This window comes from Homo sapiens, chromosome 10, assembly GCF_000001405.40.
Source record: "Homo sapiens chromosome 10, GRCh38.p14 Primary Assembly".
NCBI classification, from domain to species: Eukaryota; Metazoa; Chordata; class Mammalia; order Primates; family Hominidae; genus Homo; species Homo sapiens.
In genome coordinates this window covers 26,414,198-26,629,869 of record NC_000010.11, presented here as the reverse complement: position 1 = coordinate 26,629,869, position 215,672 = coordinate 26,414,198, and the positions used below count along the sequence as shown (strand labels likewise).

The window sequence follows — 215,672 nt, the reverse complement described above, 5'->3', positions numbered from 1 at the left end:
GACAAAAAGAATTAAGACACAATATATGATCTAAAGGAGTTTACAGCCTAGGGAGAAAGACAAAAATGAACTAATGACTGATGAGATGAGGAAGGGCCATTCCAGGGGAGTTGGGGAGGTCACAGCCAGATATGCCTCAATGTACCAGATGGGGAAGGAAGAAACGCAATGCAGTGAGTGCTGAACATGCTTTCAAGGAGCTTGGCTGTGAGGGGAAAAGAGAGGACCATGCTACAGAGATAAGCAGAGTGGAAAAGGGCTTTTTTAAAATTCTGTTTGCTTTTAAGATTTTAAAGATATTTCTTCACATATCTAGGTTATGGGAAGGCACCGATAGAAGCAGAGGAGACAAGAAGAGGAAGAGAGGGAGAGGGAATGAATATTTGATGGAACATCCTGGGATAGGTGAAAGAGAGCTGAACAACTAGATAAGGTCTTAAATTTATGTCTTCTTTTGGCTTAAGAAATGTCAAAATCGAAATGTTTTACTTTGTGACCACTGTTTTCAAAATGTAATTCCAAAATAAACTCTTAAGAAACCTAAATATTTTGAATAAAATGAAGTTCATGTACCTCTAATTTAAATGCAAAACAATATAATATTACTTGAAGGAGACAAATGACATATGGGATGATAATAAATATGACTCTTTTAGATTTCGTAAAATAATTTAAAAAAAAAAGTGTGTGGCACCTCCCCCGCTTGCTCTCTAGTTCCAGTCTCTCCATATGAGAAGCCTGCTCCCACTTTGCCTTCTGCCATGAATGGAAGCCTCCTGAGACCTCCCCAGAAGCTGAGCAGGTGCCAGCACCATGCTTCCTGTTAAGCCTGCAGACCTGCGAGCCAATTAAACCTTTTTTCTTTATAAATTACCCAGCTTCAGGTATTTCTTTATAGCAACAGAAAAACAACCTAACACAACACGTGTCTGTGCTCCCTGTATTTCTGTAAATATAGAGCTTCAGTCAGATTCAGAATTGATTTATTTGTCAAAACTAATTGAAATACCAAGCAAACATCTGCCTCAGTTAGTGGCCACTATTTCTTCTATAACTACATTTATGTTCTACTTGAATTTCACTTTGTGTTATCCCTTTTCTTTCTTTCTTTTTTTTCTTTTTTTGCAGTTTCATGTTTTTTGACCACTTCCCTCTTTTGATTATTCATTTTTGTAAAATGTCATGTGGGCTTCTCACTAGGAGACAAGGAGGCAAGACAGTGACATGCTTTGCTCTCTTTATAAACTCAGTAACAAATATGCAGCGATTGGCAACCTCATACTTTGAAAGAGATGATGGGTCACTGATCATGATTGCATCTGTTATTTATGTTGTGATTTGTGGACTGAAGAGCTCACACAAAGTTTGTACTTTACAAAATTACTCACAGTTAAAATACCATGGTAACTGAATTTGGAACCATGTTGGGGAACTCACGTTATTTAATTAAATCATGGTTATTGGAACTAGGTGGAGCAGTGATGACCTGCACCTCTTTTTTCCTGATGTTTTCTTTTATATCTGCAATAAACATTTACAATTTTCCTCATATAGACTTTAAAATTGTCCATCAATTCTAAAAATATTTTAGTTCTTGTTGCTCTTCTGAATCACCCTTTATACTACATTTTACAAATGAGCTTCACTGATATATAGTACACAGGACAGTTTTTAGTTTCTCTACTTAATAGCTTTTAATGGATTGCTTGACTTGGTTTTTAAATTTTAAGTAGATACATCATCTGAGAATTTAAAAGTCTGTCTTTTCCATTCAGATATTTGTTTATGTTAGCGGTTTTGCTGTTGTGTGCATTGGCTAGAGACTCCAGGATAATGTTGAATAATATTAATTATAATACTGACTTTAACGGTGTATTAATCATGTCTCTTATTTTCTGAATTTGATGCTTTGACATCTGGGCCTTGTTGACCCTGGAGGGACTGACCCTCTCAGGATAAGCTAATTGCTGGATGTAATAAACAACTTGCCTGCACGTATGCCTTTCCTATATAATCCAACCAACCCAGAGTTTATACCCCCTTCTTTCTCATCTCTTCCTCACTCCTTATTCTTCTTTATCTCTGTTTGTATCTTTTGCAGTCTTTAATCTTGCTCATCACTCTCACATTTCTGGCTACTATTCTGCTTCCCTAATTTCATCAGGGCCAGATAGCAGCCTCTTCTTTCCAGCAGACAATGACATTATTCAAACTAGCCAATGCTAAGCCTGATTGCCCTGACTTGCTTGTTCCTTCACAGAGAACTGCAATAAAGATTCTTTCCCATGTTTTACCCGGTTCCCGCTGCCTCCTGACTGACCTTGATGTTCCCCTATCCTGCCCCTTGTGGTGTGCTGTGCCTACAGCTTCTAGGGAACTGTGAGTAGTAAAATAAACTGCTTCCCTCATGACAGTCATTTCTGTGTTCGTGTGTCTTACCATTACTGATTCAAACAAATCCTGGGTACTCTGAATGCAAATGACACCTCTGTTCATGCTTTATTATTGAATATGTCCTTTGCTGTAGGTTTCAGACACCTTTCATCAGTATAAAAACATCTTCCTCAGATGCTAGCGTCTTATGAAGTTTTAAATTCTGTTAACAAGGAGTGGTGTTGAATTTCATCAAGAGCCTTTTTGACATTTATTGAAATAATTATTTGTTTTTTCTCCTATGAGTTTTTCCAATAAAACTGATACTGATTGAACAATAGGTTAAAATTAAACTTTCATCAAAGACCGCCAGGATATAATAGCTGTGAAAATCCAAATCACCATACGTAGGTTTTCATAGCAAATACTTGAGAACCTGCTCCACAGCTGTTAATTCCCCTCATTTACCTTAACAATATGAAATGATCTAAAGTGGAGAAGACTGCAGGGAGCTGTTGCCTTGCACTCTCCCCACCTTGCCTTTGATAGTCCTACGTATGGAGAGGAAAATAATGCAAATGCTTAACCCTGGGTTTAGAGGGGGACTCTTCAGGAGGCCACCAAGACAACTGACCAAAAAACTCCTGGAACTAATAAGCAGTTACAGCAAGGATGTAGCATACAGGGTTAATATAGAAAAGTCAATTGCAATTGCTCTTTTACACACCAGCGATGAGCAATTGGAAGCTGAAGTTAAAAAGATACCATTTGTGTTCACATCCCTCCCTGCAAATGGAATACTCAAGCATAAATCTAACAAAATATATAAAAGATCTAAAAGGAAACCTACAAAATTTTGATTAAAGAAATCAGAGAAGGACTAAATAAATAGAGAAATATTCCATGTTCACGGATAGGAAGGCCTAGCATTTGCGAAATGTCAGTTCTTCCCAACTTGCTCTGCAGATTCCATGCAATCCCTATCAAAATCTCAACATTTTGTCTTGTGGATATTGACAAATTGAATCCAAAGTTTATATGGAGATGCCAAAAAAAAAAAAAAAGGAAACAAGGATAGCTAACACAATATTAGAAAAGGAGAAATTCAGGGACTAACACTACCCAATTTTAAGATTTACGAGAAATCTACGGCAATCCAGACAGTGTGGTATTGGCAAAGAATAGACAAATAAATCAGTGGAACAGAATAGAAAGCCCCAAAATAGACCTATACAAATATTTGTCAAAGGGGCAAAGGTAATAAAGAAAAGATAGTCTTTTCAACAGATAGTGCTGGCACAAGTGGATATCTACATGGAAAAACGAAAACAAAGAACCTAGACACAGATCTTACATCATTCAAAAAATTTTAACTTAAAATGGATCAGAGACCTAAGTAAACCATAAAACTTCTAGAAGATAACAGAGAAGAAAATCTAGATGACCTTGGGTATGGCAGTGAATTTTTAGATACAACACCACCAAAGGCATCATCTATGAAATAAATAATTGATAAGCTGGACTTCCTTCAAATTAAAACTCTTGTGAAGTACACAATCAAGAGAATGAAAGGACAAGCCACAGATGGGGAAAAACAGTTGCAAAAGACATATCTGATAAAATACTGTTATCCAAAATATACAAACCCTTAAAACCTAACAATAAGAAAATGAACAGTCCAATTAAACAATTGACAAAAGATCTGAATGGACACTTCACCAAAAAAGATACAGGTGGCTAATAAGCATATGAAAAAAATGCCCAACATCATATGTCATTAGGGAATAGCAAATTAAAAATGATACCACTACATACCTATTAGAATGGCTAAAATTCAAAACACTGGCAATACCAAATGCTGACAAGGATGTGGAACAATAAGAACACTCATTTATTGTTGGAGGGAGAGCAAAATGGAGCAGCCACTTAAGAAGGCGGTTTGGCAGTTTCTTGCAAAATTAAACACACTTTAACATATGATCCTGCAATTGCACTCCTGTTTGCCAAAATGAGTTGAAAACTGATATTTACACAAATCTCTGCACACATGTTTCTAGCTGCATTTTCCATAATTGCCAACATTTGGTGGCAACCAAGATGTCCTTCGCTAGGTGAATGAATAAATGAACTGTGGTACATTCAGACAATGGAATATTATTCAGTGATAAGAAGAAATGGGCTGTGTGCAGTGGCTCATGCCTGTAATCCCAGCACTTTGGGAGGCCGGAGCAGGTGGATTGCTTGCGCCTAGGGTTCATGACCAGCCTGGGCAACATGATGAAACCCTATCTCTACTAAAAACACATAAGTTAGGCAGAAATGGTAGGGCACATGTAATCCCAGCTACTGGAGAGGATGAGGCCAGAGAATCGCTTGAACCCAGGAGGTGAAGTTTGTCATGAGGTGAGATTGTGTCACTGTACTCCAGCCTGGACATCAGAAGGAGACACTGTCTCAAAAAAAGAAAAAAAAATGAGCTATCAAACTGTGAAAAGATAAAGATATGGAGTACTATGCTTTGAATATGGATTGGCCCTTCCAAAATTCATGTTTAGTCTTGGTTCCTAATGTGGTAGTGCTGGGAGGTGGTTTAAGAGGTGGTTAGGTCATTAAAATGGATTAATCTCTTTCAGGGTTAGTTCTCATGGGAATGGATTAGTTATCATGAGAGTGGGCTGTCATAATCAAGGTTACCTCTCCTGGTTGGTCGCTTTTTTGCATGCACCCACTTCTCATTCTGCTTATCCCCCATTTTGATTTGGAAACTTGACTGAAAAACACTTCTACAATTCCACTCACAGTTATCTTCTTTTTTTTGCCACTTTCATGGGAAAACAAGTTTTTAGCTATTTTCCCTCACTAAGATTCTATTTGTCTGTTGCTTTCCCCTTCATCCCAATAAGATGAGACCTTTAGAATGTTTTTATGTTTTGCATCTAGTTACGTAGCTGCTAGATTTTGCTAAGATAGTTTAATATTTTGAACTTTAGATTATTAGTTTTTCCCTTGAAGTGTATCTCTTCTGTTTAAAGTGTCTTTGCATTTGACACTCCCCCATCCCCCATTTGGAGACATTTCTCTGCTTACCACCATCCTTTTTTCATGGTTCCATCTTCAAGTCCCTGTCTTGATTACTTTCTTAAGTGTTTTGCCCAAACTGGGTAGATAGGTGATATATTCTCTGAATCTTTGCATAACTGTTAGTAGAGTTTTTATTTTACTCAACAGATGATTGATATTCATTTGCATGTAACACATCACCGTGCCTCTTTATCTTCCGCCTGAGCCATATTTTCCAGGCTAGCTTTTATCAGTAGTAAGCTGACATTCTAATGTCTGTCTATCTACCGTGTGGTTTCCTATTCTGAATTTAGACTGAAGAGAAAAAGGAACATGGCTGCCTTTTTATGCAGCAATAAATAATAAATAGAAAAACTTGCAATGTTTATAATTGCTCAAATTGAAATATCATATGTATGTTTATGAATAAGTGTGAATGATATTCTGAGTACATTAGTATTATATCAAATGTTAAATATTGATTGACCCAACTACTAGACATTGTGCTCCTGGAAGCCAGGGACCACATTTTAATCATTTCTGTGTCTCTAACATATTTGCTAGAAGACAAAATATATTTCTCTTCCTACCCTTCCTCTCCTCCAACTCCTCCAATCTAAAATTGAGCCTGTTTTCAGTACAGCAGTACAACAAGATTCCAGATGGAAGTCAAGGCAGAGTGATTTTATTAACCCCAGTAGCAAAAATACTGTTTCAATACAGATAAAAATTTTACATTCCATCTGTGGTTTTCTTCATTTAATTTAAAAATATATAGGTACTACAGTCACATAGTTCAAAATCAAAGTGATGTAAAATGATATTCATTAAGCCATCTTGCTCCCACCCTTGTCTCCATCAATTTCGTACCTGCTTTTCCCTGCAGAGTTCATTCATTCAACAAATATTTATTGAGTACTTAGGTGCTCAGTGTGTGCCAGACACTGTTCTAAGTGCTAAGGGCACAGCGATGAAAAACAAACAAACAAAAAAACAACAGGAAAAATAATTGTGCCCGCATGATGCTTACTTCTGGTAGGAGAGACAAATTAACAAAACAAATAAGTTATATCGAATATTAGGAGATAAGTGCTATGGAGGAAAAGAAAACAGGTGTGCACCACCGTGCCTGCCTAATTTTTTATTTTTTGTAGAGATGAGGTCTTGCTATGCTGCCCAGCCTGGCCTCAAACTCCTGTGATCCAGCGATCCTCCCCGCTTTGCCTCCAAAGTACTGAGATTACAGGCGTGAGACATGTGCCCAGCCAAGACTTGTTTTTTTTTTTTTCTTTTGAGACAAGGTCTGGCTCTATCGCCCAGACTGGAGTGCAGCGACTCACTGCAACCTCCGCCTCCTAGGCTCAAGGGATCCTCCCACTTCAGCCTCCTGAGTCGCTGGGACTACAGGTGCATGCCACCACAACTGGCTTATTTTTGAATTGTTTTTTGTAGAAACAGGGTGTTGTCACATTACCCAGGCTGGTCTCAAACTGCTGGGCTCAAGAGATCCAGCCACCTTGGCCTGCCATAGTGCTGGGATTACAGGCGAGAGCCACCACACTGGGCCAAGATTTTTTTAATTGGTTAAAAAAAAAGGTTTGGTATTGCCTAAAATAACTAAACAAGGTGGTATTTTATACATTGTTTAGTCAAACTGAGTATTTGCTGTCTTCTTTTCAAACACTGATTCAATATGATTTTTGAATGTGTTTTTTCGTTGTCTTCTGAAATAATTTCCTCCTTATTTGAAGAGAAATCGTCTGAGGAGACAGAAGCGACGCTTTGGCCACGCCTGGGGCGGCGGTTCGCTCCTCCCCGCGTGCGGCCAGGCTGCCAGCGCGGAGACCTCAGGCGCCTGCCCGTCCGCAGCCAGTGGGGACTGCGGCGGCTCCCGGGAGGCGGCGGGGCAGGGGCGCGCGGAGGCCAGGCCCGGGGACCCCGAGAGTGACCTTCCCAGGGGCTAGCCTCCTATCCGCCCCCCTTCCCAGAATCCGTGCAGGGAGACTGGCCAAGCCTGCAGTCACAGCAAAAATGTCCCAGTGGGGACCATTTATTAGCAAGAAATAGCACCGCGCGCCACCCTTGCAGCCACTAACTCTTGTTTTGCGTGTTTAGGTAGAAACATGACTCAGAGAATCGGGTTCCCGCTCCGCAGCCTAAGCCAGAGGCGAGGGTTTCCGCTTCTGCTTCCCTTGGCAGTGACCTGCTACGCCGTGGTCGGCTGCCTTTCACAACCTGTTCTTGAAGGAAGTTTCAGCCCATCCCATCTTCCTGGGAACAAGTCCCACCACGATCAGGGCTATTGTGAAATTAACTAACTTAGCCTGGTCTCTCGACTTTTGGACTCTCTCCTCCGAACACCTTATAGGTATAGTTTGGCAATCTTGCTCACACCTGGGTGTGAACCTGCGTGTACCCAGCCCGGGAGATATCAGAGTCTGTACAGGATTAGTACCCCTTATCGATTGGAAAGGCCTTCTTTCCTTAGCTCTAAGGCCAGATCTACGGGTGCTGTTCTGGTGCTGAGAGACAGCGTGTACCTAACAGAAATTAAGTGATATAGTTAAGCATTCGGCGCATGCACTCAAACACACAGAGTCAGTGAGATAGAGGGTAAGCATTAGAGATACAGAAATGCAGTTTAGTCCTCAAAAAATTCACTCTAGTGAGGAAATAGACAAACAAGTAGGTAATTACAGTTCTCTGATTCATGTATTTTCTCGTTCTTCTGAACCACACCTTGTGTTAAAGAATGCGGTAGCTTGATAGCTGGGTACATTAATTTTATATTTAATCGTGTGTTTTTTTAATGGAATAAAGACCTCATAGACTGTATAAAGACATCTATGAAAATAAGCCAGTTTGATGGTGTTTTTTCCATCTTGAAGAATAGTATGTAAAAATATGCAAAGACCTTTATGAGTGAAGATTGTTAATATGCACCTGTAGCTTATCTTGGTAGAGATTATGTTTATATATTAAGAAACATTCAACAGGTAGAATTTGCCAAGTAGAGTGTAGCAATAAGCACTCGGGTTGTACTTGACAATCCTAGGACTAAGACGTTATCATTTGCTCCTAAAAAAAAAAAAAGATAAGGAAACATATAGAGGAAATACTGTATTGTCAAGTAAGTATCACACTCAAGCTCACATAGTTTTGGCAAGTATGGCACTGCACAATTTTGTCAAACCATTTTCATTTAGAGATTGCTTGGCCACATTAAAACAGAAAACATTGCTCTTAAAAAGATGCTGTAGGCTCGGCACGGTAGCTCACCCCTGTCATCCCAGCATTTTGGGAGGCCGAGGCAGGTGGATCACTTGAGGTCAGGAGTTTGAGACCAGCCTGGCTAACATGGTGAAACCCTGTCTCCACTAAATATACAAAAATTAGCTGGGCGTGGTGGTGCATGTTCTGTAATTCCAGCTACTTGGGAGGCTGAGGCAGGAGAATCACTTGAACCTGAGAGGCAGAGGTTGCAGTGAGCCGAGATGGTGCCACTGTGCTCCAGCCTAGGTGACAAAGCGAGACTCTGTCTTTAAAAAAAAAGAAAAAAGATGCTGTAGTATTGCAAGGCTAAGTAGGGACAGCAGTTGAAGTTCCTCAAGACTTCCAACATTACTGTATAGCTAAACTCTTAAGAAAAAACAGTAAGCTACCAATTGGACATGCGGAATTCACAAGTAGTTCTTTTGACCCAACTAGGCCAAGCATGAGTTGAGGAAGTTAAAAACATTATATGAGTTGTGCAGGTAACTGCTAAAGAACGGACTTCTCTTGTGCAGTCTGAAAACAACTTTAGTCTATTTTGCTGCCCTTAGACAAATGAAAAGAGCCAGTACAGATGGATCAAAATGGCCTATGTGTAACTGAAAGCGATCAAGGCTGTCGTATTGATGTTGGAGTGTTAGCTACCCTAGAAGATATTTTCTTGCCATATTGATGACACTGTTTAAAACATAATGTCTACAATAGGACCAGGTTTTATAGCCAAAAAGATTTTAAATATAATACCGGGACAAACACAGTGGGTCACGCCTGTAATCCCAGAAATTTGGGAGGCTGAAGTGGGAGGATGGCTTGAGGCCAGATATCGAGACCAGCCTAGGCAACATAAGCAATACCCTGTCTCTACAAAAAATAAAATTAGCCAGGTGCGGTGGTGTGTGCCTGTAGCCCTAGCTACTCAGGAGGCTGAGGCGGGGAAGTTTGCTTGAGCCCAGAAGTTCGAGAGTTCGAGGCTGCAGTGAGTTGCGATCGTGCCACTGCACTCCAGTGTGGATGAAAGAGTGGGACACTGTCTCCAAATAAATAAATAAATAATCCTATGTATTACTGTGTCTTGATTTACAGTACTGTGTAAAACATCTCATCCTGATGTTACTAGATAAATGATCAATGAATTATCCAAATTATCTTACTCTGGTAAGCACATTTATTGAGAGAAAAGGTTCAAACATTTGCAGTGAAAGGTTAGTTTCACTAACCTTTATTTTTGTTAGTTTTTGTGGATTTCATAGTCTTATGCAAAACTGAATTCTAAAGAATTTAATTTTGCCAGTACTGATTTTCCTGAGATCTTAAGAGAAGGGGTTAGTATGCTTTTGGAATTTTCTCTGGGGTTTTTAGTCTATGACTTATTAGCTTGTTAAAGCATCACATGGGTGAGGGTTGAATATGCCTGAAATAGCCTTTTTTGTTCCATGGCTGGTGATCACATGTATTGACCAGCAGCTGTCTTGCCGGGACGCGCATCAAGCAGTACAAAATTATAACTACTTATGGAACGTGATATGCTGCCCTTGCCCTACCAATGTTAGAGCATCATAAAGGAGATTGTGTTAATTATATAATCTAGTTAATTCCACACAGAGGCTGTCCTACCAAAGCAGAAAGTATACTGTTGGTTCTTCCACTTATAATCATATTGTCTGGTTTTCTGGTGTGAATGCTAAAATCTGCCACTTTTTGATTGACTACACATTTATTCCCCCAGGATGCTACCTTATAATACATCATGGACTTAAGTGGACATCTAAAGGGTGAAATGCAGCCCATATTCGCCTGTTTTTAGTACTCATTTGAATAAAATAGACAATTGCTGTTGTAACTGATATTTAGTTCACTCAAGCCTGGATGGAATAAATTGGCGTTACTCCAGACAGTGGAGCAAATTGCCCTAATGCTACCTCTCTGCAGTGATTTGAAATATCGTTTTCACTACATAGGAAATTCTTTTATAGCTTTGGATTGTTTCTGTGCTTTTTACTGAGTTCCATTGATCTTTGCATCTATTTTTAGAATAGCAATATTTTTAGTTATTGTATTCTTCTAATTTTTAATAAAAGCAAACTTGTTTCTCTTACTTAAAAAAGTATCGTTTATTTTTTCAGATTTGCACACTAAGATTGTCTATTTTTTCAAAAAAAATCTGCTAGGCTATTAATTGGATTTCTATTATGCTTGTTAAATAATTTGGTGACACATTTTGACAATAGATCTCTATCCAGAAACAGGTTTTTTTGTCCCTTAGTCTTATAGTTTTATTAATACACCTACTCTCTTCTAATTTTTTTGTTTTAATTGCTTTGGATTGGAAAAACAGATTATGAGTTTAGGTGTTGTATATAAAATAAGAGTAAATATGTTCTGAGAGTCTAAAGTGTGTTCAAAGCTGTCTTTTCTTCTACAGCTTTTAAAATGCGGTACATGTGTTTTAGTGTATGGACTTTATGAGACATAGTTTGTCTCTGCAGAGGCAATTTCTAAACTTTTAGCTTTGTGGGCAGGCAGCTATCATATGTGGGATCTACAGCAGTTTTGTGCATCTAGTAAGCCATGTATTGTCTGGTCTTAAGGTATTTATGTCTCTTGTCTACCTGTTTCCTTTAGCAAATTGTGTTTCCAAAGGGCAGAATACATGTGATTATGTGCCTAATGGATTTTGGTTCCATTGAATTATCTAGTACTATACTTGTAATTCTGTAATGCAGCTCACCTCCATTTAAAAGTACATATTTTTGGGCCGGGTGCGGTGGCTCATGCCTGTAATCCCAACACTTTGGGAGGCTGAGGTGGGCGGATCACCTGAGGTCAGGAGTTTGAGACCAGCCTGACCAACATGGTGAAAGCCCATCTCTACTAAAAATACAAAATTATCCAGGCGTTGTGGCACATGCCTGTAATCCCAGCTACGTGGGAGGCTGAGGCAGGAGAATCACTTGAAACTGGGAGGCGGAGTTTGCAATGAGCTGTGATCACACCATTGCACTCCAGCCAGAGCAACAAGAGAGAAACTCCATCTCAAACAATAACAACAACAAAAAACAATATATATATGTGTGTGTGTATATATATATTATATATATATTTATAAATATATTGCAATCCGATTTGCTTTCCATGACTGAAGATCTTTGAAGACAGGATATGTGTCTTACTGTTTTAAGCTTTTTCCATTTCCTAGCCTCTTGAACAGTTCCATGTACTGACCTAAATCAATGTTGGCTAGATCGTGTTGAAATGACAAAGCACCCTTTAAATAACAAAGCATGAAGAAAATAGTGACTTGAGTTTCTTGAAGAACCATACACTTTCTAAGGGATATTAGTGCTGTATATGCAACAAATGAGAACACTAAGAAGGGTGTTTTATCAGCTATGTTTCCTGTTGATCCTGTGAAAGAAAATTATGTTCATAAAGTGGAAAACTGTATTTTTTCAACCTCCTTCTCAACTCCTTTCAAATCAAGAGTATGTCTTGTAGCAGTTTCAAAAGTTAGGCATTATTTTTTCACCACACAAATACTTAACTCACTAAAATATTTGTTTAAAATAATTTTTAGAGTTAATATTATTAGTCTAATTATACATGATTACCTGTGTTTAAAATTCAAATACATGGAGATGTCATTCTTAGAAATCACACTTTGAGGCCAGGTGCTGTCACTCATGCCTGTAATCCCAGCACTTTGGGAGGCCGAGGCAGGTGGATCACCTGAGGTCGGGAGTTCGTGACCAGCTTGACCAACATAGAGAAACCTCGTCTCTTTTGGACCTTGATTTATCTGTGTCAGAAGTAGATGATTTTTATCCTGCTTATAAGTGGCCAAAAGGTAGTGTTTGGATCCATTCCACTGGCTCACTGATATGGGGGCCACCAGGTAAGAGTAGCAACAGCACAACTTCCCTTATGCAAATAGAATTATTTGATGGAAATGCTGTCCTACTAAGGAAATTATTTTTGTGTTAAGTTTTAAATTAGTGCATTGGGAGTTCAACAAGATGTACCTAAAGGAATATGTCATCAGAAGATGTTTATAGATTAGCTGATGTGATTTCTTGCTGTGCTAAAGCTAGAACTTAATTCTTTGAATGGCATTGAGAATACTGGAGCAGCAAAAACAGAAAATTTCTGTGGATTATTGCTAGAGAACTCACTCAGTGCACTTTTGGCAAGAGATTTTGGCAAAATGAAGCAGTACAACGTGTGAATATAAAAGGACAAATAAGCCAGGTGCAGTGGCTCACGCCTATAATCTCAGCATTTTATGAGGCCGAGGCAGGCAGATCACTTGAGCCTAAGAGTTCAAGATCAGCCTGCGCAACATGCGAAACCTTGTCTCTACAAAAATTAGCCAGGCATGGTGACATGTGCTTGTGGTCCCAGCTATTTGGATGGCTAAAGCAGGAGGACTGCTTGAGCCTGGGAGGCAGAGGTTGCAGTGAGCCGAAGTTGTGCCACCACACTGCAGCCTGGGTGACAGAGTGAGACCCTGTCTCAATAAATAAATAAATAAATAAATAAATAAATCAGATAAAAAGAAGGATGAATAGATTATAATTATATCAACATAGCCATAGAACATTGTTGTATGACTACTAGAATGGGAGTAAATCAAGATTCCTTGGGGGTGTTATATGTGCTGCAGAAATCAGGAAGGAATTAAGGAACATTCTGGAAATAAAGCAAGATGTTAAAACAAGTTCAGGGTATGGTATCTGACTAATTAAAAAAAGAAACGGGAACATAAGACCAATTGTTGAATTTCTGTGACTTTCCTGTAAGCTAGATAAGATTAACACTCTCTGGTCGTTTGGGGGTTTTTTGGTAAGGCTGGTTTGGTCAGGAACAATTTTTAAGACAAATAGTAAAGTATCATAGGGTTGGTGTAGGATTGAATTAGGAAATACATGAAAAGTGCTTAACATGTGAACTATTACAATTATTATAACATCAGGTTCTGGTTTGCTGGGTTAGTTATTTCCTTTCTTCTTCAAAGTCCTGTAGACTAAGAGGCAAAGTAATCAAGCCATTAGGAGGACTTTAAGGGTCACCTGTGACAAACTTGAACATCAATTTCTTTTTCTTTTCATCTTTTATGTTCAGGGGTACATGTGCAGTATGTACCAGTTTGTTACATAGGTAAACATGTGCCATGGCGGTTTACTGCACAGATCATCCCATCACTCAGTTATTTATTTATTTATTAATTTATTTAATGTATTTATTTTGAGACGGAGCTTTGCTCTGTTGCCCAGGCTCTAGTGCAGTGGCTCGATCTCGGCTCACTGCAGCCTCCGCCTCCTGGGTTCAAGCGATCCTCCTGCCTCAGCCTGTCAAGTAGCTGGGATTACAGGCATGCACCACCTCACCTGGCTATTTTTTTTTTTTTATGTATTTTTAGTAGAGATGGGGTTTCACCATGTTGGCCAGGCTGGTTTTGAACTCCTGACCTCAAGTGATCTGTCCACTTCGGCCTCCCAAAGTGCTGGGATTATGTGTGAGAGCCACCGCACCCAGCCCCCATCACCTAGTTATCGAGCTCAGCATCTGTTAGCTATTCTTGCTGATGCTCTCCCTGCCCCCAACTCCCCTACAGTTGCCCAGTGTGTGTTGTTCCCCCCGGTGTGTCCATGTGTTCTCTCTCAGTCAGCTCCAGCTGAAAACTGAGAAGATGCGGTGTTTGGTTTTCCATTCCAGTGTTAGTTTGCTGAAGGTAATGGCTTCCAGCTCCATCCATGTCCCTGTAAAGGACATGATCTTATTCCTTTTTATGGCTGTACATATTGCATGGTGTATATACACCACATTTTCTTTACTCAGTATATAATTGATGGGTATTTAGGTTGATTCCATGACCTTCCTTGTAAATAGTGCTGCAATGAACATACACGTCTATCTCTCTTTACAATAGAATGATTTATATCCCTCTGGGTATATACCCAGTAATGGGGTTGCTGGATCAAATGGTATTTCTACCTCTAGGTTTTTGAGGAATCACCACACTGTCTTCCACAATGGTTGAGCTATTGACACTTTCACCAGCAGTGTAAAAGTGTTCCTTTTTCTCCACAACCTTGCCAGCATCTGTTGTTTTTTGACTGTTTAGTAATAGGCATTCTGATTGTCATGAGATGGTATCTTCTTGATTTGCATTTCTCTAATGATCAGTGATGTTGAGCTCTTTTTCATGTTTGTTGGCTGCATGTATGTCTTCTTTTGAGGAGTGTTGGTTCATATCCTTTGCCCACTTTTTAATGGGATTGTTTGTTTTTTTTCTTGTAAATTTCTTAAGTTCCTTATAGATTCTGGATATTAGACCTTTGTCAGATGGAAAGGTTGCAAAAATTTTTTCTCATTCTGTAAGTTGTTTCTTCACTCTAATGATAATTTCCTTTGCTGTACAGAAGCTCTTCAGTTTAATTAGACCCCATTTGTCAATTTTTGCTTTCATTGAAATTGCTTTTGGAGATTTTGTCATGAAATCTTTGCCCATGGCTATGTTTTGAATGGTATTGCCTATATTTTCTTCTAGGTGAACCTCAGTTTCTTGATCTGTAATGTGAGAGGGCTGATCCACGTCATTCCAGTTGTGAGAAGTGCTATGGCGAAGACATCTGCTTAATTTTATTTAACGCACCAATTTCCAAACATTTGACTGCAGGGTTTTGTTGTTTTGTTTAAGTCATTACTATTAACGTTTTGCTGAACTGTTTCTCAGTTTAGAAACTTCTGAACTAAATGACCCTTTTGGTCTTTTCTAGTGCCCAAATGCAGGGATTCCACGGTTCAAAAAGCCATCTCTCATCTGGATTAAATGCATTTGAAAGCATTTTATGCTGGTACTCACATGCACTGTTGAAGAACCAATACAAGCCTTAAACCCTGTAGAGTTGTTTTTTTTTGTTGTTTTTTGTTTTGTTTTTGAGATGGAGTCTCACTCTGTCACCCAGGCTGGAGAGCAATGGCGCAGTCTCGGCTCACTGCACCATCCACCTTCTGGGTTCAAGCAATTCTCCTGTCTCAGCCTCCCGAGTAGCTGGGACTACAGGCGTACCCCACCTTGTCTGGCCAATTTTTGTATTTTTAGTAGAGACGGGGTTTCACCATATTGGTCAGGCTGGTCTCAAACTCCTGACCTCAGATGATCCACCCACCTTAGGTGATCCACCCACCTTAGGTGATCCACCCGCTTCAGCCTCCCGAAGTGCTGGGATTATAGGTGTGAGCCACCGTGCCCTGCTTTTTTTTTTTTTTTTTTTTTTTTTTTGAGCTGGAGTCTCACTCTGTTGCCCAGGCTGGAGTGCGGTGGTAAGATCCCAGCTCACTGCAACCTCTGCCTCACAGGTTCCAGTGATTCTCCTGCCCCAGTCTCCTGAGTAGCTGGGACTACAGGCGCCTGCCACAAGGCCTGGCTCATTTTTGTCTTTTTAGTAGAGATGGGGTTTCTCCATGTTGGCCGGGCTGGTTTTGAAATCCTGACCTTAAGTGATCCGCCCGCCTCTGCCTCCCAAAGTGCTGGGATTTACAGGCATCAGCCACCGTGCCCGGCCCAGAGTTTTGTTAAGCTATTCTTTTGTGGGTTTTTTCTTAGTACATTATATAAAAGCTTTTAATCAGTTTCACATTTGTGCTTCTTCTTGATCTGAAATTGTGTTATAAATATTTATTTGTAAGGATGACTTTGCCATTTTGAATGAACAGTGCAGAAAACGGTTTGCCTTTTATTGGTGGAAAACTAGCTTTCTGATTCCCCTGATTTCACTCCTAGCAAGTATCATTCTTTCTATTCCCTTTTCATGGTGTGGAATAGACTTAAGGTATTGTGGACTCTAGAGCTTTCCAGAGCAACTCTCAGACTTGTGTTCTTATACTTATTCCATAGATAAAATTAATTACTGAGGGTCTGTTCCTGATTAAAATGAAAAGTTAAAATACTGGATAGATTTTTCTTAATTTCACGTTTTTATTCCAGAAATTAAGCATCATTTAACTATTTCACAGCTGTTTATAGACTCCTTATATATTCTGGGAGCTACAATAGTGAACCAGACCTGCCTTCTTCCATCAGATTGCTCATATTCTAAGAGAGGTGAGAGATGAATAAATGAATTCCAATAACATCAAGGTTGTGATAAGGATAAGTATAGGAGTCATGGGAAGTTACAGCATGTAGTAGTGTTCTCTAGAGGGACAGAACTAATAGGATACATATATATAAAGGGGAGTTTTTTAAGGTACTCCTTACACAATCACAAGGTCTCACAATAGGCCATCTGCTAGCTGAGGAGCAAGGAAGCCAGTCCAAGTCTCAAAGCTGAAGAACTTGGAGTCTGATATTCGAGGGCAGGAAGCACCCAGCACAGGAGAAAGACATAGGCTGGGAGCCTAAGCCAGTCTAGTCTCTCCACATTCTTCTGCCTGCTGTTATTCTGACTGGCAGCTGATTAGATTGTGCCAACCTAGACTGAGGGTGATTTCCCAGTTCACTGACTCAAATGTTAATTTCCTTTGGCAACACTCTCAAAGACACACCCAGGAGCAATACTTTGCATCCTCCAATCCAATCAAGTTGGCACTCTCAGTATAAACCACCACACAGCACCATCCTCCTAGTCCCAAAGAGTCAAAGAAGACTTTCTGGTGGAAATAATATCTATGCTGAGAATGGAGTGATGTCTAAGTTAGCAAATGATTGTTGGCAATCCAGTATTGTAATACTAACGACCGTCTTTTAGGCACCTGGGTTATGTTGGACATAGTACAAGGCACTTTGCACACATTACCATTCCTTCTTAAAACAACCGGGCAAAGGTTATCTCATTTTATAGAAATGAAAGGTCAGTCTCAATGAGATTAAGTAACTCAAACAAATTTGCACAGCTAGTAAGTTGCATAGTTGAAAGTTGAACAACCGTAAATATATTTTAACAGAAAATGTGGAAACATTTAACCATGCAAGTTCAAAAGCAATGTTTTTAGCTAGGTATAATGTCACAACTCACAGCTATAATACCAGTACTTTGGGGGACGGAGGTGGGAACATTCCTTGATGCCAGGATGAGTCTAGCCAGGTGACATAGCAAGGCCCTGTTTGCAAAAAAATTAAAAAATTAGCTGAGGTCATGGCACACGCCTGTAGTCCCAGCTACTTGGGAGGCTGAGGTGGGAGGATTGCTTGAGCCCAGGAGTTTGAGTTTGCAGTGAGCTGTGATCATACCATTGCACTTTAGCTTGGGCAATGGCATGATCACAGCTGCCTCAAAAAAAAAAAAAAAAAAAGCAATGTTTTTAGGTACAAATATGTTCCTGATTTTGTATTGCATACATATAGGCAGATTTTCTGCTAAGTGTTCCTAGTTCATATTCCTTAATTAAGTAGATCAATTTTAGAAGTTCTACACCTAATAAGTTTAAGTTTACTTATAAGCTGATGGAGGAATGAATTATGTTTCAAATTTATATTTTATTTTATTTTACTTTTTATTTTTTGAGACGGAGTCTCGCTCTGTCGCCCAGGCTGGAGTGCAGGCGCGATCTGGGCTCACTGCAAGCCCTGCCTCCTGGGTTCACGCCATTCTCCTGCCTCAGCCTCCCGAGTAGCTGGGACTACAGACACCCGCCACCACACCAGGTTAATTTTTTGTATTTTTAGTAGAGACGGGGTTTCACTGTGATAGCCAGGATGGTCTCAATCTCCTGACCTCGTGATCCACCCGCCTCAGCCTCCCAAAGTGCTGGGATTACAGGCGTGAGCCACCGCGCCAGGCCTAAATTTATATTTTATTAAGTGAATTTCACTTATGTTTTATTGATTGAATTTTTTCACCTTTATTCCAGTCGTTGAGTATTATAATTCCAAATATGTAATACCTCATTCTCCTCGTTGACCAAATGGCCTTGACTATAAGAATTACTGTAAATGCTGTAAAGATTAATAAACAATTTTCCTTTTTCCTCTTTAGTTTGGGATATGGGCAGATCAGCTTACAGATGGAAGAGCCCACCCTATTGGAATTTATAGGAACAGGTACCACATGCTTTCTTGTATAATAGCTTTTCTGCTAAATATTAACATGAATCTTCTAATATGTGTTTTTTTTTTGAAGGAGGGGTGAAAAGTGGGAGCTCCAATTAAAAGGTTCAGGAAGGACTCCATACTCCCGGCCTCTTTTATAAGGACACGAACCCCATTCATGAGGATGGAGGCTTCATTACCGACTCACCTCCTAAAGACCCTATTTTCTAATACCATCACTTTGGTGATTGGGTTTCAACACAGGAATTTTGGGGGGATGAAAATTGTCAGACTGTAGCAATATGTTTTTATAAGATTTTCATTTAAAAATTCCCCCAAAATATTCATGCTTAAAGGAATTATGGGTTATTTATTTTTACAGCATGTCTTTCTCTCTCTCTAATTTCATCTGGATGAAATGATACTATTACATGTGGGCTTATAACTTTGTAGGTCTTTTTGCTTTTGGTGATTGGATATGACATTCCAGTCACAGACTATTGGTATGACTGGTATAAATAAGACTACTAACTTTTGTGGCTGTGACATGTATATTCAGTTTATCTGAATTCCAAGCCACAATCTTAATGGTTTAAATGGTCTCAAGTATTACTTCTATTAGGACATTAGTAGAATTTTCATCTCTAGATCTTCACATATGCAGAGATATTTCCATTGTGCTTTTATCCTAACATTTGCCCAGGAGCCACTGTGGTACAGTGAGAATAGTGCTAGATAGGAAAAAAGAATATGTGAAACCTAGAGCTGGCCCTGCAGGAACTCACTTTGTGACTTGGGCAAGTCGCTTAAACAATCTGCCCCTCATTTTTGCCATCTAAAATGAGGTTAGGCTGGGCACGGTGGCTCATGCCTGTAAACCTAGCACTTTGGGAGGCCAAAGTGGGATGATTGCTTGAGCCCAGGAGTTTGATATCAGACTAGGCAACATAGGGAGACCGTGTCTCTACAAAAACAAAACAAAACAAAAAAACTAGAAAAATAATTAACTAGACTTGGTGGTGCACACCTGTAGTCCCAGCTACTCGGGAGGCTGAGGTGGGAGGATCGCTTGAGCCTGGAGATCAAGGCTGCAGTGAGCTATGATCATGCCACTGCCCTCCAATGACGGTGGAAGAGTGAGACTCTGTCTCAAAAAAATAAATAAAATAAAATAAAATGAGGTTAGACTAGAACCCCCTGTGTCTTTCAGTGTTAATATTGAGGAATGTGATTCAGTGGCTGTTCATGAAGTAAACATTTAGAATAATAGATTAAGCTCATGTGTTTTTTGAAAGTGACTGCATTTTATTGCTCAAAAAAAGACACATGAACATAAATATCCAGATTAATATTGTGAATGGGTCCTGACTGTATGAATAATCCAGTCAACCCAAAACTACTTATTGGCCCTTTTCTGTGACTACCATTGGGCTATACTTTAAAGGGTCCAGGAGTAATAAGTATTTCTTTAAGTAATTAATTAATTAATTTATGTAGAGATGAGGTCTTGCTATATTGATCAGGCTGGTCTTGAACTCTGGGCTCAAACAGTCTTCCCGCCTTGGTCTCCCACAATGTTGGGATTACAGGTGTGAACCACCATGCCCAGCCTGGGAGTAATAAGTATGCCATAGTCCCTGGTCCTAAGAAAATCACAGTCTTTGAAGAAAAAATATTTAACACATGGAACAAATGAACTATACAAAATCAGAGGTCAGTTAAAGAGAGATGGATCAGGTTAGCTTTATGGAGGAAGAGGAAATCGATCTTGAGTAGAAGGTTAGGTAGGATTTCAGAAGGGGGAGGACAGGGAGTGGGTTGTGTGGCAGAAGGGAGAAGAGAATCAACAAAGGCCCAGAGGTAGTGAGTGCAGGACTGTATTGAAGGACAGCAGCCACAGGGCAGGGGCTGTCACCCTGGTGTGGAATTCATCTTGACATCTAAACACCTGTAAGTACAGCATTCCTTATGAGAAAGAAACGTGAGTTGTATTTACTGATTGTATTTATGTTAAGGACATATGCAAAATAAATAATTCATTCCCTTATTCAGGATCAAGTACAGTGAAATAGTCACTATTGATGAGACAAGTGGGGAATCAAGAGTTTGGAGCCCCTCTCTCAGCCTTTAGCTAGATTAGAGGCTTGCTGGCTGTAAAAGTGTGATTCTGGACATTCTGTTTCATTCTTTAAGGAATAAAGAAATGCCCCTGATCCTTTATGGATGTAAATTAGTTATTTTTCTGATAATCTCAGGGACTATTTTATTTTTTATTAAAATAATTTTTTAAAATAAATGTTTCTCTTTTTTTTTTTTTGAGGTGGAGTCTCACTCTTGTTGCCTAGGTGGGAGTGCAGTGGCATGATCTAGGCTCACTGCAACCTCAGCCTTCCCAGATTCACGTGATTCTGCTGTCACAGCCTCCTGAGTAGCTGGGATTACAGGCGCCTGCCACCACACCCAGCTAATTTTTTTTTTTTTTTGTATTTTTGGTAGAGATGGGATTTCACCATGTTGGTCAGGCTGGTAGAGACGGGATTTCACCATGTTGGTCAGGCTGGTCTCAAACTCCTGACCTCGTGATCCACCCACCTCAGCCTCCCAAATTGCTGGGATTATAGGTGTGAGCCACCACGCCAGGCCAATAAATGTTTCTCTTTAAGGCGCAGTAGTGCTGTGTGCTGCAGAATCATGGTTCAGAGTTGGATCATTAGAAATTTTGGCTCATTTTAGTGAACTAGATTTACTGAGGTTAGAAAATTACATTTTTGTTTGTTGCTTGTTTTATTTTATAAGTCTATGATTGATGACCAAGAATTTAAGAAAATTACATTTTTTAAACTATGAAAGTGACCATTTTCCCCCCGCTTTACTCAAGTATAATTGACATTAAAAATTGTTTACATTTAAGGTGTACAATGTGATGTTTTGATATATGTATATGTTTTGAAATGATTACCACAATGAAGCTAATTAACATATACATTACCTCACATAGTTACTTTTTTGTGGTGAGAATACTTAAGATCTGCTCTCTTAGCAAATTTCAAAGGTACAAGGTGTTATTATCAACCACAGTCTATCCATTTGGTCTTCAGGACTTATTCATCTTATAACTGCAACTTCGTGTCCTTTGAACAACATCTCCCCATTTCCCCTACCTCATCGACGCTGCTCACCACCATTACACTCTCTATTTCTATGAGTTTGACTTTTTTAGATTCCCCATATAAGTGAGATTATGCAGTATTTGTCTTTCTGTGTCTGGCTTATTTCACTTTAACATAATGTCCTTGAGCTTCATCCATGTTGTTGCAAATGGCAAGATTTTCTTCTTTTTTTAAGTCTGAATAAGAAATTACATTTTAAAAAATTGTACAAGACAGTTGGAAAAAATGCTTATTTATGTGCTGTGAAGTTGAGTATTTTCTGTTTTCTTATAAATAAAATACAATATTTCAAATAAATATTTGTAACATTTTCTATTGTGCTTAATGCCATGTAGGTTTTTTAGGAGATTAGAAAAAGAAGTATAAGACCCAACAGTCCCGTTTCTCAAAAAACTTATAATGTAGGATGCACCCCAGTTACGGATGAGGGCCTCCGTACCACTCATACACTGGGGAGGTACGGGAAGTGACTCAAATTGCTCAATTCTGTAGCCTCCAGAAATCCAAAACTCTCTTCCCAATTCCTGGGATTCCCCAGGTGTATCCTCTGTCTTGTGTCTCCCCTCTACCTGGACTCCAGCTTTGATATGTGTGATAGTACCTATTTCCTACTAGGCTGACCCAGATGTGAAACTCAGCCTCATCAAAAGGATGAACACAAACAGCAAACCAAATGCACACAACGTCTTTAAGAACAGAGAGCGTCTTGCTGAAGATTTCTGTAGGGAAGATGGAGGAGGAATTTTTTTTTTCAAAAGAGCAAAAGCAATCAATTCTTCCCCTTTCATACAGTGGGGCTTCCATCATTCTCCGAGATTTTGGTACCTGCTGGCATGTGTGCTTACAAAATCCCGTCTTCTTCAAGCAGACTTAGCAAGATGTTCCTTCAAACAAAAAAACCTTCTTTACGAGGAGTTCTGTTTCCATTTTAAAAGTTAATGTAGTTTTTAAAAGTTATTGGAAATACTTAAGAAAAAATGCCTTACACAAACTAGGATCATTTAGAATATGGATCCTATATTAAAGTTTTCAGCATAGTAAATACAGATTTGGACCAGGAAGAATATGCGAACAAAATGAAGGAAATGTATAAGAGCAAAGAAGTCATCGCACTTGTCACAGCTGCTCTGTCTCTTACCTCAGCAACATTTACTGAGCTTCTGGTCATCCTGGCCCGTGGAGAGTTGTCTACTTTCACGAGGCATTATTTCTTTTTTTTTTATTTTTTATTTTGTTATTATTACACTTTAAGTTTTAGGGTACATGTGCACAATGTGCAGGTTAGTTACATATGTACTCATAGGTGGGAATTGAACAAGGCATTATTTCTAACTACCCATTTGCTTTCTGGGTCAGTTCTGCCTGGATTCACACCATGTCACTGAAATTGCTCCATCTAGTGGTCATGTTTCAGTTATAGTTCACGGATCTCCCTAGCATTTAATGCATATGATTAAGCACTTCATCCTTGACATGCCTCCACTGGCTAATATGACATACTCTCATATACAGTGTATGGTGTGTGTATATACATATGAGACATAGATAGATATTAGACAAATGCTAATCTACACTTACTATTTTAACTGGGTTTTAGTGATTTCCAAATCATATCTACAGCTGAAATTTGCTTCCAGATTTCCTCTTATTCAGTGCAGTCCATGCTAGTGGTTAGGCAGGTAACTAGAATAGTTGGTTAAAATGAGAATAGAAAGTATGATACATTTGCACTTTATATATTTTATTTATTACATGTTTGCTGAATCCTGGTACAACTTTAAATATTTTAACCTCAGACATTTGCCAATTTTTTGTCACCTCATGTGTGAAGCCTTAAATGACCTACCACAAATAATCATTCTCTGCTCTGTTATCGCTATTCATTTTATATAATTCTGGTATTGCATTTATTATAATGTAACATCATGATTTCTTCATATGTTCTTCTTCCCTAGTAGAGCATGTACTCTTTGAGGTCTGGGTTCTGGGTCTTACCATTCTTTTTCCTAGCACTTGCCCAGGGCTTAGCATACAGTAGGTACAGCAGGTACCCAATGGATGTTTATTGAAGTAATCAAATTTGTAACATAAGGTAGAATCTCATATGATCTTAGAAACATATTTTCATTTTTGATTGATATTGAAGAAATATTGCTTTTTGGCTGTTTTGGCAGTAAAACCTTATTCTTCAAGTTTTAACATCTTGAGCCTGATCTAATGAATTCATAGATGTCGAGGGATTTAGGTACCTGGATATTGGATGCTGTGTTCTGAGGGACACCGATACTATGTCCTTTTTATCTCCAGGGGATTATTTGACTTCATCATAGAGCAACATTATCCCTCGATGGATGTCAAAGAACCTAATAGATACGTGGGAAATATTTATTTATTTGTTTTTTAATTTTATAATTGCAACTTTTATTTTAGATTCAGGGGAAATGTGGAGGTTTATTACATGGACATATTGCATAACCCTGAGGTTTGGGGTATGACTGATCCCCTCACCGAGGTAGTGAGCATAATACCCAATCGTTTTTCAACGCTTCCGCTCCCCAGAAGTCCCCAATGTCTATTGTTGCCATCTTTATGTCCATGAGTACCCAATGTTGAGCTCCCATTTATAAGTGAGAATATGCAGTATTTGGTTTTCGGTTGCTGTGTTAATTCATTTAGGATAATGGCCTACAGCTATATCTATGTTGCTTCAAAGGACATGATTTCATTCTTTTTTTTTAAATTTTTTTATGTTATTATTATTGTACTTTAAGTTTTAGGGTACATGTGCACAACGTGCAGGTTTCTTACTTATGTATACATGTGCCATGTTGGTGAAACTGGAAACCATCATTCTCAGCAAACTATCGCAAGGACAAAAAACCAAACACCGCATGTTCTCGCTCATAGGTGGGAATTGACCAATGAGAACACATGGACACAGGAAGGGGAACGTCACACACCGGGGACTGTTGTGGGGTGGGGGGAGGGAGGAGGGATAGCATTAGGAGATATACCTAATGCTAAATGACAAGTTAATGGGCGCAGCACACCAACATGATTTCATTCTTTTTTATGGCTGTATAGTATTCCATGATTTATATGTATCACATTTTCTTTATCCAACCCATAGTTGATAGTCACTGACTTGATTCCATGTCTTTGCTATTGTGAATAGTGCTGTGACGAACGTAGGTGTGTTGTTGATAGAATGATTTGTTTTCTTTTGGATATATACCCAGTAATGGGATTGCCGGGTTGAACAGTAGTTACGTTTTAAGTTCTTGGAGAATCTCCGAACTGCTTTCCACATGGCTGACCTAATTTACAACCCCACGTGGTAAGCATTTAAAGAGGAAAGGCAATTCTCTTGTTTTCTCTCGTTGGCCTGCCAACACTGGAGATTACTGCTTAGAATTTAAAACACTAAAGCTAGCAAAGGAAGTGCAGAACCATTAGAATATTTTGTTACAGGAAGTTAAGATGCACCACTTCTTAAACAAGGCATAGACAAGGCAGTTATTTTGCTTAAAAGATGCCTAGAAAAAAAGAACAGGTGTTCCTACATCCTGACAGTATATGTGATTTTTTTGAGCAGCATTTATAACTTGATCACATACATTCTTTCGTCACACATTACATATACCAATATTTCTATCATAGTAGTTCTAAAGTAAACATAATACATAATAGCAAAATATGTTTTTCTATTCTTGTGGAAATTTTTTGCTCTTCCTAAAGCTTTTCCATTATTTTAACTGTCACCGAGAAGGGAATTCCATTATTTTTCTTGGTGACACATTCGAAGTTTAATAACTCACATTGCTGAAAGTTAACTCCCTTGTGCTGAATTCTGTTGCTTTTACTTTGGTTATTGGCCATGGAGAAGCTTGACCATGATACTGTGTCTAAGCCTCTTATGTATTGTTTCTGGATGCATAATTTTACTTTTCTGGATTTTTCTTACCTGTACTAATTTCCACTCCTTTAGTCATCTTTTGACCCACCTTTGAAGTTTTCCTATATGCTTCTTGTGACTTATCAGAGGATCCTAAAAGAGCATACATTGCTAAAAACCCGAGAAATCTCTAAATTTCATTTTAGGATTTTTTTTTTCTATTGTGGTATCTGAGACAGCACAACTTATTGTCTTGTGGAAGTCTGTTAGTTTTTGCTTGTGGTAAGTTATCTACAGATATTTCATTCTTCTGATGAGAAAGTAGAATTTGTTGAAGTAGAAGGCTTCGTTTTTTGTGAATTTAAAAAATTCCTATTGAGCTTCTTAGCATTTGTAATACAGAAGTTTCTCCCTTATCTGCATTCTCTTTCCACAATTTCACTTCCCTGTGGTCAACCATGGTCTAAAAATATTAAATGCAAAATTCCAGAAATAAGCAATTCATAAGTTTAAAGTGCTCACTATTCTGAGTAGCATGATGAAGTCTTGCTCCGTCTCGTCTGGGATGTGAATTCTCTCTCTGTCCAGTTTATCCATGTTGGAGACACTCCCTGGCCATGAGTCACTTCATCCCATGAGTCACTTGTAGCTGAGTAGTTCTATGGACCATTGCAGGACTCAGTGCTTGTGTTCAAGTTACCTTGATTTTAGTTAACAATGGTCCCAAAGTGCAAGAGTAGTGATGCTGGCATGTTTTTATAATTGTTCTATTTTATTATTAGTTATTGTTGTTAATCTGCTACTGTACCTAATTTATAAATTAAACTTTATCATAGGTATGTATAGGAAAAATCATAGTATATAGAGAGTTTGGTACTATCTGTGGTTTCAGTCATTCCCCTGGGGGTGTTGGTACACATCCTCTGCAGATAAGGGGGGGCTACTGTCTACAAATTGGTTTTTAATGACAGAGAAAGATGTTTTCCATGTTTAAAATGGTTTTGAACAGATCAGGATGATGTTACCTGTAACATTATGTATATGAGTAAGTATCTCTTTAAAGCAATTTTTAAATTTTTAATAAATTACTATATGCTTATGGTAAATAATTTACAATACATAGAAGTGAGTAGAGCTTCATTTTCCAAGGTAATCACTGTTAACCATTTTATTATTAATTTTTCTGGACTTTTTTCTATGATGTACAAATGTCTCCAGCAATAAAAGGGGCTACCCATTCTCCTACTGTCCTAAAAATGACTCATATTTTTATTTTTTCCTCTTTTCACAATCTCCAAAAATTACTCTTATTCCTGCACTGGTCTCAATTCCATTTTATATAATATATATAGTTTTAAACAACTGCTAGGAATTGAGAATAAATAAAAGAGGAAGTTCTATTTTTTGGCCTTTTATTATTATAGTTTTTGAAATTTTTGGGAGGCGAGTATAAAACAAAAGTCTAAATGTAATTTTAAAATATAGTTTAACATTTTAAGCTATTTGATATTACCAGTTAGACTTTCAATTGATAATGTCATTTTGTTTCATCTCTAAAACATATGGCATTTCCATAACCTTTTCTATTCTGGATAATTTAATTAAGGTAAAAGAAAAATATTTTGTCATCATGTTTTGGAATTCTTGTTGTTGTTTTAGGTGTTTTTAATACTGATAACCTCAGTTTTTTATCCATTGCAATTCACTACGGTCCGTTTGCTTTTATGGAAGCCTGTAATTCCGGTATGTACAATTTGTGTATGTGTGCATACATACACACCTTATTTCATTAAAATATCATCACAAGTTATCTCAGGTAAACTGCTATAGATAACACAGTGACGGGGTAGTAGAAAGAATTGGGTTCGTTTATAAAATGGTCATTTCTATGTGCCTACCAGATCTTGTGGGTGCCATTAAGTGATACAACGATGAGCCCTTTATCGTCTCTGCCCTCAGAGAATACATATTATAAGGACCGGGCATGCTGGTTAGCGCCTGTAATCCCAGCACTTTGGGAGGCCAAGGCAGGAGGAACTCTTTAGATTAGGAGTTTGAGGCTGCAGTGAGTTACAGTGGTGCCATTGCCCTCCAGCCTGGGTGACCGAGCGGGACCCTGTCTTTAAAAAAAAAAATCCAAATCAAAATCCAGTAAATGCTGGAGAAGATGGCATGAGGTATACCAGGAAACATGTTGTCAAACAGGTGAGATTTTGAGTTTCGCATCTGACCCTTAATAGCTCTGTGCCTTTGGAAAGTTACTTAACCTCTCACTCCACTAATATATGAAATGGAGGTAACAGAAATCCAGTATTGGCACTGGAGAGATCAGAGGTGTTGCGGAGGACATGCTATTGAGTTGGAGATTGAAGTCATATGTGATAGACTGGAAATTCCTACAGGATAGAAATAGATTTCTCTATTAGACAAATGTTCATGTTTTAAAAGCTTTTAGTGTATTCTATTACCTTCAACTTAAATAATGCCAGAAAGATTTTTATCTAATAATTACAGATTCATATGTTTAAATATAAGCTTATAAACAAAGAAAGAAGCTATTTATTATAATTATCCTTGCTGTGGCTGGGGGCAGTGGCTCATGCCTGTAATTCCAGCACTTTTGGAGGCTGAGGCAGGAGGATCCCTTCAGGTCAGGAGTTCAAGACCAGCCTGAGCAACACAGGGAGACCCTGTCTCTACAGATAATTTAAAAAATTAGCTGGGCATGGTAGTACATGCCTGTGGTCTCCCAGCTACTTGGGAGGCTGAGGCGGGAGGATCACTAGAGCCTGGAAGATGGAGGTGACAGTGAGCTGGGATCATGCCACTGCATTCCAGCCTGGGTGACAGAGCAAGAACTTGTCTCAGAATAAATAAATAAATAAATAAATAAATAAATAAATATAATAATTTCCAATGTAAAGTAGGAAATCAGGCAATATTGGGATGTTTAATTTTAACAAGTTGTTACAAGCTCTAAACCCATTGCTGTACTCTAGGCAAAAGCAGCTGTGAGTAAATCCCCAACCTACTGATAAAATCTGTGTGAAAACATATTTGTATAATGATTTTTTGAAATTAAGAAACTAACATCTAAAAAACTATCTTATTATTTAGTGCTATATATTTTTCTGTAGTTCATTTTGGGCTTTTTCATCCTTGGAACTGGGATATGGTTTTTTCTTGCTTATTGCTTTTTAGATGCTGTGAAATCTGTTTATTTCCTGTTTATTCCAAGAGTTATTTACCTCTGTATTTCTTTTTTTAAATCACTGTATTTCTTAATTTCTAAGTAGTTGGAATTATTTTGTCTGTATTTTTATGACTAAATAATATGTTTGGTAAAACTCTCCTACTCAAAATGTATTAAGGTTTCCTTGTGGCCCAACATAAAACATTTTTGGACGTGTTTGGTGATTATAGGTAAAAATATGTATTGTGTAGTGAGAAGTTTTAAGATATGAAATTGAGTGTATTGATTACATTATTCAAGTCCTTTATGAGCCTCTCTATTTTCTGTCTGTTAGACAAGTTAGATTCTTTTTTAATTTTTATTTATTATTATTTTTTGAGATGGAGTCTTGCTCTATAACCCAGGCTGGAGTGCAGTGGCGCTATCTCGGCTCACTTCAACCTCCACCTCCTAGGTTCAAGCGATTCTCCTGCCTCAGCCTCCCGAGTAGCTGGGATTACAGGCACCCACCACGATGCCCAGCTAATTTTTTTTTATACTTTTGGTAGAGACGAGGTTTCACCATGTTGGCCAGGCTGGTCTCGAACTCCTGACCTCAGGTGATCTGCCTGTCTCGGCCTCACAAAGTGCTGGGATTACAGAGACAAGTGAGAATCTTAAGAGGTGTGTATTAAAAGTGCCTACTTTAATTATATTTTTATCCAAGTTTTTTTTCTAATTGTTTGAAAGTTACATATTTTGCTCTGTATTATTGGTACATACAGATTTTTTACTTCTATTTTCTTCAAAAAACAGGCTTTTATCTTAACAATGATTCCATTTATTTGGAAATATACTTATAACTATTGATTTCAATTCGCCTGACATTAATATTGCCATTCATGCTTTCTTTTTGTTGAGTTTTCCTCAAATCTCTTTACTTTTTACCTTTATCTACTTATCTTTATTATTTGTTTTAAAGTGTTCTTCTTGCAAAAAGAATGTATAAACAGATTTCGATTCAATGTGATAGTTTCTGTCCTAATAGAAGTATGTAGGCTGATCACATTTATTATAACAATTGATGTATGTGATTTATTCCTTCTGTCTTACATTGTACTTCATCTTTATTTAACTGTTGGCTTCACCCAGACTTTCTTATCTTTTTCTGATTTGAAATTCATTCTTCTCCCCGACACCCCGCCCCCTATTGATTTGGAAACTCAACTGAAAAAGACTGCTACAGTTCCTCTCATGGTTATCTTCTTTTTTTGCCATTTTCATGGGAAAACAAGTTTTTAGATATTTTTCCGCACTAAGATTCTATTTGTCCATTGCTTTCCCCTTCATCCCAATAAGATGAGACCTTCGAATATTTTCATGTTTTGCATCTAGTTACGTAGCTGCTAGATTTTGTTAAGATAGTTTAATATTTTGAACTTTAGATTATTAGTTTTTCCCTTGAAGTGTATCTGTTCTGTTTAAAGTGTCTTTGCCTTTGACACTCCCCCATCCCCCACTTGGAGTCATTTCTCTGCTCACCACCATCCTTTTCTCATGGTTCCATCTTCAAGTCCCTGTCTTGATTACTTTCTTAAGTGTTTTGCCCAAACAGGGTGGATAGGTGATATATTCTCTGAATCTTTGCATAACTGTTAGTACAGTTTTTATTTTACTCCAACAGATGATTGATATTCATTTGCATGTAACATATCATTGTGCCTCTTTACCACCTGAGCAATATTCTCCAGGCTAGCTTTTATCAGTAGTAAGCTGATATTTTAATCTCTGTCTATCTACTGCATGGTTTCTTATTCTGAATTTCAACTGAAAAGAAAAAGGAACATGGTTGCCTTTTTTATGCAGCAGTAAATAATACATAGAAAAATTTGCAATGTTTATAATTGCTCAAATTGAAATATCATATGTATGTATATGAATAAGTGTGAATGATATTCTGAGTACATTAATATTATATCAAATGTTAAATATTGATTGATTCAATTACTAGTCATTGAGCTCCTGGAGGCCAGGGACCACATTTTAATTATTTCTGTGTCTCTAACGTATTTGCTAGAAGACAAAATATATTTCTCTTCCTACCTTTCCTCTCCCCCAACTCCTCCAATCTAAAACTGAGCCTGTTTTCAGTGCAACAGTACAACAAGATTCCAGATGGAAGTCAAGCATAGAGTGATTTTATTAACCCCAGTAGCAAAAATATTGTTTTGATAAAGATAGAAATTTTACATTCCATCTATTGTTTCCTTAATTTAATTAAAAAATATATTGGTACTACAGTCACATAGTTCAGAGTCAAAGTGATATAAAATGATATTCATTAAGCCATCTTGCTCCTACCCTTGTCTCCATCACTTTTGTACCTGTTTTTCCCTGCAGAGTTTATTCATTCAACAAATATTTATTGAATATTTAGGTTCTCAGTATGTGCCAGACACTGTTCTAAGTGCTAAGGGCACAGCAATGAAAAATAACAGGAAAAATAATTGTGCCCCCATGAAGCTTACTTCTGGTAGGAGAGACAAATTAACAAAACAAATAAGTTATATTGAATATTAGGAGATAAGTGCTAAGGAGGAAAAGATAACGGGGTTAAAAAAAAGAAATGCATTTGATTTACTATGATACTCAGAACAGTGATTGTTGATTTTATATTTAAAGATGATGATGTTTTTGATGGTCTTTAGCTCTGTAACTATAAAGATTGGTAGGGAAGTAGTCATTTCTGTAGTTTTTTTTTTTTTTTTTTTTTTGAGACAGAATCTTGCCCTATCACCAGGCTGTAGTGCAATGGCATTATCTCAGCTCACTGCAGCCTCTGCCTCCTGGAGACTGAATGATTCTCCTGCCTCAGCCTGGGTAACTGGGAATACAGGCACCCACCACCACGCCTAGCTACTTTTTGTATTTTTAGTAGACACCGGGTTTCACCATGTTGGCCAGGCTGGTCTCGAACTCCTGACCTCGTGATCCGCCCACCTCAGCCTCTCAAAGTGCTGGGATTACAGGAGTGAACCACCGCACCTGGCCTCCACTTCTATGGTTTCTTTGGAAAGAATAAGGTCATCAGGCTCCTAAGAGAAAACAGCTGATGTCCTAAGATAGAATATTTCCATGTATTTAAGTATGTTACCCTAGATAGCTCTAGCATTGTGTGATTGGGTTTATATTGCAAAGGAGATTTTTTATAAGCCCTGAAATATCTGCATCTGCAATAAAATTAGGTTGGCTGGGCTGGGCACGGTGACTCACATCTGTAATCCCAGCACTTTGGGAGGCTGAGGCTGGCGGATCATGAGGTCAAGGGATCGTGAGGTCAAGAGATCAAGACCATCCTGGCCAACATGGTGAAACCCCGTCTCTACTAAAATACAAAAATTAGCTGGGTGTGGTGGCAGGTGCCTGTAGTCCCAGCTACTCAGGAGGCTGAGGAAGAAGAATTGCTTGAACCCTGGAGGTGGAGGTTGCAGTGAGCCGAGATCGTGCCATTGGACTCCTGCCTGGTGACAGAGTGAGAGACTCTGTCTCAGAAAAAAAAAAAAAAAAGGAAAAAAAATTAGGTTGGCTGTAATTCTTTCCCCAGCACTAAATTGAGTTATTTAGCAAACACATACCAAGTCCCTATTATGTGCCTTTTTGCATAGTCAAATTGTTAAAGCTAAAGCCACAAAGATGAATTTGATTCCCACCATTAAAAAGCCTATGATTAGGCCGGGCGCTGTGGCTCACACCTGTAATCCCAGCACTTTTGGGAGGCCAAGGCTGGCGGATCACCTGAGGTCACGAGTTCAAGACCAGCCTGGCCAGCATGCTGAAACCCCGCCTCTCCTGAAAATACAAAAATTAGCTGGGCATGGTGGTACGCCCCTGTAGTCCCAGCGACTCGGGAGGCTGAGGCAGGAGAATCACTTGAACTTGGGAAGCGGAGGTTACAGTGAGCTGAGATCACGCCACTGTACTCCAGCCTGGTTGACAGAGAGAGACCCTGTCTCAAAAAAATAGAAAATGCCTATGATCAGCTGGACAAGGTGGCTCATTCCTGTAATTTCAGCACTTTCGGAGGCCGAGGCAGGTGGATCACATGACATCAGGGGTTTGAGACCAGCCTAGCCAACATGGCCAAATTTCATCTCTACTAAAAATACAAAAAAATTAGCTGGTCATGGTGGCACACACCTGTAATCCCAGCTACTAGGGAGACTGAGGCACGAGAATCACTCGAACCCGGGAGGTGAAGGGTACACTGAGCCAAGGTCACGGCACTGCACTTCAGTCTGACTGAAGAAGAGAGACTCTGTCTCAAAAAAAAAAAATCAATAAAGCATATAATCTAGTGCATCAGTGATTATTATATTATATGGAACTTTGGTTGAAGTTTTGGACACAGTAAGAGTAATAAGAAGAGGCCGGACATGGTGGCTCATGCCTGTAATCCCAACACTTTGGGAGGCCAGGGCAGAAGGATTGCTTGAGGCCAGGAGTTAGGAAGCAGCCTAGACAACATGGTGAGACTCCTATCTCTACAAAAAATAAAAATTAGCAAGGCACGGTGGCATAAGCCTATAGTACCAGCTACTCGGGAGGCTGAGGCAAGAGGATGGCTTCAGCCTAGAATGTTGAGGCTGCAGTGAGCTATGATCCCACCACTGCACTCCAGCCGAGGTGACAGAATGAGACCCTGACTCTTAAAATAAAAAATAAAAAAAAAAGAAGAAAGAAAATTTAAAAAGTAAAAAGAATAAATTTGCAGTTAAAAGATAATAATCCCTGAACGAGATATAAACACAACAAAATCTGCCATATGTCATTTACAAGTGGCAAACATTGAACATAAAGTCATAGAGAGTTTGAAAGTGAATGAATAGATTTGTCAGGCAAATACCTGAAAAAAGATGGTATAGCTGCATGAGTACAAGATAAAAAGCAGAAAACATTGCATGGTGATAGACGGTTCAATTCGCCAGGAAGTCACATACATAGTTTTTGTTTACACTTAATAATAAACAGTGTCGGAATATATAAAGCTCAATTTGCCAGAACAATGAAAAGATATTGACAAATCTGCCCTCAGAAGATTTTAAAACATTCTTCTTAGTAATTGATGGATGCGACAGACCAGATAACAGGCTGCAGGCAGAAGATTTGTGCAACATACTTCACAAGCTTGTTCTAAGGAACATGTATACTACATTGTACCCAAGCACACATAAACCATCGGTAAAAATGGATCACACATCAAGCCATAAGTCTCAAACACACTTTAAAGGCTCAATTATCATGGACTTAGGTCATTTCAGTATCATAGCAGCCAAGATTCCTGTGATCAAACAAAATATGAGGCTTAAATATTCGTTCTCCTCTTTGAGGACCTACTGTAAAATCTTAGTTCATATTCTATCATGTGGCGGGTTAAATCGTGTTTCCTGTAAACGCTACCAAACCTTGTGGTTTTTGTTGCAGTTGGCCTATTACATGGGTCTTTGCCCCAGTGGCAGCATTATAAAAGAAATTATGGAGTTTTCATAAGCTGTGATATAGCATTACTGCCCTATATTATTAATTATATACTGTTCATAATATATTATTATCCTTGCACTTCCTCTCTAATGTCCAATTTCACCCCAGCTTTTACACTCCCCCCACCTCCACTATCTCACTAAAATTTTCATAAAGGAGCAAAGTTTGCTGCATTTTCAGGGTCAATCTAAATAATCCCACTCAGGTATAGGTAGTTCTTGTAAAGACCTCTCAGCCAGACACCAAAGATTGTGTTCCACTTGAGTGAAAATCACAGGGTTGACGATCTTCATGAGAACCCTCTATTCATGGACTTGCCTGGTTCTATTTGTCAGCGTTTTGTTAACATGAGTGACCCCATTTTGATTCTGACAACTTTCATAGCTCTCTTCGCTGAACCTTTCCTGTATTGTCCCAGAGATCTGCATAATGACCATTATGTAGTCAGGTATCAGAAAAGCTGTGTTTTTCACATGGACACAAGGAGAGGAACAACACACACTGGGACCTGTTGTGGGGGATTGAGGGGAGGGAGAGCATCAGGACAAATAGCTAACACATGCTGGGCTTAATATTTAGGTGATGGGTTGATAGGTTCAGCAAACCACCATGGCACACGTTTACCTATGTAACAAATCTGCACGTTCTGCACATGTATCCTGGAACTTAAAAGGAAAATAAAATTTTAAAAAAATTTAAAAAGAAAAGCCGTATTAATACTGTATCTTATATCAAAAGAACATAATATACTAAAACTGGAGAGTTACTGTTCCTGAGATAAAATTTAATGTAAAGCAAATTTACCTTCTATCCTATTTCAAGCATATGCTCAAAAAATTAAGAACACCTTGCCAGTTTTAATTACTAAATATTTTGGTTTTAAAACTAAATTCGCTTCATTTTAAATTTCCATTTAGCCTGCAGGGGTGTCCAATCTTTCGGTTTCCCTGGGAGCTATTTTCAATTATAGTATTGACATCCAGATCGACTGACCCAGTAATCTTTCTAGAAATACCGTAGGAAGAACGTTGAACTTTTATTCATTTATTTTATTCATTTGCGGCATCTGAACATTGATGCTTCGTGCCTCTTGTGGGGGTGGGGCATAGGAGGCCTCTTGGCGACAGCAGGGGGAGGGGGCACGAAGTCCTGGGGCGCCTCCATGAAGTCAGGGGGCGGCAGCAGGAGCTCTGGGTCGTCCAGGGGCCGTGGTGGTGACTGTGGCGGCTGCTGGGGCAGCAGGAAGTCGTCGGGCGGGCGGGGAAGCCCCAGCCGCCTGTGCCCTTGACTTTGAGGGGCGTGGCGGGGCTGCAGATGGTGTCCCAGGAACTCTGCACCAGAGGGGTTGGGGCAGGCTGAACTTGGGGCCCTGCGGGGCCGGGGTGCTCCTGGCTCCTGGTGGTTCCCGAGGGCTGGCTTCTTATACTGTAATCAAGCGACAGCAGCATTATTTTAAATTTTTTGAAATTTTAAATTTATTGTTATTAATTAACGGAGACAGGGTCTCACTCTGTCAGTGCAATGGCACAATCTGGGCTCACTGCAGCCTCGACCTCCTGAGCTGAAGCAATCCTCCCGCCTCGGTCTCCCGAGTAGCATTCTTTATTCTTGACAAAACAGCCCCAATGGACAGGACCATGCCATAGATATGTGAGTCTCTGTCTGCCCCCTGGGGAGCCTCCAACCTTCAGTTACTAAGACCCCTGGTTGTTCATGAGCTCATCTTTGCTCTGGAATAGGGAAATGACTCTAAATGACTATTATTATTATTATTATTATTATTATTATTATTATTTTTGAGACAGAGTCTTGCTCTGTCGCCCAGGCTGGAGTGCAGTGGTGCCATCTTGGCTTACTGCAACCTCTGCCTCCTGGGTTCAAGTGATTCTCCTGCCTCAGCCTCCCGAGTAGCTGGGACTACAGGCGCTGGCAACCACGTCCAGCTAAGTTTTGTATTTTTAGTGGAGATGGGGTTTCCACCGTGTTGGTCAGACTGGTCTCGAACTCCTGACTTCATGATCTGCCTGCCTCTGCCTCCCAAAGTGCTGGGATTACAGGCATGAGCCACTGCACCTGGTCTTTTTTTTTCTTTTGTTTTGTTTTTTTGAGACAGGTCTTTGTGTTACCCAGGCTGGAGTGCAGTGGTGCAAGCTCGATTCACTGCAACCTCTGCCTCTAGGGCTCAGCAATCCTCATGCCTCAGCCTCCCAAGTGGCTGGGATGACAAGCATGTGCCACCATGCCCAGCTAATTTTTGTATTTTTTGTAGAGATGGTTTTTTTGCCATGTTGCCCAGGCTGGTCTCCAACTCCTGGGCTCAAGTGATCTGCCCACCTCGGCCTCCCAAAGTGCTGAAATTACGGGTGTGAGCCACGTTATCTGGACAGTTTACCTTTTCTCAACTGCATGAAAGTTGGCTGGTTCACCGGGTATAAAATGAGCCCCGAAGTCTCTATTATGACCTGTGTCTCAGGTTGTGATGAGATCAAATGAGATACATAAATGAGTTCTGAAAAGAAAAATTACCAGTGTGCTATTGGTAGAAACCAGAATGCCAAATTTGGCTAAAGTCTAATAGAGACATAGCCCTTCCTCTGCCAATACTGGCATAGATAATAATAATTTGTATTTATATAATGAAACATCCCCAGGCAGCTGGATTGAATCCCTCTGTTTTAGTGATAATTGTCATTCCAATTTACATTTCATCAGGGTTCCAGTTTATTTCTTCCTATGCTTAATAGCCTGTTACCACTGAAGATTAAATTTGGAAGTTTTTTTTCTAATGAAGTGCCTTCTGATTTAGTTTCTATTTTATTTTGTTCATTTAGCATGATAAGCTAATTAACTGGTGATGTACTTTTTCCTTTTTAAAAAATTTCCGAACAGGCAGCTTGGGTACTGATGTTCACATATAGTTAAGTGATTTCTATTTTGGGTTTCTTTTATTTCTTTCAGCATTTTAAAATGCTTTCCTTCAATTGGCACTACAAAAATAATGAAAATAATAATAGCTGAAAGGGCATTGCATGAGAAGCGCAGGCATGAGAAGATAAAGAGAACATTAAAGAAATACAACTTTTACAGGCCTGCAGTGGTTGTCAAAATTATAAGAAGTTCAATAAATACAAAGATTTAGTTGTTTTCATAACTGACTGATGGACAACATGAAGGGGTGAAAGAAGTGAAAAATTGCTAAAGTGAAGCATCCTGCCTGTCCTAGCTGGGTGATATGCTATTGTCACAGTTATTTAAGGTTGTTTTGAATCACACATGAGAAATAGTCAAGAGAATTTATACAGTCAACTGAGAGGTTTTGAACTAGGTAAGTAACTAAATCATAATTATTAGCTATGATTTTAAGATAGATTTAAGTGAATCCTCATTGATCTATTTGGTTGAAAAAAATGTTATGGAGGATGTCATACCTATTGGCTATTATTTTAAAATGTATTTTCTCCTCCATCACCCTGGGGATGTATGTAGGACATTAATGGGGAAAATAGAAAATGCACATTTTTAGTGTAACCCTTTTTTATCTTTTTTTTCTTTTTTTAAGACAAAGTCTTTATCTATCATGTAGGCTGGAGTGCAGTGGTGTGATCACAGCTCACTGCAGCCTTGAAATCCTGGGCTCAAGCAATTCACACACCTCAGCCAGCCAAGTAGCTAGGACCACAGGTGCACGCCACCACAGCTGGCTAATTTTTTGACTTCTAGTAGAGATGAGCCCTTGTTCTGTTGCCCAGGCAGGTCTGGAACTCTGGAGCTCAAGCAATTCTCCTGTTTCGGCCTCCCAAAGTGCTGGGATTACAGGCGTGAGCCACCGTACCTAGCCTGTTTTCTCTTTTTAAAAGAGCAGTTATTGGAACAATGCGAATGGTTGAGAACATGGGTTTTGGGGGACGGCTGGATGGAATGTAGTCAGCTGCTTGCTGGTTTTACCTTCCATGTTTCAGCATGTGTTTGGGCCTTTTCCAGAACAGCACTGACAGAATGTGCAGCCTGGGGCATCTGTCCACTGGGCTTGGTGATGCCTTTTATAGGTCCTGAGAGGGAGGAAGTGAGAAAAGAAGAGTGAGCAAAGAATTTTCAACATTCTTGAAAGTTAATCTGAAAATACAAAGCAGTTTACATCTATAAAGCAAAGAAAGATACTTCCTGGCTACTTCTTACAAAAAAATAAATAAATAAATAAAAACAAAGCAAAGAGAGCAATTCACAGGCATGACGTGGTACACAAAACCGTATGAAAAATCTGAGGTTCTGTGACAAAACTTTATATGAGATTCAGCAAAAGATTCAGGAAGGTGAGTACGGTATTTGATAAAGCCCACTGAGGAGGGTCTGGATTAACTGGGATTGTGGAGAGGAATAGTATGTTTTACTTTTGAAAAGCTTTTGATAATTGAAGAATTAACCTTGAAAACCAATTTTCTTTCAAAAAAATTCTATTGTTGATTTCCCTAAAATGTATTTATCTAGTTTCATACCGTGCTGAGTACAGGAACAACTTTTGAACATTGTCCTTAATAAAGAGTATATTGAGCTGGGTGTGGTGGCTCAGGTCTGTAATCCCTGCACTTCAGGAAGGCAAGGTGAGCACATCACGAGGTCAAGGGATTGAGACCATCCTGGCCAACATGGTGAAACCCTGTCTCTACTAAAAATACAAAAATTAGCTGGGCATGATGGCGCATGCCTATAGTCCCAGCTACTCTGGAGGCTGAGGCGGGAGTATCGCTTGAACCCAGGAGGTGGAGGTTGCAGTGAGCCAAGATCACGCCACTGCTCTCCAGCCTGGCGACAGGGCAAGACTTAGTCTTAACAAAAACAACAACAACAAACAACAAAAAACAGATAAACAACAACAACAAAGAGTACATTGGACACAGAAACAATAGACAGAGATTTGGGCAAAATGTGCGGGTCCCTGAAATAATCTGGAATTAGATGTGTTTTTTGTTTTGTTTTGTTTTGGTTTCCCCAAAAGTCCTGGTATTATGATTTTATTTTCTTGCCTTTTAATTTGTCCTTTTGACACAAAGCTTGACTCATGGAAGGTCTGCAGTTGTTAGAGAATCAGATAGAGGAAGCTCTACGTTGATTTCTCGGCTCCTTAGAAAGGATCCCTCCAAGGACAGCCGCCTCTCCACACCCGGGCTGTTTCTCCTTCAAGTGAATTGCTGCCCAGCCCACACCAGAAGGTCTTCCGCTCCTCTCCCTGTGAATGCAGAGATGCTTTAGCCATGCTCAGCACCACTGTTCTGTTTAATATTCACAAACTGCCTGTTTATTTCTTCAACTAGTTTTCTAGTAGTTTGAGAAACCCATTAATCTACATGACAACTCAAAGAATGACTTCAGGAGATTAGAAAAAACCAAAACAAAACAAAAAGGCGGGGTGGGGGGAAGTTTGGCTGGGTTCTGGTGGCTCATTCTTATAATCCCAGCCCTAGGGGAGGCCAAGGCAGGCAGATCACTTGAGGTCAGGAGTTCGAGAACAGACTGGCCAATTTGGTGAAACCCAGTCACGACTAAAAATACAAAAAATTTAGTTGGGCGTCGTGACCCACGCCTCTAATCCCAGCTACTTGGGAGGCTGAAGCAGGAGGATCACATGAATTCGGGAAGCAAGGGTTGCAGCGAGCTGACGTCGCGACATAGCATTCCAGCCTGGGTGACAGAATAAGACTCAGTCTCAAAAAAAAGAATGATACTCGGGGGAAAACGGTGGGAAGGGGGAGAAAGATAAGAGACTACAAACTGGATTCCATGTGTACTGCTTGGGTGATGGGTGCAACAAAATCTCACAAATCTCCACTAAAGGAGTTACTCAATAACTAAATACTACCTGTTTGCCAAAAATTTATGAAAAGAAAAATTAAAAAATTTTTTTAAATTGTGAAAATTGAGGGTCATACTTTCAAGTTACAAAGGCACATCTATCATGAGGCTTAATTATTCTAATGTTTAAAGAAATGAAGAGAACAACCAGAGTTTAAATAGAAAAGCTGTCAGCATTTCATCTACAGCAATGAAATCTGTAGCATGCATTTTGTATTTTGAAACTTAGTTTTCAGCCAGCCTGGGGGAAGAAGAAGAGGAAACAGAACTGGGCATAGCATAGGTAGGAGGAAAGTAAGAAACCAGCTGGACACAGCAGGGAAAGAAGAAGGGGTGAGGACTCGAGGCAGAGCCAGTCCTCCTGCTTGGGGCCTGGGCATAGGAAAGCAAACTCCAGGCAGGAGGAAGGAGCCCCAGGCTGTGGATGCCTCTGGGGGGAACCTTGGGTGAGCAATGGCCAGAGGAGCTCCTGAACTTAAGCAGTATCTGCCGCCTCCCTACCTTTGGGTGTCTTCTGGTGGCCAATGTGCTGCTGTCAGGACTCTCACTGGCTCCCAAATTCGACTGGGCAGCCTCCAAAGCGGTGGAGTCCTGTGCTACTGCCACCTCCGCCTTGTGGATCACAGAGCTGCAGGACGGCTTCACCCACTACACCCTGAGCTGGCCCCGCTTGTGGCTGGCATTGGGGGACAGCGTGTTCTGGGCGCCTCTGCTCCTGTATATCGTGTCGTGTGTCTTTGCTGTCTGTACGCTGGTAGACATGAGAGCCACAGGCTGGTCCTGCAGAACCCTTGTGCCGGCCATGATTGGGGCTGGCTTTGGTGCACATGCAAGAGTTCAGTGTGGTCCCCATGGGACACCCCTGCTCTTCTCGGGCAGCTTGGGCCTTCACTTGCCCCCAAGTCTGCAGACCTCAACAACTCTCGCCTCTTGCTGGCAAGAGCATTGCCAGCACGGGCAGCCCTGGGCCATGGGGCGGCACTGTGCTAGCAGCCTGCACCCTGTGTCACCCCCGTACTCTGAGCTGACTTGTCTGCTAAAAAAAAACTGCCAACTTGTCCGGTTTATTTTAGAAGGGACTGGATGCAACAAGCCTGAGAGCTGTGGCCTGGGGAGGAGAGAGCACAGATTCATCCTCCTTCCACCACTGCCCAACAACTGAAAACCATGAACTGCAGACCACCAACTGAAGAGAAACAACTGAGGGTACCAACTGAGGGCACTAACCAAAGGCAACCAATGAGGGCACCCACTGAAAGCCACCAAGTGAAGGCCAGTTGCCCTGCCAACCAGAACACATCCGGGTTAGAGGAAACAATCAGGCCCAGAATCCTTTGCATGTGTCCCCCCCAACGTGGAATTCAGAGCTTAAGCACCAGGCTTACAAGGCCCCACCCTGCCAGTGGACCCGCCCCACCTTTCATTTATTGCTGGCTGCTAGGAGCTTTCATGTTGCTCAGTGTGATGAAGTTCCTAGGGATCATCACCTTACAATGAATGATGCTAAAATTACTGAACCCAAATCTGCCTCCTATATTCATAGAGCCCCTTTCCCCCATAACCTCTGAGATTTTTCAACCTGAAAAAAGACATATTTCTGCATGTGCTTTCAGAAAAACACATTGCCACGAGCTACGAGTAATAGAGGACACTTTCTGAAATGTATACACTAAGTATATCACAGTTTTCTAGTGATCACTTTGATACAACAAATTAGAATCTATGGCTTCAACAAACAAAGAGGCTTATGTAAGAGAAAAGCACCACATAATACAAGATTTTAAATGTGATCATCACTGCTACTTTTAAATGGCAATTATCCACTAAATGTATTGTGAACTGCTTTGTGAGCATGGTGACTCATTTAATCTTTGTGATTCTTGGTTTGATTATCTCAAAAATATGAGTAACACCATTTTAGAAACTTGCTCTAAAAATTAGAGAAAAATAATCCTTCTCTATATATTGAACACTAACAAAATTATAGGCATTCTGTCCAGATTTTTACACACTTACCTTATCGAAGCCTCATAACAACCCTATCTTTTAAATTAAAGGCATTTTGTCCACCCAAATTTTTACTCATTTACCTTACGGAAGCCTCATAAGAATCCCCTCTTTTATAGACAAGCAAAGTGAGGCTCTGAGGACTTGAAAACACATTCACCATCACGTCCTAATGAGTGTTGGAACTTGGATTCAAATCCAGTTCTCTCTGATGCCAAAGGTGGTGCAACTTAATGAAGACCAAGTAATACCCAGTACATGAAGGGATCAAACATGTGGATTCCCTTTCTCTATCCTCTTATGTGTGAATTTCAATGGCTTTCACAGCTTTAGAACAATCCTAAACTCCCTCCCAGGTTGTCTTGCCGTCATTCCCTTCTTCTTGGAAATGGGAATCTGCATATTTAGACCACAAGCATCTCCTTAGAAAAAGGGTTGTTGATCAACAAATGAAATTTTTGGCCAGGGATGGTGGCTCATGCCTGTAATCCCAGTACTTAGGGAAGCCAAGGTGAGTGGATCACCTGAGGTCAGGACTTTGAGATCAGCTTGACCAACATGGTGAAACCCCGTCTCTCTTAAAAATGACAAAATTAGTCGGGCCTGATGGCACATGCCTCTAATCCCAGCTACTCAGGAAGCTAAGGCAGTAGAATCGCTTGAACCCAGGAAGCAGAGTTTGCAGTGACCTAAATTACAGGTATTGTGTCCAGATTTTTACACATTTACCTTATAAAAGCCTCATAGAAACCCTCTCTTTTACATTACAAACATTTTGCCATGCTTTTTGCACACTTACCTTATGGAAGCCGCGTAACAATCACATCTTTTATAGATGAGAAAACTGAGGCTTTGGATGCCTCTTGGGGAACCTTAGGCCATCAGCAGCCAGAGGAGCTCCTGAACTTAAGTGGTATCTGTCGCCTCCCTACCTTTTGGCGTCTTCTGGTGTCCAGTGAGCTGCTGTCAGGACCCTCGCTGGCTCCCAAATTCAACTGGGCAGCCTCAAAAGCAGTGGAGTCCTGCACTACAGCCACCTCCACCTCGTGGATCTCAGAGCTGCAGGACAGCTTCACCCACCGCACCCTGAGCTGGCCCGGCTTGTGGCTGGCATTGGGGGACAGCATGTTCCAGGTGCCTCTGCTCCTGTATATCGCATCCTGCGTCTTCACTGTCTGTACGCTGGTAGACGTCAGAGCCACAGGCTGGCTCTGCAGAACCCTTGTGCCAGCCCTGATTGGAGCTGGCTTTGGTGCACATGCGACAGTTCAGTGTGGACCCCATGGGGTACCCCTGCTCTTCTTGGGCAGCTTGGGCCTTTGCTTGCCCCCAAGTCTGCAGAGCTGAACGCCTCTCGCCTCCTCTTGACAAAAGCATTGCTGGCACGGGCAGCTCTGGGCCATGGGGCGGCACTGCGCTAGCAGCCCTCACCCTGGGTTACCCCCGTACCATGAGCTGAATTGTCTGCTAAAAACCCCTGCCAACTTGTGTGGTTTATTTTGGAAGGGCCTGGAGGCAACAAGCCTGAGAGCTGTGACTGGGACAGAGAGAGCACAAATGGATTCATCCTCCTTCCACCACTGCCCAGCAACTGAAGACCACCAACTGAGGCCCACAACGGAAGAGCACCAACGAAGGGTACCAACTGAGGGCACTAACCAAAGGCAACCAATGAGGGCACCCACTGAAGGCCACCAAGTGAAGGCCAGTTATGCCAACCAGACCACATCCTGGTTCAGGGGAAACAATCAGGTCCAGAATCCCTTGCATGCCTCCCCATAAACTTGGAACTGGAGAGCACAGGCACATGGCTCACAAGGCCCCGCCCTGCCAGCGGCCCCACCCCACCTTTCATTCATTGCTGGCTGCTAGGACCTTTCAGGTTTCTCACTGTGATGAAGTGCCTAGGGATCGTCACCTTACAATGAATGATGCTAAAATTACTGAAACCAAATCTACCTCATGCAGTGTCTGACATTCATAGAACCCCCTTTTCCCCCATAATCTCTGAAACATTAAGAAATTAGAAATAAGAGTGATTTCTGCAGGTGCTTTCAGAAAAAAACATTGCCATGAGCTAAAACTACTCTATAATGTCGTCTTATTTCATATATACATATATATCTCCAATCCACATATGTTCCATTTACATTTTTGAAAATAACACACATGTTCAATCAAATTAACAAGACTAACAGAAGAACTTTTCTAAAATTTACACATGAAGTACATCACATTTTTCTAATGATCACTTTGATAGAGCAACTTAGAATCTGTGATTTCATAACACCAAGAGGATTATGTAAGAGAAAACCACCACATAATACAGAATTTTCAATGTGATCATCATTGCTACTTTTAACTAGAAATTACCCAGTGAATGCATTGGGAACTGCTTTGTGACTTTGGTGATCTATTTATTTTTTTCTGATCATTGGTTTGATTGTCAAAGATACATGAGTATCACCAATCTTATAAACTCATTTTAAAAATTAGATGAAAAAAATAATCCTCCTTCTCCATATACTGAACACTAAAAAATTTTAGGTATTATGACCAGATTTTTACACACTTACCTTATAGAAGCCTCATAGGAACCCTCTCTTTTAAGTTACAAGCATCTTGCCATGGTTTTTACTCACTTACCTTATGGAAGCTTCATAACAATCACATCTTTTATAGATGAGAAAACTGAGGCTTTGGATGTCTCTGGGGGAAACTTGGGCCAGCAACGGCCAGAGGATCTTCTGAACTTAAGCAGTATCCGTTGCCTCCCTATCTTTGGGCATCTTCTGGTTGCCAGTGTACTGTGGTCAGCTCCCTCGCAGGCTTCCAAATTCGACTGGGCAGGCTCCAAAGCAGTGGAGTCCAGCGTTACTGCCACCTACGCTTCGTAGATCCCACAGCTGCAGGACGGTTTCACCCACCACACCCTGAGCTAGCCCCGCTTGCGGCTGGCACTGGCGGACAGCGTGTTCAGGGTGCCTCTTCTCCTGTATATCGCAGCCTGTGCCTTCGCTGTCTGCACACTCGTAGATGTGAGAGCCACAGGCTGGCTCTGCAGAACCCCTTTGCCAGCCCTGACTGGGGCTGGCTTTGGTGCACATGCGACAGTTCAGTGTGGTCCACATGGGACATCTCTGCTCTTCTCAGGCAGCTGGGCCTTCACTTGCCACTATCACCTCTTCCTAGCAAAGGCATGGCTGCCACAGGCAGCCCTGAGCCATGGGTCGGTAATGCGCTAGTAGCTGACACCCTGCATCACCCCCATACCCTGAGCTGACAAGTCTGCTAAAAAAACCCTGCCGATCTATCTGGTTTATTTTAGAAGGGCCTGGATACAACAAGACTGAGAGCTGTGACTTGGGCAGGAGAAAGCACAAATGGATTCATCCTCCTTCCACCACTGCCCAACAACTGAAGCCCACCAACTGAAGAGCACCAACTGAAGAGCACCAACTGAGGACCACCAACTGAAGAGCACCAACTGAGGGTACCAACTGAAGAGCACCAAGTGAGGGTACTAACTGAAGGCAACCAATGAGGGCACCCACTGAAGGCCACCAAGAGAAGGCCAGTTGCCCTGCCAACCAGACCGCATCCTGGTTCAGAGGAAACAATCAGGTTCAGAATCCCCTGCATGCATCCCCACAAACTTGGAACTCGAGAGCACAAGCACGTGGCTCACAAGGCCCCGCCCTTTCAGAGGCCCTGCCCACCTTTCATTCATTGCTGCCTGCTAGGACCTTTCAGGTTTCTCACTGTGAAGAAGTTCCTAGGGATCATCACCTTACAATGAATAATGCTAAAATTACTGAAACCAAATCTGCCTCATGCAGTGTCTGGGATTCGTAGAATCACCTTTCCCCCATAATCTCTGAAACATTAACAAACTAAAAATAAGAGAGATTTCTGCAGGTGCTTTCAGAAAAAAACATTGCCATGAGCTAAGCCTACTCTAGAATGATGTCATATTTCATATATGCATATATATATATCCAAACCGCATATATTTGATTTACATTTTTCAAAATAACACATATGTTCAATCAAACTAACAAGAGTAACAGAAGAAATTTTCTAACATTTACACACTAAGTACATCATATTTTTCTAATGATGGCTTTAATAGAGCAACTTAGAATCTTTGGTTTCTCAAACACCAAGAGGATTATGGAAGAGAAAACCACAACATAATACAAAATTTTCAATGTGAAAATCATTGCTACTTTTAACTAGAAATTACCCAGTGAAGGCATTGTGAATTACTTTGTGACCTTGCTTATCTATTTATTCTTTCTGATCATTGGTTAGATTGTCTAAGAAATACAAGTATCGCCAATTTTATAAAATTGCTCTGAAAATTAGATGAGAAAAAATAATCCTCCTTTCCCATATACTGAACACTTAAAAAAATTATAGGTATTGTGTCCAGATTTTTACACACTTACCTTATAGAAGCCTGATAGAAACCCCCTCTTTTAAATTACAAGCATTTTGCCACGGTTTTTACACACTTACCTTATGGAAACCTCAGAACAATCACGTCTTTTATAGATGAGAAAACTGAGGCTTTGGATGCCTCTGGGGGAACCTTGGGCAAGCAATAGACAGAGGAGCTCCTGAACTTAAGCAGTATCTGTCACCTCCCTACCTTTGGGTGTCTTCTGGTGGCCAATGTGCTGCTGTCAGGTCCCTCGCTGGCTCCCAAATTGGACTGGGGAGGCTCCAAAGCAGTGGAGTTGGTGCTAGTGCCACCTCCACCTCAGGATTCTCAGATCTGCAGGACGGCTTCACCCACCACATCCTGAGATAGCCCTGCTTGTGGCTGGCATTGGGGGACAGGGTGTTCTGGGCTCCTCTGCTCCTGTATATCGTGGCCTACGTCTTTGCTGACTTCACAGTCGTAGACATCAGAGCCACAGGCTAGCTCTGCAGAACCCTTGCGCCAGCCCTGATTGGGGCTGCCTTTGGTTCATATGCGACCGTTCCGTGTGGACCCCACGGGGTCTTCTCGGGCAGCATGGGCCTTCGCTCACCCCCAAGTTTACAGAGCTAAACACCTTTCGCCTCTTCCTGGCAAAAGCATTGCTGGCACGAGCAGCCCTGGGCCATGGGGTGGCACTCCAATAGCGGCCTGCACCTCGCGTCACCCCCATACCCTGAGCTGACTTGTCTGCTAATAAAACCTGCCAACATCTCTGGTTTATTTTAAAAGGGCCTAGATGCAACAAGCCTGAGAGTTGTGACTGGGGGAGGAGAGAGCACAAACGGATTCATCTTCCTTCCACCACTGCCCAACAACTGAAGACCACCAACTGAGGACCACCAACTGAAGAGAAACAACTTAGATTACCAACTGAGGGCACTAATTGAAGGCAACTAATGAGGGCACCCACTGAAGGCCACCAAGTGAAGGCCAGTTGTCCTACCAACCAGAACGCATCCTGGTTCAGAGGAAACAATCAGGTCCAGAATCTCCTGCATGCATCCCCACAAACTTGGAACTTGAGAGCACAGGCACATGGCTCACAAGGAACCTCACTGCCAGCGGCCCCACCCCACCTTTCATTCATTGCTGGCTGCTAGGACCTTTCAGGTTTCTCACTGTGAAGAAGTTCCTAGGGATCATCAACTTACAATGAATGATGCTAAAATTACTGAAACCAAATCTGCCTCGCGCAGTGTCTGGGATTCATAGAACCCTCTTCCCCCCGTAATCTCTGAAACATTAAGAAACTAGAAATAAGAGAGATTTCTGCAGGTGCTTTCAGAAAAAACTTTGCCATGAGCTGAGCCTACTCTATAATGTCAAGTCATATTTCATATATTCATATATATATTCAATACACATATATTAGATTTACATTTTTTAAAATAACACACATGCTCAATCAAATTAACAAGGTTAACATAAGAAGTTTTCTAAAATGTACGCACTAAGTATATCACATTTTTCTAATAATCACTTTGATAGAGCAGCTTAGAATCTATGGTTTCAACAAATCAAGAGGCTTTCGTATGAGAAAACCACCACACAATATAAGATTTTCAATGTGATAATCATTGCTACTTTTAAATAGAAATTACCCAGTAAATGTATGTTGAACTGCTTTGTGACTATTGTGATTTAGTTAGTCTTTCTAATCCTTGGTTTGATTATCTCAAAAATATGAGTAGCGCTTATTTTATAAACTTGCCCTAAAAATTAAATGAGAGAAAGAGAATCCTTATTCTCCAGATATTGAACACTTACAAAATTGTAGACATTGTATCCAGATTTTTACACACTTGCCTTATAGAAGCCTGATAACAACCCTCTCTTTTAAATTACAAGCATTTTGCCATGGGTTTTACACACTTACCTTATGGAAGCCTCATAACAATCACATCTTTTATAGATTAGCAAACTGAGGCTCAGACAAGTTAAAAACAAATTCATCTTCACTTCATAAAGAGCGATGGAACTGGGATTTAAATCCAGTTTTCTCTGTCGCCAAAAATGGTGCATGTTAAGGAGAACCAAGTTATACCCAGAACATGGAGGGGTCAAAACATGTGGATTCTCTTTTCTACCCCCTCATGTGTGAATTTCAATGGCTTGCACTGCCTCAGAACAATCCTAAACTCCCTCCCAGGTTGCCTTGCAGTGGTTCCCTTTTTCTTGGGGATGATTAGGAATCTGCATATTTAGACCACAAGCATCACCTTTTAACAGGTGTGTTGATCAAGAAATGAAATTTGCTAGGCCATATGTTACTAAGTGTGAATTGTCCAGCTTCTCTTCAATAAATAAAGGGGCTATTCCGTGTAAAACATCACCGCATCCACTGAATTTGTGTGGGAAGATTTGGAACAATACGGCAGGAGCATCTTACTGACAGCTGCGCAGGAACACCAGCCAAAACACACAAAGCAGGAGCAGCTCCCAAGGCCAGGTGTGGTGGTTCTTGCCTGTCATCCCAACAAAGTGGGAGGCCAATGTGGGTGAATCACTTGAGGTCAGGGTTTGAGACCTTCCTGGACAACACAATGATACCCTGTCTCTACAAAACATCATTTCTTATTATTAGAATGAGGAAGAGTACCTCTAACCCTCAGCCATTACTTTAGGGGAGAGAGCTCTGCTCTAGAACTCGGGATGTGAAATTGGGAGTCCCAATGCGGCTACTTAAGCTTAAATACAAGAGCTGTCAGACATTTCCTCTACCATAATGAAATCGGTGGCATCCAATTTGTATTTTGAAAACTTAGTTTTTGGCCAGCCTAGGAAAAGAAGAGGGCCCAGAAGTGGGTATTTGGGCAGAGCAATGAAAAGTAACCGGCTGGATGCAACAGGGAAAGAAGGAGTGGGGAGTCGAGTCAGAGCAAGTCCTCCTGTTTGGGGCAGGGGATAGGAAAGCGAACTAGGAGCAGGAGGGAGGAGCCCTAGGCTGTGGATGCCTCTGGGGGTACCTTGGGTGAGCAAGGCCAGAGGAGCTCCTAAGACCAAGAGGTATCTGTCGCCTCCCTACCTTTTGGCGTCTTCGGGTCGCCAATGTGCTGCTAGTCAAGGCTCCTGAATCAGACTGGGCAGGCTCCAAAGCAGTGGAGTCTGGCGCTACTCCCACCGCCACCTCGTGGATCTCAGAAAGGCTCCAAACACCGCACCCTCAGCTGGCCCTGCTTGGGGCTGGCATTGGGGGACAGCGTGTTCCGGGCGCCTCTTCTCCTCTGTGCTAGGGCCTTCGCCTTTGCTGGCTGCCCACTCATAGATGTCAGAGCCGCAGGAAGGCTCCGCAGAAGCCCTGTGCGGGCCCTGCCTGGGGCTGGCTTTGGTGCACATGCGACAGGCCAGCGTGGTCCCCATGGGACACCTCTGTTCTTCTCCAGCAGCTTGGGCCTTCGCTTGCCCCCACGCCTGCAGAGCTGAGCACCTGCCACCTCTCCCCAGGAAAGGCAACCAAATGCCACCAACTGAAGGCACCCACTGAAGGCACTAACTGAAGGCCAGTTGCCCTGCCAGCCAGATCGTGTCCTGCTTAGGAGGAACCAATCAGGCCTTGAGTTCCCTCCACGCGCCGCCCTTCCATTTGTGATGTGGGAGTCCAGGCACTGGCTCACAAGGCCCCGCCCCCACAGCGGCCCTGCCCCACCTTTCATTCATTGATAGCTTCGAGAAACTTTCAGGTTTCCTCACTGTGAATTATGAATATGAACTATATTAAAATTACTGTAACCCAATGTGCTTCATGCACTATCTGGCATCCAAAGGATCCTCTTTCGCCCATGTTGGGGTTTTCGAAACTGGAAAGAAGACTGATTTCTGCAGGTGCTTCAGAAAAAATCTTTGCCATGAGTTAAGTCTACTGTGTGATGTTAACATATATATATATATATCATATATATATACACACAGGTATTCAAAAATTATATATTCATTTTATGTTTTTGAAAATAACACACATATTCAAACTAGCACGTGTAATAGAGAAATTTCCTAAAATTTGTACACTGAGTAAACCATATTTTTCTAATGATTTCGTTGATAGAGCAGCTTTCTAGATGCAGCCCTGTTCACATGTGACTGGTATTTACCTTCTTTCATCAAACATGTCTTTAGAATCGACTCAAGGCAAGATGCAGTAGAGAAATGTAAGAGCCAACTAGAGGAGCCATTTAACTACTAGGTGAGACTGATAGGTATACAAGCAACTTCAATAAAATGATAGGCATGGAACGTACCTGGGGAGAAGTGCTAAGATGGGCTCCAAAAGCCCCGTATTCATGAAGATGCAATCTTTATATTTAAAATACTAGTGATACAATAAAATGTTCTCCTTCACCTCTCACCTTTAATTTCATGGTATTGTCATCCACCCTCTCTATTCTGACTAAGCGTTTCTTTCGTAAGCCCCAAGAAATAGCAAAACCACGGAAAATAAACATTTCAATCTTTGCTTTATTGTTGAAAGAAGTGTGTCGTTGATGACTTAGTTTATTATCATAGAGCCAGATTCCCAGTGAGGAAGCAGCATGAGCTGGAATTCATGCCCTTCATTTGGAAAGCTTGCAAATCATTGACATTCTTTTTTTCGCTAAATGTTTTAGAAAATTAGAATTCTCTTTATGCTGTAAAGGGATCTTAAAATGACGGGAATATATTTGTACTCTCCATGACAGTGTACATATTCCTTCTCTTAGTTTAGTACAAAAATAGTACTTAAGGAACTTCTGTGGAATAATAGCAATTCTAAGTAACAACTAGAGTTGAGATTTTTCATAAAACAAAATGTATAAACTCTTATTGTTGTTTGTTCGATTTGAGACAATCTAGCTCTGTCGCCCAGGCTGGAGTGTAGTGTGGTGATCTCAGCTCACTGCATCCTCCACATTCAGTTTCAAGCCATTCTTCTGCATCAACCTCCCAGGTAGCTGGGAGTACAGGCAGACGCCGCCATGCCCGGCTAATTTTTATGTTTTTAGTAGAGACAAGGTTTCACAATGTTGGCCAGGCTGGTCTCCAACTCCTGACCTCCAGTGATCTGTCTGCCTCTGCTACCCAAAGTATAAACATTTTTAAACATTTAAAGTTGACCTTGCCATTTAGAAATGTAGAAATTCATCAGGGTCCTGAGTAATTATAATGTATATTTATCTGCCCACATTTTTTACCAGGTGCATCTTCTCCAGCAAGTTCTTCAGCATCCTTTCCAGAAGCATTCGACAGCCAAGGAAGCAGGCTACGCCTCACCTACTCCTTCCTGGGCTAAAGATCTCAGACTTAGTTGCTTAATTTGGGAAAAATAAATTAAAGAAGTCTTCTATCATTATACGCAACATAGAATAATCTGTTTAAGAAATTATTTTTGATCCTCCACATTTTGATGCCAATCCCACATTTGGTAATAATGATTATATATGCAAATATTTTTAGCCGATTAAATTGGAACATATTCTTTGAAACAACTTCATGATGATTTTTGTTCTAATCAGTAAGTTTAATGGAATAATAAGGTATTTTTGATAAAGCACGTGAGTTATTCTCAATGATTACAAGATCTTACGACATTGTAATCAAAATGGATCATTAGAGCCTGGCTTGGTGGCTCATGCCTGTAATCCCAGCACTTTGGGAGGACGAGGGAGGTGGACCACCTGAGGTCAAGAGTTCAAGACCAGCCTGGCCAACGTGGTGAAATCCCATCTCTACTAAAAATACAAAAAAAAAAATTAGCTCGGTGTGGTGGCGGGCACCTGTAATCCCAGCTACTTAGGAGGCTGAGGCAGGAGAATTGCTTGAACCCCGGAGGCAGAGGTTGCAGTGAGCTATGATCACGCCATTACACTCCAGCCTGGGCAACAGGATTGAAACTCTGTCTAAAAAAAAATGGATTATTAAATATTGATCTAGTATTTACTGTAAACTCAGCACTTTGGGGTATATCAGTGCTGTATTTAGTTTTATTATGCTATATTTAGTTTTATTATGCTCCTAGAGATTTTTTTATCTCTATCATAGAATTTTCAAACATTTACTAAGGTAGAGAAAATTTTAATAGTTTAATGAACCTAATTTACCATTTAATCAGCTTACTAACAATTAATACATTGCCAATTTTGCTTCATCTACACCTCCACACACTTTCTCCATATTCCTCTTTATTGCCTTAATTGAAGTATAATATACGTATCCTCAATTTTTTGGAAATTCAGACATTGTATCATTTCCTCTACAAATATTTCCATATGCATATCTAAATGCTAATGACTTAGAACACAAACAGTCCTTGACATCATATGACCTTGAGGCAAATTAGCAATAACTCTTAATGTATCAAATGAAGTATTCAGTCAGTTTTCAACATTTTCCTATTGTCTTGTAAATTATTATCATCAGCATTATCTTATAGTTATTTTATTTATTTATTTATTTGTTTATTTTTGTGACGGAGTCTCACTCTGTTGTCCAGGCTGGAGTGCAGTGGCGCAATTTCGGCTTACTGCAATTTCTGCCTTCTGGGTTCAAGTAATTCTCTGCTTCAGCCTCCCAAATAGCTGGGATCACAGGCGCCTGCCACCATGCCTGGCTAATTTTTGTATTTTTAGTAGAGACCGGGTTTCACCATCTTGGCCAGGCTGGTCTTGAACTCCTGACCTCGTGATCCACCTTCCGCAACCTCCCAAAGTGCTGGGATTACAGGTGTGAGCCACCGTGCCCAGCCTCTTATGGTTATTTTAATTGGGATTTGAATAAGGAGTATACATTAAAATTAGATGATAAGACGTCTTAAGCTTCCTTTGATATCTTTGAGTATATCACCTACATGTGTCCCTACATCTTTTTTCACTTGCACTCCATTGGTTCCTTTAGTTTCGATTGAAGAAACCAGATTATTTATCCTGTGGTATTTCAACATTCTGCATTTTTCTGATTGCATTCTGTGGTATTATTTACTGAACCTGTGATATAGTTTGGATGTCCCCTCCAAATCTCATTGATATGGTTTGGCTCTATGTCCCCACCCAGATCTCATCTTGAATTATGACCCCCATGTGTGGAAGGAGGGACTTGTGGGGAGGTGATTGGATCATGGGGGCCGTTCCCCCATGCTGTTCTTGTGATAGTGAGAGAGTTCTCATGACATATGGTAGTTTAATAAGTGTCTGGCATTTCCTCTTCGCTCTCTATCTCCTGCTGCCATGTAAGATGTGACTTGCTTCTCCTTCACCCTCTGTGATGATTGTAAGTTTCCTGAGGACCCCCAGCCATGCATAACCATGAGTCAATTAAAACTTCCTTTATAAATTACCCAGTCTCAGGTAGTTTCTTTATAACAGTGTGAAAATGTACTAATATACTCATGTTGAGATACAATCCCCAATGTTGGAGGTGGGGCCTTGCGGGAGGTGTTTGGGTCATGGGGACAGATCCCTCATAACTTGGTGCTGTCCCACTGATGGTGAGTGAGTTCTCAGGAGATCTGTTGTTTCAAAGTGTGTGGCACCTCCCTAGCTTGCTCTCTAGTCCCAGTCTCTCCATGTGAGAAGCCTGCTTCCACTTTGCCTTCTGCCATGAATGGAAACCTCCAGAGGCCTCCCCAAAAGGTGAGCAGATGCCAGCACCATGCTTCCTGTAAAGCCTGCAGACCTGTGAGCCAATTAAACCTTTTTTCTTTATAAATGACCCAGCCTCAGGTATTTCTTTATAGCAACAGAAAAACAACCTAACACAGCATGTGTCTGTGCCCCCTGTATTTCTGTAAATATAGAGCTTCAGTCAGATTCAGAATTGATTTATTTGTCAAAAATAATTGAAATACCGAGCAAACATCTGCCTCAGTGAATGGCCACTATTTCTTCTATAACTACATTTATGTTCCATTTGAATTTCACTTTGTGTTATCCCTTTTTTCTTTTTTTTTTTTTTTTGTTTGCAGTTTCATGTTTGTTGACCACTTCCCTCTTTTGATTGTTCATTTTTGTAAAATGTCACGTGAGCGTCTCACTGGGAGACAAAGAGGCAAGACAACGACATACTTTGTTCTCTTTATAAACTCAGTAACAAATATGCAGTGATTGGCAACCTCATAATTTGAAAGAGATGATGGGTCACTGATCATGATTGCATCTGTTATTTATGTTGTGATTTGTGGACTGAAGAGCTCACACAAAGTTTGTACTTTACGTAATTACTCACAGTTAAAATACCATGGCAACTGAATTTGGAACCATGTTGGGGAACTCACGTTATTTAATTAAATCGTAGTTATTGGAACTAGGTGGAGCAGTGATGACCTGCACCTCTTTTTTCCTGATGTTTTCTTTTATATCTGCAATAAACATTTACAGTTTTCCTTATAGACTTTGAAATTGTCTATCAATTCTAAAAATATTTTAGTTCTTGTTGCTCTTCTGAATCACCCTTTATACTACATTTTACAAATGAGCTTCACTGATATATAGTACACAGGACAGTTTTTAGTTTCTCTACTTAATAGCTTTTAATGGATTGCTTGACTTGGTTTTTAAATTTTAAGTAGATACATCATCTGAGAATTTAAAAGTCTGTCTTTTCCATTCAGATATTTGTTACCTTGTTGGTTTTGCTGTTGTGTGCATTGGCTAGAGACTCCAGGATAATGTTGAATAATATTAATTATAATACTGACTTTAATGGTGTATTAGTCTTGTCTCTTATTTTCTGAATTTGATGCTTTGAAATCTGGGCCTTGTTGACCCTGGAGGGACTGCCCCTCTGAGGATAGGCTAATTGCTGGATGTAATAAACAACTTGCCTGCATGCATGACTTTCCTATATAATCCAACCAACCCAGAGTTTATACCCCCTTCTTTCTCATCTCTTCCTCACTCTTTATTCTTCTTTATCTCTGTTTATCTCTTTTGCAGTCTTTATTCTTCCTTATCACTCTGACATTTCTGGCCACTGTTCTGCCTCTCTAATTTCCTCAGGGCCAGATAGCAGCCTCTTCTTTCCAGAAGACAATGAAATATTTAAACTAGCCAATGCTAAGCCTGATTGCCCTGACTTGCTTGTTCCCTCCCATGGAACTGCAATAAAGATTCTTTCCCATGTTTTCCCCCATTCACGTTGCCTCCTGACTGACCTTGATGTTTCCCTGTCCTCCCCCTTGTGGTGTGCTGTGCCCACAGCTTCTAAGGAACTGTGAGTAGTAAAATAAACTACTTCCCTCATGACAGTCATTTCTGTGTTTGTGTGTCTTACCGTTACTGATTAAAACAAATTCTGGGTAGTATGAATGTAAGTGACATTTCTGTTTGTGCTTTATTATTAAATATGTCCTTTGCTGTAGGTTTCAGACACCTTTCATCAGTATAAAAACATCTTCCTCAGATGCTAGCTTCTTATGAAGTTTTAAATTTTGTTAACAAGCAGTGGTGTTGAATTTCATCAAAAGCCTTTTTGATATTTATTGAAATAATTATTTGATTTTTCTCCTATGAGTTTTTCCAATAAAAAATGATACTGATTGAACAATAGGTTAAAATTAAAGTTTCATCAAAGACCGCCAGAATATAATAGCTCTGAAAGTCCAAATCACCATACGTAGGTTTTCATAGCAAATATCCGAGAACCTGCTCCACAACTGTTAATTTCCCCTATTTACTTTAACAATATGAAAGGATGTAGAGTGGAGAAGACTGCAGGGAACTCTTGCCTTGCACTCTCCCCTATCTTGCCTTTGATAGTCATATGTATGGAGAGGAAAATAATGCAAAGTCTCAACCCTGGGTTTAGAGGAGGAATCCTTAGGGGGCCGCCAGGACAACTGACCAAAAAACTCTGGGAACTAACAAGCAGTTATAGCAAGGATGCAGCATACAGGGTTAATGTAGAAAAGTCAATTGCAATTGCTCTTTTAACACCAGCGATGAGCAATTGGAAGTTGAGTTAAAAATATACCATTATGTTCACATTCCTCCCTGCAAATGGAATACTTAGGTATAAATCTAACAAAATATATAAAAGATCTAGTAGGAAACCTACAAAATTTTGATTTAAGAAATCTAAGAAGAACTAAATAAATAGAGAGATAGTCCACGTTTGTAGATATGAAGGCCTAGGATTTGTGAAATGTCAGTTCTCCCCAACTCGCTCTATAGATTCCATGCAATCCCCATTGAAATCTCAACAATTTATCTTGTGGATATTGACAAATTGAACCCAAGGTTTATATGGAGAGGCAAAAAAAAAAAAAAAAAAAAAGGAAACAAGAATAGCCAACACAATATTAGAAAAGAAGAAAATCAGGGGACTAACACCACCCAATTTCAAGATTTACAGGAAATCTACAGCAATCAAGACAGTGTGGTATTGGCAAAGAATAGACAAATAAATCAGTGGAACAGAACAGAAAGCCCCAAAATGGGCTTATACAAACATTTAACAAAAGGGCATAGGTAATAATGAAAAGATAGTCGTTTCAACAGATAGTGCTGGCACAAGTGGATATCCATATGGAAAAACAAAAACAAAGAACCTAGACACAGATCTTGCATCATTCAAAAAATTTAACTTAAAATGGATCAGAGAACTAAGTAAACTATAAAACTTCTAGTAGATAATATAGAAGAAAATCTAGATGACCTTGGGTATGGCAGTGACTTTTTAGATACAACACCACCAATGACATCATCCATGAAATAAATAATTGATAAGCTAGACTTCATTCAAATTAAAAATCCTTGTGAAGTGCAAAATCAAGAGAATGAACAGACAAGCCACAGATGGGGAAAAACATTTGCAAAAGACATATCTGATAAAATACTGTTATCCAAAATACACAAACCATTAAAACTCAACAGTAAGAAAATGAACAGTCCAGTTAACAAAGTGACAAAAGGTCTGAATGACACCTCACCAAAAAAGATACTACATACTGTATGATTCCAACTATATGATATTTTGCAAAAGGTATAATTATGGAGACAATGAAAAAGATCAGTGGTTGCCAGGGTTTAAAGGGGAGGGAGAGATTAACAGACAGAACACAGGATTTTTAGGACAGTGAAACTAGTCTACATGATTCTATAATGGTGGATACATGTCATTGTACATTTCTGAAAACCCACAGATTGTGCAACCTCAAGAGTAAACCCTAAGTAAACTATGGACTTTGGATGCTAATGATGTGTCAGTGTAGGTTCATCAATTGTTACAGTGCTATTTTTGTAGAATTGTGGTAGTGGAGGAGACTGTGCACGTATGAGGCAAGTGGCAAATGAGAACTCCCTGTACATTTTGCTCAGCTTTGCTGTGAATCTAATACTGGTCTAAAAAATAAAGTCTATTTCAAAAAACAAAAACCAAAAATGGATGACTTTAACATAGATTAGATTATGCTGAAGAAAGAATTGGTGAATGGGAATTAAGATCTGATGAATATATCCAGAATAGATAAAGAAATAGAAAATACACACAATTTAGAGATAAAGAAGCTAGTGTTAGACGATTTAACACATTTCATTAGAGTTTCAGAAGAAGCAAAAAAGGAGAAGCAATGTTTGAAAACAAAATAAATTACAATTTTCTGGAATAGTGAAAGGCAGATATTTGTAAATTCAGAAACCTCAATGAATTATCAGACAACTTAATAAAATAAATTCAGAGTTAGACCCACTCTATGCACCAAAGACAAAGAAAGGGTCTTAAAATCATGCAGAGGGGAAACAAAGAGATGACCTAATGGAAATAATAATTTCACAGGTAACTTCTCAACAGCAACAGTGAAAGGGAGAAGACAGTGGGGACAATCCCCTCAAAAAACGAAGAGTTTTTACCATCAATTGAAATTTTACATCCACTGAAACCATCTTTGAAGAATGAGGGTGAAATAAAGATATTCTAGGAAAAAAATACTCAGCTGTACCTCAAATACTAGAAAATATGTGTGTGTGTCTCTGTGTGTGTTTGTGTGTGTGTGTGCGAAATCAAAGTGGTCCAAAGTCCATGTATTTTCTAGTTTAAAGTTGTTTAACTTGAGACTTTGAGTATGGATATTATCATTATAGGTAGCTATTAAAAGAATACATACAGTATATAAGTTTTCAACAAGAAGCCTCAAAAAGAGGATAAGAGGAAAATCCTAATCACATGAAGTAGACAAGAAAGGAAGCAAAAATCCCAGAAGAATCCAGGGTAATAGTAAGTACAAAATAAGATGTTAAAAACAAACTATGTAATCACATTCAGAGTAAAAATAATAGGCTGGGCGTTTTGGCTCATGTCTGTAATTCCAGCGCTTTGGGAGGTTAAGACAAAAGAATTGCTTGAGGCCAGGAGTTAGAGAACAGCCTAGGCAACATAGTGAGACCCCCATATCTACTAAAAAAAAAAAAAAATTAGCTGGGCATGGTGGTATGAGCCTGTAGTCCTAGCTACTTGGAAGGCTGAGGCAAGAGGGTGGCTTGAGTCCAGAAGGTTGAGGCTGCAGTGAGCCATGATTGCACCACTGCCCTCCAGCCTGGGTGACAGAATGAGACCCTGTCTCTAAAAATAAAAAAAAAAAAAGAAAATTAAAAAATTTAAAAAGAATAAACTTGCAGTTAAAAGATAATAATTACTAACTAGATATAAACACAACAAAATCTGCTTATATGTCATTTACAAGTGGCAAATGTAGAACATAAAGGCATGACGAGTTTGAAAGTGCATGAATAGATTTGTCAGGCAAATACCTGAAAAAAGACAGTACAGCTGCATGAGTACAAGACAAAAAGCAGAAAACATTGCATGGTGATGGACGGTTCAATTCACCAGGAAGTCACATACGTAATTTTTGTTTACACTTAATAATAAACAGTGTCGGAATATATAAAGCACAATTTGCCAGAACAATGAAAAGATACTGACAAATTTGCCCTCAGAAGATTTTAAAACATTCTTCTTAGTAATTGATGGATGCGACAGACCAGATAACAGGCTGCAGGCAGAAGATTTGTGCAACATGCTTCACAAGCTTGTTCTAAAGAACATGTATATTGTACCCAAGTACACATAAACCGTCGGTAAAAATGGATCACACATCAAGCCATAAGTCTTAAACACACTTCGAAGCCTCAATTATCATGGAATTGGGTCATTTCAGTATCATACCAGCCAAGATTCCCATGATCAAACAAAATACGAGGCTTAAATGTTCATTCTCCTCCTTGAGGACCTACTGTAAAATCTTAGTTCACATTCTATCATGAACTAAAGTTAAATCATGTTTTCTGTAAACTCTGCCAAATGCTGCGGTTTGTATTGCAGTTGGCCTATTGCAATGCCCCATTAGAAGCATTATACAAGAAATTACTGAGTTTTTATAAGCTGTGATACAGGATTACTGTCCTATATTATTGCTTATATATTATTATTCATAACATATATTATTATCCACGTACTCCTTCTCTAGTTCCCAATTTCACTCCAGTTTTTCCACCCCCTGCACCACATACAAATATCTCACTAAACTTTTCATAAAGAAACAAATTTTGCTGCATTTTCAGGATCTAAATAATCCTACTCAGGTATACGTAATACTTGTACAGACCTTTCAGCCAGACACCAAAGATTGCATTACACTTGAGTGAAAATCACAGAATATTATCCTCATGAAAACTCTCGTTTCATGGACTTGGCTGGCTCTATTTGTCAGCATTTTCTTAACGTAAGTGACTCCATTTTGATTCTGACAATTTTCACACTTCTCTTTGCTGACATCTTTCCTGTATTGTCCCAGAGATCTGCATAATGACCATGATTTAGTTGGGTATCAGAAAAGCAGCGTTTTTACCGCATCTAATGTCAAAGGAACATAATAAAATGAGAACTGGGGAGAGTTACTGTTCATGGGATTAAATTGAATGTAAAGCAAATTTACCTTCTATCCTATTTCAAGCATATGCTCCAGAAAAAATTAAGAGCACCCTGCCAGTTTTAATTACTAAATATTTTGGTTTTAAAACTATTCTTTTTTTTTTTTCATTTTAAAGGTTCATTTAAACTGCAGGGGTGTCCAATCTTGTGGCTTCCCTGGGCCACACTGGAAGAATTGTCTTGGGCTACATATAAAATGCACTTACATTAGCGATGATAGGTGATGAACAACAACACAAAAAGTTGAGAAAAATCTCATAATGTTTTTGAGACAGTGTCTCGCTCCATCTCCCAGGACAGAGTGCAGTAGCATGATCTCAGCTCACTGCAGTGTCTGCCTCCTGGATTCAAGGGACTCTCCCATCTCAGCCTCTGGAGTTGCTGGGATTACATGCATGCGCCACCACACCTGGCTAATTTTTGTATTTTTAGTACAGACAAGGTTTTGCCATGTTGGCCAAGCTGACCTCAAACTCCTGACTTCAAGTCATCCATCTGAGTCCACCTCCCAAAAATGCTAGGATTATAGGTGTGAGCCACCACACCCTGCCAAGAGCTATAATATTTTAATTTGTATTGGGCAGCATTCAAAGGGGTCCTGGGCCACCTGCAGCCCATGAGTTGACACAGCATGATTTAGAGCTTACTTTTCTCCAAATATTAAAACATAGCATTAATTAGCTTCCTTTATTTAAAAAAATGCATTATGATTTTCCACTCATTTTAAGAAGATTTTGAGTTTTACAGTTTAAAAAAAAAAACCCCACAAAAATACAAAAACAAAAACAGAGCGATGTAAATAAAACTAAGAAAATGTAAAAGGCCTATCAGAAGCCAATTTGAAAGAGAAGAGATATAGGTACCAAGAACCTAGGATAAATTGGGCATTAAACTTATCTCTGAGGGAAAACATTTCAGGTTGAAGAATATATATATGATTGCCTTTTCCTGCCCCTACATTTTTATTTACAGGATACTAACAGCATTGTAATAACAGAGAATTCAAAAACTATCTAAATAACTATTTTTTTCAATTACTGTTATTCAAGCATTATAAAAGCAAAACCAAAACAGCCAGTGTCCAGGACTCCAATCAATCAAGCCACGGAATCTCAGAGAAAGGAAACAGGCTCTGCTTGTCATGTTTTCTCGTTTTCCTCTCTCGATTTTCCTGCAAATTCTAAAGGTTATAGAGATAGACATGAAAGTCTATCTGAGGTCACCAAGACTTAAGAAGGCATGGGATGTTGAAAGCTATTTTTAATTATAGTGTTGATCTCAAGATAGATTGACCCAATAATCTTTCTAGAAATACCGTCTTCCGGAAAAACGTTTAACTTTTATTTGATGCTTCTGAACATAATAAAATAAATGAACCTAAAACAGCGCTTTAGGCAGCTTGGAAGGGAAGATACATTCCATTTAGGTTAAAATACATGGGAACGATATGTACATTTGGGCAGATATTCTGAACTCTACTGGGTTAATGGTTATGCCTGTACTTGAGCACATCAGTGAGAAGTTTCCCATCACATTTTATCTGAAATGAACAAGATGTCAGGGCAATCTGCTAGCAAAACCTGCGCTCGGGGTCAGCGATGCTTCTCCCTCTGGAACACTCATCATGCCCGTCCCTAGGACACGTTGCCTCTCTTCTTTTGCAAAGCTTTCATGAGGTCTGACATGAAATCTTGCTCCCCGCCTCCTGCTCCGCCGGGGTGCCCTGGGTTCTCTTGCCTCTTGGGGGGCACAGGAGGCCTCTTGGCCACCGCGGGGGGCGGCCTGGCGGAGTCGGGGACGGGGGCGGGCGCGGGCGCGGGCGGCGGCGGCGGCGGCGGGGGCAGCTCTGAGCCCGCGATCCCTGCGTACGACGGCGGGGGCGGGGGCACGAAGTCTGGGGGCGGCTCCATGAAGTCCGGGGGCGGCGGCGGGAGCTCAGGGTCATCGAGGGGCGGCGGCGGTGGCGGCGGCGGCAGGAAGTCGTCGGGTGGGGCGGGCAAGCCCCCGCCGCCTGTGCCCTTGGCCTTGAGGGGCGTGGCGGGACTGCCGCTGGTGTCGGAGGACCTCCGCACCGGAGGGGGCGGGGGCAGGCTGGACTTGGGGGCGTGCGGGGCCCGGGGCACTGCCGGGTCGTGGTGGTTCCCGAGGGCTGGCTTCTTATCCTGCAACCGAGTGGCAGTAGCATTCATTTTTTTTTTAATTTTTGAAATTTTAAATTTATTGTTATTAATTAATGGAGACGGGGTCTCACTCTGTCGCCCAGGCTGAGTGCAGTGGCGCGATCTGGACTTACTGCAGCCTCGACCTCCCGAGCTCAAGCAATCCTCCTGCCTCGACCTCCCGAGTAGCATTCCTTATTCTCAAGGCAGCCCCAGTGGACAAAACAGCCCTAGTGGACAGGGCCATGCCATAGATATGTGAGTCTCTGTCCGCCCCCTGGGGAGCCTCTGTCCCTCAGTCACTGAGACTCCTGGTCGGTCATGAGCTCATCTTTGTTCTGGAATAAGGCAATTATTCTAAATGGTCTTTAAAATTAAAAATAATCATTTTTCTAATTTTTTAATATTTTGGCTGGGCATGGTGGCTCATGCCTATAATCTCAGCACTTTGGGAGCCCAGGCAGGTGGATCACTTAAGTCCAGGAGTTCAAGACCAACCTGAACAATATGGTGAAACCTTTTCTCCTTTAAAAATACAAAAATTAGCCTGGTATGGTGGCAGACGCCCGTAGTCCCGGCTACTGGGGTGGCTAAGGCATAAGAATTGTTTTAACTTGGAAGGTGGAGGATGCAATGAGCTGAGATCATGCCATTGCACTCCAGCCTGGGCAACACAACGAGACTATGTCTCTCTCTCTATATATATTTTTAGAGATGGAGTCTCGCTGTGTTGCCCAGGTTAGTCTCAGACTCCTAGCCTCAAGTGATCCTCCTGCCTCAGCCTCCTGAGTAGCTGGAATTACGGCCACCCCACCTGGCCCAAATGGACTTTAACAGTATTTCCTGTTGTTACAGTGGAACAGCAAAAAAAACGAATGTAACTTACTTCATTTTTGTTTAAAGTGGCCTTTACCCATTCCTGCACATAGGATAATTTTAGAGCACTGATATAAATATGCAAACCCAGCAATCATGTAGTTTTAAAAACTAACTCTGGGATTAAAGAAGTAAACAACTATGTTTTGTTAAAGATTTATATGACCATTGTAACCTGACCAAGGACAGAGTAGTTCCCAACCTCTTTGGACTCTTGTTGGCACCCAGATGTCTGCAGTCTCTGGTCATCTTTTGATCTCAACTCTCTCCCCAACTCTCTCCTCTTCCCCATATCCCACACCCATTAAAATCCTCCAGTTAGCCTGAAAAATTTAAGATTGCACTTTAGAACACTAGTCACCATCTTCATGGTGTTACTGGCTTTCCAAATAAACCACCTTTTCCTCCCATCATCCCTAATCTCTTGAGTCTGGCTTTTAAGTGGTGAGCAGCCAAACCTGGGTTCAGTTACCCTGTGGCACTCATCTACCAAGTCTCCTATAAATGGAAGATCTGGCTATGTTCAATGAGGTGTTTAGATCGTATTTAGATCACATGAGTATCACTTCCTTGGAACTTGCCTTATCCAGGAGTTGCTGTGTGTCTCTAAAGGGGCTTTCGTGGTATATCTCTTGTGGGGTTGGCTCAGTCTATAAACCACCCTCAGCTCATTCATTCCTTCAAAATGGAAGCCAAATGACTTCACTCCTTGGTTCTCAAGCCAAGCCACCAGAGTCCTCGTCATATAGGAAGGGATACATTTTTTCTTGGTCTGAGTTGAGCTGGTTGTGAAGCTCGTGTCAGGAGTAAGCGTCTGTAAAATTATCTTGCTCCTATTCCACACAACACACAGTAGAAACACACAGCAACTCCTGGGGGTTGAGGACTTCCCAAAACCTTCACACAGTCTCCTGGCTTAAATGTCCTACTTTGATTAGGATGAAGGAGATGGAAAGGGAAGAGTGAATGGAAATAGTTCTCTCTTGGCTACAGGTAAGCTTTGTGCAAACGTAGGCACAAAGGATATGTTGCCTGGCAAAGACCTTTCTGCCTGATTTTGGGGACAATGTCTCCTTGTGTTGGTGAGCTGAGAACACAGGTCCATTTTGCCAGGACTGTGGGCTTCTAGGGAGGAGCCGATTACAAGCTTGGCTCCAGCTGGCCTCACAGCTTCAGGGAAGGCAGTGTGGTGGGCCAGGAATCAGGACAGGACATCTGGTCTCTAATAAGTTTACTTTTTCTTTTCTTTATTTTATTTTATTTTTATTTTTATTTTTATTTTTTTGAGGCAGAGTCTCGTTCTGTCACCACGGCTGGAGTGCAGTGGCAGCATCTCCCCTCACTGCAAACTCCACCTCCCGAGCTCAAGCAATCCTCATGCCTCAGCCTCCGGATTAGCTGGAATTACAAGTGTGTGCCAACACCCCCAGCTAATTTTTGTACTTTTTGTAGAGACAGGGTTTCTACATATTGGCCACTCTGGTCTCCAACTCCTGGACTCAGGTGATCCGCCTGCCTCGGCCTCCCAAAGTGTTGGAATTACAGGCGTGAGCCACTATGTCTGGACAGTTTACCATTTCTCAACTGCATGAAACTTGGCTGGTTCACTGGATATAAAATTAGCCCCATAGTCCTCATTATGACTCGTGTCTCAGGTTGTGATGAGATCAAATGAGATAAATATGTGAGTTCTGAAAAGTAAAATCACCAGCATGTGCTATTGGTAGAAACCAGCATGCCAAATTTGGCCTAAGTCTAATAGACGCATAGCCCTTCCTCTGCCAATACTGGAATAGATAATAATAATTTATATAATGAAACATCCCCAGGCAGCTGGATTGAATCCCTCTGTTTTAGTGATAATTATCATTTCAATTTACAGTTTATCAGGGTTCCAGTTCATTTCATTCTCTGCTTAGTGGCCTCTTACCATTGAAGATTAAATTTGGAATTTTTTTCTAATAAAGTGCCTTCTGATTTAGTTTCTATTTTATTTAGTTTATTTACTTCACATGATAAGCTCTTTAACTGGTGATGTATTTTTTCTTTTTATTTAAATTTCTGAACAGGCAGCTTGGGAATTGGTGTTCACATATAGTTAAGTGATTTCTATTCTGAGATTCTTTTATTTCTTTCAGCATTTTTAAATGCTGTCCTTCAATTGGCATTTAGAAATAATGAAAATAATAGTAGCTGAAAGCACATCGCATGAGGAGATTGTCAGGCTTGAGAAGATAATGAGAACATTAAAGAAATACAACGTTTAAAGGTCTGCAGTGGTTGTCAAAATTATAAGTTCGATAAATACCAATATTTAGTTGTTTTCACCACTGGCTGATGGACAAAATGAAGGGGTGAAAGAAGTGAAAAATTGTTGAAGTGAAGCACCCTGCCTGTCCTAGCTGGGTGATATGCTATTGTCACAGTTATTTAAGGTTGTTTTGAATCACACAAGAGAAATATTCAACAGAATATATACAGTCAGCTGAGAAGCTTTGAACTAAATTAGTAACTAAATAATAATTATTAGTTATGATTTTAAGATAGATTTAAAGGAATCTTCACTGATCTATTCGGTTGAAAAAATTTTATGGAGAATTATACCAATTTGGCTATTATTTTACAATGTATTTTCTCCTCCATCACCTGGGGATGTATGTAGGAAGGACATTAATGGGGAAAATAGAAAATACACATTTTTAGTGTAACCCTTCTTTATCTTTTTTCTTTTTTTTAAGACAGGGTCTTTATCTGTCACCCAGGCTGGAGTGTAGTGGTGCAACCAGAGCTCACTGCAGCCTTGAACTCCTGGGCTCAAGGGATCCTCCTGCCTCAGCATCCCAGGTAGTTGGGACTACAGGTGCTCACCACTGTGCCCAGCCCTATTTATAATGTAGCTCTTTTAGCAGTCTTCTAATCTGATTTTGGGGGCCAGTTAGCACTTCATATAGGGCTTCAGACTACTAGTTGCCCTATTTTATTCAAAAAAGGCAAGTAAAATCCCATGGGTTTAAAACTTGGATGTGCTACTATCAGAGAGGGCTAAAATCACTTGACTAAACCAAGAAAACCACTTTGGTCAAAGTAAACATAGCTAATTAACTCCAGAGTTTAAAGGAAATGCTTACATTTTTCCTAAGCAGTGTGATGATAGCTGGTTTTAACTTTTGATTCTAGCATATGTAACTTTAAGATTACAAATATCAAGCAATCAACTAAATTAAATTGTAGTAACTTCTCAGTTGTTGGAACTGCATTTTCTATTTATTTATTTATTTATTTATTTATTTTAAGACTGGATCTTACTCTGTCGCCCAGGCTGGAATGCAGTGGCGCAATCACAGATCACTGCCGCCTTAACCTCCTGGGCTCAAGCAAGTCAAACACCTCAGCCTCCCCAGTAGCTGGGACTACAGGTGCATGCCACCATGCCTGGCTAATTTTTTTTTTCTAGTAGAGACAAGCTCTCGCTATATTGCCCAGTCTGGTCTCAAACTGAAGCTCAAGTGATCCTCCTGCCTCAGCCTCCCAAAGTTCTGGGATTACAGGTGTGAGCTACTGCACTCAGCTTATTTTCTCTTTTTAAAAGAGCAGTTACTGGAATAATGTGAATGGTTTAGAACATGGCTTATAGGGGTCAGCTGCTTGCTGGTTTTACCTTCGATGTTTCAGCATGTCTCTGGGCCTCTTGGAGAACAGCACTGACAGAATGTGTAGCCTGGGGAATCTGTCCATTGGGCTGGGTGGTGCCTGTTTTAGGTCCTGAGAGGGAAGAAGTGAGAAAAGAAGAGTGAGCAAAGCATTTTCAACATTCTTGAAAGTCGATCTGAAAATACAAAGCAGTTTGCATCTCTAAAGCAAAGAAAGATACTTGTTGGCTAGTTCTTACAAAAAAAACAAAAATAAAAACAAAGCAAAGAGAGCAACTCACAGGCATGGCATGGTACACAAAACCTTAAGAAAAATCTGAGGTTCTGTGACAAAACTTTATATGAGATTCAGCAAAAAGATCAGGAAGGTGAGTACGGTATTTGATAAAGCCCACTGAGGAGGGTCTGGACTAACTGGGATCCTGGAGAGTAACAATATGTTTTACTTTTAAAAACTTTTCAGTAATTGAAGAATAAACCTTGAAAACATATTTTTAAAAATTCTTGATTTTTTTAAAATGTATTTATCCAGTTTCACACCACACTGAGTACAGGTACAGGAACAACTCTTCAACATTGTCCTCAACAAAAAGTACATTGGACACAGAAACAACAGACAGAAATTCGGGCAAAATGTGGGGGTCCTTGAAATAATCTGGAATTAGATGTGGTTTTTCCCCCCAAAAGTCCTGGTATGCTATTTTATTTTCCTGCCTTTTAATTTGTCCTTTTGACACAGAACTTTGACTCATGTTACCTTAAAATGTGCTGTCCAGGATTGGGTGCAAGACATCAAAACACCAGGGCATAATCTTATTCTTGGTGTGAACAGTTTTCTGGGCACTAATGGAGCCTTGGACTGATATAATGTTTGTACTTTGATAAGAAACATCTACCTACTAGCTCACTGTAAACAGGAGATCAACACCTCATCCACAGAATATCACGAAAGAAGTGGTCAAAGCTTTGTTAAAAGGCGCTTAAAATAGATACAGGGCTCCAGCCTGGGTGACAGAGCAAGACCTTACCTCCAAAAAAAAAAAAAAAAAGCAAAGAAGAAAAAGAAAACAGGCCAGGTGCAATGGTTCACGCCTGTAATCCCAGCACTTTGGGAGGCTGAGGCAGGTGCATCACGAGGTCAGGAGATCAAGACCACCCTGGCTAACACGGTGAAACCCTGTCTCTACTAAAAATACAAAAAATTAGCCAGGCATGGTGGCGGGCGCTTGTAGTCCCAGCTACTCAGGAGGCTGAGGCAGGAGAACGGTGTGAACCCAGGAGGCGGAGCTTGCAGTGAGCTGAGATCCCGCCACTGCACTCCAGCCTGGGCAACAGTGCGAGAGAGTCTCAAAAAAAAAAAAAAAAAAAAAAAAGAAAGAAAGAAAGAAAAAAAGAAAAGAAAAAGAAAACAGATGTTATAGGGGTGTGTGTGTGAGGGCTGGGCTGAGTCGGGGAGTTTGAGCCTGATCATCAGGTGAGAAACATATTCTGAATGCTGTGTACAAAGTCCTGTTTGTATAGATGTATTGGATACATTTTGAACTGGAGCACCAAGCTTTGAATATGTGTTGGAATTTCTCCTCCACTTAGTACCTGTAGATGGCTGAGCTGGTGCAGCTGCATTGACTGTCCCCAAGTTTGTCCACCGAGAGGCAAGTCCAGCCTTTGCCACAGCCCGCTGGTAGTTATCATAGAGAGTCTTCCCATACTGGGGAGAGAACACAAAGGAAGAAGGAAAGGAATCCATGTATCCCAAATTCTGCACTCAATTGCAATATACATATACAGAAGAAATAAATACTCCACGGCTACTCTGTTCACCACTTGTCTGAGTTGGTTTTTTGGATATTTCCATTAAAATTTAACAAATACACATTCAATCATTTTCCAGATTAACAGAGTCAGTTAATTTTTTCACCTACATATTAGAGAAGAGCTTTGCTCAGTTCTGATTACGTGTGTCTTTATGTAACTCGATCACAGGTTCCATCTTGCGTTTTTTAATTGCACACTAAGCTTGCAATACTCGCCATGAGTAAATATCCGGTTACTGGAGAGGTTCGTGTTTCTATCGCTCCTCCCATTTAGAAAACCCACTGGGCGAATAAACCTGATAATGTCTGTGGCTGAACCCAAGGGTGGGCCAGCTGTTTCACAGTACCAGGAAGGCTGTGCCCAGGTCAGGAAGTTGGCTGGCAAGTTCAAGACAGGGTGAAGTCCGAACGCTCTCTCACCTTGGCTATCCGTATTCCCATGACCCACTGGTTAAGGGTTCTTGTGTCATCACAGCAGAGATACTTGATATACTGGGACTCCTTCTGAATTTGGGGGTGCTAGAAAGAAGCAGTTTCGAGACAATGTATTCACTTGTCATGTATTAGGAGGTCAAAGCACCTGTCAGGAAATTTAAAAAAAATCTCTAACAATATATGTGATTTATGTGGCAAAAATTACTGGTTGTAATGTTAAGATTAGGAAGATAACTTTTAAAAATGACTAAATTTTGAAAGGATTTAAGAAATTTGTTATATGTTGGGAGGCCGAGGCGAGCAGATCACTTGAAGTCAGGAGTTCGAGATGAGCCTGGCCAACGTGGTGAAACCCCATCTCTACTGAAAATCCAAAAAGAAAAAAGAAAAAAAGAAAAAGAAATTAGCTGGGCATGGTGGCGGGTGCCTGTAGTCCCAGCTACTCGGGAGGCTGAGGGAGAATTGCTTGAACCTGGGAGGTGGAGGTTGCAGTGAGCTGAGACTGTACCACTGCACTCCAGCCTGGGTGATAGACCAAGACTCTGTCTCAAAAAAAAAAAAAAAAAGAAAGAAAGAAATTTGTTTTATGATTTATCATAAGCACATCTTTTTAAAAAAAGTTTTTAGAGGCAGAGTTGTCCTGGCTGGAGTGGCACAATCACAGCTCACTGCAAACCTTGAACTCCTGGGCTCAAGAGATCCTCCCTCCTCAGCTTCCTGAGTAGCTAGGACTACAGGTGCACACCACCATGTCCAGCTAATTGAAAAAAACGTTGTTTTTTTTTTTGGTAGAATTGGAGTCTCACTATATTACCCAAGCTGGTCTCAAACTCCTGGCCTCAAGCAATCCTCCTGCTTCAGCCAACCAAAGTGCTGGGATTACAGGCATGAGCCACCATCCCTTGTCTGTAAACACTTCTTACTATATTATCAATAATAATTTTCATTTATGCCTTTTTAACTTTTGGAAGCTTTTCACCTCTATCTTGTCTCTATCCCCATGAGAAATCTGAGCTGCTTTTCCATTTGTCAAATAAGGGAACTTACCTGAGATAATTCTTATGTCATAGAATTAATGCCTATGAGAATTGTGGGTTTATAACTCCCAAAACCTGGTTCTAGGGTTTTTTCTGCTTCCAAAAATTCAGAGTTTTGTGATGACCTTTCCTTCTTAACTGCTATGTGCTGCCCAAGTGGGCCAGTGGCTTCCAGATGGACACCCTGGAGAAGGAATATTTCTGTCTATTACACTTAGTGCAAGTAGCACTAAGCAATGGTTCCGGTTGCTGAACAGGCCTTCCAGGAGCTCACAAAGAGAAGAAGGAAATGGGCAGGTGTGAAAGAGAAACTCCTTGCATTCCTCCTAGTCCTCATTGCTTCTGTTGTTTCTGGTTTAATTTTTATTATTTTTTAAGACAGGGTCTCACTCTGTTGCCCAGGTTGGAGTGCAGTTGTGCCATCACGGCTCACTGCAGCCTCTAACTCCTGGGCTCACGCAATCCTTCCACCTCAGCCTCCTCTGTCGCTGGGACCACAAACATGCATCCATGCTTGGCTTTTTTTTTTTTTTTTTAAAGAAACACTCTTGCTATGTTTCCCAGTCTGGTGCTGAAACCCCGGGCTCAAGTGATCCTCCCACCTTAGCCTCCCAAAGTGCTGGGATTACATGCGTGAACCACCAAGCCCAGTTAGTTTCTGTTTTATGTGTCTGTCTCTGATAGACTGTGTCTTCCATGAAGGTGGGAACTACATCTGTCTTATTCACTGCTGAAGACCCTCAGTGCTTAGCACATGGCCAGCGCATGGCAGGTATTCCAGTCCAGATGTCAGAATACTTGAAGAATCAAGAAACAAGCACAATATTTCCTGTTCAGTTAGAAATCACCGTCATCAGGCGAGGGGCCGGCAACCAAACATAGGTTCTGAGATATTAATATGGGCCATGTAAATTTTCATGGGTCATTATAAGGTTTATTATAATACATTTTATTATGTAGAAAAATAATTAACCACAAGCATCGTGTGTGTGTGTGTGTGTGTGTGTGTGTTTGTGTGTGTGTGTGGTATGGTACCACCTCTTTCTTCTTCCTCCTGTCCTCAGAGGATTCATTAATCCTGCTAGGATAATCCTCATTTGCTGGTGGTGCTGAAAGTGGAATGGAAAGCCAAGAGAGCTGGAAGCATCTATCTGCTCTTCAGTTGGCAGGAAAGGAGGGAAGCTGTCCAATTCCTCTCTTAGGGTATTGCATGGACCTCTCCACTTCTCTTTCGCTTTCCATCTTAAATCACTGACCTCCAAGGAAATGGCTATTCTCAAAGTTGTTCTAAGCAAAGGGTCTCGTGTCTTTAAACTTCAGTTGGAATCTGACTGGCAGCGTCTAGTCACTCTGCTAGACTTTCTAATGACTCAGCCAGCAAGAGCGTGTGGGATTGTAATCTTTGTCCAGAAAGGATAACAAGACCTTTATAGACTCCAAGAGCTTGACGAGAGTTTAGTAATTTTTGGTTTCACAAATGAGAAAACTGAGGCTCAGAGAGGTTACTATATATTCCTCCCTGTGACCCCACTAGAACCTGGGGGTCTCCTGACTAACCACCTAGAATTTCTGTGTTTGTATTAAGCTATTAAACCCAAATCCCAGACTTGGAAGAGACTACGGAAAAATTCAGAAATGATTTTTTAAAAATTCCTCTCTTTGGTCTTTTCAGGCAACTGAGGAAACTCTACTCATATTTTTGTCTTTAAATATGTATTCTCTATGTAGGTCACTCGGCCTCAGAAATTGCATCTCCATTGCTCGAAGAACGGTCAATTCCTATTTGCTTGGGCATAGCAAACAGGAACACAGACATTCTCTCTACCGACGGTGAGAACTTCACATCAGGCTCCTGAATGTTGCTGTAGTTTTCCAGTCTAGCCAGCAGATGACAGCAAACACTTTTGAATGGCTGCTGGGCATTTTACTGTTTTGGCGGTTCAATGCTTACTCCCTCATTCTGAATGTTAGATTTTATTTTTGCAAATGTTACTCCAATAATGATCCTCTTTGGAGGCCCTTAAAATTGGAAATATCTATCAACTCAGGTAATATGGCCCGATAGCAAAAAGGATTTGTTTTCTTAATTAACCTGAAGGTCATATTGATGAAAAATATACTAAAGCCAACACTTATTGGCTGGAACATGACAGCCCACAAATGCCTCCAGCATTCCCTTCAACAATAACATGTGCAAAGCCAAACCAATGCCCTTGTCTTTCAGCACCAGAAACACGGCTCTCTGACCTACAAACAGCATTTGTGTTCTGATTGTCATGTAAGAGAGGCAAGCATTGGTCTCTTCAGCAATTGAATGTTTATAATTGTTCTTAGAAAGCAGCTATTCCACCCACCCCCCACTCAGACATTTAAAAAGCTGACATTGTTACCTTCAAGATAATCTATTATTGTTTTTGGTAGATGTCACGTGAGAACCAAGTTTCCAGAGCAGACTAAATCTCATCGTGTTTGCAACAAAATGCACAAAGCAACTGCTTATATAGAGTTAGCCATTTAACAAGCACCCTAAACAATTTCTTAAGAATGTTATTCATTGAAATAGAGCAAAATGTAGTCACTCCCTTAAAGAAAATGACTTTTGAACATAAAACAGCCCCCTGATGATGGGGTGATAAACCTTGCTATAGGTCAGGTCTCACCAAGTTCCTTCCTTACACTATATGTGTGCTATGGATGTATACAGGAGGATTCTATGACCTCTAAGGTCTCTAGCAATCCTCAGATTTTATGGTTCTAAGATGAGCTACCTAATGGGAAAAAGCTCCTTTCTGGCTCCCTTGGTGATGCAGAAATCGTTCAGCCTTGCAGACATTATAGAGCAAGTCACTGGGCTTGTTCTCCACCGTGTCTTGAGACTTTGCCAAGGAGCTTATTGCCTAACCGAGCCTTTTGCTGAATAATCATTTGCAAAGAGGTTTCAGGAAAATGCTGGTGCAGTGTCACTGGCCAGGCTCTTTCGCAATTGATTTGATTGTTCCCGATCATAAAGAGAGAGAAGCTCTCTTGGGACATGAGAACAGCACACAGAGGTCAGGGCGATTGTGGACTGTCACTGCTTAAAGGGCACTTATAGACCCTCTGAGCTTACGAAATGAGAAAACAGGGTGAGAGAGGGTGAGCAATTTATCCAAGGCCAAAGGTAGTGAAAGAACCAAGGTCCTGTTTGTTCAATAAATATCTCTGGGTGCCAAGAAATATGCTAATTCCTAGGTACATTAAGAGGAGTAAGAGAGGCAGGGCCCCGTGGCTCACACCTGTAATCCCAGCACTTTGAGAGGCCAAGACAGGCAGATCACTTGAGGCTAGGAATTTGAGATCAGCCTAGGCAACACAGTGAAACCTTGTCTCTACAAAAAGTACAAAAATTAACCAGGTGTTGTGGCACACACCTGTAGTTCCAGCTACTAGAGATGCTGAAGTGGGAGGATAGATGGAACCAGGTGTTCGAGGCTGCGGTGAGCCATGATTGTGCCACTGTGCTCCAGACTGGGCTGGAGGAGACCCTACCTCAAACAAACAAACAAAAAAACAACAAAAAGAGGAATAAGAGAGCTCATGTGTTAATTGGGCAATGCTCCCTGGAGGTGTTTTAGGGAGAGATGTATGTAAACACCTGATGTAATCAAATCACATATGTAATGTGATTATGAAATAGTATGTTCCATACTAAAAGTTTGAAAATGGGCCAAGAGAGGGTCTTTGGAAGAAGCGACAGAATGCTGTAATATATTTGGAGAACATGGAGAAATTCTGTATGGCTGAGGTCTGGAAACCATGGAATGAAGAAGCAGAAATTAAGCTGGTGTGGAATCTGAGTAAAGACCCTTGAGTCAAACTAGAATCTAGACATGATCCCCTGGGCAGTGGGGGGCACTGGACATTTTAAAACAGCACAGTGACACAGGAAGTCACTGGGGGCTATGAGGAAGATGGATCTGGAGTGAAGAATAAGATCGAACTGAGGGAGGGCTCAATGGGAGATCTTGATGGGAAATAGAAGAACTTGCTCATAGATTAACGAGAAATGGGGACAGGAAGAAAATCAGGCATGCTTTTTCTGTTTCTAGCTTGGTAGAGTAGGTGGATGTTATGGGTTTAATTATCTCCCTCCTCCTAAAAGCTATGGTACTCACTCCTGGTACCTATGAATGTAACCTTATTTGGAAATAGGGTCATTGCCAGATGTAATAAAGTTAAGATGAAGTCATCCTGATGAAAGTGGGCTCTAAATCCAAAGAGACTGGTGTAAGCCGGGTGTGGTCGCTCACACCTGTAATCATAGCACTTTGGGAGGCCAAGGTGGGTGGATTGCTTGAGCCCAAGAGCTCAAGATCAGCTTGGGCAACATAGCTAAACCCCATCTCTGCAAAAAATACAAAAAATTAGCCAGGTGTGGTGGTGTGCACCTGTAGTCCCAGCTACTTGGGAGGCTGAGGCAGGAGGATCACTTAAGCCCAGGAAGTTGAGGCTGCCATGAGCTGTGATCATACCACCACACTCAGCCTGAGCAACAGAGTGAGACCCTGTCTCAAGAAAACAAAAAACACCAAAACCGACAAAAAACAAGCAAACAAAAACAACCACCAAAATGACACGTTCTTATAAGAAGAGAAGAAACAGACACAGACAAAGACAAAGAAAGAAGATAGTCACATGTTGAGGGAGGCAGAGATTGGCACACGCAGCTGCAAGCCAAGGAATGCCAGCACTGCTGGGAGCTGCCGGAAGCTAGAAGAGGCGTGGAGGCATGGAACAGATTTTGCCTCTGAGCCCTCAGAAGGAACACAACTCTGGTTTTGATTTTGGACTTCTGATTCCAATATCACCTTGATTTGGGACTTCTGGTCTCCTGAACTCTTCAATAAATAAATTTCTGTGAAGTTATCTAGTTACCAGCAGTTTGTTACAGCAGCTCCAGAAAACGAATAGAGTAGGTGATGGTGCCATTCATCCTTGAGGGACTGTGGAAAGCAGGGGGTGGAGGAAATGTTGAAATCAGTGTGCATGATAGAGGTACCCCTTGGACATGTGGTTACTGCACGTGTGGAGCTAGGGAAGAAGGTGAGACTGTCCACTACGGATTAGGAATTATTTGTCTCCAACACAGACAATGGTTGGAGCTGTGGCTGTGAATGTGATCTCAGCGAGAGCACGGGGAGTCTGGTGAGAACTGAATTTAGGACCCTGGAGAGCATTACAGTGTGTAGGGAAGGAGGAGGCACCAGCAGAAGCAGAGTAGGGGTCCAGTTTGAAGACCATAAAATGAGGATGCTGTCATCAATGCAAAAGATGCCATGAGGACTGGAGAAAGCCACTATTCTTTGGAAATCTTAATAATAGCAGTTTCCACAGAGGTGCAGGGAGAAGCCTGCTAGCATGCAAACTCCACAAAGCCAGAGGCCTTTGTTTTGTTTACCGATGTACCCCCAAGTCTGAATAAAGAAAATTCAAAAGATATATGTATACATTCGTAGAGAAAGGGTCTGCCTCTGTTGCCCAGGCTGGAGTGCAGTGGTGCAATCATGGCTCCCTGCAACTTCCAACGCCTGGGCTCAAGTGATTCTCCCACCCCGATCGGCCACCTGAGGAGCTGGGACCACAGATGTGCGCCACCATGCCCAGCTAATGTTTTTAAATTTTTTGTAGAGACGAGGTTTCACAATGTTGCCCAGGTTGGTCTTGAACTTCTGCTTTCAAACAATCCCCCTGCCTCGGCCTCCCAAAGTGCTGGAATTACAGGTGTAGGCCACTGTGCCTGGCTGAAAGGAATGTTGTTGAATGAATGAATTAAACTATGAGAATAAAAGTTGAGGCCGGGTGCGGTGGCTCACACCTGTAATCCCAGCACTTTGGGAGGCTGAGGCAGGTGGATCATGAGGTCAGGGGTTCGAGACCAGCCTGACCAACACGGTGAAACCCTGTCTCTACTAAAAATACAAAAATTTGCTGGGTGTGGTGGCGGGCACCTGTAATCCCAGCTACTCAGGAGGCTGAGGCAGGAGAATTGCTTGAACCTGGGAGGCGGAGGTTGCAGTGAGCTGAGATCGCGCCACTGCACTCCAGCCTGGGCGACAGAGCGAGACTCCATCTCAAAAAAAGAAAAAAAAAGTTGAGGACATGGAGGGCATCATCACTTTCTCAGGAAGTCTGAGTTAAAGAGAAGACAGAGGTCAAAGGTGCTGCTTGAAGAGGTGGGGCAGATACCACTGAGGGGAGTGAGTTAGAGCCCCCAAACCAAGGAATATTTGAAAATGTCTGTGGCCCAAGGAAAAGAGAAGAATTGTCTGCAGAGGGTTTGAAGATGCTGAAGCCAAAGGGAGTGGCTGACGATGTGGTTCCAGAGGCCACGTTGGAGATAGGAGCCTTCTTCCTCTGAGATGGAGAGTCAGGAGGTAGGAGAGTTACTGCGTGGGATAAATTTAGAAGTAAACAGGAAGTAAACTGGGACGATTCAATCCTGTTCTCCGTTTTCTTTCTTATCCTTCCTTTTTTTTTTCTTTCCTTCTTTCTTTCTTTCATTCCTTTCTTTTTTAGAGGTAGGTCTTGCTCTGTTGCCCAGGCCACAGTGCAACAGTGTGACTGTGGCTCACGGCACCCTGAAACTCCTGGCCTCAAGCAATCCTTCTGCCTCAGCCTCCTGAGTAGCTGGGACTACAGGTGTGCACCACCACACCAGGCTGATTTTTAAATATTTTGTAGAGACGGGGGTCTCCCTATGTTGCCCAGGCTGGTCTCGAACTCCTAAGGTCAAGTGATCCTCCTGCCTTGACCTCCGAAAATGCTGGGATTACACACATGGGCCACAGTGCCCAGCTAATTAAGCATTTCTTTAGAGACAGAGTCTCACTCTGTTGCCCCGGCTGGAGTGCAGTAGTGTGATCATAACTCACTGCAACCTTGAATGTGGGCTCAAGGGATCCTCCTGCCTCAGACTTCTGAGTAGTGGGAACTATAGGTGCATGCTACCACACCCTGCTGATTTAAAAAGTTTTTCTGTAGAGATGGGGTCTTGATATGTTGCTCAGGCTGGTCTCGAGCTCCTGGGCTCAAGCGATCCTTCTGCCTTGGCCTCCCAAAGTGCTGGGATTACAGGCATGAGCCACTGTGCCTGCCCTGAACCATGTTTTGAAGGACACAATGGTACAAGGGGCTTTGATCTGTATTCCATCCATCCATCCATCCATCCATCCATCCATCCATCCACCCACCCATCTGTCCATCCACCCATCCATTAATCTATCCATTCATCTGATATGTATTGAGCATTTACAATGTGTCAAATATCACTCCAAGCTCTGGAACACAATAGTGAACACAATAGAAAAAGTCCTTGCTCTCATGACATTTATATTCTACTATGGGAGAAAGCCAATAAAAATACAAAACACTAAAGTAATATAATTTTTCATTGTGAAAAATACTGTAAAGAAAAATATAGCTGAGTAAGGGGTAGGAAGCAGGTGAGCGACGGGGCGGAATTCCAGCGCTCCTTCCATGACATTCCACTACTTCCTAACGGGCCTCCATAGAAACATAACTTCTCCTGGAAGATATTTACTTCTGCCCCATTGCATCTAGCCCCAGAATGGAATGAGAAAGAATGCATGAAGGAACGGCTTCTATCCACGCACAAAAGTGCCTTTATGAGGGCTAAGGAAACTGACCGTGAGTGAGACTGGGAAGCCCCGCTGGACTGCAAAAATGAGTGAAACCGCAGTTGGACGGTAAGGGGATGGTTTCCCCTGACTATGTTGCCCCTCCCCTGAGCCACTGCGGTACCCACACATGGAAAGTCCCCCCGGACTCACACTCAGGTTTCTTACCACACTGGGTCCTTCTGTGGGAGGCTTGCTTCTGCATGGGCCTATGGAGAGCACTGTGAGTACCAAGTACCAACGGGGCTGAAACACGTGAGGCCAGCAAGGGACAAAGAGAGGGAGTGGGGCTAGCAGCAGCCAGGTGGACAAATTTGGCAGTGGCTCACCTTCCCTGCCAGATGTGATGATACACCAGATGGGCTGTTTATGCTGTGCTGTGGGAGGCATGGTCCACAGAACCTCTGGACCTGAGAGCCTGACCGGCTTTCCCACACCATCCAGTGGGCCCTCTGTGGGTCTCCCAGGGCCCATGCAGTTTGAACAGTGTATCCTCGGCAGAGTTAGTGTAGGATTCGGGTCTAACCTGGACTTAGGAGGCCCTCTAGTGCTGAAATGACATACAAAAGTCAATCTGCTCACAATTTCTGCATACGCCCACTAAAAAAGAACGGTCATAAACAAATCCAGACAGGGAAGACTGAAATAAATACCTAACTCAACAATGCAAAGACAGAGCCCAATGTCTACAAGGAGTAAGAATAGCCTAGAAAACATGGTCTCACTAAATGGACAAAAAGAGGTGCCAGCTATCTGGCAGACAAAGAATTCAAAAATAGCTGTTATAACAAAACTCAGCAAACTTCAAGAAAACACAGAGAAGCAATTCAGAAATTTATCAGAAGCATTCATCAGATAAATAGAAATAATTAAAAAAACAAACAAATCCTAGAGCTGAAAAGTATAACAAACAAAATGAAAAATGAAACAGAGGACATCAACTGCAGAATTGATCAAGCAGAATAATCAGTCAGCTTGAAGGCAGGCTATTTGAAAATACATAGTCAAAGGAGAAAAAAGGAAAAAAATGAAAAGGAATAAAGAAAAAATTACATGACCCATGGGACATCATCAAAAGAGCAAATCTACATGTAACTAACTTTAAAGAGAGAGTAAAGAATGAAAAGGGATAGAAAGCTTATTCAAATAAATAATAATAGAAAAGCTTCCAAATCAGAAGAAAGATACAAATATCCAGGCACAGGAAGGTCAAAGGTCACCAATCAGATTCAACCTAAATAAGAATACTCCAATATATATCATAATCAAATTCTCAAAGGTCAAAGACAAAGCGATGCACCTGAAAGCAGCAAGAAAAAAAAAGCAAATAACACATAAGGGAATTCTAATATGCCTGGCAGCAGACTTAGCAGAAACCTTGCAGGCCAAGAAAGAGTGGGACAATATATTCAGAGTGATGAAAGATTAAAAAAAAGATTAAAAAAAAAACCAAGAATACTGTACCCAGAAAAGCTATTCTTCAGAAATGAAGGAGATAAAGACTTTTTCAGCCAAAGAAAGCTCTCAAATAAACAATCTAATGATGCATCTCAAGGAACTAGAAAAAATAAGAACAAACTAAACCCCAAATTAGTAGGAGAAAAGAAATAATAAAGATCAGAGCACAAATAAATGAAATAGAGATTAATTTCATTCATTTGAAAAAGAAATATTAAGGCTAAAAGAGGCTAAAACACAAATATTAATAAAACAAAGAGTAAGTTTTTTGAAAAAATAAAATTGAGAAACCTTTAGCTAGTCTAAGAAAAAAAGAAAGATGACTGAAAGAAATAAAATGAAAGATGAAAAGAAAGACATTACAACTGATACTACAGAAATACAAAAGATCATAAAAACTACTATAAATAATTACACACTAGCAAAATGGAAAACCTAGGAAAACATGACTAAAATCCTAGATGCATATAACCTACCATGATTGAAACAGGAAGAAACAGAAAACCTAAAAAGACCAACAATGAGTAATGAAATTGAAGCTGTAATAAAAAGTCTCTTATCAAAGAAAAGCCCAGGACCTGATGGCTTCACTGCTGAGTTCTAGAAACATATAAAGACTAATTCTTCACAAACTATTTCAGAAAATTGAAAAGGAGGAAACTCTTCCAAACTCATTCTATGAGGCCTACATTATCCCAATTCCAAAACCAAACATGGACACAACAAAAAAGAAAACCTTCAGGCCAACATCCCTGATGAACATAGATACAAAAGTCCTCAAAAAAATACTAGCAATCCAAATTAAATAGCATATTTAAAAGACCATTCATCATGATCAAGTGGGATTCATCCCAGCAATACAAGGATAGTTTAGCATATACAAATCAATAAATGTGACACATCACATTAACAGAATAAAGATTAAAAACCAAATGCTTATTTCAACAGATGCAGAAAAAGCATTTGACAAAAATTCAGCATCTCAACAAATTAGGTATAGAAGAAACATACTTCAACGTAATAAAGTTTATATATGTTAAACCCACAGCCAACATCACCCTGAATGGGAAAAAATTAGAAGCTTTTTCCCTAAGATCTCAAACAAGATAAGGATGCCCACTTTCACTGCTACTATTCTGCATAGTACTGGAACTCTTAGCGAGACCAACTAGGCAAGAGAAAGAAAGAAAAGGCATCCAAATTGGAAAGGAGGAAGTCAAATGGTCTCTGTTTGCAGACAACATGATCTCATATGTAGAAAATCTCAAAGACTCCACCAAAAAAACTGTTAGAACTAATAAACAAATGCAGTAAAGTTTCACGATAGAAAATCGGCATACAAAAATTAGTAGCATTTCTATTCAACAGTAGCCAACTATCTGAAAATCAAGAAAGCAATCCCATTACAATACCTACACAAAAATAAAATACCTAGAAATAAATTTAACCAAGGAGGAGAAAGAGCTCTATGACGAAAACTATAAAACAGTGATAAAAGAAGGTGAAGAGGATATAAATGGAAAGATATCCCGTGTTCATAAATTGGAAGAATTAATATTGTTATAATGTCCATGCTACCAAAAGTAATTTACAGATTCAAAGCAATCCCTTGAACAATGAGAACACATGGACACAGGAAGGGGAACATCACACACCGGGGCCTGTTGTGGGGTCGGGGGAGGGGGGAGGGATAGCATTAGGAGACATACCTAATGTTAAATGACGAGTTAATGGGTGCAGCACACCAACATGGCACATGTATACATATGTAACTAACCTGCACGTTGTGCACATGTACCCTAAAACTTGAAGTATAATAATAAAAAAAAATTTTAATGTCATACTTCACACAGAAATAGAAAAAAGCAATCCTCAAATTTATGTGGAAACACAGACTCCAAATAGCCAAAGCAACCTTGAGCAAAAAGAACAAAGCTGGAGGAGTCACAAACTGATTTCAAAATATACTACAAATCTATAGCAGTGTGGTATTGGCATAAAAACAGACACATAGACCAATGGAACAAGATAGAGAGTCCAGAAATAAATCAATGCATTTAGAGCCAACTGATTTTCAACAAAGGTGTCCCCCACAAAAGAAAAAGAAGAAGAAAAACAAACCAAAAAAGTCACATTGAGGGAAAGATAGTGTCTTCAATAAACAGTGTTGGGTTAACTGGATATCTACATGCAAAGCGTGTAACTTGACCCCTATTTCTCACCATAAACAAAAATCGACCCAAAATAGATTAGTTAATATATGACCCAAAACTGGCCGGGCGCAGTGGCTCATGCCTGTAATCCCAGCACTTTGAGAGGCCGAGGTAGGCGAATCACCTGAAGTCAGGGGTTCGAGACCAGCCTGGCTAACATGGTGAAACCCCATCACTACTAAAAAATACAAAAAAATTAGCTGGGAGTGGTGGCGCGTTCCTGTAATCCCAGCTACTCGGGAGGCTGAGGCAGGAGAATTGCTTGAACCCGAGAGGCGGAGGTTGCAGTGAGCTGAGATCATGCCATTGCACTCCAGCTTGGTCAACAAGAGCGAAACTGTGTCTCAAAAAAACAAAACAAAACAAAGCAAAACAAACAAACAAACCAACAAAAAGAAAGACCCAAAACGGTGAATCTGCCTAGCAAGGAAAACAATCAACAGAGTAAAGAGACAACCTACAGAATGAGAAAAAATATTTGCAAATTATACATTTGACTAAGGGTTAATAAGAAGAATATATAAGGAACTCATATAACTCACTAGCAAAAAACCCAAATAATCCAATTTTTAAAAAATGGACAAAAGACGTGAATAGATATTTCACCACAGAAGACATACACAGGGCCAATAGGAATTTAAAAAATGCTTAACATCACTAACCACCAAGGAAATGCAAATCAAAACTACAATGAGATTTTGCATCATCCCAATTAGAATGGCTATGATAAAAGGACAAAAAATAGCAAATGCTGACAAGGATGTGGAAAAACAAGAACTCTTATGCACCATTGGCAGAAATGTAAATTAGTCTAGCCATTACAGAAAACAGTATGGAGGTGCCTCAAAAAACTGAAAATACATCTACCATATGATCCAGTATTTCCACTGTTGGGTATATATACAAAGGAAATGAAATCAATATGTCAAAGAGACACCTGCCCTCTCATGTTTATTGCAGCACTGTTCACAATAGCTAAAATATAGAATCAACCTAAATGCCCATCAGTGGATGAATAGGTAAAGAAAATACAAAAATATTTAGATTCCACTCATATGTGGAATCTAAAAGAAAATGATTTCATAGGAGTTGAGAGTAGAATAGTGGTTACTAGAGACCGGAGAGAATGGGGAGAGAGGCTTGTCAATGAGTACAGTGTTATAGTTAGGAAGAATAAGTTCTGGTACACTACTGCAAGGTAGGGTGACTATAGCTAACAATAATGCATTGTATATTTCAAACAGCTAGAAGAGAGGATTTTATGATAAACGTTTGTGCTAATTACCATGATTTGATGATTACACAATGTTTACATATATCAAAACATCACATTGTGTGTCATAATGTACAATTACTATGGGTTAATTAAAAAATAAATGAATAAATACAAAGGCAAAAAATAAAAGCAAATTTCTGGGCCCAATCCCAGACTTACTAAATCAAAAACCCTGGGGGCCTAGCAATGTGTGTCTTAACAATCTAAATGGTTCTGATGCATACTAAAGTTTGAGAACCACTGGTTAATAAATAGATTTATTTAATACCAGAGGGCAATAATAACTACCACTTACTAAGTGCTGATATGTTTCTAGACATTGCACTAATGATTTTGTAGGCATATCATATTTAATTATCAAAAGAAGGGCTGGACGCTCTCATCTCTTGAAGATGTGCAGTGAGGCTTAGCATCTTATTAGTGACCCAGTTACTAGGTGACAGGGCCAGGACTCAGACGCCAATCTTTCTGACAGGACCTTTCATGAACAGCCATAGTCATCAAGCTCATATTGAAGAATAAACTTTAGCCTGGCCTTATCAGGCCATGAAATCATGCAATCTTTTTTTTTTTTCTTTGAGACAAAGTCTCACTCCGTCGCCCAGGCTGGAGTGCAGTGGCGTGATCTTGGCTCACTGCAACCTCCACCTCCCGGGGTTCAAGCGATTCTCGTACCTCAGCCTCCTGAGTAGCTAGGATTACAGGCGCGTGCCACCACGCCCAGCTAATTTTTGTGGTTTTTTTTTGTTTGTTTGTTTGTTTTTTTTTTGAGACGGAGTCTCGCTCTGTCGCCCAGGCTGGAGTGCAGTGGCGCGATCTCGGCTCACTGCAAGCTCCGCCTCCCGGGTTCACGCCATTCTCCTGCCTCAGCCTCTCGAGTAGCTGGGACTACAGGCGCCCGCTACCACGCCCGGCTAATTTTTTGTATTTTTAGTAGAGACGGGGTTTCACCGTGTTAGCCAGGATGGTCTCGATCTCCTGACCTCGTGATCCGCCCGCCTCGGCCTCCCAAAGTGCTGGGATTACAGGCGTGAGCCACCGCGCCCGGCCTAATTTTTGTATTTTTAGTACAGATGGAGTTTCACCATTTTGGCCAGGGTGGTCTCAAACTTCTGACCTCAGGTGATCCATCCGCCTTGGCCTCCCAAAGTGCTGGGATTACAAGCACGTGCCACCGCACCTGGCCTAAGTCTGTTAACATGCCTCCCTGTATCCTTAATCCCTCTTGCAATCTACACACTCATTCTTTGCATTTTGGAAATTGGCTCACCCTAATAAAGAATAGCAAGAGTTTTTATTTTTTTAAAACAGCAGACAAAAAGGGAAATAAGTGACCACAATGTTCATAAACAAATTAGGTTCTCCAAACCTCAACAGTTATCCTTTTACTCAGCAAATTAATAAGAATTCTCAATATTTTGGGAGGGAACTGAGAAGCATGCTTAAGAACAAAATGAGCAGGGTGATTGCACATGAGGAAATTGGCTTTAGAACAGAACAGATCATCATCCTGAGAGAAAAGGAAATACACATTCTGCAAGGGTTGCTCATGACTCTTGCTCCCAGATCCATCAGTCCTGCTGGTTTCTCCACCTCTGAGCCCCCTCTCTCCTTTGGGGAGATCCTCAACTCTCTCTTGTAGACCTAGACCTTGGATAGCAGGAAGTTTTAGAAATTCTGGTTCAATACTCTGGGACTTAGGATTTCTATTCTTGGTGTAATCTCAGGATAACCTCATGTTCTAGGTCAGACCGTTCAAGTCCTGCCAATTGTAGGTCCTAGTCCCAAACTTATGTGTCAGTTTGAGAAACTGAGTCCCTCCCCTGTTCACTGTGTCTAAATCCCCATGCTGGGAACCTCTTGTCAGAGACCTTGTCTTTTTCTTGACAGACACCCCTGCTCTGGCTTCTGGACCCCAGCCCTGGGGTTTGGCTCCTGCTTCCTTCTGCTAGACTTTCATCCTGTCTGCCCACTCTGAAGGCCATTTAATCACCAGCTAAGCCATGAGTACTGATGGTTAGAGTGAGTTCTAACACTCAGTAGAAAACTTGACCATGCTTAGGAAAAATGAAGATTCCTAGGCTCCATCCTTAAACCCTAACCCTAACCCTAGGTTCCATCATTATTTTGATTTAGTGGGCCTAGGGCCTGGGAACCTGCATTTGTAAAGAGTCTCCAGTGACTGATTCAGCCAGTTTACTGACCAGTGTTTCAGAAAATTTCTCCAAAACCTTCTCCTGATTTAAGAAGTGTGGACAAGTCTTTGGCAATAAAGTGTGTTGGAATGCTCCATTTTGGTAATTTATCAGGGTCTTAGGATTCCAGACATGGGAAGATGTGACTCAAGGGCAGGTGGCATTGTGGGAGGGACAGGGTAGTGGGCGATGCTTTGTGTCCAGATCTCTGGGGGCCTGAGAAACTGTCTGAGAGAACGGCCTCTGAGCCGCACTGCCTGAGTTCTCATTCTGACTTGGCCACTTCCTGGCTGGGGAGTCTCTCTGCACACATACCACATCTACAAAGAAAATGCCATATAAGTGCTTGCCATTATTCTTATTTTTCCTATATCAGGAACAGACAAGGAGGGGCGAGGAGCAGAATCAGGCAGGGCATGCTCCCCATCTCTCTTCCTTCGGAACAAACAGACCTCCCTCACCTCAGGGCTTTCCAATTCCTGTTCTTATTCCTGGAGGGCTCGTACTGCAGATAATTCTTGCTCCCTCACCTCATTCACATCTTTTGTCAAATGTCACTTCCTAGAGAGCCTCTCTGTGAACACCCCATCCAAAGGAGCCCTGGCCCCAGCCCTACCTCATATTGCTCCTTGTTACTACTTGACATCACATTGCATATTTTTTTGTTCTTTGCCATTTTCCTCATGTTGAATGTAAACTCCATGAGGACAGGGATTGTTGTATTTTTTTAATTGCCGCATTCCCACCACTATTCCAGGTGATGGGAATGCGGCAGTGAAAATAATAATGATAATAATAATCCTTGTCACTCAACAATAGTTGTCATTCAACACATTTTTTTTCTTTTTCTTTTCTTTTTTTTTTTTTGAGACAGAGTCTCTCTCTGTCGCCCAGGCTGGAGTGCAGTGGTGCGATCTCGGCTCACTGCAACCTCCGCCTCCCGGGTTCAAGTGATTCTCCTGCCTCAAGCCCCCCAAGTAGCGGGACTAAAGGCGTGCACCACCACGCCCAGCTACTGTTTGTATTTTTAGCAGAGACAGGGTTTCACCATGTTGGCCAGTACGGTCTAGAGTCCTTGGCCTCAAGTGACCTGCCTGCCTCAGCCTCCCACAGTGTTGGGACTACAGGTGTGAGCCACCGTGCCCGGCCGTCATTCAACAAACATTAAATGACTGAATGAATGAGTGAGTGAACGGATCCAGCCTTCTCCCGGCCTTCAGTGCTTTCACAGTCATTATTCTGGGGCTCTTCTGTCTAGGGCAGGTTTCTTGACAGCAGCACTGTTGACATTGGGGGCCAGAGAAGTCTTTGGTGTGGGGGTTTTCTTGTGCACTGCAAGGTATTTAGCAGCATACCTGGCCTACTAGATGTCAGTAGTCCCTGCTCCATGCCCCAAGCTATGACAATCAAAAATGTTTTTAGGGTTCGCCAAATGACCCTTGGAGGCAAAATGCCTGGTTGAGAACCACTGGGGGAGTATCAGGCTGACTGAGCTAGTATAGTGGTTTTTATTATTAATATTATCTGTAAATAATTAAAAGTGGATGCTTAGGAATTAAAAAAAAAAGGCTAGGACATCTGAATGAAAGTCACTGAATATCCTGAGTCCTTGATAAAGCCAAGAATTTCAACCAATTATTATTTGATGATTATAATAAGTGATTGTAATTGTTCAGGGAGTCAAAATTACTAAATATGATTGAATTCACCTGGTTATTGCATTTGACTAAAAAGAAACGCAGACAAAAACTTACCATAGTCCTTAATCCAGAGTTCTGCAGGCATACAGAAAGACCCGTAACGCATCACATGTGTGGTTGTAATAACCCATCTCCTGATCAGACTGATCTGAGATTCTAATTTTAAAAAATGTAAATCGGCCAGGAGTGGTGGCTGATGCCTGCAACCCCAGCACTTTGGGATGCCAAGGTAGGTGGATTGCCTGAGCCCAGGAGTTTGAGACCAGCCTGGGTAATATGGTAAAGCCCTATCTTAACTAAAAATACAAAAATTAGCTGGTGTGGTGGTGCACACCTCTAGTCCCAGATACTTGAGAGGCTAAGGCAGGAGGATTGCTTGAGCCTGGGGGGCTGAGGCTGCAGTGGGCTATGATTGAGCCACTGCACTCCACCCTGGGTGACAGAGTGAGACTCGGTCTCAAAAAAATGTAAACCATATCTAACATTTGATAATACCTATTGCCTTTTGACAATATACACCTGAAGTTTCATGACCCAGTAATTAAAACAACTTTTTTTTGGCTATTTTCTATAAGTTGTCTAGGAAATCTTGCAAGTTTCTAATTTCTAAAATCTTCTTATGGTGGAATGAGCCCAATAAGAACTGAAAACTTTTTTTAGTCTTATCGATAACATTATAAATTAATTTGTTTAAAATGTGGAACTTTCATTTTCAGAAGTGAAGAAATCCCCAGACAGAGTTACCTTAAAGTTTTAGGTTCAGATAGGAGGCTTTGGGGAAAATGTCCCAAATTGATAGAAATGTTTCCCTCATTCCTATTTTGGTTAAACAATTTCTTATTGTTACACATATGGCTAACTATAATTTAACATTTTCTTCCTTGAAAAAAAATTAACTCAAATTGCTTATAAATCTAAATGAATGACTTCTTATAACATACCTTTAAAACAAAGCAATAGTCAGTGGGCGCTTTATATTTCATTTTATGCTGAGTCCCATAGTAAATGTTGACATTTTCAAACTGTATAAAACACGCCAGATCTCGAGATGTCTGAAAGACAGGGAAAAAAATAAAACTTCAACTGAGATGACAGTTAACAATTTTCCAGAGTTGTCCTTCATAGCACAACTAAGGATTATATTTTAGTAAAGAAAATATTGACTTTTAGGTAATTTATATAAACATCTGCCATGTATAGGTTTTCTCAAAGGCAAGTCTGAAAGGTTGGAATGGAAACTGATATGGCCAAGTTGGGGGACAATTTAGTAAGATCTATACATAAATCTTTCCCAATATGAAAGATATTGAATGTTCCCAACACAAAGAAATGATAAATGTTTGAGATGATGGATGTGCTAATTACCTTGATCTGATCACCATACATTATATGTATCAAAACATCACTATGTACGTTATGCATATGTACAATTATTATTTGTCAATCAAAAAATAAAATTAATTTTTTAAAAAGAGTGCAGCCATGAAAATCGGTGCCACTGACCCAGAAACGGAGTGAAAGATTATACTGCTGTTCTAATGCCTGTCTGGGGACTCCCAGAGTCAGGATGGACTGTCCTTGAGATGTCATTATTGATGCAGTCGAGACAAGGTGACCGCTTAGCCAGAAATTTCATTTTGACTTTTGCCATTCTAAGTCCGTGATGGATTTTGCGATTGAGCATTAAAAAAAAAAAAAAGTCCCCCTCAGGACGAAAAATGAGAGATAAACTTATGCTCAGTAAATCAGCACACACTTCATGCACTTCCTCCTGAGAAAAAGGATTTCTTTCACAAGTTCTCTTTACTGCAGGCAGTGTTGCCATGGAAACAGAGACCTCTCCTCCACGGATAACAGGCACTGTGAAGACTGCAGCCTGTAATCTACATATTTGGTTACACTTCAATTACAAATGTGTTCCATTAGTTTTTTGTTTCGCTTTCTATATTTCTTTACTAGTTAGTGAATAAAGAATAGATGGCAGAACTATTTACACCTTAGTGCACAATTATTTCTTTACATATGCTTGTATTCTTTTCTTACAAGATATTTTCTTCTGGATGTTCAAAGTTTACATTTTTAAGTTACAAACGAATGCATATTAGTCACATTTAAAATATATATATATATAAATAATAAAATGCACATCTTCCTCCACCACCCCTTTTTCTTATTTTGTTCTTTTCTCCAAAGGTACCATAGTTAATAGTTTGGTAGTATTCTATTCTGTTCTATCCCATGACGTTGCCCAGGCTGGTCTTGAATTCCTGAGCTCAAGCGATCCGCCTTCCTTGGCCTTCCAAACTGTTGGGATTAGAGGAGTGAGCCACCGCCCCTCGCCTTCTTTTTCTTAACATTGCATCTAGGAGTCTTTCTACATCAAGACATGAATTAATATATGACATTCATTTTATGGCTGCAGAGAATTCTACGGTACAGGTGTAACGATTTATTTAACTATTCTACTACAGATGATTAGAAGTTATTTCAATATTTAGCTATTACAAAAAATACTGTGCATGTGAGCTTATATTTTTGTGAGATAGATTCGTCAAGCATGGAGTTGCCATTTGAAAGGATTTTTACTCCCTGTTACATGTACATAGATTTTGCTAAATTGTCCCCCAGTTTGGCCGTATGAGTTTCTATTCCAAGCTCCCAGGCGTGAGTGTCTCTTTTTCTTACCCACTTCCACCAAAATTTGGATATTATCTATATTGTTTATTTTATCAATCTCATGCTTAATTTTCATTTCCCTGATCAGTAATGAGACGGAGCAACTTTTAGTTATGCGGTGGTTACCGGTACTTCTTTTTCTGTAAATTTTCCCTTTAAAAGCTTTGCCATTTTTCTGTATGTTTATCTTTTTCTTATTGATTTCTTGAAGTCTTTATATTTTATGGATATTCATACTTGTTTATACATGTTGCAAATGTACTCTCTCACTGTAGTCAGTCTTTCACTTCTTGTTTGTTATCTTTGGCCATAAGGTATTAAAAATAACTTTATCAGGTCAAATCTGGCCATTTTTCTCCGTTATAATTTTGAGTTTTTATTCTTGCTTAGGAAACCTTTCTCCAGCTCAAAATTATAAAAACATTAACCTATATTTTCTTTTTTTTCTCCCTTTCTTCCTTCCTTCCTTCCCTCCCTTCCTCCCTTTCTTCCTTTCTTCCTTTCTTCCTTCCTTCACTCTCTCTCTTTCTTTCCTTCTTTTTTTTTTTTTCAGGATCTCATATTGTCACTTCAGCTGGAGTGCAGTGGCACGAACATGGCTCACTGAAGTCTTGACCTCCCGGGCTCAAATGATCCTCCCGGATCAGCCTCCCAAGTAGCTGGGACTACAGGCATGTGCCACCATCCCCACTAATTTTTTTATTCCTTTTGTACAGACAGGGTCTCCCTATGTTTCTCAGGCTGGTCTTGAACTCTTGGGCTCAAGCTATCCTCCCACCTGGTCCTCCCAGAGTTCTGGAATTAGAGGCATGAGCCACCGCACCCAGCCAGCCTCTGTTTTCTTCTAGGATTTTATACTATTTTTCTCTAAAGATATTTTAATCAATCAAGAATTTAGTTTGGTACATGGAATGAGGTAGGAAATTATATTTCTAAATGGATATACAGTTATTTCAGTTCTATTTGTTGAATACCACATTCTTTCCCCACTGCTGTGATATAAATTCCAACTTTAACTTCTCTGATATTAGACGGTTGTCTGTCGACCTGTTTGTCTCTAGCTGTGCTGTTTTTATCTAATGTTTTGGCACAGCAGGAGATCTACCTTGATGTTCTTCACAATTTTGGGAAGGTCTATTTTGGAACAGTGTCTTTTTTCCATGAAATCAGTCTGTGAATTTCAAGTAAATAAAATCCTACTGATATTTTTATTAAAATTATATTAAATTTATAGAAAACTGGGAAGAATTAATAACTTTTCTTTTAGCAACATGGTACCTTTCTTTTCTTTATCTTCTACTTTTTTTTTTTTTTTTGAGATGGAATCTCACTTTGTCGCCCCAGGCTGGAGTGCAGTGGCATGATCTTGGCTCACTGCAACCTCCGCCTCCTGGGTTCAAGCAATTCTTCTGCCTCAGCCTCCCGAGTAGCTGGGATTACAGGCGCCCGCCACCACGCCTGGCTAATTTTTGCATTTTTAGTAGAGATGGGGTTTCACCATGTTGGACAGGCTGGTCTCAAACTCCTGACCTCGTGATTCGCCCGCCTCGGCCTCCCAAAGTGCTGGGATTACAGGCATGAGCCACCGCACCTGGCCTGCAACATGGTACCTTTCTATTGATTCAGTTCTACTTCATTTCTTTTAATACATTTTATATTTTATGCCATATGAATCTGGAACATTTCTTGCTGAGTTTATTGTTAGGTATTTTGCATTTTCTGTTTCTAGTCTGCATGGATTCTTTTGCATTATGGTTTGCATTATATATATTGTTTGTGTAAAGAAAAACTTTCTTAGTTAATACATTTATTTGGTTCTAACAGTTTTTCAGTTGAGTGTCTCATATTGCTGGATAGACAACACTGTGAAAAATCAGTCTTTGCCTCTTCTTTTCTATTGGTTATACTTATTATTCTTTTCTTTAATATACTAGTTAGTTCCTCAACCCCGTGTTAATGGTAACAGTGAGAGAAGGTATTCTTGTCCAACTCTACTGTAAACACTTTTTTTTTTTTTTTTTTTTGAGACCTAGTCTTGCTCTTTCACCCAGGCTGGAGTGCAGCGGCATGATCTCAGGCCACTGCAACCTCCACCTCCCAAGTTCAAGTGATTCCCGTGCCTCACCCTCCCCAGCTACTGGGATTACAAGTGTGCACCACCACACCCAGCTAATTTTTGTATTTTTAGTAGAGGTAGCGTTTCACCATGTTGGCCAGGCTGGTCTAGAACTCCTGGTCTCAAGTGATTCACCTTGCCTCAGCCTCCCAAAGTGCTGGGATTACAGGCATGAACCACCACACCCAGCCAAATGTAAACACTTTTAATTCTCATCACAGAGTATATTGTTTGTTATATGTTTATTTATATGCACCGTTTATATTCAAATGCCTAAGACATAAACATTTCGAAAACAAATTATTTGTGGGTCAGTTGTGAGGTGCCCAGTGTGGGACTGGAATGAGATGGCAGAGATGGGAAAGCATCAGATCTAAGGGCAGGAAAAGAGTGGAAGAGGCTAAGGAGAACAGTAGCTGTCCTGGACCAAGAGTTAGCCATAATGCCCCTCCTGTCTTCCGATAGAGACAAGAGTCTCCTTACTGGAGGTAGCAGACCTGGATGTTCACCATAATTTCATCGGCTTGGAAGTGTGGGTTAAGCTTTATCAGAGGTAAATTCATGCATTGCAATGCATGAATATACCATTGGTGGTGCCCTGCATTTGGAAGGGAAGGCAAAATGCTTCCGCGTACCCAAGATACAGATTAGACATGTATTAATGGTGAACAAAAGACGGAAAGGTCCTAACCCTCTAAGAAAGGTCTTAGAGAGAGCTGATGGTCAGAATAAGAGTTAAAATTACATTTCAAGGAATAATTTATTACATACTTATAAATTTGAGGCAATAATCCTGAATCACCAAGTAAAAGTTAAATGTTGTCTAAAATACCCTGTTAAATTAGGAAGGGAAATTCAGAGTACACCTCAGAGAATGATTTTAAAATATTCAGAGTCTAAGGGCTAAAATCTCAAGGAAAATCTAGTCAAGAGCTGGGTGCGGTGACTCATGCCTGTAATCCCAGCACTTTGGAAGGCTGAGTGAGGCGGGCAGATTGCTTGAGCTCAGGAGTTCAAGACCAGCCTAAGCAACATGGTGAAACCCCGTCTCTACAAAAAATATGAAACATCAGCTGGGCATGGTGGCATGCACCTGTAGTCCCAGCTACTTGGCGGGGGGTGGGGGGTGGGCTGAGGTGGGAGGATGGCTTGAGCCTGGGAGGTGGAGGTTGCAGTTAGTCCAGATCATGCCACTGTACCCCAGCCTGTGGATTAGAGTGAGACTATCTCAAAAGAAAAAAAAAAAAAGAAAGAAAATCTTATCAAGATTTCCAATACCTCTATGATTCCAGATAAAAGAAATTTAACTATAATGACAATAGAACAACAGGGGTAAAAAGTCATTGGAAATAGACGGGTAAAGTAACAAAATAATCTCTAGAAAAGTGCTTTTGCCATCATTTTTGAAACCTGACTTTAAAATAGATAAAATACTTTTACCTTCAAGAGAGCTACGGGAAAACTCAAAAAGATTTCAATAATACTGTCCTATTTGTATACATGTTGCAGGATTATGGAATCTGCAGCAACAGAGAATGTATTTAACTTGCCAACTAAGGATTTCTTTAGTTTCATTCTCATGAAATGCTTTATTGCTAAGTGCTTTTTTTTTTTTTTTTCTGACCTTAGTCTTTCCTTTGGGTACATAATAAATTCCAGAAGCCCGTAAAAGAAAATAGCGCCTTTTCCAGGATTTCTTTCCATCTTCTTTCAAATAAAGAGCTCCTTCCAGTTCTGGTACAATGATAGATGTTCCACAGAAACTTTCCTGAAAGTGAGATTCCGACGACATAAGACACACACGAAAGATAAAGCACGCATTTTTATTCACATTTAAAAACTTACAAATTAGCTTTTAAACTAAAAGTCAATTTTGTGTACAACTCTGATCGAATGCATATGTTTATATTATATGCTATTTGCCAGAAGAGAGGAAGAATAACACATCGATCAAGAATCCTGGCTCCTGAGTTAGACCTCAAGGCCTCTTCACCACTTAACTCTGTGACCGTGGGCCATTAAACCTCAGTCCACTTACTTGTTAAAATGGAATAATAATAGCCCAACTTCATAAGGTAGGTTGTCAGTACAGTCTCGGCATATTGTAAAAGTAAGCCTTTAATAAAAGCAATTAATGTTATTATAAAATGGAAGACAGAATAATTATTACTTTCCTGATAAGTAAAAAAGTTACCATTTCATTGCTGGTAAATAGAACAATTATTATATATAATTCTACACATAAAATTGGGGAGAATAGTTAATGGGTACAAAAAAATAGAAAGAATGAATAAGACCTACTATTTGAAAGCAAAGCAGGGTGACTATAGTCAATAATAACTTAATCGTACATTTAAAAATAACTAAAAGAGTGTAATTGGATTGTTTGTAATACAAAGGACAAATGCTTGAGAGGATGGATACCCAATTCTCCCTGATGCGACTAGGTCACATTGCATGCCCATATCAAAATATATCATGTACCCTATAAATGTATACATACTATGTACCCACAAAAAGTAAAAATAAAAAGAATAAAAATAAATAAGTTAATATTTTATTATTGGGATAGTTTTCTTTTCAAAGAAGGAAGAAGGCAGTTATAAATACATCAGTATCAGAAAAGAATAACAAAGCACATCTTCTAGTTGTAGATTTTTAAATCTCAAAACTTGCATAGGATTATAGAATTCTTAATAAATTTTGTTTTAAAAATCAATAGAATAAAATTATATATTATTCTATTTTACAATTCAAATAGTCAAACTTATTTTTTGCTTTCTTTTTATAACTCTCAACATCCTCTCATTTAGTTCCATAAATGCAAAATAAACTGGATTTTGCATCCTCCAAGTACATTTTTATGTAGTAGAGCTGGAAAATATTTCTGTTTACACTCCCCAATTTCTCCCCAAATTTGGCTAGTATTAGTCATCCTGTTAATAATCTCTTAAATTCAGAGTTTTGACCCCAATTAGACAGCAGGATAACGATTGTTCATAGCATAGCATGCTTTGAATTTTCTTTTACATCCAGCTGTAAAACATCGCTGAATTCCTGGAACAAGGACTATCCTGTTGGGCCTCCCTGGGAAATGCTCACTGTGCTCATGCTCCCAGGCACCAGAACCTGCAACACCTGAGCTCAGCATCTGGGGGGTGGCAGCTGGTTCTGGTAGCTGCTTTATTTGGCACCGGGCTGTGAAAAGCAGGCAGGGAAAAGACATGCGCAAGGCCTGGGCGGAACCTTAATGAACGAGAGAGGGCGCTCTTCAGCATGAGCTAATTGGCTCCAGCATGAGCCAATTGGCTCCAGGTGGGAACCGGATGCCGAGGGCATCACCAGGTCTTCTGATTTTTCAAGGGAGGTCCAAAATTTACTAACTCAGGAAATTTACTAACTCAGGAAAAGGTCCATGGATTGTCTCAGGGAAATACAACCTGGGCAGTTCTAGCATGACCATTTGTGATTTGAGATCTGGCACTCATTTCAACTGCGTTATGTGCTGCGAACAGATCCTCGATTTTTTTTTTTTTTTTTTTTTTTTGAGACTGGATCTTGCTTTGTTGCCCAGGCTGGCCTTGAGCTCCTGGACTCAAGTGATCCTCCCACCTCAGCTTCCTGAGTAGCTGGGATTACAGGTGTGTGCCCCCATGCGAGGCTCAGAGCCTTGATTTTTAACATAGATACTATGTGAAAACTCATTAGAGGTTTCCAAAAAATCAATTGTCAAATGAACTTCTGGAACACGCCCCAGTAGTGGTCATCATAGACATCTGTATGGTAATCAACACAGTGCTTTCCCCATCTCCCTGAATCTCTGTGATAATTCAATACAATTCGGAATCTGTCAGGTTCTCGGGGGGGCGGGGACTGTCCCATGAGCACATGAAGAGTGCTAGGCAGAGCCGCCTCCTGTAACGGGTCCCTGACTCCAAATCTCACACTTCCTACCACGTCTAAAATGTTGAGAGAGCATCTTAGAGGTCCCTTTTAAAAAAGATTTGGAAATTTTTACGTCTGACTTCCGTGGAGCACTTAAGTAATGGAAACTTGGAATGCTAGAAGTTTTTAAAAGTCAAGAATTACAAATCCAGCTTCATTTATCTAAAGCCACATGTTGTAACAAATGACTCAAAAAAGAAAAACAGTTGAATTATCTAAATAGCTATAATTTAGAAATAATTTGATTTTAACACCCCAACTTAAAATTTCAGTGTATGTCTTTAGATTTTTCCATTGTTCTCGGAAGCAAATGACTTAAAAATAGAGCAAACGTCCTTCTCTTTTCTTCCACTCTGCAAAATTAACCTTACCTCAAGTAAGGATTCCTTGTTCTTAGCATTCATTTTCTCATTAGTTTCCTTGCTTTCTTTTTTTCCTCTGTTATCCAAGTAGAAATTCTAAATAAAATGTTAAAAGATCAGATCAGTAAGTGTTCATTACCGTACTAGACTCTGCAAGGAACTCACAGTCTTGCTGGAAAGAAGATGTTAAGTGTGTGAAACAAACAGGGAACCAGAGCATATGATATCAGTCAACCATCAGAGCCTTCCCAAATGCTGATACCACATTGCCAAGGCAGGAGTGAAACCTCTTCATCCTCCCATAGTGTACACAATCAATGAAAACACAGAAGATAGAAAACAGTAGCGAAAAATACATCATTTAATTGTTGAAGTCCATGCATGGACCATGCATGTTAAATGCTGGAAGCTGGAAGTCCCCAAGGCACTGGCAAGAGCTGGAGGCTGGAGTGAAGGTCAAGCTCATGTCCTATGCTCAAGAGGGGAACTGCTCCGGCAGGCAGATGCCACATGGGAGCTCAAGGCCTTGTAGGCTGGCGGGATTCTGGCTTATCAAGAGAATCCAGAAATGTAGATGTTTGCAAATGTTAGCGGCCTCTTTTATTTTTTAAAAGAACTGCCTGGGTCAATCACAACACAAGGTTTACTATTTAGCAACTTCCAAGGACAGAAAGAAGCAGAAAGGGCATTTCTGGAAAGAAAACCAGCCTAAACAAAGACAGGGAGGACTATGATCTAAGCACTCACAGTCTGGGTGTGGCTCATGCCCATAATCCCACCACTCTGGGAGGCTGAGGCAGGAGGATTGTTTGAACCCTGGAGTCTGAGACCAGCCTGGGCAACATAGTAGGACCCTGTCTCTACTAAAAATAATAATGAAAAAATTAGCTAGGCATGGCGGCATGCATGCTTGTAGTCTCATCTACTTGAGAGGCTGAGGCTAGAGGACTGCTTGAGCCCAGGAGTTTGAGGCTGCAGTAAGCTATGATCACTCCACTGCACTCCAGCCTGGGCAACAGAGTGAGACCTTGTCTCAAAAAATAAAATAAAATAAAAAAATAAAGAAATAAAAGAACTCACAAGTGGACTCATGGTCTCTAAGCATGGTTTGTATTAATTTCTGGATCATACTTTGTTAATACTGAGTATCAACAGGATGGCTAAAAATAAAGGGTTCCAAAAAATCACGAGCACTCAAGGACTAATTTTACACAATAAGTGCAGCTGAGGTATCCATATGCACCGTGAATATAATGAGTGACCACTGTCATAGAGTGCTGAGGATTTTATGTAAAAACACGGAGTTTTACAAAATAATACATAACAAATGTATTAAAGGCAGAAAATGTATCTCAGAAGCACTGTGACTAAATTAAGGACCCTACTGAATCTAGGCACAAGTGTTTACACCATAGGAGTGTTTCTCCAAGTATAATCCTCAGACCACCTTGAAACTTGATACAATGCATGTTCCTGGGCTACACTGGAATCTCTGGGATGAGGCCTGGAAATCTGCATTCCAATATGCTTTCCAGATGATTTTTATGCACACTGAAGTTTGGGTTTTTCTTATCGTTGGCTTTTCTTTAGAGACAAGGTCTTGCTCTGTTACCCAAGCTGGAGTGCAGTCACATGATCATAGCTCACTGCAGCCTTGAACTCCTGGGCTCAAGCAATCTCCCCTGCTCAGCCTTCTAAATAGCTGGGACTATAGGCATGTGCACCATGCCTGGTCATGCTGAAGTTTGAGAATCAAGTGTACTGGACAGAAAGGAAAAAAACTGCAGACAAATAAAATGTAGAAGTTTAAAATATCTCCTTGAAATACAATGCATAAAAAAGGTGATTTGCTAACTTTTTTTTTTTTTGAGACGGGGTCTCGCTCTGTCACCCAGGCTGGAGTCCAGTGGCGCCATCTCGGTTCACTGCAAGCTCCGCCTCTCAGGTTCATGCCATTCTCCTGCCTCAGCCTCCCGAGTAGCTGGGACTACAGGCGCCCGCCATCGCGCCCGGCTAATTTTTTGTATTTTTAGTAGAGATGGGGTTTCACCATGTTAGCCAGGATGGTCTCGATCTCCTGACCTCGTGATCCGCCTGCCTCGGACTCCCAAAGTGCTGGGATTACAGGCATGAGCCACCGCGCCTGGCTGCTAACTTAAATAGAGGAAATAAGTCAAGCACAATTTTTTTTGTTTTTTTGAGACAGCGTCTTGCTCTGTCACCCAGGCTGGAGTGCTGTGGTGCAATCTTGGCTCACTGAAACCTCTGCCTCCTGGGTTCAAGGGATTCTCCTTCCTCATCCTCCCAAGTAGCTGGGATTACAGGTGTGCACCACCATGCCCAGCTAACTTTTTGTATTTTTAGTAGAAATGGGGTTTTTTAATGTTGGCCAGGCTGGTCTCAAACTGCCCCCCTCAGCCTCCCAAAGTGCTAGGATTACAGGCATAAACCACCACGCCTGGCCAAGTACAATTCTTTTGGTAATTCTTATTGAAAAGAAGTTTATTTTAATATGTTTTTCCAAGACTTTTAAACTTTTATTTGTTATTTGAAAGGATGTTATATTGTGAATTAGTGCAATTACAATATAGAATTCAGAAAACTATTTAAATCTTAAATGTTTTGCTTGAAGACCACGACTAGCCATATTAGGTAACATATTCTACCTGCTGGAAACCTATGCTAAGGCTTTACAGATACGATTTTATTTCATCCTCACAAGAACCCCGTAACATAGGTACCATTGCTATTGCTACTTTACAGATGAGGACACAGAGGATTAAGTGATTTTCCCAAGGCCGATTAGTGGCAGAACGTTGAGTTATTAAATAATTTTTTTTTTTTTTGAGACAGAGTCTTGCTCTGTCGCCAGGGTGGAGTGCAGTAGCGCGATCTCGGCTCACTGCAACCTCCAACTCCTGGGTTCAAGCAATTCTCCTGCCTCAGCCTCCCGAGTAGCTGGGATTACAGGCACGCACTACCACGCTCAGCTAATTTTTGTATTTTTAGTAGAGACGGGGTTTCACCATGTTGGCCAGGATGGTCTCGATCTCCTGACCTTGTGATCTGCCCGCCTCGGCCTCCCAAAGTGCTGCGATTACATGCGTGAGCCACCATACCTGGCCAAGTTATTAAATAATTTTTCTCAGCATTAAAATACTCTTAAGTACAGAGCCGGGCATAATGGCATGCACCTGTAGTCCCAGCTACTCCAGAGGCTGAGGCAGGAAGATCACTTGAGCCCAGGTGTTTGAGTCCAGCCTGGGTCACACAGTGGGGGCCTCGTCTCAAAAAAAAAAAAAAAAAGAAAAAGAAAAAAAAGCTTTAAGTACCATAGGGGAGAATCTAGCACAGCAATGTGAATGTACTTAATACCACAGAAGGGTACACTTAAAAATGGTTAAGATGATAAGTCCTATGTTACATATATTTTTCCACAATAACAAAAGATGTGACCCAATATGAGTTCGCCCATTCATACAAGAGTGATTTCAAGGTGCTGCTAGAAAGCAAACCTTGGCTTAGGAAGGCCAGATATTTGAATCACGTATGATGAACTGGAAGCATGAACAGAGAGCATAATGAAGACTCCAAACCCGGGTGCGGTGGCTCACGCCTGTAATCCCAGTACTTTGGGTGGCCAAGGTGGGTGAATCACCTGAGGTCAGCAGTTCGAGACCAGCCTGGCTAACATGGCAAAACCCTGTCTCTACTAAAAATACAAAAATTAATTGGGTTTGGTGGTGGGCGCCTGTAATCCCAGCTACTAGGGAGGCTGAGGCAGAAGAATCACTTGAGACTGGGAAGTGGAGGTTACAGTGAGCTGAGATCATCCCACCGCACTCCAGCTTGGGTGACAAAGCAAGACTCCATCTCAGGAAAAAGGAAAAATTAAAAGAAAAAAAAAGACTCCAGAGCAAGTGTTTGTCATCATCCTTATCTGGGAAAGACAGAGCATCTGTCACCCTCTGCAGGGAAGAACCTGTCTAAACTGTGAAGGGCCACATTTCACCAGGGTGCCCTAAAGAGGCAGGATGTATAGCTGTACCTTTCTCTGAGAACTTTCTCTGACATACTTCTGACTTTTTCAGCTTCAGAATATCCTTCTAAGTGACCATGCTACACTGTTTTTGTTTTTTCTTTTAATGAAATAGCAAAAAACACAAAGCAAATCTGTGCTGGAGGAGGGCAGTCCTTAGAATAAGAATAATTCTTAGAATAATAAGACTGATTGCTTTCGGATCGGAACTTCCACCTGCGGTGTGGGCGCCCACTCAATGCGGGCTGTTCTGTAGAAGTAGTGAGCAGAACTCAACGTTTAGTCATTATATCCTGCAAATGGAAACTGGGTAAACCTGAGTCGAATAATAAAGGAACTTTAAAATGGGAAATGAGACTCTTGGTCATAGCTTGCTCTCTTTTCTCACAGCTTCTGGGAGTGCAACATTTGGGGACAGCTGGATAGGAAAGAAACAGCAAATACTTTTTAAAAATCTTCTTGGAATAAAGAGTAAATCAAGCAAACAGTTATCAGTTCGTGAAGAAATATTTGTGAGTACCCTTTATACATGTAAAACATCCCTGTTCTTTCTTTGGGGAGGGACATATCTCACTCTGTCACCTATGCTGGAGTGCAGTGGCGTGATCATGGTTCACTGCAACCTCCGCCTCCCAGGTTCAAGCAATTCTCCCACCTCAGCCTTGCAAGTAGCTGGGGCTACAGGCACATGCCACCATGGTCAGCTAATTTTTAAATTTTTTGTAGAGATGGGGTCTTGCTATGTTGCCCAGGCTGGTTTGAAACTCCTGAGTTCAAGGGATTCACCTGCCTCGGCCTCCCAAAGTGCTGGGATTACAGGCGTGAGCCACCATGCCTGGCCTCAAATCCCTGTTCTTAAGAAGGTTGCTATCACATGGAGAAGATAAATACAGATCGATCATAGTGAGATGGACAGATGACTCTATATCTGTCAATGGGGAAGATATAAGAGACTACAAAAATTCAAAATGAGCCACAGTCTAGAGATTTTCAGGAAGGAAGAAATTACTATGGACTGCGATGGTCAAGAAAAACTTTACAGAGGGGGTCAAAGTTTGAACGAGGCCTTGAAAGCTGTTCAATGTTCTGGTAGGGAAAAAAAGAATAAGAATAGATTTCCAGGGAGGAGAACAAGCATGCACAAAGGCACAGAGGTGTCTTTGGAGCACTAGTGAGCAGCCAGTCAGGCTAGAGCTATGGGGTTAATGCAGTTCACTGAGTGAAGATCAGACCATCGCTCCCAGTTCTCTGCTCGCTGTCAGGTGACTGGGCAGTAACTTCCCCCAGAATGGGTGAAGCTTATTTCCTTGCTTCACTTACGTTGGGTTTGGCCATGTGACTTGCTTTGACCAAAAGAATGTGGCAGATGGGACGATGCATGGATTCTAAGCAGAGAGCTTGAGGTGCAGAGTGTGTTTCTGTCATTTGCCTGTACTCTTCCCATTGACCGTGGGAAGAATATGTCAGAGTTCTGTGCTATCCAGGGACAATAAGAGAGGCGTGGGGCCAGGCGCAGCGGCTCATGTTTGTAATCCCAGCATTTTGAGAGGCCAAGGCTGTTGGATCACCTGAGGTCAGGAGTTCGAGACCAGCCTGGCCAAGATGGTGAAACCCCATCTCTACTAAATATACAAAATTAGCCGGGCCTGGTGGCACATGCCTGTAATCTCAGCTACTTGGGAGGCTGAGGCAGCAGAATCGCTTGAACCCGGGAGGCAGAGGTTGCAGTGAGCCGAGATCGTGCCATTGCACTCCAGCCTGGGCCACAGGAGCAAAACTCCATCTCAAAAAAAAAAAAAAAAAAAAAAAAGACATGGACCTACCTAAATCTAAGTCTAAGTCATACTCTGGAGCTAAGGACAGGGAGCCTGCAGACCCTGGAGAGAGGAAATGTCTGTTTCTGCAAACCAGTGGGATTCTGAGATAGTATTTTTTTCTTTTTTTTTTTTTTTTGAGACAAGGTATTGCTCTGTTGCCCAGGCTGGAGTGCAGTGGATCATAGCTCACTGCAGCCTTGAACTCCTGAGCTCAAATGATCCTCCCACCTCAGCCTCTTGAGTAGCTGGGACCACAAGTGCATGCCATCACACCCAGCTAATTGTTTGATTTTTGCAGAAACTGGGATCTCACTATGTTTTCCAGGCTGGTCTTGAATTCCAGATTTCAAGTGATCCTCCTGCTCTGCCTCCCAAAGTGTTGGGATTACAGGTGTGAGCCACCATGCCTGGCCTCTAAGGTTGCCTTTCATGCATCAATACACTGACTAATCACACACGCCCACACTGGCTGGTGAGAGGATCCAGGGCACCGAAGTCATGGGTAGACCTTCCTTTAACACATTAGCCCATGCTGGGGACCATAAAGGTGATTACTGTATAACTTTCCTTCTAACCACACCTGGTCCTGGATGGTCAGAGACTGCCCTTGGTGGGCTGAGGGAGGCTGGAAGGGAATGGAAGAATGATGCCACAAGGTATTAATACTTTTCTCCCACAATAGCTGCCAGGCTGTGGCTGAGACACTTCTACACCTGGGCAAAGAAGTTGTGTTTCTGTCTCTGCTCCTCACTCATGCAGCCACCAGTAGAGTATAATCATCATCAAATTTCAGTTAAGAAACAGAATAATCTGTGGAATAAAAGTTGCCTAAAATATCAATAGTGATTATTGTTAAAGAGTGAGATTATGGGTGATTTAGATTTCCTTCCTTATATTTTTCTGAATTTTCCAACTTTTCCTTTTATGATAAATTGATATTATTATTATTATTATTATTTTGAGACAGAGTCTCACTCTGTTGCCCAGGCTGGAGTGCAATGGTGTGGTCTCGGCTCACCGCAACTTCCGCCTCCCGGGTTCAAGCGATTCTCCTGCCTCAGCCTCCCGAGTAGCTGGGACTACAGGCACACGCCGCCATGCACGACTTGTTTTTGTATTTTTAGTAGAGACAGGGTTTCACCATGTTGGCCAGGATGGTCTTGATCTCCTGACTTCGTGATCTGCCTGCCTCGGCCTCCCAAAGTGCTGGGATTACAGGCGTGAGCCACCATGCCTGGCCAGATATTATTTTTAAGTTAGCAAAAGAAAGTTATTAGAATAAATAAAAAGTAGCACAGTAAGGAACTTATCTGAGGAAATTACTTGAGGCACAATCTTACATGAACTTACTTTACCTCATGTAAGTTTGCGCCTTACGTGAACTGACTTTACCTTATGTAAGGTTGTGCCTTACATGAACTGACTTTACCAATTCCTTTTCTGAAAAAGAGATTCTTAGGGCTTCTAGCAATAAGAATGGCTTACGTTAATACCAGAATGATTTTCCATGTTCATACTCAGTCCTCAATTCTCAGATCTCTATTTTGGTTTCAGGTGACAGGGTTTAGGACACGCTATCCCAAACTATGGCACCTTGTCATTTGAGAAAACAGCAGAAGCAGGAAGGTCCCTCTCACCTTTTCCTGTCCTTCTCTGAAGCAGGTCTTAAAAGAATCCTCTGACCTTTCTCTAAAGTAAGTCACAGGATCCTTGTGAGACAGGCGCCCACCCTATACCCAGAGGAAAGGAATGTCCCTGTCTCTGAAGACACAGGGACCCAGAGAAGAATTGGAACAGGCCTTGCCAAGTTTCCCTCAGTTTATTTCCATTAGATCATACAGTTTTGTCCTGCAATCACACTTCTGCACGACTGTCCACAAAAATACCCACTTCTTCCTGTTTCTTCAGATCTTCATTTCTGAAAGCTCCTGTGTTACTTACATTAAATAAATTTCTGTGCTTTTTTTGTTGTTGGTAATCTGTCTTTTGCAATAGCGACCTCAGCCATAAACCTAGCAATGGGTTAGAAAACAGCTCTTTCTCCCCTACACAGGCAATGTCACTGATTTTTGTACAGTAGGCTTCTAAACTAAAGCTGCCTTTATGAGGATAATACTGTTCTACTGCCCCGGCCCACTTTCCCAAAAGAGACCACATCCCCTGTGCAAGAGAGTCTCTGTAGGGGAGAAAAAGTCTTACCTTTTCCTCACCCATTGCAGAGGTCATGGCTGATACCCCTAGAACAAGAGAGAGAGTAACAAGAGAAAAGCAACACAAATTCATCTAACCAAAGTTTTACGTGACATTGGAGCCTTCAGAAATCAAGACCCAAAGAAGCAAATTATGTATTTTTATGCTAAGTAGAAGACTGAACTCTGAGCTTTCTTTTTTTCTTTTTTAGACAGATCTCACTCTGTCACCCAGGCTGGAGTGCAATGGCATGATCACGGCCCACTGCAGCCTCGACCTTCTAGGCTCAAGTGATCCTCCCACCTTAGCATCTTGAGTGGCTGGGACTACAGGGATGTGTCACCCCGCCCAGCTAATTTTTAATTTTTTTATAGAGATGAGGTCTCACATGTTGCCCAGTCTGGTCTCAAACTCCTGGGCTCAAGTGATCCTCCTACCTCCTAAAGTGCTGGGATTACAGGTGTGAGCCACTGTGCCTGACTTTTTTTTCTCTTGCCAGGATTCCTTTTTTTATAAAAAAAAAAAAAAAAAAAGAAAGAAAGAAAGAGAAAGAAAAAGAAAGAAATGCATAGATTATATGCAATCTTGCCCAAATTCCTTCCTAAGGGCCAGGGGAGTCATAACCTATAAACCACAAAATCTCGTGAGACAGGTTTTTAATTAACCCTGTAGAGTGTAGCTTACTTTCCAACCTGATTCTGTTATAGTATCACATAAGAGACAGCAGACCTCCTTATCTTCACTTAGGCATTCCTTTCTGTTGACTTCAAGTCTTTAGATAAAGCTCAGTTCTTTCAACCAATTGCTAACTCAAGAATCCCTAAAATCCACCTATGACATGTAAGTCTCTGCTTTGAGATGCCCTGCCTTTTTGGGAACCAATGCATACCTTCCACATATTGATTTATGATTTTACCTGCAATTCCTGTCTCCCTGAAATATATAAAACCAAACTGCAAGCCAACTGCCAGGGGCATACTTTTTCAGGACCTCCTGAGACTGTGTAATTTGAGCTCAATCACTCGTATTGGCTCAGAATAACCCTCTTTAAATATTTTGTCATAATTTGTTGTTGTTTTTTTTTCATCATCAATCTGATGAAAGAAGTGGGTAATTACGGAGAAACATGATCTAATGGCAATAAACTGGGGGAGCTCAGCAAGGCCTGTTTATTTTGATTTGTTTCTGTGTCTCTGTGTGACACTCTTTACCCCCCGGGTATGGGGCAGGACGCTTGCCACAGGAGGACCTTCCAGGGGCAAAGGGAGGAGGTCAGAGAGTGATCTTTCTAGGTTTCGTGGCTTGCTTTGGGGAGAAGAAGTTGAGTTTCTATAATCTGCTTCAGGGGATAAATGCGGGAAGGAGAAAGGAGGGTGGGAGAAGGTCACAGAGATCGTCTGGCTTCTTAGAAGGTCCTTCTAATCTCCTTCGGTTTAAAGTACTCAGCATGCCACGGTGCCATAGTTTAGGGGCACTGTGTTCTGAGTGCTGGCATCCACCTAGGGCCTATTGACTGTTGAAGATGAGAAATGATGACATAAATTATTATTTCATAATAGGCACAATGGCTTTGTAAAGCAGAGGACAGTTAACCATGGGGAAGCCTGAGCCACTCATAGTGAGCCACCATTCAAGGCCAGGGTCTTTCTTTTTTTAAGAAATTTATTTATATTTTATTTTTTTTTAAAGAAATGAGGTCTCCTGTGTTTCCAGGCTGGTGTTGAACTCCTAGCCTCAAGTGATCCTCCCACCTTGGCCTCCCAAAATGCTGAGACTGCAGATGTGAGCCACTGTGGCTGGCCTTGGCCAAGGGTCTTTCAACTGTGTCCCCCCGCCCCTCCATGTCCTATAATTACATGAAGCCCCTCCAAGAGCATGCTGTGCAAATTGTCACATCCTCAGTCTTGAAGTGTACCATTTTCTAAAGTGGACCTGCCTGAGAATGGACGGCCCCTTTCACAGTTGCCTTTTTGCATGTTAGAAAGGAAAATCTCACCTGCACCCACACAGAATCTTACTGCCCCAGGGTAAGGCTCAAAGGCCCTAAACAAAAGGACAACTTGAAACACCAGTGCAGAGAAAGAAGAAGACTCATCACAAATCCTTTTGGAAGTCATGTGGATTCTAATTCTTTGCTTTCAACATAATAGAAGGTACCTAATTATCTGGTCAGCTAATGGATGAAAAGAACCATCATTGATCCTCCTGTGGCTTTTGGCTAGTACCTTGGAAGGAGTTCAAAGAATTGAATGGCATTCTTCTGTTCCCATCTACTTATTTATGTGAACAAGGTTTCTCAATATAGAAAGTACTCAACATCTGTAAAAATGAAAAACTGGAATGTAATTGATACGGAAATTCATCCTTTGATCCTGGAATTAACCAGGGGGAAAATGGCTCCACCTAATCTATTTCTAACATTAAGAGATGTCCCCTCCCCATTGTTTTTTTCTTGGTTTTTTTTTTTTTTTTTTTTTTGGAGATGGAGTTTCATTTCACTCTTGTCACCCAGGCTGGAGTGCAATGGCACGATGTTGGCTCACTGCAACCTCCACCTCCCGGGTTCAAGCGATTCTCCTGCCTCAGCCTCCCGAGTAGCTGGGATTACAGGTGTGTGCCACCATGCCCAGCTAATTTTTTTTTGTATTATTAGTAGAGACAAGGTTTCATCATGTTGGCCAGGCTAGTCTTGAACTCCTGACCTCAGGTGATCCAAAGTACTGGGATTACAGGTGTGAGCCACTGTGCCTGGCCTCCCATTTTTGCTTTTTATATTTAATTAATATCAACATTTATAATAAAAAAAGGTTTCCATGTTGTTTTGGTCAACTGTGATTTTTTAACCCTTAAGTGTCCTATGGTGACAGAAAAGAAAAGCTCACCCATCAATTTGTAAACATAATTAGTTGAAGAGGAGTATGGGACAGAGAATAATAAAAGACTTTTCAGCATATCAATATATTACAATAGGATAAATCTTTGTGGAGAAAATGAAATGAGAACAGTTCAAAGGGAAAAAAAAGGAACAATATAAAATGTCCCAAATGTTGAAAAAAGCTTACTGTACATCACCAAAAGTGAAGATTAATGTCAATTATGGACTTTGGGTGATAATAACGTGTCAATGTAGATTCATCAACTGTGACAAATGTGCCATGCTGGTGGAGGGTGTTGATAGTGGGGGAAGCTGTGTGTGTGTGAAGGCACGGGATATATAGGCACTCTTTCTATTTCTGTCCAATTTGACTGTGAATCTAACTGTTCTGAAAAGAAAGTCTATAAAAAAAATAAAAACTTATTCATGTGCTTCTTAAAAAGATGATGGTGGGAATCAAATTGTCATGGAACTGTATTTAGATTCCGTTGAATAGTTTTTTTAAACTGTCAACATTCAAAATATGTTGGACATGGCATTCTTCGTATCTATTTAAACTTGTAGGCTGGGTGCAGTGGCTCATGCCTGTAATATCAGCACTTTGGGAGGCCGAGGTGGGCAGATTACATGAGGTCAGGAGTTCAAGACCAGTCTGGCCAACATGGTGAAACCCCATTTCTACTAAAAATACAAAAATTAGCTGGGCATGGTGGCGCATGCCTGTAATCCCAGCTACTCAGGAGACTGAGGCAGGAGAATCGCTTGAACCTGGGAGGCAGAGGTTGCAGTGAGTCGTAATCATGCCACTACACTCTAGCCTGGGTGACAAAGCAAGACTCCATCTCAAAAAATAATAATAATAATACTTAATAAATAAACTTGTGATGAAAAAATTTGGATGTCAACAAACAAATGTGTGAGGTGGCACATGGTTTTTCAAACTTCTTCTAGGGTTACGCAAGCACAGAGTTTGAGATCCATTTATAGAGGAGCCATCGTCTGAGGTTGGCTATAGGGGCTATGTGGGAACAGATAAGTAAGCTGAGGAAGGAAGTCCACCAAAGGGAAGAAGAATGACACAGCTGTGCACAGGGACAGAGAGTGACAAAGAGAGATGGAGACCCAAGGGAGGGCTGGGACCAAGATGCTTGCCATCATGATCCCAGCAACGCTCCAACCCCTGCACCAGTCCCTGGGAGGCCTGACTGTACTTCCTATCTTTCATTCCAATGAGATGCCTCTGGGTCCTTTCAGTAATCTGAAAAAATTCTAATTAGAGCAATATCTGTTCTTATACCCAAGGATCACCACTGAGAGTTGATGGCAGGAGCTAACAGTGTCTGTGCACTCAGATTTCAGCAGTGGCTCTGGAGAACCAATGATGGTCTTGCACCCTCACCAAATCTCAATAGTTAGACTCATACTTGGCTCCCACCTCTTGGGAGTGAAGCTAAAACACAGACTGTTCCAAAAAGCTGATAAGTTACTTTCAAATGGAACAGTGCATAACAGCAGCCATCAGAAGAATCCATTAAGAGTTACTCTGTTTTCTCTCATTTAAAATGGGGTGATCTCCTATTGCCTCCCCAAATGTAGACAAGTTATCCTTTTGGAATTCCTTCCTAATTAAGCATCTTTCTGTTCACAAATTTGCAGAGTTTAGTTTCTCTATATTCATTTATTATAGATAATCTATTATACAGAACTTTACTGTAGATGATTGCTGAATTTCAGTTGAGATCAAACCACTTTACTTTTATGCATAACTTCACAATGTGGCAAGTGGTTTTCACGCTGGATTTGATTTTGTGAGGTAGGAAGTACAGCAGCATCAACCATTTTACAAACTGAGAAGTGAATTTAAGTGTTGTCAAAGAGCACACCAAGATCACACAGCAGGTGACATTTGAAACCTAGGTGTGTGAAGCCACATTTCCAGTCACCAGTGGAAATGGATGCCTAGCAATTATGCCTGCACAAGCATATCACTAATGTCTCTGAATTCTTACTTATTATTGCTTCTGAAAATGGAGCTCAAAGCCTCCCTCTGCATTCACTTTCTTGCCTCTCCCAGGCACTATCCCCCAAGACAAATAATTTGTAAAAGACGTCTGTTAAGTATTGAAGACTTCAGTATTGGTACTTTAAGAATGAAATTTTAAAGAGTTTTTTACAGTTTGATAATTTTCCAGAAAAACTGATATTCTGGGCCAGGTAAGCTCTTTCTTAATTAAGCTGCAAATAAGTATTAATCTGTCTTAGTCTTTTTTCTGTTGCTATAGCAGAATACCAGACAGTGGGTAATTTATAAGGAAAATAAGTCTATTTGGTTCATGGTTCTGGAGGTTGGAAAGTCCAAGGACATGGTGGAAGCTTCTGAGGAGGGCTTTCATACTGTGTCATAACATGGTGGAAAAGCAGAAAGCAAGTAAGCAGGCATGAAAAAGGCAGCAAGAGCAAGCTGAGCTCACTTTTATAACAACCATGTTGCCCAGGCTGGTCTTGACATCTTGTGCTCAAGCAATTCCCTTGCCTTGTCCTCTCAAAGTCCTTTTGGAATTCCTTCCTAATTAAGCATCTGGAATTACAGGCACGAGCCACTGTGCCCAGCTTTAAACAATCAAAGGGTATTAGCACAGGGCTTAGACAAGAAGACTTTAGGTATTTCAAATTACAAAGCCTCCCTTTTAGGAGCCATGACATCAATGAGAATGGTCACAGCCTGCTTCTCTCACTCTAAGGTCAGCAGGCAGAAGCCACTATGTATGCAGAGCACTGGCCAGAAGATAGATTCAAACACTGAGAAAATGGAAATACATTTACTTAAAATTGGCCACTTCAAAATTGCCTCCACTTCAATTTTGGTCTTTAAATTGGATTGTAGATTAGGAGAATGTATAAAAGTTGGCTTTTAAGAACATATTCTTGTGCAAAATAATTCATGAGGAGAATTTCTGCTTCCCGCTATGTTACAGTAGTAATGGTTTGGATTCATGGCCTGGCCCAAATTTCATCTCTAATTGTAATCCCCAGTGTTGGAAGTCGGGCCTGGTGGGAGGCAATTTCTAACAGTTTAGCACCATGTCTTTAGTGCTGTCTCATGATAGAGTTCTTAGGAGATCTGGGTGTTTAAAAGCATGTTGCATGCCCCTTCTCTCTCTTCCTCCTGCCCCAGCCATGTAAGGTGCTCACTCTCCTTCCCCTTTACCCTCTGCCATGATTGAAAGTTTCCTGAGGCCTCCCCAGAAGCAGATGCCACCATGCTTCCTGTACAGCTTGCAGAACCATGAGCCCATTAAACCTCTTTTCTTTTTTTCTTTTTGAGATGGAGTTTTGCTCTTGTTGCCCAGGCTGGAGTGCAGTGGCACGATCTTGGCTCACTACAACCTCTGTCTCCTGGGTTCAAGTGATTCTCCTGCCTCAGACTCCCTAGTAGCTGAGATTACAGATGCCCCCCACCCCACCCCACCCCCACCATGTCTGGCTAATTTTTGTATTTTTAGTAGAGACAGGGTTTCATCACGTTGGCCGGGCTGGTCTCGAACTCCTGATCTTAGGTGATCCACCCGCCTCAGCCTCCCAAATAAACCTCTTTTCTTTATAAATTACCTAGTCTCAGGTATTTCTTTATAGCAGTGTGAGAATGGCCCAATACAAGTAGCTTGCTGTACACAAAACCGCTAGAAATGCTGGATTTAATAAAAAATCTGTGTGAAGGCATTAGAGAGCTATTGAAGCAATTAGGACGCAAGAGGTCAAGATCTAAGACAGAAATGAACCATAAAGTGGTGTTCAGGTCTCCAGAAAGCCACACTTCCCCTCAGGGCATTTGTTGATGCTTAGTCTAGGGTGAGAGACTGGGAATCATGGCAAAGGATTTGAGCAGGCACTTCACAAAAGTGGGTATTCAAATGGATAATAAACATTTGACAAGATGCTACAATCACTGGCATCAGGAAAATTCAACTTAAAACCACAGAAGATGCCACTACAAACCCCTAGAATGGATAAAATTTAAAAACTAATGGTAACACCAAAGGCTATCAAGGATCTGGAACAACAGGAATTCTCATACAATGTTAATGGGAGGCTAAGTCATAGAATCTGTGTGAAAGCTGCTTGGCAGTATCTACTATAACTAAACATATTACCAGCCTGGCCAACATGGTGAAACCCCGTCTCTACTAAAAATACCAAAACTAGCCAGGTGTGGTGGTGAGTGCCTGTAGTCCCAGCTACTCGGGAGGCTGAGGCACGAGAATCACTTGAGCCAGGGAGGTGGAGGTTGCAGTGAGCTGAGATTGTGTCACTGCATTCCAGCCTGGGTGACAGAAGGACTCTTTAAAAAAAAAAAAAAAATAGGCTGGGCGCGGTGGCTCATGCCTGTAATCCCAGAACTTTGGGAGGCTGAGGCAGGCAGATCACATGAGGTGGAGCTCAAGACCAGTCTGGCCAACATGGTGAAACCCTGCCTGTACTAAAAATACAAAAATTAGCCAGGCATGGTGGTGGTTGCCTGTGATCCCAGCTGTGCAGGAGGCTGAGACAGGAGAATCGTTTGAACCCAGGAGGCAGAAGTTGCAGTGAGCCTAGATTGCACCACTGTATTCCAGCCTGGGTGACAGAGCAAGACTCAATCCCAAAAATGAAATAAAATAAAAAATAAAACTAAGCATATGCACAACCTGTGGTCCAGCAATTGCACCTATAGGTATATATGCAAGAGAAATGTCTACACATGTCCAACAAAAGACATGTACTGTATAAGAATGCTCCCAACAGCATTACTTGTTAAAGCCCCACGCTAGAAACAAGTCAAATATCCATCAGCAAGACAATGGATAAATAGGTTTTGGTATAGTCACACAATGGAATTCTAACAGTGAAAAAGAATAAGCTAGTGCTATGGGCAATAGCATGAATGAGAGTTGAGCCAAAGCAAAGCTAAACAAAACCAACCCGGGCAACATGGTGAGAGCCTGTCTCTCAAAAAAACAAAAACAAAACTTGGCCGGGTGTGATGGCCTGTGCCTGTGTTTCCGGCTACTCTGGTGGCTGAGGCGGGAGGCTTACTTCAGCCTGCAAGGTGGAGGTTGCAGTGAGCCAAGATCGTGCCACTGCAAGATCTGGCTGGGCAACAGAGCGAGACCCTGTCTCAAAAAGAAAGAAGTACTGTGATATAATTCCATTTCATATATAAAGTTCAAAAAGAGGAAATGCTAAGGAGATAGAGGCTAGAATCATGACGACCTTTGTAATGGGTAGTAAGGACTGGGAAGGGCCAGGAGGAAGGCCGCTGCAACTCCCTGAATGCTCTGTTATCTTCATGTGGGTGGTAATTACATGGGTTGGTTCACTTTGTAAAAATTCAGAGTGTACCATTATGATATGTGCACTAGTTCATTAGTTACCATGGCAAACTGCAGATGCCCACTGAAGGACTGAAAGACATGCCATCCCCAAAAATGCTAGATTGGTGCACTGATTACTTCTAGTTGAAAACATTGGAGAAACTGCGGTTCCAGAAAGGGTGAGCTGACCTCCTCTTCCTGCAGGCAGCAAGCCATCAAGATTCCTCTGGGAGGGGAACCCTCAGCATTTCGGGGCGAGAAAATAGCCCTTATCACCAGAGACTGGGAACGGGGCTGCAAAGGAGCTGAATAAATATACTCAACAAAGGAACCCTTATCTTCCACTATAGGTAAAGTAACCCTTATCTCCCCCCATATATCTTCTGGTGATGCCCTCTAGTGAAAGGAAAATAAAAACGCGGGACCCCAGTTCACGCTGCCAAAAGGAATAAAGTAAGCTGAAAGCTGAGTCATGCAAGACGTTGCCTTCCCTTTTGTTCCTAAACAGACAGCTACAAATAAAAGGTTAAATATCTCCACAGGGAGCAACTCTATGTTCATCTTATCTTCTGTGAAGTTCCAACTTACTGAGTGCGAGAGGAATACAGCCATTCACTCTTCCCCTACCTGCTCCTTTTCTCTTGCAATGTGTGCGTTACCACACCCCTCCCTCTTTCCCCTCCTTGACTTTTCCGCTTTACTTTTTTTTTTTTTTTTTTGAGATGGAGTCTTGCTCTGTCACCCAGGTTGAAGTGCAGTGGTGCTATCTCGGCTTACTGCATCCTCTGCCTCCTGGGTCCAAGCAATTCTCCCTTCCTCAGCCTCCCAAGTAGCTGAGATTACAGGAGCCCACCACCATGCCTGGCTAAGTTTTAAATTTTTAGTAGAGATGGGGTTTCTCTATGTTGGTCAAACTCCTGACCTCAAGTGATCCGCCTGCCTCAGCCTCCCAAAGTGCTGGATTACAGGCGGGAGCCACCGTGCCTGGCATCCCCTTTAAATATTGAAGCCCTCAAATTCATCTTTGGAGAAGGGCACAGACCACAGACTGTTTCTGTGATTCTGTTTGTTTGTTTGTTTGTTTTCTTCTGGGCATGTCCTTAAGCCTTGGCAAAAGAAACTTCTAAGCTGATTGAGACCTGTCACAGAGACTTTCCGGTTTACACTCCCCTAGAAACTTTACTGCCCCTAGCCAGATTCCCTTTGTTCTGTCATTTTTTTTTCAAATTTATTATTTGTTTAAAAAGTATAGAAGCATCTTGCCTCGGCCACTTCTTTAGACTTGACTCTTGTGAAGATCCCCATGTAGATGTAAAACTGATAAAAATGTGCATACTTTCCTCTTGTTAATCTCCCTGGTGTCAACTTGGTTTCTAGATCCAGCCTAAAGGGATATGGAGGTAATCCCTAATCCAGCCTAAACAGGTATGGAGGTAATCTCTGATCCAGCCTAATGGGATATGGAGGTAATCTCTGATCCAGCCTAAAGGGGTATGGAGGTAATATCTGATCCAGCCTAAAGGGGTATGGAGGTAATCTCCGGCTCTCCCACCATGGCTAATCTTAGTTATACAATAGCTATTCCTTCTCTTAGTTATACAATAGCATAGCCATGTTGCATGACTCTTGGGCATTATTTTTATAGATTCAAGGGGAAAGGTGCCTCATGGAGGAGTTATGCAAAGTGGTGGCCCTGAATGTAACTCCCTAGTTTTAGCTGTGCATATGGTTGTTCAGATAGACACTACATTTGTCAGCTTTCCTTGTAGCTCAGTGTCATTATGTAACTAATTTCTGGCCAATGGGATGGAAGCATAAATCTGAATGTGCATTTCCCCGGCTCTTCCCTCACTTCATATGGACTGGAAAATGGTGAGGCGGAAAAGCTAACATGGAACCAAAGATGGAAACCACATATCGAAAATGGCAGAGCCATTCTACTAGGTCTAGCTACCTGTGGCTGGACCAGTGCGTGAGAGAGAAATAAGCTTGTAGCTTGTTTGAACCACTGATTTAAGAGTCTCTTTGCTACAGCAATTTAGATGGTACCCTCACTAACGCAGTTGTTAAAGCATGCCATTGGGCTGGGTGCAGTGGCTCACACCTGGAATCCCAGCACTTTGGGAGGCCAAGGCGGGCGGATCACGAGGTCAGGAGATCAAGATCACCCTGGCCAACACGGTGAAACCCCATCTCTACTAAAATACAAAAAAAAAAAAAAAAATTAGCCGGGGGTGGTGTCATGCGCCTGTAGTCCCAGCTACTTGGGAGGCTGAGGCAGGGGAATCACCTGAACCCGGGAGGCAGAGGTTTCAGTGAGCCGAGATTGCACCACTGCACTCCAGCCTGGCAACAGAAGAAGACTTTGTCTAACAAAAAAAAAAGAAAAGAAAAAGAAAAAAGCATGGCATTGAAGGTAGTTAGGGGCGAAAAACTTTGTACTTTTAATACTATTTAATTGTTGTGTTGTCAGTCAGCCACCATACAACCTAGGGAAAACCCAGAAAATAGCATTTATAGGAGAAATTTTCCCGCAAGGAAGCTGCCCTAATTCTCCCTCTAGTGATATGACACTTTTTTTTTTTTAACCTGTAAAAGGGAAAGGTGTCTGGAAAATGGAGAGGAACTTCTTCACCTTTAACATTCTTTGATTTTCAAAAAGAAAGTAATGACCCTCACACAATTATAGTTGCTTGAGGCCACAGTTGGGAAAAATCCTGGACATGCTTGTACACATGACTTGAAGGAAGCATTTCCAAACATGAAGAACCAATATGAACAAGTATGAAAAGAAGAACAAATATAAATTTATGCTTTTTACTTGCACAAATTGTTTGCAACAAAATCACAATAAATTGCACATTTTCTAGGTAGTCCTTTTAGTTTTCCTAGCAAATATAAGCACCAAATACAAACAACAAAGAAAAGAGCATCTTTCAAGCAAGAAGCAGGAAGAACCAACAGTGAGTGCATGAAGATATATTGGATTAATACAGCCACACAGAAACAGGGACAGAAGAGGATGAGAAAACCACAGAGAGATAGGTTTTGGATTTGGAATGAAAAAAAGCAAAATGGATTCTTTTCTTTCTGAATCCTTCAAAGGACTGTTAGCGTACATATAGCTTAAGAGTTGAGTTTGTGTTTATTTGAAAATAATATATTTGTGATATTTTGTGAGACAATGAATGGTGTGGTTAGTATACAGGTGACATTAAAAAAAATCCTTGGCTGGGCGCAGTGGCTCACGTCTGTAATCCTAGCACTTTGGGAGCCTGAGGTGGGCAGATCACGAGGTCAGGAGATCAAGACCATCCTGGCCAACATGGTGAAACCCTGTCTCTACTAAAAAATACAAAACAGTTAGCTGGGCCTGGTGGCCCATGCCTGTAGTCCCAGCTACTTGGGAGGCTGAGGCAAGAGAATTGCTTGAACCCAGGAGGCGGAGGTTGTAGTGAGCCAAGATCACGCCACTGCACTCCAGCCTTCGAGACTCCGTCTCCAGCCTTTCAGACCCTGTCTCCAGCCTTTGAGACTCCGTCTCAAAAAAAAAAAAAATCCTTTGTACTTTATAGGGTTTAACAATATGCAGATCATCTTACCTGGGGGTTTTTAAATACAGCATATTTCTCCTCTTTCTCCAAAAATAGTATTTTATTTTCTGTGTCTCTTGTCCAGTCTGATAAGACTTCAACAACATTTTCATGGTCTTCAAAAAACCTCTCTGATGAAATAAGAAAAGGTATTCTTTCAGACCCAAGACATCAGGGTTTCCAAGTGAGAAACAAGCTATTATTGAGTTAATGCTTCATGACTTTCATCAGGTGCCTGGGATTCTTATTAATAATTCTCACATGATGCCACACTGTAACATTTCTATTATGTTTCTCTTTCATTGTCTTCAAGTTATCTTCCATTATAAACAAGATGAAAAAACCCATAACACAGTGACAATGGTCAGCTGTCACACTTATTTCTTTTTTTCTTTCATTTTGTTTAAGAGATGGGGTCTTACTGTGTTGTCCAGGCTGGAGTGCAGTGGCTATTCACAGGCTCAAGGCTCAAGCAATCCTCCTGCCTCACCCTCCCAAGTAGCTCAGCCTACAGGCATATGCCAGTGTACCCAGAGACATACTTTTTTCATATCGACATTTTTTACTTTAAATAGTCCCAGATGGTGGCAAACATTCTACGTGAGGTGGACAATCAGTCAATGACTGGTGAAACACTTTGAATGAAATTGTGAGAGCCAGTGTGTACTCTAAAACATCACTCCTTAACACTCTAAAAGCAATGTGTGAATGCTTGAATTAAAACATAAAGAAAGGCTTTCATTTCTTCCCTTGACTCACAGAATTGAAGAGAAATTTAAGGGACTGCTTTAGTGTAAACCATCTTATCCAGAAAAAAAATTGCTCCCAAAGCTTCCAGCACAGGCAATTCTCCGTCCCACCCAGCTCTCCTGAGAGACGACTGTCCCATTATTAAAAATGAGAAATATGATGATGTGTGCCTATAGTCCCAGCTACTCGGGATGCAGAGGCAGGAGGAGTGCTTGAGCCCAGGAGCTCGAGGCTGCAGTGACCCGTGATTGCGCCATTGCACTGTAGCTTCGGTGATAGAGCAAGACCCTGTCTCAACACCACCACCACCACCAAGAATAAGTAACAGTATATCTTCAGTTAACCTTTTTTTCCACTTTTGAAAAATTCCATCAGTGTCTACCAACTGTTCTTTGCACTGAGGCTGAAACTCTTCCACTAGACAAAGCATCAGAGACTAAGCCAGTGGGGAGGGAGGAAGGGGAAATGAGCACTTGTGGGAGGCTATGGCAGGGTTATGGTCAGTTAAGGAAGCAACCACTAAAGGGGCATTAGCCAACAGATACCCAGGCTCTCCTGCCACCTGCTCAGCTTATTAAGCATGCAGCATCTTAGTAAGTATCATCCAGCCACTCTCTTTCCCTTATGGAACCACTAGAGAAGCAGCAGTAATAGTGCTTATATCCCCCAAGGTCTGGCCACCACCTGCTAGAATCCAAGTTCTTCACTACAATGAAATGAAGAGTCAAGCACTAAATCTCATATAAGGGAATTGAAAGCCTTGAACCAAAGTCTTCTCAAGGATGAACCAGGCCAGGCGCAGTGGCTCACACCTGTAATCACAGCACTTTGGGAGGCCCAGGTGGGAGGATCGCTTGAGCACAGGATTTTGAGATCAGCCTGGGCAGCATAGTGAGAGCATGTGTCTATTTTTTATATAAAATTAAAGAGAAAAAAAGAATAAACCCAAGCCCATTATACAGCAAACCCACAAGGTTTTTGGAGTACAGCCCATTGCTGGGGATGGGACTTACCAATTTGTAGTTCCGGGTAGATTTCATAAAGACACCAGTCTACATTGCAGTCACAATGAGTTTTCTCGAAAAGGTTGTCCAGAACATCTCGGGCCAGCTGCCGCTCATCCACCATCAGTGACTTTGTGCTGTTATCATTCATGTGCACCTTGACGACGAGCTGAGGATAGAACCATGGGGCAGCCAGTAAATTTCAGCAACTGGAGAAGGCTACTAAGATGAGGGTTTCAAAGTTGCTATTGTTTCTGCAAATTTCTGTAAGAATGTGTTTGGTGAACTTGCTCCATCTAAACTAACTTGCATGCCAAGCACTTGTTTTAGGTGCTAGGATTACAGAGGTGGAGAAACCAATTCACAAAAATAGAAAATAGATAATAAACACAGTCCTTGTCTAGCCTTCAGAGACAGGCAGTCTGGTGGGAGAGACAGAAAACAACAGAACAAAAAAAGTGTTAGCTTCTTTCTTTCCCAATAATCTTTCCCTTGTTCTCATTCCATCCTGGAGCCCAGAAACTTTTCTAGATTAAAAGCTATGTCTGTATCTTTATTATTATTATTATTTTGAGATGGATTCTTGCTCTGTCGCCCAGGCTGGAGTGCAGTGGCGTGATCTCAGCTCACTGCAACCTTTGCTTCCTGGGTTTGAGTGATTCTCTTGTCTCAGCCTTCCTAGTAGTTGGGATTACAGGTGCCTGCTACCATGCCCAGCTAATTTTTTTTCTTTTTCCAGTGGAGATGGCGTTTCACCATGTTAGCCAGGCTGGTCTTGAACTCCTGACTTCAAGTGATCCACCCACCTCGGCCTCTCAAAGTGCGGGGATCACAGGTGTGAGCCACCACACCTGGCCACCTGTTTCTTTATAATAAACTCTTCTCTTTTGCTTAGCTGGAGTTGAGTCCCATTTCATGCAACCCAAGAGTCTGAAGACACCAAATAAGACCAAGTTGGTTAATCTACAATTCTCTAAAGGTCCACAGAGCGTATGTTAACACGGTATCACTGAGGGGGCCCCACTGAGAGACAGATAGTTAGAGCAGGGCACATTTGAGATCACAGTTGGATTAAGTGAAATGAATGTAGACTGAGAAATAAGCTGTTTTGCAGGCACATGATAAATCTAATTTTCATTTGTGTGTGTGTGTGTGTGTGTGTGTGTGTGTGTGTGTGTGTGAGACAGGGTCTTGCTCTGTTGCCTAGGCTGGAGTGCAGTGGTGTCATCTTGGGTTACTGTAGCCTGAACCTCCTGGGCTCAACTGATCCTCCCACCTCAGCCTCCTGAGTGGTTGGGACCACAGGTGTGCACCACCACACCCAGCTAATTTTTGTTCATTTTTTTGTAGAGGCAAGGTCTCACTATGTTGCCCATGTTGGTTTCAAACTCCTGGCCTCAAGCAATTCTCCTGCCTCACCGGCCTAAAGTGCTGGGATTACAGGCATGAGCCACTGTATCCAGCCCCTAATTTACTTTTTATTCCATTTTCAAAATATTCTATTGAATTAAATTCACAATAAAATTGGTAGTAATCTCATTCCAAATCTGTAGGTTTGGAGGAAGCTGCATTTACTTATCTTCAGTAAAAACACAATATCCTTGACTTTTTCTAGGCAACTTGTCAAAGTTATTAAAACATCTGATTCAGCCGGGCATGGTGGCTCACGCCTGTTATCCCAGCACTTTGGGAGGCCGAGGTGGACAGATCATGAGGTCAGGAATTCAAGGCCAGCCTGACCAACATGATGAAACCCCGTCTCTACTAAAAATACAGAAGTTAGCCAGGCGTGGTGGCATGTGCCTGTAATCCCAGCTGCTCAGGAGGCTGAGGCAGGAGAATCGCTTGAAACTGGGAGGCAGAGGTTGCAGTGAGCCGAGATTGCAGCACTGCACTCCAGCATGGGGGGTGGAGCGAGACTCTGTCTCAAAAAAAGAAAAGAAAACAACAACAACAAAAAAGATCTTATTCGTTAGAGAGACCGTGATTTTCATGTAATGTAACAGAATTAATTCTTGAAGTTATGCAGCTAGGCTTTGGATTTTCTTTGATACCTGTGTATTTGTAGCATATGAGCTTAACGGTTGGTCCCGGTTATTCAACGATAAGACTCATTGTTATTAAAAAAGTGATTAGATGGACTGAAAAAGGAGAGAGAAACCATAAATTTGGTAACATTTCTTTCTCTCCACAAGTTTGGATTAGGTTCTGAGCAGCCAGGTTCTGTCCTATTCCTACCTCCCATCCAAGTACTAACCAGACCTAACCCTGTCTAGCTTCTGAGATCGGATGAGATAGAGTACAACCAGGGTTGTATGGCTGGCTGTAGCTTTATTCTTTCCTAACACTCTATAGTTAACAGGTTGAAGAGTGTAGTTCCTGTAGATGGTTCTGCAGAGTTACTGATAGCAATGGAAGGGTGTGTGTGGTGGTAACCATTTGGGTGAGTTGCAGGCAGCAACCACAAGTTGAAGCAATCATGTAATACCTTCTATTTCCAACATTCACAAACACCCCCAAGATCAAAATGTAGACATGGGGCAGTCAAAATGCTTTCTTCCTCCAGGGACCATTTAAATCAGAGCCTTATCCCAGGGTTTCCTAAAGAACACTTTTTTTTCCCCCTTGAAAATCTCTAGCCCAGACATCTGTAGTTGGATAGTTGCTTTTTCCCTGTATTTGTATTTTGATGATAAAATGGTAGGCCCAACTATAAATGGTAGGTGTCAAAGATCCATTCATCTGACCTTAGAAATGAGTCATGGAGGGTTGTATGGAAATAGAGAAATTCTTCAAATAGCAGTCTTTACTAGGATTTATTTTCTGTGGAAGGTGTACTTGCTGCTCTCTGCTGAGAATTACTGCTGTAAAGTAGCTACATGTGCTAAGACACACTACCAATGTTAAGGCTTAGAAAATTTAATGTTCCTGATGGAAAGATTAATGATGTTTGACTACATCTCAATCCTGCTTAGGAATTCTTAAGAAAATAAAACATATGTTGCTGTTTTTTATGTTCTATAAAAACATACATACAGAGAAAAAATACTAAACCACATAATTTGGCAATGATTAAAGGTGTTTTTTTGCAGAAATTGGAAACTAGAGTTAATCTACACGTACTTATGAATGTCCACAATTATAGAATTTAGAAAACACACACACACACATATAACCAAGAGAAGCCTTGTGATGTTTAGCAAGAAGAAATTATATTTACTATTCTTCACAGCTTCCCTCACGTTTGCAAGCTAGAGTAGCTCTATACCAACACATAACATTAAATCACAGTTATGTGATTTAGTAAGCTAAATCACAGTTATGTGATTTAGCAAGCTAAATACTTTCATATTTATGGGGCAAAGTGATTCAAGGGTGAAAAAACTTAAATGATCTATTAAAGATTTTATAACTTTTATAATTTTTTATAATTTCTTCTTTTTTTGCAAGATGCTAAACACAAAATTTCTGAGACCTAAATCATTTACAGTTTTGTGGGGGGTTTTTTTTGTTTTTTTTTGCTTCTATACTAAAATTTATAAATGGAATTGTTCTCTGGTGTCCCAGGGCATTTTTAAAAAAACAATAAAAGTAATGCATGAGTCTGATTCTGTTTCTAGTTCCAAAATCTTTGTAGCACAAGCTGTATACATCATTTGTAATTCAAAATGATGTCAACAGCCCACAGAATACTTGAGGGCAAAGTATGACAGATAGATTTGATTTCCATCCTTTAAAAACATGTTGTAGATTATGCATGAGTACATTGCGGTTATTCTTTTAATGCATGAGCGTGTCTGTTATTTTCTTAATATTCTGCACCACAGAACAAATACATTCGGAGTGTCTGAAATCAGAGCAAATACATAACTTGTCTTCGTAATTTTCTTTTCTTCCTCACTGATCAGAGCGGCTTCTGTTTTCCATCTTCTTTGTTGAATCAAGGCAGCTTGTGCTTTGTGTGTGCCATTATAATTCATCTAAACTAAATCATGGCAACACTTTCTCACTGTCTGATATATGGCAGGAAATACTTGCCCTCTCCTCCTGTTCTCTTAGTCTCCAGCTGAAGCGAATGAATGGAATCTGCTGGCTGTTCTATCTTTTAATCTAAGAAACAACTTACTTCTCTTTTCATTTCCCCTTCTGAAAATACATAAACAATATATTTTATACATAATCCAGGGGTTTGAAATAGTCTAATTAGAAAGTTTACTTTTACCATTTTCTTTTGTCTTTTTATCTTGAGAGGTAAAGTCAATGACTCAGCACAGCTCATCCTCAGCTGCCAACCATGTGTGATCAATTCTACATGTTTATCCATGTGTGAGATTTTGTGCTACAATCCTGCTCTCATACCTTGCCCCTACAATCCATTTTCTACAAAGTAGCCAGTATGACCCATATTTATTTATTTTAGAGACAAGATCTTGCTCTGCCACCCAGGCTGGAGTGCAGTGGTATGATCACAGCTCACTGCAACCTTGAATTCCCGGGGTCAAGGGATCCTCCCGCCTCAGCCACCTGTAGCTGGGACTACATGTGTGAACCGCCATGCCCAGCTAACTAAAAACAATTTTTATTTTTGTGGAGATGGGGTCTTGCTATGTTGCCCAGGCTGGTCTTAACTCCTGACCTCAGGCGATCCTCCTGCCTCGGCCTCCCAAAGTGCTGAGATTAGAGGTGTGAGCCTCTGTGCCTGGCCCTTTATGACCTTTAAAAGCCGTGTATTCGTCTTACACTCCCCTGTTTAAAACCCTCAAATGGTTTCCCATTGCACTTATAATACAACCCAAACTTCTCCTTGGGCCTATGAGACCCTGTGTCTCCCAGCTGCCTCTCTGTCCTCAGTTCCTTCCTTTTTTCCCCACCTCCCCGAGCTGATTCTTGCTGGAGCATATTTCTCTCTCTGTTCCCTCTGCCGGGAATGCCCCCCAGCACCACACCCACATGCATCCAGCTGCTTCTGGCCGGAGGCCTCCCCTTCAGGGCTGCCTGCTCAGAGAGGCCTCCTCAGCACCAGTTCCAGCTGGTAGGGTTGCCTGGGTACTCTCTATCACTTCTTCCTGGTTTATTTTCTTCAGAGCTAGAGTCTAACTAGACTCTAACTCTCCACAAGCAGGGACCACACTTGACTTGTTCACCTCTGTGTGATCCTGACACCTATTCTAAGAGATGGGGATGCATTGGTGGGGAAAAGAGACAAAGATCCCTGGGGGAGATCCTGTGGGGTGGTGGGGAGGGGATACGGGCAATACATAGGACAAATAAGTAAAGTAGGCCAGGCGAAGCAATCCTCCCACTTCAACCTCCCAAAGTGCTGGAATTACATGCCTGTTTCTTCTTTCCCTTAATTTACCAAATTAACTATTTTAACTATTATTACATGCCTGTAATCCCAGAACTTTGACAGGCTGAAGTGGGAGGATTGCTTGAGGCCAGGAGTTTGAGACCAGCCTGGGCAACATAGCCAGATCCTTTCTCTACAAATAATTTTAAAAAATAGTGGGCCATGGTGGTGCATACCTGTAGTCTCAGCTACTTGGGAGGCTGGGTGGGAGGATCACTTGAGCCCAGGAATTTGAGGCTTCAGTGAGCTGTGATTGTACCACTGCACTCCAGCCTGGGTGACAGAGCAAGACCTTGCCCCCCACCCCCCCCCCCCACACACACACGGTAGTGTTAAGCACTGAGGGGAACACTAAAGTGGGGGAAGGATTGGGAATACTGGGGATGTGTGCATGTGGTGTTAGATAGGAAAGGCCTCGCTAGGAAGGTGACCAAAGACTTAAAGGAGATGCACAGCGAACCTACTCAGAATCCAGGGAAGAGGCAGAGGACCTGCAAAGTGCCAAGGTCCCAAGGCAAGGGCAGGCCTAGAGTGCTTAAGGGGCAGCCAGGAGACCAGGCAGCTAGAATGGGGTGAATGAAGGAGTGAACACTGGGAGATGAGGCCAGGGAGGTGACTGGTCGCCATGTCATGCAGGGACTGGAGGCCACTGGGAGGATTCATTCTGGCTTCACGTGTGAGATGGTCAGACATCGGAGACTTTTGAGCAGAGGAGGACAGAAAGAGAGACTGCAGCCCAAGAGAAGAGTCTGGCCCTCGGCAGAAACATAATGATTTATCCATTGTTAAGGAAAGAATATGGGATATATGGGTACAGATGCACGCAGGTAGATAGGTAGATGTCTTGGTGGGAGCTTGCGCAACTTTTGTTTTGACTGTGTCTATTTTCCTTGCAAAATGGGCAACAAAATCATTAGCTGAGGCCAGGTGTGGTGGCTCATGCTTGTAATCCCAGCACTTTGGGAGGCCCAGGTGGGAGGATCGCTTGATGCCAGGAGTTTGAGACCAACCTGGGCAACATAGTGAGACCCTTGTCTCTTAAGTAAAATGGTTTTGTAGGTGAGAGAGTGATTGAACCAGGGTAGCTCACTGGGCACCCAGGACTGAGCAGGAGGAAAGTTGGATTTAACCAAGGTTTGAGAAAAGGACAAGGCAGATGAGGACGTGGAGTTCCAATGATGGACTGTGGAATTAATCACTTGCAGAAAACAGGGGAGAAGAATGGTAAGGAAATTTGGGCACGTTTGGAATGAGTGGAACCAGACTAATCTGGGAAGACTCCCCTAGATGAACCTTGAAAGTCTGGCTCCAGGGGTAGCCAAGGACTACTTCCTGAATATCCATCCATCGGCAGGTATTGAACACCTTCATTCAGAGAACTGTGATAGGTGCCATGGGAATAGAAAGCGTAAAGCCCTATGTGAAAAGGACAATTCACACAACTCTTAGCAGAAAATCCTCAATGAGTCTCAGAGATGTTATTTGCTTCAGGAGTTGAAATCAGATGAAGAGCCAGGCATGGTGGCTCACACCTGTAATCCCACCACTTTGTGAGGCTGAGATGGGTGGCGCGCTTGAGCCTAGGAGTCCGAGAAAAGCCTAGGCAACATAGGGAGGCCTCAACTCTACAAAAAATAAAAATAAATCAGCCGGCATGGTGGTACATGCCTGTGGTTCCAGCTACTCAGAAGGCTGAGGGAGGAGGATTGCTTGACCCCAGGAGTTTAAGGCTGCAGTGAGCCATGATCAGCCTGGGTGATAGAACAAGACCCTGTCTCAAAACAAAACACGATGAAGACTGTTTCATCTTTGCCTTAATTTACCAAATTAACTTTTTTTTTTTAATTTTTTTTTTTGAGATGGAGTCTCGCTCTGGAGTCCAGGCTGGAATGCAGTGGTGCAATCTTGGCTCACGGCAACCTCCGCCTTCTGGGCTCAAATGATTATCCTGCCTCAGCCTGCTGAGTAGCTGGGATTACAGATGCACACCGCTGCGTCCAGCTAATTTTTGTACTTTTAGTATAGACAGGGTTTCACCATGTTGGCCAGGCTGGTCTTAAACTCCTGACCTCAGGTGATCCGCCCGCCTCAGCCTCCCAAAGTGTTGGGATTACAGGCATGAGCCACCGCGCCCAGCCTAACTATTATTAACACTTTATTATCATTAGGTATATTCTTCTAGTGAAGTTAAATACAGCTGTATCTGCTGTTACAATACAATACATGTGTTCTTCAAAAACCTATACTCTGAAAAAATGCATGATCAACTTACAGGCTTATTAGGAAAGTTGGGTTAAGGGCAGATTACTCAAAACCTATTTTGAAACCAGAGCACCAGCAAAAACAGCATTTGGTACCCTGGGATATAACTTGGACATCTAGGTCAGCAGCAGGGCTGACGGCTGCCCCAGGGCATAGGAAAAGTAGACAAGAGCAATTGAGGAAAAGCAGAGGCCAGGCCGACAGAAGCTGAGCTCTGACCCAGTTAGGCATTCCCCAAAGGTGGCGCCACCTGCTATCAACCAAGAATTTTGCAAAGTCCTGGAGAGGGCAGCTCAAAGGAAGGGAGCCCTGGATGTGCAAACTTGTTTTAAAATGTCTTAAGATAGAGCTGAAAGGGCCCCTGCCTGTACAGCACCCAAGCCAAAGGCCCTTTCCTTTCTTGTTGAAGGTATAATTCTACTCCCATCATTCCAGCTCCCAGGAAAATTCATGTATAAGCCAGCAAAAAAAATCATGTACAAGCCAAGGAAACCTCTACATTTATATTAACACAAGTCCCTTATTTATCAATCACAAGTGAGCTAACTGATGTTATAGAAAGAACAATTGTGTACTCTTATCTTTGTCCTTAAAAGTTTTTGAAAATTACAACTATTTGGAAAGTATCACACAACATTTTCTTTCTTTTTTTCTTTTTTTCTTGTTTTTGAGATGGAATCTCACTCTGTCTCCCAGGCTGGAGTGCAGTGGCTCGATCTCAGCTCACTGCAACCTCCACCTCCTGGGTTCAAGCAATTCTCCTTCCTCAGCCTCCCGAGTAGCTGGGACTACAGGCACCTGCCACCACGCCCAGCTAATTTTTTGCATTTTTAGTAGAGACGGGGTTTTGCCATGTTAGCCAGGATGGTCTCGATCTCCTGACCTCATGATCCACCCACCTTGTCCTCCCAAAGTGCTGGGATTACAGGTGTGAGCCACCGCGCCCGGCTTTATTTTGTTTTTTATCATTAAGCATAATCACAGGTCCTTAATTGAACTGCCCCCATGCAAAAGGGATTCATGATTCACCTTCTTAACCTTGGCCTCCTTCAGTTTTTCCAGCGCCAGCTTAATTTTATCAGCCTTGGCTTGGGCTTCTTCCTCTTCCTGGAAAAGGGCAAGATATTCTTCAATACAGTCCATTAAGTAATACCAGTGAGTAATCACTTCTGTCATTGCTAGTGTCTCAGCTACGTTGTATTAACAAAAGGTACCAAATTTCACATGCTTGATTTTCAGAATTTATTAATTACTTTTTAAAGGCATACAAAGTGTAATAATTACATCTGGATAAATGGGGTATCCATTACCTGAAACGTTCAATTTTCAGAATTTAGATGACTATAACAAAATTCTTCAACTCAAAGATATAGAAGGCAGTCACTCTTTATAGCTTGGGAATGGTAACTTAAAAGATGAAATGATGACTTTAACAGTGGTTCGTATATTTAGACCAGAAAAATCCGCTTGGCTCACAAACTGGGATCCGACCTAAGGAATCTATAGATTGACACATCTCCAGGGATTTGAACATTCCCTGAAATTATATGCATACTTTTGGATCAGGATGTCTTTTTGGGGATTTCCAATTTTTTATTAGATTCTTAAAGGGGTTCTTAATGCCCCCAAAGGTTAAGAGAGACTGATTTTTTTTTTTTTTTTGAGATGGAGTCTCACTCTGTTGCCCAGGCTGGAGTGCAGTAGTGTGATCTTGGCTCACTACAAGCTCCGCCTCCTGGGTTCACCCCATTCTCCTGCCTCAGCCTCCTGAGTAGCTGGGACTACAGGCGCCTGCCACCATGCCTGGCTAATTTTTTTGTATTTGTAGTAGAGATGGAGTTTCACGGTGTTAGCCTGGATTGTCTCCATCTCCTGACCTCATGACCCGTCCACCTCGGCCTCCCAAAGTACTGGGATTACAGGCGTGAGCCACCACGCCTGGCCCAAGAGACTGAAATTTAAACTTACAATTCACCAAAAAACAAAAGCACTGACAAGCTCATATGAACAGGCTGAAAAGTGAGTGAAGTATTTTATGAGCCCAAAGCTCTTTGATTTTTGCAAGTTAAGTATCTCTTCTATTTATAATGTTGAGGAAATGAGCTGTTCTGGTTACATTCTAATTACTTGAATATAGGCATGTATCTTTTTATAGCAGTGGTTCTCAAATTGTTTTTGAGCCACAAGCCCCTTTAAGAAAGCCCATAAAGCTTCACAAGTCCATTCAACTTTGTACTTTGTTTACTTTCAGCGGGTGCATGGCCCCCTCGAAATCTTCATGGACCATACATTAAGAGTCTCTGTTCTATATCGATCTCCATTTTCACATAAATTTTCTATAATAAGTACACAATAGAGCACTGTGTGTGATAGAGTATAATTTAATATTTGATTTATATTCAATATTTGTTCATTCAAAAGGCATTGTATGACCTTTCGGGGTCCCTAGGGTCTTATTTGTGAGTACCAAACATCATGACACAGTGTGACCATTGTAGAAGCCACAGGAAATTGAACTGGACTCTCCTCTAAAATATTTGGCTTACTCTAAAAAGAAAATCCTTAAAAGTGCTCTTTTTACTTTTATGAGAGACATACTATGAGTTAACATCCCAAATAATGATCATTTAAACTTTCCAGTTGTCTGTTTTTCAATATTCAGAAATTTATCAATATCAAGCACCCATCATCTGCCTGCTTTGTAACACCCTCCCCAACTATGACATTACAAGTGATACTTGGATGTACCTGTCCTACTGAACAGGGCTGCCAAGTTCAACAAAATTCAATTTCACTCTACTCAGAAAATGTATAATGAATGCCTTCTATTCTCTATGTACTGAGCTAAGAACAGGGACATGGAAATATATAATCAGTTCCACATTTCAATATGATGTTAATAAAACATTTCCCCCAAAAGATTGAGTTTTATCAAATAGTTTTTGCATACAAATATTTTTTAAGCAAACTACAGTAAATCCTGAATATGGCCCTAATACATTCTTGATACACACCCATGTGGCTTGCTTACGGAGGGTTCTAGCTTTGCAATGAGCGTGCTCTGTATCTTTGTTTTTTAGTATCTCAGATCTTTGGATGTACCAACTTAGGAATGTAATGATCACTTCAAGGAACATCAGTGATAGGTAGCAGAGGTTGATGGTCCTGCCATCTCTGGTCCCACATACTTACCTGAGAGAGAGGTTCAGGAGGTGGTGGTGGCAGTGGAAGGTCTAACACAGGATCGGCTGGTGGAGGTGGTAAGTCATCCTCATATTGGCTGATACCAGTGGCAGCAACATTTGTTCCATAACCAAGAGAGGCTGCACCACTGAAAATTGATGCTTGTAGAGATGCTGAATGATGTTGATTCTGCAAGGACTCTTTCTGTGCCTGGATTGTCCTCTGCTCAGCCTCACTTATGTCTGCTACCAGATCTGCCATGAGAGCATCTAAATCTTGGTCTTCCAGTGCATTTAAGGACTCTAGTAGGGAAAATCACATTAATGGTATAAAAACCTATTTGCATCTGGAAAAACTGAAAGAAGATAATTTTTAAGCATAATATTTGAGTAGAAAGGAATCATTATCTTGATTGGTTATGATATGAGAAGATTGAGAATATTTTAATTCAATAGCACAAGCGTAGGAATTCCTAAAAGAACTGTTGCTGCATTTGTTGCATGGTTAATCCGACTGAGTTTCTAACACCAAGAAAAAATATTGGGGGAAATGTGTTCTCTACACTGGGGCACCTGACATACCAGCTATAAAGTCAAATCCAAGCACACGAATAGATGCCTAAGTAGGAAATCCTATAATGTAACATCTTAGAGTTTTAGAAAAGTAGCAGAGGGGGGAGCATTGGAAATGGATGGAAGGGGAGTTTTCCCTAAGCATTTGGAGGGCAAAGAGAGTACTGCTGCTATTTAGAAGAAATTGGATTTCAACCAATGGGGATTTAATGTGCCTGTGACTTTGGGGTGAAGACGGAGCTTCTATAGCCTCACCACCTAACTGTAGAAAACTTCATATTCAGAGAGAGAGCAATTTTTTCTTTTCTTTTTTCTTTCTTTCTTTTTTTTTTTTTTTTGAGACAGAGTCTTAATCTATTGCCCAGGCTGGAGTGCCATAGTGAGATCTTGGCTCACTACAATCTCTGCCTCCCAGGCTCAAGCAATCCTCCCAACTCAGCCTCCCAAGCAGCTGGGACTACAGGTGCATGCCACTACGTCCAGCTAATTTTTGTATTTTGTGTAGAGACAGGGTTTTGTCATGTTGCCCAGACTGGTCTCAAACTCCTGGACTCAAGTAATCTTCCCACCTCAGCCTCCCAAAGTGCTGGGATTAGAGGCATGAGCCACTGTGCCCAGCCAAGAGCCATTAATGATAAATAGCAGAAATTAAAACACCATAGGTGGCAAGGAGTTAAAAAATTATGGGATTAAATGGTAGAAACTTAATGAAGACAGTAAGCTGGGAGTTAACTTTTAAAAGAAAGGAAAGACATAAATTTTCAGAGTGAGAGGGAGGGAGGAGAGATCTCCTTAGGATTTCTTCCAGGTGTGAGATTACTATGGTAGAGCAGATGTGTGATCCTGAATGTTGATTAGATCATGTGGTGTAGTTGGGGTGGTGTTGGTGAGTAGTCTTGGTGGAGTACTTTGATGATCAGGCATACATTATATAGTGAATGTAATGAACAAAGGATGGACAGACAGGAAGGAAGTGATCCATGAGGAGAATTCTAGCTGCTATAGATATGATGAAACAGACTGAGGAAATGGGAGCAGCTGGAATAAAGCCTACTCAGTAACAAATAAGCTTTGTCAGACATCATCATCATAAATGTCACACAGCATATTCCAGTAATGCTAATAGTGCTAGTTTACAGTACTTGGACTAAAGTTTGGGTTTCCTAAACGTGTAAAAACAGTTTATTTTACTGTAAGCCTTTTTTATATATAATTTCTTTTCTTTTTTTTTTTGAGACAGAGTTTCGCTTTGTCACCTAGGCTGGAGTGCAGCAGCATGATCTCGGCTCATTGCAACCTCTGTTGCCCAGGCTGGAGTGCAGTGGTAGGATCATAGCTCACTGTAGCCTCGACCTCATGGGTTCAAGCAATCCTCCCACCTCAGCCTCCCGAGTAGCTGGGACTACAGGCACATACGAGCATGCCTGGCTAATTTTTTAATTTTTTTGTAGAGACAGTGGTCTCATTATGTTGCCCAGACTTGTCTCAAACTCCTGGGATTAAGTGATCCTCCTGCCTTGGCCTCCCAAAGTGGTGGAATTACAAGCATGATTACAGGCTCGCACCCAGCCTGGGCAAAATATTTTGAACTTGTTTTAGCAGTGTTTTAAAGGGAAGACAAAACAAATCTATTCTTAATCTAATTCCATACAAATTTAATTTTCCATACGTAGCAGTAGTTTTTAAATGTCTTGTCCTGTATCCAAATTAGGCCACATGTGTATATCTTGATTCCTTAATGAGAAGAGTGTCTTATTACTGTAGTGTAATATCACTATGTTTATATCTTGCTGGGTATCATTGCTCCTATCATTGTCAGTACTGTGATACCAGGCACTGAGTTAGTGCTTAGAAAGCGTTAGTTGAGATGACTACAATTAAGTTGAAATATTGATTAAATTTTAACTTTAATTGAACTGATTATAAAGCATGTGGCTGTTATGAATTGGTGAGGCTAAATTTGCTTTTTTCATATGTGCAAGTATATGTTATCTATTGCCATCATAATTTTACTAAAGTGTATAGCATTTATTTATTTATTTGACAGAGTCTTGCTCTGTCATCCAGGCTGAAGTGCAGTGGCATGATCTTGGCTCACTGCAACCTCCGCCTTCTGGTTTCCAGTGATTTTCGTCCCTCAGCCTCCCGAGTAGCTGAGATTACAGGTGCCCGCCACCTTGCCTGGATAAGTTTTGTATTTTTAGTAGAGATGGGGTTTCATCATGTTGGCCAGGCTGGTCTTGAAATTCTGACCTCAAGTGATCCACCAGCGTCGGCCTCCCAAAGTGCTGGGATTATAGGCAAGAGCCACCACGCCTGGCCTGCTTTTGTAAAAAAACTTCATGAATGTTACCATCTTAATGGAAATGACTGGCAGGAATAATAAATTTATGTGGCAAATAAAAAAAGTGTAGGAAAAAGAGAAAATCGCAAGATGTATATTATAATTTATCAAGAAAGAGTCACTGGCACTTAATGGTTTACTACAAAACTACTAGAAATGATAGAAACAAAGAAATCCTGGTCGGGTGCCATGGCTCACACCTGTAATTCCAGCACTTTGGGAGGCTGAAACAGTTGGATCACCTGAGGTCTGGAGTTCGAGACCAGCCTAGCCAACATGGCAAAACCCCGTCTCTACTAAAAATACAAAAATTAGCCAGTCATGATGGCGCATGCCTGTAGTCCCAGCTACTCGGGAGGCTGAGGCAGGAGAATCGCTTGAACCCAGGGGGCAGAGGTTGCAGTGAGCAGAGATCCCGCCACTGCACTCCAGCCTAGGTGACAGAGAGAGACTCTGCCTGAAAAAAAAAAAAAAAAAAAAAAATCCAGAGGACAGAAATAAAACTTGGAATTCTGGATTTCTGTAATTGAACTTTTCTCCTATTTTGCTTTTCACATTTTTGGTAGGCACAGCAAGTCTTTGGGAAATCTTTTTCCAGAGTTGCAGGGAGTTCTCACTAATTTGAAAGTGATTGTTTCAAGACTTTTTTTTTTTGAGGCAGAGTCTCGCTCTGCCGCCCAGGTTGGAGTGCAGTGGCGCGATCTCAGCTCACTGCAAGCTCCGCCTCCTGGGTTCACACCATTCTCCTGCCTCAGCCTCCCAGGTACCTGGGACTACAGGCACCTGCCACCACACCGGGCTAATTTTTTGTATTTTTAGTAGAGATGGGGTTTCACCGTGTTAGCCAGGATGGTCTCGATCTCCTGACCTTGTGATCTGCCCACCTCGGCCTCCCAAAGTGTTGGAATTTCAGGCGTGAGCCACTGCGCCTGGCCTCAAGACTTATTATAATATGAATAGCACGTGGCCTAAAGATGTCTCCATTTAAATAAACAGAGTTTTTGTTTTGTTTTGTTTTTTATTTTCTTGAGATAGAATCTCACTCTGTTGCCCAGGGTGGAGTGCAGTGGCAGAAACACAGCTCAGTGCAGCCTTGATCTTCCTGCCTCAGCCTCCCAAGTAGCTGAGACCACAGGCACATGCCACCACGCTTGGCTAATTTTTTTATTTTTTACTTTTTGTAGAGATGGGGTCTTGCCATGTTGTCCAGGCTGGTTTCAAACTCCTGAGCTCAAGCAATCCTCTTGCCTTGGCCTCCTAAAGTGCTGGGATCACAGGTGTGAGCCATCATGCATGGCTGAGAGATTTTTGGTAATAAAATAAAGTGACAAGTTCAGGAAAAATGAAAAAATGTCAAGTAGACTAAATTACATATAAGTATATATTATATATAAATTAAAAAATATTTTAAATAAAATATTATGAAGTATCTATTCATATTTATTAATCATTATGAAATAGTTGATTTCTATCACTGAAGGGACATTTCCTTACTAATATTTTTGTATACTACCCCTTGTTACTCTATGGGCTCAGTAATAAGAAGAAACTCCCCTTACTTTAAAACACGAGATCATTTCGAGACTTTTCACAAATGCAGAATGGTGTTCCCTTTCATTATTGGTGAAAATGTCTTCTTGACTCTCTCAATTCAATCTAGACACAGTAAAACCCAGTCTGAAATCCATGATTTTAACAATATTTATCATGATGTTTAGGTTCCTTTAATTTAGTTTTCAAATTATAGTTTCATACTGATTTGAATCATCATTATGATTTTGAATTACTTAAGAAAAGAAATTGTTATGCTTACCATTTAAATCTTTAAACCCCACACTGTAGTTAAATTCAGCTCTGGGTGGATTAGGGTCAGGAGGAGGGAGAGTGTCAACTCCTAAACTCTGTGAAAAAAGATCCCCCCATCAAAGTTATTCATGATACAAACATTTCTGTAGCACACTTTACTCAGCAAGTCAAAAACCATGTATCATTTACACATTTTCTCCCTTAGTGTGTTCTCTGAAAACCATATGGTAACTTGAAAATGTTTTATGTAATTTTTCCCCTATAGAAAATTACAGCTTAAAAATTATTCTAGAAGGAAGATCTTGAAACAGACCACGTCAATTGAGAGCAATGATAATGAGGTAGTTAATTTTTATAAAGAACACATAATTTCTTGTAATGGTGAACACACACACTATATATATATAATATATATATTATATTTATATATATTAAATATATATAAAATATATTTTATATATATTAAATATATATTATATAAAATATATATTTATATAAATATATATATATAAAATTCTGTAATGACTTAAGTCATTACATCAAATAAAGAAATCTCCAGTTACTTGGAGAAGAAAAGCTGTTTGAGGATGCAGTCTGTCGTAGTAAAATTTTTCCTTAGCCTACAATCTTGAGAACCTACCTGTTGGCAGGGCTGTTTAGCCAAGCAAACCTATGAGTACATCCACTTGGCCACAACAAAGAAATAGCAAAAACCAAAAGGGCTTTGTGTGAAGGCAGGTCCAAGAGACTAAAAGGGGCCTCTTTCCTATTCTTTTTTTTTTTTTTAACAAAAATGAGACGGGGGTCTTACTATGCTGCCCAGGCTGGTCTTGAACTCCTGGGCTCATGTGAGCCTCCTGTCTTGGCCTCCTAAAGTGCTGGGATTACAGGTGTGAGCCATCATGCCCAGCTTCTTTCCTGTTCTTGCCTTACAGTAACAATACTTAAATGTGGTCCTGCAAAAATCCCAGACTCTGACCCATCAGAACACTTCCCCCACTGGCTGCAGGAATGAGGTACAGAGAGACCACACACGTTCACTTAAACTCTCCTCCACCATAGGAGGAGAAAACACAGTCCTCATCTTAAGAAATGTGGTTGCCATTGGCTCACACCTGTAATCCCAGCACTTTGGGAGGCTGAGGCAGGCAGATCACAACATCAGGAGATAGAGACCATGTGGGCCAACATGGTGAAACCCCGTCTCTATTAAAAATACAAAAATTAGCTGGGTGTGGTGGTGCACACCTGTAATCCCAGCTACTCGGGAGGCTGAGGCAGGAGAATCGCTTGAACCTGGGAGGCGGAGCTTGCAGTGAGCCAAGATCTTGCCACTGCACTCCAGCCTGGTGACAGAGTGAGACTCTATCTCAAAAAAAAAAAAAGAAAAAGAAAGAAAGAAAGAAAGAAATATGGTTGCCATCCTAACACCTTTTAACCAGCACCCCTTCCTCTAAGCCAACTGTCTTGTATCTTATCCCTTCTTTCATAGAATCTAAACTTTTCTGACTCTTATTGGGAATATAAAGTAGATGCTAACTAGAATTGGTTTATTTTTTATTTTTGTTTTTATTGAGATGGAGTCTCACTCTGTTGCCCAGGCTGGAGTGCAATGGCACAATCTCAGCTCACCATAATCTCTGCCTCCTGGGTTCAAATGATTCTCCTGCCTCAGCATCCTGAGTAGCTGGGATTACAAGCACCCACCACCACGCTCGGCTAATTTTTGTATTTTTAGTAAAGATGGGGTTTCACCATATTGGCCAGCGTGGTCTCGAACTCCTGACCTGTGATCCACTCACCTCGGCCTCCCAAAGTGCTGGCATTACAGGTGTGAGCCACTGTGCCCGGTCTAGAATTGGTTTATTTTTTCCTAAAATAAATAAGTCTTTCAAAACACAGTCTATTCATTTATTTTTTTTAGAAAGCTTTTGAAGATCCTTATCTTATTTAGGAATATTGGCTTATTCTTCTTTTGATATTTTATGCAGAAAAGTGATGAGCTGATTAACTTATTAGTCAAAGGCTCATTTATGAGCACACTCTAAGACATTCTAAAGCCCACCTGACTGTAACCTGGCTTAGTGGCCCCTGCCACTTAGGGCCCCTGGCCCTACAGCTGCCAGGCTGTAGTGGCGCTGACAGTGGGGCTCAGTGACCTCTGAGTCAATCTGATCTTGATGCCAGGGGCTTTTTTCTCAGTCTATGGTTGAGTGGTTTTCACATTCCTTTGAGGGTACTGAGTTCTTACAGTTTAATCACAAGGTCACCATAACTCCCACTTAGTTCTTTAAAATGTAGCATTTCCTCAAGGGTTGGTAAAAAGTCTTTACTAAAGATGATATCCAGCCTGGGCAACATAGTGAGATCTCGTCTCTATAAAAGAAAAAAAAAATTAGCTGGGTGTGGTGGCGTGCACCTGTAGTCCCTGCTACTTGGGAGGCTGAGGCCAGAGGATCACTTGAGCCCAAGAGGTTGAGGCTGCAGTGAACCGTGATTGTGCCACTGCACTCCAGCCTAAGCAACACAGTGAGACTCTGTCTCTCAAGAAAACCCCAAAATCAAACAAAGATAATACTTTATTAGTGAGTCTTTATAGAAGTAACCACAGGGAAATGGCTCAGCGCTGGTGGTTGTAGGATAGTAAACTTGGGGGTAAATTTCTCTATTGGTAAATATTTGGATACTATGAGCTTGATGTATGTCTAATCAATGTATTAAATTAACTGAACTCAAAAGAATATAGTCAGGAACAAGCTTTTTCTTTAACCCATCATTGTCACAATTATATCAGAACTATATAATGTTGCCAATCTTCAGGGTGTTGCGGGAAGTCAGGGACCCCGAATGGAGGGACCGGCTGAAGCCATGGCAGAAGAACTTAAATTGCGAAGATTTCATGGACGTTTATTAGTTCCCCAAATTAATACTTTTATAATTTCTTACGCCTGTCTTTACTGCAATCTCTGAACATAAATTGTGAAGATTTCATGGACATTTATCATTTCCCCAATCAATACTCTTGTGATTTCCCTGCCTGTCTTTAATCTTTTAATCCTGTCATCTTCATAAGCTAAAGATGTATGTCGCCTTAGGACCCTGTGATGATTGCGTTAACTGCACAAATTGTTCGTAAATCATGTGTGTTTAAACAATATGAAATCTGGGCACCTTGAAAAAAGAACAGGATTACAGTGATGTTCAGGGAACAAGGGAGATAACCATTAGGTCTGACTGCCTGGGAGCCGGGCAGGACAGAGCCATATTTCTCTTATTACCGAAAACGGGTAAGAGAAATATCACTGAATTCTTTCCCCAGTAAGGAATATTAATAATTAATAGCCCTGGGAAAAGAATGCATTCCCGGGGGGGCCTCTAAAATGGCCGCTCTGGGGGTGTCTGCCTTATGCAGTTGAAGATAACGGATGAAACATGCCCTGGCCTCCTGCAGCGCCCCCAGGGTTGCTAGGATTAGGAAATTCCAGCCTGGCGAATTCTAGTCAGACTGGTTCTCTGCTCTTGAACCCTGTTAAGATGTTTACCAATGACAATGCGTGCACAGCGGGGCATGGAACTTCATTAATAATTCTAGTTTCTCCCTGACCTTGTGACCTTGCCCTGCCCATTTGCCTTGTGATATTTTGTTGCCCTTGAAGCATGTGATCTCTGTGACCCACACCCTATTCATACACTCCCTCATCTTTGAAAATTGCTAATAAAAACTTGCTGGTTTTATGGCTTGGGGGTATCATGGAACCTGCCGACATGTGATGCCTCCCCTGGACACCCAGCTTTAAAATTTCTCTCTTTTGTACTCTTCCCTTTATTTCTCAGACCCGCCGTCACTTAGGGAAAATAGAAAAGAACCTACATTGAAATATCGGGGGCTGGTTCCCCCGATATCAGGGTTTTAAAAAAGACAGCTCCCTTGTCATATTACAATGAAATTCTGCAACTCTATTTTTGTTTTCCAATTTGCCAGTTAAAAAGGGAAGTTTACCTGAGTCAGAAGATCCATCTCTCCCAGCAAAGTGCTGAACATTTGGTCTATGTCTTCACTTGACTCACCCATCTGAAAAAGGAAGAAACTGAGATATTAGCAGTCTCATAAAAGCCTGATCCTAGGATACTCTTTGCATCCCTCTCTTTCCCCCAAGAGCCCCATCCATGGGCAGCTAAGTTGGGAGAGGACTATATTGAGAGGAAGGCTTATGTTAGCCTGAAATTTCATGCCTGGCTTCTATCCAATCTGCTTGATCCAAGATTGTGCCAAACGTTGGGAAATGCCTCAGAGCCACAGTTGAATTTTTCCAGGCTAAACTAGTCTTCTTGGCACCAAAGAAACAGGCTGGATCACGCCTGTAATCCCAGCACTAGGGGAAGCCGAGACAGGCAGATCACCTGAGGTCAGGAGTTTGAGACCAGCTTGAACAATATGGTGAAACCCCATCTCTACTAAAAATACAAAAATTACCTGGGTGTGGTGGCACGTGCCTGTAGTCCCAGCTACTCGGGAGGCTGAGGCAGGAAAATCGCTTGAACCCAGGAGGTGAAGGTTGCAGTGAGCCGAGATTGCGCCACTGCACTCCAGCCTGGGTGACAGAGTGAGACTCCGTCTCCAAAAAAAAAAAAAAAAAAACCTTACACAAAAATGATGTGAGGAGTGATTAAGCATATTTACCCAATAATTCCCTGCTTTCAAAAGATATTTCTGAAATAATAGTTTTTAGTACATTTATTTAGAAGTACTGGTGGACAAACCCTTAGAACTTAAATGGCAGCCCTGCCAAGTGAAAAGAGATAGAAAGAAAACTTTTTTTACATTTTAACCTTTCTTTGCCTAAACCAAATGAAGCAATTGCCCAAGAAGAGGAAAAGTTTGCGACAAAATAGGGTGGGACGCACTGTGAGTTGCAACTGGCTGCTCTGTTTCCTGACATTTTTGGCAAGGCTAAGTTGGGAAGTTAGGAGACATTACTAGTCCTTTGGCCACTTAACTAGCATTATGTAGTTTGGCAAAGGTAATCAATTGTTTCATCTGTAACATGAGGAATTTGCTGCAGACCATTTCTAACGGCATTTCTCTCTTTCTTTTCTTTTCTTTCTTTTTTTTTCTTTTTTTAGATGGAGTCTTGCTCTGTCCCCCAGGCTGGAGTGAGTGGTGCAATCTCAGCTCACTGCAGCCTCCGTCTCTCAGGTTAAAGCAATTCTCCTTCCTCAGCCTCCAGAGTAGCTGGGATGACAGGCACCCGCCACCATGCCCGGCTAATTTTTGTATTTTTAGTAGAGACGAGGTTTCATCATGTTGGCCAGGCTGGTCTCAAACTCCTGACCTCAGGTGATCCACTCGCCTCGACTTCCCAAAGTGCTGGGATTACAAGATTGAGCCATCTTGCTCAGCCTCTAAGGACATTTCAAAATGCTCTAAAACACTGTAATATTAATGCCAATTATAGCTCATACTGAGAAGTCTGGTGGGTGTAGGGAATCAGTATGTATTATTTAAGCCAAATCACAATATTTACTTGAATTTGTACATGCATGCATTTGTATCTCATTCTTTTTATATGGAAATTAAAAATATATAAAAAAGCAGAGAGAATAATGATTTTCATGTACACATTGTCCAGCTTTAATAATTTTCAACTGGACTGATCTTTTTCCATTTATATCTTCCTACAATAGATATTTTAAAGCAAATATTATTTTTCCATAAATATTTCAGAATGCAGTGCTAAAAGATAAAGATACTCCATTTCTTTTTTTCTTTTTTGAGATGGAGTTTTGCTCTTGTCGCCCAGGCTGGGGTGCAGTGGTGCAATCTCACATCACTGCAACTTCCGCCTCCTGGGCTAAAGCAACTCTCGTGCCTCAGCCTCCTGAGTAGCTGGAATTACAGGCATGCCCCACCACACCTGGTTAATTTTTGTATTTTTAGTAGAGACGGGGTTTCGCCATGTTGGCCAGGGTGGTCTGAAACTCCTGACCTCAGGTGATCCGCCCGCCTCTGCTTCCCAAAATGCTGGGATTACAGGTGTGAGCCACCACGCCTGGCCCATAAAGATACTTTCTAAATCATAAACATAATACTATTATCTCTTCATGTGTGTATTTAAAATAAATTACTGGGCTGAAATAGGCCAAGTGGAGGCAAATCTATCTTTCCTTGAATAAATTACCTTGAAAACTTATAGTTCACCCTTTAAGTGACTTTAATATTTTAGCAGTCACATATTTTTATTTTTAATAGCTATAGCTAATCAGGGTATCTTAGTCTCTTTATTAAATATGTCTATGAAATAAGCTTTGTCACACTAACTTTGCTTTCTTAAAAATGATTCCATTGATCTTCTTCTTCCTCTTCTTCTTCTTTTGAGATGGAGTCTCACTCTGTCTCCCAGGCTGGAGTGCAATGGCCTGATCTCAGCTCACTGCAAACTCTGCCTCCTGGGTTCAAGCAATTCTCCTGCCTCAGCTTCCTGAGTAGCTGGTATTATGGGCACCCACCACTATGCCTGGCTAATTTTCGTATTTTTAGTAGAGATGGGGTTTCATGATGTTGGCCAGGCTGTTCTTGAACTCCTGACCTCAAGTGATCCACCCACCTGGGCCTCCCAAAGTGTTGGGATTACAGGCGTGAGCCATCACACCCAGCCAAATGATTTTAAAAATATCACAATTCTTAAAAGTGAAGTGATGTAAATGATGATGATGGTGATAACAATAATACTTATCTGGCACTAACTCTTTTGCAAGAGCTGTTCTATAAGCCAGAGTTGATATTAGCAACATTTAGCACCCAGGGTAGCATTGACGCTGAGCAATCAGAACAGATGAGGCTGTAAAATCATTTTGCGTGAATCAGTGCATATCCTCCAAATATCCACCCTGCAAAGCTAGCACTTAATCTTCCCAAATTATCTTCAACAATTATCTTGCGTTTATCATTTAGGAAATCTGACATAATGAAATCTTCTTGCTTAATTTTTCCATCGTATATTTCCCCTTCTCCCTATTTTAAGAAGAAAAAAATTATTTTCTTCTCCTACATAACCTTATCACCCTCGCCAAACAGGACTGAGAACATTTTCCATCTGAATGTTCTGCTCCCTGCAGTGACTTTTCTTTTGCCGTCCTTCTAGTCACTCCCTCTTGAGAAACACAAAAACTACCCTGAGCTAGAGGTCACTGAGCATATTCCACCATCATTTCAAGGTTTAAGTTTTGCATGTTTTATTTTGGAGGACAGATGCTTGAATTGCTATGTGATGTATTAATTTTCTCTACTGCCCTATCTGGCGTCCAGTGTAGGAGGTGTCTTGCAGGAGCATGGGAAGTTGTAAAACTGTGTTGGCCAGGAGGCATTGAGAGGGTACAAGAAGGGGTCTTTAGTTAAGAGAGGTCTAGATTCCATTGAACTAGCACATTTCTTAGTGGCAGACGCATCCCAAAGAATCAGGTGTACATACACATGGGACAAGGAGGTGTGTGTTTGAATCCAAGGAAGCCACTCAGTGAATGCTAAGGGTCAGACCACACAAAGCAGGCAGGTGAGCACCCAGGTATAGAAGCAACAGGTGAGAAAAACACCGAAGGTCTAGGTCTATGTGTGCAGGGAAAGTCAGAGAGGAATCAAACACAGCATCAGTGACGGATGATGGAAGATCCTTGTCCTATTTTGTGTGTATTGTTGGGATTAAAAAAGTGTTTATGGCACCTAGAAGAGAGGAAGATGGCTGCAGGTGGGCCCTGCCCCTGGTTCATGAGGGAAGTCAGCATGAGGAGTCATTTCCATGGGGTTTTATCCCCACACAGTTGCTTACAAAGTATCTGAATCATATCCTCCTTTCTTTAAATTTCCTACAAGGCTGGGCATGGTGACTCACGCCTGTTATCCCAGCACTTTGGGAGGCCGAGGGGAGAGGATTGCTTGAGGCCAGGAGTTTGAAACCAGCCTGGGCAACATAGAGAAACTTCTGTACAAAAAATTAAAAAATTAGCCAGGTGTGGGGGCACGTGCATGTAGTCCCACATACTTGGGAGGCTGAGACGGGATGATGGCTTGAGCCCAGGAGGTCGAGGCTGCAGTGAACTATGATGGTGCCACCAAAGTCCAGCCTGGGTGACACAGCGAGACTCTCTCAAAAAAAAAAAAAATTCCTACAAAATGGCAGAAAGTATTTAAGTAGATATTATCTCCATGGTTTCACAAATTGTCTCCCAAAACAACTAATATGGTATTAAAAATCTTGTCATGGGTTTTTAAGTTATTATTTTAATAAGGGGAAATTAATGGAAAAAACAATAAAATTCCAGAACTGCTCATGTGAATTGCTTTCTATCTGAGTACAATAGTGTGAGAAAATAAAGGAATCCTTCAGATGAATTATTATTAAGAGTAATTATTGGTGTTAACACATTTCAGATTTTTTTATGAGAGTAATCCATTTTATAAGAATAAATATAGATTTGTTTGCTGACCTCAAAACTGCCAACTAGCATTACAATAAGCTTATAGGAATCAAATATAATTTGAGTAACAAGAATCTTGCCATTGATTCATTCTCCTGAACCCTTAAATTTGGAAAAGCACTAAAATAAAGTCTGGAAATGTGACATCGATGAGTCAGAAAAACCCACTGAACCCAAAGGCCTTCGTTTCTCAGGCTGTGCACACCACTGCTATATAACAGGTTAATGACGTGCCACAGTGAATCATCCACCTAAGATGGAAATAACTCAAAACAACAGCGCGTTCTCGTGACCTCTCCCTGCATTCATCTGGTGAAAATCTTTCCCCCTGCCCTTTCCCCTGCCCTTTCATTCCTTTCCCCCAGAGTCTGTTACTGAGTTATTAAGTGGAGCCAACATCAAAATTGTGCTGAAACGTACAGTCATAAGTAAACTTGCTTGTGAATGGATCACAGTTGCACCCACGGTGAAGATAAAAAGACATTTGACTTCAGGGCAGTTTGTTAACAAAAATTATTAATCTGTAAATTCAGTCATATTACATAATTGACCTCCCTGCAAGAAAACCTTATTATTGAAATGGACAGACAAGAGTTATACACATGTATACAGTGTACACACACACAAGCGTAAGAAAATAGGGCTGTGCCTATATGTACGTGTGGTATTTTCCAAAGGTCAAAATAAAGATTAAAAGAGAGAGAGAGAGAGAGAGGAAAAAAAAAAAAACACCCAGCCCTGACAGCTAAAAGTCTTATTTGGGTTAGCAGCCAGAAAGAGCTGGGGTGGAGTTATCACAGTGAAGCAATGCATTGCAAACAAGCCATGCTCACATCGTGACTGGGTGGAGTTAGAATCTTTTTGTGAGTATGTCACTTCTGAGTTCATTTTATGTCTTGGGAAGAACCACAAGTTGTTGATGAAAAAGAAATGGAAATACTACAAAATCAGCTAGATTTTGTGATTATTATTGTTATTATTGGATAGATGAGGGGTGAGGTGGTTGAAGCCGCTTGTCCAGGCTAAAACTTTCCCTTAGATTCCTTGAACGACAAGGAAATTTTCCCTAATGCTTAATATTTCTAGGCTTCAGTTTTTCAATCCTTAAATCGTTTCTCTTTTCCACCTGGATACATTTCAAAACTATGTCTTTTAAACATTTATCCTAAGTACTGTGATGCATATGGTTTACAGGACATATGTTTATATCGACGGCAGAGTTAATCTCACACATTTAACTCAGTTTGCATGCAGTTTGGGATGCCGTGAAGATCAGCAATTCCAGCCATGGAATCTGGAATTTTGGACCTGGATGAGGGCGGCCTTTATTGCATCGGTCAGAGTAGCTTGCCTAAACACAGCCAGCTCAACATCCCCCAGGCATTTCCCTCTAAGTAGCTCCGACTCACTACTCCCCTTCATGCATTCTCTTCCCATGCGCCTTAACTTGGTAAAAGGCCATTAGTCACATATCAGTCTGACTTAGAACCCTTGGCATAGTCCCTTACTCCTCCCATTTTTCCATCTAGTCGGTCGAGGAATCTGTTGGCTTTTCCTGTAGAAGGCTTCTCCTTGCCTTCATTCTCTCTATCAAGCCACAGTTGACACCTCACCAGCTCACCCAGCCTCCAGCCTTCCAGACTCCCCATCAATATTCACCACCACCGTTGCTGCAAATTGCAAATACAAATGTGAATGTGTCACTCTCCTGTTTAAAAATCTTCCCTGGCTGCTTATGATGAAGTGGAGAGCGTTCAGGCACTCAGCGTGTCTTTCAAAGTCCTTCCTAATTTGTCCCATTCGGGGCCTTTTATTTTTTAATTTATTTATATTTTTTTACATTATTTTATTTTATTTTTAGCAGAGACAGGGTCTTGCTATGTTGCCCAGGCAGGTCTCAAACTCCTGGGCTCAAGTGATCCTCGCACCTCCACCTCCCAAAATGCTGGGATTACAGGCTTGAGCCACCAGGCCTGGCCTCAGGACCCTTGATGTTTTCTGAACAGGCTTTTTAGAACTCTTTTTGTCTTTGTATATGCTATTCCCTTTAAATAATATCCTCCTCTGTGCATATCTCCTTCATAAAATCCTACTGATCATTCAAAATCCAGCTGTCATGCTAACACTTTAATGGTATCTTCATTCCCAGCAGAGATTTGCTATCTACTGCACTTGGTAAACATGTCAGTAAATCCTGGCCTTAACAACCAACTTGACATGGTATTTAATCTCCTTGGACTTCAGTTTCCTTGTCTATAAAATAAGGAAAACAATAATGCCTAATTCTTAGGCTTGTTGTGACATCTAAACAAAATAGCCAAAAATACTTAGCATGAATTTGCAATCAGCATTTGCCACACTGAATCACACTCTTTTTGTTATCGTTATAGAATCTCTTAGAAAACTGGGAGTTGTTATTAAGTAAGAATCAGATCTTGTTGATGTTTGTGTTCAGAAATGCGTCGTTGGAAACCCAGAGAGATTAAGTAGCTTCCCAGACTAATGAGAAGAACTGGGCTAGAGTCCAGATCTCAAGCCTCATAGAAAGTTCTCTCTCACTTGACTGGCTACATGTTCTACATGGCTCCTGGTGTGACACACTCAGAAATGTCACATTCCAGGGCCAGGCAGTCCTTAGAGACTGCCAAATAACATGGTTCCGAGAACTATCAGAGCCGTTAAACAGTCTGTTTCTAAGCTGCTGCTATAGGTACAGGTTTGTGGAACCTCATTCACTATAACACTGTTTATTTTTCCAATGCTATTTCCAGGTGAGTAAATACTGATACTCACACAGATGTGTTTTGTTGGTAAACAAAACTTTCACTGGGGCTCACATCTATTTAGGCCTGAATCAGTTTTCAAACCAAAAATTTTAGTTGCCTTGAGAAAAATTCTGATAACTACCATGCAACTTGAGGCAACTTGAGTGACAGTATCAATGACTTTTCTTCTTTTCTAATTCAATCTAAAGTCAGTTAACATTTCAAGTAATAGGTTAATCATCATTTAGTAAATAAAAACACTTTATGTTTTCTATCTTAATTATTTCTTAATTCACATCATATAACTAATTTCATGTGTACCCCTTTGTTATAACAATAATGTGTTACAATTTCATGCTAGAAACTGAATTTTGAGCAGAATGGTATTAAATTAAGGGATTATTTGATGCACTTAAAACTAAAAGATTTAGTCATAAAAGTGTACTATTTTATATATTAAGTGAAATATGTAATAATACAATTGTTTATATAGGAATTTTTTAATAAAACAGAAAACAAATAAAAGGATACACTATTTTTCATGTAAGTTCAAAAAAGGCCTGGTGCAGTGGCTCACACCTGTAATACCAGCACTTTGTGAGGCCGAGGCAGGTGGATCACCTGAGGTCAGGAGTTTGAGACCAGCCTGGCCAGCATGGTGAAACCCTGTCTCTACTAAAAATACCAAAAAAGTAGCTGGGCGTGGTGGTGCGCACCTATAATCCCAGCTACTTGGGAGTCTGAGGCACAAGAATCGCTTGAACCCGGGAGGCGGAGCTTGCAGTGAGCTGAGGTCGTGCTGCACTCCAGCCTGGGCGACAGAGCAAGACTCCATCTCAAAACAAAACAAAACAAAACAAAACAAACAAGTGGTCCTAACAACTTCTGCATGAAATAAAAAACTTGTTAAGATTTTTCTCTTCTTGTGATTATCAAGTTTTGGGTTTACAGAGTTGATGTTTTCGGTGGCAGCAAGTGTCAATACAATGAAGAAACTCATATTATTTACATTTTTATAAGGAGCTTATCTGTCAAAACCCTGCTTTCTTATATTTCTTATAGCACCGTATTAAGATATTACAAACTCACGGGTTGTCTAAGCTAATTTGAATGGTTGCAAATTTCACCGTTTCAGCTGTACTTTTAGTTATGCTTAGTCTTTACTTGGACTAAGATACTAATACCAATAACAGAATGAAAATTTCAGAGCACTGAGAATGAAAAGAAAAGACAAAACAGAATATTTGTGAGCAAGACCCTGTCTCTACAAAAAATAAAAAAATTAGCCAGTCATATTGGCATGCGCCTGTAGTCCCTGCTATTCAGGAGGCCGAGGCAGGAAGATTCTTTGAGCCCAGGAGTTCAAGGCTGAAGTGACTCATGATTGCACTATTGCACTCCAGCCTGAGCAAAAGAGCAAGACCCTGACTCAAAATAAATAATGATAAAAAAATGAAACAACAGAGGAGGTATAAAAATGACTTTGCAATTATTAAAATGAGACACAGTCAATGAAGTTCAGGAAGGTTAGAATTAGCCTTCAGTATTAACCAGAGAAGTTGCTACCTGTCTGTCTACCAAGAAGAAAACTCCTCACTCAATTGCTTCTGTGCATGGCTGGGGTTGAGAGAGAGAGAAATCTCCCCTTGCTCTCTACCTGCCTGATAATAATAAAAATAACAGCGAATAACTATTAGGTGTTCTCATTCCATGCCAGGGATTGTCCTGGTGCGTTACGTGCATTGACTGATTAAATCCATCCTCACACCCTAGGTGAAATGAAAACACTTTTATATTCATCTTAGATGAGAAAACTGAGGCATCCAGAGATAAGTAAATCGATCGAGTTTACACAAAGTAAGTCAGTCATCAAATATTTATTGATCCCAGACATGATTGGAGGCTTAAACAAATTTCTGGAAGATTTTTCTGTGTGGGTTTTCCTCAGCTGTATTTCTTCTCTTCAATGAATTTATCTGCATACTGTACATCTTTCTATGTTAAAGACAGTTAAAGAAAAATGTTTGTATCCTAGTATTGACTGCTTTTTTTTTTTTTTTTTTTTTTTTATCAGATGGAGTTTTGCTCTTGTTGCCCAGGCTGGAGTGCAATGGTGTGATCTCGGCTCACTGCAACCTCCACCTCCCAGTTCAAGAGTTTCTCCTGCCTCAGCCTCCCAAGTAGCTGGGATTACAGGCACCGGCCACCATGACCAGCTAATTTTTTTTTTTTTTTTTCACTTGAGAAAGAGTTTCACCATGTTGGCCAGGCTGGTCTCAAACACCTGACCTCAGGTGATCAGCCCGCCTCAGCCTCCCAAAGTGCTGGAGTTACAGGGACTGTTGTTTTTTTACCCTACAGTGTTTTGAGTTTATTACTAGATTGCCAAAACTAAAATAGAACTGGAATTGATGAGAAATAAGTTTCAAAAATCTGAGGCTCTCCAAGTATCAATTTGCTTTGATATTTTTATTATTTTTTAATTAGAAACCATCTGGCAACATTTTTTTCTAGGAAATAAATCAGTAGACATATTACAACTACAGATACAAAAGAGGAGAAAAAAATTTTAAAAAGCTTATGAATGGGATTGCCCTTAGGATGAAATACGCACTACAGAATTCGGATGCTCGCAAATGCTGGTGGAAACTGTGAAGTCACCTGTGTACAGTGTGATTGAAAATAACTTAGAATATTGAATTTTACCTGATTCCTTCAGTGTTGTATTTTTTCAAAATGCAATGAAAGCGTTTTATCAAGAGGAAGTGGTTCACAGAATAACACAGCATATGGTTAAAGGTTCTTGCAACGTTTGAGGGAGGAGAAAGGGGAAGCCGAGGCTTCTGTGTAGCGTAAAACAGGAAACAGAAGCATCTCTAAAGTTACGGATTATATCAAATAATTCACTCAACAGAGAACTAAGGTGAAGAAACCTCTTGGGCCAACTTAACCAACTTTGCACTGTACCCCTGAGATCGGTGAAAATCTTAATAGGCTAGCAAGTAGTTACTGAATCAAAAGGACAATGACTGTGGTCATATGATCAATTCAGACTAATATGCAGTGAGTCACAAACAAAATTCATATGGACATGTGTATATACATAGGTAGGGTCACACAGAAGGGACAGCCAAGACAACAGGGTCCTTTTGTAAGCAATATTGTCATGGCAAAAGTTACCTGTAAATAACATTTTAAATAAAAAACTAATCATTAAATGAAATGATTTATTTCAGTAATTTAAAAAAATACTAAGAGAGTGCTTTGAAAAGTCTTAGAATTTTGCAGTAAAGACACACACACACACACACACACACACACACACACACACACACGTAATGAGATGGGCTACCACATTTTAAAAAATATGATTTAGGCCAGGTGCGGTGGGTTACACCTGAAATTCAGCACTTTGGGAGGCAGAGGTGGGAGGATCACTTGAGGCCAGGAGTTCAAAACCAGCCTGGGCAATATAGCAAGACCCCATCTCTATCCCCTCTGCCAAAAAAATTAGCTGGGCATAGTGGTGCGCACCTGTGGTCTCAGCTACTCAGGAGGCTGAGGTGGGAGAATCCTTTGAGCGCAAGAGCTCATGGCTACAGTGAGCTATGACAGCACTACTGCCCTCTAGCCTGAGTGACAAAGTGTGACCCTGTCTCTAAAATTAAAAAATAAAAACAAAAATAACAAAACAAAAAATAAAAGATACAATTTTTAAATGTGCTTATTTCCAAATTGCTGTGATTTTATGCAAACCATAAAGTTAGTGAAAAATTTATGTTTTGCATAAAATCAAAGCAATTTGGAAATAAGTGGGTGGGACAAGGTGGGGACACTCTGCTAAGTCAAGCTTCAGTTAGAAAAAAGTGAGAGAACTGAACAACACCCAAAAATGTTCCCCAGGACTCAAGTGCAAGAACACTTGACACAGGACAACAGAGGTCAGCACATATGAACCCAACATCCCCACTTCCATCTGTCTGTCTGGCCTCCAGCTCTGGGAGACAAGTTGTAGACTAGTTTCACTTGGATGCCCACGGGTTGGAAAGAGAGTGCCAAGTCTCTAGATTATTTTAAGTTCCCTTTTTTTTTCTACTTTGGGTGTCTATATAAGGAATGGGGAACTGCTTTTGTATTTAGGACCTACTGTGACCTAAAACCAGAGGGACAATGCAATTTAGAATTTTTTGAAGAGATACAAATAGAAAATACTCTGTTTATCATGTTGTATTAATAAATAAAAATCATGAACATTTCTTTTTAGAAACAAAAGTCCTGTGAATAGTTAGGTCAATTCACTGTCCCCTACTTGTCTTTATTTTCTCATGAATCTATCTCAACTGGACTTTTGTTTGCACTATGTCACCAAACTGTGTGCCAAGATTACCAACAATCTGTGGTGTATGGTGGCTCATGCCTGTAATCCCAGCACTTTGGGAGGTCGAGGTAGGCAGATCACTTGAGCCCAGGAGTTAGAGACCAGCCTGGGCAACATGGGGAAATCCCATGTTTACCAAAAAAAAAAAAAAAAAAAAAAAAAAGAAGCAGCTCAACCATTCCAATATTAAAGTTATTTTGAAAGAAGAGATTACCAATGATCTCTCTGTTGTGAAATCCAATGGTTAGTTCCCAGTCAGCATCTTATACAGCCTTTAATATTATTGATCACTCCCTCCTGGAAATATTTTCTTCACTTGGCTTTCCTGACAGTTTTCTTTCCTGGTTTTCCTCCTCACAGAGGCCAATGTACCTTGAAGCCAACAAAGAAGCTTACATTTCAGGGCTTCTCACTTGCAGGACCCTTCTGATGCCACATGTCTCCTCTGGCACCCCAGCAGCAGCACACAACACAACACTGTTCTGTTGCTGGGAGGTCACCTGGGTCAGGGTTCCTAGGTCTTGGAGTGGGGTCAGGCGACTACCAGCACTATCTCCACTTTACTTGGAGTCCAGCAAAAGCCCTCCCATGATGCATTTCGTGGACATTAGATCTCATGTCCCAATCCAAGGAGAAGATCTGAAGGAAACGCTCTGCTCTGCTCCTTGCCCGGGGTCACCTTGATCCAAGCTTCCTGGCTACCTTATGTCACCCCCAGCTCCAGCTCAGGATTTGGGAGGGTGGTGGGAACTGATGGTTCTGTGGTCCTGGCCAAACAGTCCAGCTGTCGCCTGGGCCTTTGGATGCCACAGGGTGCCATGTTAGTAAGAACAAAGGCTGCACTTCTCTGAGGCCTTGTTCACTGGCAAGAAGTACCGCCAGAGCTAGAAACCACAGAGGAAGTTACAGAGGAGGCATTACCATCTAGAGCTGTCAAGCAAAAGTCAACTTCTTCTCAACTCTCAATCCTAAAAATTAATTTTGATCAGCCATGCTGGAGGAGACACTAAATCATCTATACAGAAAATTGTATTTCAAATTTATTCCCTATAGGAAGAGAAGGTAAAAGAATATGCAGCCAAAAGCGTAGCAAAAATACATCAGCAAGTTATTTAATCATCATAAAGATTACAATGTTGCTTTTTAGATATATACACTTACGTGTCAATTTTTATTTTTATTGTTTTTTTTCAAATGTTTGCATATTCTAATAATGCTGTAAAATAAAGAGTTTCATTTTAGGCAGTGAAAACTATTTTTTCACAGTAAAGTATCACAGTTAAGTCCTTTTGGGTTCAGTGATCTCTAGTGATTAATAACAAATACACTTTATAAATTATACACTTTATAAATTATTGCTGTCTCCTATCCCAGCCATGATTTTAAATATTTTTCTTTATTTTATTTAAAAAATTATTTTAGGTTCAGGGGTACATGTACATGTTTGTTATATATGTCAATTTTTTTTTTTTTTTTTTTTTTTTTTTTTGAGACGGAGTCTCGCTCTGTCGCCCAGGCTGGAGTGCAGTGGCGGGATCTCGGCTCACTGCAAGCTCCGCCTCCCGGGTTCACGCCATTCTCCTGCCTCAGCCTCCCAAGTAGCTGGGACTACAGGCGCCCGCCACTACGCCCGGCTAATTTTTTTGTATTTTTAGTAGAGACGGGGTTTCACCGTTTTAGCCGGGATGGCCTCGATCTCCTGACCTCGTGATCCGCCCGCCTCGGCCTCCCAAAGTGCTGGGATTACAGGCGTGAATATATGTCAATTTTTAAAAATTGGTCATTCATTGTGATTTCCTTTTTGGCTCTAAATAAATATTCCCTCTTGTCCTTAATTTTTCATTGACAATTTTGTATTTTTTTAAAGGGAGACTTCATCTCCCACCCCAAGTAGAAAAAAATCCCTTCTTTTTAAAAGGGAGCCTCCCAAAATTGTGTAAGATTCAGGCCCCAGAGATTCTGGCTCCATCCCTATCTACCTTACCAGCTTCTCCTTCCAGCCTTCTCTGTGGGTTCCTCCTCATCCTTCCTGACCTCATTTCTCTTCAGCCTTGGTCTACACTCACTCCCTTGGTGCTCTTAGGGCTTTAAATACCATACATATGCTGCCAACCCCCAAAGCACATCTCCAGCCCAAGTGCCTCTTTCTTTTCCTTTTTTTTTTTTTTTGAGACGGAGTCTCGCTCTGTTGCCCAGGCTGGAGTGCAGTGGCACAATCTTGGCTCACTGCAACCTCCAGCTCCCAGGTTCAAGTGATTCTCCTGCCTCAGACTGCTGAGTAGCTGGATTACAGGCATGCGCCACTCCTGACCTCAAGTGAACCACCTGCCTTGGCCTCCCAAAGTGCTGGGATTACAGGCATGAGACACCATGCCTGGCCCCAAACGCCTCCTTCTAATTCACACATTCAGCTACCTTCTCAACCGCCTCCATCCTCCCGCCCCACTCACTGGCCCCTTGGATTTTATCTCTGTGCTCTGCTCACATGAGCCTCCCAGCTGTAACTCGAACCCTGTGAGCGTGCATTCGCTCATGCTTTTCTCTCTGCCTGGAACACCTGTTCCCTACTCACCCAAACAGCGGTTCTCTCACTGCCTTTAGGTCTTTGCTTTAATGTCTCCTCATTACTGAGCCCTGACCTATTTCAAAATCAACTGTTTCTACCACCTCTGCTTTCTCTAATTATACTCTCTTCCCGCTCATCAACTACGGTGTAAGCCCGGTGAGGGCAGGGATTTGACTGTTTTTGTTCACTGTTGGATTCTCAGTAAATAGAATAATGTAAATACATGATAGACTCTGAGTGACTATTTGTTAAATAAATGGATAAATTTAAAAAACTACCAGCCTGGGCGACACAGCATGATCCCGTCTCTACAAAAAATTTTAAAAAGTTAGTTGGATGTGGTGGCATGCACCTAGCTACTTGAGAGGCTGAGGCGGGAGGATCACTTGAGCCCAGGAGTTTGAGGTTGCAGTGAACTGTGATCTAACATTGCATTCAAGCCCAGGTGACAGAGTGAGACCTTGACTCAAAAAAATTAGAAACATGGTATATTCACTCAAGCTCCACAGGGGCAGGAGTCGAGGCCGTGTTATTCGCCTTTGTGTTTTGTTGCTAAGCATAGTGCCTACCTTGGTCATGAAAAATCTTCAAAAGTATTGCAAAGTAGGTTAACAGCTTAAGAGAGAGCAGTAGAAGAGACAATGATAGAATTTTTTCAAAAGACATAATTCTACAACCACCATGGTGGGTGGCAAGAATAAACAATGAATGAATAAACCACTAGGTGAAAGATGGTTGGAGAACATGGTATTCACTTGAAGTATCATTCCACTCTGCAAAGTCAAACTCCAGGGTAGGTGAAAAAATGAGAATATGACCCCAAAATGCACAACAAGACTCAGAAGTAAAACTATATGAAAACTATTACTTAACACTTATCAAAGAAATACTTTTAATTGAGAAAATCTGGTGGACATGGCTTTAACCAAATGATCAAACTTAGAATTATCAATAATGGGACCATGTGACATCGTGTGCCCCACTGATGCAATCCCCTGAGGACACAGCCTCACCTCTGTAATACTGCTACCAAAATCAAGATGAATTGATCAGCTAAATCCAAACTGAGGAATATTCTGCAAAATGAACAAAGTAACTGGTCTGGGAAGAAAAGTAGGGCTGGGTACGGTGGTTCACACCTGTAATCCCAGAACTTTGGGAGGCCGAGGTGGGTGGATCAGCTGAGGTCAGGAGTTCGAGACCAGCCTGGCCAATATGGTGAAACCCCGCCTCTACTAAAAATACAAAAATTAGCCAGGCATGGTGGCATACGCCTGTAATCCCAGCTACTCAGGAGGCTGAGGCAGGAGAATCTCTTGAACCTGGGAGGCGGAGATTGTAGTGAGCTGAGATCACGCCATTGTACTCCAGCCTGGGTGACAGAGCAAGACTCCGCCTTAAAAAGAATAAATAAATAAAAATAAAAACAGAAAAGTGGACATTGTTGGGTAATTGGAAAAGTTGAATATGGACTATATATCAGAATATAGTATTAAATCACATAACATTTACTGAGCATGATCACATTTACTGTACATTTACTGTACTGTGATACATGCATTGTGTAACAAAGACAGAACGTCTTTGTTCTTAAGAGATAAATGGTGAAAAAAATAAAGCAGGAATGTAGCAGAATGTAAATAATGAGTGAATCTTGGTGAAGGGTACATGCCTGTCCATTACACGATTCTTACTTTTTTTAAGTTTTAAAACTTTTTAAAACTGTCTCTTTTCCTTTCTTTTCTTTTCTTCTTTTTTTTTTTTTTTTTTTGAGACAGGGTCTTGCTCTGTCACACAGACTGGAGTGCAGTGGTGCAATCAGAGCTCACTGCAGCCTTGAACTCCTGAGCTGAAGCAATCCTCCTGCTTCAGCCTCCCAAGTAGCTGGGACTACAGGTGCACACCACCATGCCCAGCTAGTTAAAAAAATTTTTAGTTTGAGACCAGCCTGGCCAACATGGTGAAATGCTGTCTCTACCAAAAATATAAAAATTAGCCAGGCGTGGTGGCGGGCATCTGTAATCCCAGCTGCTCGGGAGGCTGAGGCAGGAGAATAGATTGAACCCGGGAGGCGGAGGTTGCCCTGAGCTGTGATTGTGGCATTGCACCCTAGCCTGGGCCACAGAGGGAGACTCTCTCAAAAAAAAAAAAAAAAGTTTTTATAAAGACAGCATCTTGCCCAAGATGGTCTTGAACTCTTGGCCTCAAGCGATCCTCTGGCCTTGGCCTCCCAAAGTGCTGGGATTATAGGCATGAACCACTGCACTGGTGTAAGCTTTGAAACTTTTCAAAATGAAAAGCTGGAGAATAAAAGAAGCAGAACCAGCCTTTGAAATTGACTCGACCTGGGTTAAAAAACAAAACAAAACAAACAAACAAAAAACAGAGAAGGGGAAGAAGGGAGAAGAGCAGAATGAAAAGCAGTAGCAGGGAAAGACTATGCAAAGGAAAAAAAATATTATCTCTCCTGTGTACTGCTGATATATTATCTGGTCTAAATCTCATAGAAACCATGTGGGGGTAGATAATATCACTCTTTTCTTAGATGAGGAGCTTGTGGTCAGGAGTTCGAATGACATGCCCAAGATCACACAGGACATCCATGGCCGGATGGGATTTAAACGCAAGTCTGATCTCTTTCATTACACTGTTCCTGTCTGCTCCAGAAAATAAGCCATATAGACAACATATCAGGGCCTGGGATTGTGTGAAGGAAAAACACAGGTGGAACACACACTTAGACACACACAGCACATCTGACATGTACTCAAATCCACACAAAGAAAAAGCAAGGGAAGGCCAGGCACGGCGGCTCCGGCCTGTAATCTCATTCCTGGGAGGCCCAGGTGGGCAGATCACGTGAGGTCAGGAGTTCAAGACCAGCCTGGCCAACATGGCAAAACCCCGTCTCTACTAAAAATATAAAAATCAGCTGGGTGTGGTGGCAGGGGCCTATAATCCCAGATGCTTGGGAGGCTGAAGCAGGAGAATCGCTTGAACCTGGGAGGCGGAGGTTGCAGTGAACCGAGATTGCACCACTGCACTCCAGCCTGGACAACAGAGTGAGACTCTATCTCAAAAAAAAAAAAAAAAGAAAAGAAAAAGAAAAAACAAGGGAAGACACGGACACATCAGCGAGAGTCAAACAGAAACCTGCTTTCATAGAGCCACGTTCTCATCTCAAAGGAGGGAGGTGTCTGTTACATCACTGCTTCTAGAAACTTCTAAAACTGGGTTATGTCTTCATAGACATGATGGCGTTTCCGCCTCTAGAACAGATAATGTTAAGCCAAGGTCCAGATCTGGCCATGGCCTTGAGACCTACCTTTAGCTTGGTTAAAAAGGAGATGCAAACAGATGCCTGGATCTAGATGTCTTACTTAATAAACAGGCTGAAGTGGAACTTTTCTGGTAATCACAAGATTTTGAGCAATGATGTAGAAAAATTAATCTTTTCTCTCCTTCCAACTCCAAGCTGGAAATGGAGAAGGAGGAAGTGGGAGAACCTAAAATATTTTAGACTCAATTTTTCATTTGGCTTCAGCAAGGAAGACAATTTATTTTTTACTTTTTAAAAAACTTATTTTTTAAACCAACAGATACAGTTCTATGTATTTATCATGTGAAACAGGATGTTTTGAAGTATGTGTACATTGTTGAATGCTTAGTTCTAGCTAATTAACAAATGCTTTACCTCAGTTATTATTTTTGTGGAGAGAACATTCAACATCAACTGGAAGATGAACATTTTCTAGTGCAAGGAAGATTTTCCTGGGCGATTAGTAAAATTCTTTTACTTAGCATGAGCATATTAGTGTCAAATGGCTTTTTAACTTCCAGGAGCCCAGAGGGGATATTTGCTAAAGATTCCAAGCAATGAAGTAATGAACTTGCTTATTACTGGAGTAATGAAAACCAGGCCTGTCCACTGAGGTTTGGGCATCAGCCCTAGGCAGAGCACAAATTCCAGGCTTTGCTTAGAAGGCAGGATACAGCCACTGGAGAGCTGAAACCACCACTTCATACACTCTCTGAAAGGCTCAATCTACCACAGCCCACGCTAGAACTGGTAGTTGTTTTGTGAGTTGTTTCTAATTGCAAAATAAATCCACAAATTGCTGGAGAACATTAAAAAAAATCACTGAAACCAAAAGGAGAAATAGTGACAACATATTTCTTCTATTCAAGAACATACTTTTTTTTTTTTTTTTTTTTTTTGAGACAGGGTGGCTCTGTCACCCAGGCTGGAGTGCAGTGGTGCGATCTCGGCTCACTGTAACCTCTGCCTCCGGCGTTCAAGCAATTCTCATGCCTCAGCCTCCTAAGTAGCTCGGATTACAGGCATGCACCCCCAAACCTGGGTAATTTTTGTATTTTTAGTAGAGATGGGGTTTCACCATGTTGGACAGGCTAGTCTCAAACTCTTGGCCTCAAGTGATCTGCCCACCTCGGCCTCCCAAAGTGTTGGAATTACAGGCATGGGCCACTGTGCCTGGCCAAGAATGTATGTTTCTATATTTTAGTGCTTCTGAAATCATGATGGTTCACACAGTAGACTATGAAATTTGGCTACCACCAACGGGGGTCACCTATGATGTAGTTTTCCTCAACCATTTATGCGCAAACTGAGTGAAGCAGGATCCAATTGTCATTCAGTTGAGTTATTTGCATTGGTGGTAGAACACACTGCTTAACTATTAATTTAAATTTGGATCACACAACATCATTTTAAAAGCTTTCAAAAAGACTCACAATGAGACAGCGCTGAAATGCAGTTATTATACCATTTAGAGAAGACGGCTGTTCACAGGACAGGCCAGCCAATTAAGACAGCAGAAATTCCCAAAGTGCCCAGATTTTAATTTTCAAAGTCAAGAGAGACTGATGTGGCAGATTTATCCATCATGAAAGATTATCCATTAGGTACCAAATGCCTACCTAGCAAATGCTTCCTGTTGGAATTCAAGAGAAGTTGTTAAACTTCCAGCAATATATAACTCAATAATGAGAAATAAACCAACAAGAAATATAGAAACATTCATGACATTTTTTGATAAACCTAAAAATCATGTTGTGAGCTCTAAAAGTTGTAAGGAACAAGACTAAGGGCTTGAGTAACAAAGAGTTGAGGGTCCTAGCCTGTTCCATATGCCTTAGAATCTTTGTATTGTCAATGTAAAGAAGTGAAGACACACTTCTTTTGTAATCCTAAGAAGAAATGATATGTACCTCTATGAATAACTGTATGCTGTTATCTCTTAAGATCTTTTTCTTTTTGTTTTTGATGAAGTCTCCCCCTGTCGCCCAGGCTGGAGTGCAGTGGTGCAATATCAGCTCACTGCAACCTCTGCCTCCCGGGTTCAAGTGATTCTCCTGCCTCACCCTCCTGAGTAGCTGGGACTACAGAAGTGTGGCACCATGCCTGGCTAATTTTTGTATTTTTAGTAGAGACGGGGTTTCACTATATTGGCCAGGCTGGTCTCGAACTCCTGACTTCAGGTGATCTGCCGGCCTTGGCCTCCCGGAGTGCTGGGATTATACATGTGATCTTGACTGTGCCTGGCCAAGATGTTTTTCAACATTTAATGCATCATCTCTCATGTCCAAAAGAAAATGTGAATGAATGAATGAATGAATGAATGAATGAAACAAACACGATGAGGATACTGAATGTTCTCAAGATGAAAATGAAAGAATGACCTTTGGCTTTAACTGCACAGATACCTCCCTGGTTATCAGTGCAGGAGTGTTGAGGGTAGAAGCCAAACTGAACTCCTTCAGAAGTGGGTGGGAAATAGAGATAAAGACATGAGGAGAAGGTGGGTCCATACAGACCATAGCGATTGTAAAATGCTTTCCTTTCTATTATTGGGCATTATTCCAAAGCCACTTTCATGGCTCCAGGCCTCTTTCCTGTGGATGCACTGCACTATAATTTAATCAGCTCTATTGTTGAAAATGTGTAGCTTGCTCTTCTTTTCAAGATATGATGATCTGAGCCAGATGTTTTCATGTGCAGAAAAATTACATGCGGTGTGGCTCAAGGATAAAACTGGAACTATCAACCAACTCTTGCTTTTCTGTGGGGTGAGGGATTTTCTGTTTTTCTTCCCCCCGCAGCCCCCACCCATCTTGGTCAACGTTCTGCATCTGTCACTGAAAACCCCAGAGGATTAGAGCTGTTAGTAAAAATCCCAGTCAAGTCTGCTAAAGTTTGCATGAATAAGCTCAAACAGGCCGGGCACAGTGGCTCACGCCTGTAATCCCAGCACTTTGGGAGGCCGAGGAGGGCGGATCATGAGGTCAGGAGATGGAGACCATCTTGGCCAACATGGTGAAACCCCATCTCTACTAAAATATAAAAAATAAGCCAGGCATGGTGGCACGTGCCTGTCATCCTAGCTATTTGGGAGGCTCAGGCTGGGGAATCGCTTGAACCCAGGAGGCGGAGGTTGCAGTGAGCCGAGATTGCGCCACTGACCTCCAGCCTGGCGACAGAGCAAGACTCTGTCTCACAAAAAAAAACAAAAAAAGCTTAAACAGTGCAGGTCCCAAGGTGCCTTTTACCTCTCTCTGTTTGGAAGGAAGGATTTACGGTCATTTCTGTGACTGTCTGTATGTCCACAATACATTGGGTGATCCATACCATAGAAAAAACTTTATATCAGAAGAATCTGAGCTACCATATGATTTTTCAGTGACAATCCAGTTTTAATTCTTTTCCTGCATTTCTTAGTAAATATTCTCCCTTCCTCCTCAAAGATGCTACTGACAATATTTTTCACTCTGTTATTTGGAAGCAAGAAAGGAACTGAGTCTTTACCTCCCACATTCAGAATGATTCATTCATTAACATAAAACAAAAAGTAATAGTTAAGATTCCTCCCCAAAATTATCTTGCAGAATTAGCCCCGTGTGCAGTGTGGGGGTCTCTATTTTGTGCACGTATCTCTTGTGATATGTGGGGCCATCTAGGTGAGCTTCGGTCTAGAGGACCACTGAGCCACATGATGCAGACAAAACCCTTGTCCAGAGGCAAGGACAGAGTTCAAAACCCAGCCCTGACACTTATTGGCTGTGTAATCTTGGGCAAGTTATTTAACCTCTCAGTGCTTTAGTTTTTTTTTAATCTTTAGAAAAGGTGTGATGATAAGCTATTTCATGAGGTCAAGGTGAGAATTCGATAAGTTAATGCATGTGAAGTGCTTACAGGAGGCTCTGGCTTAGAACTGAAAGTTCAGTAAGTGTTGCTCTTACTATCATGAAGCCATTGGAACTGCAGTAATCATGGAGCTACCCCAGATGCCTGGACAGATGATGGGCAAGGACGCAGGCTGAGGTTGGTGAGAGATTATGGGCAATTACACAGGCTGAGGTTGGTGAGAGATGATGGGCAAGGACACAGGCTGAGGTTGGTGACTCTGACCGTGGGTTTGGATAGAAGCAGGACGTTGACTATTGCGTGGCATATTATGGATGCTCCTCAACTTACAATGGGACTAAGTCTGGAAAAACCCATCGTAAATTGAAAATATCCCTAAGTCGAAAATGAATTTAATACACCTAACCTACTGCACACTGTAGCTTAGTATAGCCTAACTTAAATGTATTCAGAACTTACACTAGCCTATAGTTGGGCAAAATCATCTAACGAACATATTTATTTATTTACTTATTTTGAGATGGAGTCTCGCTCTGTCGCCTAGGCTGGAGTACAGTGGCACGATCTTGGCTCACTGCAACCTCTTCTTCCTGGGTTCAAGCAATTCTCCTGCCTCAGCCTCCCTAGTAGCTGGGATTACAGGCGCCTGCCTCCACATCCGGCTAATTTTTTTGTATTTTTAGTAGAGATGGGGTTTCACCATATTGGTCAGGGTGGTCTCAAACTCCTGTCCTCAGGTGATCCACCTGCCTTGGCCTCCCAAAGTGCTGGGATTACAGGCATGAAACACTGTGCCCAGTCCGAGCCTCTTTTATAATGAAGAGTTGAACATCTTATGTAATTCACTGGATACTTTATTGAAAGTGTAAAGCAGAATGGTTGTATGGGTCCTTGAAATACAGTTTCTACTAAATGTGTGTTGCTTTTGCACCACCATATAGTGGAAAATCATTAAGTGGAACATTGTGAGTCAGGGACTATTAGATCCAACTGTCTCCTGACCAGGGTCCCCGCCACTTGCCCCATCCTTTCCCCACCAGAGGAACAACCTGGCCCCTGTGTTGTAGTTGGTTGGGGTTGTTGTTGGTTGTAGTTAGTGAGGAAGGGGAGATCATGAGTTGAAATAAAAGGGAAAAGGATTTAAAAAAAGAAAAGTCCTAAGTGGATTAATACAGGAACAGAAAATCAAATACTGCATGTTCTCACTTATAAGTACGAGCTGAACATCACGTACTCATGGATATAGAGATGGGAACAATAGACTTTGGGGACCACTAGAGTGGGGAAGGAGGGAGGAGAGGCAAGTTTGAAAACCTGACTGTTGGGTTTAATGTTCAGGACTATGCTCAGTACCCGGGTGATGGGATCATCTGTACCACAAACCTTGGCATCACACAATATACCCAGTGACAAACTTGTACACGTATCCAATGAATCTAAAATAAAAGTTGAAAAATAAAAATAAGAAGTTAAAAAAAGAATTAAAAAATAGAAAATGCTTATATTGGCCAGGTGCGGTGGTTCACGCCTGTAATCCCAGCACTTTGGGAGGCCAGGCAGATGGATCACATGAGGTTGGGAGTTTGAGACCAGCCTGGCCAGCATGGTGAAACCCAGTCTCTACTAAAAATAGCCGAGTGTGGTGGTGCACGCCTGTCATCTCAACTATTCAGGAGGTTGAGGTTGGGAGAATGGCTTGAGCTGGGAGGCAGAGGTTGCAGTGAGCTGAGATCGCTCCACTGCACTCCAGCCTGAGCAACAGAGCAAGACTCTGTCTCAAAAAAAAAAAAAAAAAAAGAAAAGAAAAGAAGGAAAGAAAACACTTATATAAATAGATAAATAGAATAAGGATATAAAAATATTTTTGTACAGCTATACAATGTATGTGTTTTTCAGCTAAGTCTTATTTCAAGAGTCAAAAAGTTAAAAATTTAAAAAGTGTTAAAGTGAAAAAAAAAAAAGAAGAAGAAAAGGACTATCTTTTGAGACCCTAACGGAAGTCAAAAGCACAGGTCTCTGTCTTGTGGTTTATGTTAGAAGTGCCTAGAGTAACATCTCAGCCCGCAGCAGTTGCACAGAGATCAGAGGAAGGCAGACACCGCCACCTCAGGAGGGGTCAAATCCAGGTAACCCCAGGAGCAGTGCATAAGCCTGTGGGGACACGACTGTCCTGCCACTGGGAGCCACAGAAGGTGCAACAGGAATGATGAAATCCTTTGCACAGGGCAGTGACATCGGAGGGTTCCTGTGAGACACATCCAGGACTCTGTGAACAGGAGCAGGAACAAGCCAGAAAGAGCCGATGAGCTGGGCTTGCAGAGACTCCACCAAGGATGGCTGGACCAGTGGCTATTACTTAGTTACTGTTATATTAGGTTGGTGCAAAACTAATTGTGGTTTTGGCCATTACTCTTAATTGTGAAAACCGCAATTACTTTTGCACCAACCTAATAATAATGTTTCCCAATTGTAACTTAGTCTGGTGTGACCTAGAGAAACAGGGAACCCACGAACATATACACATAACAATCACTTGTTCATTTTCACAGAAACTCATTCATCTACACAGTGACGGGTCAAGGTTTTCTGCCCTGATTTTTCCCTTCTGATTTCATTCACTCATTAGCTCAAGAAGCATTTATGGAATGCAAACTCTCTGTTAGGTCATTGCTAGAATTCATACCTTGAATATTTGTTAAATGAATCAATAAAGTTTAAAGTCTGAAGAGGGTGACAGACATAAAAATAACTTAGCACTATACTATGTAACAATAATTTTATAAAAGGAATAAATAAAATAATAAGGAGCCAAAGAAGAGAGACTATTATTTCTCTTGGGATGAGGAGTTGCTCTTGGCCACCTGAGAGGATGGGGAGAAGTTAGCTATTAAGAGCATGAGCAAGGATTTTGGATTCTGAAAGACATGGGTCCAGCTTTTCATTTACTGTGGATGTTGGGAAACTTAGCCATAATACGGCCTTAGTTTCTTCATCTGTAAAATTGGAATATTTCAGTGGGCTTTGTAAGGATTCCATAAAATAATGGGTGCAAAGTGCTTGCCAAATGTCTGATGTGTGTTAAACACTCAGTAAGTGGTGATAGCGGTTGTAGTTTCTATCATTGTTGCTGTTCTTCTTATAGTTAGTACATAAATCTCATAAGCGATTACGAGACACTTAAAAGCTCTTGCAGGTTTGCATAGTTGAGTAATTTGGTGAGATCAAAGCTAAGCTTTGGGTTTGGTTCTACATTTTCTCAGAAACAGTGGTTCTCAAAGTGTGAGTCTTCAGACCAGCATCACCCAGACACTTCTTACTGAAATAAAAATTCTTGGCCCCACCTCAAAAGTATTATTGCTAGAGACAGAGTCTTGCTGTGTTGTCCAGGCTGGAGTGCAGTGGCATGATCGTAGCTCACAGCAGTCTTGAGCTCCTGGGCTTAAGTGATCCACTCACCTCAGCCACCTCTATAGTAACTGGGACTATAGGTGTGCACCATCATGTTGGGATAATTTTAAAAATCTTTTGTAAAGACAAAGTCTCACTATGTTGCCCAGGCTGGTCTTGAACACAATTATGGAATCAGAACTCTTGGGGTGGGGCCCGATAATCTGTGTTTAGCAAGCTTTCCATATGATTCTATTGCATATTAAAGTTTGAGAACCACTGCTCTACAGGTAGGTAACAACTTTTTTTTTTTAATTTAAAGGCAAAGGCAAGTAAGTATGTAAAGGGATTATGAGAACTAAATACATTAGTGAAGGCAAAACTTGCTTTTGCTTCATGTCAAGCATGAGGAAAAAACAGCATCCCTCATACTTCTATTCTCAAAGTTAAAAATGCATTAGAAGGCTGGGCACGGTGGCTCACGCCTGTAATCTCAGTACTTTGGGAGGCCAAGGCAGGTGGATCGCTTGAGGCCAGGAGTTCGAGACCAGCCTGGCCAACATGGTGAAACCCCATCTCTATATTAAAAAAAAACATTACAAATGATCACATCTTTTTATTATTTAGAGGTACAGAATGAAAAAAAATCTGGTGTTAAGCTATGTATTAGGGAATCAAACTCATTCTCACTATTAATGTTCCTGCCCTGGACAACTACATAATTTTTTTTTTTTCCATAGGGTCTTGCTCTGTCATCCAGGCTGGAATGCAGTGGTGTGATCATAACTCAATGCAGCTTCAAACTCCTGGGCTCAAGCAATCTTCCCACTTCAGTATCCTGAGTAGCTGGGGCTACAGGTATGCGCCACCATGCCTGGCTAATTTTTAAATTTTTTGTAGGGACGAGGTCTCACTACGTTGCCCAAGCTGGGCTCCACCCACTGGCCTCAAGCAATCCTCCCATTTCAGCCTCCTGAGTAGCTGGGACTACAGGTATGTACCACCATGCCTGGCTAATCTTTAAATTTTTTGTGGGGCCGAGTTCTTGCTATGTTGCGCAGGCTGGTCTTGACCTCCTGGCCTCAAGTGATCTTCCCACCTCGGCCACCCAAAGTGCTGGGATTATAGGTGTGAGCCACTGTATCCAGCCAACTGGATAACTTCTTGAAGCAAATATTCACTTAATTCCTGTTGGATGATGAAAAACTTTCTTTCTTTACTCATATTCAAGAAACATACTCACAGTGTAATGATAATGATGGTGATGGGCCTCCTATTCTTTGACACTTCTCCCATTAAGAAGTGGGGTCTGTGTCCCATCGCCTTGAACTTGACCAGCCTTGTGATGGCTGTGGTGGATGCCACCATGTGACTCTGGAAGTCCCCCCATCAAAAGCCACCTATCTGGGCCTCTCAGAATATTCATTCTCCAGACATTCCTTCTGGAAGCCCAGCTGCCTCGATAGTAGAAGCCCAGGACACCCGGAGGGGCTGTAGAAGGGGATCTCATCACTGCCAGTCCTAGCTCAGCCCAGGGACCAGGAAAGAGAGTGAAAAACCCTCCAGATGAGCCCAGTTTCCTGCTTTTTGGGTCACCCCCAACTGCTCAAGTCTTCCCAGCTGAGGTCACAGACATCATGGAGCTGATACAAGCTAGCCCTGCTGTGGACTGTCGGAATTCCTGACCCACAGAACCTGCAGCCATAATAAAATGGTCTGCTTTACACCTCTAAGTTTGGGGTGGTTCGTTGAGCAGAAATTGATAAGTGTAACAAATTATCCTAATACCTACCATTTCCAGGGCACCTGCATCTGGCAATATATTATGCTTTAGAGGTTATGCCTCTCATCCTTTCCACTTCTCTGCAAAATATATTATCCTCATTGTGCAAGTGAAGAAATGAAGGCTCTGAGAAGATAGGTATCACACAAGGACACACATCTGGTGAATGACATGTTTATGTCAAAATTCAGTGCTTAAACATGCCCAAAATGTCAGTCTTTAGTCACCTAAAAATGATAATTACTAAGTGATGAACATTAACAATTAATAATGACATAATTATAATTTTTTCTTTAAAAATGTAAATATCTTTTCTATGGAGAATTTGAGCATTGTATCTACCCATCAGAAGGTGCAAAAATCATTAATTTATTATTAATTACAATGAGTAATTATTATATCATTATGACACATAATATATAAAATGTCAGCATTATTACTAATTTATTTTCTTTTGCCATAATGATGAGATGTTTGTCACGAAAAAAATAGAAATTTGTGTCCTTGAATATGTCAACTAGCTAGACATGTACCTGTCTACAGAGTGTCACAAACAGCAAACTAGTTAAGATCTGAGCACATTCATGAAGCAATGAAGGGTGCCTGTCAATTCAGTGGACATCTGATCACATTTTATGCTCTACATGAATTTCTTCAATTTCTTTTTGATGAATACTGACACACACTTTCCTATGGGTAGTTTTTTCATATATGGAAAATGACAGCCTTTTAATTTAATCATAGTTTTCTCTGCACAGTCTACATGGGAATCACGCCTGGTCTGCAGCTACTGTATTTTTCATTTCTCTCTTACAGCTGTGCGAGAAAGCACATGTCTAAAATGGAAATAATGTCTTTGCAAACAGAGAATGCCCCAGAGTTCTCTGTTGGTTTTGCTTAGACCACAAAAGTGAATTCTCTATTTAATTCATATATCAATAAAATAAAAACAGAGAATAAGGAACTTGGATTTATCCCTGTTTGTCCTTCAGATGGTACCTGTTGGGGCCCTGCTGTATCATCAGAAAACTTATTAGGTGTGAATGTGGTAACTGAATGAGTCAAACTCAGGTTCAATGCTAACTACTGCATGATGTTGAGTAACTTACTTAACTTGGTTCAGCCTCAGTTTTTTCATCTGTAAAACAGGGCTGGGAAAATTCATAAAATTATTATGGTCTGGGCATGGTGGCTCACGCCTGTAATCCCAGAACTTTGGGAACCTAAGGTGGGAGGATCTCTTGAGGCCAGGAGTTTGAGACCAGCCTGGGCAACACAACAAGAACCTGTCTCCACACACACATACAAGTAATAATAATTAGTTGGGCATGGTATCGTGTTCCTGTGGTCCCAGCTACTTAGCAGGTTGAGGTGGGAGGATCACTTGAGCCTGGGAATCTGAGGCTGCAATGGACCATGATTGTGCCACTGCACTCCAGCCTGGGTAACAGAGTGGGACCTTGTCTCAAAAAATAAAATAAAATAAATTTGTCACGAGGACTAAATGAGCACAGTCAGGCCTGGGCACAGCAACTGGTACATAGCGGTGTTTGCATATAGGTGGGTATTAATACATTTAAAATGTACTGAAAACTAGTTCCAAATAGTGGGGGTGACTATATACTGTCTCCTAAAATTCCAATGAAATGACTTTATAACAGTCTGGAAAGCATGGAAGGATGGTATGAGTAGATCAAAATGTTGAGAAACTTCTGGAAGATGCTACAGAGAAGGGACTGTAGATACTGAGTAACTAAAGCAAAAAATGTGGAGTCCAGTATGGATCTAGAGGAGGGCTGCTGAAGACAGAGCCAAGACAGACACCCAAGCTCCAGGTCAGCAAGGATGGGAATCCAGGGACAACCAACCAGAGGAATCACTATTTAAAATGTTATGGTCCTGTTCTCACTCATAAGTGGGAGTTGAATAATGAGAACACATAGACACAGGGAAGGGAATATCACACACCAGGGCCTGTCCGGGGTTGGGGGCAAGTGGCGGGGAACATTAGGACAAATACCTAATGCATGTGGGGCTTAAAACCTAGATGATGGGTTGATAGGTGCAGCAAACCACCATGGCACATGCATACATATGTAACAAACCTGCACATTCTGCACATGTATCCCAGACCTTAAAGTAAACATTTTTTAAAAATGCTATGGGCCATTTGACTTCCCTGTCAACAATGGGCTGCCATAATCACCCCCAGTCTACAATCAGCAAGAACCCTTGCCTTAAATAACGTGGAAAAAATACCTCATTGATTCCAAAGGTGGGTCTTGAGCCAAAAAACAAGTAGAGCAGTGCCCAGAAAGCTTGGGACACCATAACAGTCAGGCAGATTCCCATCCAACCAGCCAAGCATCCAATCAATCAATCAGAAGGGAGTGGGAAAAGAAATTTCCACATTCCAGTGAAGTTTTACATTTTTTTAAAAATTTTAGACATGGGGTCCCACTCTGTCACTCAGGCTGGAGTACAGTGGCACAGTCATAGCTCACTACAGCTTCAAACTCCTGGGTTCAAGTAATTCTCTCGCCTTAGCCTCCTGAGTAGCTAGGACTACAAGTGTGTGACACTATCCCCAGCTAATTTTTTGAATTTTTTGGTAAAGATGGGATCTCACTATCTTGCCCAGGCTAGTCTTGAACTCCTAGCACCAAATGATTCTCCCACCTCTGCCTCTCAAAAGGCTGAGATTTCAGGTGTGAGCCACCACGCCTGGCCTTCCAGTGAATTTTACTAAGCACTCTTGGGTGCTCCATTTTCAGTACATATTTTTGCTGGCTTCGGCAAATAACGCTCAACGATGGCTGAAGTTTACTGTCTGATCTTCATCCAACCCAAAGGGTAGATCTGTCTATAAATGCCCATGTTCATCTACAGAATGCCACAGTCAGCCTCTCAGTCCAGAAGGAGGCTTGCTCTAGTTCCCAAGTAAATCCATACCACCTTCTATGTCATTCTAACCCTTTCATTAAAATTATGAGTCGACAATCGGGGTCATCAAACATTTGAGGAGTAACAAGAGCATGAAGCATCGAGATTAAAAACCAAGATATTGACCCCAGAGGAAATTGAGTGGATGAAAGAAATAGAAGAGAGGCTTTTAAGAAATTCCAATTGCTGTCTTCAGAGAGATTTAAGATGACAGCAACAAGAATGAGTTGCCACTAAAAAAAGCATTCCTAAAATAGGAAAACAACAAATCACTATTACTTACAAATATAGATGAAAAAATCCCAAACAAAATTTTCAAAAATTGATCCCATAAATACATTAAAAGGATAGTACATAATAACCAAGTATACAAGAACAACTCACCAGTGGGAAATGTATCAGAATAATTCACTAAGTTAAAATATTAAATGAGATACTATATGATCATCTCAATGCATGGTGAGTAGGAAGTTCCTAAAATCCAATACCCACTCCTGATAAAAATCTCTTAGTAAGGTTGAAATGGTTAGTGTTTTCCTTAACTTGATAGAGGTTATCTACCAGAAACCAATGGCAACCATCATTCTAACTGTAAAACACCAAAAATGTTCCAATGTAAAACACAAGTCAAAGGGGTCCCGCCATTATTGCTACTATTTAGTTTTGTTTTGGTTGTCCTTAACAATAAGAGGTCCAGAAAAAGATCTTAAATTTATAAACAGTCAATGGCAGGACTTGGGAAACTTTTTTTTATAAGGGACAAGACAGCAAATACTTCAGGTTTTGCAAGTCAGATGGTCTTTGTCAGAACCACACAAGTCTGCTGTTGTAGACACTACGTAAACAAACAAGCATGGCTAGTGCCAATAAAACATTATCTACAGAAGCAGCCACGTGGATTTGGCCTGCAGATCCTGGAGAAAAGACAAAGTTAGCAAAATATGGAGGTGATACAATTGTCTACATAAACAATTCAAGAGAATTGTAGTGTGAATAGTAGAATTAATAAGGTGGCTGATGTGAAGTAAATATATACACATCAGTAGTGTTCCTATATATACACCAATAAATATTAGAAAATGACATGGCAAAAGATCAGATTTACAACAGCAACAAAAACTACGAAAAACATAGAGATAAATAATAAGCAATTTGTCAATTCAAGATAGAAAAAATAATAAAACTATATGGATAAAAGAAGACGAAAAAATGAAGGGAACTACCATGTTACGGGAATTAATGTAGGGAGAGACATCTTTACCATATTAAAATGGTAACTCTTCCTAAAAGAATATGAAACTTTTTGCAACTTCAATTAGATCCCCAAATGGATTTATAAAAAAGAAAAGAAAGTCAGCAAGTTGACTCTCAACTTTATCTGAGAATAAAAGCTTATTCCTAAAAAAAAAAGATTATTCCTAAGTAATAAAAATGTATTTTAAAGAAAAATAAACATATTTGGCACTTCAGGATTTACATAAATAAACCAACGGAAAAAGACAAAGATTTCAGAATTTAAATTTGATGTATGAAAAAGTTAGCAGTTAGTAATCAGTAGAAAAATAACAGAGTATTTAATGAGTCGTATTGAAATAATCGGCTATATATTTGGAAGAAATAAAGTCAGATCCCTATCCTCATTGCCATATGCAAAAGAAATTCTTGTTGAATTATGAATCTATGCATAAAAGCAAAATTATAAGTCATATAAGAAAAAAAGTTTTTCCTTCCTTCCTTCCCTCCCTCCTTCCCTTCCTTCCTTCTTTCCTTCTTTCTTTCCCTCTCTTCCTTCGTTTTATAATACTTTTGTGGTAGATACTTTTGACTGGCTCTCTGAACGCCCTCTCCAAGTGCCTTTTATGATGTGTTCCTATAATATAGAAGCTGGAAATCTAGAAATGATGTTTCCCAGGCTCCCTTGCAGTTAGGATTCTACCTGTGATTAGTCAAGCAGACACATTGACATGAGACCTAGGAGGTGGAAATTAGCAACATGAAGTGAAAGCCAATGTGGAAAACCACAATCTTCTGGGGGCAGTTTTGTCCCTACCATCTTAGACTGAGGAGTGAGTGCTGGCAGCAGTGAGCTTTTACCCCAGCATCCATTAGCTATTCTTCCTGATGCTCTCCCCGCTCCCCATCCAACCCTCTGACAGGTGTGTGTTGTTCCCCCAATGTGTCCATGTGTTCTCATCATTCAGCTCCCACTTATAAGTGAGAACATGCAGTGTGTAGTTTTCCGTTCCTGCATTAGTTTGCTGAGGATAATGGCTTCCAGCTCCATCCATGTCCCTGCAAAGGACATGATCTCATTCCCTTTTATGGCTGCATAGTATTCCATGGTGTATATTTACCATATTTTCTTTATTCAGTCTATCATTGATGGGCATTTGGGCTGATTCCATGTCTTTGCTATTGTGAATAGTGCTATTGTGAACAATGAACATATGCATGCAAAAATATAACATCCTACTGTGAGGGCAGCTCATAAAAAAGGGGAAAGAGATTTCTCCACTCCATCCTATTGTGGCTTTATTCTCCTAAACATTGCTGGGGAGTCAATGTGAGGAGGACAATTTGAGATGGACAAGTGCATTGCAACAAATTCTTTGTCTTTCTTGACTACATTCTAAAATTCTAAATGACTCTAAAAATTCTTAGGGAAAAGAAGATGCAAACTACAGTGTATCCTTCATGTATTGTTTCTGACTAGCAAATTTTATGATAATTATTCCTAAGAAGGGTGTTTTATTTGTTTATTTATTTGTTACTGTGCTCAGTAACTTTACAGAGAGTGTTATTCTTGTCATCAGCTAATTATTTTCTTTATTTCTCTGGAGGCAAGAACTGTAATTAAGAATTTAGCATTATTTGTCTTGGTTCAGAACTGAGTCATCATTAAATTTTCCAAGCAAAAATACATTATTTTGTTTATACAAATTATTTTTAAGACTAAGTAAATAGAAAATAATAGTAAAAATTTGGCTTACAAAATTATGACCTTAGCAATGGTAATAAATTTAATTTCTATATTTGACTGATTAATAGGGGAAAGACATAAATATATTATAGGGGATTTGAGTAAAAATTAGGCTTAGCTTATAAATTATTTGTTGAAAACTAGTTATGTGCCAGAAAATGTAAATAAATTTCTCAAAGGAGAAATAGCCACATTCTCTGACCAAGATACAACAATAATGAAAATGAAAAATAAGGGCTAAAACAAATTTTAAAAAAAACTCCTTAAGTAGAAAACATTTTCCTTAACAGCTGAGGAAACAGAGAAGAAAATTTCAAAAGGACAATATCAAACTACCTAGAAAATAAAAAAGTCGGGAAACAACAGGTGCTGGAGAGGATGTGGAGAAATAGGAACACTTTTACACTGTTGGTGGGACTGTAAACTAGTTCAATCATTGTGGAAGATAGTGTGGTGATTCCTCAGGGATCTAGAACTAGAAATACCATTTGACCCAGCCATCCCATTACTGGGTATATACCCAAAGGACTATAAATCATGCTGCTATAAAGACACATGACACGTATGTTTATTGCGGCACTATTCACAATAGCAAAACTTGGAACCGACCCAAATGTCCAACAATGAGAGACTGGATTAAGAAAATGTGGCACATATACACCATGGAATACTATGCAGCCATAAAAAATGATGAGTTCATGTCCTTTGTAGGGACATGGATGAAATTGGAAATCATCATTCTCAGTAAACTGTCACAAGGACAAAAAACCAAACACCGCATGTTCTCACTCATAGGTGGGAATTGAACAATGAGAACACATGGACACAGGAAGGGGAACATCACACTCTGGGGACTGTTGTGGGGTGGGGGGAGGGGGGAGGGATAGCATTAGGAGATATACCTAATGCTAAATGACAAGTTAATGGGTGCAGCACACCAGCATGGCACATGTATATATATGTAACTAACCTGCACATTGTGCACATGTACCCTAAAACTCAAAGTATAATAATAATAAAAGAAAAGAAAAGAAAATAACCACAGTAAAGAAAATACACACTTATACACAATTTAATTAAAGTCAAATTCAGAGGAAATTTTGGAGAAAAAAGTAATGAAAGCAGACAATAATTAAAACAGAACAGTAAATAAGAATAAAGTAGATAATAATAGAATTAGTGAAAGTATATTCAAAAATATCAAAGAATTTGGTGCTTTAAAATCCTACCAGAATCTAAAACATGAAGTGAAATATGGCCTTAATTTTTTGATGATAGCATATTATAGTCTTTGTTTGTTACCTATTTTATCATTAATAACTTATTACTACTGCCTTACAATGGTCCAGTGATGCTCTGATATAAAAGGCAAATAATGTATTAAGATACAACTTAGGTTTGTTATGATGTAGACACTGAGAGAAAAAAGTGATACTGGAAAATTAGCTTTGTTAATTTTTTGGTCAGGTGTTCATGGATCTTTCCAGAAAAACTTTCAGTAATCCCTCTCTCCCTCCCTCCATCCCTCCCTCCCTTCCTTCCTTCCTTCCCTTTTCCTACCTTCCTTCCTTCCTTTCGACAGAGTCTTGCTTGGTCACCCAGGCTGGAGTGCAACGGCAAGATCTTGGCTCACTGCAACCTCCGCCTCCTAGGTTCAAGCGACTTTCCCACCTCAGCCTTCCAAGTAGCTGGGACTAAGGGTGCATGCCACCTCGCTCAGCTAATTTTTATATTTTCAATAGAGACGCGGTTTCACCGTGTTGGTCCAGCTAGTCTCAAACTCCTGACCTCAAGTGATCCACCGACCTTGGCCTCCCAAAGTGCGGAGATTACAGGCATGAGACACCACATCCAGAGAGTTTCAGTAATACTTTCAAGAAATCATTCATTAAGTCCTTGCACTTTCGGCTCCATACAACTTCTCTGCTGTCCAAGGGCTTGACAAAGGTATTAGTCAGGCCATAAAAATATCCAGATTTCATAAATACCAATAAAGACCCAGCTTTAAGTGTTTTCTGAAGGAATGGTGGTAACAAGTTTACCCTTTCAGAGCAAATAATTTAGTCATTGTAGCTATGATCCAGATTATCTTTAGGATAAATCTTCCCTGATCTTTGTTTGGTATTATACTTATTCCTGTTATCTAATCTCTATAGATATTGCTTCAGAGGGAAGCAGAAAACTCATACTTATCTGTGTCTTCCTCTCCCTCCTCATTTTTAAGCCCTGCAATTATACTTCCCATTGCATAGAGAGCATTTCCACCAGGCAGCCCTACCGGTGGTTTAAATGCAACATGGCCTCCTTCCAGCCTCCTCTTCAGCCTGTTCCCAGGTCCCCTGGCTTACCAGTATAGGTTTTGGTATAGGGAGATCTAAGCCAGATGTTATCTTGGGAACTGGGGACAAAGTCAGCACAGAGAAACCCTGGATGAAAATCAGATACTGAGTTAGGAGTTGAACAGTGCAGTGAAGTGAGGCTGCGACTGGATGTCTGGGTAAAGGATACCAAAATCAAAGGTGAGGCCAGGCACAGTGGCTGATACCTGTAATCCTGGCACTTTGGAAGGCGGAGGCAGGAGGATTGCTTGAGGCCAAGAGTTCAAGACCAGCCTGGCAGCAGAGTTAGACCCTGTCTCTTAAAAAAGAAAAATTCAAATGCGATAGTTACCAGAAATTGGGGAACTGAAAAAGAAGCGTACATTAGAATTTGAAAAAGCAGACCAGAGAAAGGGAAGACAAGGCTCGGAGAAGAAACACAGGTGGGCTGACTTGATGGCTATGAACATCTGCAATGACCAAGCACAGCCTAGCTCCTGTGCTGTGAGTGTCTAAAAGGAGCCACTTGGACACAAGGACTCCTCTTTTCAGATAGTATCCCTCTCTTGCTAAAGAAACAAACACCCAAAAAACCAGCCTACATTTATCTTGACCTATAGCCCAATAACCTTCACTAAGCCAATCTTCTCAGAAGCATCACCTATTCTGGAAGTCCCAAATATGATCAGTTTGTCTGGTCAGTTTAGCCTTTCTAATGCCCTTGAACTTGTCCCACACTTTCCCCAGCTACCATCCTAGTACAGGTCTTCCACATCTTATCAGGATTCTGCCCCCAGCTTACTTTTCATCTTCCTATCTCCAATCTCTCCTTCTTTTCTTTTGTAATTATTTTTCATATGCCTACACAGGCTCAAACAGTCTCTCCTTTTTTTTTTTTTTTTTTTTTAGACAGGTTCTTGCTCTGTCACCCAGGCTGGAGTGCGGTGGCATGATCACGGCTCATCGCAGTCTCAACCTCCTGGACAAAAGCCATCCTCCCACCTCAGCCTCCTGAGTAGCTGGGAATACAGATGCTCGCCACAGTCTCTGCTTCTTAAATCAGCTTCTATAATGCCACCAGAGTTTTCTTCTTAAAACCCAGTTCTGTCATATTCTTTCAAGTAGCAAAACTTTTCAGTGGCTCTCTACTGTCCATAGGATTTAATATAAACTCCATAAGGTGGCTTTTAAATTTTTCCATAGTCCAACCCGCATCAACCCCTCCAACCTCATCTTTCAGACATCCATCCTGTTCTCTCCTAAAATCTACTCCGCTGCTATCACTGCTATTTTCCCTATAATTCCTAGGCACACCAAAGGCTTTCACTTAATGTACTGAACCCAGAGTGCAAATTGCACCTAGTGCATCCATTTTCCCGTGGATAGAGCAGCTCCTTGCATGCAGGTGAAATGAAACAATCCACCTATTTAAAGTGTATAATTCAATGGTTCTGGCATATTCACAGGGTTGTGCAACCATCACCACAATCTAATTTTAGAACATTTTCTTCTCCTATAAAAGAAACCCTGTATCCGTTCACTCCTCCTCTCCCCATCCCTTAGCAATCATTATTCTACTTCCTCTCTATATAAAGCTGCCTATTCTGGACATTTCCTATCAATGGGATGATACATTAATGTGGTCTTTTGTGTCTGGCTTCTTTCACTTAATGTGTTCAAAGTTCAATCCAAAATGTAATATGTGCTGACACTTCATTTCTTTTTATTAGTTGATGGACATTTGGGTTGTTTCCATTTTTTCAGCTAATACAAATTATGCCGGTATGAACACTTGCCTGCACATTTTTGTGTGGATGTATGTTTCGATTTCTCTTGGCACTCCTAAGAGTGCAACTGCTGGGGCATATGGTAACTCTGTAAGTATTTAACTTTTGAAGAATTGACACACTGTTTTCCAAAGCTGTGGCCTTGGAACCACAAACCAAAAAAAAAGAAATCCCCCAAAACTCTAAACAGCTGAATCAGCAGACATAGTGTAAAATTCAACTTCGGGAAGTGTATGTATTTTATATGTGTTTCACATAACAGTAACCACGTAACTTTACTAAGTTAACGTGAGCATCCCCAAAGACGTTTTTCTTCTTATTATTATTATTCTTTTTTTTTTTTGTTCTGTCACCCAGGCTGGAGTGCAGTGATGCAATCTCAACTCACTGCTACCTCTGCCTCCTGGGTTCAAGCAATTCTCCTGCCTCAGCCTCCCAAGTAGCTGGGATTACAAGCGCCCGCACCACACCTGGCTAACTTTTTTGTATTTTAGTAGAGACAGGGCTTCACCATGTTGGCCAGGCTGGTCTCAAACTCCTGACCTTGTGATCCGCCCGCCTCGGCCTCCCAAAGTGCTGGGATTACAGGCGTGAGCCACTGTGCCCAGGCCTGACTTTTTCCTTCTTAATGATACACTCACAGTACTTTACTCCATGGCCCATATTTATATTTAAATTAGCCGAGCAATATCATATACTGTTTTTCCTGGCATCCCTCTCATTTGCCTCTTGGCAAAAAATCAGAACTACCCAACTCCATTCAGCATCCTGTCTCATCCATTTCCTGAACAGCCAGAATAGAGTCCTGCAGCAGAGACAGCCTCTGAGCAGAGACAGCCATCAAAAATGAAATTGTTCCCTCATTGCTTCATCATGTGTTGTCAAACTGTGGAGAGCCATTCAAAGCCCTCCCAATTTCTCCACATCCTCATCAATACCTGTTATTGTCTCTCTTTTGGATTATAGCCATGCTAATGGATGTGAGGTGGTATCTCACTCTGTTTTTAATTTTTAATTTTGGTGGGTACATAGGTGTATATATGTACGGGATACAGGCGTGCAATGCATAATTGCATCATGGAGAATGAGGTATCCGTCCCCTCCAGCATTTATCCTATGTGTTACAAACAATCCAATTATATTCTTTGAGTTATTTTAAAATGTACAATTAAATTATTATTGACTATAGTCATGCTGTTGTGCTAGCAAATACTAGGTCTTATTCATTCTTTCTGGTTTTTTTGGACCCATTAACTACCCCACATCTCCCCCACCCCAGCTACCATTCCCAGCCTCGGTAACCATCCTTCTACTCTCTACCTCCATGAGTTCAATTGTTTTTATTTTTATTTTTTATTTATTTATTTTTTTCGAGACAGAGTCTCACTCTGTCGTCCAGGCTGGAGTGCAGTGGCACGATCTCAGCTCCTTGTCCCATCAGATTCCTGAGCAGCCAGAATAAAGTCCTGCAATCCTGCAACCTCTGCCTCCTGGGTTCAAGCAATTCTCCTGCCTCAGCCTCCCAAGTAGCTGGGACTACAGGCATCCACCACCACGCCCGGCTAATTTTCATATTTTTAGTAGACATGGGCTTTTGTCATGTTGGCCAGGCTGGTCTTGAATTCCTGACCTCAAGTGATTCACCTGCCTCAGCCTCCCAAAGTGCTGGTATTACAGGCGTGAGCCACTGCACTGGGCCTGTTTCTATTTTTAGATCCCATAAATAAGTGAGAACATGCCATGTTTGTCATTCTGTGCCTGGATTTTTTTACTTATAATGACCTCCAGTTCCATCCATGTGGCAAATGACAAGATAACATTCTTTTTCATGGCTGAATAGTACTCCATTGTGGATAAGTACCATATTTTCTTTACCCATTCACCTGTTGATGGAATTTGGGTTGTTTCCAAATCTTGTGAACAGTGCTGCAACAAACACAGAAGCGCAGATATCTTTTTGATATACTGATTTCCTTCCTTTTGGGTATACACCCAGCAGTGGGATTGCTAGATCATATGGTAGATCTATTTATCGTTTTTCAAGGAAATCTCAAATTGTTCTCCATAGTGGTTGTACTCATTGTGGTATTGATTGGTATTTCCTTTATGACTAGTGACGTTGAGCATTTTTTTCCTGTGCTTATTGGCCAGTATCTGCCAGGGGCAACTGTCCCTTGAGGCCTTTTTCAGGAGGGCTAGAGTCTGTGCTATAGCCCAGAGGAACACTAGTGGTCTCCATGGCCAGGTCAGTAGGATATCTGAGAATTCTAGGTCCAGAGGGGACAAACACCAAATCTGGCAAGTCCACGTCATCAGAGAAAGGCAAGCAGGAGATGAATGAGTGGATGGAGGAGGAAGGCCAGTGCTTCTAGTCGAGGAGCAGGGACCTGGCAGGAAAGCCCTGTCCCACCCTCACTGTCACTGTGTATGCAGGCTGTCCTCATGTCTCCCAGCTCAGAGCAAATATCTCATAGGATGGGCTCATCCACAGTCCATGCCCAGCACACCACTCCAATTTCATCTCCATCTTCTTCTCATTAAACCTTGCCTTACAGTGAAAGGAGTTTTTCTCCTCCTGTAAACACACCATTGCCATTACCTCTGTGCCATTTCTCCACTCAGATAAGTCCTACCCACTACACAAAGCCAACTCAAGACCTACAGCTCCATTCTGGCAGCATCAGAATCACGACTTTGACAGTTCATGACCTGCTTTATGACTTGTTTATCTCTTTATAGACATTTTTTAATCTCTTCAGCCACATTACAGGAGCAATATTTATACCTCAACTCTCTTAGTACTGGCACAGCACCACCACTGGCACTTAAAATGAAATATATGCTAGCTAGTATTAATGCATAATAAGAATAATGTAAAATATTTAAATGAAGATAGTATATCTTAATTAAAAAGAATAGTAGGAGTTATACTCAGAAACAGAAATTCAAATACTGCATGTTCTCACTTATAAGTGGAAGCTAAACAATGAGTATACATGGCTATACAGAGTGGAAAAATAGACATTGGAGGCTACAAAATATGGAGGGTTGAAAAATTACCGATTGGGTACAATGTTCACTATTTAGGTGACCTGTTCACTGAAAGTCCAGACTGCACCAGGATGAAATATATGCATGTAAGAAATCTACACTTGTACCCCCTAAATATATAAAAATTAAAAAAAGAATAGTAGGAGCTATAAATATGGAGCAACTACTACAGGTCAGACACCTACAGTATCTCATTTAATTCTCAAAACAATTCTATGAGATAGTGACATGATTCCAATTTTATAGGTTACAAAAATCAGGCCTAGAGAAATTAGATAGTTAGATAACTACATTGTCTTCTGAAAACATGAATTGTGATTATTAAGAGGTGGAAATTGGTGGCTTCCTTGGTAATATGTTTGTGATGGTGTCTCCATGTCCACATCTAATATAATGTGCATGCCCGTCTTTCACATCACACAGTGAGTTCAGGCATGGCATCTTGTATTTTCATTCAAGTGTGTGACATGCACCATGTACTTGTAAATATACTTAGCTGCTGGATGACCTTGGGCAAGTCATTTAGACCTTCTCTCAGCTTAGTTTCCTCGTCTGTACAACGAAAATAATTCCTACCTTAGATAATCGTGCAAGACTGGAACACCTTTTTAAGGTTTTATTTGTTTTTAGGAAAGGAATAAACACACTTTTTTTTGTCTAAGAATATGTTTGATATAATCAACAAAACCTTAAAAATTGCTGATTATTTAAAAAATGTCTGTCATTGAAATGGATCATTGGTAAATTTGATGTCTCATAAGTCTTCATCTATGCCACCATATACGGCACAAAGGGCTTTTATTTATTTGTACATTTACATGTTCTAACCATCCTTAAAACCAGATAAATGCCTTGTTTTGAAAGGAAGTGTTGATAATTGATATCTAATATCCTGACTTCATTCAAAGGTTTTAAGCCAAGTGATTGTTATTTCTACTCTTATATAGGAAGTCTCCATGTCTACTGATTTTGAGGATTGACTGAAGATTGCCTTCATTCCTGGACAATCCTGTCTTCATGCATATAATCTTAAAACATTGGAACTAGGAAAGTAAGCTCAGTTTAACTTAATCCAAGCATTTCATTTTATAATTGAGAAAACTTAGAGGCAGGGAAGATAAATGACTTTCTTATAGTGTTTATTAGTTATTTATTCCACATCTCCTGAAAAAGGGTTTAAGGTAATTTACAGATACAAGATAAGAGAAGAAAAATAGAATAGGATCTCAATAGTGGCTGAATTTGGCCACAGATGTGATTCTGGACGTCCAAATGGCAAAAGCAGAACGCATCATTTACAAAATCCAAGGTGCCTCTGAGTTACCTCAGATCTTAAGTAAAGCACAGAGTTCCTCCTGAGGACTGAGAGAAATGCTTCAATCCACTATTAATACATTCTTAATTAGGAAGCAACGCTAGGCTGGGCGCAGTGGCTCAGGCCTGTAATCTCAGTACTTCGGGAAGCTGAGGCGAGAGGATTACCCGAGCCCAGGAATTTGAGACCAGCCTGGGCAACATAGTGAGAACCCACCTCTATCAAAAACTAAAGTAAAACGAAGGCAACTCTAATGTGACTCCCAACCTGGTTTCTTTCCTTAATGTCTTCCATGTCACCTTAATTTCATATGATAAAGATTTAAATAATCTTTATTTTATTTTAAATAAATAAAACACCCCTTTCATTTCTTATAATTGCTCTTTCCTTAGAATTAATTACTGTCTCTCAACGTCCTGTGTATTTTGCCAATCTATAATAGTTAACACTTTTCACACACCTGCATCTCATTGCTTGAAACAGAATCTGAGTTCTAGGCCAGGCACGGTGGCTCACGCCTATAATCCCAACACTTTGGGAGGACGAGGCGGGTGGATCTCCTGAGGTCAGGAGTTCGAGACCAGCCTGACCAATATAGTGATACCTTGTCTCTACTAAAAATACAAAAATTAACCAGCTGTGGTGGCACATGCCTGTAGTCCCAGCTACTTGGGAGGCTGAGGCATGAGAATCGCTTGAACCCAGGAGGCAGAGGTTGCAGTGAGCTTAGATTGAGCCATTGTACTCCAGCCTGGGAGACAAAGTGAGACTCAGTACTCAGTGTCAAAAAAAAAAAAAAAAGAATCTGAGTTCCAGGAGGGCAGGGGTCAGGGAACAACTTTACATTTACTAGTTTTCCACAGCCATAGTGGAGTGTTCCACAAAGAGTAATTGTCCAAAACTGCTTAACAAAGAGAAGGAGAAGAATAAAGAAAAGAATAAAAATATTAGTGTATACTCTTATCATCTACCTATGGACTATTTGACTAAAACACAGTGGCTGTGAAATTGTGTTTAATCTACAATGTTTCATGCCCTTAGAGGCATGTGGATAACAAAGGCTTATTTCAAATGTCAAAATACAAGGAGATAATACTTGAGTTCTTTTCAAAATGTCAAAATACAAGGAGATAATACTTGAGTTGTTTTCAATGGTAACTTCTAGGGGGGATTTAATTTTGTTTTGTTCTAAATGTTTGAAACAAGATATTTGATTTTTGAGCGCATGCTACATGCCAGGCATTATTCTAAGTGCTTTGCATGTACAGACGCATTTAATGGCTGAGTATTTATAAGCCTTCCAATAAATATAATGCCAATTCCAATGCCCGTGTTTGATCCACTGCAAAACTGCCCAGCGTTTAACACAACCCCCTTTGCCCTCTTATACCCTTCTCTGAGATGCTGTAAACCATTCTCCATAATTTTACTTTCCATACTACCATTTCTGACAGGATGTTGCTGATACTCAAGCACTTTTTTTTTTAAGACAGGGTCTTGCTCTGTCACCCAGGTTGGAGTATAGTGGCACGATCATGGCTCTCTGCAGCTCGACTTCCTGGGCTCAATTAATCCTCCTGCTTCAGCCTCCCAAGTAGCTGAGACCACAGGAGAATGCCACCATGTCTGGCTTTTTCATTTTTTTGTAGAGACAGGGTCTCATTGTATTGCCCAAGCTGGTCTCCAACTCATGGGATCAAGGGATCCTCCTGCCTCAGCCTCCCAAAGAGTTGCGTTTACAGGCATAAACCACAGTGCCTGGACTTCAAGCACCTTTGAGTGGGTTCTGATGAGAAAATTTGACAACTATATTGGAGAATATGGAATCACATTGGCAGTAATGATTTGATACCTGGAACACTTTTAGTCAATCAAGATGATATCCCCTTGAAACAAATGCCAATACTTCTATTCAACTGGAATTTAGAAAGAAACTAAAGGCTCACACAGACACACACACAAAACAAAACAACAGTTCCTGCTTCATAGGGATGAGGTAGTTAGTGCTTGTAATGTACTCATTATAATGCCTGGTGCATATGAAGTGCTTAATATCAGCTATTATTTCTATCATCCTCATCATCATCATCATTTTTATTATTGTGTTTTCCCTCTAAAACCAGCAGTGGAAAAAAAAAGTGTCAGTCATTTATTCTCTCTCTCTTTCACACACACACAGATATACACACACAAACATAAACACACACCCAAGTCCACAAGGGGATGGTTACTTCTGTCTGTTGCATCTTCATGCACCTGGAGACTGAGTTAAACTGCCATTTTTCTTTGTAGGTCAGGCACGCTTTTAAAAGACTAAGCCACTGGAAGGACATCTGTAAGTATAGTTTCTAGAACAGGGATCCGTAACCATTCTTAACAAGGAAAGAACTGCACTGGAATCTCCTTGAGTCTTTTTTGAGTCATATCCTACGCATCTCCAACCCATTTTCCAAATCTTAGCACTACTGCCCTCCCCTGAAAGACAGGCGTATTTTTGGAGCTGAGAACCGCCACAAAGAGAGTGGCTGTCGATGAGAGTGTTATGCTTGTGAACTAGCAGGTGGAAGCAAAAAAAAGAAAACAGAAGAGTTGACCACCATGGTTGCCTAGGGCAACAGATCACATTTTGCCGGATGTGGGTTGAGGGCATCCTGCTTCGCCATTTGTTTCCAGTTCTTTTTCAGTCCTTCTTACTTTTAGGCAGAATCCATAATATATAAGGTGGTGGGGAGTTGGGGGAGAAAGAGGATAAAAAGGAAAGCAAGCAAATGACTATCTGAGGTTGTTTTGTTACTAGAGGGCAAATAATGCATTCTGGGTGTAGGTTTAAAGATGAATTAAAATCAGATTGTAGGGACAGGCCCCAAAGTAATTGCAAATGCTGTTTACTTCCTTTACCCTAAAAAATTCTGAATACTTTAGAATTCACCTAATATCCTCCTTTCAGTTGCATAGTCAACACATAGTATAGGATGCAATATTTGTGAATTTATCTCAATCTGCACTGCCCAATTCAGCCACTAGCCACATGAGGCCATTTAGCACTTTAACTGTGGCTAGTCTGAAATGAGATGTGCAGTAAGTGTGAAAACACACTGGATTTGCAAGACTTAGTATTAAAAAATGGAATAAAATAGCTCATTAATAATTTTACTATTACTGGCAGGATGCCTATAATCCCAGTGCTTTGGGAGGCTGAAGTGGGAAGATCACTTGAGGCCAGAAATGTGAGACCAGCCTGGGCAACATGGTGAGACCCTCATCTCTACAAAAATTAAAAAAATGAAATAATCTTACTATTACTTAAATGTAACATAATTTCAATTATATCAAAATTAATATATTATTTTTAAAATTTTTAGTAAAAATTTATGTCACTTGATTTTTACTGTTAAATATAATTTCAAACATTAAATTTAATATAACTTCAAACAATTCACATTTTAATAGTTTATTTTATTAAATGAAATATCCAAAAATAATCATTTGATCCAGAGTGCTATTATCATTTTTGGATATATCATTTAATAAAATAAGTGATTAAAATTAACATCACAGTTGGGCACAGTGGCTTACACCTATAATCCCGGCACTTTGGGAGGCCGAGGTGGAAGGATTGCTTGAGCCCAAGAGTTCAAGACCAGCCAGGGCAATATAGTGCCTCGTTTCTCAAAAAAATAAAAAAATGGGATGGGAGTGGCTGTGATCATGCCACTGCACTCTTGCTTGGGTGACAGAGTGAGGCCCTCCCTCAAAAAAAAGAAAAGTCATGGTTCTTTTTACTGTTTCTAATGTGGCACCAAGGAAATTTAAAGTTAAACATGTAATTTGCTTTGTAGTTCTACTGGACAGCTCTGCTCCAGAGTGCTACAGTTCTGTTATTGCAAGCGCCTCAGTATTTGACTCAAATATGTTGGGTTGCAGGGACCACATCACATTAATGTAATCTGAATATTACTCATTCTATGTTACATTAGATTCTCCCCATTTCCTTTCCCACTGCATTTTATGCTTCAGCACTGCTAAAGTGTTTTACACATCTGGTGCCTGGCGTATCTTTCTTCCATTTGGCCACAAGGTATAGAAAGGCATTTCTTTTTTTTTTTTTTTTTTTTTTGAGACGGAGTCTCACTCTGTCACCCAGGCTGGAGTGCAGTGGCGCGATCTCGGCTCACTGCAAACTCCGCTTCCTGGGTTCATGCCACTCTCCTGCCTCAGCCTCCCGAGTAGCTGGGACTACAGGCACCCACCACCATGCCTGGCTAATTTTTTGTACTTTTTTAGTAGAGATGGGGTTTCACTGTATTAGCCAGGATGGTCTCGATCTCCTGACCTCGTGATCTGCCCTCCTCAGCCTCCCAAAGTGCTGGGATTACAGGCATGAGCCACCACACCCCTCCTAGAAAGGCATTTCTATACCTTTCTCCTTCAAAGCACCTCTTGATCATCCCCCCATAATATCTGTCCTATAATCATTATCTGCACCATATTATTTCTGTATCAAACATTGCACATTCTGCACTGTAATGTATTTTTTTTACATGCCTGTCTTTCCCACTAGACTGGAAGCTTCTTGAGGGTAGGGACCATATCTATCTATTTCTATCTATCTCTCTCTCTATCTATCTATCTATCTACAGGTTTTGCTCTGTCACCCAAGCTGGAGTGCAGTGGCGTGATCATAGTTCACTGCAGCCTCAAGCAGTCCTCCTATCTCAGCCTCCCACGTAGCTGGGACTATAGGTGTGACCCACCATGCTGGGCAGGGGACCATATCTTATCCTATTTTAGCTACACGTGCCCCCTACACTGGCATGGGGTTGGCCATCAATAGACGTGTGGTGAAACTGGAAAAAAAGTTCCAATTATATTACATTGAGCAGAGTCTGATTCAGCTGAAGTGTGTGTTTCAGTACTGTAGCCCAATCTGTAAACCCAGCCTTGAGGAACAGTGAGTACTGTTCATTTTAGCTTGGGCATTCTGCAGTGGTCTCACGGCCGGCCATCTTTTCACCACACTGCATAGCACTTACCGACATTCATGGCCCAAGCAGCTTCATTTCTGTGTGTTGCTTACAACAAGGGAAATATAATGCCACAGAATGAGTAAACACATGAAGAAATAGTCTTGGTTTGCTAAGCCATACCGTTTATGAAATTTAATCAGAAGGAAGCCATTATCTTAAAAGGAAAACAATACTGTATCCAAAACCTAATGAGTTCATTGCCCTAACTGTCACCTGTGAATGTTATGTGATCAACAGAGATGCATGAATTTGTTAATGCTATAAAAACAGTGGCCATAGGTAAATTTACTTAATCAGTAACCTAATTGTGATAATACACTATAATATGATGTGAAATCACCTGAAAAAGATTTTGTGGGATTCCCCGCTTCTGCCCCACATAACTAATTTGTTCTTTTCTTTCTGAGGTGAAATCCTACAAACACACTTGAAAGACTGAACTTCTGCCCCGTGGAAAACACAGTTCTACTAGGTGGTAATGAATACCTTTTAGCAGCATTCTACTGAATATTACTATTTCGTTATTACCCTGGCTTGATAGCAGTTAATAACTAAGACAAATGAAATGTCACTTATCTCGATCACTGTTAGTAATTACTTCTTAACCACTTTCAGCTCTCCAAATATCTTAACAGTGTTGTCCAGCATTCTTCAACAGCTCCTAGAGAATTTTTAGCCCTGCTCTAACACTTGAATCCATTTGAAATCCAGTTGTGTAAGGGGCAAACATTCCTATCTTCCAAATCTGGTTTGGATTTTGAAATTCTAAACATTTGAAACCTCCGGGCACAAAAAACTTCTTTGTGGGAAAGGTCTCTGTCCTAACTTCCGCAGAATCTTGTTTTTAAACTGCACAGTCTTGGAAGCCTTGTATTGCATAAAGTCTACATCATGGGTTAAGAATTTACGTGGCCAGGCATAGTGGCCTATGCCTGTAATCCCAGCCCAGCCCTTTAGGAGGCCGAAGCGGGAGGATACTTGAGCCCAGGAGTTTGAGACCAGCCTGGGCAACACAGCAAGACCCTATCTCTATTAAGAACAATTAAAAAAAGAATTTATGGATGGGGCTTTTAAGTATTCATTTCTTGCTTTCCACTTCTCAAAAATAATTTCCATTGTTTTGATTATTATGGAGGTAGAAAATTGCTGATTAGCTAACTATATTCTTATTTTAGCTACCTAATAAAGATTTTGGATCAACTCCTTCTCAAAGTTTTGAAAGTTTAATTAAAGGTTTTAGGATTGCAAAGACTTTGTTTTATGTCCCCTTTTCTTTCTTTCTTTCTTTCTTTCTTTCTTTCTTTCTTTCTTTCTTTCTTTCTTTCTTTCTTTCTTTTCTTTCTTTCTTTCTTTTCCTCTTTTTTTTTTTTGACAGAATCTCACTCTGTCACCAGGCTGGAGTGCAGTGGCATGATCTTGGCTCACTGAAATCTCCACCTCCTGGGTTCAAGCGATTCTCCTGCCTCAGCCTCCCGAATAGCTGGGACTACAGGCGTGCACCACCATGCCCAGCTAATTTTTGTATTTTTAGCAGAGACAGGGTTTCACCATGTTGGCCAGGATGGTCTTGATCTCTTGACCTCATGATCCACCCATCTCAGCCTCCCAAAGTGTTTGGGATTACAGGCGTGAGCCACCACGCAGCCTATGTCCCATTTCTTAAACTGTGTAGCCTTGGGCAAATTTCCTAAACTCCCTTACCTGTCATTTCTAATTTGCAAAATAGGAGCAATAACAGTATCTTCCCAAATGGTTACCCTGCTTTTAGCCTTATATATAATAAGCACATCAGTATTCCCAAATGATACTTCATATCTACATCCAAAATTGAACTTCTAATCATCTCCCTTCCAACTTGCTGACTTTAGTTGATGACAATTTCATCCTTCCAGTTGTTTAGGCCACAGACTTTGAAGTCATCCTTGACTCCTCTTTCTCAAACACCCCACATTCCTTCTGTCGGGAAATCTTGGCTCTCCTTCAAAATATACGCAGAATCCAACGCTTTGTCATGGGTTCCTTGCTTTCACCTCTGCTCCCCCAGGTTTATTCTCAAGCAGTCAGAGTGAGCCTTAAGTCAGATCATGTTATTCGCCTTCTCAGAATCCTGCAATGGCCCCTCCATTTTGCTCGGTGTGAAAGTCAAAGTTTTATAATGGCCTCTGGAACCCCACGTGATCTGCTATCTCCTCGCCCTTCTCATACTTCTCCAACCACATCTGTTTCTCTCTCCCTTGCTCATTTACCTCTAACTACAGGGGCCTTCTTGTTGCTTCTCAAATCCACAGACATGCCCCTGCCCTACAGCCTCGACTGTTCCCTGTGCTTGGAACACTGTTCCCCCAGATAGCCACTTGGTTAACTCCATTGTCTCCTGCAAACGAAAGGGCCCAGCCTGACCACCTTATCGCATATTGCAACTTCACCTTGCTTTTCGCTTACTAATACCTATATTATTTACTTATTTATTATGCTTATTGAGTAGCATCTGTATCTGTCCACCAGAATAAACTCCACAAATGCAGGGATCTTTGTCTCTTTTGTTCACTGACATTCCTTGCGTCTATAATAGTGCTTAGCAAACATTTTTGACTGAAAATGATTGAATTGTATTTAAACTGGAGATCTGGCCGGGCACAGTGGCTCATGTCTGTGATCCCAAGACTTTGAGAGCCCGAGGTGGAAGGATCACTTGAGCCCAGGAGGTCGAGACCAGCCTGGGCAACAAAATGAGACCCTGTCTCTACAAAATTTTTTTTTTAATTAGCTGGGCATGGTGACGCACACCTGTGATCCCAGCTACATGAGAGGCTGAGGCAGGAGGATTGCTTGAGCCCAGGAGGTTGAGGCTACAGTGAGCCTTAATTGTGCTGCTGCACTCCAGCCTGCACCCTGTCTCAAAAATGAATGAATGAATGAATAAATAAATAAAGTGGAGATGACTTCCTAAGTTACATATTCTTTTTTTCTTTTGCCTCCTTTATTTATTTTCCTCATATAAGTAATTTTTTTTTTTTGAGATGGAGTTTCGCTCTTGAAACTTTTTTTTTTGAGATAGAGTTGCCCAAGCTGGAGTGCAATGGCATGATTTTGGCTCACTGCAACCTCCACCTCCTGGGTTCAAGCGATTCTCCTGCCTCAGCCTCCCGAGTGGCTGGGATTACAGGCATGCACCACCATGCCAGGCTAATTTTTTTGTATTTTTAGTAAAGACAGTGTTTCACCATGTTGGTCAGGCTGGTCTTGAACTCCTGACCTCAAGTGATCCTCCTGCCTCAGCCTCCCAAAGTGCTGGGGTTACCAGTGTGAGCCACCACGCCCGGCCACATATTCTTTATTCCACTTAAAACTCATAGTTCTTTACTGATGATTCTTGGTCACTTTATCAATGTCTAAGATAGCACAATTTCCGTGGTACTTACTATTAACTATTTCTAATACATGTTGTTTTTATGCTATTCAATTAAAGTAAGCTGTCTTTACTGAACAGCACAAGCTGCTTGTGACCACCCAGAGTCGGTGGAGAACCTGACTCCAGTCTGCCATGCCAGTGTTCTTTGATCCCCAGTTTGACACCATCCTTTACAAATGTATGTACATGCTTCCTAAAAGCTTTTTAAAAATTAGCACATTCAGAATAATGATTACCTCTAGCTGGGAAATGGGGAAATGTTATTGGAAGGAGACCAGGAAATGTCTTGGTAAATATTCTACTTCTTAAGCTGGGTGATAGGTACCCAGATGTTGGCTTTATTATTATTTGTTGTTATTTACATATATACATCATCTTTTGTAGATATGAAACATTTCATAATAAAACATGAAGGAAGAAATGAATCTAGTCATGATTCACTTGCTCTAATATCATTTTTTGTTTCTCTCCAGTTTGATGTGATGTAGCTCTCTGGATGCAAACCCTCCAGTCGGTTTGGGGAAACACAGTTGCTGTGTGATTTAGCTTTTATCCCCCATCCCAGCCCACAACCATCTCACTGATGAGTCTGTAACATGAAACTAAATCAAAAAGATCCCCAACAGAATTAGAAAAAATATTAAACTCACTGCTTGCTTGTTGATTTAATCAACCTAGCCGGCTGTCATGTGGGATTAGAATAAAATAAACACAAAAATGAAAACACACGATTGCTAACAAAGCAGATTCTTTTTTCAAGGCACACGTAAAGATAATAACTTCAAAGTTGATTATATTAACTTGTCTTCCCATGATAACACGATAAGTTCTTTGCTTGGTTTCCTTCTATTCAACCTTCTCCCGTGACCCTGGTTGGGGAGACCAGGGACCCTGATATGTAGTCCCACAGCACTCAACTCTGGTTCCGCATGGAATTCTACATCTCCTCTTACATCTAGTTACATCTCCTCTTCTAGACTATAAACTCATTGTGGAAAGGCCCCAGGTTTTTTCATGGGTGCCACCATCAGATGGCCCAGTTCAAACAACAGCTCTGTTTCTTACTTCCTGCGTAAGTTTCTTACCCTCTCTGTGCTTTCATCTTGATGTGATGATTAACAAGATGACACATCTAAATTAGTACAGGGCCTGGTAGTATTTATAAGTAAACATTATAATAATTATTATTTGCTATTACTATGTGATGATCAAAGAGAAAACTGAGTTGACAGAGAAGAAAGAAAATAGCTCTTATGATTCTTAATTATTCAAGTTCATGGTCAACGCTCAGGAAATGTTTTAAAACTGAGTCACGGAATCAAGCTCCAGAATATGTGGAATAATGAGAACGTGTGATGCCTTGGAGTGGTGTCACCTCTCTGCTTGCTCATGCCTGAGGTTTGGGACCAGTGGAGCCAACGGGATCTCAGGGGCTTGTGATATTTCCATGGTACCACTCAGTGAGATTAATATATTCTGCACATTTAGCCAGCCTCTTTGGAGTCCTCATTTTGGGATCACAAATTGGCTAGGAAATGATGATGCAGTGGTGGCAGGTCACATCCTCTAGTCCCCCAAAAGCTGTCCTCAGGGTCTGCCCTTCCAAGCTGCAGGTACAATCTAGTCTCTTTAACTGGGTATAGGTGTAATGGCATTCCTTCATGCGGCTAGTTCTCTCTTTTCAAGAGAAATCTAATGATTACTGTTCCAGATATCTAGCAGTTTTCTCTAAAAGTCATGTTTCTCACGATAATTAAAAGTGTAATATGTATTTTAAAATCCCCATGCAACCAGTGTAGAAATCTTACACTTTAAAATCTGGCATTTATTATGTACATGAATTTATAATAAATGCTTAAGCTTTAAGTGACTTGCCTCTTAGATGACAGCAGTGACATAAAACACACACATTCATTTTCATACTGAGAAGATACCTGTTGTGTTAATAAAAATTGTTCTGTTTTGAGGCAAGCATTCCTAAGATCACCGTAGTCTCCATAATATAAACTCATGGGGTCCTATAAAATTGTAAAGATTGTGGTCCAATAGGCTATGGAACGCAGACAATTTATTATAAGATTTGTGGACTCACTAAAATGTTTTAGGCATAAAAATAATTAAAATAAAATTGAAGAGAATTAGAAGAAAATGAAAATAATAATGCTCTTTGGAAGTAAGATGGCTTAAAGAAAATTCAAAGTGACATATCAAACAGACATTTATGGCAATGAACTTTATAAGTAGCTCATTCTAATAATAATATGGAACTATTTAAAACTTTGATTGATGAGTGAAAAAAGGCAAATCAATAGTGGATAACTGGTGAACATTCTTAGGATATAAAAATACAAAAAATGTAATAAATACTATAAAACCTAGTATTGTGTTTAAGATTTAAAGTAATGCCATAAAGTAATTCATATTACAAAGTTATATTTCTTGAGAAATAGCAATTTAAAGATTTCAAAATATAATATTGACCTGTTCAAGTTTGGGCTGTTTCTTATCTCAGTTTTCAAATAAGATGGAAATTTGCCTTTTTACATATAGGCCAGATATTGACTGCGCTTTTACAGGAACTTCTCAGAAACAAAAGACCTCAAAGATATTGATATTTCAGAATGTAATCTGTTATGGTTATGATTATTTTCTCCATTTTTAAAAAATTTGTGATCAGCAATTCTAATGTTGATATAATGTTGCCAGTATTCCAGTTGGGACCAATTCAAAGAATTATAGCAACTCCTCAATTGCTATTTTAAGAACAGACATAATGTAGCCCAATCATCTCACTTTACTGACGTTATCTGAAGTCCAGGGAGAAGTTATGCAAGTTAATCAATATCATCCTTATCTAGATGGGGGAGATATAAGAGCCAGAACCCAGGTCTCCCAAGTGCTGAGAAAAAACCCAAATATTAGTAATTATTAATAGTTTAAGGATTAATAGTTTAAGGACACACATTATTAATAGTTTAAGGATGAAGTTAAATTTCTTAGACCTTTCACAACACACGTTGAGCAGACAGGAAATACCACTAGAAGACTTTATAAAGTATTTCTCAGCAGATCCTTGCTAATTTCGCCAGCCAGCATCATCGTCCTGGCCCATGTGCCACCCATTATTCCAGTGAGGCCAGAGGGAAAATCGCTGCTCTAGGTTTATGAAAAAGGACAAAGTTTTCCTTTCTGAAATTTCTCTCTGGAGACCCAGATTTTAAAATGAATAGTAGCTAGTACCGGCACCTTTGTTTAAACCACGTTATGCCACCAGAAAAAAACATCTGGGGGCATAATAAACTCACGGGCCCTTTTCTTTTGTTACTTTCCTCTAGTACTCCGTCTCGTCAAGGATCACATTAAAAGTTCTTTTGAACCGCTATGCCCTGAGTGTCTAGGAAACACATTTCACGTTCCACAGGGGTATGAACTAAGAAATACCTTAGCAGGAAAGTAAGAGGTACACCGGGCTAGGTCTTTGGTGGAACACCTGCGCAGAGGTTCTTGGAGACATTAGGACACCCTAGTTAGTTTCCTCCATTCTGTAAAAGGCCCTCTGGATATTCATTTCAAGCCAAATTATGAAACTTGTGCCTGGTGTCCAAATCTATCTTTATGGTATTTTAAAATGAAAATGAGAATATTCGGGGGAAAAAGTTATTTTTAAAAAGAGGAAAGAGTTGTCCAAAAGTTTTAGAGGAAGGAAACACTCTAAGATGCATCAGACTGCGAGCCACACTCAAATTCTCACACGGCTGGCATTTAATCCACATCTAATCTTGGCCCCTCAAGAATCCCTCCAGGTTCCGGGAGACTGGGGCTCCCGGACCTGCTGACCTGCTGACCTGCTGACCTGCTGGACGTGCAAGGGTTCATAGCAGTTCCCCGTTTGACCTTGCAGCAATTTCCTGGGCAGGAAATCTGTCAAATCTGTTGCAATAGCTCGGGAAAAAGCAAACCCGAACCCCAAACCCTCACACCCCCACCCTCGCGAGCCGGGTCCAGAGTGGAGATCAGCGGAGGGGACCCTGGGGACCCGCTGCGCTCGAGGGCCACGCCTGGGGGCACGCGTTCACGAGGCCAGATCCTGGAGCTGCCCCCGGCGTCGGACCCGACGGGCTTGACAAACGGGTTCCTGACAGCCCCGAGGGGCCCGTGCTGGCGCTCCCAGGGCTCCCGGGACTGGGAGCGCCACTTACCTCGACTGCTCTGCGGGGCGCTGCGGGGCGCGGGAAGGCGGCGAGACTCCGGCCGGGAAAGCGACGCGCGGTGCAGACTGCCGCACCCGGGCTCCAGGTCGCTGCCCCGGGGAGGAAGTGCTGTCAGCCCTGCCCTTCCCACGCAGCGCGCAGACGTGTGGCGCTATCCGAGCTGCTTTGCTCCGAGGTGCAAGGAAGGCCCCTGGTTAGAGACAGTGGGACAGACAAACATATGCGTAAAGGACTCCGAGTTAGGGGCTGCTTTCTCCAACTCATCGAGTCTGCGCCTGATTTTCTCTCCCCCATCCCACCCCTACTACACAACCACCTTGAAGGGATTTTTATTTTATTTTATTTTATTTTATTTTAATTCTGGGAAACGTTGCGCCTCCCCCTACCTGTGCCGCGCGCGCCCTTCTCTCAGGAGCGTCTCCTGGCGAATGGAACCATTTTGCAGCCTCGACGCAAGAGGGACTAAGGGATTGGGGCCTAGTGATGGTTCCACCAAAGACTGAGAGGCCGCTTTATGTTGCAACGGTCTCCCAAAGTGTTTACTTCAGCACTTTCTGGGCTTCCTCTTTTGGGCCGGTTGTGCAAGGCTTCCCGGCCGCCTGCAGCCCGCCCTCAGGGGACGCGGTGCAGGGCTGGACTGGCAACACGCGCGTCCCGGCCGGAGTTCAGCTGTCTCTCGGGTGGGGGTGGAGGAAGGGCGCGCTGGGCGGAGGCCCTTTCTCAACCATCAGGTTGGTAACCTCACCCTCCTCCCTCCCCACGTTTAACCACGCTCAGTTGGCCGGCCAGGGTGTAGAGGAATAGCACTGTCTTCATTGCTCGTAGAAATCCAAAATGGTCTGAACCCCGTGGAAGAGAATTGAGCAATATCTATTTAACTTATGTATGGATTCGCCTTTTGACCCCGTCATCCCACTTCCAGGAGTGTGTTACGAAGATCTGCTGATGAAAATAAGTAATGCACACGGCAGAGGGCATTCATGGACTCACTATTTGCAACAGCATAGGACTGGCTGGAAATAGCACCTGTCAGTTGGGAGTGGAGTTTCCTGAGAGAAAGTCGCTGGGGAGGTCTGAAAATACAGAAGTTAAAATCAGTTATGATTTGTAAATGCGGTTGAATAACCCTCCCCTTCTCCTCTACAGCTGTGTCTTCAAAGGCTTATATGTCAGGGAAGGTGGTGAAGACATAAAGACAGAAATTAGGTGCATGTGTTAATTAGGCAATTTCAAATAGTTCTGTCATTTATTTAATGAGAAACTATTCGTAAGCACCAACACTTCTAAGAACAATGAAAATAGTTAGAGGAAACAATTTCTGCTCTCATGCATGGTGCATTCTAGTTGGTAGAAAGCAGACAATAAACAAATTAATATTTAACATGTCAAGGAATGTAACTAGTTTTGAAGGAAGTTAAAAGGTGAGGGATAGAGAGTGATGGGCATGGGGATGGGGTTGCTGTATTAATTAGGGTAAATAAACGATAAATAAATAGAAAATATATTTTCTCCTCATGATTTTCTTAATAACAGTTTCTTTTCTCTAGCTTTCTTTATTGTAAAAATACAGTATTTATCTAAATACATATAACATAATATGTGTTAATTGACTGTTTAATATTATCAGTAAGGCTTCTGGTCAACAGTAGGCTATTCGTGGTTAAGTTTTGGGGGAGTCAAAAGACATACATGGATTTTCAATTGTGCAGCAGTTTGGTACTCCTGAAATCTGGCATTGTTCTGTTACAGTAGGTAGCTAGTCAGGCATGAGCAGGGCAGGAGAGGGCTCCTCCCACCCCCTACCAGGAATGTCAGGTGACCATCAGGTGATGATCAAGCAGTTGTTATCAGCCTTACTGATAACATAGTCGATTAACTCATATTATTTTATATATATTAAATACTGTATTTTTATAATAAAGTAAGCCAGAGAAAAGAAACTGTTATTAATAAAATCATAAGGAAGAGAAAATGTATTTTTCATTTATTTATTTATTATTTATTTATCCTAATTTTTTTTAATATAGCACCAGGGAAAGGCAGTCTCCCAATAGACAGAAACACCTGAAACTGGTATTTCTGTCTGATAAGTGACACTTGAGCTAGATCTAAATGGCATGAGAGATTAATCCACACTGGGTTTTTAGATGGGAATATTCCAGGCAAAAGGAACAGCACATTCAAAGACCCTGAGTTAGGAGAGCACTTAAGATATTGGAAAAACACCAAGGAAATTAGTACGGCTGAGCAGAGTGAGATGGGAGGGACAGACATGAGATGGGATCAAAAGGAAATGGTGCCCAGATTGTGTGCTATTTGGGAGCTGTGGAAGAGAATTTGATGTGAGTGAGATGGAAAGCCAGTGGAAGGTTCTGAGCAGAGTTGTAAGTGCTACATAAAATATAAAATCAAACAATGAGAGTGACTTTCTTGGGGCAGGGAAAGTGGTCAAGGATCACCTCTTTACAAAGTAATGAGAAGGGGCAGCCATTCAGAAACTTGGGAAAGGATTCCAAGAGAAGGAAGAACAAGAAGAGGGGCTGAGATAGGAACATAGAAAGTTCAAAAGAAGGCAGGCCAGTGTGCCTGGAATGTTCTGAAAGAGTAGGGCAGCAATAGTGGATGGGGACAGAGAGGTAAGCAGGAACCAGAACAAGCAGGACCTTGTAGCCAGCATTGAGGACTTTAGGTTTTATTCTAATTGCAATGGGGGACTATTGGAATGTATTTAGCAACTGAGTGCATGATTTGACTTAAGCGATAAGCCATCCTGCCAGTTGGTGATTGTTCAGAAAATCAATTGATTGAAGCAAGAGAAGAGAGATTCCTCAGTAGACTATGGTCAGAGTCCAGATGAAAAATGATAGTAGCTTTATTAGTATTCTAACAGTAGATATGGTGAGAAGAGTTTGGAATCAAGATACAGTTTTCAAAATAAAACCAAAGCTTGGCACAGTTGCTCATGCCTGTAATATCAGTGCTTTAGGAGGCCAAGGTGGTAGGATCACTTGAGGCCATGAGTTCAAAACTAGCCTGGACAACATAGCAAGACCCTATCTCTACAAAAATGGGGGAAAAAATTAGCTGGGTATGGTGGCTTATGCCTATGGTTCCAGTTGCTTGGGAGACTGAGGCAGGAGGATTGCTTGAGCCCAGGAGTTCAAATCTGCAGTGAGCTATGATGATGCCACTGTACTCCAGCCTGGGCAACAGAGCAAGACTATTTAAACAAACAAACAAACAACCACCTAGCAAAGTAGAACCAATAGCATTTGCTGATGGGTGGGCTGGGAAATGGGATGGGAGTAAGGGAGTGGCAGAGGGATTAGAAACTGAATGGAAACCAGTATGATTGGAGTTATGGAAGGTCTGGTTAGAGGTAAGGTCAGTAGGGGCAAACCATGTAGGGTCATGTGGACTATGTCAAGAATTATTTTCTCATCCTAAGAGCAATGAGAATATATTAAATAATATTTTAAGCTGGCAAATGATGGGATTTATGCTTTAGGAAAATCACTCTGGCATAATTTGGGGAACGGATCAGATGAAGAAAAGAATAGATGCAGGAAGACTTCTGAGCTAAGTTGGGAAAGAAAATACAATTGGCCTTTGAACTGCCAGCAGCAGAATATATCTGAGACACGGCACCAAAATATGTTAGCTTTGGCAAAACCATATGGGTCTGTAGCGACCTAAATTCTTGCCTCCTCAGAAGAAAGAATTCAACTGAGGGGCATAAGGCAGAAGAAGAGACTAAGGCAAGCTTTAGAGCAGGAGCGAAAGTTTATTAGAAAACTGTAGGGCAGTAACAAAAGAAAGTAAATTATACTTGGAAGAGGGCCAAGCGGGTGACTTGAGAGAAGTGCGCTGTTTGACTTTTGACTTGGGGCTTTACGCATTGACATACTTCGGGGTCTTGTCTTCCTCCTCCTGATTCTTCCCATGGAGTGGGCTGTCCACATGAGCAGTGGCGTGCCAGCACTTGGGAGGTGAGCATGCGCAGTGTGTTTACTGAAGTTGTACGCGTGTTCACTTTAGGCATTCTTCCCTTACCAAATGTCCCTGGAAGGTCATTTGCCAGTTAAACTCCACCATTTTACCTCTTAGTGCACATGCTTGAGCCCACTCGCCCAACTCCTGAGATCTTATCTGGAAGCTGTTGATCACCAGTTTCAGGTGTTTCTATCTATTGGGAGACTGCCTTTCCCTGGTGCTGGCTGTGATCAATTATTATTTTAGAGACACGGTTAACAGTCCCCTGACCACCACCTGATAGTCGCCTGACATTCCTGGTAGGGGGTGAGGGGAGCCCTCTCCTGCCCTGCTCATGCCTGACTAGCTACCTACTGTAACAGAACAATGCCAGGTTTTAGGGGTACCAAAATGCTGCACAGTTGAAAATCCATGTATAACTTTTGACTCCCACAAAACTTGACTACTAATTGTCTACTGTTGCCCAGAAGACTTACTGATAACACAGTCGATTAACACATATTATGTTATATGTATTAAATACTGTATTTTTACAATAAAGTAAGCTAGAGAAACTGTTATTAACAAAATCATAAAAGAAAATATATTTTCTATGTATTTATTTTTTATTTATTTTCAGAGTCTCACTCTGTTCCTGGACTAGAGTGCAGTGGTGAGATCATAGCTCCTTGTAACCTCAAACTCCAGGGCTCAAGGGATCCTGCTGCTTCAGCCTCCTGAGCAGCTGGGACTATAGGCATGCACCATCATGTCCAGCTAATTTTATTTTAAATAATTTTTTGTAAGATGGGGTCTTGCTATGTTTCCCAGGCTTGTCTAAAATTCCTGGCCTCAAGCGATCTTCCTGCCCCAGCCTCCCAAAGTGCTGGGATTACAGGCATGAACCACTGTGACTGACCTCATATTTACTATTTATTAAGTGGAAGTGGATCATCATAAAGGTCTTCATCCTCATCTTCACGTTACTCAACTTGAGTAGGAGGAGGAAGAGGAGGGGTTGATCTTGCTGTCTCAGGGGCGGCAGAAGCAGCAGGAAAATCCAAGTATAAATGCACCCATGCAGTTCAAACCCATGTTGTTCAAGGGTCAACTGTATAATTGTTTTGACTAGGTCAGCAGCAGCGGAAATGCGAAGAAATGGGTGAAACTGAGAGACATTTAGAAGGTAGTTTGCCAGAGATTCAGAGGACTAGATATAGGCAGAGGGAGAAGAGCGGGGGAGGCAAGGATGACTCCAAAGAATCAGGTTTGTATGATGATGGCTGACCATCCCATCATCAAGATGGGGAACTCTGGAAGAGGAGTATTTGGGCAGGGGAAGATAGTGAGTTTTATTGTTTGCAAGTTGAATTTGACAAATCTTTAGGACATCCAAGGGGAGACTTCAAGTAGAGAATTGTATATAAGAATCCTTTGCCCAGAGAAGCGTGGTTCAGAGTTAGAGATATACATTTTGAGTAATCATCATATAGGTGGTGATTTATGAGATTGCGTAGAGAGACTATGGTGTGGGATGAAACAGAGGCCTCAGGCTAAGCCTTAAGGAACTCCACCATCCAAAGCAAAAGACACAGAGCCCACAAAGAACACAGAGGAAGAGCTTTAAAGGGGTGGATGGAAAACCAGGGGAAAGTTCTGTGGAAGCCACAGTGTGGGAGGATGTGGTCAGTGATATCCAGAGATGTTGCAAGGACAAGTCAGACAAGACTGCAAAGTGGCAATTGGCTTTAGCAATGTTAGTGACCTCAGAAACCAATTGTAATAGCATGTTGGGGCTGGAGGCCAAAGTGGGTTGAGGGGTGAATAGGGTGTGAAGAAATGAAGATGGTGAGCAAAGCAACACTTGTGAATAGTTTGCCTATTGTATTGATCTGTTCTCACACTGCTAATAAAGACATACCGGAGACTGGCTAATTTATAAAGAAAAGTTTAATTGACTCACAGTTCAGCATGGCAGGGGAGGCCTCACAATCATGGTGGAAGGGGAATGAGGAGAAAAGTCACGTCTTACATGGCAGCAAGCAAGAGAGCATGTGCAGAGGAACTCCCATTTATAAAACCATCAGATCTCATGACACTTATGCACTATCACAAGAACAGTATGGGAGAAATGGTTGCCATTATTCAGTTATCTCCACCTGGCCCTGCCCTTGACATGTGCAGATTATTACAATTCAATGTGAGATTTGGGTGGGGACACAGCCAAACCATATCACCTATAAAGAGGAGAAAGGGGACAGGGAGGCAGTGGTTGGGAGACATGAAATTGAGGAAGATTTTATTTATTTTATTTTATTTTATTTTATTTTATTTTATTTTTAGAGACAGGGTCTTGCTCTGTTGCCCAGGCTGGAGTGCAGTGGTGTGATCATAGCTCACTGCAGCCTCTAATTCCAGGGCTCAAGAGATCCTCACACCTCAGCATCCCAAAGTGCTGGGATTATAGGCCTGAGCCCCAGTGTACCCAGCCTTTTATGTATCTTTTTAACATTATTTTCAAACAGGAAGAATTGAGATGATAGTGAGGAGTTGACATTAACAAGAGAGTAGAAATAATTGATGGTGAAAAGTTTTCAAGATGGAGGAAGTGGGTTGAGTCCAAATGAAGGTAAATGAATGGGCTCCCAGATAAGAGAAAAGAGACCTCCTCCATTTTACTGGAAAGGCAGAAGGGTGAGTTTAGAGTAGATAAGGATCTTCTTTCATATGGCTGTAAGATAAGGAAATTCTAATCTAAAGCCTCTGTTTTCCTTGTGAGAAGAAGGTTCATCTGCTGAGAGTGAACTATGAGGTAGGCCAGGCATGGATTTGGGGAGCTGGAGAAAGTTTGATAAGGTCATTGAAGAGAATGGGAGAGAGAGGTGATCAGAAACATGTAGTGGGATTTCCAGGCAGACTGAGGGTCCATTTGAAACTGGCGATCATGAATTATAGTGGAAGCCATCTGCTCGGTTGTGCCTCTCTCCTGCAGGGCTAGGTTTGGAGAAAGTGTGGCCGCCATGGGAGTGGCCAAACAAACCAGATGGAAGGATGGGTTATTGTGGTCGGAAGGTAGGCAGGGTGAACTTGCTTCTGGAGGTAGTGAAATAATGTGTGCTGACATAGACCAGGGGTGACTGTGGGCCTGAGTGGCTGAGATGACCAAGGAAATGAGAGGCTAAGGGGCTATGTGCATCATCCCAGCTAACTGTTTAAGTCACTCAGGATTGGAGTGGCCACATCATTTATTGTCTCAAGACCGGGACACTTTTGAGAGTACCAAATTGCCAAGTGGATCGGAAGCTAAGAAACAGTTGTAGGCCACGTGCAGTGGCTCACACCTGTAATCCCAGCACTTTGGGAGTTCAAGCCAGGAGGATCGCTTGAGTCCAGGAGTTTGAGACCAGCCTGGACAACACAGCCACAAAAAATAAGAAATTAGCTGGGTGTGGTGTGTGTGCCTGTAGTCCCAGCTACTCAGGAGGCTGAGGTGGGAGGATGGCTTGAGCCTGGAAGTTTGAGTCTGCAGTGAGCTGTGATCATGCCACTGCAGTCATCCAAGGTGACAGAGCAAGACCCTGTCTAAAAAAAAAAACTTAAAGTATAATAAAACATATAAATAAATAAATAAGTATTTAAAAAATAAAGACAGAGACAATAATCTAAAAAAAAAAAAAAGACAGAAACAGTTATAATTCATGACTGTCCCAGGCAAACAGAATGATGACAGGACTTCAGGTCATCTTAAAGGGTGACAGGGAGTCACGTGTCAAGGTTTTGAAATGAGAAAGCAGAACTGGATTGTTTAGTCAAGTGGCATGAGCCTCAAAAGAGAAAGCTTTTTTCGCTTGCTTTTAGTTTTGTTTTTAATAAAAAGATTAGTCATTTATGATTTGCAAGTAGCAGTGAGGAGCATAGAGAACCATAAACTCACCTTCCGAACTTAAGGTGGCTGGAATTTAAGAGAATAAACCACTTTCTTTTGAGAAAGCTGCAGTGGAAATGGTGCCCTCAGGGCACAGTTAAAGCCTGAGGTTAGCAGAACACTCCAGAAATAGCTTCAAGATACAGGAGTGGCAAGAAAGAGTTTGGGAGGTGGGGAAGAGAATGACCCATGGGGCCATGAACACAGAAGAACAGCCCATCATGGAGACGATGGTGTGGGGGAAAACCCCCCCAGGTGGCATTCTCTTTGGACAGTGACCAATGAAAACAGACTTCAGTCAGAAGCAGTGGCTCACGTCTGTAATCCCAGCACTTTGGGAGGCCAAGACAGCCAGATCACTTGAGGTCAGGAGTTTGAGACCAGCCTTGCCAACACGGTGAAACCCCGTCTCTACTAAAAATACAAAAATTAGCCAGGCATGGTGGCGCATGCCTGTAATCCCAGCTACTCAGGAGGCTGAGGCAGGAGAATCCCTTGAGCTGGGGAGGCGGAGATTGCAGTGAGCCGAGATTGTGCCACTGCACTCCAGCCTGTGTGACACAACAAGACTCTGTCTCAAGAAAATAAAAGCAGAATTCCTCAGGTATTTCGGAAGAAGATGGTTAGTGGCTAAAAGATGTGTGTTATAGAACTGTAAAGAAACTCAGTTTACACTGAGTTGGATTTGACTGTGTCTCACTACCTCACTCTGTTGGCAAGCCCATCAAATCCAACATGTATTCTGGCCAATCTCTTCCTGACCAAAGTACTTTCACCTTCTGTAAGGGGACCCGGGTTGACTTGAAGTCAGAATCCTGCTAGCTTTTTCTTTTTCTTTCTGTCATTCTTTTTTTTCACAGGTAATTTTCTTTAGTTTAGCATTTTATAAAGCTTTGTCTATTTATTTTATTTGACTTGCCCTCAATTGTAGGGGATATTAGTTTCTGATTTAAATATCTAGCTTATTTTTAAAAATCTAACTTTTATGCCATCTGTAGTAGACTGTATTTTCCAAAGCTAGTCATGGCCATATCTTCCTTCCCCATTAAGAGGTAGGATCCATTTCTCTCCCTCTCCCTTGAATGTACTTTGACACATAGAATAGAACAGAAGTGATGGTGAACATAGTACTTAAATCCTGCCTCTTCTGTCCTTGAGCAGTCATGAAGAAGTCCTGGCTACTGTGTCGGCAATGAAGCCACATGGTGGGGCATGGAGGCATCAGATGTGAAGTGAAGACACCATTTTCACTGCCCAGACCCAGGAAAACTTCAGATGATTCCAGCGCCAGCTGTCCTCTAAATACAACTGCTTGAGAGACCAAGGGAGAACCACTGCGCTGAGCCTCATATCCCTGAAAGATGATGATAAATGGCTGTCTTAAGCCTCTAAGTCAATGGTCTCCCAGGGACTAAGTTCATGGCACCAGGGACTGGGTTCGTGGAAGACAATTTTTCCACAGATTGGTGGGGGGGATGGTTTCAGGATGATTCGAATGCATTACATTGATTGTGCATTTTATTTTTATTATTATTACATTGTAATATATAATGAAATAATTATACAACTCACCATAATGTAGAATCAGTGGGAGCCCTGGGCTTGTTTTCCTGCAACTAGATGGTCCCATCTGGGGGTGATGAGAGACAGTGACAGATCATCAGACATTAGATTCTCATTAGGAGCTCACAACCTAGATCCCTCACATGCACAGTTCACAAGAGGGTTTGTGCTCGTATGAGAATCTAATGCTGCTGCTGATCTGACAGGAGGTGGAACTCAGGCAGTAATGCAAGTGATATGGTTTGGCTGTGTCCCCACCCAAATCTCATCTTGAATTGTAGCTCCCACAATCCCCACATGTCATGGGAGGGACCTGGTAGAAGGTAATTGAATCATGCAGGTGGGTCTTTCCTGTGCTGTTTTCTCATGATAGTGAATAAGTCTCACGAGATCTGATGGTTTTATAAAGGGCAGCTCCCCTGCAGACGCTCTCTTGCCTGCCACCGTGTGAGACGTGCCTTTGCTCTTCTTTTCCCTTCTGCCATGATCGTGAGGCTTCCCCAGCCATGTGGAACTGCGAGTCCATTAAACCTCTTTTTCTTTATAAATTACCCGTCTCAGGTATTTCTTAATGGCAGCATGAAAATGGACTAATACAGCGAGTGATGAGGGGCAGCTGTAAATACAAATGAAGCTTCACTTGCTTATCCACTGCTCACCTCCTACTGTGTGGCCTGGTTCTTAAGAGGCCACGGACTGGTACCAGTCCATGGCCTGGGGCTTGGGGACCCCTGCTCTAAGTGTTGGTTTCTTCACAGCAGTAAACACCCAAGACACCATCTTGGGTATCTGTGCTTCTCATTTTTTCTGTCACAGTCAAGTTTCAATGCTTTAACTTTTTAAATATTATAAACTGGCAATGAAAAATAACTCTGCTCATGATTTCTATTTTAACCATAACAGGTATATATAATTAGTATATTTTTACTAATTATATATGTCACATATAGTGAATATATTTTCTCTTGCCTGTTAACAAGATCCTCCCTCTACCTGCCTCCTTACCTGCTACTGGTCCCTGGCCTTTGTTTGAAGCCAACTCCCTTCTCTCCTACACTCCAGTGGTACTCAGCAGGAGGAGAACCAGAAAGGAAAGGATGAAGACCAGCAGCAGAAAGAGAGGAGTGAAGAAGACATGAGAGAGTTCAAGAAGGCTTAGGAGAGAATCTTTGGTGGGAAGCTAAGAGCAAGGCAAGGAGAAAAAGGTTTGAGGGAAACTGCAGGATATGAGAAGGGTGGAGTTGAGAAGAAAAGGAGGAAGGGGGTTTTAAGAAATGTGGACTTGGTCTGAAATTAAATTGGCTGCTGGTTTCTTTGCACTGACACTGCACAGGGGCTATGCCCTTGGGAGGGGGCCCAGTGTTAGTCAGGGTACTAAATAAGCATGAAATTCGTGAAACTCTGAGATATACATTTGATGCTTGAACAGGGCAGGGGTTAGGTGAACTGACCTCTGCGCAGTTGAAAATTCCACGTATAACTCTTGACTCCCCAAAATCTCCACTGCTAATAGCCTACTGTTGATCAGAAGCCTTACCGATAACATAAGGAGTTAATTAACACATATTTTGTATGTTATATGTATGATATACTGTATTCTTACAATAAAGTAAGCTAGGGGAAGGAAAATCTTAAGAAAATCATAAGGAAGAGAAAATATGTTTACGTGATTTACCCACTCCACCCATCCCTATATGCACAAATATTCTGACTTTTTGAAATTATATTTTTCTGAATATTTGCCACCATTTCAGTAAAGTCATAGCTGCTCTTGAAAAAATTGTTAATAAAATAATATCTGCCCTAGAAGCTGATTATCCAAACTTTATTAGGTTCATTAAGTGGAAGTGGACCATCATAAAGGTCTTCATCCTCACCATCTTCACGTTGAGCAGTCTGAGGAGGAGGAGGAAGAGGTCTTGCTGTTTCAGAGGTGGCAGAGGCAGAAGAAAATTCACGTATAAGGCCAGGCGCAGTGGCTCACGCCTGTAATCCCAGCACTTTGGGAGTCCGAGACGGGCGGATCACGAGGTCAAGAGATCGAGACCATTCTGGACAACATGGTGAAACCCCCATCTCTACTAAAAATACAAAAAGTAGCCAGGTGTGGTGGCGGGCACCTGTAGTCCCAGCTACTTGGGAGGCTGAGGCAGGAGAATGGTGTGAACTTGGGAGGCGGAGCTTGCAGTGAGCCGAGATCGTGCCACTGCACTCCAGCCTGGGTGACAGAGCAAGACTCTGTCACAAAAAAAAAAAAAAAAAAAAAAGAAAAGAAAGAAAAGAAAATTCATGTGTAAATGGACCCATGCAGTTCAAAGCCATGTTGTTCAAGGGTCAACTGTATATGCATACACTGTCTCTCCCCAGAGCATGTGTCTGTAAACCAGTTATCATGACTACCTAGTATAATTGATTAAAAGTACAAAACACATGGGGATTGTTTGATTTGCCAGGATCAAAATCCATTCAAACGGGCTCAAGCAAAAAGGGAAGTTATTGGAGAGAAGCTCTGATAGCTCATGGAACAGCAGGAAGGATAGCCAGGTCTCGAGGGATGAAACCAAGAACTCCAGGACCCCCAGGGAGTCTCTCCATCTCTCTTTCTTTGTGTGCTCACATGATTGATATCTAATATTCTCTAATATTCTCTGCCCAACCTTTTTATCCTTTTTCTGCAGATCAGCTTTCTCTGGTCTACCACAGCCATTGCCCTGGATCAGGTTTCCTGGACTCCATACTTGTGGAGATGGAGATGGTGCAGAATGTTCCCTAGGAGAGCTTTCAGGAACAATATATGTAAAGTAGGGCAGGAAGAAGGATTGGATACTGGGAGAAATTAAACTATGATGCAGCAGCAACGGAGGCTCCAGCCAATTCTATACGGAGTTCTAGGCCAGACTTTGAACTGTGCGCGTTGACCAGCCATTGGATGCTGGCTGTCCCTGGTGAGAGGGACATATCTTTAGACAAAGTGAATCCCTTTGGTCAAGGGTGATTTCTGGGGAGGATCTCAGCTATGAATAGTCAGTAGTTAGCACCCTTGCAAGGGGGATGATGAGCCCTGGGCACCCATTCAGCCACCCAGTCCAGCTTGACCTCATGTCTCATCTCAAACACCAACTGGGACTGAAGCAAGTCCCTGTGTTCCACTTCCAAATTCCTAGGAGTGAGCATCTGACTGGATTAGGTATCCTTTTCCTGTTCTGATCAGCTCTGGCCCTGGAAGTCGGGTCACAAGATATATTACCCAGTGGGTATTAACTAACACATTTGCTAATAATCAATTAGCAAAAACAATTTGTCTTTGATGATAAATGCAGATTTGTCTTTTAATAATAAATGCAAGTCAGCAAAGGTTGGATAATCAGTTTTTAGGGCAGATATTACTTTATTAACATTTTTCGTTCAAGAACAGCTGTGGCAAACATTGAAATAGTGGCAAACATTCAGAAAAATATGATTTCAAAAAGTCAGATGGGTGGGGTGGCAAGTCATGTAAAAACAAGCAAGCCCACATTTATCCAGAAGACAGGTGAATACTTATCTTTATTATTATTATTTCTTTTATTTATTTATTTATTTTTTGAGACAGAGTCTTGCTCTGTCACCCAGGCTGGAGTTCAGTAGCATGATCTCAGTTCACAGCAACCTCCGCCTCTCAAGTTGAAGCGATTCTCATGCCTCAACCTCCCACGTAGCTGGGATTACAGGCACGCCACCACACCTGGCTAATTTTTGTATTTTCAGTAGAGATGAGGTTTTGCCATGTTGGCCACACTGGTCTTGAACTGCTGACCTTAAGTCATCTGCCTGCCTCGGCCTCCCAAAGTGCTGGGATTACAAAGTGCTGGGATCCCAAAGCGGCATCAGTCACCGTGCCTGGCCAACATTTACCTTTTAATAGCATATTTTACCCTTTTGTTTACCACATCTTTAGTTTTGCCTTTTCCAGAATGTCATGGAATTGGAATCATACAGCATGTAACCATTTCAGACCAGCTTAATTCACTTAGCAATGTGCATTGAGGATTTATTCATGTCTTTGTGCGGCTTGATAGCTCATTCCTTTTTACTACTTACTAATATTTGATTATATAAATATATTGCAGTTTGTTTATCCATTCATCTATAGGAAGCCAGAAAAGGGGTCTTGAGCTAGACTCCAAGAGAGGGTTCTTGGATCTCACACAAAAAGGAATTCAAGGCAAGTTGCAGAATGCAGTGAAAAAAGTTGTTTTATTGAAAGCTACTCAGATACAGAGTAGGATGTCCTCAGAAAGCAAACAGAGGAATGCACCATCTTTATTTGAGATTTTTCTTATGTAGAGGTCTTGTCTATGACAAGACTAAACTAAGCTGTGCCTGTGTGTGGGTTGGCTGACAGCATGATAGAATTTATTATTTGATTGATTTAAAGAAAACTATCTTGACAGTTTAGTGTGTAAGTACATCAAAGCATAACTATAGTTATCCTGAAAGCCTATCTTGTTATGGCTATTGGAACTTCTGGACTTCCTGTTGCTGTAGGAGTTTGTTCTTGCAGGCATTACCAAGTTACCTCCTTAGCTTTGTAAGTGACCAGTAAGCAATGTTCCTTGCTAGTTTTAAGATGAAGGAGATTTTAAAATGGTGTCACCCTGCTAGTTTTAAGATGGAGGTGATTTAAAAATGTTGTCGGCCGGGCACTGTGGCTCACACCTGTAATCCTAGCACTTTGGGAGGCTGAGGCGGGTGGATCACGAGGTCAGGAGTTCGAGACCAGCCTGAACAACATGGTGAAACCCCATCTCTACTAAAAATACAAAAATTAGCCTGGTGTGGTGGTGTGCACCTATAATCCCAGCTACTCAGGAGGCTGAGGCAGGAGAATCACTTGAACCCAGGAGATAGAGGTTGCAGTAAGCCAAGATCGTGCACCATTGCACTCCAGCCTGGGTGACTCTTTCTAAAAAAAAAAAAAAGAAAGAAAAGGCGTCATCCTAGGCTCCTGCTCCCCTAACAGAAATACATCTTGGTTACTCCCAGTTTTTGGTCATTATGAATAAAACTGCTATAAGCATTCACACGCAGGATTTTGTGTGGACATAAGTTTTCAAATCAGCTGGGTAAATTCCTAGGAGTGCAATTGCTGGATTGTTCTATGTAAAATGTTTATTTAAAAATGGAATGCTTGTTCCCTGGTGCTGCACTCTAACATAAATGTAATTCTCTCAGCAAGGCCAATTTTACTTTCTGCAGAAAGGGTGCTCATTGCAGATGTAACAATGGCTAGAGCACACCTGAACAAAGGAAGGAAGCAATTTTTATCCCTTACACAGTTTGTCCCTGCTACTGTGTCCTGTCGCCATTGGCTGGAGCCAGACCTCACAATCTAAACTAAAACCCAATTGGCTAACAGTTTAAACTTTTCTAAATAGGTGAAAGTAATGGAAAGACAAAGGAAAAGAGGAAGTTGCTTATGCCAAAAAAGGAAGGGGCATAGGCTGCAAGCTGGAACATGCCCGTGAGCATGTCCAGCACAAATATCTTGGTTAAGGTACAAGGACATAGAATGTACTACATGCCTGCGAGCATGTTTAACAGCTACATAGGACAGGGCTTACTTACCAAACAGTTATTAGCACAAAGCAAGAATGCTTAAAGGAAGTTAGTTTTTAAAATAAGCTATTATTTTTAACACTTATGATTTATTCTTTAACAAGAAGGGAAACTTTGAAGAGGAACTTTTACTTTCTACATGGATCATATAAGAAGACTATGATTAGTTTTGTAAGAAACTGCCAAACTGTCTTCCCAAGTGGCTGTACCATTTTGCATCCCCACCAACAATAAATGAGAGCTCCTGTTGCTCTGCACTCTCACCAGCAATTGCTGTTGTGGCTTTTTCAGATTCAAGCCATTCTAATGGGTGTGTGATGGTATCTCATTGTTGCTTTAATTTGCATTTTCCTAATGACAAATGATGTTCAGCATCTCTTCATATGCTTAATTACTATCTGCAGATGTTTTGCCCATTTTTACTTGGCTTTATTGTGTTATTGATGAGTTTGTAAGAGTTCTTTGGATATTTTGAGATGACTGGATTTTTACTATTCGATTCCTGCTTACTTAGAATTAATCCTAGCAAGGCCTGAAGAACTTCTTCTCCCACCCTCATTTCCTTTCACACAGTGGTGGCAAATGGCAGCTACCACCAGTCAGCTTTTGTATGAAAGACCAAATTTAGTAAAAGGTGGTTTAGGGCTGTAAAATGTGTGAAAAGGCAGGCTATAACATCTTTACTTAAAAATACCTCCTCTATTAAAATGGACCATTCGTTTCATCCAGTGTGGTTCTTAACTCTGGGTGCGCAGTAGGACCACCAGGGTAACTATTAAAAATACTGATGTCTTAGCCAATATCTTAAAAAAATTATTTATAATTTTTTCTTTTTTAGAGATATAGTCCTGCTCTGTTACCCAGAGTAGAGTGCAGTGGCACCATCATAGCTCACTCAGCCTCCAACTCCTGGGCTCAAGGAATATTCCTGCCTCAGCCTCCTGACCACCAGGTCTGGCTTATTTTATTTTATTATTTTATTTTTTGTAGAGATGGAATTTTTCCTATATTGCCCAGGCTGGTCTCAAACTCCTGGCCTCAAGTGATCTTGTTACTTCAACCTCCCAAAGTGCTGGGATTACGGGTGCAAGCCATCTCACCCAGCCCAATATCTTAAAATAATTGTTGATATCAAGACTTCAACATCAACTAAAACCATATTAGACACTACTACATATCCACTTGATTGACTACAATAAAAAGCATTGATCAAGTCAGGTGCGGTGACGTGTACCTGTGGTCCCACCCGCTCAGGAGGCTGAGGTAGGAGGATTCCTTGAGCCCAGGAGTTTGAGACCAGCCTGGGCAACATAGCAAACACAGCAAGACCCTGTCTAATTAAAAAAAGATTGATCACACTAAGTGTTGTAAAAGGGTATGGAGGAACTGGAACTCTCATCCAGGCTGGTGGGAATGGAAATGGTGCAACTTCAGAACACAGTTTAGCAGTTTATTAAAAAGTTAAACATACACCCAGTATACAACCTGGCCATTCCACTTCTAGGTGTCTATCCAAGAGAAAGAAAAAACACACGTTCATACAAAGACTTGTACATGAATGTTCATGGCAGCGTTTGTAATAGCCCTGAATTGGAATCAACCCAAGTGCACATCAATAGGTAAATGGATGAACAAAGTGTGTGATATTCATATGGTGAAATGCTACCCTGCAATAATAAGAAGTAAACTTCTGGTACAACATGGATGAATCTCGAAATAATTAGGCTGCATGAAAAAAGCCAGTTAGTAAGAGGATCAAGTGCGATTTTATATAAATCACACATGTGTGACATAAATGTGTGATCACATTTATATAAAATTCTTGAAAATTTAAACTAATCTATAGTAACAGAAAGCACTGGGAAGGGGAGGGATGAAGGAAAAAGAAAGGATGACAGAGGGTCACAAGAGGGCTTAGAAGTAATGAACATGTTCGTTATCTTGTTTTTTGTGATGGTTTCCAGGGGTGTGTACATATGTCAAAACTGACCAAACTGGACAGTTTTCATATGTGCAGTTTACTAAATGTCAATTGGACCTAAATAAAACTGTGAAAAATATTTTTGTACCTTGACCTGTTATCCAATTCATGATTTCAAAAAAATCTAATGTTTTAAATCTATAAGCTAAACTTTAGTTACAATCTTATTTATCAACAATAAGGGAAAATTAAAAAATCTGCAATATCACTGCATGTTCTCACATAAAAGTGGGATAGAACATTGGGTACACAAGGTTATAAAGATGGGAATGATAGACACCGGGCACTACAAGAGTAGGGAGGGAGGGGGAAAAGGGTTGAAAAACTACCCATTAGGTGCTATGCTCACTGTCTGGGTGACAGGTTCATTTGTACTCCAAGCCTCAGCATCTTACAATATACCTTTATAACAATTCTGCACATATATCCCTGGAATCTAAAATAAAAGGTAAAAAAGAAAAAACTTTAATATTAATATTTTTCACACATATTGATAAATAGGGAAGAATCTATGATATAGATTAATTTAATTTAATTTTTGAGACAGGGTCTTGCTCTGTTGCCCAGGCTGGAGTGCAGTGGTGCAAACGTAACTCACTTAAATCCTCTACCTCCTGGGCTCAAGTGCTTCTCCTGCCTCAGCCTTGCAAGTACCTGGGATTACAGGTGTATACCACCATGCCTGGTTAATTTTTTATTGTTTTGTAGAAATGGGGACTTGTTATATTGCCCAGGCTGGTCCCAAACTCCTGGCCTCAAGTGACCTGCCCACCTCAGCCTCCCAAAGTGTTGGGATTATAGCTGTGAGCCACTGCATTGTCCTAGATTTTTCATAACTTGACATTTTGTTGTTGAAAGCCTTGACCTGAAATATATATCAAAGAGAGAGAAAAAGAGTGAAAAGTCAAAATTGTGTTGGAAGAAATGTGAAATCAAATACTATGAGTTTCCTGGAAGTTCAGTCCAATACCGTAGGCTACAAAAAGCTATAGGATACTGTGGAGTCTTACTGCCCTATATATATTGTAGGAGGGTGTTGAAGTAATCATACATGCTTTACTACAGCAAAGAGGTTTCTGTATCAGAACTGAACACAATGAAAAAGCAGAAGATTTAAGAAATGCTAATGTTACATGTTTTAAAAGTTTAGAACACAAGTTTTATTAGAGGGCTTTTTCATCCAACTTAAAGTACCTTTATTGTCTTCTTTGCTAGAACTCTATGACTTCTGGTAACAGAGGCCAAAACATACAAACTCCTCAGACTATCTGGTGAAACTCCATCAGGAATAGGAGAGTTTCTACCAGTTCCAATTTAAATAATTTTCTGTATGTGTGTATGTCAAGATTGTAATAGTTTGATTAAAGTAAGAAAGAAATGTGCATGAGAATGTATTGCAATGCTGCAATCTTAACCCTGTTTCATATTTGATTTTTATTTACTTATTTGTTTATTTTTTAATTGAGATGGGGGTCTCACTAAGCTGCCTGAGCTGTTCTTGAATGCCTGGACTCAAACAATCCTCCTGCCTCAGCCTCCTGAGTATTAGGTCTGTTCACTAATTTAGAACCACAGATTAATATTTGATAGCTTTTAATGGGCACAGAGTCATTTTTAAATGTTGGCCACAAACACTGTCCAGTTGAATATAAGGTAAATATAAACTAGTTCCCTAAGGCACTTCACGTTATTGGCAGGTCTTCTTCAATAAAAGTGTTTAAACAAGAAATGGGAAAAGGATTCCCTATTTAATAAATGATGCTGGGAAACTGGCTAACCATACGTAGAAAGCTGAAACTGGATCCCTTACTTACACCTTACACTAAAATTAATTCAGGATGGATTAAAGACTTAAATGTTAGACCTAAAACCATAAAAACCCTAGAAGAAAACCTAGGCATTACCATTCAGGACATAGGCATGGGCAAGGACTTCATGTCTAAAACACCAAAAGCAATGGCAACAAAAGCCAAAATTGACAAATTGGATCTAATTAAACTAAAGAGCTTCTGCACAGCAAAAGAAACTACCATCAGAGTGAACAGGCAACCTACAGAATGGGAAAAAATTTTTGCAATCTACTCATCTGACAAAGGGCTAATATCCAGAATCTACAAAGAACTCAAACAAATTTACAAGAAAAAAACAAACTACCTCATCAAAAAGTGGGTGAAGGATATGAACAGACACTTCTCAAAAGAAGACATTTATGCAGCCAAAAGATACATGAAAAAATGCTCATCATCACTGGCCATCAGAGAAATGCAAATCAAAACCACAATGAGATATCATCTCACACCAGTTAGAATGGTGATCATTAAAAAGTCAGGAAACAACAGGTGCTGGAGAGGATGTGGAGAAATAGGAACACTTTTACACTGTTGGTGGGACTGTAAACTAGTTCAGCCATTGTGGAAGTCAGTGTGGCGATTCCTCAGGGATCTAGAACTAGAAATACCATTTGACCCAGCCATCCCATTACTGGGTGTATATCCAAAGGATTATAAATCATGCTGCTATAAAGACACATGACACGTATGGTTATTGCGGCACTATTCACAATAGCAAAGACTTGGAACCAACGCAAATGTCCAACAATGATAGACTGGATTAAGAAAATGTGGCACATATACAGCATGGAATACTATGCAGCCATAAAAAATGATGAGTTCATGTCCTTTGTAGGGACATGGATGAAGCTGGAAACCATCATTCTCAGCAAACTATCACAAGGACAAAAAGCCAAACACCGCATGTTCTCACTCATAGGTGGGAATTGAACAATGAGAACACTTGGACACGGGAAGGGGAACATCACACACTGGGGCCTGTCGTGGGGGAGGGGGAAGGGAGGAGGAATAACATTAGGAGGTATACCTAATGTAAATGACGAGTTAATAGGTGCAGCACACCAACATGGCACATGTATACATATGTAACAAACCTGCATGTTGTGCACATGTACCCTAAAACTTAAAGTATAATAAAAAAATTATGATTTTTCATTACCTTAAACTATTTTTCTTATCTTTCTTAGAAATGAAAGAAAACTAGTTTGAGAAAATTCCTGCATTTTAAAATAAATCTCTATTTCAGCCAGACGCGGTGGCTCACGCCTATAATCCCAGTACTTTGGGAGGCTGAGGTGGGTGGATCACCTAAGGTCAGGAGTTCAAGACCCACCTGGCCAAAATGGCAAAACCCCATCTCTACTGAAAATACAAAAATTAGCTGGACTTAGTGGCACACGGTTGTAATCCTAGCTACTGGGGAGGCTGAGGCAGGAGAATTGCTTGAACCCAGAAGGCAGAGGTTGCAGTGAGCTGAGATCGCACCACTGCACTCCAGCCTGGATAACAGAGTGAGGCTCCATCTGAAAAAATAAATAAATAAATAAATAAATAAAATGAAATAAATTTCTATTTTAATGAGAGGCTTGTAGAAGAAGATATTAGCAGATTTGTATTGTAAATTTATGACATAATAGTGTGGCTCTGCAAATAACAGCAAATATTGTTGATTATTATTTATTTTCCTTCTGTGAACATTAACTTTGTGAATTATGATGTTTTTCATTTTTACAATAAACATTTTTCTTAATAGAAAATTTTTAGTTTCTTTATTTACATACTGAGAAATGCATCTTTTTTAAGTGTACAATTTACTGAAGGTTTTTCCCCTTTGATCATGTTTTTAATTTTGATGAAGTTCAATTTATCCATTTGTTTCTTTTATGATTGTTTTTTGTGTGTGTCCTACCTATAAAATCTTTGCTGGCTCCAGGATCACAAAGATTTTCTTTTGCTTTCTTCTAGAAGTTTTATAGTTTTAGGTATAGTTTAAATTTATGCCTAAGATCAATCCTGAATTAATTTTTATGAGTTGTGTGAGGTAGGGGTTGAGATTCAATCTATTTTCATGCATTTATTCTGTTGTCCAAGCATCATTTGTTGAGCGGATTTTCCTGGTTTAGCACTGCTGTGGCTTGGGTGAGTTGGTCTAATTCTAGAGTTCAGTGATAGAAAGCCCAGCTGGCTCTCATACAGAGCTACACACCCTGTCTCTAGTCTAGCTTTTATGATTAAGAAGGTGATATTTTGGCTTCCAATAATCATTCACTTGTCTTTTGTTCAATATATTCAGAACTCAGGTGGGGAAGAGAGATGCTATTCACAACCCCTTCCATGAAGAGGTCTAGGTTCAAAGCCAGAGGCTAACTAGTTATAGGTCCAGGCTCTATGATATTTTTGATGGCTTCTTCCTCCTTGGGTTATTAAGTTACGTACAGTCCACAGCTCTAAGTAGTGTTTGGTTGAAGCACTTTTTTCCCCTTCATCTTCTTTTCATTGGAAAATGTCCTTGTTAACAGATAAATTTTTAAAATGATCAACTACAATTCTCATACAAATATAAAATCCATGCTTGTCAAATATTTTATTTAATTCATTAACTAATGAGGGAACCGGTAAGATGTTACAGTTGTTTCAAAGAAGCACATGTTTATATGCATAAAGAAATGTTGAAATGAATTTACAAACAGATTTAAAAAACTGGTCTATCTCCAATACCATAATCCATTACATTTCACCAGACACAAGTCAATTGCACTTTTGTGAGCAAGAATCATTGGCACTATTACCGGTTTTTCAGAATTTACTGTCTTTGAGAGTTGCAAAGCCTCTGGAGATAACCAGGATGGTAAAGCTAGACAGGACACCCACTAATCTTTTTTATCCATTTCGAAGTCTTTTGTAATTTTTCCTGACACTTTCTATCTTCACCCAGTTTCACATGGTGAGCCTAGTCCTGTTCTCTGCTACAAGAAGTCTAGCCAGCTACAGTTACATTTACTTGGTTTTATCTAATTGCCTTCTTGACCTTTCCACTTGAGTATTTAAGAGGTATGACATGGATAAAACTGAACTTTTGATTTTTTTCTTAAGCCAATTCTACCCCTAGTTTTTCTCATCTCAGTAAAAGGCATCTCTTCAGTCCAAAACCCATGAACCATCATTGGTTATTTATTCTTCCTCATCTAATGAATTAGCATGTCTTTATTATATATCCTTTTCTTTGTCTCTATCCTCACTTACTTAGACCAAGCCCCATGAACTATTCCTCGGGCCACTTCAATAACTTCTCAGCTGGTCTTTTTCCTTACCCTCTCACTCTCAATCCATTTTCCACACAGTAGGATGCATTAGTTTTTAAAAATATAGACAAGTAACATTTACCAATGCTTTTGTAGAGACAAGGTCCCCTATGTTGCCCAGGCAGATCTCAAACTCCTGGGCTCAAGCCATCTTCCCACCTCAGCCTCCCAAAGTGCTGCGATGAGAGGATTAAGTCACCACGCTTGGCAAATAAATCATTTTAAAACAGTCCTATGCTGGGCTATTATTGCTGCTATCTTTCTTTTATAAATGAGAAACATGACATGTGGATTTTAAATAATATGCCTACACCCACCCATGTAATAAATGGTAGAAATGATATTTAAATCTAGGTCGTCTGATTCTGGAGCTTGGACTATTAACCACTGTATGTCCTGCCTCCCTAAACAAGTCAGATTTGTCATTCCTTGCTTACATTAAATTTAAACTTGCTCTTGTACTTGGAATAAAACTTGGACTCCTTGCCAGACTTACAAGATCTGACGCCAACCCCACCTCTCCAACCTCATCTCGTTGCTCTCTCTCCCCATAGCAAACCAAATTCAAGCCATACTGGCATTTTCTTCTCTCTTCCTGAGTATTTATTTATGTAATGACAAGTCTTGCTCTGTTACCCACGCTGGAGTGCAGGGGTGCCATTGTAGCTCACTGCAGCCTCAAACTCCTGACCTCAAGGGATCCTCCCGCCTTGGCCTCCCAGAGTGCTTCGATTACAGGCATGAGCCCCCACATCTGGTCTTTTCCTGAATATTGAGAACCGCTTTGCTGCTTAGAATGCACACCTCCTGGCTCTTTGCTGAGTGGTGTCTCTGACCTTTGCAGTCTCAGCTTAAAGAAGTCCTCTTGCTCCTGTTGGGTGAGCTCCCTGAAGACACCGGGGCATAGCTGTAGTAGGGGTTAGTGGGTGTGTGGGAGGTAGAGAGCGGAGGGAACGTAGGGAGTCTTCATTTCTCCAAGCACATTGTTCTAAATTGGTTCTTCCTTTTCTAAGAGAGGTAGTGTGAAGTAGTCAGTTTAAACACCCAGATCAGACTGTGAAACATGAGAAGAAAGAGGTCAGAAGATCACTTTATGGTCTTACCAGCACCTGGACTGTAAAATGACACCAATCATAATGCCTTCCTGCCCTCATCACAAGGTTGGTGTGCAGATGGCAACATATTCAAGATGGCTTTGACAGCTGTAAACAGGAACAGATGTGAGTAACTTCAGGCCAATGTGACCTTCACACTCTAGTGGTGCCTTCACTTGTGAATTGTGCCCAGGACCAGGCAGTGAGGCCAACATGCTTAGAGAAGACCTCGATGAGCATGTCATTGTCCCATTCTGGGGACCTCAAAGACTCTGCACTCTATTTCTGCTCATGCAGCAATCTTCAGACACTATGCAATATTCTTCCAATGAACATAGCAAATAAATACATTTCATTTTATTATTATTATTGTTATTTTGAGACAGTCCTGCTCTGTCGCCCAGGCTGGAGTGTAGTGGCCCGATTATAGCTCATTGTAACCTTGAACTCCCAGACTCAAACGATCCTCCCACCTCAGCCTCTTTAGTAGCTGGGACTACAGGTATATGTTACCATGCCCAACTAATTATTCTAATGTTTTGTTGAGCTGGGATCTCACTATGTTGCCCAGGCTGGTCTCAAACTCTTGGCCTAAAATGATCCTCCCACGTCAGCCTCCCAGAGCACTGAGATTATAGACATGAGCCACCACACCAGGTAGAAACACATTTTATTTATTTATGTTATAGAGATGGGGTCTTGCTATGTTGCCCAGGCTGATTTTGAACTCCTGCGCTCAAGAAATCCTCCTGTTTCAGCTTCCGAAAGTCCTGGGATTACAGGCGTCAGCCATTGTGCCCAGCCAGAAATACACTTTATTTATTTATTTAGAGATGGAGTCTCGCTGTGTTGCCCAGGCTGGAGTGCAATGGTGCGATCTTGGCTCACTGCAACCTCCATCTCCCAGGTTCAAGTGATTCTCCTGCCTCAGTCTCCCAGGTAGCTGGGATTACAGGCGCCTGCCACCATGCCCAGCTAATTTTGTATTTTCAGTAGAGATGGGGTTTTACCATGTTAGTCAGGCTGGCCTCTAACTCCTGACCTCAGGTGATCCACCTACCTCGTCTTCTCAAAGTGCTGGAATTACTGGTGTGAGCCACCACACCTGGCCCAGACATACACTTTAAATGAGAAACTTTTCTCTTGTTTACGTTAGTCTAGAATTCCCTTCTACCCTCTAACCTTTAGTCTATTTCTCTGCCTTCCTCTCCTCTCTCCCTACCTTCTCTCCTTCCTCCCACCCTCTCCTTCTTCATTCCCTCCCATCTTTGCCAAGATTAAAGAAGGAATCTGGTCAAAGTGGAAAACTCCATATGAAAAAATGAATTTCAAGCACAGAAAAATATGTGGTAGTAGATA

General features: G+C 41.1%; 1 protein-coding gene, 2 long non-coding RNA genes and 1 pseudogene across 4 annotated transcripts, besides 15 other annotated features; 1 reads left to right on the top strand and 3 right to left on the bottom strand.

Moving 5' to 3' along the window:
• Window positions 1-35,545: 35,545 nt before the first annotated feature.
• On the bottom strand, window positions 35,546-40,005 carry FAM238A (family with sequence similarity 238 member A). Its single transcript, NR_026793.1, has 4 exons — window positions 39,533-40,005; window positions 38,457-38,560; window positions 36,904-37,020; window positions 35,546-35,936 (listed from the first exon to the last, which is right to left on the bottom strand). It is a non-coding gene; the product is annotated as a family with sequence similarity 238 member A (long non-coding RNA).
• Window positions 35,751-36,294: an enhancer, noted in NCBI's record as "H3K4me1 hESC enhancer chr10:26882505-26883048 (GRCh37/hg19 assembly coordinates)". NCBI's record gives its function as "activates a minimal SCP1, AML or CMV promoter by ChIP-STARR-seq in naive and primed H9 embryonic stem cells {active_cell/tissue: H9 hESC(naive and primed)}" and the evidence as "EXISTENCE:reporter gene assay evidence [ECO:0000049][PMID:30033119]".
• Window positions 35,807-35,856: a silencer, noted in NCBI's record as "silent region_2237". NCBI's record gives its function as "represses an Ori minimal core promoter by ATAC-STARR-seq in GM12878 lymphoblastoid cells {active_cell/tissue: GM12878}" and the evidence as "EXISTENCE:reporter gene assay evidence [ECO:0000049][PMID:35858748]".
• Window positions 40,573-41,072: an enhancer, noted in NCBI's record as "H3K4me1 hESC enhancer chr10:26877727-26878226 (GRCh37/hg19 assembly coordinates)". NCBI's record gives its function as "activates a minimal SCP1, AML or CMV promoter by ChIP-STARR-seq in naive H9 embryonic stem cells {active_cell/tissue: H9 hESC(naive)}" and the evidence as "EXISTENCE:reporter gene assay evidence [ECO:0000049][PMID:30033119]".
• Window positions 46,855-47,354: an enhancer, noted in NCBI's record as "H3K4me1 hESC enhancer chr10:26871445-26871944 (GRCh37/hg19 assembly coordinates)". NCBI's record gives its function as "activates a minimal SCP1, AML or CMV promoter by ChIP-STARR-seq in primed H9 embryonic stem cells {active_cell/tissue: H9 hESC(primed)}" and the evidence as "EXISTENCE:reporter gene assay evidence [ECO:0000049][PMID:30033119]".
• Window positions 50,121-50,621: an enhancer, noted in NCBI's record as "H3K4me1 hESC enhancer chr10:26868178-26868678 (GRCh37/hg19 assembly coordinates)". NCBI's record gives its function as "activates a minimal SCP1, AML or CMV promoter by ChIP-STARR-seq in naive H9 embryonic stem cells {active_cell/tissue: H9 hESC(naive)}" and the evidence as "EXISTENCE:reporter gene assay evidence [ECO:0000049][PMID:30033119]".
• LINC03028 (long intergenic non-protein coding RNA 3028) lies at window positions 50,563-52,184 on the top strand. Its single transcript, NR_134472.1, has 3 exons — window positions 50,563-50,676; window positions 50,897-51,034; window positions 52,023-52,184. It is a non-coding gene; the product is annotated as a long intergenic non-protein coding RNA 3028 (long non-coding RNA).
• A 9,882-nt stretch (window positions 52,185-62,066) lies between these two features.
• APBB1IP (amyloid beta precursor protein binding family B member 1 interacting protein) lies at window positions 62,067-191,529 on the bottom strand. 2 transcript variants are annotated; one of them, NM_019043.4, is made up of 15 exons: window positions 191,415-191,529; window positions 191,017-191,218; window positions 137,472-137,543; window positions 133,479-133,566; window positions 128,759-129,051; window positions 126,596-126,673; window positions 117,964-118,123; window positions 116,210-116,331; window positions 96,345-96,431; window positions 93,653-93,796; window positions 88,178-88,288; window positions 69,667-69,765; window positions 69,026-69,140; window positions 67,441-67,544; window positions 62,067-62,909 (listed from the first exon to the last, which is right to left on the bottom strand). In NM_019043.4, the coding sequence occupies exons 3-15, from the start codon at window positions 137,541-137,543 to the stop codon at window positions 62,382-62,384; spliced, it is 2,001 nt and encodes a 666-aa protein (NP_061916.3). In that variant the 5' UTR covers window positions 191,017-191,218; window positions 191,415-191,529; the 3' UTR covers window positions 62,067-62,381. The 2 variants fall into 2 exon arrangements, with proteins under 2 accessions (NP_061916.3, XP_011517816.1); XM_011519514.3 differs by lacking the exon at window positions 93,653-93,796.
• Window positions 78,414-78,803: an enhancer, noted in NCBI's record as "active region_3170". NCBI's record gives its function as "activates an Ori minimal core promoter by ATAC-STARR-seq in GM12878 lymphoblastoid cells {active_cell/tissue: GM12878}" and the evidence as "EXISTENCE:reporter gene assay evidence [ECO:0000049][PMID:35858748]".
• Window positions 89,050-89,119: an enhancer, noted in NCBI's record as "active region_3169". NCBI's record gives its function as "activates an Ori minimal core promoter by ATAC-STARR-seq in GM12878 lymphoblastoid cells {active_cell/tissue: GM12878}" and the evidence as "EXISTENCE:reporter gene assay evidence [ECO:0000049][PMID:35858748]".
• Window positions 100,356-100,405: a silencer, noted in NCBI's record as "silent region_2236". NCBI's record gives its function as "represses an Ori minimal core promoter by ATAC-STARR-seq in GM12878 lymphoblastoid cells {active_cell/tissue: GM12878}" and the evidence as "EXISTENCE:reporter gene assay evidence [ECO:0000049][PMID:35858748]".
• RNA5SP307 (RNA, 5S ribosomal pseudogene 307) lies at window positions 120,166-120,281 on the bottom strand (annotated as a pseudogene).
• Window positions 139,736-139,884: a silencer, noted in NCBI's record as "fragment chr10:26778915-26779063 (GRCh37/hg19 assembly coordinates)". NCBI's record gives its function as "represses an EF-1alpha promoter that drives an FKBP-Casp9 reporter gene in an ReSE screen in K562 erythroleukemia cells {active_cell/tissue: K562}" and the evidence as "EXISTENCE:reporter gene assay evidence [ECO:0000049][PMID:32094911]".
• Window positions 142,598-142,647: an enhancer, noted in NCBI's record as "active region_3168". NCBI's record gives its function as "activates an Ori minimal core promoter by ATAC-STARR-seq in GM12878 lymphoblastoid cells {active_cell/tissue: GM12878}" and the evidence as "EXISTENCE:reporter gene assay evidence [ECO:0000049][PMID:35858748]".
• Window positions 164,717-164,766: a silencer, noted in NCBI's record as "silent region_2235". NCBI's record gives its function as "represses an Ori minimal core promoter by ATAC-STARR-seq in GM12878 lymphoblastoid cells {active_cell/tissue: GM12878}" and the evidence as "EXISTENCE:reporter gene assay evidence [ECO:0000049][PMID:35858748]".
• Window positions 191,196-191,275: an enhancer, noted in NCBI's record as "active region_3167". NCBI's record gives its function as "activates an Ori minimal core promoter by ATAC-STARR-seq in GM12878 lymphoblastoid cells {active_cell/tissue: GM12878}" and the evidence as "EXISTENCE:reporter gene assay evidence [ECO:0000049][PMID:35858748]".
• Window positions 191,683-192,212: an enhancer, noted in NCBI's record as "H3K4me1 hESC enhancer chr10:26726587-26727116 (GRCh37/hg19 assembly coordinates)". NCBI's record gives its function as "activates a minimal SCP1, AML or CMV promoter by ChIP-STARR-seq in primed H9 embryonic stem cells {active_cell/tissue: H9 hESC(primed)}" and the evidence as "EXISTENCE:reporter gene assay evidence [ECO:0000049][PMID:30033119]".
• Window positions 191,836-191,965: an enhancer, noted in NCBI's record as "active region_3166". NCBI's record gives its function as "activates an Ori minimal core promoter by ATAC-STARR-seq in GM12878 lymphoblastoid cells {active_cell/tissue: GM12878}" and the evidence as "EXISTENCE:reporter gene assay evidence [ECO:0000049][PMID:35858748]".
• Window positions 198,844-199,193: an enhancer, noted in NCBI's record as "active region_3165". NCBI's record gives its function as "activates an Ori minimal core promoter by ATAC-STARR-seq in GM12878 lymphoblastoid cells {active_cell/tissue: GM12878}" and the evidence as "EXISTENCE:reporter gene assay evidence [ECO:0000049][PMID:35858748]".

Bases quoted from the DNA above. Each gene is read 5' to 3' on its own strand.
- APBB1IP (NM_019043.4), bottom strand. From the start codon at position 137,543: ATGGGTGAGTCAAGTGAAGACATAGACCAAATGTTCAGCACTTTGCTG. The intron at 96,432-116,209 runs GTAAGATGATCT...CATTTTATTTAG, and splicing joins CTGTATTTAAAAACCCCCAG to AATTTCTACTTGGATAACAG. The intron at 67,545-69,025 runs GTACTAAGTGGA...CTTCCCTCTCAG, and splicing joins ACCAGCTCAGCCATCTACAG to GACCTAAAACAGGCACCACC.